This window comes from Pinus tabuliformis, chromosome 9 (assembly GCF_031772625.1).
Source record: "Pinus tabuliformis cultivar Carrire ecotype Pingquan chromosome 9, CPIR1, whole genome shotgun sequence".
Classification (NCBI taxonomy): Eukaryota; Viridiplantae; Streptophyta; class Pinopsida; order Pinales; family Pinaceae; genus Pinus; species Pinus tabuliformis.
Window position 1 is genome coordinate 1,280,915,253 of NC_142307.1, and position 288,358 is coordinate 1,281,203,610.

The following is a 288,358-nucleotide window of genomic DNA, read 5'->3' on the forward strand; positions in this document are numbered from 1 at the left end:
TACCATTTCTTGCCAAGGGTTACAGGTGGATCCTAACAAAATTGCTCTCATCAAGAAGGTTCCACCTCCTCAAAAGGTAAGGGATGTTCGGAGTTTCTTGGGATTAGCAGGATATTACCGGAGATTCATTAAAGACTTCAGCAAGCTAGCCTCGCCATTGTTTGGCCTGTTGGCAAAAGATGTGGAGTTTAAATGGACTGATGATTGTCAGAGGGCTTTAAATGAACTGAAGGACAAGTTGGTGTCAGCCCCAATCCTGAGAGGTCCAAACTGGGCCCTACCTTTCCACATCCACACTGATGCCTCGAACAAAGCCATAGGTGCAGCTTTAGGACAAATTGAGCAAAAACTTCCATATGCCATTTACTTTGTTAGCAAAAACTTGTCCAAAGCTGAGCTGAATTACACTGTAACCGAGAAAGAATTCTTGGCTGTGGTCCATGCACTGAAAAAGTTCCGACATTATATTACTGGCTATCAAACCTTTGTACATACAGACCATGCTGCAATTAGATATTTAATGAATAAACCAGATGTGAATGCTCGTATTATTAGATGGTTACTTTTATTGCAGCAGTTTGATTTGACCATTGTTGACAAACCAGGTAGAGAAAATGTCGTTGCTGACTTTTTATCTAGATTGGATTTGTCTGCAAATGAGGATGGAACAGTGGATGACCAGATGCCCGATGAACATTTGTTTGCTATTTCAGTACTCTCTCCATGGTTTGCTGATATAGCAAACTACCTTGTTTCAGCACAGTTCCCTCCGCACCTATCTTCAAGAGAGAAGAGCAGAATCATCAGAAAAAGTGCCTCATTTACTTGGATCGGGGGCAATCTGTTCAAGCTTGGCCCCGATCAGATCTTAAGGCGTTGTGTAAGGGAGGAGGAAGTCTTTGATATCCTCCTCACTTGTCATGATGGACCTTGTGGAGGACATTTTGCAGCAAAGAGAACTGCCTTCAAAATCCTGCAGGCAGGCTACTATTGGCCCACACTTCATCAAGATGTCAGAAGATATGTCAGCCAGTGTGACCAATGCCAAAGAATGGGGAAACCGACCCAAAGGGATGAGATGCCTCTCCAACCTCAGGTGACTCCTGAGCCATTTGAGAAGTGGGGTATGTAATTTGTGGGCCCAATCAACCCTCCTTCGAGGCAAAGGTCTTACATCATTGTGTGCACTGACTACCTGACAAAGTGGGCAGAGACCAAAGCAATCAAAGCAGCAACAGAAGAAAAGGTGGCCGAGTTCCTAAGAGAAAACATCTTCTATAAGTTTGGCTATCCAAGAGAGCTGGTCACCGATCAAGGGAGCCAGTTCACCTCCAACTTGGTTGAAGATCTACTAGCTCATCACAAGATCAAGCATAGGACTTCCACCCCCTATCACCCTCAAGCAAATGGGCAGGTGGAAGTCACCAATAGAGCATTAGAAGGGATCTTGACTAAGGTGGTGAGCAGCAGCAGAAAGGACTGGGCAGATCACCTGGTTGAAGCCACATGGGCTTACAACACCACTTGGAAGACCACCACCGGCTTCACACCTTATGAGCTGGTCTATGGGAAGAAGGCTTTGCTGTCCATTGAGTTTGAATACAACACTTTGAGGATGGCAGCTCAGCTAGATCTAGATCTCAGCCATGCACAACAAGAAAGGTTATTGCAGCTGAATGGACTGGATGAGCACCGAATGCAGGCCCTCCTTCACTGAGAAGTGGTTCAACTTCAGAGAAAGGTGTGGCATGACCAACATCTCCATGACAAGCAATTTCAGCCGGGAGATTGGGCCTTATTGTATGACTCCAGATACAAAGATTTCAAGGGGAAGCTGAGAACCAGATGGCTAGGGCCATATTCAGTGGAAAAATGTCATGACAATGGATCTGTTCTTATTCGGACCATTGATGAGGAAGTCATCCCCATGCTTGTCAATGGGCATCAATTGAAGATCTACAGGAAGCCTCTCTCAAGACAAGAGTTCATCAAAACTATGGAGAAGGCAGTGTTGGCCATAGAGAAGGGTTCTGCCCCTGCTTTGGGCATACCCTGAAAAATCTAAAAAAAAAAATCTAAAAAAAAAAAAATAAAATAAAGAAATAATAAAGATCCTTGGGTGAAAACCTTTATGAGGCGCCCAAGGCACGTGGTAGGGGTGAAAACCTCATTGAGGCGCCCCTATTGTCTTTTCAAAAAAAAAAAAGATTGGAAAAAGATCCTTGAGTGAAAACCTCTTTGAGGCGCTTAAGGCAGATGGCAAGGGTGAAAACCTCAATGAGGCGCCCCTGTTATCTTTCAAAAAAAAAAAAAAAAACAAGGTCAGCAGATTCATTATGTAAAATTGCATGCAGGTTGCAGGTGTTCTATGGAGGAGAGGGAGCCTCTCAACTCAAAGCCAAGGGTCCTCATCATGCAGTCAGGACACCTCACCAGCACCTCCTCCAAGAATACTCATTTTCTCCAAGGTATGTGCAATTTTATTTCAGCTTGAGTCTTCTACAGGAAGACGCAGATTTTCTACAGGAAGACGCAGATTTGCTACAGGAAGGTGCAGACTCTCTACAGGAAACTCAACCTTTCTACAGGAAGCTCTGTATTTCTACAGGAAACTTCCTGTAGAAGCTCAGAACGGGCCAGAATTCATTTCATGAGGAGATCTAACGGCTAAGGATCGGTTTGGACGCATGCAAGCCACTGTTGTCACCCTTGCACATTGTTGTTATCTTGTTCCACCATCCTTGTCGACATGCAACAAAGCTACCTGCACCAGCAAAGCAGGTCGATGAGTTCTCAAGAAAAGGCAAATTTTAAATGAAAAAACGCTGGAGATCTCGCACCATATTCATCCCAGTCATCCAGAAGCTCCGGGAGCGTGATCGTGAGGCCATCCATCGTCGTGCAGCATGCACCCAAGGAGGAAGAACTGTTCCAAGACATCCCGCGGGAGTCCTGTAACAGTTAAGCCTGCTAGAGTGGATACCATTCACAGTGCAGGCCATATGCAATGAAACGTGGGCGCATGCAACTAAAGCATCCCATCCATCGTCGGCAGCTTGTGAACATGGACCTCCGGGCCTGTGTAAGTTCGCCAGCAGCAGGTAAATCCACTCATCAGCGTCCAAAGAACCGAAACATCGTGTGCAGTTGCGCAGGTAAGTGTCTCGACCCTTCCTTCCATCAGATTGCATGAATGTTACTTTGATTGATTGCAAAGTGTAAAGGTGAATGGGTTGAGCGGTCGTATGGCCATTTGGCCAGCCACGTCGGCCAGTTAATGGTCTAGTTGGATGTGTGGGTGGCGGCCATGACAAAAAGAATGGGCAACACGCACGTGAGAGCAATCCCGTCGAAAAAAACGAGTTTAACAGAAGAGGCGGCGACAGATCTGCGGGAATTGATGCGGCAGCAAGTGAACGCGCAGTTGAATGATGGGATGACGTCACCCAACGGTCCGGCGGGGACAGCTCACCCCCGCGCCACGGATTCCGCCGATTCAAAATCTAATCGGCTAGATTGCACTCATGCATTTATCAACCACCGTTTTGAACTCGAGCGGCTATCCTGATCTTTCTACAGTTCGATACGCCGAGCCTTTGGCTATCAGAACGATTGTGAAGCACACCCAAGGCGCAGACCGACTGCAATCTTTCCCAAAAATCGCGCGCTGCATTCTACAGGAACGCTGTCATTCTACAGGAACGCTGTCATCCTACAGGAACGCGGTTTCTACAGGAAGGCGGGTGCCTCACGTAAAAAGGTGGCAAATTAAAAAGGTAACCCTGAACTCTTCATGCAACTGGTTATTAAAGGTGGCAGAATTGTCGTCCACAGTCTGGTTACGACGATGAAGTGGCAGAAGAATTTTTGCAGGCTCTGAGGCCGAAATCCAAGACACTGACCACAGTGAACTTCAGGGGTCTAAGCCTCAAGCTCACCCCGCAATATATCAGTGGAATTACTGAACTTCCAATGGGTTTGCCATGGGATAAGGAAGAAAGGAAGTTGAGCCAGCAGGCCAAGAAAGAATTCTTTCCACCTGAGGAGGAATTCTCGGAGGACAAAAATGGGGTGCGTAGAACCAGTTTGCTGCCACCATGGAATGAAGTTAGCCTGCAAATCATGAAGTATATAACCTGTGAAGTTCGTTTTAGCATCGTGTACGCGTATCACTTTCGGTTGCTCACTGAATTGAGGCATCGGGTTGATCTTCCTGTAGAACAGAAACTGAGCATTCCTTATTTCCTGCTACAGTCCCTAATTGAGTGTGCCACAAAGTTAAAAGAAGGCATACCAGATCAGGTAGCATACCATGGGTTGATCAAACTTCTTGTGGAGGATGCGCTTCATTCATATAAGGTTCCCCTCTCATGGGAATCATTCAGGAATTTGACAAGAGATGGAGACATAAGGATGTTGATTGAAGAAACGGGTTCCTCCAGCAGTGAGGAAAAAGAAGTAGTGGCCGAGGGAAAGAAAGAAACAGGCCAGAAGACCCCGACCACAGTGCAGAAGAAAGAACAAAAGAAGAAGCATGAGAAAAAGGATGACAAAGAAAAAGGTGACACACCCATTTTGTCAGCAAGAGAAAAGAGGTTGAAAAGCAGAACGGACAAAGCTGAGGTGGTCCACATCAACCCAAGTACCTCATCAGCACCTGCAACCAAACCAAAAAGAAAAACCCATGCAGCAAAGCAAGCAAAGGTGGTGACACCCATGTCTACAGGAAAGCAGAAACAGGCTTCTACAGGAAGCCCGAAAACAGAGAAAGGGTCTTCTACAGGAAGCCCGAAAATTACCAAAACAGGGTCTTCTACAGGAAGCCCGAAAATGGCTAAAACAGGGTCTTCTACAGGAAGCCCAAAATTGGTAAAGAAAGGGTCTTCTACAGAAGGCCCGGAAGTGGGTAAAGCAGGGTCTTCTACAGGAAGCCCGAAATCAGAAAAGAAGGGGCCCTCTACAGGGAGCCCTGAGAAAGCAAAACGCAAGAAAGAGAAGGCTGGCATTCTCGAAAAGGAGGCAGCAGCTGCACTGGCCGCCCTCAGTACACCTCCAAGGCCAAAGGAGAAGAAAGAGAGGGAAATCCCTCTACCTTTTGAAGCTAGGAGAAGTAAGAGAATAAAAACGGGCAAGCCGCAGCCTCCACCCAGCAGCCAAACCATTTTAGGGGGTGTCCCTACTTCACCCAGTGAAAGATCCCCCTTTAAAACATCGGCCACCCCTGAGAGGGGAAGCCCAAAAGTAACCTCCTGGACACGAAGGATAGGCCAATCGGCTTCCGAAGCCCGACTCAAGGAAACAGGAAAGAGGGAAGAAGCGCCACCCTCGTCACCGCCTGGGGCAAAAGAGGCAGGACCACCAAGAACAGAGAAGGAAGAGCATGTGCCGGGCCCCAGTTCTCGGCCGAGGACAAGGAGCTGGGGCAAAGTTGCTCAAGGATGAGCAATTATTTTAGCTGGGGAGTGATGATGAGCCCCAATTTTTGGTACAATTTGGGCTCATTTGGCCTACTTACCTTGCTCAACCATTCATCTTTTATCACTTATGCATTCATTTCTTAGTATATTCGTGTTGTTTGTAGGAAGAAGGGCAGGCATTATATCTATGTGGCTAATACATGATGATTTCAGGTTTTTGGCATTAAAGAGAGCAAAAGACCACGCAAATGGAGACAAGGAGACAACAAAGAGGACATTGCGGGTTCATAGGGAGGTTTTCCACAGTCTTGATGACCTTCCTCGTGATTTTCACCTTAACTCCAAGCTCCAACAACTCTCCCCACCGAGCTTAAAGGCAGCCAACATGTTCTACAGGATAAGCAGTTTACAGCAGTTTGAATTTCAGTTGGACAGCCAAGCTCCATGAATGGAGGAAGCCAGCTCGATCTTCATTGTGTATAAATATGAAGGTCGTAGCCTTTGATAGGAGCTTTTTGAACTTTTGAATTAGTATTGTAATTTCTGAGCACGAGCTACAGCTCGGTGTTTGTTTTTGTAAGCCAGTTTTGGCATGACATTAGACTCTTGATTATGAATAAAGGCAGGCAGCTTTGGATCTAATTCTGAGCTTTTAAGGGAGCTATAGCTCTCAGGTTAGGGCCCAACCTGAGAGCAATAGACCTCCTCTTCCTTGTATTGTTACTTGTTTCCTTGCAGCACTTTATTTCCTCTGTTTTGACATGCATTTAGAATTTACAGTCTGCTGATTTGATTTCTTTCATGTGATTGAGTAGGATTAGTTTACAGTTCAAGTGCTTTCAGTTGTTTAGATTAGAATAGGAGGATTGTAATTCATTGGAGCTCCAAGAAAAAGGTTGTTAGTGCCTTCACTGCCATCTCTGTTTAGGGATTGGGGTGCAGTCTATACCAACCACCAAAAAACGCAGTCTTTTTCTACTTTTATGCAAGTTGCAACACAGTCGTTTTAATCATAGAACCATCCATGCACTCTGATCTTGAGCCATACTTCTTCATCACAACTCCATGCACGATTTCTCTTCACGGTTTACATTGCTGTGCATAGGTTTAATAGCACAGGTAGCACAGGTTAATGGATTCTCGTTTTTGGTGCAAGACATAAGCAATTTGTTTTATTTACACTGCTCAGTATCATTCCACTTCCTTCTTCTTCTTCTTAACCACGCCTAAAGCCACCTACTTGACCTCTGTTCATCTCGTTTACCTTCCAACTCTTCCATTGCCACGTAGCTTCATTTTCTTGACCTTTCGTTGTTTCCATCCTTCTATTCACCAACCAACTCCGTGCACTCTCTCTCCATCTTATTTCTCTGCCCCTGAGCCATCACAAGCTCCATCTCCACCTTACCTATCCACCCATACCGCTCCATCACTTCACCATCACCCAAAACTCCCACGGTAGAACATCCTGTAGAAGGTAGCAGACTTCCTGTAGAATTCCTTAGTTTCCTGTAGGATCCCCTGCAGACATCCTGTAGAAGCCTGCAAACTTGGTTGCCGAGCACCTGAACGTTGTAGACTTCTGTGGACTGATGCTAGGGACCCTCTGGGACCTCTCCTAGCCCTCCTGACCTTTCCCAAGCTTTCTCTCCCTTCGCACCACCTCTGCACAGCCAAACCCTAATAAGAAACAAAATCATAATCACTCCATCCACTTAAGCAAAAATACCAAAACAATGTTCTTTTTCATGGAAGTAGTTTGAGTTCATGCATTTCACATCACTAGAAGTAATGGCATCATTTTTAGACATTTGCACTCTCACCATTGCATCATAGAGGTCAAACTAGTCAGATTAGGGTTTACTAGGGTTTCATGTTTTGGTTGGCTTTTAGTTCATTTTTGCAAAGTAGATTAATTTCCTTTGAGATAGCCTTCGTCCATCATTTAGAAAGCTTCTTCTGAGAACATATAGAAGTTGGCTTGAGCCCTAGCGGACTTGTGCCAGCTGACCAAGTGACAGCTGCGACAAGAGCTAGTACTTGTGCATACAGCACCGTCGCTTCCAAGTTTGTACGAACTACCGGGTTGATAAAATTAGAGATAGGAAGCTCCAGGAGTTGTAGCATTATTGCTACAATACTGGAGCCCACCAATACTCAAAGAGAAAACCTTAAAAAACAACATCAGAACATCAAGGAAATAGAGAAGCCACAAACCTCTTTCAGCATAGAAAATGAATTGGCTAAAGTTAAAATTTCAATCCCCCTCATTGAACTGATGAATAAGAATGCGTACAGGACACAAGTAATGAAAGCCTTAAAAGTAGGAGAAGGAACAGATATTGTAAACCTCGCTGATGACAAGCCTGAACTATTGTTTGGTCTAGAGGTAGAAGGTAAACCCCAATATGGAAATGTTCCCCCTTTCTATGTCAGTCTCAATATCCTTGATAAAATTCTTCACAATGCCATGCTCGACTCTGGTGCCTCACACAATTTAATGCCCCAAGCCATAATGGAGAAATTGAATCTTGACATTACTAGGCCATATAAATCTTGTATTCTTTTGATTATAGCAAGGTAAGGTGCCTTGGTCTCATTAAAGACCTCTGTGTCACCCTAGCTCAAATTCCTGCTAGAAGCATAGTCATCGATATCGTAGTGGCAGACATACCCCCAAATTATGAAATCCTACTTTCTAGATCAAGGGGGGCAAAGCTGCAAGGCACCCTGCAAATGGATATGAGTTATGCTACTATACCTGTTTTTGGTCAGCCTAGGAGAATTTACAGATAAACCCTAATGAAATACACGGTTAGTAGTCAATATAGACCAAACAACCATCCCTTGTATTCAGTCCATTCAAACCTAGACTCTTTTATCTTGTATAATGATGGAGGTATAGAAGGAAAACTCCCTAACCTAGAAACTGATTTGTGTGAGATGGAAGAAAACAAATAGACATTGTAAAACTGGATGAAGAAAATGAGCCTTTATGGAACATGGATTTTGATGGGGTTGTAAGCAAGGAAGGATCAGGAGCAGGTGTGTGGGTTTTCAATTCACAAACTAGAAAAGTCGAAGGAAATTCATATAAACTGAACTTTCAATGTAGCAATAATATAGTTGAGTATGAAGCCTTAATCCTAGGATTGTAGCTTTTGAAAAAATTAGGTGCCAAAATAATTTCAGTTCATGGAGATTCTGAACTCATAATTAAACAAATCAAAGGGGAATATTCAACTAAACATCCAATGTTAAGGGCTTATAGGAATGTTGTTCTAGATTTCCTTGAACGTTTTGTTGAGTATGAGTTATCTATAGTTCTAAGAGGTCAAAACATCATAGCTAATGGTCTAGCTACTTCAGCTAGTACGTGTAAAATGCCTTATCGCCCAAGTCACCAGTACACAGTTGAAGTTAAAAACAGACCAGCTGCCCGGATAATATCAGGTACTGGCAAGTTTTTGGTAATGATGAACAGATTGAAATTTTTTTGCAGTCAAAGGATGAATTCGAGTGTGCCAATATAGACATAGATTGTGATGTAGATAATAATGTACATAAAATAATGAATAAAGTAGAATTGAATGAATTGGATAAAGATCAAGAAGAGTCAAAAATTTTGTAGTTGAAGGATAATGTTTTTCCTAGAGGGTTAGTTCCCTTGGAAGAGTTATTTGATTTAAATGACGTGGTTAAAAAAACCTAAAATAGAACCTACTGGAGTTGATGTGGAAGAATGTAACATAGGAACCAATGAAAAGCCTAAAATAGTTAAATTGTCCAAATCTTTGCCTTCAACTGAAAAACATAAGTATATAGAGCTTTTCAAAGAATCCATAGATGTATTTGCCTGGAGTTATGAGGATTTAAATTCCTATGACACCAACATTATACAACATAAAATTCCTATAAAGGAGGACCACAAACCTTTTAAACAGAAACTCAGAAGGATCAACCCAATGCTTTTGCCCCTAGTTGAGAAAGAAGTTAAAAAATTGTATGATGCCAAAATCATTGTACCCCTACAGTTTTCAAAATGGGTATCAAACTTAGTTCCTATTAGGAAAAATACTGGGGAGATTAGACTATGTATTGATTTTAGAAATCTCAATAAAGCTTCTCTGAAAGACAACTATCCTTTGCCCAAAATGGACCACATCCTGCATAAGGTAGTTGGATCAACAAGAATTTCTTTATTAGATGGATTTTCTGGTTATAACCAGGTTCTAGTACATCCCGATGACTAAGAGAAAATAGCATTTACAACACCCTGGGGAACTTTCATGTATGTGAAAATGCCTTTCGGTCTGATGAATGTTGGGGCTACATTCCAAAGAGCAATGGATTTTGCCTTTGCAGATGAATTGGTAGGTTTATAGTCATTTACTTAGATGATATCATTGTCTTCTTGAAGACACATGAGGAACGTTTGCTCAATTTAAGGAGAGTTTTCGAAAAATGTAGAAAAATTGGTATCTCTCTTAACCCTAAGAAAACATTATTTGGCTTAGAAGAGGGAAAATGGCTAGGACGTATCATCTCAAAGGATGGCATAAAAATAGACCCCAACAGAGTAGAAGCAATATTGAGGATAGATCCCCCTAGGAACAAGAAAGAGGTCCAATCCTTTATTGGAAAAATAAACTTCCTTCGGAGATTTATACCAAATTTGGCTGAAATCCTAAAAGCAATAACAGACATGTTAAAGAAGGATACCAAAATCAAAGGGCATAATGATGAAAATGATTCTTTTACTAAGGTCAAGAAAGCTTTAACAACTGCACCCATTTTACTAAGTCCTAATTTTACAAAATATTTCATGGTATTCTCTTTTGCATCTGATCATACAATAACAATTGTGTTGTTGCAGAAGAATGCTGAAGGATATGAACAACCAATTGCATTTTTCAGCAAATCATTGAGAGATGCATCACTGAAATACAACATCATGGAAAAATGGGCATTTGCATTGGTAAAGGCCCTTAAAGATTCTAGTGTTTATATTTTGCACTCATGTATTATTGCTTGTGTCCTAAGTGCAGTTGTCAAGGACATACTCACTCAAACAGATCCAGATGGAAAAAGGGGCAAATGGATTGCCACCATTCTGGAATACGATATTGAAATCAGACCAACAAAGCTTATCAAGGGTCAAGGGTTAGAAAAACTCATGGAAGAGTCCAATTGTAATGTGTTAGACATCAATTTTATTGCAGAATTAGATGAACAGGAAGAGCATGCAACTCCACTGATCTCAGAAGTTTTCAACACATCACCATGGTATGTAGACATAATTTTTGTCTTACAAAACTTATATGCTCCTCCTAGTTTAACAAAAACCAAAGCAAGGTTCCTTAAAATGAAATCCATGAAATTTGCATCCTTGATGAGAATTTATATTGGAAATATGTTGGAGGAATGTTACTAAAGTGTTTGTTGAAAGATGAATCAGACAGGGTCCTGGAGGAATTTCATCAAGGAGATTGTGGTGGCCATCTATATTGGAAATCTACAACCAATAAAATCCTTAGAGCTAGTTTTTACTCGCCTACCCTATTCTCCGATGTGCATAAAAATGTCACCTCCTACCATCAGTGCCAAATATTCGAAGGAAAAATAAAACTGCTACCTTCACCATTAAAACAAATTCCAGTAGAGTTCCCTTTTCAACAATGGGGCCTAGACTTCATTGGTGAAATCCACCCCAGTTCCTCAGGCCAACACAAGTGGATTTTGACAAAAACAGACTAGTTTACTAAGTGGATAGAAGCTATTCCCACTAGACAAGCCACTAATACCATTATTACCCAATTTATATAAGGAAATATACTGTCTAGGTTTGGCTGCCCTCATAAAATCATAACTAACAATGTTGCTGCTTTCAAGTCTAAAAAGATGAAAGATTTTTGTAACAAATATCAGATTAAGTTAGGGCACTCTACTACTTATTACCCTTAAGGGAATGGGTTAGCCGAGTCCTCAAACAAGAGTTTGGTTAACATTATCAAGAAATTATTGTTGGAGAACAAAAAGTCATGGCACAAAATATTAATCAATGCACTATGGGCCAATAGAGTTACTACTAAGAAATCCATTGGAATGTCACCATTCCATATAGTGTATGGGACAGATGCTGTTTTCCCAACTTCTTTGCGAATTCCGGTGTCAAAACTTCTACAAGAAGCTTAGGTGGGGACCAATGACATGCAAAGAAGGATAAATCAGACTATTCAGTTACAACAGTCAAGGGAAGAAGTTTATCATAAAAAAGAAGTCACCCAAGAAAATATCAAAAGGATTTATGATATAAGGACTAAGGTAGATGATTTTCAATCCAATGGTCTTGTTTTGAAATGGGATTTTAGAAATGAGGATAAAGGAAAACATGGCAAATTTGAAAACTTATGGAAAGGACCTTTTAAGGTTGAAGCTTTCAAGGGCAACAATGCATTCATGTTAATCAATTTGAATGGAGAAGAGCTGCCAGGTGGACCAGTGAATGGAAGACATATTAAGCATTATTTCCCATCAGAGTAAGTCAATTCATTCATCACCATTGTAAAATACCATTTTACTTTTATATTGCAAGAGTGCAGTTGATTATTAGCAGAAATTGAAGTCCGCAGTGAAGGCCCTAAGCTTCTATTTGATGTGTTACCATAGATATGAATAAAAGACAGGTGAAACAATTCAGTTGGAATATCTTTTGCAGCATGCCCAATGGATCAAGGCTAATGAATATACAATGTTCTTGGCACCTCACAAGGAGTATGCCATCCCCATTGGAGCCACTGTTAGGGTCCTATATTTCGTAGGAGGAGTTGTTTTTACTTGATGATTTTATATTTGAAAAATGTGAATAATGTTTCATGTTTGAAATTTATTTCCAAAAGAATAAAAAGTATATATATGTGTGTGTGTGTGTAAAAGAAAAGAAAAAATTGTAGGGGGAAAAAATAGAATAAAGAAAGAAATGAAAATAAAATAAAATAAAAACAAATAATATAAAAAAAAATGTGTGAAAATGTCCCCCTAGGTGAGCAAATCTAAATGCCACCAAGAAAAATCAGTATTGCATTAGTTTACATTTAGAAATTTCGAACAAAGTGTGCATCTTGTTTAAATGCCACTTGGTAAATAGAAAAATTATAAATAATTTGGGCTAATCACAGTGTTTAGTCGTGATTAGGCTAGGAATACGATAGGTTAGATTAGTGAATAAATTAATCACTTGGTTTAATCATGATTAATCAATAGGAAAAAACCAGTAAAAAAGGTGCTTTGCTAGTTCAAACGCAACATTGAATTGTTTTTAAATAGTTTTTAGGATAATTCAGTTTTTCATTAACTTTACCTTAAGTAAGGTTTAATCATGCTTTAATGTGTTTGTAATAATGTTTGGAATATGTATTTAGCCTAAGTTTGCACTTTCAAATAAAATTGACAGTTGAGATTGCCCCTCGCCCAGATCAACGACGTGGGAATGTTTTCGCCCCCCCCCCCCCCTGCCTCCGAGCTCAACTCCGCTTTTTCCATGGTGGGGGGGTTAGAAGCTCTTGGGTACCCTCTCGGCATTTCGCACCCCCCCCCCCCCCTGCCTCCGAGCTCAACTCCGCTTTTTCCATGGTGGGGGGGTTAGAAGCTCTTGGGTACCCTCTCGGCATTTCGCACCCCCCCCCCCCCAAAAAAAAAAAAATCTTCTACTGTTGACTTCCACCGCTTCCACTTCCACTCACCGCCTGCCACGTAGACCTCCTGTCCCCAACTTTCATCAGCACCTACATGCCATGACATATTTCTGACCCCACCATACTTACCACCTCAGCCTACCTTTCCTCCACATGCTCTCTGCCACCTCATCCTCCCAGACCCCACTCCCCCGACTACTCCCAACTGTTATACTTGTCCCGATGATTCACTTCCTCCCAATCCTATGTTGCCATTTGGCACCTCTCTCGCCATGTCAGCAAGTCATTATTGTATTAAGTCCCTTCCGCTCCCTGTGCAATGGACCCCCTCCCCGTTAACGGTAAAGGATTAACGGTTCATTGGGAAATCGCTCTATATAAACGCTTTGAAACTGTAAAATTTCTTTCTTTCACTGTGTTGTATGATCAACAACATGTTATAACTTCTTAAGCCAGAACAATGACCAATTAAATTGCCCAGCCATCACTCTTTCAAACTGTTATCAGGGACCTAGTTCGACAGTCCTCTGTCGTTTTCCTACTCCAGGTAATCCGTAACCTCTTCTTGTCTCAGCAAATTCATCATGCCACCTAAATTGAAACTCCCCAAAGAAAAGGGAAAGAAACCAGAAGAGAACCCCATGTTGCCCCCACCTATAGACTTAAATCATGTACCCTTGTTGGACCCACATTATAAAATTCTTGAAACCAACTGTGAATTCGACTTGTTCAAACTTCATAGTTGGTTAAAACATACATTCCTTGACCAAAGCGATGAAATTAATTTGTGGGAGTCTTCGCTACCTCTGTTCATGTTCCCACAGACCCATTTTTTCCTTGAGTTAGGTTCTTGGTGTCAATTGAGTTATGTCCCCTCTTAGAGAGCTATCGTAAGTCACGATGGTGAAGTTTTGATAACTATCACAACTGACGTCATTGCCCAAATGCTCTTGGTAACAATCCCAGAGTCAGCTAAGTCACTATCAGTAGACTCTCTCATAGAGCTCTGTCAATAGACTCTTTGAAGTTTTTCTGCCTGAAGACGCCCAATTACCAAAAACCAACCCTCCATATTGATCTTCCATGTTCCCTGAGGGAACCAAGCATATTATTTCCATCATCTCTTACATTCTTAGTTATCATTCTGACCAGTGGGTTGATGAGGCCATTATTGGCTTCCTGTCAATTTTCACCACTGGAGAGCAACCAATCAATTTTAACTACAATCAATTTATTATAGAGGTTATGCATCATCAGTTTGTCAAATTGTCTACAGAGGGAGCTTTCAAATACCCCTCTGTTTTAGTGTACATGTTTATTTATCAACAAGCAAACAGATTCCCTTTCACCTTGCAGAAGATGGATGAGCAGGGTAATGCTCAGTCAGTCATATAATGGACATCCTTGGTGAGAAGGAATTCCATAGAATTATCTTTCACGGACTTTGTGGACCAATTCTTATACACAATGGTATGTCTCCTACATGGTGATGTGGATCCCAAGATAGGTGAAGACATTCAGAAGATTCTACATCTCAGTGATCAAATAAAGATAGAGGACTGGTATCTTTACCAGACACTCATATATCCAAGAAGAAGGCCTAGTTCAAGATTAAAGCCAAAGTAGGACCTTTTGTTTGTATTACCAAATCAGCTGGTAAGGAAGCTGATTTGCTGCTAAAGCAAATGAACTTTAAATTGAGTTTCACCTGGTCTTATGACCCTTTTGGCTTGATCTCAAAGCTAAGGGTGGAGCAAAAGACCACACCTTATTCACATACTCCTCGACCAGAAATCGAGCAGTACATGAACCAGACTCAATGGGTGGAAAACACACTGTAGGAGGCAGAGGAGCAGGTTCTCTCTACTACAACCACTCAAACACCCATACCTAAAGAGAAATAGGAGAAGAGAGGAAGAGAAGAAGAATCTTCCCTGATGATAGAAATAGGAGCAAAAGATTTCCTAGTTTATACAAAGAAGAAAAAAACTAACTCTGCAACTATTTTTTAGTAGGACACAGAAGAACAACAAAATATTGTAAAGATAGGTCCTCATGTGTCTACCAGAGAGGAGGATATATTCATAGGATCACCATCTTCATCTACTTCTAGAGATCCTCCAAAGACATCAAAGACAGTTAATTTGGCTCAAGACACTGCTGAGCCCAACATTTTTGCTAAATACAAGGCGTTTAAGCAAAGGAATGAAATGTTAAAAGCCTCCACTTATACAAATTTCTAGAAACAAACAACTGTATATCAACACAAATTACTATTGACATTCGACTCAGAGAAGGGAAAGATGCAGATAGCATTTCTCGAAGACAAAATACAAGCTCACAGGTCACCTGGAGATTAAAAGGAATCTGTGTTCACTTTTGATGCACAACATATTCATGCCATAGACTAGATGGACCTGCACAAATGAACAAGTGATATGATGTATTCCACACTCACTAACACTGCCATGTCTGCCTCTAAATTGCATGTATCACTAAATAATGTACAGTCGCAACTCAAGTTAGAGAAAATTTCATCCTTAGCCAAGGATACTAGAATCAAGTCACTCGAGGACTTGATGATCAAGTTGGGATATAATCCCAAAGATATTAAGGCAGCTGAAGAACTTCTAAAGAAAAAAGGATGCTGACATAGCAACCTTGAGAAAACAATTAAATCTGCCTACCATAGAGAATCCACAAGCTAAGGAGCTAGGAGAGATGGAGAAGCAGAAAGAGGATATGTTTAGGATTGTCATCGAGCTAAACAACCAGATCAGGGACATGGAAGTAGAATTGGAGAAATTGCTCAAAGAGAAAGAGCAGGCAACACAGTTGGCCATAGTTCCACTTACAACAGTACCAATCTCAACAACCACAACCCATGAGCATCTACATCAACTTCAACACTAACACAGACATCAGATTCTACAAGTGAGCTTGTTAAAGCCATGGACAGTCTGACTATCCAGGAGCAGGAAATTGTTAAGTTAAGAGCTCAACTTAAGACACTATCACAACAAAAGTTAAAAATTGATCATTTTTATGTGGTAGAGTTGCAGAAAACCCATCAATTAAATCTAAAAATTGAGCAGTTGCATAGTGAATCAGTTATGGGTCAAAATCTAGCCCAAGCTAGAGAAAATATATGGACAGAAATCAATGAAGCCATCACAAAAATATGGCCTGCTATACAGATCATTTTTGAACAACAGGAGTTAGTTGAGAAATCCTAAGAGGCGATTAGGCAAATTAAAATAGACTTGGGGCAGAAACCTGGGGAAGCTACAACCATCATCAAATTTATGAATTCCAAGAATGGAGAAGAACTGCAGGAGTCGAGAATTCAGGACAGAACATAGACCATCCTGGAGGTGAAAAGGATGCAGACCAAAAGGACTCTTATGAATCAGCTGGATCAAAAATGCTAGAACTTAGAAACCAGCATAGAGAGATTCCACAAGAAGTTACAAGTGTTGAACAGGAAAGGTTTGCCAAAGTTGATTAATGCAGAGAATGAGCTCATGAGCCTAACATAGTACTAGGACAAATTAGAAGAAAGGGCCAAGACAAATCAAAGTTTGTAGGGATCAAAGGGCATATCATAAGGAAGGCATTCATGGAGGCCTTAGATTTTGATTTATTTATCAGTCATGAGGTCAGGCACCTATTTGTCATCAAGCCAACCTTTTAGAAATACACAGATGTGGATGAAAGCTACAAGAAATTGATTAAGTTTTCAATCCCAAGTGAAGATAGGTGGGAGAAATTGTGTGAATTACTGGAGTAATTCGTAATTGGACAACAAGGAAAAACAATGCAACAGATTTTGAAGCCCATGTAGAAAATCTGATGGTAGGTTAACCCGATAATGCAATATAAATCAAACCAAAATACTATAACCTACTTCTATTATCAATTTGCGGAAGCTTAAAGATTGAGCTGAACAATATAACTAGAAGAAGAAGAATCAATGGCACAATACACATGAAAATACTTTGGGGAAAGCCTAAGCTAAAAACCCCACACTATTGTATTATCATACATGGTGGAAATACATAAGAATTATACAAAGCCTTAGCTCTCACAACTAGCCAGCTCTCAGTACAATCCTCACAGATGCTCATAGGAAATCTTGGCTTCTCTCCAGCCTTCCTCTTTGCCCTCCAAGCTCCTATTTCTTTGTGTTGTTCCTTCTGGATGATTTGCCTATTACCAAGTGGAAAACCAATCTTTCAAAACTGCACAATCCTCGAGGATGAATCCTTGACTGCATGCATGAGTTTTCTCCATGAGAAAACACATGCAACTGATAGTACACTGTCTTTGAACATTTATCTCAACTGGGTCTTTCTCATAATAGACATGCATGAGTTTCTGATGAGGGAATCTTCAATTAACTGGAGTAGCACTAGTTGAGTGCATTAATGCATCAACTGGCTGTCAACTCATTATTAGTTCCTCAAACAGTTTGGAACCAATTTAACTGGACTTAACTCAGTAAAATGAGTTAACTAATTACAACTCAAATATAACTCAATCTTATCTCCTAATTTAAGGGATAACTCTTGCATGACTTCAGAAAGACTTCTAACTTGAATTTCTCCAACTAATTAATTTAAAATAAACTAATTAATTATTTCCAAGTAGCTATTAAGACTAAATTCGATTTTAATTCACAATTTAATTCAAGGACAAATTAAATTGGAAATATTCTTGTTGCCATATTTCAACAGTCCCTCTCAACAAGAAAGGGATTATCTGCCACCCCGATCCTGTCTTTATGGAACTCAAATTTACACTTTGACAATGCCTTTGTCAAAATGTCAACATCTTACTCCTCTATCGAAATATATTGTAACAACATGATCCTCTCGACCTGTGAAAAGCCACAGGCAACAAATCTTGCCTTATGCTTCTCCACACTACCATCAACAGCTTGCTTTACCTTGTAAAGCCAACGAGAACTCACAACTTACTTATTTTCCAGTCTCGGAACCACGTCCAAACACTGTTACGAACTATGGAGTCATACTCCTCCACCATAGCATCAACCCAAATCGGCTGTTGCACTTCTTCCTCAAAGGAAGATGGCTCGGTCTCAACACATTCCCCAGCAAGGGCCATGTATCCAGTGTACCTCTCAAGTGACCTCCTCTATCTGCACTGAGAAGATGGTGCTCCCACATTCTCTCTCACATCCTCCAACAATCTGTTAGCTTCTTTTGTGCGCTTTCGTCCATCTCTGGAAGACTCTACTTGAGTGAATGTCTCCACTCCTGGAACCTTTGCATGTGGCTGCTCCGCATCAGTCTGAGGCTCCTCCTCCTTAGAAACCAACAATTCCTCCACAGCTTGTACTTGGAGCTCCCTCTCAAGGGAAACTCGCATGGCTTTCTACTCATCAAACTTGAGATCTCTGCGAACCACTGTCCTTCGACTGGTAGGCAAGTACACCCAATAGTTGTGAGGTGTATCAATGTACCCCATAAATAACCCCAACTCTGTTGTCGGCTCAAGCTTCTTCCGTGCATCCTTTGTCACATGGAAATATACCGATGAGCCAAAGATCCTGAAGTGAACCACATCTGGTCTCTTACTGGAGAAAGCTTCCTTTGGTGTCTTCATCCCAAGTATGCGATGCGGGCTTCTATTATGCAAATAGACCGCTGTGTTGCATGCCTAAGCTCACAAGTGAAGTGGTAGGCCTTGGTCATGCAACATTGCCCGTGCTGCCCCTACAATAGTTCTTTTCTTCCTCTCGGCCACCCCATTCTGCTGTGGGTTATGAGGTGCCGTCAACTCTCGTTTAATTCCTTCTGCTACATAGAAGTCCTTAAACTCTTGAGAGACATATTCTCCACCGTTGTCACTTCTTAAGGCCTTGATATTCTTCCCTGACTCTTTCTTGACCAAAGCTTTGAACTCACAAAACTTTATGAAGGTTTGGTCCTTCTTCTACATGAAATAAATCCAACATTCACGAGAATAGTCATCAATGAAAATCACATAATACCTTTGCTTCACTGTGGATGCCGTCGAGAATGGTCCACACAAATCAGAATGAACTTGATCTAAGATAGCCTCTGCTCGACTGCCTCGATCATGAAAGGAATACTTGGTGTACTTTCCCAAGGTACAACCTTTGCATGTGTCAACTTGCTCAAGTTTACCTTTGGGAAGTCCTGTAGATATCTGTTGCATTATCTTCAAAGCCCCATGATGCAAATGGCCCAATCGCCTATGCCACAACTCGCCAATGTCTTGGCTTTGCACCAATTCTGCTTTCGTACTCAATGTTGCACAATCATCTACCTCTAGTTTATAGAGATTCTTCACCCGAATCCCTATCCTCTTGGTTTGACCCGTGTCTATGTGTCTTAGGAACGCCTTTCCTTTACAGAAGAAAACATTGTAGCCTTTGTCCTCCAACATCACGACCGATACCAAGTTCTTCTTCAGTCCAGGCACATACATCACATCTGTCAAGGTGAGAGGAGCTCCATGCTCCCTCTGAAAAGCAACTGTGCCCACTCCTGAAACACTATACCTTCCGTCATCACCCATCTCTATGCGCATCTTGAGGTCTTTCTCCTCCAAGGCACTGAATAAATTTTTATCACCAGTCATGTGGAATGAGGCTCCACTGTCAAGATACCAGACACAACCCATCATCGATGACACCATGCATGCGATGAGGGTAAAGTCCATTTCGAACTGAGAGGCTAATGCCTCACCTTCCAATCCTTCCAAGGATCCCTTCTCGGACTTCTTCAATGGGCAATTAATCGCATAATGTCCCATCTTGTGACAATTAAAGCATCTTACCTTAGACATGTCACCCTTCTTCCCTCCATGATAAGAATTTGATTTTAAATGGGAAACCTTCCCCTTCCCTTCCCTTGCCTTACTTGCTAAGGCTAGATTTTCTTCATCATCATTATTGGATGAAGAACCATCTCGTGTGATCCTCCTGACCTCCTCCTACATAAGATCCGACCACAGTCGTTCCCAATCTGGCAGTTTCTCCCTTCCATTCATAGAGTCCTGGTAGCTATTCCAACTCTTTGGAAGGCCAAGGAGAGCGAGGCTCACCATATCATCATTAGCATTAGTTATTCCCACACTGCCAAGCTCATCTATGCATGTGGTGAGCTTGTTCAGATATGTGGAAATAGTATTGTCCTTCTCCATCTTGATTCTTCGAAGCTTTTCCTTGAGCGCCAATTTCCTCTGGTCGCTACTGTTCTGGTAGAGGTCCTTCAATGTATTCCACATTGAAAATGGAGTATCCTTCCCATGGAGACTCAAGACAATATGGTCTCAAACTCCCTCAAGGATGATCCGTCTTGCCTTCGCCACACACTTCTTCCACTCAACCGACTCTTGTGCATTAGTTGAAGATGGCTTTGGGATTTCTTGATCAATGAATTCCTTCACGCCATTGTCTTCTAATACAACCTCCATTCTATCTTTCCATGGTATGTAATTCGAGCTACCTTCCAAGCCATACTCGAGTCTCAAGCCATAGAACGCCATTGACCAACCTTGAAGTATGATATGAATTCGATTTGCACCTACAACCCCGAACTTCAAACTTCGAATTCTCTTCTTAGTATGATGTTCACAGCTTCGATACCATGTAGAAAGTCTGGTGGTAGGTTAACCCGATAATGCAATATAAATCAAAGCAGAATACTATAACCTACTTCTACTATCAATTTGCGAAAGCTTACAGATTGAGCTGAACAATATAACGAGAAGAAGAAGAATCAATGGCACAATACACATGAAAATACTTTGGGGAAAGCCTCAGCTAAAAGCCCCACACTATTGTATTATCATACATGGTGGAAATACATAGGAATTATACAAATCCTTAGCTCTCACAGCTAGCCAGCTCTCAGTACAATCCTCACAGATGTTCACAGGCAATCTTGGCTTCTCTCCAACCTTCCTCTCTACCCTCCAAGCTCCTATTTCCTTGCGCTGTTCCTTATGGATGATTTTCCTATTACCAAGTGGAAAACCAATCCTTCAAAACTGTGCAATCCTCAAGGATGAATCCTTGATTGCATGCATGAGTTTTCTCCATGAGAAAACACATGCAACTGATAGTACACTGTCCTTGAACATTTATCTCAACTGGGTCTTTCTCATAATAGACATGCATGAGTTTTTGATGAAGGAATCTTCAATTAACTGGAGTAGCACTAGTTGAGTGCATTAATCCATCAATTGACTGTTAACTCACTATTAGTTCCTTAAACAGTTTGAAACTAATTTAACTCAACTTAACTCAGTAAAATGAGTTAATTAATTACAACTCAAATATAACTCAATCTTATCTCCTTAATTTAAGGGATAACTCTTGCATGACTTCAGAAAGACTTCTAACTTGAATTTCTCCAATTAATTAATTACTTCCAAGTAGCTGTTAAGACTAAATTCGATTTCAATTCACAATTTTAATCAAGGACACATTAAATTGGAATATTCTTGTTACCATATTTCAACATCCCAATCACCAACAATCTTCCTAAAAAACATGGCCAACACTCAGCAGTTTAATGATTCTTATTAGTTTGTTCTAATTTTGTAATTAGTTTAGACATTAATAAGATTCCATCTTAATCTTTTCAATCAAGATATTTCGTAATTATTTTTGTATAAATACTTCAAAAATCGAAGCATTAGTGTTGGGATTAGTTTTGAAGAAAGGACTGATGTTGTAAAGAAGTTCACACAACTATCATGGATCATATTTCAGTAATACAACATAAGCATTACAAGATTCTTGTGTCAATTTCATTGGTGAAGTGCATCTTTCTCTATTAAATGCTTTCATTGTTTTTCATATATGTTTCTGAAATCTAAATTATTCTAAGAAGAGTATGAACATAATTTGTTTAAAAGTACACTTTGTATCTGACTTATGAATAATTTCTATGTTTTCTACTGAAAATTAAAAACATAATTCTTAATTGCTCTACTTTTAATTGGATTGCTGAATCTTTTTCTTCTTCTCCATACCATAGATCTTAAAGTATCCAATGAACTTGCCTACCCTGCCCTGTAATTTTAGGTCGTAAACTCTGCATTTGATCAATATAAACCCGTGACTCTAATGCCCAAGGGCCTAATTCCACTATCTCAACCCAACAACACAAAAAGTCCAAACCTAAACATGATAACTAGCCTAATATCATCAGCGAAACAAAGCTAAATCATAAAGAGGGATCCCTTTCTAAAACTGGAAGGGCTGGATTCTCAGTTTCCAAAGTGGTTCTAAGGTTACCTCTATAATTTACTATGCAACCTCAAAAATTACAGAGTGATAACAACAACCGAATGATATTTTCATGTTTTTTTTAGTTGAAAGGTCTTATTAATGTGCTTAGAAGATTTGCATCTCCCTAATAAGATTGCCAATTTAAGGTGTACAATGGCACTTGGAAATGAGCATGGGAATGAAAGTAGAAGAAATATGGAAGATAGGGGTAAATGAAACCGAAAGATGATAAGTTGAACCAAAAGCGGAGTTTCCATCTATTGTGATAATGTTGGAAAATAAAAGGGAAGATAAAGGTTCTTGAAAAAGAAAGGGATAAAGTCAAAAGAACGCAAAGCGAGAGATTGTGGGTTTAATCTCTTGTAAAATAAAAGATTTTACTAAATCCCAATGGAATCATTAATTTAAAGTATTGATAGTAATTTTTATCACAATATCCTGCAACTCACCAAATGGGTTAATTCTGTCCTCAAAGGGAAGTTTAAGGTGGTAGAATGTAAGAGAAAATATGGGGAAAGAACAATAAAGCAAGAAAAACAATTATAAATAATTTTGTATCATTGTTGATATTCGATTCCATGTCACTATTGTTCATTTTAAGCATAGATGCTTGAATTAGATTGTTTCATGAATAGTAATGTTACCATATGTGTAAAGGTCTCTTAAGTGGGGCTATCGCCTCTTATTTCCACAACTTCATCAAACCCTTAACAATGTATTGTTGTAAATGACCTAAGACCATAAACCACGCGCAAAGATATGAAGCTTTGTTGATTAAGGGGATTTCTTAACAAGCATTTCCTAGTTTGAGGATTTGGAATTGTATTGCAAAATTGAAATGCATAAATTAATTTAATTTAAAATTGAAAACATTAACCATTAACTTTTATTAGTATGAAACAAACCATACAATTGAAAATGCGAAATACTACTCCATTATTCTTTAATTATGTTAAAAAGAATTAGTCCTATACATAAAATGCAGATATATTTCACCCTTCAAAATTAATTTAAAGTTGAATCATTCATAAAAAAAAAAATCATGTTCCATAGTCCCTTTTGATCTATTATAATATATTCACATCTAAAATGAACTTCAACCTTAATTTCTCATTCTTTAGATGTATGAATTTTGACTACTTTTAAATGTTTTTTTTTTTTTTTTAAATCTAAAATTGATTAGATGTATGAATTTTGACTACTTTTAAACGTTTTTTTTTTAATATAAAATTTATTAAATGTATGAATTTTGACTACGTTTTTTTTTAATCTAAAATTTATTAGATATATGAATTTTAATTACTTTTATTTATTTATTTTTTAAATCTAATTTTTTTAAAATGGAAAATTTATTATTTACACCGTAATATTATCTTATTATTATCTTTTTTACTCTATTTTACAAACAAAAAATCCCAATTAATTTAACATCTCATTAATATAATTTTAAATAAAATCATTTTTATTTAAAAAACACAAATATAGTAAGAAATACAAAATTAATCAATTAACTTACAAAATTTATAATAACGAATTAAATTAACCCCTAAACTATTATTATAAAGAATCTAAAACAATTTCTACAAATATATAACTAGACAGCCTAGTCAGATTTAGGATCCGTGGGATGATGTTCCCAAGTGGAAAATTTGTATGATGAGTACTGTTCAGAATATCCCGTGCAGTCGGGTCTACTACACCCGCCCATTGCTTCTCTACAATAATTTAACAAACAGTGCCTTCGATCATTATTGCTCTTAATATCATCAATCATCTGAAATCCAAATTTTCTTTGGCATCTAAAACCAAGTCGATTTGTATTTGGAGTTGTCTATAACGCGACTTTTTGAAAGCTTTTGATCGAAATCAAGAATTATTGGAATCGCAATCAATCTGAAATCCAAATATGCAGTTTTTTAACTGCAAGAATTCAAGATTTGACCTCAATTTCTTCGCCGGATTCCGTCACCGGAATCTTCAAAAAGTCGCATTATAGACAACTCCTTTGTATTTTGTAAACAACCAGCATCTGTCAACCTATATATATACACCTTATCTTCTGGTGATCGATTGAGAAGCAATTCTAACTGAATGTGACAGGGGCGCCATATATGGCTTCTGCCTTTCTGAGCTCTGGACTGCATTCCGCCACAACACCCAAACTTCAAGGCTCGAGACCTCTTCCCGCTCCCATATCTGCTCTGCTCTCACCACAGTGTTGCCAATGCCTGGGCAGAGTAGACACCTGGAACAGGAAAAACCTCCATGTCAGTGGCAAAAGAAGACACATTCCCTCGAATGGCAGTGGGCATTCATTGCACGTGAGCATGGGCCTCAAGCTTGTGGAAACCTATGATGGTTCGTTTCAACTTGAACCTCAGGTGGAAACCAATCCTAGTTTTAAGTCTCATACACTTACAGCGTATCAAAACTTTTTTTTTTAGGATTCTGGATGGCAGTTGTTGACTGGGGTGATATTTGTCTCTTTTTTGGCAGTCTGAACAGGTATTAAAAAACCTGTTATCATCTCAGGTCTTCTGCAGCCAGGTAATAATTTGAATGTCCATGCTGTCATATAGTGTTTCGAGGCATTGGCATTGGAATTTTTGGCATTCTGTAGTGATGGGTTGGATGGCAGGTGGCTCAACAAACAGGCGTAGATGGAGATTCATCGTTTGAATTTATTGGAGAGCTTTTTCAGCCAGTGCCCTGGAGTATAACCACAAAGCACGGAATGCCCCAGGTTTGTATGAATGCCCTTGCACTTAGTACCAACAACTGTTTTTTTCTTTTCTCTTTATGGGTTGACAAGATGCTCCCGACCATGCCCTTACCCAATCCAGGAATGACAATGACGTGCAGCAGCTTACAGTACTTAAAGGAGATCCTTTTTGGCCAAGAAGCATCCGGTGGGGTTTCTATTTTGCCAGAGTTTCTAGGACTCGTACCTGAGGCCAACCACCTGAAACACGTCTCTGGGGATTTGAACACTGGTGGGAATATCACCGCCCTTACTTAACTATCAAACCAAAACCCTGGTCACCAATTTGGGTATATGCAACTAATATTATGTTGAGGAAGAGACTTCTGAATGGTAAAAGTTAAATTCGCCAACCTCTGATCGCGAGTTCAATCCCTATAAAATAATTTCATGGCCATAATCTATCTCCAACGCCATTCCCAGACTTTGCATATATGAGGAATCTCGCTTCTCCATTAGCGATTATATTCTTCCCATCCAGTTTCCTTGTACGAATCCGAGATAACCCAAGATGCTAGAGTACATCAAGATTTTGGTTCCCTGAATTGCTTCAATAGGGGTTTGTTAACTGTAACTATACATTATTATTTATAAGAACAGAGCACTATTGTACTTTCACCTTGAGGACTGTGGAACAATGCTTGTTATCGTTGGCAGGCAGCGCTGAAGTTATTGATGAGAAGCAAATTGTTTTGAGAAGTTGAATATGCCGCCTTGATCCCGATGCAAAGATTGAGATGGATGGTTACATTTTGTGTATAGGTGTGGGGTCTGTCAAGTTATTCGAAAGATTAAACTACGTCAGAAATTCCCTTGTGACTTTAGACACAACCCTTTACTCCTTAATATAACCTTGGTTCCATTGAACTGGCATATAAACTGAAGCATGGACTTGATTTACGCAATAATTGAGGCAGTTTTGCACATTTGGCTCTCATGCAGTCCTTGTTGCACCAAGAGAAGCAAGGTGCTCTGCAAGTGCGGGTGAGAGAGTTCCCCGTGTATGTACGTGGGTAATGCCAAGATGGTCTGACAACCGAAGGTGGGAGAGATCTCCTTGTACATATATGGATAAAATTAATAATAAAATAACATCTTTTTATTTTTTTACCTCTGACATCTAATGTGAAAACAGAAAATGAGCTGATGTAGAAATAGGTAAATAAACAAACTCAAGCACAGGATCTGTGATGCCACTTCGACATGAGTGATTATGTATTAAGATGGGTACCAACCCCCCTCCTCCCCCTCCCAAACACGATGGCAGCCAGTGCCAAGGATTATTTTGGGTTGGAAAACTGTAATGTCCTCCTCAAATTAAGGGCTAATGAGGGACAAAGTAGCCTATCAATCCCTATGGGCTATAGTCCTCCATAAAGGGGAAAACCCCAAAAATATTCAAGTTTGGGCAACTTTTGGGGGCAGTTGGGCAAAGAAACCCAAAGTTGGGGTTTGGAGTGTATTTTACTCAATCAATTAAGAGGAGAAACCCCTCTAGGAAATCTATAAATACAAGAGGGATGAACTCATTTCGATCATCATCATTGTGTGGATCATTTCATTTGTTTCTTGAGCATTAGCTCTAAGAGTTTTAAGACCCCTTTCTTCTTGTCAATTTCGGAGGTGAAAGATTCCACCCTAGTTGACACCATTCTATATTTTCTCTCTGTTCTGGCACATGAAAACTATCTGGAGAAGCAGCGAAATTCTTTGGTTCTTGATCCTTGTTTTGCATAGGAATACCATTCCGGAAGGGCAGCAAATCTCTGTTTTAATTTGTGGTTCTGGCATAGGTCAACCATCTAGAGGCAACGAGGGTTTCTTTTATTTCTTGAACTTGTTCTGGCATAGATTATTAAAGAAGACTCTGGTTCAAGGATCATTAACAAGTCAAACGAATATGTTCTAAGGCAGTGTCCATCTCAAGCAATCAATTTGAAGTCAATCGTAAGGAACAACGAGTGTTTGAGGTCAGATAGTGAAGTTTGTGGCCAATTGTTCCTGAAGTTACACGAATCAGCTTTGTGATAATAGATGATTCTTTGAGGCAGACACATTGCTTGAGGCCAAGATGAAATTCTTGTAGCTTGCTGTGACAAATCCGCATGGTCTTGTTGCCCTTCCAAAGTTGGTTGAAGTTTCCGAAGTGTGTTTTTGACAGTTGAAGGTCTCTGCAGTGAATTAGTTGGACGATCCGAGTTTTTGAAGGTTGAAGTTGAATGAATGAGGTCCCTTACAAACGATTCTTGAAGTTGATAGACCTCATCCTGAAATCTTTGCGGCTTCTAGGGTTTTGAGCAGAGCACAAACCAAGATCCTAGGAGTTAAGGGTAGGGCAACGAAGCATTTTTAAGGAAATATGAGGGTTTAGCTGTACACGGTTTGAACTGTTTGAAGCCGGAAACAAGGATAGGCCTGAAGCCAGCTCGGGTACTTAAGTAGACAGAGTTAAGTAGGGTTTAACAGTTGTGAATTTGAAATTCTATTAGGGCACTACTATATTACTAAATATATTAGGGTTTGTGAATTGCGTTGGAATTCTGTTGGTTGATGGACTATTGAGTCATATTGTTGGAATGGTACAATATTCAATATAGCACTATTATTGAAATTACATTCTTTATATTGCAATTATACTGTTGGAACAAGAATTTGTGTCGAAGTCTAGGGCAAAAAAATTTCTTGCTATATTACAGTGGTACCAGAGCACAAACATCCTGCCAGCTTGTGAGTTCATGAACCTTATATGCTTCCAGCCGATGCCAACAATGTCACAGTAAGGAAAAGAAGAAACAACCATAGCACAACCATGGTGGATCAGGAGGATCGAGAAGGACTAGATTCCAAAGATCTTTTACATGTACTAATTCATGGGCAAACAAAAATAACAAATTTGATATTACAGGGGTAGCAACAAGGACAACAACAAGGGCAACAAGAAATAGCCCAGATATTAGCCTAGGGACAACAACAATTCTATCAGATAATGGCTCAATTCCTAGCAAACACAAACGTTGCCGGCAACAACGTTCTGATGCCACTATGGACACTTTGAGCTTCTAGTCATGCCATTTAGGCTAACCAACGCTCCTGCCACTTTCCAATCCTGCATGAATAGTACTTTCAACAAGCAGTTGAGGAGTTTCTTACTAGTATTTTTTGACGACCCTCTCATATACAACAACACATGGGATGATCACTTGGGGCATCTAGATGAAATTTTGAGCATAATGCAGGAATAGTCATTCTATGCCAAGGCATCAAAGTGAGAGTTTGGAATGACAAAAATTCTTTATTTGGGACATATAATTAATGCAAAGAGAGTACAAGTTCATCAAGAGAAGATTCAGGTGATATGGGACTGGCCCGCACCTAAGAATTTGATGGAGCTGCAGGATTTTTCGGGATTTGCAGCTATTACTGGCGATTTGTCAAAGGGTTCTCTCAATTAAGCACACCATTAATAGGTTTGACGAAGAAAGGAACATTTAGGTGGACGGAAGAATTAGACAAGATGTTCAACAAGCTTAAGGAAGTGATGAGCTCATGTTCATTCTTGGCCCTTCTAGACTTTAGTCAACCCTTTGTATTAGAGTGTGATACCCCATTGCATTCGAAAGTCAAAAGCTTTAGGACGCAGAGAAACTTTACTCCATATACGATAAAGAGATGTTGGCTATCATGCACGCTTTGGCAAAATTCAGACAATATTTGGTGGGAAATAGGTTTGTAGTCAGGACAAACCACAAAATCCTATGTCATTTCTTGGAGCAAAAGGACCTGAATGAACGACAACAGAAGTGGGTAAGTAAAGTCCAAGCCTATAATTTTGACATTGAGTATGTGAAGGGGAAAAAGAATGTCATGGTTAATGCACTTTCCAGGAAACTGACAGCATCTTCCCTCATGGAACTTGCAAAAGATTGGAGGACTCATCTCTCAGCAGAATGTGCCAAGAACCAGTTTGCATGTGCATTGACCGACAAAATTAGGATGACAGGTACAAAATAGTCGATGATATTATTTATTATAAAGACATGATATATTTGGTTCTCGAATTGCACTTAAGGAGAAGATTTTGAAGGTTACAAATGACAATCCATCAATTGGACATCAGGGGTTCTTCAAAACCTATTGACAGATTAGGGAATGATTTTCATGGAAAGGTCTCAAGGAAGATGTGATGAAATACGTCAAGGAATGTGTGACATGCCAACAGAATAAGGTCGAGCACACACATCCTGTAAGTCTTCTCCAACCTCTACCAATTCCTGAACAAAAATAGGAGAGCATCTCAATGGACTTCATCACAGGATTACCCAAAGTGCAAGGCAAAGACTGTATCTACACCATAGTGGACACGTTGACAAAATTTGCACGCTTGTTTGCGATCTCAGCTGATTATTTGACCAAACAAGTAGCAAAACTATTCTTCAAAGAAGTCTTCAAACTCCATGGACTACCAAAGAATATAGTCAGCGATCAGGACAATAGGTTTATGGGTGCATTCTAGCAGGAGCTATTTAGACTAGTGGGAACAAAATTAACCCCTAGCACTAGTTGCCTCCCATAAACAGATGGTCAAACAAAATTTGTGAATAAATGGATATGATGCACCCTCTTTTATTGATAGTGTTTTTGGAGATGACAAGGCAACCATTGCTAAAGACTGGATACAAGAGAGTCAGGATATCCTCAGGGTACTCAAGGAAAACATGTAGGCTACTCAAAATCGACAAAAGATGTACACAGACCAACATCGAACATAACACAACTTTGAGGTAGGAGACTTTGTTTTCTTGACACTATAGCCCTATAGATAGTCCACACTCAAGAAAAGTCGTGCCAAAAAATTGAAACGCAGATTTTATGGACCTTAATAAGTTCTCTAAAGGGTTGGTGAAGTGGCGTATTAGTTAGAGCTACTAAAGGACAACAAAATCCATAATGCATACCATGTATCATGCCTCAAGAATGTTGTGGGACAGTAGGTCACCACCTTTATTGAATTACCACCATTAGATGAAGAAGGACAACTAAAGTTGATTCTGGAGATGATAATGGCCGTGCGAGAAAAGAAGTTAAGGGGATGCGTAATTCCAAAATACTTTATTAGATGGAAGAATCTACCATAGGACAACGCAACTTGGGAAGGAGAACGAATTTTGCAACACCCAAATTTGCAATTGCTTGAGGGCAAGCAATTTCGGGCAGGGGGGACTGTGATTTCCTCCCCAAATTATGCGCTAATGAGGGACAAAGTAGCCTATCGATCCCCGTAGATAGTCCTCAATAAAGGGGAAAACCCCAAAAATACCTAGGTTTGGGCAAGTTTTGGTGGTAGTTGGGCAAAGAAATCCAAAGTTGGGGTTTGGAATGTATTTTACTCAATCAATTAAGAGGAGAAACCCCTCTTGGAAATCTATAAATACAAGAGGGATGAAATCATTTGGATCATCATCATTGTGTGGATCAATTCATTTGTTTCTTGAGAATTAGCTCTAAGGGGTTTAAGACCCCTTTCTTTTTATCAATTTTGGCAGTGAAAAATTCCACCCTAGTTGACGCCATTCTATCTTTTCTCTCTATTTTGGCATGGGAAAATTATCTGGAGAAGCAATGAAATTTTGTAGTTCTTGATCCTTGTTTGGCATAGGAATACCAATCTAGAAGGGTAGCGAATCTCTGTTTTGATTCTTGGTTTTGGCATAGGTCGACCATTTGGAGGCAACGAGGGTTTCTTTTATTTCTTGAACTTGTTCTGGCAGAAATTATTGAAGAAGACTCTGGTTCAAGGATCATTAGCAAGTCAAATGGATATGCTCTAAGGCAACGTCCATCTCAAGCAATCAATTTGAAGTCAATTGTAGGGAACAACGAATGTTTGAGGTTAGAATCATAACGAAGTTTGCGGCCAATTGTTCCCAAAGTTACACAAATCTTCTCTGTGATAATAGATGGTTCTCTGAGGCAGATGCATTGCTTGAGGCCAAGACAAAATTCCTATAGCTTGTTGTGACAAATCTGCATGGTCCTGTAGCCCTTCCGAAGTTGGTTGAAGTTCTCGAAATTTGTTTTTGACAACCGAAGGTCTCTGCAGTGAATTAGTTGGATGATTCCAGTTTTTGAAGGTTGAACAAAGTCCCTTACAAGTGATTCCTGAAGTTGACAAACCTTCTCTTGAAATCTGTGTGGCTTATAGGGTTTTGAATAGAGCACAAATCGAGACCCTGAGAGTTAGGTGTAGGACTGTGAAGTGTTTCTAAGGAAATATGAGGGTTTAGATGTACAAGGTTCAAACTGTTTGAAAGCAGAAACAAGGAGAGGCCTGAGGGCAGCTCAGGGATTTAAGTAGACAGGGTTAAGTAGGGTTTGACAGTTGTGAATCTGAAATTTTGTTAGGGCATTGCTACATCTAGGATTTTGAAAAGAGCACAAACCAAGACCTTGGGAGTTAAGTGTAGGGCAACGGAGCATTTCTTAGGAAATATGAGGGTTTAGCTATACAAGGTCCAAACTGTTTGAAGGAAAAAACAAGGATATGCTTGAGACAAGCTTGGGTACTTAAGTAGACAGATTTGAGTAGGGTTTGATAGTTGTGAATCTGAAATTTTGTTAGGGCATTGCCACATTACTAAATTTATTAGGGTTTGTGAATTGCGTTGGAATTCCATTGGTTGACAGACTGTTAAATCATATTGTTGGAATGGTACCATATTCAATATAGCACCGTTATTGAAATTACATTCTTTATATTGCAATCATATTGTTGGAATAGGAATTTGTGTTGAAGTCTAGGGCAATTTTTTGTTTTGCTATATTACACAAATTGTGAGGTTTCTTTGTGGGAGGTATGGTTCATTATTCAAGCTAAAGCGTGGGTTGTCTTGAGAGGTTTCCTGACCTGATGTTTGCCCCCATTCTAGTGTTGGTTGTCATTATGGCGGAGAATGTGGGGGGAGGTGGATAACGGCGAAGGCTCAAGGTGGCTGCTTAAATTGGCATTGATCTAGTTGGGTTTTATGGTATGGCTTGCTATTGGTGAACATTTTTATTTTTATTTTTATTCTTTTCTATTCTGAGTTTATCAAGTTTGGCATAGCCATGGCTTTTGTCAATATTTTCCATACTTCTGGTAATTGTTGTTCTTGGACTTTTTGTTATGGACTCGACTAGGTTGTGTGAGTTGCAATGCTCCTAGTAGCACATCTAGTTCTAGTTTTTTGTGTAAGGACGATGATGCATAGATTGGGTGTCACAAGAATTGCATTAGAGTTTATGGTGGTAGCCATTGTCAGCTTGGTGGTACTCTTTCTATTTACCTAGCTTCAATTTCTAGGTTGGTTTGTTGCTTTTTCAAATCTCAAGTCTTGGTTGCTAGCCTAGTTAATTTTGTGTTCCTCGAGTGGTCTCCTTTGTGTTTTCAGGATAGCGCTTATAAGATTATCAATGTTTTACTTACAACCCCCATAAAATTTGCAACCTTTTGTAATTTGTTGGGTTATTGTGAAATTTCATTGGTTGGTCATCCTTTCTGGGGTCTTGATCAGTCGAGTTGGTCTCAAATTTCTCTATTGGGTTGGTGTTTTCCCTAGAGTGAGTTTTCGTTGGCTTCCTCTATTACTGTACCTCCCTTGCATTTTCCTTGGTTCAATTTCTTACAGATACAAACTCCATTTCTTGGAGGGATCTTTTTTTTTTAGCTTTCAATTTCATTTTATTTTGAATATGGTGAGAATAATTTCTTTAGGTTCTAGGGTTGGGAGGAGGGAAATGTTAGAAATATATGGAGACTTGTAAATTATAACTTATTTTCCTTATCTTGATAATTACTTGTGATGTTAGTTGGTCTTTTATTACTTCTTTAAATCTGTTCATCAAGCAATTGCCAAACACAATGAAGATCACAAAGAGACAAAGTACGCAAGATGTAGGCTCCAAGCCAGGGCAAAACCCCTACAAGGGGAAATCAAAGAAAATGCTTCTCTTTTTCTTTAGAATTTTCTTACGAAAGAGACTTCCAAGACCCAAAGACCCAAGCCAATAAACCTGCCAAGCCCTTATTGGAAAATCAAAGTAGTCACAGGTCAAGTTTGATTTTCCTTAGCTTAACAATTACTTGTGAAGTATGTTGTCTTCTAATTAATTATTTTTGGTTCTCTTTCATCAAGCAATTATTAATAATGTAGATGTTAGGATATTACGACACATAGGAAATAGTTAAGTATAACTTGGTCTAGTGTATAGTTAGGTAAAGTGTGTTTCTTTACTATGTACTTTTTGTAACTTACAATCCGACGGTCACGATATGTTCTAGACATGAAGTGATTCAATGGTTCATTCTCTCCTCGGTATTACCGATATTTGATCCGTGGCTTAACACCCGATTGGTCCATGATCTCTATTTAAAGAGCATGGAGGGTCATTTGTAAGGTGTCGTTCACGAGAGAAGCTTATGTAAATTTTCTTTCTTTTACATTAATAAATTGCTTGAAGTGGCCGCGTTGGCTCAGGCTGTGCACTGTTTCCCTCGTTGAGGGTTTAACCACGTCAAGGATACTAGTGTACCGATTTGTGATCTATTTGTGAACGATGTCCTTTGGTGTTCTATCTAAGGAACTTACCTTGTAAATTTCTACATGGTATCAGAGCTATTCGAGGGCCGCATCCATTGGTGATCCAAATCCGAAGCCGGTACAATTGCATCTGACTGTTGTTTCCTAGATGTACTATTTTTGACCGCTTTCGGGCTGAGAGGACTGCTCTATTGTGTTAGGAGCATCTGTTCCAGTGAAGAACCCCTTTCATTTCACACGAAAAGGTTTCTGGTAGCCCTAGCTACGCCATTTTTAAGATCTGGAGGTATATAGTCTTTATTTGCAGTTACAGTTATTTATCTCTCTGTTTATTTCGGTTTATAGTCCTCTATAATTTTTTTTAATTACCGGATCTATAGCTTTCATTTCTGCATATGTTCTTTGCCCCGCGAATTTGTGTGATCTGGGCAAACCAGAGACATAAAGAAAGAATTTTTCTCATGCATATGCTCTTTTCCGTTTCGCCTTAGTGTGATCTTGAAATAGTTTCTGGCCAAATCTAACTTTAAGCCGTAATGCTTGGATTTCTTTTGCATGTTCGTTTTGGGTTGTGTGGTTTTTTTGTTTTGTTTTGAAGGCAAAAAGAGGTTTTTCAAGTAAGCACGCACTCCAAAGCTTTAGCGAGCAAAAAAAACCCCTTCGTGCTTTCCAAAAATTACTAACCTTTTAAACTAGCTCACTTGGTCCAAAGTTAATTTATGTAAAAGTGTTCTCACCCATTATAAAAAGTGAGTCACTTATAATTCCGAAGTCACTTTATCTTTTATTTAAGTTACAATTTAGTGGGTAGTTCATAAAGTACCATTGTAAAAGTGACTTTCACTTATTTATAAAAGTGGGTCACATAAAGTAATCTTTTTTTAAAAGTGAGTTAATTAGATTAAGTTTGGAAAGGGAGAGATTTTTTTTTTTTTTAAATATAACATTATCATTCACTTCCCAACATTCACGTAGTTCGTTGGCATCTTCAACAACGTTTCTTCAAAAAGCCATAACTTCTTCATCCGGAAGTCGTTTTCAGAGCCATTTTTTTTGAATCGGCCTAATTTTTCGAGATCTTTCCATTGAAACACTTAGTTTCAACATCTTTAGCTTCAGTTTCTTTTAAAATGGAAAGTCCATGCCTAGTTATTCTTGACAACACCAACTACTTCCAATGGTTATCCTACATTGTGGATTTACTTAGAAGTAAATGTCTTTATAGAATAGCCTCAGGCCAAGAATCTAAACCTAAAGATGAAGATAAGGTAGCCAAATGAGAAATAAGCAAGATCAAGCACGTGGGTTGATAGGGATGGCTATTTCTCTAGACCTTACATTCCATATCGCATAACTTGATACCCTTGATGAAGCAATGAAACAACCCAATAAAGTTTTTGGAATTAAAAATGAAATTAGAACCCATCAACTCGAAAATGAGTTGCTTACGTTGGACCCCAATAATTTTTCTTCCATTGAAGATTTTTTGTCCAAGTTCAAAACCCTTAGACTTCTCTTGGAAGGTGTTAAGGTTAAGAAAGAAGATGGTAGCCTTATCTATTCCATTCTTACTAAGTTAGGACCATCCTACTCTGTGTTTGTTTCCACCTTCCATTTTACTAGAGAAGCCTTTATTTCTCAAGGACAAGCCTACAAGTCTCCCTCTTTTGATGCCTTTTGTGATTCTTTAATAAGAGAACAAGAAAAACTCTTACATCTTGGTCTTCTTAATACTGGAAACTCTTCTAAGAAAGCCTTAGCAGCCCAACAACAACCAAATTCAAAGAATCCTAATAAGCAACATTCTAAAAAGAATTGTCCTAAACCAAACAAGGGTCCTAAGCAATTTCAGTCTCAAAATGAAAAATCAATTCAACAAAATGATAAGGCAAATAAAAACAAAGAGAAGAAGATTGATAGACATTGCAACTTTTGTAATCGTGACGACCACTTAGAATCCAAATGCTTTAAGAAGATGGAAGCCTTGGAAGCAGCAATGAAGAAGCATAACATCCATTTGGAGCACTATTCAACTTCAACTTCATTTTCAGGAATAACACTTTCTGCATGTGGTTGTCAAGCATCTTGGTCTGGTTATGCACTAAATGTATCTTCTTCTTCTCATTCTCATGAGTGGCTCATTGATTCTGGAGCTTCTTATCACATGGCCAAAAACAAAGCGATGTTTTCCTCTTTAAATAATTGTAACACCAAAAATATATATGTTGGTGATGATAGATCTCTTAGTGTTGTAGGGACTGAAACTATTCATCTAGACAGTGGTCAATTTAATGATGTATTATGTGTCCCTATCTTATCCTGCAACCTTCTCTCTGTATATCAGATAACTCATTTAGGTGAAGGTAAAATCGTTGAAGTTTCAACTCATGATGTTGTAATTAAGGACCTAAGAGATCCTAGACAAATTTTAGCTACTGACATTACTGAGGATTCTACAAGGTTGTATAAGTTTAACAACTTTGGGTCATCAACTCTTCCCTCGGTTTTTGTTGCTCATAATGATGAAGTGAACAAACTTTGGCATGAGTGATGTGGTCACTTAAACTATCGCTCCCTTCAAAATCTATGTAAAGAAATATGGTGACAGGTCTTCCTATGGTATCTTGCAGAGATGGTGTTTGTTCCGGATGTGTACTCAGAAAACATCATCGGGATAGTTTTGAAAAACGTGCCACTTGGCATGCCTCAACCCCTTTACAGCTTGTGCATAGTGATTTATGTGGTCCACTTCCAGTTGTTTTATTCTCTGGCACTTGGGTATACTTCTTAAAACTCAACAGTGAAGTCCTTAACATGTTCTTGGCCTTTGAGGCTTTTGTTGAGAAACAATCTGGACATCAAATTCTTAAGCTAAGATCTGATAATGGTGGAGAATATGTTAACAACAAATTCATCAACTTTTGCACTAAGCATGGAATTCAATTGCAACATACTGTTCCATATACTCCATAGCAAAATGGTGTAGCTGAAAGAAAGAATCGCACTTTAAAAGAAATGGCTAATTGTATGCTTCAATCTAAAGGACTTAGTCTTAAATTTTGGGTAGAAGCAATCTACTGTGCAAATTATGTAGTAAATCACACTCCTACTAAGATTTTAAAGAATATCACTCCAGAAGAAGCATGGAGCTCAATTAAACCAGATGTAAGTCACTTTTGTGTTTTTGAAGTGAAGCATGGGTCCATATTCCAGATGAGAAACATAAAGCCTTAGAACCTAAGAGTGAAAAATGTATTTTTGTTGGATATTTTGAAGATGTCAAAGGATATAGACTTCAACCTAAATCCAAAAATGTTATCATTAGAAGAGATGTAAAGTTTGCTGAAAATATATTGGTCTATGAGCCTAGTTCGGCGGATGTGCCACCTCTCTCTATCCCTCCTACATCTGAAAATATTTCTTCTTTAGATGATGACAACGAGGATGACAATCCTCCCCCACCTTCTCGAGATCCTCCTTCAGCTCCTCAACTTCCAAAATGGGTTCGTGCTACTCGGGATGCAGCAAGTGCTCTTGCAGGTGATCCTACAGATCATCGTCGTACACGTTCTCAGTTCGATAGAGCCTCTTCTTTATTGGCTCAAGCTTCAACAAATTATGATCTTGACACCTTTGCAGAAGCTTCAGGCCATCCAGATTGGGATGCAATTATGAATGAAGAATATCGTTCACTATTGGCAAATGATACATGGGACCTTGTTTCTCTTCCAAAGGGACGAAAACTTGTTAGATGCAAATGGGTTTACAGAACCAAGTTTGGACCAGATGGAAAAGTTGATAAACATAAAGCTCGTCTTGTTGCTAAGGGTTTTTCACAAGTTGAAGGCATTGACTATACTAAAACCTTCTCCCATGTTGCCAAAATGAACTCTATCCGCCTTGTTCTTTCCCTTGCTACCTCTTTCAAATGGGAAGTCCATCAGATGGATGTTAAATCTGCCTTCTTGCATGGCGACTTGCATGAAGAAATCTATATGGAACAACCTCCTGGCTTTATACGAACAGACTCTAGCCTTGTATGTCGGCTTAAGAAATCCCTTTATGGTCTCAAGCAAGCCCCTCGAGGTTGGTATGCCAAAATGGATAACTTTCTTTTAGATACTGGCTTTTCTATGTGTCACTCTGACAACACTGTCTACACCAAGAAAGTGGGTAAGTCTCTTATCATTCTTGTTCTTTATGTTGATGATCTTATCCTTGCTGGTAGTGATCCCAACCTTATAAACCATGTGAAGTCTAGCCTTAAAAAGCAATTTGAAATGACAAACTTAGGACACTTGCATTATTTTCTTGGTCTTCAAGTCTTGCAATCCAAAGAAGGTATTTCCCTTTCCCAGTCCAAGTATGCTTGTGATCTTCTACGCCACTTTCACATGGAAGACTGTAAGCCAACCCCTTCTCTCTTTCAGTTTGGAGCCAAACTTTCAGTGACTTGTACTTCCCCTGAAGTTGATGCTACCTTATACCATCAGCTTATTGGAAAACTTTTGTATCTGACCCATACCTGTCCTAACCTTTCCTTTGCTGTTGGCCTTATTGCTCGGTTTATGCAAAACCCACATGAAAGTCATTGGAAAGCAACTAAAAGGATACTTCATTATGTTCGAGGTACAATTCAGTTTGGGATTCATTACAGTGTAGAAGCATCTCCTCTATTGGTTGCTTTCACTGATTTTGATTGGTTTGGTGACCCTGATGATCGGAAGTCTACTGCAGGTTATGTCTTCACTCTTGGTTCTGGACCTATTACATGGGCTTGCAAGAAACAAAGTGGCATTTCTCTTTCTTCAGCAAAAGCAGAGTATCGTGGTGCCGTAGAAGCTAGTAAGGAAGCCCTGTGGCTTCGTCAGATCCTGTTAGAGTTTGGTTTTGAGTAGCAAACATCTGACTACACTTTGGTGTGATAATCAAAGTGTCATTCAACTATGCAAAGATCCAGTCCAACATCAACGCAACAAATACATTGAACTACACATGCACTTCATTAGAAAGCTCCTTCATGACCATGTTCTTGAAGTGCAATATTGTTCAACCGATGATCAAGTTGCAGACATCTTTACAAAGGCTCTCATAGAGGCAAAGTTTACTAAACTTCTATTGATGGTTGGAGTTCAGGAAGTTGTCACTAAGGCGGGATAGGTTCTAATGCCTCCTTCCTTCTCCTATTTTGTCATCTTTGTACATCCTTCAATCCTATCCCAAGTTGTTCTTAAGGGGGGATGTTAGGATATTCCGACACATAGGAAATAGTTAAGTATAACTTGGTCTAGTGTATAGTTAGGTAAAGTGTGTTTCTTTACTATGTACTTTTTGTAACTTACAATCTGACGGTCACGATATGTTCTAGACATGAAGTGATCCGACGGTTCATTCTCTCCTCGATATTACCGACACTTGATCCGTGGCTTAACACCCGATTGGTCCATGATCTCTATTTAAAGAGCATGGAGGGTCATTTGTAAGGTGACCGTTCATGAGAGAAGCTTATGTAAATTTTCTTTCTTTTACATTAATAAATTGCCTGAAGTGGTTGCGTTGGCTCAGGCTGTGGACTGTTTCCCTCTTTGAGGGTTTTAACCATGTCAATAATACTGCTGTATCGATCTGTGATCTATTTGTGAGCAGTGTCCTTTGGTGTTCTATCTAAGGCACTTACCCTGTAAATTCCTACAGTAGATACTTGAGACAAAACACCAAATGTAGGCTCCACGCTAGGGCAAAACCCCACTACTTGGGGAAAACCCAAAACAATCTTCTTCTTATAGAATTTAGATCAAGATGAGACTTCATGACCCAATGACCATGTCAACCAACTAGCTACAAGTCAACACAAGAAGCTACCTCTTCCTTGCAACAAAGTATTAATTGTAATCTTTGGATACTTTTGCAATTCAAACTTATTGCAAGACTCCCTATACTTTCGGACTTCTTATGATTCCTTTGTAACCTTACTGAAGATCTTGGACCCCTGTGATCTCTCTGCAACCTCTTCTGTAGTCTTGGACCTTGCAACTCAATTGTTTCTTTGGACCTCTAGCTTTTACTTCACCTTCGGACCTGCCATCTTGTGCTTTTCGGTCCTGTAGCCTTCCTGTAATCTTTGTACCTGTAGCTTTTGACTACTCCTGTAATCTTCAGACCTGTTGTCTTTTGTAGCTTTGCTTTAGAGAGATTTCTTCTATGTTTCACGTTCTTCTATTCTACTAGAGTTCGGTCTTGACTGTGCTTGTGTGCTCTACGGTGTGTCTCCAAGATGATCGAATATACTCCAATATATACTTGTTCCTGTGCGCTGAAAAGACATGATTATGATGGCGACATGATGGAGATCTGGGCCGATATGACTGCTGGTGTTGAGGCCGACTTGTAGAGCTTTTCATGGACTGTTTCGTAGTGTTGACTTGTAGCTATAGGTCTGTCTTACAATGCAATATTACATTGACTTTTCAGGACAATTCCTGGAGGCATGGAATGAAACCCATGTTTAATAGATAAATAATTTTCTTATATTCTTTTACATCATTTATAATTATAAAGACCGAATCTAGTTACTTTTCCAACACTCCCTCTTAACTAGGGAGGTATTCATAATGACTCAATAGGTCTATCTCAAATTGAAATATTCTCATAAGAAGGGATCCAGATTGATAAGCATCACTCATCATAACCAACATTGTCACATTACCCAAGGCCTTGATAGGTACACTCTATGAGATTAGAGATCAATGCTGGGAGGCATTCCATAGGACACCATATCGCCTCATCATGGTACATACTCCACCTAGGATACCCAGAGTAATCCTACCATCGGACCATTCTTATCCAAGTCCATGTGACTTAGGATCTCCATCCTAATCCATCACATTACATGACTCTAAGAATGTCTGTCCAAGATTCTTATCTAATCCAACATTCTCCTTATCCATGTCTATGTACTTGACTTAGGACATCAATCCTAATCCATCAAAGTACCTGACACAAGGAGAACCTAACAAGTTATCATTCTCCCTATCCGTGATGCATGCACTAGACTTATGGCTATTAGTCCTGGTCTAGTACATGACACAGGAAGAACCAATGTCCAACCATATTCCCTCTCAAACAGGGTAGACATCCCTATTCTCTTTTAATCAGAGAATAGATCCTGCTCCTATTCAAGTAGACTACTTTTACTCCCTCTCAAGCCTAGAGGAGATTCTCAACCTCACAACCAGAAGTCTTCTTCGTTCTCTTGCATGGCTCCCTCTTTCCTTCGCATCTCATTGTACAAAGCATTCGTCCTTTCATGGTTTCATGGATCACAGATTCCAGGTCATCCATTTTCCACATCGCTTTTATCTCGGCTTTATTAATCAAGTCTTTCCATTGAACCTTCCCAAATTTTCAAGCTGATCATAGCTTCTTCACGAAAGTGAACTATTGCTACCTTCCAAATCCCACAATGAACATACCTTGATCTTGATAGATGTTGGTTACCAGATGTTGAGATTTCCTTCAACTATCATCATGTGTACCTGCAACATCTTTCCAGGTATCAAAAACAATATATTAACAAGATGACCAATAACATATATCAGACTTACCTCACCATGACAATCTTCTTCAATTATGCATCAACATCCTCATGATCTGACTTCATATGAGTATATCTTTATCAGAGTGCCCAAGGATCCAAGTTGATTACCAAGTTACCATTCCCTCCATTCATCATGCTCTTCATTGCATAAATTCAACATATCTTCTTATTATGTACCTGCAACATTCATCGACAAGTACCACCAAGCAGAATATACAAGTACAAGTGCATGAAGATAGATTAGTTATACTAGGGTTTCCATGGGATCTTAGAAAGGAAGAACTCCTAGGGTTTTCAGATTCAAACCCTAATTCTCTTGATAAAACATCAACGTTAGGGTGTGAACCTCAAATCCAATTCTACCCTTTTTAGGATTTTTCCATTCACCCTAGACTACCTACAAACCCTAAAGATATTATAGGGCTTCGATGAGGGAACAAACATATCAGGGTTCCTCTCTTGACTAGGGTTTCCAAATACCAACAAGGGTTTTACAAAAACAATGAATTTCGACTACAAACCCTAGAATTCAAGGGTTAGGGTTTCTATTAAAATAGGGTTAGGGTTTTCTCACTTGACAAGGGTTTTCTACTTCAAGTACCATCTAGGGTTTTGTAATCCTAGATTCCAAAGATGAAGTCTACAAACCCTATGATCAAGACATACATAGAAAACCTTAACACAAACAAACTTTTTATCTAACAAATGTACATACCTTATGACTACATACCTTAGTCAACCATGATTACTGGAAGCTGTTGCAAAGCTTTTCATCTCAATCCAAGGTAGTGTTACTTCCATGATTCTTCAATGTCAAATCAAGATGCTCTACTTATTCCTCTTTTTACTAGTTCTGATGGTAGACAAAACATCATGCAAGACCATTTTCTAAACTTTTATGTATGAAGCACTAGTCATTATTCTTAATAGAAGAGGTCCTTGACATCTTCCTTCTGCTTCTTTGAGGGTTCTTCAACTTCAGCTGTTAAATCTTCAGACCTTTCCTTCCTTTTATTGTTCTTTGGGTTCTTAGGACAATCTGATTTATAATGTCCATATTCATGACAACCAAAGCACTGGACTTTGGACATGTCTCTATTTTTGTTCTTCTTTTTCTTATCAAAATTCTTCCTTGACTTAGCTGCATAGGCTTGAGAAGTTTCATTGTCAGGATGAGCATTACTTCTAGCCTTTATTTTGGATTCTTCTGTTGAGCATTGAGACCATAGTTCTTCAAATGATGGAGGATCTTTCCTTGCACAGATGTTACTTGCAAAACCATCCCACTCTTTAGGTAAAGCATTGATTGCTATTGTGATTAATTCTGAATTAGATATTTTCTCACCAATTTCAAGGAGTTGATCTTTGATTTTTGATAGCTTCATGAAAAAGGAAGCTATAGTGTCTTCATTTGTCATTTTTGATTGATATAGTTGAGTCCTTAAGGCTATCATGTGACCTGTTGTGTTGATGGAGTATAATTTCACCAAGGTATCATAGACTTCTTTGGATGTAGACAGTTTTGATACAAAAGTAATGAGGGGGTCTTTGATAGACTCAAAGAGAATTCTTTGAGCTTTGACATCCCCTTTTTCATATTTTTCAACTTCTTCTTCATCCTCTGAATCTGGAACAGGGACCTTTCCAAGAACGTACTTCATGACATCATTCTCTCTAAGGGCTAAGTCAATTCTCTTTTTCCATGCCTTGTAGTTGGATGCTCCTTCTAATTTATTGCTTTCCTTGCACGTATAAGCCATTAGATTAGACACTGTTGATTGAGAGATACCTTTTGCAATAATATGCTGTTGTAATGATGGTCAAGTTTGATTTTCCTTAGGTTAACAATTACTTGTGAAGTATGTTGTCTTCTAATTAATTATTTTTGGTTCTCTTTCATCAAGCAATTATTAATAATGTAGATACTTGAGACAAAACACCAAATGTAGTCTCCATGCCATGGAAATACCCCACTACTTGGGGAAAACCCAAAACAATCTTCTTCTTATAGAATTTAGTTCAAGATGAGAAGCTACTTAAACCATACTTGTTCTTGTGCGCCGAAAAGACATGATTATGAGGCCAACATGATGGAGATCTAGGTCGACATGATTGCTGGTGTTGAGGCCGACTTGTAGAGCTTTTCATGGACTGTTTTGTAGTGTTGACTTGTAGCTATAGGTCTGACTTATAATACAATATTACATTGACTTTTCATGACAATTCCTAGAGGCATGCAATGGATGCCATGACCTATATGACCAATAAAACAAGCATGAAACCCATGCTTAATAAATAAATAATTTTCTTATATTCTTTTACATCATTTACAATTATGAAGACCGAACCTAATTACGTTTCCAACAGCCCCAAGCCAAATCTTCCTTGAGACAGCTTCCAAAATTTCGATACTGCTACATTGCTATTGCAACTTCGACCCCTATAACAAAATTTTGGCCTGCAATTTAGGCCCCCTGCAATTGCTACAAAATTTCGACCTCCTGCAATTGGCAACTTCACAAACCCTAGCGAGACAAGAGAAAAAATTCCTTGACAAAATTTTGACTTCTGCTCTTCTTCTTCGTCCTCCCAGCTACTCTTCTTCTCCTTTGCTATTGCAGATCGAACTTGCTTGAGATGTGTGTCCAAATGAGTCGAATTGCACTTTTTTATATAACCTTTCTTGAGGGTCAAATTCCCTCCTTTTAAGCCGACTTGATCTACTCCTTGGGCTGACTTGGTCTTGGGCTTATCCATGGCTTTTTCTTGATAAAATAAATATTTTTCTTCATTACAATGAGTCCAAATGGGACTATGACACATGACCAATATTATTCTTTATCCTAGAAAGACCTAGAAAGACATAGAAGACCTAAAAGCACGAAGAACATGCTTTTGATTCAAACTTGAGTATGAAACCCATAATCCAAAAATAAAAATATAATTTCTTTTCTTTCATTTTCTTTCTTTATAAAGAATATACAATGTCACGATTACAATTACATCATTATGAAGATTGAACCTAGTTACAATTTTCAACAGGAAAGGCCTGCTCCACCAACTCGTACTACATAGCTACAAATGTCAACCTCTAAGCCATGGGTACAGGTGACTGCTCGTGTTCAATGGTGTGATATGAGGAAGTCATTCTTGAGGCAGTTTGTAGGGTGGTTTGGGAGGTTGAAGAGGAAGTTCGCTTCAATAGGAGGTTTGTTCAAGATCCTCATATTGATATGGAGAAAAGAAGTGGGATCTCTGATATAGGAAACACAACTCAGTCTCGCTAATCCACGTACATGTAGATTGTCAACCTTTATTGGAACATCAAGACCTTGATGGGTAAAGTTTTAATCGAAAGATTTGATACACATTAGGAGATTCTTGTGTGCATCATCGAAGTTATGAGCAAAGTGGAAAAGCTAGATAAAAAATTCTCTATTTTGGCCAAACGATTAGCGGATCTTACTTTCCCTTCCCTCCATTGGATGCTAACAATGATTCTTCACCCCCTATCTGAGTGGATTCTCCCTCAGGTTGAAATGATAAAGCAAGCCAGGTTTTGTGTGGTGGTTTTATATTGCAATGGTGTTCTAGTTATCTCTGTTAATTTTCTGCATATTATTTTCAGTTGTTGTAGTTTATGTTGTTGTTTAAGCGATCAACTAGTAGCTGTTTTAATGTGGAAAACCTTGAACCTCTGCTACTGGTTTGGTTCCCTGAGTGGTAGACTAGTAGCAACAAACGATTTGCTATGTGTCTCTTTTTGATTATAATATAAAGTACCAAACCTTACAAAAAAAAAACACTTGTGTAGATCAATCTTAACCCCAAATGTTTTAAGATAGATCTACGATAGTTTTAATAATTTCTCTCTTTATTTAATAGATTTGAATAAGATTCTCATATGTTCTGGACTTTCGTTATTTCTTATTCTTGAATGGTCATTGTCTCGGATCAGTGGTAATTGCTGGGAGGCCTCTGTGTCGGTTGTTTAGTTGGCAAGAGGTCTCTGTGTTGTTAATTGGGCTCCTTCTCTTGGCTTAAATGAACTTTAATCTCTTAAGTTTTATTATTGTTGTGGCAAGCAGTGTGGTGTATCTATACTCTATGTTATGTGGTGAAAGTTCTTCTGGCTTCAAGGTATTATAGGGCACATTTCACACCACGGCTAAGTGGTCCTTTCAACTCACCTTTTAGGCTGAGCTTGCCTCAGCGGATTGTATTTTTCATCTAGTCGCTAGCTCATTAGAAGGTCTTAGCAATATGACAAACTCTGGCCCTTTAGGAAATTGGGAGATAATTTAAAGTAACCTTCAACAAGAAATTGATCTCGTTTGTTCCAAGATTTACTAGCTTTCGGCTAGTATAGAGATGATCATGGAATTACTGCTAGAGCAACAACAAAGATTTCGACGCTTGGAGGATGAGATGGAATATCTCAAAAGCCAATTAGAGAATTTGAGTCAGAGGAGGAGCAGGCGAGCAAAACAAACTCAGATAGAAGACCTAAAGGATACAACTGAACTTGAAGAGCTAGATAATGTGAACCAGCCAAGGGAGGTGTCTCCTTCCAATCAGTAAAAACAATCCTTTGATGGATTGTAAATTTTGATTTATTTTAGGATCTTTTTGGCGTGTGTACTTGCGAAGAATTTTTGAAAAATCCTCCCTCATCAAAGGGAGCATATTTGCAAGTAAATGGTATAGGATAACAGTCTTATGGATCTTTGATCCTTGTTTATTGGAGAAACACTATAAAATGTAATAGCTTATATTTACTGCATCCTTTGTATAGTGACTTTAAATTAATACAAATATTTCCGATTAAGTTAAAAAACAAGAATTGAGGTTAAGATGGATCTATGCTATTTGTTCATATTTGATTATGTCACCTTTATTGCATTTTCCTTAGGTCCTAGATCTGGTCTAAGGCTAATCACACACACAAACACACTAGGAATCCCCAACCCACTAGCACTTTGCGCAATGAAAATCTTCAGTAGTGTGATCAATTAAGTATGTACACAGAGATTTGAGCCCAAAGCTCAATTATTTTATTAGTCCATCAATAAAAGAATCATGGGGCTCCCATACTAGGGATCATGGCCCTAGATCACTAGTACAACTAGTATACACAATATAGAAAACTAGGGCTTGCGATCTGCTTCTTCAGATCTGCAATCCGCCCAAAAGAGACAATAACAAATATACATGACTTACTTGCTGATACAACCCTTTTAGTCCTCATTTGTCTTGACTCCTGGCCTGTCCTTTGCCACCAACGCAGTGATTTGGCATCTTCCAAATCTCTGTCCAACTCAACTTCTCACATTGCATTAGGTCCTTCAAACTCACTGTAACAACAACTTCAAAATACTTCAATACTCATAGGAAATTTGCCCATCAAACTCATTGCATATTAGCCTTCAAAAACTTGCCATTCATAATTACATTTGTGAACAGACTTCACGATCGATGCTTAGCAACCCTTCCTGGCAACATTCAATATGTCCATGCCTCTACTTACTCAGCCCTACATGACTGTGGCCTATCCCTCAAGCTTGTTGAGAAATCTAGGGCAATGAGATCAGGTCATCTATTATATAGATTTCTCTTTTCTTTTGATAGATGCTTGTGATTTAATTAAATTCTTCTTCTTCTTTTTATAGTTGGTTCTTTTGTTCATCAAACAACTATCAAAACCATAACACAAAGAGACACCGAATGTAGGCACTCTATCAGGGAAAAACCCCTATGGAAGGGAAAACCCAATCAAACTCTTCCTTAATAGATTCATATCAAAGTAAGACAACCAATACCTTTGACACAAAATTTTACCCCTCCATCCATCAAGCTGACCAAGTATGAATACTGTCCTTTCTGCAATTCGTCCTTTACTCTGCAATAGCAATTTTTTCCTGCAATCACATGATGCCCTAGATACTTCAATCTTGTAATTTCGTCTTGCAATATTTCAGTCCTGTAGTCACTTCAAGATTTCGGTCATGTAGATACTCAATATTCAGTCTTGTAGATGATCTGAATTCCTTAATTTCATTGTTATGCAACTATATCTAAAATTCTTCACTTCTTCACCATTGGGTCGAGTTCACTAGGGTATATATAGTTGTATCTGCCTGTATGTTGTGTTGACATGAGCAGTTTACAGGTTGACTTGTGGAGGATGAAATTGCAGCCAATTTAAAAGAACTTTTGAGGCCGACTTGATGGATGGAGGGTTCAACATGACCAAAATATTTTTTTTCTTTGATACCATTATCCAAGAAGGGCTTACATAATAAATTTGATTTTGACTCAACAAGAATTCTAGAGCACTCAATGGGTGCTTTGACCTATTGACCATTGACCCAAGCATGAAACCCATGCTTTAATAAGTCAAAAAAATTTCTTTTCATAAATAATTTATCTTTTCTTTCTTTGGATAGATACATGACTCAAATTCAATTACGAAGACAGACACTAGATACATTCTTCAACACTCCCTCTTAACTAGGGAGGTATTCATAATTACATACATAGAGGTACATGGAAGATCTCAAAATGATATGAACTACGAAGAGTTCTAGCACACTCAGTGCTACAGACTAGATACCTGAGCAGGGTATTCTATCCGGGTGGGACTGAGGGGACTCAAGATTGAGCCAGTTTAGGTACCATTAGGCTTTTAAGCTCTACCACCAACCCAGGGATCTAGGTGTGTATCCAAGGTCGAAGCTCCATGACCAATGCCACCCCAGTGTTTTAAAATTCGGCTGGACCGAATCGGATTCGGCTAAGCCGGACCCCTGGCCGGGTCGGCTCGTTAGAAAAATCGGTTTGGTGGCCGGTTTGTTACCGAACCGAGCCAATCGAGTCGGACCCTTGGCCGGTTTGTTAAGGTGTTGCGGTTTGTTAAAATTATGTTTTTCACAAAAAAAATTTAATGTAGTTTTTACAATGACTGAGTCATTGAAATCAAATCGGCCAAGTCAATACCGAGTTGGAGTCGGAGTCGACCCTCGGCGGGTTCCGAACTCGAGTCAGAGTTTTAAAACATTGTGCCACCCTCCCTCTTCGGGATCTAGACATCAACTCATACGTCAACTAGATGTCCTCCCAAACATCTTGCCATAAGATTCTTCATCTCTCCTTACAAACCAAACCAAATATATCCATTTGTCCAAGCATGCTTTCGAAGTGTTCAATCTTGTAGTGGAGATATTTACTTGTACAAACACAACCCCAATTAGTAACAAACTTTCAAATACATATATACAAGTAAACACAAACCTTCAGGGTCCTCAATCATTTTGATGCTGCTTTTATCTTCATCAAGTTATCCAAATACATCTTTGTCAGAAGCTTTCTTCTTTCACTTCTTCAACAACACCAGATACTTCTCAAGTCTTTTGCAACATTATGAATCATGAACATCCATTTGTAGTACAAGGTTTCTACCAGTGTTGCGGGGGAGTGCCCACCCCCCCTCGATCCCGCTGCCAATCCGTGCTCCGGGCGGGAGCGAGTCGGGAGCGCGCTCCCGAAATCGCTCACTAAAAAAATTTGCGCTCCCTGCCTTTTCGAGAGCGTTTATCCTTTTTTGCAATAATGTTACAAATGCAAATTTTTTTCAAGGAAACAAATAAGTTTTGAGTGGGGAAGCTTAATGATCAAGCTTATGGCCCTAGTATTGATATGCGATTCATGGTAATGTTAAATTCTTAAAGTAAAAGTGACATTCTCCTTAAATCTTCATTTTCATCCTTTTACTTAAATTTTTAACATTACCATGAAATGACTCAGAGTGTTTGAGAGTGGTTCCGACCTCATTGGATTTCATATGGAGAAAGTAGAATTTTAGATTTCATTCAAAATCCAGCAGACTTATCAGTTTTTTAGGATTTCAGGATTGGGGGATTGCAATGTTTCCATTGAATTTTGTCATGTATTAGGGTATGGAACTCGTATTTAATCAAGAGCACCAATCCCTCTATATACCTTGATGTTAGTGACATTGGTTGTCGAACTCCTCTATCATGACCCTCCTAAAAATGTATGCATCACTCAAACAAAATCTTGACTTGACATGCTATGCTTTTTCTATCTTATGTTAATGCTTAGAGGGTGATATTAATGACAAAGATCCCTATACAGATACAGAGGTAATGACAAAGATACCTCTGTATATTAATGCTTAGAGGGTGATATTAATGACAAAGATCCTGGTTTTCCAACAAGACTAAAAAATTAGGCATTTCTCGCGGTGGCAAGAGGCCCAAGCATAAGAAATAGAAATAGATAATAGATGAGCTTCCTCTTAATACCTGCATCCTTGCAATATGCAATTAACTCTTTAGAGGTGTATTCCCCACCTTTGTTAGACCTTAAAGTCTTTATCTTCTTTTTGGTTAGGGTTTCCACCTTAGCCCTAAACTCCTTGAACTTATCAAATACTTCATCTTTAGTTTTGAGTAGGTAGAGCCATGTCTTCCTTGAATGGTCATCATGAATGTTACATAATAGAGATGACCTCCAAGTGTCTTGTCAGACATGGGTCCACACGCATCGGAATGGATGAGATCTAAAATTTCTCTAGATCTAGATTCATTATGATGAAATGGTTTTCTAGTATGCTTCCCCAAAGAACATCCTTTGCATACACCTTCATGGTCTAGCTTCATATCAAGAATGCCATTAACCAATTGACTAAGAGTAGGGATGACCCTATAATGAAGATGGCCATACCTTCGATCCCTTAGTTCAATGGGACTTATATATGAACAAGAGCTTGAGGAGATGGAGTGATAACCCGGTAAAGACTCCCTTCACGAACTCCAATAACCCTAGCTTTGTCAATACTAGAGTTCTTTCCCCAAACCAATACTTTTCCATTAACTAAAGAAATTCTTTCCCCTTTATCTTCTAAACAAGAAATAGAAAGTAAATTCTTTTTCAAACCTGGAACATAGAGAATTTTGTTGAGATGCAGCTTCGATCCATTGTCCAGCTTTAACGATGTAGATCCCAGGCATCTAATAGCATAGCTTTTGTTGTCACCCAATTCCATTGCACGGGAGGATGACTCCTTTGATAGTGTGTGAAGTTGCTTACTTTCACCTATCATATGTCTCCATCCTCCACTATCAATGATCCATGCATTCTCATTAGTAACAGATCCTGTAAGGACAACCAAGAATCCATGACCCTTGACTTTGTTGAATAGGTAGTAGATGATCTTCTTGATCCATCTTCCAGCAGAGTTGAAACCCAATCTTATGTAGTTCACCATAGAGGGATATTCCATGCCAACAAAGTGATCTTTGAGATCTTCGACTTCTCTTAACCTTAGCTCTGATACCATGTTGGAAAATCAAAGATATTATATTAGGGTTTGATTCTCCGATCTTGATAATTACTCGTGAGTGTGTTGGCTTCTTTACTTCTTTATTATCTTATCTTTCATCAAGCAATTATACATACATGAAGATCACAAAACAAGAGACAGAAGATATAAGCACATGCTAGGGAAAAGCTCCCTTAGCGGGGAAAACCTAGTCAAAGTAATTCTTCCTTTTGATAGTATTCTTTGAGTCTCTTCACCCTAGGCCAAGACTAGACTTTCCCTCCACACCATGTCAGCCTCCAAGATCTTCGACCCTTTCCAGCAACTTCAACTATGTAGTAGATCCCAACAACATGTAGCTTCTGACAACAACAAAATCCTAGGAGACTTCAATATCCTAAATCAGATCATGAAACAGAGAGAGAGAGGCACCAAAAGTTCGATTTTCCTCTTCTCTAGAGACTCCCCCAAACTCGCACTTCTTTCCTCCTTTCGGCAGCAGACTTCGCATCCCCAACACTTCCCAGAAGATATCGAATTGCTTGAGAGAGTGAGTGCTCCAAATGACTTCGACTTCCTTCTATATATAACCTTCTTGTGGGTCGAATGAGGGTCTTTAGGCCGACTTGATCTTCCTTAGGCCGACATGATGTGGAGGACACATAATTCATTTTTCTTGATACAAAACCTTTTTACATGATCCGAAAGCCCAAGAAGGGTCTCTTCGAATGTACAATGACTCTATAAACTCAATATTAATCCTAGGAGTTCACAATGGGTGTTTATTTCTGGTAGCATCGGATGTGTTCTTAACCTCAAAATTTGCAGGGAGGCTATGCAACATGTATTCCACAATACCCAGAAATCGTTTTGGGAAATTCCACCCGGAGACGGTTTTATTAAAATAATTAATTATTTTTAATGGGTGCCTAAGTCTAAACTTAGGAAATTAAAATAATTAAAGGGCATCCTAAGTCAAAACTTAGGAAATAAAAATAATTAAAGGGTATTAATCTAACTGTGGGTGAAACTTCTAGAAGAAGATGAGGATCAAGCCAAAATGATTTGAGCCATTGATTAGGATCTAATCTGGGCCGTTGGTTCTCAACAAAAGGATTATAAGAGGAGGCTTGATGGGCATTTGGAAGACATATCGAGTGAGAGATCAAAGATTGAATTTTTGAAGAGAGCAATGCAACAGTTGCCGTAGAGAAGTTTGAAGTGATTTCTTGTAGTGAGGGGCAGGGATAGTTTGGTTTGGAGATTTTCTCTGATCCAGGAATACTCAGCAGAGGAGGCAGAGAGAGATCTGGGAGACGCAGCGCAGAGGTTGCGCTGGGCAGCATAGGCTGATGTAGAGGCAGTGCAGTGCCTTGAGGAGCTCTGTATTTTTGCTGGAGTGGTCGAGTTCTGAAGCCGGAAGCCGTGGTGTGAGACTGGGAGGACAAAATCGAAGACTTATAGAGGCAAATTGATCAACAGAAAGAGTGACACTGTCCCTAGACGCTGTGACGTTGTGCCTACGCAGTGACTGTGCAGAGGCAGGAAGGGACTAGCCATTTTGTGGCTGGATCAGTCAGGATCGCCAGTGATAGTGTGAGGTATTTCTCACTAATCTTTTGTTAGTCATATTCTCTGTACTTGATAGCCAACAAGGCGTCCAAAGATTGTATTCAAAAAGCTACTGCTTAATAACATAAACCCTCAGTTGTTGCACTGATTTTCCCACACTGCGTTTTTCCGGGGACATCTGTCCAAAAATAACTGTGTAGATGTGTGTGATGATTATTTCTCTCCTGTGCTATATTTAGTTTTCACAGTTTTTATTTGTGTAGGCTGCAGTGCATTTAATTCGATATTTGCCGTAGCACAGAACAAGTAAATTGTTTAATCAAATTAACAATTAGAAGAATTAACATCGGTTGCTGCAGTAGGAATCGGGTAACTGATTTCTCACATGGTATAAGAGCATAGATCGTGAGCATAAGAGCTCAGAAGCAAAAAGGAAGAGGAGTTTGAAATTACTGCAGAGGCAACAATTTGAAACCCCAGAGGTAGCGCAGTTTGTGGGCCAAGGAAGCCAAAGTGTTGAGGAGAATTCGATTTCTCTGAGTGAGTCGTCAGAGAAATTCGATCTCCAGATTGAAGCTTTCCAAAGGCAGAAGTGGGCAACGTATTTTTTTGTGCAGAGCAGATCTTCAGCTGGGACGTAGATATTTTGCTGCAGTCGCTGGCAGAATAGCGTCCATAGGGGAGCAAAAGACACAGTTGAGGGAATTCTTCCTCAGAGGACTTCCAACCAAGAAGTCTGATTTCTCATTTGCTGAGCAGCAACAGATCTACTAACTCTAGCAAGGAGTGCGTAGGCCAGCCCAACAACAACACAGAAGAGAGAGGAGACAATTTGACATTTCGTTGGCAGAGATGGCAGCTCATCGGTTAAGAGATCAAAATCGGTTGGAGGGTGCATCCAACTATGTGATTTGGAAGGCAAGGATCTCATTCCTTCTGGATGAGCATGATTTCAAAAACTATGTTGACAGTGTGGTAGCTGTACTCGCGAATCTAGATCCGCTCAAGAAGTACAAGGCCGAGATGGTGAAGGCCAAGAGGTTGATCCTCGACAGAGTGAGGGATCATGTAGTGTGTCACATTGCTGGCAAGGACACTGCTCGACAAATGTGGGAAGCTTTGGCCCTGCTATACGAAGGATCTTCTGAGCAACGAAAGATGTACTTGGAGCAAAAGATGAGATCCACGCAGATGCAGAAGGGGGAACACATTCCTTACAAAGCTTCAGGAGGTCCGAGACTCATTGGCAGCGGTGGGGTCAACACCTCAGCCTACCGAGATGGTGAGGCTGACCCTGAAATCAGTGTTAGAAGAATGGCAAGTGTTTGTCCAGAGTATCCTAGGCAGAGAGAGATTGCCGGATTGGGAAGGAATGTGGGCTGCTCTTCAGTAGGAAGAGTTGAGGAGAGACTTAGTCAGGTGCAAACTTGATAGTAGCAGCAACAACAGTGGGACGAAGCCAAAGGAGGAGGAAGAGAATGCAACCCTTGCATCTAAGGGGCAGTAGTAGCAACAAAAGAAGAAGAAAGATGTTTTGAAGATCAAGTGCTTCCGGTATGGTGAACTTGGTCATTATGCTACAAAGTGTCCTCTCAAGAAGAAGGACAAGGATGAGAAGCATGATTCGAAGGCTGCATCCACAAAGATCAAGGAGGACTTTGCCATGGTTGCCCGGATACCTCCAGGGGAGAGATGGGGTGATCTAGTACTGTAGTTCGAAAAAATTGCAGATGGGCAAGATCCTTGAGGAGTCCACCTCTCGGATCAATACCTTGATACGGGAGCCCAGATCAGAAGTAGCAAGATGGACCAGTGTCAGTTGGTGCAAAGGAGTGCTAGAATGACAATTGTAGTGGCTAGGAGCACTAGAGACTGAGCAGCGTAGAGCAAGATTGACAGCAGTGCAGTTGGCACAGTGCAGAGTCAACAACAACATAGAGGCTTCAGAGGGTTAGCGCAGAGTCTAACAGTAGTCAGAACTCCAGCAACAGATGCATCATGCTAAACACTTGTTTAGTAATTTTGGATGCTTTTTCATTGCTGATGTAGTAGGAACAACAATTGGAGAAGGTTGCAGTGTATATGCAGTATTGGCAGTGGCAGTGCCCACTGCCAACAACAACACATACACAAAACTTATAAGGGTTGTAGTACAAATGTAGTGTTGGCAGTGGTAGGGTCAGCAATAGTTCATATGCAACATTTGCGTAGTAGTTGGTGGGCAGCGAGGTTAGACATCAGTAGCGTAGAGGGAGATGTTATAGAGAAGGGTGATGCTTCAGCAGGTTGCATTACTAGAGCACCTTTCCTCGCTAAGAGGGAGTGTTGATTTTTGGTAGCATCAAATGTGCTCTTAGCCTCAAAATTTGCGGGAAGGCTAGGACACATTTATTCCACAGTACCCAGAAATTGTTTTGGGAAATTCCACCCAGAGACAGTTTTATTAAAATAATTAATTATTTTTAATGGGTGCCTAAGTCTAAACTTAGGAAATTAAAATAATTAAAGGTTATTAATCTAACTGTGGATGAAACTTCTAGAAGAAGACGAGGATCAAGCCAAAATGATCTGAGCCATTGATTAGGATCTAATTTGGGTTGTTGGTTCTCAACAGAAGGATTATAAGAGGAGGCTTGATGGGCATTTGAAGACATATCGAGTCAGAGATCAGAGATCGAATTTCTGAAGAGAGCAATGCGGTAGTTTCCAGAGAGAAGTTCGAAGTGATTTTTTGCAGTGAGGGGTAGGGATAGTTCCTGTTGGAGATTTTTCCTGATCTAGGAATACTCAGCAGAGGAGGCAGAGAGAGATCCGATATAGTCAGCGCAGAGGTTACGTTGGGTAGCATAGGTTGACGCAGAGGCAGTGCAGAACCTTGAGGAGATCCGTATTTTTGTTGGAGAGGTCGAGTTCTGAAGCTGGAAGCCATGGTGCGAGACCGAGAGAACAAAATCGAAGACTCAGAGAGGCAAATCGATTAGCAGAAAGAGTAACGTTGTCCCTAGACGCTGTGACGCTGTGCCTACGTAGTGACTTGTGCAGAGGCAGCAAGGGACTTGCCATTCTGTGGGTGGATCAGTCAGGATCGCCAGTGATAGTGTGGTATTTCTCACTAATCTTCTGTTTGTCATATTCTTTGTACTGGATAGCCAACAAGGCATCCAGAAATTGTATTCAGAAAACTATTGCTTAATAACACAAACCCTCAGTTGCTGCACTGGTTTTCCCACACTGGCTTTTTCCGGGGATATTAATCCAAATAAAACTCTGTAGATGTGTGTGATGATTATTTCTCTCCTGTACTGTATTTAGTTTCCGCTGTTTTTAATTGTGTAGGCTGCAGTGTATTTAATTCAATATTTGCTGTAGCACACAACAAGTAAATTGTTTAATCAAATTAACAATTAGAAGAATTAACATCAGTTGTTGCAGTAGGAATCGGGTAACTGATTTCTCACAATGGGGACTTTGACTAATATAATGATGACCCAAGCATGAAACCATGCTTTAATAAGTCATTTTTACAATAATAAAAATTCTTTTTTTTTATTTTTTGACAAGTACATTACATAACGACTCAAGTACATTATTGAAGACCGAACATAGTTACCTTTTCCAACAAAATCTTCTTGGTCTTTCAGATGTTGACTGCCTTTACCATTATTGCATATTTCACGATTTCTTCCTTCCTTTCTTTACACATTTCATTCCTAGGAGCTTAAGAGTTCCTCAATTGTAGTCAACCACCTCATACTCCATACGAGGACGTATTATGTTGATTTCATCTAATAAATATGTGACTCATGCATTCTTGCATCCCTTTGAGGGAGGAGATTCTTTCTTTGATCATGCCCCTTAAGATAAAGCAATGATCCATGTTGTCCGCAACCATATGACATGACTTCCATAATATCAAATGTGAGCATACATACCTCATCTTTCCTTTGGGTCATCCAGACTTCCTGCAACAACTTCCTTTGAATGAAGGAACTTCATCCCCTTGATCTGCTTCATTGTTATGTCATCATACCATCATCCCTTGAATTCCACAAGTTTGGAACTCAACACTTGCTTTCCCTCATGATCGATGAACCTTGCAATGAAGATTTCGTTAGAGAATCTGGAGGATCTTGCATATCCTATCCTACAAATGCTATCCTATTGACCAAGTTATGATGAGCCTTGTCCTAGATGAATTCTTCCTTTTTCCATAAGTATCACTTGTGCTTTCAATGAGGTTTCCAAGAGCTATATCCTACATAGTTGACTGCCATAGATTTTTGTTCCAGACATCCTTCATGTTGCTTATGTCACGGGCTCTTTTAATGCTTCATGATGCCGTTCTCTAATATGATGCATCCTATCTTATTTACAATGCTTCCTATCTATAATTTACAACAGAAGAGTACCTTTTAGTGAAGGAGATTATCTTAGTCATAGTAAAGATCTCTCACTTCCTTCTTCTTAGGCTTCTTTGTCTCAGGTTCTTCCATTTCTTCGGTTATATGGGCTTCTTCCTTATTCCTCTTGTTATTGTCCCTTTTAAGCTTAGGACAATCTCTTCTATAGTGCCCATATTCTTGACATCCATAACACTACACCTTAGCCATGTTCTTCTTTTTCATTCGAGGACCAAATTTTCCAAACTTTCCTTTTTTTTTTTGCCACAACAACATATGCTTGATTCTGCTCATTTGATCCTACATCAGTTTTTGCCTTCAGTTTGGTTTCTTCGATCTTGCATAATGACAATAGATCCTAGAAAGGAGTGGCTTCTTTCTTCCCATAAATACTTGAAGTGAAGTTGCCCCATTCCTCCGGAAGTGCATTCAATACTATAGTAGTCATTTCTTTGTCAGACATTATTTCACCTAGATCTTGAAGTTGATCTCTTATTTATGAAATCCTCATAAAATATGAGGCTATTCCTTCTTCCTTTGAGATCTTTAATTTGTAGAGTTCTTGCCTTAGAGAGATAACTTCTCCTGTAGTACTTACAGAAAACAACTCTACCAATTTGTCATATATTGCTTTTGCAGTGTCTAATTTTGATACATATGGGATGACAAAGTCTTTGATGGATTCTATGAGAATCCTCTGGGCCCTCACTTCCCCTTTCATGAATCTAGCATGTGCTTGAGTATCTTCTTTGGGAGGTTGGGTTATTGACCCCTTGATGTGATCCATGACTTCATTCTCAATGAGATTTACGTCTATTCTTTTCTTACATGCAAGGAAATTTGAAGCCCCAACCAATTTGTTGCTCTCCTTGCAAAAAGACATTTTGATAGAATCAGATGAAGTCATAAACTTACTTGAGTAGATATTGCTTTCTTTACTTGCTTCCTTCTTAATATTGATGTTGATGTAGATAAAAGATTACTCCTTGAAAGATTGATGAGAGAGAGCTTGCTTTACGACCCTTCTTGAAGATTATGACAATGTTCTTTGAGCTTCCACTCCCTCGGTGATTGATGATCTCGAAGATGCTTCTAGGGTTTTTGATCCTTTCTTTCTGCTTCCTTCGAGACTCTTGCTGAAGTAGATTTCTTCGATCTAGGGTTTCGGTATGATTTTGATCTCTTGCTTGGTATTCTTTGTCTTGCCTTGATCCCTTTCTTGAACCGTGATCCTTATGTGTCTCTTTGATAAAATGCTCCTCCTTGACTTCAACACCTAAGCTTTGATACCATTTTGAGAAATCTAGGGCATCAGTAGTTAGGAGATTTCTCTACTTGATAATTGCTTGTTTTACTTCTTGATTATGATCTTCTCTTATTAAGGTTATTATTATGTTCTTTTCATCAAGACAATTACCAAATCAACAAAAGACAAGAGATACAGTATGTAGGCTTGTCAGGCAGCGCCGAAACCTCTCACTCTTTGAGAGGAAAACCCAAATGAAATTCTTCTTATAGATCTTGAATTGACGAATACCAAGACCATGACAAAGACCCTTGACACTAGCGTCCTCCCAAGACCAAGTCACTAGCATCCTTACTGCCCTTCCTCTTCCTTTTCTCGGATTCCTTCTAGTGTCTCAGAGTCTTCCTTTCCACACTGCTCCATTCAGCTTCCTTGAGAATCTCGGCTTCTTAGGTCAACCCTATTTCAGAAAGCCTAGAACAATTTCACTCCTTGATTAGTCTCTTCAAGAGAGAGAGACCTATAACACTTCTACTCGGCTTCTAGTGAGATCCTTTACCCAAACAAGATCACCTCAATGTAGCTGCAAGTTCTTCGACCTTCGCTAGATGCCTTTGGATCTGTTGCCTTCGCACATGGCAGAGTATATTAGCCCAAATCAGACTTCCTTCACTATTCTTCTTTGGTTCTTCGCTTCTTTTCTCTAGTCCTTCTTCATGTTGAAGAATCTAGGGCAAGTGGGATTAATGTGATTCTTCTAGATTTGATAATAATTTGTGAAGTGCTCTTTCACTTTATCTTAGCTTGATCTTCTTCTTATTAGTAGTGTGTGTGTGTGTTAGCTTCATCAAACTGCTACCAAAACAAAGAGACAAGAACACAAGATGTTTGGCTTTCTGCCAAGGCCAAAACCTCTCCCTCTTGGAGAGGAAAACCCGCACGAAATTCTTCTTATGGAGTTTCAATTGACGAACACCAAGACCATGACCCTAGACCTACTAGGCCACTCCAAGATCAAGACACCAATCCTCACTTCGTTGCTGCACCAGAGGTCATCACTACTGCATCACTTCATTACTGCTGCAACATCTTTGTTGTCCCTTCACCGAAGTCTTCATCAAATAGATCTTCCATGTTGAGATATGTATTGGAGAGTTGTCCTTTGATTCACTGAGATCATGATTGTCTTCTTGTAGCCTTTACTGAGATCATGACCACGTTAGGGTCATGACTGCACCTTGACTGAGAGTGTAGCTATGTATGTACAACAATCATCCTTATCCGCAACTGTGAGAGTATGTGAGAGTGTACAATAGTCATCCTTATCCGAAACTGTGAGGGTATGTGAGAGTATACAATAGTCATCCTTATCCGAAACTATGAGGGTATGTGAGAGTATACAACAGTCATCCTCATCCTAAACGGCGAGGGTATATGAGAGTATACAACAGTCATCCTCATCCTAAACAGCGAGGGTATATGAGAGTATACAATAGTCATCTTCATCTGAAAAATCAGAGGGATCCTTCCCTAACCGAAACACTGTCCTGCACCTTTTCCGAGACATCTGTAACCTTTAAACTTGACCGAGATTTCAGAGAGGAGTGCGAGAATCTTCTTGTCCAAATGCGAGGGTGCAAGCTCCTATATATAGTAGTTTGTCCTTGTATTTGAGCCGACATGTCCACCTGAAGTGTTGTGTCTCCTTTGTGAGCCGACTTGTCATTTATATTTATCTTGAGGCCGACATGACTTCCTTTCTCATCATTTTGCTGGCAAACATCTTCGTGCTTGTCTTTGGAGGATTGTGCTTGTCTTGGAGGACCTTTTAGACTAGTATATATATTTACACATATGCTCAAGAAGAGATCTTTACATGTCTTTGACTCTTTGACTTTCCTAGACCTATGGAATGAGCAAGAAACTCATTCTTATAATTTACAAAAAATAATATTTCTTTTTCTTGACAAGTGCAAAGATCAAAGTTACATTTGTAAATACCGAACCTAGTTACACTTTCTTCAACACTTCGCTCTTATGATTGTAGGCTTTTCTTCACCGAATTGCTTTCCTCCAAATGAGGCTGAGCATTGCTATATATACATGTTTCCTCGTGCCCTTTAGGCCGACATGATTTCTTGAAGGAGGGTCGACATCATCTTCTAGGTTTCTTCATTCGTTGTAGGTTGACTTGAAGAGGGCTAGTGACAAGGTCTTGGAGGATGTCTTTACATAGAAAAATGTGACTCTTTACAATGTGTAACATGCCTTCATTACATGACAATGACTCTTTATGCTTTATGACTAGATGACAAAATTCCTAAAGGCTCTCAACGGGATCCTTAACTAAAAATAAATCTCTTGCTCATGAAACCCATGATGCAAGCATTATAATAATTTATTTTTCTTCTTTACATCTCTTTCATAAAATCATAATTACATGTCATTTTTGAAGACCGAACTTAGTTACATTTTTCAACAAAAGTCAACTATGGAAACATCAAAACAATTAAGCTTTAGACATCAGATACCAAATACCTAAACCTAGTTAGGTTCAGAAACAAGAGCTACATCTTTTATATACTAGACCCCAACAACTTGCTAGGGTTTTGTTACAAACCCTAGGCCTTATCTCATATCAACAACTCAACCAACATAGTACTATACATCTAAGTTTTCAACAATATGCTTTTACATGTCAAACTCTTCTAGGATTTGTTGAAAACCCTAGATTTTATCATCAAAACTAAATCTTATTAATAATAAAAAATGATACCATCATGACCTAGAATATCAATTTCTACTAGCGTTTTGTTACATACCCTAGATACAACAGAAAACATCATTAATCAGCTTAGCATATTATCATATACATATCTAGGGTTTCATTATCATGTACAAAGCCTCGTATCCAAACTTACATAGGTAAACCCAAACAACAATACATCAAAGTTAGATATACAACAGTTTTAATCAAGTTAGGGTTCCAATAATGCGGAAGAATACACACCTAGGGCTTCATTCCTAGGACCTCACAAGGGTTCTGCTTATAAAACCTAATTTACCAAACCCTAAAAATCTAGGGATTTGATAGCAAACCCTAACTTACCAAAATCTTAAAGATCTAGGGTTTAAGTTTATAACTTGGACAATAACAACAAACCCTAAAAGACCGTGTTTTGCCATAACAATACCAAAACCCTAAATATCAAAAGAATAGAAATTTCATCATAGATTCAACCCTAAGAGGACTAGGGTTTCAACATTATTGTTAACACACCCTAAGCACCAAAAAGAAGGCTAGGGTTTTACATGAACCCTAAGGTTAGGGTTTTACAAAAATGAACAGATGACAAGTGATAGTAATCAAGAGTAGATTTAATCTAATGATTAATTACCCTAACAAGAATCATTATGATTCAAAATCCTAGACATGAAATAGTTAGTAACAATTTTTCAAACTGACACCAACTTGTCTATGAAGAAGATTTACTATGAATCTTTATACATACCTTGAATTACTCCGTTTACAAACCGAGTAGGGTTTCCTTGAAGTGCTCCCTTTGAATTTAGCCATAATCTTTATATCCGCAATACTAATTGACAAATACAACCAAGCAAAATGTTCGATACCAAAAACATGATGTCAATTTGACAATCTAGAGTTTTCATGGAATAAAAGAGGATGTAGTCCTAGGGTTTCCAAGTACAATCCTTAGATCTAGCAAAAATCAAATTATCATCCTCATCAATCATCACTAGGGTTTACTATATACCCTAGACTACTTACAAACCTTAGAAGTCAATAGTAATGAGTGATTAGGGTAAGGATTTCTATATGAGGGAATAGGCAAGTTAAGGTTAGGGTTTTTATGTGCCACCTAAGGTTTACAACCTTAAATATCAATACTAATATTAATAACTTTTGATAATGAAGACAACTATCCCTAGAACCATACAAGTAGCTAACCCCATGCATACCTTTATCAAAATATATTATACATACCTTATGATTACGTACCTTTATCTTTCATAACTATGGAGGTTGCTTCAAAGTCAGCTACTAGAAGCCATGATCTTCTTATCGCCTTCAAGACTATCAAATGATTTCCTTCTTTTTTATAGCAGACAGATATGATTTTGATTCTTATAAGTGACAACTACAGGACTTTACTTGTTTTCAGGAAGACTATTCCTTCTCAAAGATCCTCTTCAATTTTAAGTTAGGAGCTTGATGTCCTTTGAATTTTCCAACACTATTGATATGTATGAACATATCTGGTTGTGTTTCACCTTTAGATGGATGACAAACTTAATTCATCTTAATGCATAGGTCTGTAGAAATGTCTTCGACCTTTTAATGTGACAATGAATATATTTAAGCCCAAGACTGATATAGGAGGCTCTATTCCTTCTTCAAATGACTGAAGCTTCTTTACAATAGGAGTCTTGACTTTCTTTAAATGTGGTTGTGGATATACTTTATTCAAAGTACTTATGCCCAAAACTTTTGATTCCTCCTTTAGGGTGACTGTAGTGAGCTTTAGTTTCAGCCCAGGTCTAAGGAGACTCGTCTCCTTTTTCTTATAGTGAATCTCCCATTGAGTCCTATAAGTCTTAAACACTTTGCACTAGCTTTCGTGATCATAGAGATTATTCCTTGATTGCAAAAAGCACCCAAAACATATGAAATTCAAATCTCTGAGATACCAAATTTTAGACTTCTTTTAGTGATGATTTTAGTCCTTGTAGAATGTGCCCAGGACTTCGATCCTTGGCTTGATGGACTCGGCTTTCTTTGGGTTGATTAATTATCCTTTCGGTCTTCTTAAACAAATTTTTTAGGCCTTCACATTTCATATATAGGTCTGTGATCCTATTATAGTGGTTAGGGCTTATTTACAGTGCCCAAAATTTTGCTATACTTCTTTTAGTAGGTTGGTAGCCCTACCAAAATTCTTTGTCATGATTTGTAGCCTTTGTGATCTCCTTCTTGCCCTTTATGCAAATGAACCTCGGTCTAATACCATGTTGAGAAATCTAGGGCAATGAGATTAGGTCATCTATTAGACAGATTTCTCTTTTCTTTTGATAGATGCTTATGATTTAATTGAATTCTTCTTCTTCTTATAGTTAGTTCTTTCTTTCATCAAACAAGTATCAAAACTATAAAACAAAGAGACACCGAATGTAGGCACTCGGCCAGGGAAAAACCCCTGTGGAGGGGAAAACCTAGTCAAACTCTTCCTTAATAGATTCATATCAAAGTAAGATAACCAAGACCTTTGACACAAACTTTTATCCCTCCATCCATCAAGTTGACCAAGTATGAATATTGTCCTTTCTGCAATTCATCCTTTCCTCTGCAATAGCAATTTCTCTTGCAATCACATGATGCCTCATATACTTCAGTCCTATAATTTCGCCCTACAATATTTCAGTCCTGTAGTCACTTCAAGATTTCGGTCCTGTAGATACTCAATATTCAGTTCTGTAGATGATCCGAATTCCTTAACTTTATTGTTCTGCAACTAAATCTGAATTTCTTCACTTCTTCACCATTGGGTCGAGTTCACTAGGGTATATATAGTTGTTTTTGCCAATATATTGTGCTAACATGAGCAGTTGACAGGTCGCCTTGTGGAGGATGAAATTGGAGCCAATTTAGAAGAGCTTTTGAGGCCAACTTGATGGATGGAGGGTTCAACATGACCAAAATAAATTTCTTTCTTTGATACCATTATCCCAAGAGGGGTTTACATAATACATTTTGACTTTGATTCGACAAAAATCCTAGAGCACTCCATGGGTGCTATGACCTATTGACCATTGACCCAAGCATGAAACCCATGCTTTAATAAGTCAATAAAAAAATATTTTTATAAATAATTTATCATTTCTTTCTTTGGATAGATACATGACTCGAATTCAATTGTGAAGATCGACACTAGTTACATTCTTCAACAAAGCCTACACAGAGATAGGACCCTCCTCGTTGTAGATCCAAAGCTTGGATTACTTACGCAACCTTAACAAGCCTCAGATTTGCCCTTATTCAACTTGATTTGCCTATTGCTTTTCATTACCATTTTGCTTGGGCATGTTGGAAATTGTAACTAGGATTGGTCTTCATAATTATCATTGTACTTATGTCATTGTATATTTTATTTTAAAAAAAATAAGAAAAATAAATTTTATTTTTTCAAGCATGGGTTTCATGCTCAAGTCAAATTATTATTTCATTTAAGCATGTTTTTCATGCTCAAGTCAAATTATTATTTTATTTAAGCATGTTTTTCATGCTCATTACTATTTGTATTGGTCAAAGTCAAAAGCTTATTTATAGCCTGGAAAGATATTTTTCAAATATGTAATTTGAGTCAAAGTTGCCTTTGGATGCCAAGTCGACCCTGCCTGTCAAGTCGACCTTCCCTAGAAGACATGTCTATTCGAACCCCTCTGGACAATATAAATAGAGGGTGAATTGAGCTCATTTGAGAACAAGCAATTCACATGATTTGTTCTGAAATGTCGCAGAGAAGGATAACAAAGAAAGGAGGGCCAAAGTCTGAAATTATCAAGTGTAAATAAGGGTTTTTCTTGAGCTCGGATTTGTGGAAGTTCTGCCTTGACACATCTCTTGTTGAAGGTTTGTTCCTGATGCTGTACATGTTGTTGGTCTCTTGCTATTGATGGATTTGCTATGTGAAAGGAGGGCTTGACTTGGCATCTTGAGGGTTGGAGTCTTTTTATGGTCATGGGTCTTGGATATCTCACTTTGATCTGATTCTATAAGAAGAGAATTTTTTTGGGTTTTCCCCCTTGTGGGGTTTTCACCTTGGCTTGGAGCCTATATCTTGTGTTCTTTGTTTCTTGTGATCTTCATGTTTTGTACATTTGGTAATTGTTTGATGAAGAGAACATAATAAACATTAATAAGAAGCCAACATCATTCACAAACAGTTATCAAAGAAGAGAAATCTACCCTAATATACAGTCAACCTGATTTCTCAACAAGCCACTCTTAAGGTCATGGATCACTGTCCAGACCTTATATCCTTTGTCCATTAGCCCGCATGCCCTTATCTGTCCTTTGTCCTCTATCCTTTAGGCTTGTGGCCGTACTAGTCTCGACTTGCCTGACATGGCCTATTGTAGCCCTAACCATGGCATCTTGAGCCCACGTTCAGCCTTCAAATTTAGCCTCCTCAAATTACACAAAACTGGAGAGAATATTACGCGACATCATAACTCGGCCTATTGATTTGAACTAGGCCTCCGAGCTGAACTCGACTAACACTTGGATCCACCCTTGGACATACCACGAACCCTAGGAAAATATTGTAGAACCCACAAACTTCATTTGTTAGTTATTGTGGCCACCTTAGTGGCATGATTCAGACCATCTTGAGGCTACGATCTTTCCTTGGCACCAATGTTAGCCATCAAGAGGCCTTACTCCATACTCGACCTTCTAGAATAGGTTATGGTTCAATCCTCTCTTCCATGTGGTCAAACAATAGAACCCCGGACCTCTAGAAAGACACAACTCGTCCTCCTCATGCTAGCTGTGATTCTTCTCTTGGATTTGCGTCTCCTTAGGCAACCAATCTCCTCAAGTAAAGTCAATCTTACTTGAGATGCATTGAACCTCTTCCTAGGCTCCTCCTTTATTTATCCTTTTCACTTGGGTCACTTAGGAAACCCCTAGATCTAGAGTTTTAGCTCTCAACCCAATGGAATAAACAATTATTTCCTGTGGGTCCTAAACCCCACTTTTGGGTAAATTGCCCAACCAACCACTTTTGGTGGGTTTCCTTCTTGGAAATACCTTCCGAGCTACCCAAAATTCCAACAACCTTTTTTGTTTGGTAGGAACTTTTGTTCAACACAAGAAATCGATAATTGTCATATATGAGGTATTACAGTGAGCAAAGGTATCTCACGAATTACATGTTAATTTTGCATGAAATTCTGCAACTACTTAGATGAATAACTAAAAACTGAAACTAATTTACTTTCACCAAGATACAAAATTTCTTAAAAACTTATAAGCAGTAGAATAAAAACACAGAGATAAAAACACATCACACAAATTGATACACCTATTTTTCTTAGGAAACCCAACAAGGAAAAATCTGTTGATCTTGAGCAATTGAATCAATTACAAAGCAATCTGTCTCTTGGAGAACACACTTGTTCTCCCGCTAATCTAGCTTGGACTTGCCTTGCCAACCCTTGATCCCAACTCCCAATCCTTTGCGCACTTCCTGGCCCTATTTCCTTACGCACTAGGCCCATCTCCTTGCTCACAAAATCTCCTATTTTTTTATCACACTAGGATCCTATTTTTGTGCACACTTGGCCTCCTATTTTGTAGCGCAAATTCCTCCTCAAAGTTGTGCGCTCTTGCTCCTCAAGGATGCACTCTCCACAAGCAAAGAGATCTCACGAAAACTTGTGCACACAACAATGAATAATCCTTGTGCCTTCATCCTTCTTTTATAGATTTGATCCATGCTAAATTAGGCAAGTACAAATTTAGAACTTGAGTTGTTGTTTATCAAGTTAACTGAGTCGAATTGGTTCTCTATCCAATCATCATTGGAGTCATAACTCGTCCTTCCTTCCATCAAAGACTTAAAGTTCCAACTCGTCTTATCTGAACTTGTAACTGCCACTCAATTCTATAGTTAAACTAAAGAAGGCTCCACGAAATTGATCCTGCAACACTACGCATGAACTAAAGTCTATCTCATGATTTTGAACCATGCTAAGAGAAGGACAAACTCTTGGTCTTTTTGGCTAAGGCACAAGTCAAAAGACCTTCACTCGCTACAATTTTCAACATTACATAGGCTATGCTTTGGTTAATTAACTGCCATTTTAGGGGGTATATCTCTCGTCAAATTTGCTTAGGACTTGCGCTTGGTCTTGCTTGCATAAATTGACTTGCTTACATGGGCATGGTGACCCCTTGCACTTTGTCCTATTTGTATAAATTGACTTCCTTATGTGGGCATTGTTACGACTTAAGCCAATAGGGGTTCCTAAGAGGGAAACTGCTAGGTTAAGGGCAACTGTGGAGGCTTAGCCCACTGTCACCACAACTAAGTCTCCCTGCTCTTTACGGACTTTCACCGATGGGAGGAGTCCTGATAGTGTAGGGATTCACTTGTAAAGTATATGTCAATGGATAGGTGAGAAGTGACCCTGAAAACCCTTTCCCAAGGATGGAGTGAAGAATGGAGCTTGCTTGCTCTTTAAGAAAGGGACTTGGTCCACCAGGGATAAGGGGTGAGGATTGGAGGGTTGAGGGAGAAAGGATAAGCTTATGAACAAGTTTCTCAATCCCTATAGTCCTTGGGAAACTTGGATTCCCAAATGGTCCTTGACAAATAGTCTTTAATGAGAAGTGGGAGTACACGGGGCCAAGTGGACCCAGCCCAGGTTCGGGGATGAAATGTAGCAATCAATGATGTTCCTATCCTGGACAAGGTAAAGGGAAATGACCAAACAAGAATACTTTCTTCAAAAGGTTGAATTGATCCTATTGAGGTCTAGCCTTGGGGATGCCTAGGCACAATTCGACCCTAAAGCTAGGGCTTGAGATTCTCGGAGATTCCACTGTTAGAATTGCCTCATATTTGGAGGAGAGGGAGGGGACCCACCAGTGCAACAACCTATAGGAGATCAAATTTTTTCCTTGGGTCAATTCTCGGGAAATTGATGCCCTAGGTGACCTAATGGGGCTAAACTTGGGGAAAAATGGGAAAATGGTTAAAAGAGGGTTGAAATGATCCCCTCTTTGAGGGATCAGTGCCTAGTTCACTTGGGGATATGGAGTCAAGGATAATAATAAGTAAGAATTTAGTTTTTTGATTAAGGAGGCCCAGAAAGTCAACTTCATCCAATGTTGAGAGAAATAAAAGAAAAGTGACCCTCAAGCATTTATACTTCAAAGCAAATGATGCAAGCTTCTTGAGATAAATAAATCTCTAGGACATTTAATTCATATAACATTGACCCATATATTAAATTAGCTAAAACATGCTCAATTCCACATTTCGATAATGTAGCAACTAGCCCTAATTTTAGCAATATGCAGCAACAAGAATAATAACATCAAAATTTACTTAGAACATTATAGAGTATATCCAACCAACATTTCGTTTGCTCAATAAAGCTCTAAGACAAGAGAAATGGCCCAAATCCATACATCAAAATTCATCCATTTCCAAAAATATCCACCAAGGAAAAAGTGTGAAAATTCTCTATGATTAGAGAGATCCCAAGTCAAGCGATGATACAAATGAATGTATCTAACATCAATATATAACCTCCTAAGGAATTCAAATTAGCCTATGGGCCTACATTAGTCCGTAATGATAAAATAATGTGCAAAGACAAGCCCACCAAACTAGCTCACAAGTGTTAAAATAAGGCTCACAAGTGGCCAAATAATAATATGTACATGTTGTAGGGCCCTCCAAAGGCATAATAATATCCAGAAGTGCCATATTGAGGAATAAATTCCTCGAAATATGATGGACAAGGGGGTGGCCCCTTGTTCTCCAAGTATGAGACTTGTGGTGCTCCCAGTGGGTCTGAGGGCACATAAATGACCCCATGGGTCTCCATATGAATCAGAGATGCCTGTAGATCCTCTGCAAGGGTCCAAGTTGTGGAATAAATGCTTCCATGACATTGTACAAGTCCTGGGACACCTGTCAAGAGTGTGGGGCTCCTGTGGGGGCTTGCTGGGAATAATGTACCAAGCATATCACCATCACCAAATAGTGGATCGCTAGTAGTCTTTTAGCATCCATGAAGATCTGTGGAGTGTTGTTTGCTCTTGCGGAGGCCCATGGCTCTCTTTGCACACCCTACATGTGCCAATGTAGATCTTTGGGGGTTAGGATCCCATATAGGGAGACCAAACCCAAAAGGAAACTGCTTGCAATCCTGCATAAGATCCAATGCGGCCCCTAGGCTTCCAGTACAGCTAGTCATTAAAATAATCGGGTAAAAGAACTTACAAATCATGGATAACAAAGTGGACACTTCATAATGGCATGCCCTTTCGTAGTGGGTGATGGGCCTCTAAACTAGACATAAACTAAAGCCCATCTGATCATCCTTCAGCACATTAAACCTCTATTTTTGCATTAGATAATGTATTTTCAACTTTAATATGTTCATTAGGAAGGTTTATGGATAATTGCGTATTTGTGTCTAATTTTATTTATTTTTGTGGAGTATTGTGAGAATATTGGGCAGATTATGAAGATTCAGAGGAGATAATTTAGGGACTTGCTCCCTACTACAGGAGGATCAATATTAAATAATAAATCAAGAAGATATTATGAAATAATTGCACAGATTCTGAAGCTCCAATGGTTGAGAAAATCTAGGAATGTGTTCCCTGTCATTTAATGCAGATTCCTAGTATTGGGAACCAGATCCACTAATTAAGGGATTTTGGTGGGGAAAACTTCCTCCTTTCACGGGGAATGCTTTCTAATCATTTTGTATAAGTACCAAGTCGAATTTTCCTCTAGGGGTTGATTTTTGTTGGTCTTTTTGTGGAGATAACTGGTATTTTTGCAGCTCCACTTTAATTTCTTGCAGGGATATAATTGTATTGATGGAAATAATGAAGATTGGTGACATGCTCTGCTTCTAAATCTTGGTCTCTTTCATAGGACTTTGAGTTCCTTGGCCTTGCCATTCCAGGAGCCTCAAAACCCTTTTGTATCGTTTACTTTTCTTCTTTTCACTTGTTATTCACATGCGTCTCTTGTTCTTGTTTTTTTTCTATTTCTGCATTTAGTATTAATGATTTCTTGTTGTAGGATTGGGTTAAATGGTTGAAGTAAGTTATTTTGTAGGATCACAAGCATCATTTCATCATTGAAACAACTTTTGAAGGTCATAGTAATCATTGAGCTACTTGGATTAGTTTGCTTATTCCCAAATCTAAATTTCTGGAAGTCCCTTGTGGCAAATAATAATAAATTTCTGCTATTTTTTAGAGCATGCTAATGAGCTTCAATCTAGTTGATTCCACTTCCATTAGATCACAAAAACATTGTAATCAATAACAAAATTTACTCCATTGCATTTGCACTTGATTAAGTTAGACACTTGATAGATTTACTAGCTCATTAGTTATCGAATTTCTAGATTTTAGACAATTAATTTTCTGGTATTTTTTAGCATGGGTTAATAGAGGTCTTTTTGAGTGATTCCACTTGGAATGTAGACTTAATACATCCTAGTCAATAACAAAATTTGTCCCATGCAATTTGGATTTGATTTGCTTAGTCATTCGATGAATTATAACTTCCTGAAGTAAATCAGTAACGTCATGTAATTTCCTGTAGTAGCTACAGGATCTCCTATAGCAACTTTCCAACATGTATATACTTCTCTAGATTCGCTCAAGAAGCTTGGTTTTGGTCCTTAGGGTTGAAAGATGACCCCTAGGCTCTAAATCAATGGTTGAGGAAGGATAAACACCACTTAGGACTTGCCTTTTTACCTATGCAAAACATCTCAACGATTTGGGGTAATGGACAAATTTATGAATTAGATAATACAATGATGATTTTTTTGATTGCCACATCCAATGAACTCTGTTATGGCTCTAAACTCTTTGAAATGTAATGGTTGACATTTAGTTCATGATCTTTACTTTATGCAATTAGAATATGTTTATTTCTTGCAATAAGTTAAGGTTTCCATTTTGAGCATTTCATTTTTTGCAATTAGTTTAGGATTTGATTTCATTATGCACTCCATTACATCATGACAGCAAATGAATGATACATTGTGTGCTGCACATATAGTGCCGATACCTCTTAAGTTTGTATGAACCCTGGGTTGATAATTAAAGTTGGTAGCCTTGAGAGTTGCAACATTCTTGTTGCAATACCGAGAGGTTATCACTTTTTGGCGCCATTGCTGGGGAGGTGTCAAAGTATGTATTTTTTTATTCTCTAGTTGACTCAATTCTTTTTACTTTTTGCAAAAACAAAAAGTTTTGCATTAGGCATATTTCATTTCAAAAACAGGAAAGTGCCTTGCATTAGTGTTTTCATTCAATCATAAAAACAAAAAATTTCTCCACCCACCCCTCCCATTTGATCACGTGGTGCAGTAAGAGCCACATCACCATCCACTTTTGCAGGTAGAAGAAGAAGAGATGGCAAAGAATGTAGAAGAAATGGATGGAGATGATGACAATGAGGAAGATCCTCTCGGATTTCCCATTCAAGATACTGATGCTAGTGTGCACATGAAGAACATCCCTCCATCTTTTCTTTCAAAATTTCATGGTTTAAAATTAGCGGATCCGGAAACCTTTCTCTTTGAATTTGAAATCCTTTGTAGATCTTATGGTTACTTACTAAACGCTCAAAAATTGAGATTGTTTCCGACAACATTGAAAGATACAACTCTTAAATGGTTCATGAGTTTAGGGACTTATTCAATAAGATCATGGAGTGAGATGCAGAAGATATTTATAGAAAAATATAAAGATCATGATCTTAAAGAAGAAATCTTTAGAATGAGTCAAAAAGAAGATGAGAGTCTAGAGGATCTAATGGAGAGGTTCATGTATAATGTTAAGAAGACAAAACTACATCATTTAAGATCCGACACACTAAAAACCCTCTTACGTAGAACAATTAGGGATGAGTGGATTGATCTCCTTGATCTCATGAATAGAGGTGTTGTATACCAATTATCATTTAGAAATTTGTGAAACATGCAAACACATATCAAGAGGAAGGGCAAGAGTCATTCAATCAACATCAAGATCAGTAAGTCAAGCTAAACTTGGAAATTTGCTTGATAACTTTAAAACAAAAATTCTTAGCAATCTAAGTGAACAAGTAGAAATGTTAAGAATACAAAATGAGCAAAAAGAAGATGCTGATATTTGTGTTGTCCATGCATAATCACATGATGTTAAATATTGCTCCTCATTACGAAGGTTGAAGAAAGTTTACCAAGAGAACAATGGAGCAAGTCAATTGCTAATTTGCTAATGCATCTATGTTATGTAGCTCCAAGAGGACCATGGCAGCTTATTCAACTTGATATGATGCAAGAGCCTAATTCACAATTTCAAGCTAATGCACATCCATCTCAAAGTAATTGTAACACCTTTTTCTTGGCAACCTTGACCATCTCAAACCCAAAACCAATCTTGGTAATAAGGTTGGCAAGAAACTTATGGGAGCCATCCACAATATCTTCAATATTTTCCTCAATATCCTACATACTGAACTCCATGTTATCCCTACCATCCACCTACACCTACACCACAACCCCAACCACATCCATCTCAAATATCCACTCCCATTCAACTACCTGTACCACCATTTCCGAACCCACACAATGAAGTAGCTCAACCCACTTACAATGCTGAGGTACAACACTTCCAAACATCTTCTATTGATCTAAATGGTATTCATCTTAGCTCAGGAAGAGTATGACAAAAAAGAGATTGTCTTGATATCATTGAAGGACAACATGCATAAAAAGAAGATTCAAATAAGAAGATCAAAGAATCATGGGCTGGACTTGACAGAGAGCAAACATCAGAATCAGAGATTGGGAAAGTGCGCTCATGTTTACCATCAGATCCTCTATGTGTTCAAGAGAATAATCAACAAAAAGGAGAAGATCTAAATTTCATGGAAGAAGAAGACATCCAAGATGATCCAAATCAGCAAGTGGACCAGGAGCATCACAACTATATTGAAATATGGTTCCAACAAGGTGTCAAGTTGCAACAACCCACTCTTCTTCAACAATCCTGATCTCATCTCAATCAAAGAAGTTGGTCTCTCATATTAAGGTACTTGTCAAAGCATATATTTCAAGCCTACACATCAATTTATGTTAAGTTTAGGTATGTTCTATGCTTAGAGCAATTTATTTCAATTTTCATAGTTAGCTCAATATCTTTTCTAGATTAGCAATCACATCAGCATTAAAGTAAACTGCAGATAGAACATAAACATAAATCGCAGAAGACAAACCAAAACAAGGGGACACAAGGTGTGGCGCTAGCTAGGGACAAACCCCAATGTGGGGAAACCCTTGATCAATTCTTCTTATATGTTCTTCAATAGTTCAACAGAGAGAGAGAGAGATAGTACATTTACAATAGAAGCCAACACTTTGACTTATCTAGATAAGAGCATAGATCATCTCTAAGAAGATGATATATGAGATCAGTTGAAGACAAGTTGCTTCAACTGATTCTTCATCGTGCTGCATCTTGTCATCATGCTGCACCCATTCACTGAGTTGCTCTTGTCACAGAAATGCAACCAATCATGGTTGTACCCATCACGGTGCACTATGCTGCACTGCTTATAGTTGTACCCATACATGCTGCTGTACACACTGCCTCCACTACGCTGCAATCATTATAGTTGTAACTGTACATGCTGCCTCCACTATGCAACAATTGTACCTATACATGCTGCTGTACATACTGCTTCCACTGCAACAGTTGTACCTATACATGCTGCTGTACATACTGCTTCTGTCCCATAATATGTCCAACATATCATACCCAAACATGGCCCTGTTGTCACCTACAACAACAACAGCTAGGTGACCTTTCAGGACAGCAACCAACTGTAGTATTGATCGTAAACTAGGATCCAACACCCCTGCAAAACACTGTTGAACTGATATTTGTCTGCTTTTGTGACAACCCTGGTTAGGGCACATGTTGCAGCCCTAAACCCTTATGACAATCCACAAACCAACCCTCAAAGGTTTGTAGCATTCCTAGTGAAGCCTCCTCTTTGTCCACGCTGCCTTCTAAGGGGCTAGTCCACCTTAACAACCCTCTACACAGCTCTTTCTGTGTGTTAAGGCCTGCGGCCTAGCACTGTCATGAGATAGTCCCTACGCATGCCCAAACACACCTTCTTCTTCAGCGTTTTGTCCCTCTAGCTCTTCGACCTTCACTACCCGGCAACTCGGCCCTTGAACAACAACTCGGACTTGTCTTGATAGCCTTCAAACAGTCCTAGGACAGTCCGCAAATCAACCCAACAAACTGCCCTCTTCTTGATCCTCTCTTGCTGCAGCTAGGGCATCTTCATACCACCCTTAGGTAGGGCTTCCTCTAGCTGCGGATTAGGGCCTTCCCTTTGCTGCGGATTAGGGCTCCCTTTAGCTGCAGATTAGGGCCTCTTAGATCTGTGGCCAGATCTCCTTCAAGTCTGCGGCTAGGGCTCTCCTAGATGACCCTTCTTTGGGCTGTGTAGAAGGCATCTCCTCTAGACCTCCTCTTCCATTGAAAACCCAAAACAAGTGGAGGGTGAGATCACAAGAGATGAGTCTAATTGACTTGAAGTCCTCCTTTATTTATACTAAAACGTTGAGCACAAGTGGGGTTTATTTGGTTGCTGGCCGACCTTGACGAATTGTCCCATAACACTAATAAATTCATATCTCCATGAATACTTATCGGAATCGGATGATCTTTAGATCAATCCTACACCTCTCGATGAGAGGGATCTAAGAAAAATACAAGCTGCCATAAATAAGATGACCCACATGGAGTTTGGCCCTAGTTTCCAATTTTAACACTCCCTCTCAACTAGGGAGAACTCCATCCACTGATCCATATGTCCGATTGTACTATCTTTTCCATCAGTGCCCTGCACTGCTCTGCTTTGCTGAGCTATGCTCTGTTGAACCATGAAGAAGAATAATTGATCGAGAATGTCTCATACCATTCTCTACTGACCCGAAGTCAGTTTTATTGATCCCAGATCAATATCACAAGAGAGTGTCTCAAACCACTCATACTGATCCCAGATCAGTTTCGTTGATCCCAGATCAATGGAGGTCATCCTAGCATAGGGAGTACGATAGATACAAAGATGCGTCCATCGATAGTACTACTGTGGTCTCTAACCCCATTTCCCTGCTCATTGATCAGATGAGAGGTACTTCCCATGATTCCTAGACTACATGGGTTGGATGCCTCGACAGGAGAACTAATCATCCTGTCCACGTCGCCACGGGAGAACTAATCATCCCAGCCCATAGGAGAACTAATCACCTTGTTCCATAGTTTCCACGAGAGAACTAATCATCTCGGCCCACAGGAGAACTAATCATCCTGTTCCATAGTCGCCACGAGGTATCACAGGGAAAGGTTGAACCTGTCACCCTGTAAATAGCGCACCACCAGGGGAGGGTGAGTCACCCTGTGGTCGTATGTCGCTCCAGTAAGTACCTCAAGCCCCCCAAAGCTCCCAAAGCTCAGTGCATGCAACATGTAGGACCCTTATACGAAGGTCTCTCAATGACTCCAAGTTGTTTGGGAAAATCACAGATTTGACCTTTCCCCAGGGCTTTGACAAAGTGTCTGTGACCTGTACATCAGTCTCAATGCGATGGAGCCTCCTTGCTCGTCGACTTACCATATCCCATATAAGGTAGTATCTGATGTCTATCTGTTGGAGCAATCATCGAATATGGGATTCCTTAATAATCGAATCCCCCTTGGTTGTCACACAGAATCACAGTGGTATTCATCATGTGTACAAATAGCTCACTGATGAACTTCCACAACGAGGCAGCTTTACATGAGATCATACTCGTAGCTATGTATTCGGTGTCGGCGGTGCTTATAGCAACCGACTTCTGCTTCCTGCTCATCCATGATATCGAAGTAGAATCCAGAGAGAACCAACACTAAGAAGTGCTTTAGTGATCCTCCACACTGCCTACCCAGTCAGCGTTTGAATAATCATGCAGCTTCATATTTCTGGCAGTGTATCTCAATCCATGAGAGATTGTGCCCTGAAGATATCTCAGAAGATTCTTGGCACCAACCTAGTGAGGCTCAACCAAATATGAACTCACCATGCTAGTTGCAAAGCATATATATGGATGGAAGCTCACCAAGAACATCAATGCAGATGAGTTTATGAAACTCAAGAGGCATTTCCCAAATCTGGTCCGGCATCACCACCATATAACTTTTGAAAGTTAAGATCCTCGAGGTAGTCACGGGCTTGCAATTTACCATTCCATATCTGGAATCCAACTCCCTCTTACTTATGTAAGTGAGAGGGTCTGCACATGTCAAAAATAGGTTGTTTCTCAGAAGGTGCCAGTATGAGAGGTCTATCATCCACAACATTCAAACAATGGTTTGGATCGACTTCACTTTTAGTGAATCTTAGCTTCATCAGACAGCGATCAATCCTCTCATATTAAGGCCGGGGTGTTTTGCTTCAAGCCATAGAGGGCTTTCTTCCACCTGTATACATGAGATTCCCAATCATGAATCTCAAACCTCTCAGGTTGTTCCAAACCTGTGGACCTGCTACATGAGGGGAATGGTCCCCTTGTAAGATTTTCCTTTGGTACATCTTAGATATGTACTTTCATGCTCTTCTTGAATTGAGGTAGCCAAGTCACCATCTGAATGACATCGGTTAGGGCCTCATAAAGTAGATCTCAGGTGTTATAGATGAGATATGTCATGATCCCCAATGGGCCATCCTGCAACTTGACACAAATTGCCAACCCTGAACCCATGAGTAAAAGCATCTTTGAAAATTTCATTTTCAAACACGTACCTTTCCATCGATGAATGCCACCATGTAACCTTTGACTTCCATTGCCAAAATGGACACCAGGTTCTTCTTGTGATTAGGTATATAAAAGAGATTTTGTAAATGAATCGAGTTACCCTCATTCAATTGAGGGGTAACATTCCCTACATGCTTTCCGGGATAGGTGGCATCGGCTCCAAGTATAATCCCACGATTGTTTCCATCTCTACCAAATTAGAGAGAGCACCCTTTTATCTGATGAAGTGCCTTGAAGCACTATAATCGATAAGCCAGATTCCTAAAGAATCTAAAGGAGAGGGCCAATACAAGATAACGTTTCTTTATCTTATCAAAAACAACATTTGATTCTTCATACCTGGGGTTCCTTGCTTTCTCTGAAGAGTCAGTTGTTTCCTTGATGACTTGCATTACCTGTCATTTCTCTGACCATTGAAGATGTCACTGGAATGATTGTTATCATCATCAAGTGATGTGTCCCTGCCATTCAGACACTCCTTCTCATAATGGCTGAACTAGTTATCTGCGTTTCCTTCCACCCTGAGATCTGGTCTTCCAATGAAGTGATCTTTAGATAGGCCATATTCCGTTGCACCATTTTGATAATATTCTCTGCTTCGATTTCACCCTTGGTGAATTTGAAGAGGGATGAGGAACCCATTGATCATTTTGTCCTTTCCTAAATGTCTTCAGTAATTGCTCTTTCACTCTTGCTTGGGCATTGTCTTCACCTCAGCTCTGATACCATGTTAAGTTTAGGTATGTTCTATGCTTAGAGCAATTTATTTCAATTTTCATAGTTAGCTCAATACCTTTTCCAGATTAGCAATCACATTAGCATTAAAGTAAACTGTAGATAGAACATAAACATAAATCGCAGAAGACAAGCCAAGACAAGAGGACACAAGGTGTGGCGCTAGCCAGGGACAAACCCCAATGTGGGGAAACCCTTGATCAATTCTTCTTATATGTTCTTTAATAGTTCAACAGAGAGAGAGATAGCACATTTACAACAGAAGTCAACATTTTGACTTATCTAGATAAGAGCATAGATCATCTCTAAGAAGATGATACATGAGATCAGTTGAAGACAAGCTGCTTCAACTGATTCTCCATCGTGCTGCATCTCGTCATCATGCTGCACCCATTCACTGAGTTGCTCTTGTCACGAAAATGCAACCAGTCATGGTTGTACCCATCACGGTGCACTATGCTGCACCACTCACAGTTGTACCCATACATGCTGCTATACATACTGCCTCCACTATGCTGCAATCATTACAGTTGTACGGTGTACCTATACATGTTGCTGTACATATTGCCTCCACTATGCTGCAATCATTACAATTGTACCTATACATGCTGCTGTACATACTGCCTCCACTATGCAACAGTTGTACCTATACATGCTGCTGTACATACTGCTTCCACTGCAACAGTTGTACCTATACATGCTGCTGTACATACTGCTTCTGTCCCATAATATGTCCAACATATCATACCCAAACATGGCCCTACTGTCACCTACAACAACAACAGCTAGGTGACCTTTCAGGACAACAACCAACTGTAGTATTGATCCTAAACTAGGATCCAACACCCCTGCAAAACACTGTTGAACTGATATTTGTCTGCTTTTGTGACAGCCCTGGTTAGGGCACGTGCTGCAGCCCTAAACCCTTATGACAGTGCACAAACCAACCCTCAAAGGTTTGCATCATTCCTAGTGAAGCCTCCTCTTTGTCCACGCTGCGTTCTGAGGGGCTAGTCCACCTTAACAACCCTCTACGCAGCGCTTTCTGTGTGCTAAGGCCTGCGGCCTAGCATTGTCATGAGACAGTCCCTACGCATGCCCAAACACACCTTCTTCTTCAGCGTTTTGTCCCTCTAGCTCTTCAGCTTTCACTACCCAACAACTTGGCCCTTGAACAATAACTCAGACTTGTCTTGATAGCCCTCAAACAGTCCTAGGACAGTCGACAAATCAAACCAACAAACTGTCCTCTTCTTGATCTTCTCTTGTTGCGGCTAGAGAATCTTCATACCACCCTTAGGTAGGGCAGCGTAGGGCTTCCTCTAGCTGTGGATTAGGGCCTTCCCTTTGCTGCGGATTAGGGCCTCTTAGATCTGCGGCTAGATCTCTTACAAGTCTGCGGCTAGGGCTCTCCTAGATGACCCTTCTTTGGGCTGCGTAGAAGGCATCTCCTCTAGACCTCCTCTTCCACCGAAAACCCAAAACAAGTGGAGAGTGAGATCAAAAGAGATGAGTCTAAATGACTTGATGTCCTCCTTTATTAATACTAAAACGTTGAGCACAAGTGGGGTTTATTTGGTTGCTCGCTGACCTTGACGAATTGTCCCATAACACTAATAAATTCATATCTCAATGAATACTTATCGGAATCGGATGATCTTTAGATCAATCCTACACCTCTCGATGAGAGGGATCCAAAAAAAATATCAGCTACCATAAATAAGATGACCCACATGGAGTTTGGCCCTAGTTGCCAACTTTAACAATTTATCTGTCATCCAGTTATGCAAGTGGCTCCATTGGAAGTATTCCTACATTTGAAAATGATTTTGTTTTTTCAAGTAGAGTTGGATAGGAAAAGAAATAAAAAATGAAAAATAAGAGAAAAAAATAAAATCTCACGTGAAAACATCCTTTGAGGTGTCTGAGATTGGCTCATTGATTGAAAACCTCCATGAGGCGGTCAATGGGAGAGAGGTTTAGAATCATCAAGCTATGAAGACCTGTGCAAAAACAAACAAAGGAAATTATCACCTCTAGAGGACCATGGATCGATCATCAACTCAGCAGTAGCATGCATGCCTCTGCAACAACCATCAGGTAGGTACATCTATGCAATATTCTTGACCTCTTCTCTTGAGCATATTATAGTCAGAAATTTGTTGTCAATGCATGAGAGATGAGATTTTATAAGCTAAGGATGGGTCAGCAGTCTCGGCTACCTTCAACTAGTAAATACAACAAACTTCTTAACTTATGCAATGTGGAAATACCAAATTAGGAAGGGTGATGATTTTGACGAATGGTGACTACTGTTAAAAGAGAAAATTTGTGCAAAGGCCAAGTCACCACAACACTCCAAGCCCTCCATTTACTTCATATCCACTATCTATCCATCATTCATCCATCCCATTTCATAAGAAAAAAAGTTAATATTTTTCAAGAACAAACCCTACACTCTGTCTCACTCTCAAACTTTCTTGAAAAAAACACAGAGCTATTCCTCTCCATTTTCACAAACCTACACTACTCCCTCTGAACCTTAGCATCCTCCTCCAAACCCTCTACATCATTTTTGATCACTCCCATACAATTAGAAGACCTTGAAAGAGAAGGAATGACTGCTACAGGAAGACAAAATGCTACTACAAGAAGGAAGAAATGAACAAATTGTGCTAAAACCCAAAATGGCAGTGCTTAAAAGAGACCTAATCAAAACAAAGAACTCCAAGGCCATTAGGCAATCATCTAAGCCACAAAAGAGAAGAAGAAGACAATAAAAGGTAAGAAGGCATTCACCATCAAAATAGAACTCAAATTGCAATGATGAAAAGAGGCTTTTCCAAGAGGTTTTCTAATCTCTTTATAGTTTTTGTCCAAGGCTTAAAAGATGTTATAGAAAGGGGAGAAAGGCATGGAAGTCAAGTTGAGGGCCTACCCTAGGCTCAGACTATCATTTCTGCTCAAAACAGGTTTAAACAAGCTGCTACATGGTTTCCTGTAGTTACTACAGGAATTACTACAGGGTTTCCTGTAGTTACTACATGAATTACTACAAGATGTCCTAGTTCTCATCTAAAGGCGTTTTGAAGGTTTCAAAGGTGTCCAAATGGTGGGAAAAGGTAGCAGGAGGTTGGAAAAGGATGTGGAAGACCCTGCCAAACTGAAAAATATTCAAGAACCCATTTTGAATAAGGGGAAGAAGGCAGGCTAATGGTCTCAAGAAACATTGATTTTTCTATGTACAAACAATTTTGAAAAAATGAGTGAAAATGGAAGGAAGGTTTCAAGGGAGAGGATATGAATGAAATGGATCTACAAGCCAACAGGGTTCACTTGCAAAGAGGAAAGTTATGATTTTTTGCTTGAAAAACTGTTAAACAATCATAAAAAGAACAACTACATTTTTGTGCTTCTCCTTGCATAACTTACAACCAAGATTCTTAAGAGAAAGGATTGAGGATTGCACAAGAAGAGGCCACCAGGGCCATGAATGACGCAGAATGAGGTCACACAGTTGCTTAGAGGATGAACAACACTTTCAATAGGGGAGTATGATGAGTCTCTAAATTAGACATAAATTAAGGCCCATTTGACCATCCTTCATCACATTAAAACCTCTCTTTTTGCATCAGATAATGTATTTTTAATTTTAATATGTTCATTAAGAAGGTTTATGGATAATTGCATATTTGTGCTTAATATTATTTATTTTTGTGGAATATTGTGAGAGTATTGGGCAAATATGAAAATTTGGAGGATGATATAATTTAGGGACTTGCTCCTTACTACAGGAGGATCAATATTAAATAATAAATCAAGAAGATATTCTGAAATAATTGCACAGATAAGAGTTCCAATGGTTGAGAAAATCTAGGATTGTGTTCCCTGTTATTTAATGCAGATTCCTAGTATTGAGAACCAGATCCGCTAATTAAGGGATTTTGGTGAAAAAAACTTCATTTTTTCATGGGGAATGCTTCTTAATCATTTTGTATAAGTACCAAGTCGAATTTGTCTCTAGGGGTGAATTTTTCTTAGTCTTTTTGTGGAGAGAACTCGTATTTTTGCAACTCCACTTTCATTTCTTGCAGGGATGTAATTGTATTGATGGAAATAATGAAGATTGGTGACATGTTCAACTTCTAAATCTTTGTTTCTTTCATAGGACTTTGAGTTCCCTTGGCCTTGGCCATCCCAGGAGCCTCAAAGCCTTTTTGTATCATTTACTTTTTTTCTTTTCACTTCTTATTCACATGCATCTCTTGTTTTTTTTTTTTTTTGCATTTAGTATTAATGATTTCTTGTTGTAGTATTGGGTTAAATGGTTGAAGTAAGGTATTTTGCAGGATCAAAAACATCATTTCATCATTGAAACAACTTTTGAAGGTCATAGTAATCATTGAGCTATTTGGATTAGTTTGCTTATTCCCAAATCTAGGTTTTTGGAAGTCCTTTGTGGCAAATAACAGTAAATTTTTACTATTTTTTAGAGCATGATAACGAGCTTCAATCGAGTTGATTATATTCACATTAGATCACAAAAACATCGTAGTTAATAACAAAATTTACCCCATTGCATTTGCACTCGATTAGGTTAAGCATTTGATAGATTTACGAGTTCACTAGTTCTCAAATTTCTAAATTTTAAACTAATAATTTTCTGCTATTTTTTAGCATGAGTTAACAAAGGTCTTTTTCAGTGATTCCACTTGGAATCAAGACTTAATACATCCTAGTCAATAACAAAATTTGTCCCATCCAATTTGGATTTGGTTTGCTTGGTCATTCGGTGAATTATAGTTTCCTGTAGTAAATCTGCAATTTCCTATAGTAAATCTACAGTTTCCTGTAGTAACTACAGGGTCTCCTGTAACAGCCTTTCAACATGTATATACTTGCCCAGATTCGCTTAAGAAACTTGGTTATTGTCCCTTAGGGTTGTATCAAGACCCCTGGACTCTAAATCAATGGTTAGGGAAGACTAAAGACTACTTAGGACTTGCCTCTTTACCGATGCAAAACATTTCAATGATTTGGGCTAATGGACAGATTTATGAAATGTATAATATAATTATGATTGCCATATCCAATGAACTCTCTTAATGGATTTAAACTCTTTGAAATGTAAGGGTTGACATTTAGTTCATGACCTTTACTTTATGCAATTAGAATATGTTTCTTTCTTTGTATTTTCTTTCTTGCAATAGGTTAAGGTTTCCATTCGAGCATTTCTTTTTTTGCAATTAGTTTAAAATTTAATTTCATTACATGCACTCCATTATATCATGACAGCGAAGGAAGGACACATTGTATGTTGCACATATAGTGTCAATACCTCTTAAGTTTGTACGAACCCCGAGTTGATAATTAAAGTTGGTAGCCTTGGGAGTTGCAACATTCTTGTTGCAATATCGAGGCTCATCACTTTTTGGCGCCAACTTTAATGAGCCTTAGTATTGCATAAAAAAATGCTACAACTCCCAAGGCTACCAACTTTAATTATCAACCGGAGGTTCGTACATACTTAAGAGGTATCGACACTATATGTGCAGCATACAATGTGTCATTCCTTTGATGTCATGATGTAATTGAGTGAATGTAATAAAATCAGATTCTAAACTAATTGCAGAAAGTGAAATGCTCGCAATAGAAATCTTAACGTATTGCAAGAAAGAAAATACAAGGGAAGAAACTTATTTCTAATTGCATAAAGTAAATCTCATGAAGTAAATGTCAATCATTATATTTCAAAGAGTTTAAGTCCATTAAAAAAGTTCATTAGATGTGTCAATCATCATTGTATTATCCATTTCATAAATCTGTTCATTAGCCCAAATTGCTGAAATGTTTTACATGGGTAAAGAGACAAGTCCTAAGTGGTCTTTAGTTTTCCCTAATCATTGATTTAGATACTAGGGGTCTTGATTCAACCTTAAGGGACAATAACTAAGCTTCTTGAGCGAATCTGAGCAAGTATATACATGTTGGAAGACTGCTACAGGAGATCATGTAGTTACTACAAGAAACTGCAGATTTACTACAGGAAGTTATAATTCATCGAATGACTAAGCAAATCAAATCCAAATTGCATGGGACAAATTTTGTTATTGACTAGGATGTATTCGGTCTCTATTCCAAGTGGAATCACTCAAAAAGATCTCTGTTAACCCATGCTAAAAAATAACAGAAAATTACTAGTCTAAAATCTAGAAATTCGAGAACTAGTGAGTTAGTAAATCTATTAAATGTCTAACCTAATCAAGTGCAAATGCAATGGGGTAATTTTTATATTAACTAAAATGTTTTTGTGATCTAATGCAAGTGGCATCAACTCGATTGAAGCTCATTAGCATGTTCTAAAAAATAACAGAAATTTAATGTTATTTGCCACAAGGGACTTTTAGAAATTTAGATTTGGGACTCGGAAAACTAATCTAAGTAGCTCAATGATTACTATGACCTTCCAAAGCTGTTCCAAGGATGAAATGATGCTTGTGATCCTGCAAAATAACTTATTTAAACCATTTAGCCCAATCCTACAACAAGAAATCATTAATACTAAATGTAGAAATAGAAAAAGGTAGGAACAAGAGATACATGTGAATAAGAAGTGAAAAGAAGAAAAGTAAATAATACAAAAGGGCTTTGAGGCTCCTAGAATGGCCAAACCTAAGGAAACTCAGAGTCCTATGGAGGAGACCAAATTTTAGAAGCTGAACATAACACCAATCTTCATTATTTCCATCAATACAATTACATCCCTGCAAGAAATGAAAGTGGAGTTGCAAAAATACAAGTTCTTTCCACAAAAAGTCTAAGAAAAATCAACCCCTAGAGGCAAATTCGACTTGGTACTTATACAAAATGATTAGGAGAAAGCTCTCGCCACCGAAATTCCTTAATTAGTGGATTTGGTTCCCAATACTAGGAATCTGCATTAAATGACAGAGAACACATTCCTAGATTTTCTCAATCATTGGAGCTCTAGAATCTATGCAATTATTTATGAACATCTTCTTGATTTATTATTTAATATTGATCCTCCTATAGTAGGGAGGAAGTCTCTAAATTATCTCCTCCAAATCTTCATAATTTGCCCAATATTCTCACAATATTCCACAAAAAGAAATAATATTAGGCACAAATATGAAATTATATATAAACTTTCCTAATGAACATATTAAAGTTAAAAATACATTATCTAATTCAAAAAGAGAGGTTTAATGTGATGAAGGATGGTCAGATGTGCCTTAATTTATGTCAGATGGTATTTTTTATCGTAGCCAAGAGGCAATTTTGAGTTAAGATATTGTGACTGTTATTCTCATGTTATTTTTGACATTTTGGTGATAATGAAAAGGGTTTCTTTGATCCAGCGTTGAGTTGACTCAGAGGGCTGAAGCTCTTGGGTTAGGGCCCAACCCTAACAACAGAGATTTCTCTTTTTGTACATGCATCCTTAGAATTAGAATCATAGATTAGTTGTTGAAGTTATCTTTGTTTTATTTAAATTACAAGTTCTTGAATGATTGTTTAGTTTTGCTTCCATTAGTTGGACAAATAGATCAATGTTGCAATAGTGAAAGAAAAGACTTCAGAAAAACTTGCGACAATGGCCTCATCCTCATCTCCCTCATGGGATCATGGTTTGAGGGCCCCAGTCTCACAGCCCCAAAAACATATTTATTTCTTGGTTTTTACCTAACTTAGGATTTCTTGTTGAGTAGATCATTGTTAATGATTTCTTAGAAGCACTTGCAATTATCATTTTGTTTTCTCGAGTTTGTTGTAGATTAGAAAGCATTACATTCCATAGATTAATCCATTGGCTATCAATAAATCAATTTCTCAAATTCAACTCATCTTTTCCACATTTACATTGTTGTTGCATGGGTTGTTGATCCGCAGGGAGGAACTAATTCCACCAGCTTCATTTAAGTTTTATCCACTTCTCGCCAAACCCTACCAATCACCAATTCAGATTTTTGTTTTGTAGCCACTGTGGACAACCACCTTGAGCAAATCCAACCATCCTGAAGAGTTGGGTTGATCCTTGGGTAGTGTGCACCTTCCCCATACCTTATTCCACCATCATACACCTTCCCAACGCTTCCTTTTACCTTCCCTACCTTCCTACAACTTTCAGCTAAGTTTTCTATAGTAAACTAGGACATCTTGTTGTAACTACAGGAAATCCTGTAGCAACTTGTTTTACACTGTTTTGGGCAGAAATGATGATCAGAGCCTCGGTATTGCAACAAGATTGCTGCAACTACCAAGGCTACCAACTTTAATTATCAACTCGGGGTTCGTACAAACTTAAGAGGTATCAACAATATATGTGCAACATACAATGTGTCCTTCCTTTGCTGTCATATTGTAATGAAGTGCATGTAATGAAATCAAATTGTAAACTAATTGCAGAAAATGAAATGCTCGAAATAGAAACCTTAAACTATTGCAAGAAAGAAAATACAAGAAAATAAACTTATTCTAGTTGCATAAAGTAAAGATCATGAACTAAATGTAGCCCATTTCGTTTTAAAGAGTTTAGATCCATTAACAGATTTTATTGGATGTGGCAATCGAGAAAATCATCATTGTATTATCCAATTCATAAATTTGTTCATTAACCCAAATTGACGAGATGTTTTGCATGGGTAAAAAGGCAAGTCCTAAGTGGTGTTTTCTTCCTCAACCATTGATTTAGAGCACAGGGGTCATAATTCAACCCTAAGGGACCAAAACCAATCTTTTTGAGCAAATCTAGACAAGTATATACATGTTGGAAGGCTGCTATAGGTGATATTGTAGTTACTACAGGAAACTGCAGATTTACTACATGAAACTATAATTCACCGAATGGCCAAGCAAATCAAATCCAAATTGGATGGGTCAAATTTTGTTATTGATTAGGATGTCTTAGATCTCCATCCAAGTGGAATCACTCAAAAGATCTCTGTTAACCCATGCTAAAAAATAGCAGAAAATTACTTGTCTAAAATCTAGAAATTCGAGAACTAGTGAGCTAGTAAATCTATCAAATGCCTAACCTAATTAATTGCAAATGCAATGGGGTAATTTTTGTTATTAACTAGAATTTTTAATGCAAATGGAATCAACTCTATTGAAGCTCGTTAGCATGCTCTAAAAATGGCAGAAATTTACTGTTATTTGCCATAAAGTACTTCCAGAAATCTAGATTTGGGAATAAACAAACTAATCCAAGTAACTCAATGATTACTATGACCTTCCAAAGTTGTTCCAAGGATGAAATGATGCTTGTGATCCTGAAAACGAACTTACTTCAACTTTTTAACCGAAGCCTACAACAAAAAATCATCGATTCTAAATGCAAAAACAGAAAAAAAAAAACAAGAACAAGAGATGCATGTGAATAAGAAGTGAAAAGAAGAAAAATAAATTATACAAAAGGGATTTAAGGCTCCTGGGATGGCCAAGCCACAGGAAACTCACAATACTATGAAGGAGACCAAGATTTAGAAGTTGAACATATCACCAATCTTCATTATTTCCATCAATACAATTATATTCCTGCAAAAAAAGAAAGTGGAGGTTAAAAAATACAAGGTCCTTCCACAAGAAGACTAAGAAAAATCCACCCCTAGAGGCAAATTTGACTTGGTACTTATACAAAATGATTAGGAAACATTCCCCATGAAAGGAGGAAGCTTTCCCCACCAAAATCCCTCAAATAGTGGATCTGGTTCCCAATACTAGGAATCTGCATTAAATGACATGGAACACATTCCTAGATTTTCTCAATCATTGGAGCTCCAGAATCTGTGCAATAATTTCAGAATATCTTTTTGATTTATTATTTAATATTGATCCTCCTGTAGTAGGGAGCAAGTCCCTAAATTATCTCCTCAAAATCTTCATAATTTGCCCAATATTCTCACAATATTCCACAAAAATAAATAATATTAGGCACAAATATGCAATTATCCATAAACTTTCCTAATGAACATATTAAAGTTAAAAATACATTATCTAATGCAAAAAGAGAGGTTTAATGTGCTGAAGGATGGTCATATGGGCCTTAATTTATGTCTAATTTGGAGGCCCATCATACCACCCTGTTGAAAGTGTTGTTCATCCTCTGACCAACTTAGTGACCTCATTGTGTCTCATTCATGGCCCTAGTGGCCTCCCTGATTTGTACATTCCTGCTTTTTTCTCTTTACCCAAGATGGTTTCATTAAGATTTTTCAGTTTGGCAAGGTCTTCCACATTACTTTCTAATCTCCTACTACCTTTTCCCACTATTTGGACGCCTTTGGAACCCTCAAAATGCCCTTTGATGAGATCTTGTAGTAAATTAGGACATCCTGTAGTAATTCCTGTAGTAACTACAGGAAACCTTGTAAAAGCCCATTTAACCCTGTTTTGAGTAGAAATGATAGTTTGAGCCTAGGGTGGACCCTCAACTTGACTTCCATGCCCCTCGATGCCATTTTGGATCGACTTTTCCATGCCTTTCTCCCATTTCTATAACATCTTTTAGGCCTTGGACAAAAGCTAGAAAGAGATTAGAGACCCCTTCAAAAACTCTTTTCATCACTGCAGTTTGAGTTCTATTTTGATGATGAATGTCTTCTTGTCTTTTATTGCATTCTTCTTCTCTTTTGTGGCCTAGATGATTGCATAATGGGCTTTGGAGTTCTCTGTTTTGATTATGTCTCTTTTAAGCACTGCCATTTTGGTTTTTAGCGCAATTTGTTCTTTTCTTCCTTCTTGTAGCAACATTTTGCGTTGCTGTAGCAGCCATTCCTTCTCTTTCAGGGTCTTATAAGTGTATGAGAGTGATGAGAAATGATGTAGAGGGTTTTGAGGATGATGCTAGGGCTCAGAGGAAGTAGTGTAAATTTGTGAAAATGGAGATGATGTGCTTTGTATGTTTTTTCAAGAAATTTTTAGGGTGAGACAGAGTGTAGGGTTTGTTCTTGAAAAATATTAATTTTTTTCTTATGAAATGGGATGGATGAATGATGAATAGATAGTGGATATGAAGTGGATGGAGGGCTTGGAGTGCTTTGGTGACTTGGCCTTTGCACAAATTTTCTCTTTTAACTATTGTCCCCATTCCTCAAAATCATCATCCTTCTTAATTTAATTTTCCACATTGCATGAGTGAAGGAGTTAGTTGCAATTAACTAGTTGAAGGTGGCTGAGACTGCTGACCCATCCTTAGCTTATAAAACCTCATCTCTCATGCATTGACAACAAATTTCTAACTATAATATGCTCAAGAGAAGAGGTCAAGAATATTGCATACTTGTACCTACCTGATGGTTGTTGGAGAGGCATGCATGCTGCTACTGAGTTGATGATCGATCCATGCTTCCTTGGAGGTGCTAATTTTCTTTGCTTGCTTCTGCACAAGTCTTCATAGCTTGATGATTCTTTCACTGATAAGGTTGTTGTGTGCAAGTTTCTTTCTAGTGCCCAATCTGCTGTTGGTGGAGCTCTGGATAGGAGTCACAATGTCTGCAGGGATGTTGGAGCTCTCTATTTGCATGGGTGGTGAAGGAGAATGCATAAATGGTTTGTTGCTGTTATAACACAGGATGCTTCAGGGGATCCTGTAGCTGCTATAGGGGATCTTGTAGCTGCCTTTCCTTCATTATTTTTTTGTTTTTTCACTTGGAGGGAGGCTGGGTGGAGGTGTAGGAGTTGAGAAATGGTGATGAAGGAGATGGAGTGATGGATGGATGAGGCCCATGATGACATGTCCTCTGGATTCTCCCTTTTTTCTATATTTTTTCATATTTTCTTGTGTTTTTTTCTATTGATGGACACAGGGGTAGGTACGGACATGAGTGGATGTGGGTGAGATATGGTGAGGTGTAGGGTCCTATTTTTCAACCTAGAATAGGCCTGCATCATTGTTTTCCAATCAGAACTCCTTTCCTGTAGGATTTCAGGACATCTTGTAGTACTACAAGATCTTCCTATAGTAGCTACAAGAAATCCTGTAGAAATCTTGTTTTATGCATATCTCTCAAACGGTAGACTGGATTGACCTGAAAGTTTCTGAGCATGTTGACATTATCCTTATGTACCTCTCTATAAAAAATCTTGGCCAATGGATGCATGAATCTCGAGAAAAATAAAAAATGGTTGTAGGTGGAGGTCGATTTCTTGAAAACTGTGCACTAGAATTTGCTGAAATTGCTTGGGCATGTTACCATCATCCATATGCATCTCCCCATGAAACAACTTTGCAAATGGATGCACAAATATCGAGAAAATTCAAAAATGGTTGTAGGTGATGGAGGTCAATTTCTCGAAAAGTGTGCACCAGAATTTGCTGAAATTGCTTGGGCATGTTACTATCATCCATATGCATCTCCCCTTGAAACATCTTGGCAAACGGATGCATGGTTTTCAAGATATGACAAAAATAATTTTCTGCTCTATGTATTTTTGTTTCATGTAGTAACTATAAGATCTTCCTGTAGCATTTTAGGACAACAAGGAAAATGAGTGGTAAAAGCTTGGGAATGATGAGTGGATGGTGGAAATAGATGAGGGTGATGGATTGGCATGGCCTTGGTCCTTCTGGAGCATCTGAACAAAGGAGGAGAAAGTCCAAGTTTGACTTCCTTTGACTAGGCTTTTGATCAACTTTTCTTTTGGTGGCTAACTTGTTTTTGTTGCTTGTAGAGGTTGTAGAACACCTGCATTCATGAGAGAGAGATACATGGAGCAAAGATTTTTATTTTTTCTTCTAGGCCTACTAGCCGCCTCAATGAGGTTTTCAACTAGTAGGCCCGCCTAAGTGCCTCAAAAGAGGTTTTCACCTAAGATTTTTTTAATATTTTTAATTTTTAATTTTTATTTTTCCAACCCATTGACTATCTCATGGATATTTTCAATCAATGAGCCAATCTCAGGTGCCTCAAAAGAGGTTTTCACTTGATATTTTATTTTTTCTCTTATTTTTCATTTTTTATTTCTTTACTTATCCTATTCTACTTGAAAAAACAAAATCATTTTCAAGTGTAGGAATACTTCCAATGAAGCCACTTTCATAACTGGATGACAGATAAAATCATGTGTAGGCTCGAAACATATTCTTTGACAGGTGCCTGAATGTAAAAGACTAAATGCTTTGACTTTGATGATATTCAACACAATTGAAGAAGAGAGTATTTCTGCAACTTAGTGACTGTCTAGAACCATATTTCAATATAGTTGTGATGCCCTTGGTCCACTTGCTGATTTGGATCATCTTGGATGTCTTCTTGTTCCATGACATTTTGATCTTCTTTTTTTTTGCTGATTATTCTCTTGAACACATAGAGGATCTGATGGTAAACATGAGGGAACTTTCTCAATCTCTGATTCTTATGTCTGATCTTCATCAAGTGTAGCCCATGATCCTTTGGTCTTTTCATTTGAATCTTCTTCTTCTGGATGTGATCCTTCAATGGCATCAACAAATTTTTTTTTGCAATATTTTTCCTGATCTAAGATGAATACCATTTAGATCAAGAGGAGATGTTTGCAAGTTTTGTGCCTCAACATTGTAAGTGGGCTAAGCTACTTTCTTGTGTGGGTTTGGAAATGGTGGTACAGGTAGTTGAGTGGGAGGGGATATTTGAGATGGATGTAGTTGTGGTGGAGGTGGATGGTAGGGATAACAGGGAGTTGAGTATGGAGGATATTGAGGAAAATATCGAGAATATTGTGGATGGCTCCCATAAGTTCCTTGCCAACCTTGTTGCCAAGATTGGTTTTTGGGTTGAGATGGTCAAGGTTGCCAAGAAAAGGGTGTTACAATTACTTTGAGATGGATGTGCATTAACCTGAAATTGTGAATTAGGCTCTTGCATCATATCAGGTTGAATATGCTGCCATGGTCCTCTTGGAGCTACATAACATAGATGCATTGGCAATTGACTTGCTCCATTCTCTTCTTGGTAAACTTCTTTCAACCTTCGTAATGAGGGGCAATATTTAACATCATGTGATTATGCATGGACAACACAAATATCAACATCTTATTTTTGCTCATTTTGTATTCTTAACATTTCTACTTGTTCACTTAGATTGCTAAGAATTTTTGTTTTAAAGTTATCAAGCAAATTTCCAAGTTTAGCTTGACTTACTGATCTTGATGTTGATTGAATGACTCTTGCCCTTCCTCTTGATATGTGTTTGCATGTTTCACAAATTTCTTCAAATGATAATTGGTATAGATCACCTCTACTCATGAGATCAAGGATATCAATCCACTCATCCCTAATTGTTCTAAGTAAAAGGGTTTTTAGTGTGTCGGATCTTAAATGATGTAGTTTTGTCTTCTTAACATTATACATGAACCTCTCTATTAGATCCTTTAGACTCTCATCTTCTTTTTGATTCATTTTAAAGATTTCTCCATTAAAATCATGATCTTTATATTTTTCTATAAATATTTTCTGCATCTCACTCTATGATCTTATTGAATTAGTCCCTAAACTCATGAACCATTTAAGAGTTATATCTTTCAATGTTGTCGGAAACAATCTCAGTTTTTGAGTGTTTAGTAAGTAACCATAAGATCTACAAAGGATTTCAAATTCAAAGAGAGGTTTCATATCCGCTGACCTTAAACCATGAAATTTTGGAAGAAAAGATGGAGGGATGTTCTTCATGTGCACACTAGCATCAGTATCTTGAATGGGAAATCCGAGAGGATCTTCCTCATTGTCATCATTTCCATCCATTTCTTCTTCCTTATTTGCCACCTTCTCTTCTTCTACTTGCAAAAATGAATGGTGATGTGGCTCTTACTGCACCAAGTGATCAAATGGGGGGGTTGGTGTTGGAGAAGTAATTTTTTTTGAATAAGAATGCTAATGCAATGGAATTTTCCGTTTTTGAAATGAAATATGCTTAATGCAATTTTTTTGTTTATGCAGAAAGTAAAAAAAATGAATCAACTAGGGAATAAAACAATGCATACTTTGACACGTTCCCGACAACGACGGCAAAAAGTGATGAGCTTCGGTATTGCAACAAGAATGCTGCAACTCCCAAGGCTACCAACTTTAATTATCAATTCGGGGTTTGTACAAACTTAAGAGGTATCGGCACTATATGTGCAACATACAATGTGTCTTTCCTTTGCTCTCATGATGTAATGGAGTGCATGTAATGAAATCAAATCTTAAACTAATTGCAAAAAATGAAACGCTCGAAATGGAAACCTTAACCTATTGCAAGAAAGAAAATACAAGGAAATAAACCTATTCTAATTGCATAAAGTAAAGATTATGAACTAAATGTCAACCATTACATTTTAAAGAGTTTAGATCTATTAACAGAGTTCATTGGATGTGGCAATCAAGAAAATCATCATTGTATTATCCAATTCATAAATTTGTCTATTAACCCAAATTGCTGAGATGTTTTGCATGGGTAAAAGACAAGTTTTAAATGGTGTTTATCCTTCCTCAACCATTGATTTAGAGCCTAGGGGTCATGATTCAACCTTAAAGGACCAAAACCAATCTTTTTGAGCAAATATGGGCAAGTATATATATGTTGGAAGGCTGCGACAAGAAATCTTGTAGTTACTACAAGAAACTGCAGATTTACTACAAGAAACTATAATTCACCGAATGACCAAATAAATCAAATCCAAATTGGATGGGACAAATTTTTTTATTGACTAGGATGTCTTAGGTTTCCATTCCAAGTGGAATCATTCAAAAAGACTTTTGTTAACCCATACTAAAAAATAACATGGAATTACTGTCTAAAATCTTGAAATTCGAGAACTAATGAGCTAGTAAATCTATCAAGTGTCTAACCTAATCAAGTGCAAATGCAATGGGGTAATTTTTGTTATTAATTAGAATGTTTTTGTGATCTAATGCAAGTGGAATCAACTCGATTGAAACTTGTTAGCATGTTCTAAACCAGTGTGGAAAAAGTCTGCAAAAAATCGGGATTAAATCCTAAAATTGCAATTTTTTCAACAAAACGATTTAATTCTCCGATTTTTTGCGGACTTTTTCAGAAATGAAAAAATCGCAATTTATTCGTTATATGCCCGATTTTATCAGGAGTCGACCCAAAAAGTCTGCTGTCTTGAGAGTTGAGACTCAGACAAAACTCAAGATTTAGGAGCTGATTCACTATTTTGATATGTGATGTAGCACTAGACTTCATATACATATTATATATTAGCTTTCTCTACATGTTTATGTGGAAATGCATTTATTTGATGTTGTGGATACTCTAGATGTTAAAAAAATAAAAAAATGAATATTTTTGTGTTTTTTTTTTTAATTTTGCCGACTTTTACAAAAAAACTCCTTACTTTAAAGAGTTTTTCAACTTTTGGACCCTTGTCGAATTAATCTCGACTTCGACTTTTTCACATTGCTCTAAACAATAACATAAATTTAGTGTTATTTTCCACAAAGGATTTCCAGAAATCTAGATTTGGGAATAAACAAACTAATCCAAGTAACTTAATGATTACTACGACCTTCCAAAATTGTTTCAATGATGAAATGATGTCTGTGATTCTGAAAAAAACTTATTTCAACCATTTAATACAATTTTACAACAAGAAATCATCAATACTAAATGCAGAAATAGAAAAAAACAAGAATAAGAGATGCATGTGAATAAAAAGTAAAAGTAAGAAAAATAAATGATACAAAAGGACTCTGAGGCGCCTGGGATGGCCAAGCCCAAGGAAACTCAGAGTCCTATGAAGGAGACCAAAATTTAGAAGTTGAACATGACACCAATCTTCATTATTTCCATCTATAAAATTACATCCTTGTAAGAAATAAAAGTGGAGCTGCAAAAATACGAGTTCTCTCCACAAAAACACTAAGGAAAATCCACCTGTAGAGGCAAATTTGACTTGGCACTTATACAAAATGATTAGGAATCCCCATGAAAGGAGTAAGCTTTGTCCACCAAAACTCTTTAATTAGTGGATTTGGTTCCCAATACTAGGAATCTGCATTAAATAACAGAGAACACATTCCTAGATTTTCTCAATCATTGGAGCTCTAGAATCTATGCAATAATTTCAGAATATTTTCTTGATTTATTATTTAATAGTGATCTTCCTATAGTAGGGAGCAAGTCCCTAAATTATCTCATCCTCCAAATCTTCATAATTTGCCCAATATTCTCACAATATTTCACAAAAATAAATAATATTAGGCACAAATATGCAATTACCCATAAACTTTCCTAATGAACATATTAAAGTTAAAAATACATTATCTAATGCAAAAAGAGAGGTTTAATGTGCTGAAGGATGGTCATATGGGTCTTAATTTATGTTTAATTTGGAGGCTCATCATAAGGGTATGATGGGTCTCCAAATTATATACCCATCATACCCTTATGATGAGCCTCCAAATTAGACATAAATTAAGACCCATATGACCATCCTTCAGCACATTAAACCTCTCTTTTTGCATTAGATAATGTATTTTTAACTTTAATATGTTCATTAGGAAGGTTTATGGGTAATTGCATATTTGTGCCTAATATTTTTTTTTTGTGGAATATTGTGAGAATATTGGGTAGATTATGAAGATTTGGAGGAGAAGATAATTTAGGGACTTGCTACCTACTACAGGAGGATCGATATTAAATAGTAAATCAAGAAGATATTTTGAAATTATTGCACAGATTTTGGAGCTCCAATGATTGAGAAAATCTAGGAATGCGTTCCTTGTTATTTAAGGCAGATTCCTAGTATTGAGAACCAGATCCACTAATTAAGGGATTTTGTTGGGTAAAACTTCCTCCTTTTATGGGGATTGCTTCTTAATCATTTTGTATAAGTACCAAGTCGAATTTGCCTCTAGGGGTGAATTTTTCTTAGTATTTTTGTGCAGAGAACTCGTATTTTTGCAACTCCACTTTCATTTCTCGCAGGGATGTAATTCTATTGATGGAAACAATGAAGATTCGTGCCATGTTCTGCGTTTAAATCTTGGTCTCCTTCATGAGACTTTGAGTTTCCTTGGGCTTGACCATTCCAGGAGCCTCAGAGCGCTTTTATATCATTTACTTTTCTTCCTTTCACTTCTTATTCACATGCATCTCCTGTTCTTGTTTTTAATTTTTATTTCTGCATTTAGTATTAATGATTTCTTGATGTAGAATTGGGTTAAATGGTTTAAGTAAGTTATTTTGCAGGATCACAAGCATCATTTCATCATCGGAACAACTTTGGAAGGTCATAGTAATCATTTAGCTACTTGGATTAGTTTGCTTTCCCAAATCTAAATTTTTGGAAGTCTCTTGTGGCAAATAACAATAAATTTCTACTATTTTTTAGAGCATGTTAATGAGTTCCAATCGTGTTGATTCCACTTGCATTAGATCGCAAAAACATTGTAGTTAATAACAAAATTTAACCCATTGCATTTTCATTTGATTAGGTTAGGCATTTGATAGATTTACTAGCTCAGTGGTTCTCGAATTTATAGATTTTAGATTAGTAGTTTTTTGCTATTTTTTAGCATGGGTTAACAGAGGTCTTTTTGAGTGATTCCACTTGGAATGGAGACCTAATACATCTTGGTCAATAACAAAATTTGTCCCATCCATTTTGGATTTGGTTTGCTTGGTCATTCGATGAATGCTAACTTCCTGTAGTAAATCTGTAACATCTTGTAGTTTCTTATAGTAGCTACAGTATCTCCTGTGGCAGATTTCGAACATGTATATACTTGCCCAGATTCGCTCAATAAGCTTGGTTTTAGTCCCTTAAGGTTGAATCATGACCCCTAGGCTCTAAATCAATGGTTGATGAAGGATGAACACCACTTAGGACTTGCCTTTTACCCATGCAAAACCAATGTTGTTAAAAGCGCGAGCGGGATTAAATCGGCGCCGGGAATAAAGCGGAAAAAATCGGCAAAAGCGGGAAAAAAGTGGAAAAAAGCGGGAAAAAAGCGTTTGGCACAAAAATATTCATTTTTTTTCAATTTTTTTAATATCTAAACCATCTACAACATAAAATAAATACATTGACACATAAATATGATAAAAAAACTAATATATAAGATGTTTAATATCATTTCTAGCGCTAAAATCACAGATAACATTGAATCATGTCCTGAATAGTAAGTCATGAGTCCCAACTCAGCCTCAAAATATCAACAAAAAATATGATAATGTATCTCATCATGTCATAATGTCATATACAATAAAATGAAAGTCTAATCCTATTGATTTCCTCTGCCCCTCTTGCGAGAAAATGGCATAGCTTTCTCTTTCCCTCTAGATGTAGAAGCTGGTGCCTGTGCTGGTGGAAATGGTAGTGGAGTCTGACGTGCTCTAGAAGCTGAAGAACTAGTAGTAGCAGCTACAGGAGGCTGAGGTAGATGGAGACCACGTCCTCTACTGGTGGTAGTGGTAGCCCGGGTAGGCGGTGTCACCTCCTCCTCCTGCTCCTCCTCCTGCTCCTCCTCCTCCTCCCCCTCCTCCTCCCCCTCATCCTGCACTAACCAATCATCAGTGGGATCCATGAGAGGCCTCTCGGTCTCAACCCTCCATTCAGCAGTGGTGTCAATCCCATCCAATGAGATGGCTTCCATATCAGGTGTCCTCTCTAGTTGCCTCACCCACAATCGAAGATTGTAGTAGACATAGACCATGTCATTAAGTCTATGGGACTCCAACCTGTACAAAGTTCATGAAATAATAATTAATAATTAATATTGTAAAAAAAATATTGTTTAAAACTTTAATGAATTCAAAAATTTATTTGGAAATTTGCAATATTTTAAATGTTTAAGTGTTAACCTATTGCGCTTCTTGTTGTGTATTTTTTCAAATACACTCCAATTGCGCTCACATCCTGAGGAGCTGCATGTTTGGCTGAGGATGCGTACGGCAAGCTTTTGCAAAAGGGGTACTCTGCCACCATACATCTTCCACCATGCGTCTACAACAAAATTACAAATAAAATTTTAAATAAACATAAGAAAAAAATGGAATTTGAAGAGACAATGAAATTTGAAACAAAGTTACAAAGTACAAACTAAAAAATACCTGGCATTTTAATCGTCCTATCAGTGACAGCCATCTCAAAGCCAAATGTGCCACCTGACATCTTATATGTCTCAATTTGTCTAGAGATCTCTATACGTTGTTCTGGAGATCTCACCATCTTCTGGACACAGGTTAATAATCCTTCCACGACCTCAGCATCAAAATGAAACCCACATGCATAAGAAAATGCAGGGTTCAGGAAAAGCCCAGCAGCATGAATGGGACGATGGAGTGTGTTGTTCCATCGCTCATCAATCACTTCCCATAGAAGGAGTTGTTTCTGAAACCCATCATCTCCCTTATCATCATAGTAGGACCGAATGGCTTCTTTGGCCCTGTCCATGGCTTCATACAAATAGCCCATTGCGGGCTTCTCACCATCAACCAACCGAAGAACCTTTACCAAAGGTTCAGTAACGGCGCACACCTCCTGCACTCCCGCCCAGAAGTCTTCCTGGTATGAAACTAGTCTGCATACCGCCTCTCCTTCTGGTTTGCGGCTCATTGACGAAGCACGCCACTCCTCTGAAAGAAACATTCTCTTCAAATCCCACATAGAATTCAAAAGGGATTGAAGAGATATGAAACTCGTCGCAAACCGTGTAATGGCGGGGCGCACCAACTCTTTGTTGGTGGTGAATCTTCTCATCAAGCTAAGCACAGATGTATGATTATATATAAATTTTGTGATGCTTTTTGATGAGTCAACAATATCTTTGACAAAGGGAATTTTCCCTATGTCCTCTAACATCAAATCAATACAATGGGCAGCACAAGGTGTCCAAAATAAAGTAGGATGCCTGTCCATAAGCATTCTACCAGCAGCAACATAATTTGCAGCATTGTCCGTTATGACTTGGACAACATTTTCTGCACCCACCTCCAAAATAAACACATCCAGCAAATCACATAAAGTTCTTGCATCTTTGATTTGATGAGTTGCATCAATAGATTTGATAAACATAGTCCCCTTGGGACAACTAATCAAGAAGTTTATAAGGGTTCTCCCCTTTTGGTCAGTCCAACCATCTGACATAACAGTGCATCCTGTTTGTGCCCATGATGCCTTAAAATCCTCCAATCTTTGGGTGCAGTCACGCTTTTCCTCTTGAAGAATCCGGCCTTTGAAATCATGATAAGAAGGGATTTTGTACCCCGGGCCAACACTGGCAATAGCATCAACAGCAGGTTGGAAAAATGGATTATTCCTTACAATGCTGAAAGGAATATCACTCCAGAGGAGAAATTTTGCCATCAACCTATCAGCTTGTTCTTTTTAGCATTGAACCGATAGTTGGTTGTGAACCAGGTGTGGTTCGAGGAACAAAAAATGATGATGCAGCTACCGGATTGACTGACGCTGCAGTAGAACCAGTGCCACTTGGTCCACTTCCTTCAACTGACCTTCTTAGTTGCCTTTTGAGTTCTTCTTTGGCCTCTCTAGTGTGCTCTAATTCTCCCAATGCTCTCATGGCTCTTTGGATAAGTTCAAGATTTGTATTTATACAGGGCCCCACATCATGTCCAGGGATTTGTGCAAGGTGGTACTTCAACCTGTACACCCCCCCGCTTATCTCCTTTCCACACAACTTGCAATTCAAGTTTTGTCTATCATTCGGAGCTTTAGGTTCACCATATTCCCAGAAAGGATCCAATTTCCTTGGCATGTTTGTTTTTGAATTTTGAATTTGCAAACCTATGGAAAAATAAGGATTAGGAAATAGGAATTTAGGATTACATAATACAAATTACAATTTAGCATTTACAAAATTACTAGTTAATTATTTCCAAAATCCCAATTTCCAAACCCAAGTTACCCAACCAAATGCCAATGGCAAATGCCAAAAAACAATGAAAATTCAAAAAACATAAACAATGTTTAAAAAAAATGAAAAAAAAAAAAAATTGGTTCTCATAGTCATAACAAATTACCCATCCCAAATCAATGAAAAATTACAAAAAATTCTTTAAAAACAATGAAAAACAAAGTTTTTAAAGAAGCAAAACAAAAAAAAATTAATCTACATATCGTTTTTATGGACAAATTGGTGATCTTGTCTTGGATTTCTCCTAAAAACACTTGGATTCGCTCCCAAAGTCGACCCAAACCCTTCAGCTCTTCTCCTTCAGCTCTTCTCCTCCTCCTCCGCGCGGCGACAGTCAGAAATGACTTAAAAAAATTCATTTTTCCTTATTAAAAGCCCGCTGCCCGCGCCCTCGGCGCTTTTTTCCGTTTAAATCGCGATTTTTTCGAAAAAATCGCGCTTTTTTCAAAAAAGCGCGATTTTTTTCGGAAAAAAGCGCTATAAAAAAACCGGCGATTTTTTGGGATAAAACGCGCGTTTTATGCGGTCTGGTGAAAAAAGCGCGATTTTTTGAAAAAAGCGCTTTTAACAACACTGTGCAAAACATCTCAACGATTTGGGTTAATGGACAAATTTATGAATTGGATAATACAATGATGATTTTTTTGATTGCCACATCTAATAAACTTTGGTAATGGATCTAAATCCTTTGAAATGTAATGGTTGACATTTAGTTCATGACCTTTACTTTATGCAATTAGAATAGGTTTCTTTCATTGTATTTTCTTTCTTGCAATAGGTTAAGGTTTCCATTTCGAGCATTTCATTTTCTGCAATTAGTTTAGGATTCGATTTTATTACATTCACTCCATTACATCATGACAACAAAGAAATGACACATTATATGCTGCATACATAGTGCCGATACCTCTTAAGTTTGTATGAACCTCGGGTTGATAATTAAAGTTGGTGGGCTTGGGAGTTGCAGCATTCTTGTTGCAATATCGAGGCTCATTAGTGGGCTTTGGCATGTACTAGTGTCTCCAAGCTCCAAAGTGGGTTAGCCAAGTACCTTATTAGGTGGTTTCAGCCCTTAAAGGGGATAGTATGTTCAAGGTACGTCCCTCTAATTGGGGTGGCAAGTGAAAAATGAGTTGAATGGAATAGGGAATGAGAGGGTCAATTCTGGGCCACATAGTGGGGCATAGGGGTAGCTAGATTAGGGGAAGCCCGCACCTGGGTATGTAATGTGTAGGAGGGAGCAATCGTGGTACATGAGGTGCCCCGACCTTGATTTTTCCACTCTTATTTATATGCTTTTTGCCTTTTATGAATTTTTTTAATTAACTGCTCGGGTCTCAAAGGACAAGAGCATGATATGTAAGATATAGCAGTGATTACCCCTTTTTAGGTAGGGTGGTTCATTTCCCTTCAGAGGTTGGGACAATCATGGGTTCCTGAATGATAAAGGAGGCTCATCTAGGGTCTATGGAAGTAGGGTGATGGCCATGGATTGGGGTAGATCTCATGCATTGACTTTTGCTCACGTGCTGATTATTTTGTCCTGACCATCTTTTGCATTTTGTGGTACAATTTCCTGTTAAATGTGGCCAATTATGCTTTTCACCTTTTCTTTTAATTGTTTTAACCTCTGAGGCATCATTCTAGGTTTGACCCGAGGTAGGGGCAAGGGGATAGTGAGGCTAGTCCTATGTGGACCTAGGTGGGAGAAAAGATGAATGGGGGTATAGTGAGTGGAAAAGGAGTAATATGTGTGGGTAAAGGAGCGGGACCATGCACCCAAAGTCGAGGTTTCCCAAGTAGTACCACTCTAGAACCAAATGATCGATAAAGGAGATCTCATGGTACTAAGATCCAAGGGTAACAACCAAAAGAGATCAAGAGGACAAGAGCACAAACGAAGCCTACTCTTTCCGCCAAATCCCCCCATCAATCCATACTCAGAAGTATCCATGATAAGTAAACCCAATACTCAATTACCAAACGACAAGATATACCTTTGGATTCGGGAGGCCCACCTTCAAAGATACGATCAATACAGGTGGGTGAGGGACCACATGGCTGGCTCCGGTGGCAGAGAAATGGCACAACGAGCTAGTGGGAGGCATCAAGGGTCTGCTGGCTACTGGCTGAGGCTCACCATGAAGAAAAATTTCTTCTGGGGATGTCATCCACAAAGTGGTGGGTAACAGGCATGATGATCCACAAGGGGCAAGCATGTCGCTTAAGGGAATCCAACCTTAGTGGGGGGATAACAAGATCCCTGCTTTGTTGATCATGCAAAATGATATTGACATATTATGTCACTTTTCTAATTCTCCCTATCTTCTTTTAAAGAACCATTACTCTCTCTTGAGTCTTGACATATTGGCAAATCCTTTCTTCAAAGAAACCTTCTTGTTTTGATGCCACATTATGTAATTTTAATGCTTTACTTTAGTTGATTGGCTACTTTTAAATGGTTTTCTTTTTGGTTGTTTTTCGTGACATAAAAACACTTCCTTTGGCGACAAATAGTATTTATAGAATTTTTATACATAAAAAGTTTTGTTGTGCATTCAACCTCCACTAGCACTATCAATGTCTAAACAAAACTCCAAAAAGAGAGGTCTTCTTCACCAAAACACCTAATCCATATGGCCACATCCAGTTGTAAGTCCAAAACTACCAAGAGTCAAAAGCAACATCAAACAAAGAGCATAATACTTGAGCAAAAACACTACATAACCAAGCCAACAACTTGTGGAGGCTCATTGTAGTCATTTGGGGTTGGGCCCAATTAGTAATTGGATGATTGACATCAATCATAGCTTGCTCTCATCCATCATTTGCTGTCTTGGGGGCTCCAAAGTGTTGTAGATGACTATTGTTGAGCCAGGAATGTGTTGTTGTGTGTCAGGGAAGGAGGTCAACTATGCTAATGCTCTCTCCTCACACAAAATTGCTTTACAACAGTATGGTGTAACCTAATGTCTCTAGGATGCCAATGGAATGATTAGGAATGAAAGTGGTGAGGTTTCTCTCTACTCATGTTGTAGGGTGTCCCACCCTAAAATTCAAGGAGTGGTTATGAATGTGCCATTTTTGTCCAATCTTCTACACTTGTATTGTGATCTACAGCGACAAGCTTCTATAAATTAGTGCATTGTCAAACCACAAGAAAGTTCATGATGACTCTATCCTATTAAATAAGACTTCATTATGTTTCTTCCACAGAATAAAACACTTCAACTTGCACAAGCGTCTAAGTAGAGAGAAAATCTGTGGCCCAAGGAAGATAGTCTCCTAATAGGGTTGCCTTTCATGTAATGGAGGTTGAGAGGTATTGAGAATGCAAAGAATTTGCATAGGTCTAGGTTAACATGGTTGAAGGACAAAACTAGAGCAAGTGTTTCAAGGTTTCAACTATCTTGTGGTGGGGGCATTGTAGGTTTCGAACTCCCAAGTATGTTAATATTTAACCCCTAGGAAACTCTCCCATCATTGAAGACCACATGGAAAAACTTGCTTCGGCTCTAGTGTTGGCTTGTAGAGGCTTTATTGTTGGAGGAAGCCAAAGTTTTCTGCTTGGACTTTACATGCTGCAATTGGTTCACACAACCTTGAAGGAAAGGCTTAAAGCAAATCCATTTGAAGTTGAGAGTAGGTTTATATTTTATTAATGCTATAAAGAAACTCCATTTTTGGTCTTGCTACTAGGCGTAAGGTGATTGCATGCCTAACTTGAGAAAGAGATCATTTGGAAATAGGCCCTAATTTGTTCTAGGATAAACTTGTTAGAGTTGGCCATTTTGAATTTTAGATTAAGCTCTGGCCATGAAAGCCAACTTCTTGTCTAGCTATCAAAGCAGATCATTGGTTGATTGAATGCCCTTTTTGAAGGATCGCAAAGTTTAAAACCAAGAAGTATTGACCAACATGCTTCCTTCATTCTACAACAAAGGAGGCATCCAAATGCATTGCCCATATAAATATAAGCTTGTTTGCTAGGAGAGATAACTCCAAGATAGAAATGGGTTGATGACCTTTGAGGCCTTCTACATACATTGAGCCATAAAGGTGTTGACAATTTTGATTGGAGTAGTAGTAACAATCGAACTCTGAAAATAGATGCCCTACTATGATATCTTTTCTAGTCGAGACACTTGGGTGATGCAATGCTTGAGCAAAAATTTCCAAGCTCCAATCCATCTATCGTTGGAACATTCCCGTTGGCTCATAAGGCTTGGTCTTGAATACGAGTCTTAATGACGCTTGAGCCTTCATATTCTCTTATAGTGTAGCTTAAATTGCAATTGACCATATCAAAGTCTTTTACCCTACAATTATTGGCCCATAAGAAATTCCTAAATGCCTTCTCTAGCCACTAGTAAGCTAGCTTAGATGACACCCATTACAATGAATAGTAAATGTGGGTGGTTGCGAACTCTTTGGTATAGATATGAAATTTAGCTACTAAGGCTAGAGGCTTGTGCTCTCATCTATCAATCTTCTTCTCAACCTCTACACAACTACCTTACACAAATCCTTAGGAGAGGCATGAAAAACAAAGGGAATACCAAGGAACTTAAAAGCTGGCATGGTTGAACTGAGCACTGTTGAGAAATCAATGCTAGTAGGATTAGGGTTAGATTTCTCTTTCTAGATAATTACTTGTGAATTATGTTGGCTTCTTTTACTTATATGTTATATTATCTTTCACCAAATAATTACCAAACTATGTTTGCATGAAGATCACAAAAAGACAAGACACAAGATGTAGACACTCTGCTAGGGAAAAACCCCTATATAGGGGAAAACCCAGTCAAAATCTCTTCCTTCAATAGTTTTTTCTTTGAGAGTGAAGTGTGTGTGTAATGACCCTCATGCCATCTCCTTTTATACTAAAACGTTGAGCACATGTGGGTGTTATTTAGTTGTTGGCCGACCTTGACGAATTGTCTTATAACGCAAATAAATTCATAACTCCATGAATACTTATTGGAATCGGATGATCTTTAGATCAATCCTACACCTCTTGATGAGAGGGATCCAAGAAAAAATATCAGCTGCCATAAATAAGATGACCCACATGGAGTTTGGCCCGCCAATTTCAACACTCCCTCTCAACTAGGGAGAACTCCATGCGCTGATCCATCTGCCAGACTGTACTATCTTTGCCATCAGTGCCCTGCACTGTTCTACTCTACTCTGCTCTGCTGAACCATGAAGAAGAATTGATCGAGAATGTATCATACCATTCTCTACTGACCCGAAGTCAATTCCATGAAGAGAGTGTGTCATACCACTCTTACTGATCCCAAATCAGTTCAAAGAGAGTGAGTCATATCACTCTTACTGACCCGAAGTCAGTTCCAATTGATTTGAGATCAATATCAAAAGAGAGTGTCTCAAACCACTCATACTGATCCCAGATCAGTTTCATTGATCCCAGATCAATGGAGGTCATCCTAGCATAGGGAGTATGGTAGATACAATGATGCGTTCCATCGATAATACTACTATGGTACCTAACCCCATTTCCCTACTCATTGGCCAGATGAGAGGTACTTCCCATGAGTCCCAGACTGCATGGATAGGATGCCTCGACAGGAGAACAACTCATCCTGTCCATAAGTCGCCACGGGGTATCACAGGGGAAGGTTGAACCTTTCACCCTTTACACAACACACCATTAGGGGAGGGTGACTCGCCCTATGGTCGCTTGTTGCTCGAAGAATTACCCCAAGCCCCTCGGAGCTCCCAAAGCTCAATGTGTGCATCATGCAGGACCCTCATAAGAGGGTCTCTCAACGACTCCAAGTCGTTTGGGCTAGTCACAAATTTGACCTTTCCCCGGGGCTTCGACATAATGTCTGCGACCCATACATCAGTCTCAATGCAATGGAGCCTTCTCGCTCATCGATGTACCATATCCCAGATAAGGTAGTATCTGATGTCTATATGCTGGAGCAATCATAGAATACGGGATTCCTCCACAATCGAATCCCCCCCTGGTTGACATAGAAGATCACGGTGGTATCCATCATGTGTACAAACAACTCACTGAAGAGCTTCCACAACCAGGCAACTTCACACGAGATCATACTCGTCCAGGATATCAAAGCAAAATCCAAAGAGAACCAGCACTCAGAAGTGCTCTTGCGATCCTCCACACTGCTTGCCCAGTCAACATTCGAATAATCATGCAACTTCACATTTCCGGCAGTGTATCTCAATCCATGAGAGCTTGTGCCCCGAAGATATCTCAGAAGATACTTGGCACCAATCCAGTGAGGCTCAACCAAATATGAGCCCAACATGTTAACTGCAAAATATATATCCGGATGGAAGTTCACCAAGAACATCAATGCGAATGAGTTTATGAAACTCAGAGGCATTTCCCAAATTTGGTCCGGCATCACTACCACATAACTTCTGAAAGTTAATCTCGATCGAGGTAGTCACGGGCTTGCAGTTCACCATTCCAAATCCGGAATCCAACTCCCTCTTAATTTTGCAAATGAGAGGGTCTACACCTGTCAGAAAGAGGCCATCCTCGGAAGGTGCCGGTATGAGAGGTCTATCATCCACAACCTTCAAGCAATGGTTTGGATTGTCTTCACTCCTAGTGAATCTTAGCTTCATCAGACAACTATCAATCCTCTCATATTAAGCCCAGGGTGTTTGCTTCAAGCCATAGAGGGCTTTCTTCCACCTGCATACATGAGATTCCCAATCATGAATCTCAAACCTTGGGTTGTTTCAAACCTGTGGACCTGCTACATGAGGGGAATGGTCCCCTTGTAAGATTTTCCTTCGGTACATCTCAGACATGTACCTTCATGCTCTTTTTGAATTTAGGCGTCCTTGTCACCATTTGACTCACATCTGGTAGGGCCCCATAATAAGTAGACCTCTGGTGCTATAGATGAGATGTGACAAATGACATGGTCCCCAATGGACCATCTTGCAGCTTGATACAAATTGCCAACCCTGAACTCAAAGATAAAAGCTTCTTTGAAAATTCTATTTTCAAACAAGTACCTTTCCATCGATGAATGCCACCTTGTAACCTTTGACTTCCATTGCCGAAATGGACACCAAGTTCTTCTTGTGATCAGGTACATAAAAGAGATTCTTGTAAATGAATCGAGTTACCCTCATTCAATTGAGGGGTAACATTCCCTACACCCTTTCCGGGATAGGTGGCATCGACTCCAAGTATAATCCCACGATTGTTTCCATCTCTACCAAATTAGAGAGAGCACCCTTCTATTCGATGAAGTGCCTTGAAGCACTACAATCAATAAGCCAGATTCCCAAAGAGTCTGAAGGAGAGGGCCAATATAAGATAACGCTTCTTTATCTCATTAGAAACAACATTTGATTCTTCATACCTGGGGTTCCTTGCTTTCTTTGAAGAGTTGGCTATTTCCTTGATGACTTGCATTACCTGTCATTCCTTCGATCATTGAAGATGTCCCTGGAATGATTGTTATCATCATCAAGTGATGTGTCCCTACCATTCGAACACTCCTTCGCATAATGGCTGAACTTATTACAAACAAGGCATTTGCCTTTCCTTCCTCCCTTAGATCCGGAATTCCCATTGAAGTGATCTTTAGGTAGGCCATTAGAAGCTTCCGCCGCATACTGATAATGTTCTCTGCTTTGACTTCACCCCTGGTGAATTTGAAGAGGGATGAGGAACCCATTGAGCCTTTTGTCCTTTCGCAACTGTCTTCAGTGATTGCTCTTTCACTCTTGCTTGGGCTTTCTCTTCACCTTAGCTTTGATACCATGTTAATTTTAGGTATGTTTTATGCTTAAAGCAATTTATTTCAATTTTCACAGTTAGCTCAATATCTTTTCCAGATTAGCAATCACATCAGCATTAAAGTAAATTGTAGATAGAACATAAACATAGATCGCAAAAGACAAGACAAGACAAGAGGACACAAGATGTGGCGTTAGCTAAGGACAAACCCCAATGTGGGGAAACCCTTGATCAATTCTTCTTATATGTTCTTCAATAGTTCAGCAGAGAGAGAGAGAGAGAGAGAGATAGTACATATACAACAGAAGTCAACACTTTGACTTATCTAAGTAAGAGCATAGATCATCTCTAAGTAGATGATACATGAGGTAGCTAAACTCAGTTGAAGACATGCTGCTTCCACTGATTCTCCCAGGTGACTCTATCACCCATCATAGCGCTGCACCTCGTCATCATGCCGCACCTCACTATGCTGCATCGTGCTGCACCCATCATCACTATGCTGGACCTCATTACCATGCTGTACACATCATACTGCTGCACCATGATTGCTTGCTGTCCTATGCAAGCACCATGTCCTTGCTGTCCCATCTACCATGCTCCACCATGATTGCATTTGTTGTTGTCCCACTGTTTAGCATTGTTGTGCCATGTCATAGCTTGTTGTCCCAAGTTCCAAGCTCCAACAAGCACCATGTCCTGCTATCCCTTGCATCACCATGCTGCTGTCCCACTGTTTATTGCTATTCCATGTTTGCCATACTGCTGTCATACTATTCCATGTATTCTGGGCAGTCTTTATCATCAACAATCTTCACATTTTGGCATGCTGCTCCAGCCTTGTTTGTTAGTGCACATTGCAGTAACCTTAATGTTCTCCAATCTGCCCCAAACAAACCTTGAAAGACTGTGGCTTGCTGAAGGTGAACTCCCCCCTTGCTAGGTTGCTGCCATAGGGTATATGATAGCTCTTAACAGCCCAACGCGAGCCCAACTGTGGTGCTATGGCCTGAGGCCTAGCACAACAACAATTGGCTTTTGGTTATGCTCAACACAACAACGTTTAGCCCTTAACACTTTGGCCTTCTAACCATAGTTCGGATATCCTTCAATGAGCCCTAGAACGGTCCTTAAACTGCCTCGCTGTTAGCTGTGTCTAAGGGCTGCATTAAACCTTCTATTCTTTGCGGCTAGGGCATGTTTTACTCCAGCTATGGTTCCTCCAAAAGCTGTGGTTATAACCCTTCTTGTAAGACTTCGTTTAGGGCAGCGTTAGCCCTTCTTTGATTGCGGATAAGTGCATGGCTTAGACAACAATTTCACCTCCTAGTCTAGACTGCGGTTAGGGCATCATACTTATATTTAGGACAACGTATATCCTCTTCTTGACTGCGGCTAGGTTACCCTTGAGACAGCGTGGAGGATTAGGGCATCTCTTCATGACTACATCCTCTAGGTTAGGACAACGTATATCTTCTTCTTGACTGCGGCTAGGTTATGCGTAGAAGCTAGGGTTGTGCTAGGACTGCGGTTAGGGCAGATTGTAACCATTCTTTCCTCCTGCCTCTTAGGGCTACTTCCTCCTAGATTTATCTCACACTAAAACCCAAAACAAGTGGAGAGAAATCAAGAGTGAAGTGTGTGTGTAATGACCCTCATGTCATCTCCTTTTATACTAAAACGTTGAGCACATGTGGGTGTTATTTAGTTGCTGGCTGACCTTGACGAATTGTCTTATAACACAAATAAATTCATAACTCCATGAATACTTATCGGAATTGGATGATCTTTAAATCAGTCCTACACCTCTCGATGAGAGGGATCCAAGAAAAATATTAGCTGCCATAAATAAGATGATCCACATGGAGTTTGGCCCTAGTTGCCAATTTTAACACTCTTCAACCTAGACACAAACCTGTTGAGAAATCCAAAGAGGTGGCAGTTAAATGATTTCTATTATTATGACATTATCTTGTGATAGTTTATTATTATTATTTCTTCACTCAATTTATCTTTTCATTATCATCAGGACTAATGCCAATCAATAAATAGAAGATGACACAAGATGTAGGCACATTGCCAGGGCAAAACCCCACTCTAGGGGAAAACCCAATCAAAATTTTTCCTTCAGTAGATTCATGATGAGATGACCAAGACCTTTACAAATTAGACTCGAGACTACCTCCATCCATCAAGTCAACCTCATCTCTATGCTTGCACGAAATCCTTATCACTGTGTTTGCACCAAGACTTCATCATTGTGTTGTCACCGAGCACTGAACTTCTTCTTTACACAAGCATCGAACTTCTTTGAACTTCTTTGCTGTGACAACACCGAGTTTTCTTCACTGTGACAATATAGAATCTCCTCACTGTGATATATCACTGAATCTCCTCATTGTGATATATGCGAGTTCTGTGGTCACTGTAATACAAGTTCATCTCTTCACTGTAATCCACATACTTGTAATATCTTCTTATTGTGATAGCACCGAACCTTCTTACTGCAATAGCACCAAAAATTCCCTTTTGAGATGGCACCAAAATATATTCATTGTGATAGCCCAAAACTGTGATAGCACCGAAGTTGGTTTTCTATGATAGCAACGAAGTTTATCTAGCAACCAATCCGAGCTCCTTTCACTGTAATAACACCGAAACAATCCGAGCTCCTTCCTTGTAATAACAACGACATACTTATCTCTGAAATTCTTATTCGAACTTTTCTGTGTTGATAGAAATGTAAAGACCTTATGCCTTTATATATAGTTGTTGTCCAATATAAATAAGCTGACATGAGTTTTCGAATAGTTGTGTCTTCATATAGGCTGACATGAGTGTTCGAATAGTTGTGTCTTCATATAGGCCGACAGGAGTTCACCTTATGGAAGCCGACTTGAAGAGGATTCTTTCAACAACAAGGAGACTTTGATGGATGGAGGAGTCTTCACAAATTGACTTTGACAAATAACCTAAAGCTTACAATGGAGGCTCGACCTATACATTTGACCCAAGCATGAAACCCATGCTTTAACAAGTCAAATCAATTTAATAATAAAATTATTTTGCTGTCTTTTGACAAATATATTACATTTTGACTTCAAGTACAATTATGAAGACCGAACCTAGTTACATTCTTCAACACTTGCTCTTAACTAGGGACGTATTCATATTTACATATAACCATCGAGGTACATGGAAGATCTCAAAACACATCATCTACGAAGAAGTTTAGGCACCGCAATGCCATGGATTAGATCCCTGACCAGGGCAATCTATCCATTGGTCTCTCAACAATTTATGCACCGCAATGCCACAGACTAGATTCTTGACCAGGGCAATCTATCCATTGTTCTCTCAACAATTTATGCACTGCAATGCCACGGACTAGATTCCTTACCAGGGAAATCTATCTTGGTGGGACTAAGATGGACTCAAGATTTCAACCCCTTTAGGTACCATCAGGGTTACTTGCCAACCATCAACCTAGAGATCCAGGTGCATGTTAGAGCTCAATGACCAATGCCACCCATCCAACTTCAGGACCTAGACATCAACACAAAGTGCCGACGAGATGTCCTCGCAGAAAATGCTTCATTCACAAAGCCTCAACACCCCTTGATCCAGCATATCAAGAAGAACAAATCTCTCCTGATCAAACTGATCGGTATCCAGTATGCTATCAAAACCTTTGAGAGATTTACTTGTACAAACACAACCCCAATCAATAATATACTTTCACATATTCATAAACAAACGCAAACCTTCGGGGTTTTTTGGGCAATAGATGTTGCTTCTCAACATTGTAGGACAATCAATTGAATCTTTCACGAAAGATTCCTTAATCATACACTTTTCTTTCCTACTTCACATGCCACAACATATCCTTCAAAAGTCATTCTCCAATCAAAACTATGCTCTCCCTCTCAACCAAGGAGATTTCCTTTATCCAGGCTCCCTCTTAACTTAGGGAGATTTCTTCTATCCAGGCTCCCTCTTAACTCAGGGAGATCAACTTCTTCTTTTCATCATTGAAGAATCTTTCGTGGCTTCCAACCATCTAATCAGAGTTATCATTACCATTACTATTCTCATCATGCTTATCACATCAACGAACATCTTCACCATCTTGAAGATTGTGTACCTGCACAACTTGCATAACAAGCACAACCAAATCTATAGAAGCATGAATTTAGCCATATCAAAATCTTATAATAGCGGAAGCATTTACAAACATAATCAGCAAGAGACTATACTTCAATACTTCAACTTCTTGCCCAGGTTTTGTTATAAACCCCAAATCATATCCACAACTCATCAAAATATCAAGCTCATTATATCTAGGGTTTCAATATTCTTTCAATGACATGACAAGTTCTTTCATATAGCAAACCCTAGAAACAGATTAGATTAATGAATCTAACAACTTGTAGAATTCATATGTTAGACTCCTCACTAGGATTTCATACATGTCCTAGATTTTATACATGAGTTTCAACAATCAAAACCAATCACAGCTTAATCGACATCATGACTAGCATCTACTAGAGTTTGATGTAAACCCTAGATTTCCATTTACAAATTCTTAGCGATCACTATATAAATTCATAAATTCCAGACGGTTATACATACTAGAGAATTTAACTACTACTAGGGTTTAGCTGCTAAACCCTAGATTTTCCAAGCAACATCATTCTAGACCATCAAACTTTAACTAGGGTTTGTTTCCAAAGTTCAAACCCTAGGACTCATGGCCATTAACACTTAGGTCAACACATATATCTAGGAATTCATCAACGTATCATAAGCACATCATATGTCAGGCAATATTAATATGTTAGACATATACCGACCTAGAACAGGCTAGGGTTTCAACCAAATGGACACATACCTAAGGGTTCATTCCTAGGACTCTAAATACATAAAAAGGGTTTTGCTCATAGACCCAACCAAATCCTAAGGGTCTAGGGTTTCAATTTACAACATAACAAACCCTACTTTACCAGAACTTCAAAGGTTTGGGATTTCAGACATCATTTCAACCCTAACAAGTTAGGGTTTTCATGATCATACCAAAACCCCAAACATGACATCATCAATATATCAAACATATTAGCAATTTCTTTAGACTTCATCAATAACCCCAAGTATATTAGGGTTTCGTTCATTTTCAACTACCCTTAGGTTAGGGTTTTCCAGAGAACCAGTCTAGGGTTCTATAAAGTCAATTAAGAATATGAGGGGGGTAATTTATCAACTGATGAATCACCCAAAGCAAGAATCATTATGATTCAACATAGCTGGGCATAATGATGTTAGTAATATATTACCAAATGAATAAACATTTATTACAAGGAAATCAATGTTTTGTAGTTTAAGACATACCTTTGTTCCTTGACAAACCTTGTAGGGACTCCTTGAAGTGCCATGATATTTTGTACCTGTAACAAATGCTTCTAGACAAAATATGCAATACTTAGAATATGATGTTAGCTCTCAATCTATATTTTCTAACAATGGAGGATGGGATCCTATATATAAAATCAAATTTATCTTTCCTTCTAATTAATACTAAGATTTTACTTGACATTCTAGATTGCTTTATAAATCCTAGAAGATAAAGGTTAAGGTTCTTGTATGTTTTCGACTAGGATTATGTAGACCATCTAAGATAATAAAAGCTTATAAATATTCCTACCTCGAGTTTACATACCTTGAACTTCTTTAATTGAGAGATCAATGTTTCATAGGACTTGATGCTCTTCTTGGAAACTGTAAACGCATTGTTAGAAGACTAAAGTATAGAAATCATAATATTTACTTGAGTTCCTTGCGTTGGTTCTTTGTGCTTTCTAGACTTCGGGTTCTCTTCAAATTGAATACTTCTTGTACTCATAGATACCTCAGATCATTGGTGGATTTCTATAGGTAGCTATTTCGAGATCCTTTTCCTTAACAAGTTGTAGACCGAATGTGCTACTTCGTTGTATACACATATCACTACTTCAATCTTATCACTGCTTTAGCACTTGGTGCTTCAACATATCAATGGGCTCGAATTCTTCTTCATGCCCGTCACTGTGACTTCTCCCCATTTTTGAAGTTGTTTTGAATTACGAACTCAATTCCTTAAGATAATCCAAATTATTTTATTGTCCGAATTTCTTCACTGTGATGAAACCGAACTTCACACTGTTCTTACGTATGAGATATCATTGAAGTAAAACCTTGTCACTTGATTTGACTTCTTGAAACCTTTTCTGTAATTTAAGTGAAGTATCATTTCTTGACTGTGATTTTATTGATCCTCATACTACTGCAAATTGATTTGAACTTGTCACCTTGAGGAATACTGGAATCCTTCTTTTTCTTCAAGGTGTGAATGAACTAGCTCACTGTAATCTGCTATCCATCCTTTCAAGGTACCTCAGAATATTAGCTTAGAAATGTCCTTGGGATCTTGATCTTGATCTTTAATGCAAATAGTACTTCTCACTGTGAATGCTTCAAAGATGTATGAGTGTTCTTCAAACTGCCTTTAACCTTGACCATAGCTCCAATACCATGTTGAGAAATCCAAAGAGGTGGCAGTTAAATGATTTCTCTTATTATGACATTATCTTTTGATGGTTTATTATTATTATTTGTTCATTCAATTTATCTTTTCATTATCATCAAGACTAATGCCAAATAATAAATAGAAGAGGACACTAGATGTAGGCACACTATCAGGGCAAAACCCCACTCTAGGGGAAAAGCCAGTCAAAGTTCTTCCTTCAGTAGATTCAAGATGAGACGACCAAGACCTTTACAACTTAGACTTGAGACTACCTCCATCCATCAAGTCAACCTCATCTCTATGCTTGCACCGAATCCTTATCACTGTGTTTGCACCAAGACTTCATCACTATGTTGTCACTGAGCATTGTACTTCTTCCTTACACAAGCACTGAACTTCTTTGAACTTCTTTGCTGTGACAACATCGAGTTTTCTTCACTGTGACAATATAGAATCTCCTCACTGTGATATATCACTGAATCTCCTCATTGTGATATATGCGAGTTCTGTGGTCACTGTAATACGAGTTCATCTCTTCACTGTAACCCGTATACATGTAATATCTTCTTACTGCGATAGCACCGAACCTTCCTACTGCAATAGCACCGAAAATTCCCTTTTGAGATGGCACCGAAACATATTCACTGTGATAGCCCAAAACTATTATAGCACCGAAGTTGGTTTTCTATAATAGCAACGAAGTTTATCTAGCAACCAATCCGAGCTCCTTTCACTGTAATAGCACCGAAACACAATCCGAGCTCCTTCCTTGTAATAACAACAAGATACTTATCTTTGAAATTCTTATCCAAACTTTTCTGTGTTGATAATAATGCGAAGATCTTATGCCTATATATATAGTTGTTGTCCAATATAAATAAGCCGACATGAGTTTTTGAATAGTTGTGTCTTCATATAGGCCGACATGAGTTCACCTTATGGAAGCCGACTTGAAGAGGATTCTTTCAACAACAAGGAGACTTTGATGGATGGAAGAGTCTTCCCAAAATTAACTTTGATAAATAACCTAAAGCCTACAATGGAGGCTTGACCTAAGAATGAAACCCATGCTTTAACAAGTCAAATAAATTTAATAATAAAATTCTTTTTGCTTTCTTTTGACAAATATATTACATTTTGACTTCAAGTACAATTATGAAGACCGAACCTAGCTACATTCTTCAACAAGACCTCCTCCACACCAAGCCAGCCTTTCCTTCTTCGATCCAACATTCGACTTAGAAGTTAGCAGCAACAACACTTCGACCCCAACAACTTCGACTTGGCAGCTTCCGATATCAACTGGTAGCTGTAACAACTTCGATTTTGACAAAGAGACTTCAATTTCCTAAAGTAGCCCACACGAGAGAGAGAGAGAGAGAGAGAGATCCCAAAACTTCGATTTTGTCCTTCCCTTCCTTCTTGACCAAACTCACACTCCTTTTAGCCTCCTTCTTCACCTTCGCACTTTTCCTAGCTCTTTCTTGAATATCAAACTTGTGAGAGAGAGTGAGTCCAAATGAATTCGATCTGCTTCAATATATAGGCTTTTGGTGAGGTCAAATTGCTTAGTTGAGGCCAACTTGATCTCCTTGACGCCGACTTGGTGCAAAGGTTACATATTTCATCTTTGACTCAAAAATAATTCTTTTTACATCGTTCGAAAGCCCAATAAGGTTCTCATAAAATATACAATGACTCTGTTGACTCATTATTAATCCTAGGAGTCCACAATGGAGACTTTGACTAATAAAATGATGACCCAAGCATGAAACTCATGCTTTAATAAGTTATTGTAGCAATAATAAAAATTCTTTTGACAAATACTTTTTATAAAGATCGAACCTAGCTACATTTTTCAACACTCCCTCTTAACTAGGGAGGTATTCATAAGGAAGATCTCAAACTATATGAACTATGAAGAGTTTAGGCACCCACAATGCCATGGACTAGATTACTGACCAGGGAAATCTATCCAAGGTCTCTCAAAATTTTAGGCACCCAAATGCCACAGATTGGATTTCTGACCAGAGAAATCTATCCGAGTGGGACTAAGACGGACTCAAGCTTTCAACCTCTCTAGGTACCATCAGGCTTACTTGCTAACCATCAATCCAGGGATCTAGGTACGTATCCGAGGTCAGAGCTCCATGCCCAATGGCACCCTCCCTACTTCGGGAACTAAACATCAACACATAGTGCCGACCAAATGTCCTCCCAGGTAATATGTCTCACACATAAGGCTTCAACAAATCTCTTCCAAACTTTTATCGTCATCAACAAAATCAACAATATCAACTAAACCAAGCATGCTTCTAAGATATTCAAACTTGTTATTAGGAAGAGACTTTGTTATTATGTTAGCTGCCTGATTGTCTATTGGGACATACTGTAGCGTCATGATCTCATCCTGCACCAAGTTCCTAATGTAGTGGAACTTATTGTTGATATGCTTCGTCCTAGCATGAAACACAGGATCTCTAGACATCTTGATACAACTTTGATTATCACAATTTATCACAGTAGGATCCAGAGGCTTCTCGAACAAATCTGTCAAAAGCTTCCTCAACCTTACAACCTCCTTTCCTATTTCACATGCATCCACGTACTCTGCTTCAGCACTACTCAAAGTAGCAGGATCTTGGTTTCTACTCATCCATGAGATCATGGCAGATCCCAAACTAAAGCATCCACTGGTAGTGCTTCTTCCATTGGTCTCATTGCCACCCCAATCAGAATCTGTGAAGGCAATCAACTTGACTTCCTTGCTATTGTACTTTAGGCAATGATGTATCGTGCCACGAAGATATCTCAATATATGCTTGACAACTTTCTAGTGATCATGATGAGGCTCCAACAGAATTTGACTAAGAATGTTCACAACAAAGCATATATTCGACCTAGTATTTACCAGATACATCAGAGAACCCACCAATTGACGATAGGAGGTAGGATCCACGAGACTTGAGTCAGAACTCTTCAGCTTCTTGAGATTGGTGATCATAGGAGTAGTCATGGTCTTGGAATCCATCATCCCAAAGTTTTGCAACAATTTGACGATGTACTTTCCTCGCCCCAAATATATCTCCCTAGGATTTTTCCATACTTCCAAACCTAGGTAATAGTGCATTAGTCCTAGATCCTTCATCTCAAATTCAACTTCCAACATCTTCTTGCATTATTGTATTCTTTTCTCCACACCTGTAATGAATAGATCATCCACATATAATAGAATAATGTCTGGCTCATTATTCACAACCTTGATGTAGAGATTTGGATCAACGAAACTCTTCACGAACCCAATTCTTAGAAGGTATGCATCCATTATTTCATGACATGCCCTAGGATCTTGGTTCAAAACTATAGGGCCTTCTTGAGTCTACACACATGATTATATTTTCAATTTACCTCAAAGCCTTCGGGTTTCTCAATGTATACTTCCTCATCGATGGTCCCATTCAGAAATGTTGTCTTCACGTCCATTTGATGGATATTCCATCCCATTGTAGCAACCAATGAAACCAAAGATCTAATGGTAGTATACCTTGTAGTGGGTGCAAAGGTTTCTTCATAATCTATGCCTTCCTTTTGAGAGAAACCCCTTGCAACAAATCTAGCCTTGTATTTATCTATACTTCCATCAACAACGTGTTTGATCTTGTAGATCCATTTTGAGGTGACAACCAATTTGTCACTAGGTCTAGGAACGATTTCCCAAACCCCATTCTTCATGATGGATTGATATTCTTCCTGCATAGCTTTCTTCCATACTTCTTGATGAGAAACTTCTTCAAATGTAGATGGTTCGACTTCAATTAGTCTTGTCATATATGCAACATATCTAGAATATCTCTTCGGCCTTTTGCTTTCTCTAAAGGTTCCTTTCGTAGCTCCATGTCCTTCAACATCTTTAAGAGTAGCTTTTAACCAATTTGGCCTCTTCCTTGCGTTCGGTATGATCACAGGTTGAATAGGCTCACTTGGTCCTTCTTCTTCTTCTTGAATTGTAGAAGGATTGTCGGGTTGTACTTCTTCTTCTTCAAATGTTGGTAGATCTTCGTCATCAGAATCAATAGGAATATCCTTGGATCTTTTGTAGGCTTGATTTTCATCAAATATAATGTCCCTGCTTACTTCAATGTGTCTCCCTTCCTTGATGTAGATTCTATATGCCTTTGAGGAGAGACTATAGCCAATGAAGATCCCTTTGATGCTTGTAGAATCTAACTTCTTTCGTTTGTCCTTAGGAATGTGGATATAGGCAGGACTCCCAAAGATCCAAAGATGGTCCACACTTGGCTTCTTCCTTGTGAATGCTTCCTCGGGTGTCATATTTTCAAGAATTTTATGAGGACTTCTATTTTGAATATATACGGCTGTCATTGTTGCTTCTCCCCATAAAAATTTCGTTATGTCTTGATCAAGGAGCATTGTTCGTACACCTTCTTCAGTTGTCCTATTCTTTCTTTTGGCCACTATGTTTTGTTCGGGATAGTAGGGAACAATAAACTCCCTCTTAATTCCTGCTTCTTTACAATATGCAATCAATTCTTTAGAAGTGTATTCCCCACCATTGTTGAATCTCAAAGTCTTTATTTTCCTTTCGGTTAGGGTTTCCACTTCACATCTAAACTCCTTGAATTTCTCAAATACTTCATCCTTTTTCTTGAGAAGGTAGAGCCATGTCTTTCTAGAGTGATCATCAATAAATTTTACATATTAAAGATGACCTCCAAGTGATTTGTCAAACATGGGACCACACATATCGGAATGTATGAGGTCTAATATTTCTTTAGACCTTGTTTCACTATTTGAAAATGGTTTTCTTGTATGTTTTCCCAAAGAGCATCCCTTGCAAACTCCTTCACGATCTTCTTTGATATCGGGGATGCCATGAACTAGATGTTTAAGAGTGGGAATGACCTTGTAGTGAAGATGACCATATCTTCTATGCCATAGCTCAATGGGATTGATTTCCATATGAACTAGGGCTTGAGGAGGTGGTGTAATGACTCTATACAAGCTTCCTTCACGAACTCCAATAACCCTAGCTTTATCAATACTTGAATATTTTCCCCAAACCAAGACCTTTCCATCAACAAAAGCAACTCTATCCCCTTTATCTTCTAAGCAAGAAATTGAAAGCAAATTCTTTTTCAAACCTGGAACATATAGTATGTTGTTGAGATGTAGTTTTGCTCCATTCTCCAGCTTCAAAGATGTTGATCCCAGACGTCTAACAACATAGCTTTTGTTGTCTCCCAATTCCACTGCATGAGAAGATGGTTCCTTTGATAGAGTTTGAAGTTGTTTACTTTCCCCTGTCATATGCCTTGATGCTCCACTGTCAATGATCCATGCATTATCATCATTAAGTGATCTTGTAAGTGCAACTAAGAACCCTTGACTTTTGACCTTGTTGAATAAGTAGTAGACAATCTTCTTGATCCATCTTCCTGTAGTATTGAATCCCATTCTTATCATAGAGGGAGTAATCATTTTCTTCAAGCCAACAAAGTGATCTTCAATCTTCTTTGACCTTATCTCTGATACCACGTTGAGATACCAATGCTAGTAGGATTAGGGTTAGATTTCTCTTTCTAGATAATTACTTATGAATTATGTTGGCTTCTTTTACTTATATGTTATATTATCTTTCATCAAGCAATTACCAAATTATGTGTGCATGAAGATCGCAAAAACACAAGACACAAGATGTAGGCACTTTGCCAAGGAAAAACTCCTATCTAGGGGAAAACCTAGTCAAAATCTCTTCCTTCAACAGTTTTTCTTGAGCCTCTTCAACTTAGACACAGACCTCCTCCACACCAAGCCAAATTTTCCTTCTTCGATCCAACCTTCGACCTAGCAGCAACAACACTTCGACCTCAACAACTTAGAGTTGGCAGCTTTCCGCATCAATTGACAGCAACAACAACTTCGACTTTGACAAAGAGACTTCGATCTCCTAAAGTAGCCCACCCAAGAGAGAGAGAGATCCCAAAACTTTGATTTTGTCCTTCCATTCCTTCTTGACCAAAATCACACTCCTTTTCGCTTCCTTCTTCACCTTCGCACTTTTCCCAACCCTTTCTTGGATATCGAACTTGTGAGAGAGAGTGAGTCCAAATGAATTCGATCTGCTTCAATATATAGGCTTTTGGTGAGGTCGAATTGCTTAGTTGAGGCCGACTTGGTGTGGAGGTTACATAATTCATCTTTGACTAAAAAATAATTATTTTTACATCATTCGAAAGCCCAAGAAGGGTCTCATAAAATATACAATGACTCTAACGACTCATTATTAATCCCAAGAGTCCACAATGGGGACTTTGACTAATAAAATGATGACCCAAACATGAAACCCATGCTTTAATAAGTCATTGTAACAATAATAAAAATTCTTTTGATAAATACATTTTATGAACACCAAACCTAGTTACATTTTTCAACAAGGACCACCCTGGGATTGTAAGTGAGTTTGGTACTAAGCTTTTCTTTGTTGATAGCATTGTGTTTGAAACACTAAATGTTCAAGCTTTTTGGATTGAAGGTATCCATTGTCCAATCAATCTATTCTGTAATCTCAGGAGCATTGATTCTCTAGAACATTAAAGTAGTTGTTAGCAAAATGGGCATTCACTAACTGGCTTGAATTAGGTATAAGAAATGGGGATATCCTTGATGAGACCACTATCAATTTTGTTCCACAGGTAGCCCAAAGCCTTTACAACCATTACATACAAGGCTTATGCAAATAGGTAACCTTGCATAATAGAATGAAACTAGGCAACTTCCTTAGATTTGCTCTTGTTAATAGATTTATAAGCATAGGCCCTAACCAACAAATTCTTAATTGCTCTAATAAGAAGGGGTCAAGTCCCAATGTTGTTAAGCTCTAGACAAGCCTCGTGTTAACCCTAAACTCCTTATTAAGCCTTAGATACTGAGTTATTGCATTTCTATTGTTATATTGTTATGTAGGCTAGAACCTTTCATTGTACTCTTTCGTTATAATTGTACACTTTTCCTCCTAAATGTATGCCAAGGAGACCTAGTCTTAGGATCTTCATGTTTTGAATTCTATTGTATTCTTTGTAAAAGGAGGTTCTACCCTTGAAGTGGATTGAATTAATTTTCTTATCATTTTTAAGGCGCATGGGTCATAACATTTGGTGTTAGAGCATATGAACCTAGGCCAAGTCATCATGGCATTTGTGCTATATTTTTTTTTGGAAGCTTCAAATTGTGAAATTTTGAGACAACTGAGAAGAGATCTTGAAGTACATTAGGTCAAAATTTCAGATTTTGATTTGCTATAATTTCAAAGATATACCCTATCGAAGTTAGGGCTCGTGAATGGTCCTGAAATCAGTTTCAACGAGTGATCTTGGCATTTTCGCTATAATTTTGTTTTTTGGGTGATTTAGATCATGAAAAATTTTAGAGATTGAGCAGAGCTATTGGGTTATAGTTGGTAAAAATATTAGATTCTGGTTCACTATAATTTTGGAGATATACCTTGTGGAAGTCAAGGTTTGTGAATAGCTCTGAAATTAGTTTCAAATGAGTGATATTGGAATTTTAGCTGTCTCTTTCTCCTAGAGAATATTCAGACTATGAAATTTTTAGGGATTTAAGGAGACATACTATGGTACCTTATGTAAAATATTTATAATCATATTTGAAAAATTGGACATGGGGCACGTCATACAAGTTCACTCTTAGGAAGAGGCCAAAAATCAAGAAGTTTTGTGAAAGTTACCATAACTTTCACTTGGCATATCAAATTTTGGTAAGACCCATGGAATTGCAGAGAAGACATATTAGAGTACTATAGGCCGATGTTTCATATTTAGAAGGGCTCAAATTTTAGAGATATATCAGGACAAAAGTCAACCATCTAGATAGTCTACAAATTAGTGTTTTGAAAGGTATGTAACTTATAATTGGCAGATCTATTTTTGGTGATTCAAAATATGTGATAAGAAATATAAAGAGGAGCATTATTATTTACTCACATTGCTCTTAAGGGTGCTTTAAAAGTTGCTTCACTGCTCAAAGCTCCGGAATGCTCATCCATGACTCATGAAGAAATAGAAGATGCCTAGTACTAGGTATTTAAGTTGGAAAATCCGATGTCATAAGTGCAAGGTCTTGAAGTTTGTAGCTCGGGCAGGTACTTCAACATAGACTTTGTGTCTAGGCGTGCAGAAGTCGCCCACATCTCCTTAGAATACTTGTTCTAGTTTGAACAAGCTTCTAATGTAACTTGGCCCAAGTTTAACCTAGGAAAAACACATATTAATATGCTGGCTTATTGACCTAATAGAAACTTTAGGAAAAGTAAAGTAATTTACTTTAGTAAGTTTGAATCTTAGCCATCGATCTCAAGTGAGGCGAGATCTAATTTCCATCATCAATCACTTCGAGATTAGGGTTAGGATTATGTAATCTATTTTTTCTCAGTTGGGCCATTATCCTAGGACGGGAGCCGAAGTAGGTTTTGAGTTTTTTTATCAATGATGAACTGATTTGTTGGGTAGAAATTTGTTTATTGTGATTCAAATATTTATTTGCTATCACTAAATATTTTTGTTAGGAACCTAGCTGTGTATTTATTCAGTGAATTTTTGCTAGGAATTAAATACCGATTGCTAGTTTTAACGAAATCTAACATGGTATCAAAGCAGAAACTTTGAATCGATGTTAGAATCACATGTGCCAAGTTTGTACCAAATTGCTAGAGCCAGGTTCGACTGCGATTGTACGAGCGAATATTTTTTTAAGGGCCAAAGTAAATCAGTTGAACGATCGATATAAATTTTTTATTTTTTTAAGATGGCACGATTTTGAAAAAAAATGAGAGGATGCAATGGGTGGCTGATAGGCCTAATAGCGCGCCTAGTTGCCATGGCCGTTGACCAGTCACAGGGATAGGAGAAGATTTGGTTGGATCGAGCACATGACAGGCAGTGAAGACAGCGGGAGGGGATCTAGTCGACGACGACTCGAGGAAGCTGCAGGTTGGAAGTTTGGCGGCGAATGGGTGGAGGAACGGGTTAGTAATGGTGGTGGGTCAGACAATGCAACCGCTCGACAGAGAGACGAACTTGCAGGAGGGTTGGTCTACAGTTAGATTGGGCAGTTGTGTGAGGAGAAACACTGTTGCAACAACCAACCACGTAGAGAACAGGTTGTCGGAGTGACTGCACCAAAAATCGAGAAGATAGGTCGACAAACTCGACAGAGCAAATCGCATAGGTGGTCAGCCACCATTGAGCAGGAAATAGTGCGAGGTTGATGCATGAGGGACGAACACCCATGAGACATGGAGTGCTGTAGCTGCTGAGAGAGAGCCATCGTGAACAAGGATAGAGGCCGCAACAGGGGAAAGACGACAAAGCATTGAGGTGGAGGCTATGACGATAGACGGTAGGAACGGTCAGGTAATGTGGATGCACCCGAGGAATAGTCATTGACCAATAGCGTAGCAGAGCTAGTGCTAAGGGGGGCCAGTGGAGGGAACCAATATAAGTGCAGGTAAAGAAATCGCTATAGATCACCGGTGAAGCTGTGCAATGCTGCAAACAGCTGCAGACTTAGCTGACAATGAGCACACATTGAAACAACGTGAAGTCAAACAAAAGTATGTGGGGTTCAAGCAGTTGTAGACAGCGTGCGCAAGGGCACAATTTTCTTTCTCATCAAGGAAAATTGTTTTTGGCAGGGTTTGATCAGTTGGACGAGATGGCAACTGGTCTCAGGTTTGAAGATTGCTTGGATGGGTTGTCCAACTACAACATCTGGAAGGAGAGGATTGCATTGGTGTTTTTGGAAAGCAAGATCTTGGAGTTTATATCAAACACTCAAATTGGTCCTAACAATGCAACACTTCTAGCTGCCCATAATAAGAACAACATGAATGCTAGGAGGATTATCCTAGACTAAGTGAAGGACTATATTATTCCTCATATATTCGAGAAGAAAACCACCAAAGAAATGTGGGAGGTTGACAAAGTTATACCAAAGCGACAGCGAGAATTAGAAGATGGTGCTGAAAGAGAAACTCAGGGGCACCAAGATGTCCAAGCATGAGTCAGTTTCTTCTGATCTCACTAGAATTTCCTGTTGAGAAATCTAGAGCTTCATATAATTTGATTCTTTAACTTGATTTCTCTTATTATGACATTATCTTGTGATATTCAATTATTAGTTCTTCTTTTGATTTATCTTGTTCTTATCATCAAGACTAATGCCAAACAATAAACACAGGACACAAGATGTAGGCACACAACCAGGGAAAAACCCATAGGTAGGGGAAAACCTTGTTAAGAGCTCTTCCTTCAGTAGATTCAAATCATAGTGAGACAACCAAGACTCTTGACTTAACCTCTGTCCATCCATCTAGTCAAGCTTGCTTGGAACCAATACTTGCTAATCCATTACTTCATAGTTCATCAAGATGCTTACTCATGTAGCCTTGACTTCCTTGTTCTATAGGAATATGAAACCTTGTTCTTGTAGTCACCTTCTGAAATCATACTTTGGTCCTGTGATTTTCTCTTAAACTTCGGACCTGTGGTTACCCATGAAAACTTCGGATCTGTAATCTTTTGAAACTTCGAACTTGTGGTGTCTTGAAATTTCGGATTTGTAGTTTCCTATTGAAATTTCAGACCTGTGGTTTCCTCTTGAAATTTCGGACCTGTGTTTTCCTCTTGAAGACTTCGCTATCCTAAAGATGATCCGAATTTGATAGCCCATACTTCGCTGTCTGCAATGCTCTTTTCTTCATTGTTCTGTAATCCTCCGAGTTGCTTGACTTATTCTTCATTTGGTTGAGTTCAATAGGCTATATATAGTTGTTTCTGTCTGTAGTTGAGGCCGACATGAATAATTTGAGGAGCCGACTTGCAGAGGATTAATTTTGAGGCCGACTTGATGGCAGAGAGGTAGGACTTTAATTTGACACTCAAATATATTTCTATCACGTTCCCAAGAAGGGTTTCTTACATCAAATTTTGACTCTGACTTAATAGAAAAATCCTAGAAGCCTACAATGGAGGCTTGACCTATGATCATTGACCCAAGCATGAAATCCATGCTTTAATAAGTCAATTTAATAATAATAATAAACATTTATTTTGACAAATATGTGACTCAAGTACAATTATGAAGACTGACACTAATTACATTCTTCAACACTCCCTCTTAATGATCCAAAATGGATCTTGAAACTCTCTAATTCTTCGTGAACTCTCTATAATTATGCCAAAGATTAAAATCTTGTGAAGATCCAGCTTATCAGAGGAATCCTCATGACAGTTGCTAACTGCGATCAACGCGGATCAACAAGGGCCGTCGATCAAGCGCGCAGAGCGGCGGACCATGGTAACACGCGCTGTCGCGAATTAGCAAAGTCAGCGATGGTTTGAGTCAACGGGGGAGGAATCTGATATGCGATTAGCGACAAGTCACTAATCGCATATCGCAGGGCAAACCCCTCGAAGAGGGAGAGCCGCATGCGCCCGGACTCGAAAAATCATGAAATGCAGTGGAAAGTGTTTCGGTTCCGTCCGAGGTGGGATTCCACAGGATATCGGAAGGGAATCGAGCGGTAAGCGGTTTAGACCGAGTCCCGCCCGATGCCACACAGTGAGTGACATGCATCCGGCGGAAGAGAGAGAAAACCGCTCACATCGGATGGGTAAACGTCGAGCAAGTTATCCGCCCGATATGTGCGATGACCATAGGATCTGGAGGGTCCAGATCAATGGCGGAGATGCGACCCGATGGATGACCGGATTTGACGAAGTTATAAAGTAGATTGTGTGGGATTTTGAAGTCCGACGTGGACGATGAGTTGGTAGAGATTCGTGTTTCGCGGGCATTCTTAGAGAAAACGGAAATAACGACTGTTTCAAACGATCGAGTGTTTCCGTTGAACCTGACACGCTCATCCGTTAAAGGAATAGGTGGCCACCTCCCTATAAGGCGTTATGCAGTTACTGTAACCGCCGAAAGAAGGGATTCGAACGGACAGAGGCAGGGAACCAGAAAGCAGAGAAGCGGAAACGAACAGTCAAGAAGCAGATTGGATTTAAAGCCATAGACTGACAGAGAGGAAGGGGGGTAGCCCAGGAAGCATTAAGCAGACCTGGAAGTAAAGAAACCAGAGCCGAGCTGACTTGAAGAAGCAAAGGCAGCAAGTGAGCCAGGGTTAAGGCAGAGTCGTAGAGCCAGAGAGCTCTAATAGACTTCTAAAGAGCCACGAGGCTATAGGTAGTTGCAGCACAGGAGGAGATCGAATGATCGAGCTGTGGCTAGTTGTTTGAGGTGTGTCGAAGACAGGAGAAGGAGTTCTAGAGACAAATGCAGAATTATGAGGGAGTCAGAGAAGCCAGAAGCTCAAGAAGCTCAGAGCACTGACTGAAGGAGTCAAGTCCAGAGAAGCCTAGACCTATCTGCAGGACAAGGACAGCCAGGGGTAAGATGGCATTCTAAGCCCATTGGTTCAGCTGTAAACCAATGGAGTTAAGTGTAGCACTTGTAAAAGAATTGAAGCCATAATCCCAGAGAGCCTAATCGAGTTGATTAGAGCTCAAGGAGACGTAGCCCAAGATATCAGGGTGAACTCCATATTATATTGTTGTCTTATGGGTTTGTTGAATTGCTACTTTATTTACTGTTATTTGTGTTTCACATCAGCATAAGCAAATGAACATAAGCACTCAACAGTAAAAAACAAATACAAGAATACACCTATATTTTCAAGCATTTCTTAATTCTGCATTGGTTAATCATTGAGACTTGGGAAAATTTAAAGCTTTGGAAGTGGGAGAGGTTCTTGTAAGTTAGACAAGAAGCCTAAGTGCCCCATTTTCAGACACTTAACTAGGGAGGTATTCATAATTACATTTATTTAGAGGTACATGGAAGATCTCAAAATGAACTATGAAGAGGTCTAGCGTACTTAGTGTTGCGGACTAGATACCTGACTAAGGTAATCTATCCGGCTGGGACTAAGATGGACTCAAGCTTTCAACCACTCTCGGTACAATCAGGCTTACTTGCTAACCACAACCCAAGGATATAGGTGCGTATCCAAGGTTGGAGCTCCATGACCAATGCCACCCTCCCTCTTCGGGATCTAGGCATCAACACATAGGCCGACCAAATGTCCTCCCAAGCATATGTCATTAGATGCTTCAACTCTCCCTATCAAACTAGATATATCCATTTGTCCGAGCATGCTTCCAAAGTGTTCAACCTTTTTATGGAGAGATTTACCTATACAAACACAACCCTAATCAATATTAAACTTTCAAATATAAGTAAACACAAACTTTCGGGGTCCTCTGATGCTACTATCACCAAGTTATCCATATACAATTTGTCGGAAGCTTTCTTCCTCTTTCATTTCTTCAGCAACACCAAATACATCTTCAGATTTCCTCAAGTCTTTTATTTGCAACTTATTAATAGTATTTTTGCTTATTTCAAGGTATTTGTTGTCATAATTTTCCCTCCCTTTCAACTGGGGATATATACACTTTCTTCTATCCAGGCTCCCTCTCAACTTAGGAAGAACAACAACTTCAATTTTATTCATTCTTATGATATCAAGGTCATTTTGATCATCATTACTTCCTTCATCACACTTATATGAACATCTTCATCACCTTGAAGATTATGTACCTGCAAAATTTTAATAGCAAGTACAACCAAATACAAACATACGGAAGCATGAAGTTAACTATAACAAAATCATGTTAATACAATGGAAGCATTTAGTCTTTTAGACATCAAACATCTAAACCTAGTTAGGTTCATAAGAGACACATCTTTTTACATACTAGACTTTAACTCCTTGCTAGGGTTTTGACATAAACCCTAGACTCCATCTTTGAGACACAAAGCCTTAGATATCAACAATTTAATCAAATATCAATCCTACAATACATCTAAGGTTTCAACAATATTCTTTTAGACACTACTAGGGTTTGTTGCAAACCCTAGACTTTATCATCAAAACTAAATGAAAACAATATCATCATATCCTAAAATATCAATCTTTACTAGGGCTTTGTTACAAATCCTAGAATTCAAAACATGAGTATCAACAATTAGGTTAGCATACTCACACATATATGTCTAGGATTAGATATATCATAACAATATAATATCAACAATCAGACTAGGGTTTTGATCAGACAAAAAAATATATACCTAGAGTTCATTCCTAGGATCTTTATAGTAACTGTTACAAGGGTTTTGCTTATAAACTCTAATTCAACAAACCCTAAAGATCTAGGGTTTCATTATAAATTTTACACATTAAAAGCAAACCCTAAATGACTAGGGTTTCATAATTGACATTGACATACCCTTAGCAACAAGAAGCTAGGGTTTTATAGGGAACCCTAAGCATTAGGGTTTCACAAAAATGAGGGTAGATTTAATCTAATGATTAGTCACCCTAACAAGGATCTTTAGGATTCAAACCCTAGACATAACAATGTCAGTAATGTAAAGTAGATTTTAAAAGAGAATGAATATACCTTCTGCTATGAAGAGAACCTTGAAACAAAACTTATAATCTAAGACATACCTTGAGTTACTCCTTTTACAAACCTGGTAGGTTTCCTTAATGAAAGAGCTCCCTCTTAAATATGATTGCATCTTTATTTGATTTACCAAGTCCCTGCAATACTTCTTGACAACTACAACCAAAATATGCAAGTACAATAGAGAGTTTCTAAAGTTTTGAGCTACAAATTGTAGATACCTTTAACTTTACTATTGCCAAGAATCATTATATATGGACTATTCCTAGACAATTGTGAGAACAAGTAAATGACTGTCATATGTACCATTCTAGATATTAATAATCTTTGATGAGGACTTGCTATTCCTAGAGATACACTAGCAGTTAACTCTAGAGAGTAAATAATTCATACATACCCCAAAACTTACATACCTTTTCATAGAGCTTGTTGCCCCCTTTTGTGAGCTGCATACACATTAGTTAGATGACTGAAAACATAAAGAGCAGTAACTATACTTACTTGATGAAGGTTTTGAGCTGATCCTTTAAAAGTTGGTTATCCTTTTATTGACTGTAGTTGACGATGCTACAAATCTTCTATTTTCGACTTCTTCTTAGACCATTGTCATAGTAGTCACGACTTCCCTTCTTAATGTATGCAAGTCTCCTTTTAGTGAAGACTGTAATCTTTATGGTTGCTTCTAAACAGGCTTATAAGAACGCATTTATAAAACTAGGTCCTAGGTCTTACAGGTTCCTTCAGAAATTATAATGACTGTGCCAAAGTAACACTTAATCCATTTTCTTGTTTTAACTGTATAGGGCTTCTTCTAGTCCATAGTGAGACTATTTAATTTTAGATTCAGTCACCCAGAAATTTTGTGCACAGGCTTCTAGACTTCAAGATTTAGAGAATTTGGATTTTGAGGATGACTGCAGACCTTGACTTATTGACTACAGGACTTTTCTTTCCTTATAAAAATGCTCGGTCTTCCTTCAATAGGATTTATGCTCAGAATACTTCTTCAACAAGACAAAACTTCGGATAATTGTAGTTGTATGCCCTTGTATGCTAGAGAAGGTAATCACATATACTTTAGATGAAGTATGGCAATACACAGAAGTTTGATAATGACACAGAATTTGGACCCTGATATAGTCCCTATAATTGAAGTGTTCAGATTTTAGATTTCCTCATTTCTAGCACCAGATTTCTTAGCCATGACTTGTAGCCCTTGTGATCTCCTTTCTGCTCTTAAGTAAATGAACCAAGCTCTGAAACCATGTTGAGAAATTTAGGGCTTCATATAATTTGATTCTTTAACTTGATTTCTCTTATTATGACATTATCTTGTGATATTTAATTTTTAGTTCTTCTTCTGATTTATCTTGTTCTTATCATCAAGACTAATGCCAATCAATAAACAAAGGACACAAGATGTAGACACACAGCCAGGGAAAAACCCCTAGGTAGGGGAAAACCCAGTCAAGAACTCTTACTGCAGTAGATTCAAATCACAGTGAGACAACCAAGACTCTTAACTTAAACCTCTCCATCCATCAAGTCAACCTTGCTTAGAACCAACACCTGCTAGTCCATAACTTTATAGTTCATCACGATGCTTACTCATGTAACCTTGGCTTCCTTGTTCTATAGGAATATGAAACCTTGTTCTTGTAGTCACCTTCTGAAATCATACTTCGGTCCTGTGATTTTCTCTGAAACTTCGGACCTGTAATCTTCTGAAACTTAGAACATGTGGTTTCCTCTTGAAGACTTCGCTGTCCTAAAGATGATCCGAATTTGATAGCCCATACTTCGCTGTCTGCAATGCTCTTATCTTCATTGTTCTGTAATCCTCGGAGTTGCTTGACTTATTCTTCATTTGATAGAGTTCAATAGGCTATATATAGTTGTTTCTGTCTGTAGTTGAGGCTGACTTGAATAATTTGAGGAGCCGACTTGCAGAGGATTAATTTTGAGGCCGACTTGATGGAGGAGAGGCAGGAATTCAATTTGACTCTCAAATATTTTTCTATCATGTTCCCAAGAAGGGTTTCTTACATCAAATTTTGACTGACTTAACAAAAAAAAAATCCTAGAAGCCTACAATGGAGGCTTGACCTATGATCATTGACCCAAACATGAAATCCATGCTTTAATAAGTCAATTTAATAATACTAATAAAAATTTCTTTTGACAAATATGTGACTCAAGTACAATTATGAAGACCGGCACTAGTTACATTCTTCAACATTTCTCAAGTACGAGATGAGCTTGTTGTACTAGGGGAGCCTGTGTTAGACCCAGAACTGGTAATGACAACTTTGAATGGGTTCACAAAACAGTGGGGTTCATTCATTAAAGGAGTCGTGGCATGGGAGAATCTCCTAACTTGGGATAGGTTGTGGGATGACTTCAACCTGGAGGAAACTCTTGAGGAGGCTCTTCATGGCAACCAGGCAAAAGGTGAAAGGGATGAGGAGAACGTTGCCCTTTCAGTTCATTTAAGAAATGGAAAGGGGGTTGCCAAACTAAACAAAGGAGAGGGAGGATCTTCTCAGGATGGAAAGAAGAAAGACATGAGCAAAGTCATGTGCTTTGCATGTCACAAGGCAGGACATTACGCGAGATATTGTCCAAACTTAAACATCTCCCTATTCTAACAATTCAACTTTCTAATATTTACATATTTACATAACTCACCAGATCCCTAAGGATTAGCTGTCTAACATTCCCCCCTTAATCTAAAGGGTTGTTAGTGAGCCCAAGCATCATCCTGAACTTTTCAAACTTTTCTCTTCCAAGTGCTTTGGTGAAGATGTTTGCGATTTCTTCATTTGTGGAACAATGTCTTAGATGAATTGTTTTGGCCTCTACATGATATTGAATCAAATGATACTTTGTGTTGATGTGTTTGGTTCGATCATGGAAGCTGGAATCATTTTATTCCAAAAGGAATGTTACCTCGACTTGCACGGGCAAAAAGTTGGAGGCACCATCCAATCTGTCCTCAAATCTTAGGTTAGCTTCTTCCATCCCTGAGATCAAAAGCACAAACTTCAGTGCTTAGTCCTTCCAGCTACAATAATGAAGCCCTCTAACTGCCAACTGCTAGTCCTTGATTTCGGCAGTTGATCTATTGCTGTAAACCCTCAAGGAACCCATTCTAAGACTAGCTTTGATACCATGCCAAATTTTCCAAAGGCCTTATATCACAGTGTTCCACAGGGACTTCCCCCTCCCCCCCCCCCCCCCACCCCCCCAGGGGTCTAGTTTCCCAGCGTCCTCGCGCTCCGGGGACTTGGGGACGGGAAGGGGTCGTTTCCCCATGCTCCCAAAAAACAGGGTACGCAGGGGGACGTGCCAAGGGGACGTTTCCTTGTGCTGAAGGGTCATTTTCGAAAAGGGGGTCGTAAGGGTCGTGGGGGGTCGAGGGGGGGTGTGGGGGGTTGAGGGGCCTGATTTTTTAAAATAAACTTTTGTCTATAATTAAAAATTAACATTAGTTTTAATACTTTAGGGTTTCAATTCGTTTTTTAATAAATTTAATTCATTATTCGCCTTGGCCCCTCACTCCATTTGCAAGACGTTCCTAGTTCCTTTGCAGCAGAGAGGAATTGGTCCACATATAGCTTCATCCACTCTATCAAGAGGAACAAGCTTACCTCTAAAAGAGTGGAGAAGTTAGTTGCTGTGCATAGTGCCCTACTTCTTGAGCATAGGAAAACACCTGAGTACTTGAAGGGACCAACAACACGATGGGATTTTGATCCAGAGGATGATGCACAAGTAGATATGGAGGAGAGACTTGATGAGAGACAGATGGGGTTGGTTGGTGTGCCACTTAGCATGTTTGAGAATGCTAGTGATTCAGATTCAGATGGTGATATGGTCGATCCTGATTTATTCATGCAGCAGCTGGATGCAGAGACTAGCGGGGCATTACCTTGAGGCTTGAGCAAAATTATGCTCGTTTATCTTTTGATATGTTGATGTTCTTATGTTATTCTGACTCTACAAAATTTTGACTCTTGATGTATCAGATTTGACTTTAGTCTTTTATAATTCTATAAAATTTTGACTCTCGATGTATGATGTCTCAGACTTGACTTTTATAATTTTATGTCAATATTCACTGTTCAGTATTCAATGTTCATAGTAGGAAGTAGAACATCAATATGGTTTACGCTTTAATCATAATGTATGATGTATGATTATAAATTAGGATTTTAAATCTATATGATATTAGATAATGATATTCATATCAATGATCATGCTTTGCAGCTTTTCAATTCAAAACCAATTGTCATAGTGGACTCAATTTACAAATTATATTTTACATTTATAAGTTTTTAAGACCCTGATGTCCCCCCACGTTTCCTAAAAATTGGTGGGGAGCTTTTGCATAGGCCGCTCCTGCGTATCCTCGCTCCCTTGCCCCCTCGTCCCGGAACCTTGGTGGAACATTGCTATATCACTGTTGTCCTCTGTCTCTTTTAAATAAAATAAATCAGATCTAAACTTACTTAATGACAGAAATGAATATTTCTGAACATGCAATAATCACACATATGGCTGAAAAATGCACAGCGGAAGCAATCGATGAATAACATACATGCACAATGAATTTTCCTTTTAAATCAGCTTATCAAGCCAATGATCAATGCTTACAAGGTACTTCCACAGTCTACTGTAACTTGGCAGCTGTACAGTAAACAACAGACTACAGAGCAGAGAAGTATAACGTGCTGAAATAGAAGTATGGGTCTGTAGAAGAAAGAAGGTAGCAACTACTGCTCTACAACTGTATGATGCTGCTGCTGTATGGATTCCCTCTTGCTGTTTGTTGCAATGGATTTGCACTTTCTTCTCTTAGATGCACTGCCCTTCTCTTGTTCTCCACCTCTTTCATGTGTTTTTATTTGTGTTTCAACTTCTCCCATCTTGTCCTATCTATGCTTTGAGAGAGATAATTAATCTCCTCAGTCTTAGTAACTAATTTCCCTTATCTTAGTAACAAATCTCTTTATTCCTAGCAACCACTTTATCTCAACAATGAGGTGTATGGCTAAGATTAAAACAAAACTAATTCACTATTCTAGAATATTTTATTTTGATTTTTAAGACTAGAACATGGGAAATTTGATGTTCGCTTTTATTTAAGTGAAATTTCAAGATGGTATTATTTCCCATTTTTATTAAGAGGTCACTAGATGTTGTCTTGAACTACTGCTCACACATTCACACCTAACTTGTGCAAGAAGCTCCTGTTCAAGCTATATTTCTCAACAATAATGATATATAGATGTAAGAGTTTTCAATACACACACACTAGAACTGATATAAAAACATTAAAAAAGAGAATTAAAACAATTATTTATGAATATAATTCTCGCTAAAATATTCTATCACTCCATAACTGAAAGTAACTAAAAAGTTTCATAATTGAGTTATTCAACCATAAAAATGGGATCCTAAAAAGCCAACATCTTTAATCAAACCATTGTTTAAATTTTAAAAATATTACGAGTATATATTATTTCTGATTGGATTCTTGATTTTCATTCTAAGAAGAGGAGGTCCAGTGGACTAGGTAGGTGCCGGATTCCTTAAAAGAAATCATTAACATAAAAATAAGAAGAGATATATATTAATTTTTTTTTTAAATAAATATATATAAAGGATTGAAAGGCTTGAGTATCATGTCAATTACTCGGGAGAGTTTTAGGCTTAATTTTTTATCCTTTCCTTTAAAATTTCCAGGTCCATCTAGTTTTTGACCATCCTTATTTCCTTCTCTCATGCAACTTTAGCTGTTACCTTATTTCCTTCTCTCACTCAACTTTATTTGTTAGATAATGGAGACAATTAAATTTTAAATGCTTCATTTTGAAGAAATTGTGGAACTAATTTTGTCAATCAAAAGCAGTTTGGTATAAGAATTTTTAATTATGGAAATGTTGTTGTGTTTCAAGGGTGCATGTTGATCCTGATTGTGATTCACTGTTTTGTCACTTTTAATATTACTTTATTGCTATCTACTTTTCTTTTATGAAAATACATAAAATACAGTGAGCTCACAATGCTTTGAGTTTGCCATTTCAGGAGTTTGAGAAATATTTAGATCGCAATAAATATGCGATCATAAATGTGCCTCCAAATTTCATGTTTAAAGCCAAGGTATGCCTTTTGATTTGATCATAAACGTGATTTTGTAATTGGAGAATTCAATATTCTTTTTTGTTACTTATGGACCATGGTATGCATGGATTTGAATAGTGATTATGTATATTAGTTTTTTTCCCTTTGAAAATAGTTGAATCTTTCAATTAGTAAATAAAAGGAGTATATTGCATTTATGTTTGAGCAGCATTCTATTACATTGGTGTATAAGGTGACTTTCTTCATATCGTCCATACGCAGAAAACTTTCTTCCAAATCAAGTCAATACGTTACTAATCCTCATCATACAATAATGCCAAAAAGCAAAAAACCACATATACAGGATTTTTCCTGCTCTCAAAATATCTAGAACAGTCCTTATACATCATTCTATCATCAAGCTGAAAAATTTCCAACACTGTATTCAGAAAAGAAGTAAAACTTAGAACTGTCTCTAATAGCATATAGAGTAATGGATTTTTAAATGCCAACTAACAGCTGGATTTCAGACTCGATGATTCTTTGTTGGTACTCTATGATAAAATCCATGCTAACTCCCAGCAACAGACCATCCTTGGAAAGATCATCTCTCTGTATGTTGTGGAGGTATGTTGTGCTGGAAAGCAGTAATTCCATGCATTTCTTCTGGTCCAGAACCAAATGCAGCATTCGATTCCCCAGCCTGTAACATCCTCTCATTCAGTTTAAGATCACCTCAGAATCCCCAAGGACCTGCAACTTGCAAATCCCGTGATCCACTTCCAGCTTCAATAGAGTCTTCAAGGGCAGCAACTCTGCATAATTATCTGTGCCTCTGCCCATACCTGCTTGGAAGTGAAAGAAATGATTATTAGTTAAATATAATGAACCTCCAACACTCCACCTAGAATCACGATCTTGCCTGACTTCATCAAAGAAGCCCCAGCACTCTGACTTGTGTATTTGAGGCTGATTCAATATATCTTTGGTGGTTTGGGACATATTTTAAGCCTTCCAGAAACAGCTCAAATCTGGGATGCACATTGGAACGTATCTATCTTGGAAGATATCTGTATTGTGACCTAACTAGATACCCCACACAACCATGAAAATACTAGCTCTGAATATTTTCAGCTCTTTATCCTGCTACTAGTCTTTTAAGGCCTCCTCCAGAGTAAGACCATGCCAAGACCATGCCAACGACCCCTACAGCCAGTTGATACTTCCATCTCTTCCCACACTAGAACAACATAAGGACAATAATTTAATAAATGGTGAATTGATTCTCCATCTTGCTTACATAGTGTACATCTTCCCAGATCATTTCAAGTTTCAACTATGCTTTTGGAGCACATCCCAGGTTAGGGCTTTGTTCCGAGTAACAAGCCACATATAAACTTTGGATTTTAGAGGAGGGCCTTTACCTTCCATACTAATTTCCACCGCTAGGCCTCCTCTTCTTGATAAAGTCTTCAAACAATGGTTTATAACCTAATCTTGAAGTGTACCCGTTACCGGATTCCTAGACTATACAAGTACATCCTCCTCAACACTTAGTTTGATATGGCATTACTTGAGACGAGTGACATATGTCTTGCACATACCTAATCAACCTTTGACATACTTAAATCATCTCCAAATTTTCTATCCTGATTCCAAAATGAGGTTGTTAAGATTGTTAGAAAATCAGAAAGGCAGAAAGATTTTCTTATTATTACGATTCTTTATATCTTCTTTCTTTTAGTTCATCATTTTGATTGCTGGTAGCATCGAATGCACTCTAGCCTCAAGATTTTGCAAGGAGGCTAGGACACATGCATTCCACAATACCTAGAAATCGTTTTGGGAAATTCCACCTGGAAGAGGTTTAATTAAAATTATTAATTATTTTAATGGGCACCTAAGTCTAAACTTAGGAAGTTAAAATAATTAAAGTGTATTAATTAAACTGGGTGTGAATCTTCTAGAAGAAGACAAGGATCAAGCCAAGATGATCTGAGCCATTGATTAGAATCTAATTTGGGCCGTTGATTGATCAACGAGAAGATTATAAGAAGAGGCTTGATGGGCATTTGGAAGATACATCGAGTGAGATCAAGAGATCGATTTCTCAAGAAAGCAGTGCAATAGTTGCAAGAGAAGTCATCGAGGAGATTTCTTATAGTGAGGGGAAGGGATAGATTTCTGGTTGGAGAGTTTCCTGATTCGGGGATACATTTCAGAGGAGGCAGAGAGAGATCCAGAAGAGGCAGCGTAGAGCCACGCTGGGCAGCGTAAAGCCACGTTGAGGCAGCGCAGAGGCCTTGAGGAGATTCGTGAATTTGCTGAGGAGCAGATCAGATCCAGTGCCAGGAACCAGGGTGTGAGACCGGAGGGCCAGAGGATAGAGCATCTAGCCAATAGATCGATCAACCAGAAGGAGTGACGTAGTCCCTATTAGTTGTGACGCAGAGCAGTGCAGTGACTGCGTAGAGGCAGCTTGGGGCTAGCCATTTAGTGCCTGGATCAGTGTTGAATCTCCAGTGATAGTGTGAGGTATTTCTCACTAATTCTCTGCTAGCCAGATTCTCTGTATCAGATAGCCAGTAAGGCATCCAAAGATTGTATTAAGAAACTACTGCATAATAATTAAAACCCTTAGCTGCTGCACCGGTTTTCTCAAGTTGGTTTTTCCGAGGACATTGTCCAAAAACAACGGTGTCAATTATGTGTGTGCTATTTCCTTCTTGCTCAGTACTTGTTTCCGGAGTATTTTATGTTGTGAAGGCTGCAGTAGATTTTATTTTGATGTTTACTGTGTAACATTGTAAATAACTTGATTCATAAATTAACAAGTAGGAGACACCTAATCTGTTGCTGCAGTAGGGAATTGCTTAACCGATTTTTCACATGGTATCAGAGACAGGTGAAGTAGGAGAGTAGCGCTGGAAAAGCCCAACGCTGAGCTGAAGAGGGAGATTGAAGAGCTGCGTAGGCAGCAGATCGAATCCCCAGAAGGATTGCACTGCCTAGTGCCAGGAGGGAAAGATTCTCAAGGAAAAATCTCTCTCTGACTGAAAGATTTTCTAGATCAAGATTTGTCAGCGGCAGAGGGAGCAGCGCTGCAACAACTTAGGCGAAGAGTAGTCTTTAGGTGGGACACAATTTTTCCATAGTAGTTGTTGGGGCTGAAAAGCATCAGAAAAAGTAGAAGGCAAATTGAGGGAATTTTTTCCTCAGAGGACTTCTATCCAATAAGTCCAAATTTTCGAAGCAGAGTAGCAGTAGTTGTGTGCGAGATTTCTCATTCCAGAAGGGAGTGTGAATAACTGGGCAACAATTGTGTAGAGGAAAGAGGGAGCAATTCGATTTTTTCAGGGGAAATGGCAGCAACAAGATTGAGAGATCAAGGTCGGTTGGACGAAGCCTCCAACTATGTGATATGGAAGGCTAGGATCTCGTGCCTTCTAAATGAGCATGATCTCAAGATGTATGTCAATAGTGTGGTAGTTGTGTCCGCCGATGCAGATCCACTCAAGAAGTACAAGGATGATATGGCAAAGATTAATAGGATCATTCTCGATGGAGTTAGAGATCATGTAGTATCCCATATAGCTGGCAAAGACATTGCCCGACAGATCTGGGAAGCGTTAGCCACGCTATACGAAGGATCTTCCGAGCAGCGGAAGATGTACTTGGAGGAGAAGTTGAGATGCATGAAGATGCATAAAGGGGAGCGAATAGACCCCTTCCTTAAGAGGCTTTAGGAAGTCTGGGATTAGCTGGCTTCAATAGGGTCAGGGCCCCAACCTATAGAGTTTGTTCGATTAGCGTTGAATAATGTTTCTGAAGATTGACAAGTGTTTGTCCAGAGCATCCTGGGCAGAGAACACCTGCCAGATTGGGAACGTGTATGGGTTGATCTGCAACAGGAGGAGATGAGGTGTGATCTGGTGAAGGCCATAATCAGTGGCAGTAGCAGCAGTGGGATGAAGGTCGTGAAGGAAGAGGAGGATGTGGCCCTTGCATCAAAGGGGTAGCAGAAGTAACACTAGAGGAAGAAGGAAATTTCGAAGATCAAGTGCTTCAGGTGTGGTGAGATGAGCCACTATAACACTCAATGTCCTCTCAGAAAGAGGGACAAGGAGGAGAAGCAAGATCAGCAAGCTGCATCTGTAGATATTGATAGGATTTCCTTTAGGCTGGAGGAAGAGTTTGCCATGATTGCCGAGATGCCTCCACGGCTGAGGTGGGGTGATCTAGAGCTGTAGCTTCAGAGAGCTACAGGATGGGCAGGATCCTTGAGGAGTCCACCACTTGGATCAAGACCTTGCTACGGGAGCCCATAGTTAGCAGTAGTAGGATGGACCAATGAAAATTGGTGCAGTTAGGTCCCAGAGTGACAGATGTAGTGGCTAGTAGCAGTCAAATATTGAATAGCGCAAAGTAGAGTTGGCACAGAGCAGAGTGAGCAGCAACACAAAGGCTTCAGTGACAGCGCAGAGGCTAGCAGGAGTCAGAACTCAGACGACAGATGCATCATACTGAACACATTTAGTTCAGTATTTTGGATGTTTTTCCGTTGCAGATGTTGTAGTTGCAGCATCAATAGAGTTGCAGTGTAGATGCAGTAGTTGACAACAGTTCAACAGAGTTAGCAGCAACACGGATGCAACGCAAATCAAAGTTGCGTAGTAGTTGGTGGGCAGTAGAGCCAGACATCAGCAACGCAACAAGAGGTGTTGTAGAGTCAGAGTGATGCTTCAGTTGGTTGCAACACTAGAGCACATTCCTCGCTAAGAGGGAGTGTTGATTTCTGGTAGCATCGGATGTGCTCTAGCCTCAAGATTTTGCAGGGAGGCTAGGACACATGCATTCCACAATACCCAGAAATCGTTTTGGGAAATTCCACTCGGAAGAGTTTTAATTAAAATTATTAATTATTTTTAATGGATGCCTAAGTATAAACTTAGGAAATTAAAATAATTAAAGTATATTAATTAAATTGGGTGTGAATCCTCTAGAAGGAGGAGAGGATCAAGCCAAGATGATCTGAGCCATTGATTAGAATTTAATTTGGTTCGTTGTTTGATCAACGAGAAGATTATAAGAAGCGACTTGATGGGCATCTGGAAGATACATTGAGTGAGATCAAGAGATTGATTTCTGAAGAGAGCAACGTAGCAGTTGCAGGAGAAGTCATCGAGGAGATTTCTTGCAGTGAGGGGAAGGGATAGTTTTCTGGTTGGAGAGTTTGCTAATCCGGGGATACATTTCAGAGGAGGCAGAGAGAGATCCAAAAGAGGCAGCGTAGAGCCATGCTGAGGCAGTGCATAGGCCTTGAGGAGATTCGTGAATTTGCTGAGGATCAGATTAGATCCAGTGCTAGGAACCGTGTTGTGAGACCGGAGGGCCATAGGATAGAGCATCCAACCAACAGATCGATCAGCCAGAAGGAGTGACCCAATCCCTATTAGTTGTGACGCAGAGCAGTGCAGTTACTGCGTAGAGGCAACTTGGGGCTAGCCATTTAGTGGCTAGATCAGTGTTGAATCTCCAGTGATAGCATGAGGTATTTCTCACTAATTCTCTGCTAGTCAGATTCTCTGTATCGGATAGCCAGTAAGGCATCCAAATATTGTATTAAGAAATTACTGCATAATAATTAAAGCCCTCAGCTACTGCACTGACTTTCCCAAGTTGGGTTTTTCCGGGGACATTGTCCGAAAACAACGGTGTCAATTGTGTGTGTGCTATTTCCTTCTTGCTCAGTACTTGTTTACGGAGTATTTTATGTTGTGAAGGCTGCAATAGATTTTATTTCGATGTTTACTGTCTAACACTGTAAATAACTTGATTCATAAATTAGCAAGTAGGAGAAATCTAATTAGTTGTTGCAGTAGGGAATCAGGTAACCGATTTTTCACACATCAAGCAATTACCAAAGTAGCAACACATAAAATAATAGACACCAGATGTAGGCACTATGCCAGGGTAAAACCCCCTCGAGGGGAAAACCCAGTCAAGGAATTCTTCCTTTCAATAGTATTCTTTGAGACTCTTCACCCTAGACCAAGACCAGATCTTCCCTCCACACCAAGTCAACCTCCTAGAATTTCAAACCCCTTCTAGCAACTTCGACTAGGAAGCAACTTTCGGCAACAGTGAAACTTGGAAGACTTCGATCTTCGAATCCAGCACACGAAATAGAGAGAGAGAGGCACCAAAATTTCGATTTTTCTTTTCTTCTTAGACTTCCCCAAACTCGCACTTACTTCGGCTTCCCGACAACAGACTTCTCACTTTTCCTAGCTACAAGAGATATTGAACTTCTTGTGAGAGAGTGATGCTCCAAATGACTTTGCCTAGCTTGTATTTATAGGCTTCTTGTGGGTTGAATTAGGGTCCTTAGGTTGACTTGATCTCTCTTCTAGATCGACTTGGTGTGGAGGATACTTAAATCATATTTGACTCAATACTTAACCTTTTTACATGATTCAAAAGCCCAAGAAGGGTCTCTTTAAAAGTACAATGACTCTATTGACTTAGAATAAATCCTAGAAGTCCTCAATGGGGGCTTTGACTTAAAACATGGTGACCTAAGCATGAAACCCATGCTTTAATAAGTCACAATAATGATAATAAAAATTCTTTTCTTTATTCTTTTGACAAGTACATTACATGATGACTTAAATACATTAATGAAGACCGAACATAGTTACATTTTCCAACACTGCCTCTTAACTAGAGAGGTATTCATAATGTACAAATACAATAGAAGATCTCAAACTATATGAACCATGAAGAACTTTAGGCACCACAATGCCATGGACTAGATTCCTGACCAGGGCAATCTATCAAAGTGGGAATAAGATGGACTCAAGCTTTCAACCCCTCTAGGTACCATCAGGCTTACTTGCTAACCACCAACCCAAAGAACCACCAACCGAAAGATCCAGGTGTGTATCCAAAAACAGAGCTTAATAACCAACACCACCTTTCCAACTTCAGGACATCAACACAAAGTGTTGGCCAGATGTCCTCCAGGCAATGCTTCACTCACAAAGCCTCAACACTCCTTGATCCAGCAGATCAAGGACGACCAATCTCTCCCAATCAAACTGAGTGGTGACCAACATGCTATGAAAACCTTCGAGAGATTCACTTGTACAAACACAAACCCAATTGATAATATACTTTCACATGTACATAATCAAATACAAACCTCGGGGGTCGTTCTAGATGTTGCTCCTTAACTCAGTAGGACTATCAACTGAACCATTGACAGAAGATCCTCAATTATATATTTTCCTACTTCTCATGTAGCATCATATCCTCCAAAATTCATCAATCAAAACCAAGTTATGCCCTCCCTCTCATCCATGAAGCATCTCTTCATTCTAACTCCTCCTTAATCTTAAGGGGATCTCTTCTATGCAGGCTTCCAACTATTTCATTAGAGTTATTATCATCCTCATCATGCTTGTCACAACGAGCATCTTCACCAAGTTGAAGATTGTGTACCTGCACAACTTAGATAGCAAGTACAACCAAAACTATAGAAGCATGAAGTTAGCCATATTAGAATCACGGAAGAATTTCAAATTTATGGATATCAGATGCCCAGACTTAATTACAAGCAAGAGAAATATACTCTTCAACATCTTGCTAGGGACTTTGTCATAAACCCTATACTACTTCATAACAACTTTAATTCCATCTAGGGTTTCAATGTTTCTTCCAAAGGTATGACATACCTTACTACAACATATAGCAAACCCTAGAAACAATTCAGACAAATATAAAGCATCCAACAACCTTTCAAAATTCATATGTTAGACTTCTCACCAGGGTTTCATAAAAGTCCTAGTTTTGATATAAAAGAGTTAATCAAAACAAATCACAGCTTAGTCATTAACATGACCAGCTTCCACTAGGGTTAGTTGTAAACCCTAGATTTCCGATCAACCATCAAACCCAACCAAAACTCTGATGTCAACAATCTTATACAAATCTCAAATTATCATATTGTCATCATACATCAAGGATTTTTTACTTCTACTAAGGTTCAACCCTAGAATTCCATTTTCACAATCTTAATAATCACAAATAGATTTCAGATTGTTACATACTAGACAATTTAACTACTACTAGGGTTTAGCTGCAAAACTTTAGATTTCGAAATATCATCATCCTAGAATCTCAAACAAGGACTTCCATTAAATCCTAAAACTTGTGACCATCAATAACCAGGTCAACACACATATCTAGGAATTCATAATCATTCATAAGCATATCATATGTTCGACACCATTAATACATCTCACCTGGACCAAGCTAGGGATTCGACCAAAAGGACATATCTATATATACCTAGGGTTTCATCATTATGCATGTCATGAGTTAGTCAAACCCGACTTCACAAATATCAATAGAAGTTAGACATATAACAAACTTGATTGGACTAGGGTTTGATTAGACAAACGCACACATACTAAGGAAATCATTTTAAGACTTTATAATGGTCTTGCTTACAGTTTCCACCAAACCCTAATGAGTTAGGGTAACAAACCCAACATTACAAGAACTTCAAAGGTTTAAGATTTTAGACCTTATCATTCAACCCTAACAAGTTAGGTTTTCCTGATCATACCAAAATTCCAAATTTGACATCATCAATAAAACTTCAAATGACATTTCAGAATATCCCTAAGTAGTTTAGGGTTTCAGACATTCACATTAGCATACCCTTCGTTTAGGGTTTTCCAAAACCTGTCTACGGTTCTACAAAATCAATTAAGAATATGAGTGGGGTGGGTAGATTTATCGAAGTGATGAATCACCTAGAACAAGAATCATTATGATTCAATATAGCTAGACGTAAGAATGTTAGTAATAGACTGTAAAATGAATAATCCTTTAATATAAAGAAATCAATGTATTATAGTTTAAGGCATACTTTGTCTCTTGAAAAACCTTTCCTTGGGTAGCTCTCTTCAAACTCCTTTAGGATATAGCAAGTGTCTTCCTAATCAAGACAATAGAAGGAGAATGGTGATTAGTATTAATATAATCAAAACTTAAACAAGTACATGAAACCAAAAACTGAAAGGAGATGAGATACTTATCTTTGGGAGTTGTTGGGGGCTCCCTCCAAAGCTTTGAGGGATACCTACAAACTTATAAAAACAATAAAAATGTCTTTTCCAAAATATGTTAAAGCCTATAAATTCTAAAACATCAGAAATACAAAACTAGAATATCTAAGACTAAAAGCAAAGGACTTAATAGTGTAAGTCCCTTATATCAGATTCTTCGGGTTTTGCTTTCTTTGGGTCTCCTTCAACAATGTTAGCATAATCTCTATCTCTCTTCTTATTCTTTGGATTGTCGGGACAATCACTCTTGTAGTGACCCTTCTTATGGCATTGATAACATTCTATCTTGGACATGTCAACTTTCTTCCTTGGTCCTTTTGATTTCCTTCCTTTGTGTTGAGAAATGTAGGCATTTGATACTCCTTCAGGATTGGCAACTAATGAGATCCTTAATTCTTCTTGATTGCAGGCAATCCACAGTTCTTCAAAAGTGGGAGCTTCCTTCCAACTGTTAAGACCTGCAGCAAATCCACCCCAAGAGGATGAAAATCCTATTAGGGCAGTGATCACGAGTTCTTTATCTGGAACAATTTCATTAATGGCAAAAATATCATCTTTGATTCTTGAAGGAGGTCACAATGTCTTCTTTAGTCATCTTCGTGGTCCTTAATTCATTCTTTAAGCTTGCCACTTGACCAACGCTCTTAATAGTGAATAATTTTGACAAGGCTTCATACATTTCCTAAGCATGGTCGATGTTGGCTATAAAAGGGACAAGATTGTCCTTTATTCCTTCTACCATTAGAGTCATGGCCACCAATTATAGTTCCCTAAATTTCACTTTATCAGCATCATTGGAATCCTCTATAGGCTTATTTACTTTTCCTTTGACCAAGTCTAGCACATTGTTCTTTTCAAGGATGAGGTCAATCCTCTTCTTCTAGGACCTGTAGTTTGAGGCCCCTTCAAGTTTGTTCTCTCCCTTGATTGTGTTAGACATCTTCCTTGAATATAGTAGATTCCTTCCTTAAGATAATCCTTTTGAATAGTTCCTTGATCAAGTGCTTGAGACTACCTTTTTCTTCCTTCTTCACCAAAGCTCTGATACCATGTTAGAAAATCAGAAAGGAAGAAATATTTTCTTATTCTTGATAATTACTTGTGATGTTTCTTATTATTACGATTCTTTATATCTTCTTTCTTTTAGTTCATCAAGAAATTACCAAAGCAGCAACACATAAAACAATAAACACCAGATGTAGGCACTATGCCAGGGAAAAACCCCCCTCGAGGGAAAACCCGATCAATAAATTCTTCCTTTCATTAGTATTCTTTGAGATTCTTCACCCTAGACCAAGACTAAACCTTCCCTCCACACCAAGTCAACCTCCTTGAATTTTGACCCCTTTCTAGCAACTTCGACTAGGCAGCATCTTCGGCAACAGTGAAACTTGGAAGACTTCAATCTCCCAATCTAGGACACGAAACAAAGAGAGAGAGGCACCAAAATTTTGATTTTCCCTTTCTCCTTAGACTTCCCCAAACTTGCACTTACTTCAGCTTCCCGACAACAGACTTCGCACTTTTCCCAGCTACAAGAGATATCGAACTTCTTGTGAGAGAGTGATGTTCCAAATGACTTCGACTAGCTTGTATTTATAGGCTTCTTGTGGGTTGAATTAGGGTCCTTAGGCTGACGTGGTGTAGAGGATACTTAAATTATATTTGACTCAATACTTAGCCTTTTTACATGATTCAAAAGCCCAAGAAGGGTCTCTTTACAAGTACAATGACTCTATTGACTCAGAATAAATTCTAGAAGTCCTCAATGGGGACTTTGACCTAAAACATGGTGAACCAAGCATGCAACCCATGCTTTAATAAGTCACAACATTACATGATGACTCAAGTACATTATTGAAGACCGAACATAGTTACATTTTCCAACAAAGACACCCATTGTTTGATCTAAAGTGCATATACCTAGATTTTGCAGGGTTCCTCTCAGAGCTTGAGGAAGTTGGAAAATACTTCTACTTCGTACCCAAGGATCAACTCCCATTTTAACTTTGTCCCCTTATCAAACTTTCCTAACAAGCCAATCTCGAACCAAAGGGAAAGCCAAAACTAATTCCTTCTAGACTATAGACTTGTTACCCACTAAAAGTGGGTAACCCACAGGAGAAATCATTTTCTCCTTATTTCACAGCCTATTAGCCATAAACCTATGATGGCCAACAGGTAACATTATGCTAGAGTTCTCCATCTATTGCTTTGGTTAGTGCTCTCTCTCATTTGGCATTCTTCTTGAAGGAAGATGGGTCATCTATTAGTAGGTACTCTAACCATTCTAGCAATCATGTGCTTTTGTTCAATGTTATAGGAATATTAATATGGATCATGGGGAAAACTGCGTGATAGATCGATTTCGATTGTTTTCTTGTTTCCACTCTTCGCTTAGGAGGTTAGTCTTTGACTCTAGTCTAGTGGGATCTCTTCTTAGGCCTCAGGTTTTAGGAAGGGCACTATTGGGGAGGCATTGATCAATATAGCGTGTCCAAGGTAATCCATACTTACCATTTTCCATCTCTCATGATTAACCATCTCCATTCTTCCGATTGGTATTCATTGGTCATTAGGATTAGCACCCTATATCCACATCATTGAATCAGGGCTTAGAAACTTGGTGCCAAAGGTTGATGCAATTGAAAGAACAATAAAAGCATATGAGGCCACAATGAAAGAAAATGTAAGATGCAATAGATGGTTGGGACATTTTTAGCATGTGGAAAGAGCCTAACATGAGATCTACCCCGTCATTAGCCATCACCCAGTTCCTCAAACATTCAATGCTTCATCTAAATAAAGTAACTCTTGAATGTCCCAATCTCGATGAGTGAGAAACTGCTACATCTTAAAGGGGTATTGGGAAACATAAAGCGAGCTTGGGCTCCTAAGTTATTCATCAAATAAAGGCAAATCATTAAAGTAAAATGTGCACCAGAGGGCAGGCCAAGAAAAGGGGTAACTCATGTCACCATTATTGCTCCCTCCTTACATCATTACACTCTAGATGTTGGACCCCATTAGTTGCTCACATGGTTGTGGCATCTTCCTTGAAGCTTCTCTCGTTCCATGACCACCATATCACACACACCAATGGATTGATGGGTCAAACCGGGACATGTCACTCCACATTGATGTTGGAAACACCTAATATGGTTGTTGTCCTAATCATCCCTAACATAAGAGAGGTAACTTGTTTACAAATCCTAATCTAGTTAAACATTTGAAGGTGAGTTTTGTGTGACGTATTTATGTGTCCCAAGCATTAGATATGGTCCACTATGATGCATAAAGAGTTTCATGAAGCCAATTAAGTTGATCTCACTCGATCTTGGGAGGTTTTGTTCAGATGGTTTCACATATGTAGTAGAGATCCTTTGAGGGATAACTTGACTCTTCTTCAACACCTTCCAAAGGGTAATTTTCACCGTTCCGAGAATAGACCTAACTTTGTGGCCCCAACATTGCCCCTCCAAAGATGAGCATTAGGTTTTCAGCAACTTCCACATGCCACCACACCTCTTGATGAACATCTAGATGTTGAAACACCAAGCTTGAAAGCTTAGATGTTAGACTATTTGATGATGTTCCTAGATGGACCCAAGATGCCCCTAGGCCTTGACCCTATTTGATGGACGATACCTTGTTTCGAAGCTTAAATGAGGATGGTTATCACTGAGATGACTTGGGAGGGTTAGCACAACGCTCTTTGATGCCCATGCTTGCCCTTGGTGGTGCCACATCACCCCTATATGCATGGAAAGGATGATGTAGGCTTCATTTTGGATGACATCATGGTGGAGGAGGTGCCTTTGGAGATGTACACATACACTTCGAGATTTTATTGGAGTGAGGAGCACTCTGGGACCATTGCCTCACTTCCTTGATGCACTATTTCCTATTTTGGAGGATGATCTCATGGTGGAGATAATTTTTCTACCACATGTGTGGGTTATTTTTGGCATATTGTTATGTTTTAAAGCGATTGCAAGTTTGGCTTGTGAGCTTTGACCTAGTTGAATGCTTAAGCAAACTTATTTTAGGGCTTTGCTTGTAAAATTATGAAAAGTGACTTGGTTACCCTCATATAGATAGAGAGGAGTCACTTTTCATTTTCATCATCATCATCATTCATCACACTTCTTCCCTAGAATTGCGCACTAAATCTTGTCTTCTCTTTTACTTGGTCATAATGTAGATCGATGGTGCAAATTTGTCTTTGGAGAAGGATTTTTTTTGCATGAGAAGGTTTCTTTAGGATGAATTAAAGAGAATTTTGTGGAATTTTTTTATGTTTATTGTCTATCTTTTAAATTTTGTGTGCCATCTTATGTGAATTAGGGTTTCTATGTGTGCCTTGTTTGAAATTGTAATATTGATCTTGAAATCTTGATTCTTCATGCTATACGAAGTTGTTTTCCTCTCCTCTTGAGATGAAAACCCACAAATCACCTCTTCTTATAGATTCTTCAAATGCCGAATTCCAAGACCTCTAGACCAAGACCAATACGCTTTTAAGACCAAGTCAGACCTTCTTGATGACGCACTTCTTCTATCCAAGTCAAAGCAAGTCAAATCTCTTCCAAGAGCACAGCTTTGACCCCCAACTTCAGATTTTTGGCCCCCACTGCAAGTCTGAAAATTTCGCCCCCTTGCAACTAGCTGCAACTTCATACATGTGGGAGAATTAGGGCTTCTTAGGGCTTCCTCCTTCCTTCACTTGGACTACTTCTTCTTCTATGCCTTATGAGAGATCAAATTATCCAATCCTCTTCCAATCTCGACCCTTTCCTTGCTTCTTGAGAACTTTGGCCTTGATGCTGCAGAAACCCTAGCTTACCTTCGCATGTGTGGGAGAGAGAGTGCAAAACCCCAAAAAAATTCATCTTCCTTCTTCCTTCGCTTGCCTTCTTTGTTAAATTATGGTATGTTCTATGCTTAGAGCAGTTTACTTCGAATCTTTTTATTAGCCACTGTTTAACAATCACATAAACATAAAGTAAAGTGCAGTAGAACATTAATTGATCGACAAAAAACAAGCCAAGACAAGAGACACAAGATGTGGCGGCTAGCCAGGGACAAACCCCAATGTGGGGAAACCCTTTGACCAATTCTTCTTTAATCTTCAATAGTTTAGCAGAGAGAAATAATACAATTCAGAATTTTGTAATTTTATAACAACAGCAACAAACCCTAAATCAGCAAAGTCAAACTTGGTCAAAACAACCCCAGATTGACTTATAGTCAACCTTGAAGAACTCGGTCTTCAACAACCAACCTCAGCAACCCGAAACAATCCACAATACTTAGTTAAACAACAATCAACATCTGGTCAAACATGCGACAACTTCTTGACAGTTAACGCAAGTCAAAGGAGTGGTCAAACCCGATCAAAAGAGCTGAACGGAACTGCGGCTAGCCTAGGAGAGGCTGCCCAACCCAAACCGCAATCAAGAAGGCCTCCACACTGGTCAACACAATCCAATCTGCCCACCTGCAGCTAGGTCAACCCAAGTCAATGCTACCCTAACCATAAATCAACGTCTTCCTTCTTTAGCCACACGTGAGAGAGAGAGAGTGGCTCTTCTAATGCGTAGGAGAGAGAGAAGATGTGAGATGAGGTGAGTTGATAATGACTCAACCTCTCTTGTACTTATATGATTTGCTGGGCATGTGTGCCACACATTGAGCTGTTGGCTGACCTTGACAATTTGTCAAGTAAATGCAAATAAATTCATATCTCCATAATTACTTGTCAGAATCAGATGATCTTTAGATCAATCCTACACCTCTTGACAAGAGGAATCTAGGAAAAATATCAGCTACCATAAATAAGGTGACCCACATTGAGTTTGTCCCTAGTTTCCAATTTTAACACTTCCTCTCAACTAGGGAGAACTCCATCTGCTAATCTGTCAAACCATCGGTACTATATCTGTCATCAAATGCACTGCCTTGCACTGCTTGGCTCTTCTTTGCTTTGCTGAACTATGAAGAAGAAGAAAAGATCGAGGATGTATCATACCATCCTCCACTGACCCGAAGTCAGTCTTAGAGTGTGTCATACCACTCTCACTGATCCTAGATCAATGGAGGTCATCCTAGCATAGGGAGTATGGTAGATACAACAATGCGTCCATCGATAGTACTATTAATGGTCCCTAACCCCATTTCCCTACTCGTTGATCAGATGAGAGGTACTTCCCATGAGTCCTAGACTGCATGGGTAGGATGCCTCGATAGAAGAACTAATCATTCTCTCCATAGGATAACGAATCATCCTGTCCAACAGTCGCCATGGGAGAACTAATCATCCTGGCCCACAGGAGAACTAATCATCCTGTCCCACAGTTGCCACGGGGTGTCACAGGGGAAGGTTGAACCTTTCACCTTGTACATAGCGCACCACCAGGGGAGAGTGAGTCGCCTTGTGGTCGCATGTCACTCCAAGAAGTACCTCGCGCCCCTTGGATCTCCTAGAGCTCAATATATGTATCATACTCGACCCTCATAAGAGGACCTCTGAACGACACCAAGTCGTTCTCGGAAAGTCAAGAATTTGACCTTTCCCAGGGGCTTCGTCAAAATGTCAGCGACCTGTTCATCTGTACTGATATGTTGGAGCCTTATTGCTCCCCGCTGCACCATATCTCGGATATAGTGGTACCTGATATCGATATGCTTGGAGCGATCATGAAATACGAGATTCTCTGATAAACGAATCCCGCTCTGGTTGTCACACAGGATCACGGTAGTATCCAATGTAAATACAAACAGCTCATTGAAGAGCTTCTGCAACCAAACAGCCTCACAAGAGGCCATACTAGTAGCAATGTACTCTGCCTCGGCGGTGATCAAAGCCACCGACTTCTACTTCCTGATTATCCAGGATATCGAGGCAGATCCCAAAGAGAAACAACACCTGGAAGTGCTCTTTCGGTCCACCACACTAACTGCCCAATCAACATCGATATATCCATGTAGTCTCACATCTTCGGCAGTGTATCTCAACCCATGAGTGATTGTACCACGAAGATATCTCAATAGATTCTTGGCACCAATCCAATGTGTGTGTTGAGGCTCAACCATATGTTGACTCAACGTGTTGACTGCAAAACATATATCCACACGGGAGTTCACCAAGAACATCAATGCTTTGATGAGTTGGCGATACTCGGTAGCATTTTGTAAAACAGGTCCGGAAACACTATTGCTTAACTTGTTGAAGTCAAGCTCCATTGGGGTAGTCACGGGTTTGCAGTCCACCATATCGAATCTCTCCAATATCTTCACCACATGTTTTCTTGAGATAGGAAAATCTCCCCTGGCTTCTGCCAGACTTCTAGTCCTAGGAAATAGTTCATCAGTCCTAGGTCCTTCATCTCAAACTCAGAAGCCAACTCCCTCTTACATTTGCGAATGAGAGGGTCTGCACCTGTTAGAAAGAGGTCGTCAATGTACAACACGAGTATGAGAGGTTTGTCATCTTCAACCTTAAAGTAAAGGTTAGGGTGGGTTTCAGTCCTAGTGAATCCCAACTTCATCAAGTAGCTATCGATCCTCTCATACCACGCTCGGGGTGCTTGCTTCAACCCATAGAAAGCTTTCTTCAACTTGCACACATGAGATTCCTGGTCATGAATCTCAAACCCTTCGGGTTGTTCCACATAGATTTCCTCTTTGATCGAACCATGCAAGAATGCGGTCTTGACATCCATCTGATGTAGGTTCCATCCTTGCGAAGTAGCAAGGGATATGATTGAGCGGATGGTGGTGTATCAGGCAACAGGTGCAAATATCTTGTCATAGTCTATGCCTTCCTTATGAGAGAAGCCATGCGCGACAAAACGAGCCTTATACTTTTCAACACTTCCATTAGCTCCATGCTTTATCTTGTAAAGCCATTTTGAAGTGACAACGGATTTGTCCAGGGGTCTGGGGACCACATCCTAGACATCGTTTTTGATGATGGACTCATATTCCTCAGTCATAACATCCTTCCAGACTTGATGCTTGGCAACTTCTGCAAATGATGAAGGCTCATTTTGGATGATCGTGCTCATGATGGTAAAGTATCCCTGATACATGCTCGGCTTCTTACTTTCTCGGAAAGTCTCCTTAGGTGCAATGTGTCCTTCAGCATCATCAAGTGTCCCCCTCAGCCATGAAAGCCCCTTCCTATAATAGGAAGGCTCTTGCGGAGGGGATCAATAGGATCCATAGATTCTTCCACATTGGGCATCGTCTCATCTTCCTTTTCCTTCGGTTCCTTGGTGTCAGCTTCTTTAGATCCCCTTAGAGTAAGAAGATTATCAACTTTGCTAAGAGCCATATCTTCGTCAAAGGTGACATCATGGCTAATCTCGACTTCCCTTTGACCAACCACATAGATTCTATAGCCCTTAGTATTTTCGCTATAGCCCACGAAGATTCCTTTCTTTCTAGATGCACCCAATTTATTCCTTTTCTCCTTCGGCACATGAAAATATACAGGACTTCCAAAAATTCTAAAATGAGATACATTAGGTTTCTTACTAGTGAACATTTCTTTGGGAGTATTGGAACCCAATGCTTGATGAATGCATCGGTTTTGCACATATAAGACGGTATTCGCAACTTCAACCCATAGAAACTTCGGAAGTCTTTGATCATGGAGCATAGCACGGACAACTTCCACAATCGTACGATTCTTCCTTTCTGCCACATCATTTTGCTCAGGAGTATATGGTGTTGTAGTCTCCCTCTTAATGCCAACCGCTTTGCAAAAGTCATGGAACTCATTGGATTCATACTCAGTCCCATTATCAGTCCGTAAGATCTTGATCTTCTTTTCAGTTTGATTCTCGATCAAGGCTTTGAAGTGACGAAACCAAGAGAACGCTTCATCCTTCTTTTTCAAGAAGTATATCCAAGTCTTGCGAGAATAATAATCTATAAAAGTGAGGTAATATAAATATCCTCCCAAGGAGTTCACAGGCATCATATTGGATATATCTGAGTGAACCAACTGCAATATATCAGAGGTCTTGCTATGGCTTGAGGGGAATGGTCCCCTTTTGAGCTTTCCTTTGGCACATCCTGGACATACACCTTCTTGCTTTACTTTGAAATCAGGCATCCCTATTACCATTTGTCTCACGTCGAGTAGAGCTTTATAATGAAGGTGAGCAAACCTCTGATTCCATAGTTCGGACTAAAGAGATGTGTCACAAGACATGACACCTAGCGGACTTCCTTCGACTTGATATAATGAATCAACTCGAAACCCAAGAGTGAAAGCATCTTTGAAATTCTTTTTCCATACACGTACCTTGCCATTGATGAAGGCCACCTTGTAGCCTTTGTCTTCCATTGCCGAAATGGACACTAGGTTCTTTTTGAGATCAGGTACATATAGGACTTCTTGTAAATGAATTGTATATTCACGGGATATTTGGAGTTGTCCCCAAGAACAATTTCCAGGTTGGTCTCCTTCTCTATCAAATTAGAGAGAGCTTCTTTGTAACCAGTGAAGCGTCTTGAGGCACCACTATCAATAAGCCAATTTCCTAGCGAGTTCGGGGGAGCAGTAGTAGAGAGGGCCGCTGGTAGATAATATTCATCTTGCTTATTGTTAACAACGTTAGATTCATACCTGGAGTTTCTTGCCTTCTTGGAGGGTTGACCTCTTCCTTGATTTCCGACATTCCTTTTGCCATTGAACCTGCCATTCCTTTGATTGCCACGAGAGTGATTTTGATCATCGTCATGATGTGAGTCCCTTTTATCAGGGCACTCCCTCACATAGTGGCCCATTTTGTTGCAATTGTAACATCGTCCTTTTCTTCCACCCTTCGGTCCGGCCTTTCCTTTGGATTTAGCCCCGGAATAGTTTCTCCTTTTAGCATGAGAGGAGAAAGCAGAGGGATTGCCTCTAAGTGCAGGCATTTCCTGTTCTTCCATCCTTGTTTCTTCTTGAATGCATCTCGCCATCAATTCCTCAAATCCAGGAATTACATTATTGTTGAGGAGAGTGGTTCTGAATATATACCATTCAGATGGGAGCCCTCCGAGAGTTGTGATAGTCATTTCTCTATCAGGAACTACTTCCCCAATTGATAGGAGATCATTCTTGATCTCGGTGATCCTTAAGAAATATGCTTGCATACTCTCATCTTTGCCCTTCTTAATTTCCTTCAGCTTATTTTTGAGGAACAAAACTTGATTTGCATCATTAACTTTAAATAAACTCACCAATCTATTGTAGATTTCCTTGGAGGTGGTCAGCTCAGAAACATAGGCCACCAGGCGCTTGTCGATAGAGTCCCGGATGATCTTCTTTGCTTTGACTTCTCCCCTGGTCCACTTGTTCCTAGCAGCAACAAATGCATTTGATGGAGGCTCAACGATTCTGCCTCTCACATGGTCCAACACTTCCTGCTCTTCTAATGTCAGATCAAGAGACATCTTCCATCCGTGATAGTCAGAATTCTCACGGAGCTTGTCTTCAGAGGGGAAGTGTGATGAGGACCCCATAAAGTCTTTGAGATAGATTCAATAGCCTTTGGTGATTGCTCTTGCTCTTGCTCTTGCTTGGGCTTTGTCTTCACCTCACCTCTGATACCATGTTAAATTATGGTATGTTCTATGCTTAGAGCAATTTACTTCAAATCTTTATATTAGCCACTGTTTAGCAATCACATAAACATAAAGTAAAGTGCAGATAGAACATTATACGATTGACAGAAAACAAGCCAAGACAAGAGACACAAGATGTGGTGGTTAGCCAGGGACAAACCCCAATGCGTTGAAACCCTTTGATCAATTCTTCTTTAATCTTCAATAGTTTAGTAGAGAGAAATAGTACAATTTAGAATTCTATAATTTTATAACAGCAGCAGCAAACCCTAAATAAGAAAAGTCAAACTTGGTCAAAACAACCTTGGATTGACTTCTAGTCAACCTTGAAGAACTCGGTCTTCAACAACCAACTTCAGCAACTCAAAACAATCCACAATACTCAATCAAACAACAACCAACATCTGGTCAAACCTGCAGCAACTTCTTGACAGTCAATGCAAGTCAAAGGAGTGGTCAAACCCAGTCAAAAGAGCTAAACGGAACTGCGGCTAGCCTAGGAGAGGCTGCCCAACCCAAACCGCAGTCAAGAAGGCCTCCACACTAGTCAATGCAATCCAATTTGCCCACCTGCAGCTAGGTCAACCCAAGTCAACGCTTCCCTAACCAGAAATCAATGTCTTCCTTCTTCAACTATATGTGTGTGAGAGAGAGAGGCTCTTCTAATGCGTAGGAGAGAGAGAAGATGTGAGATGAGATGAGTTGATAATGACTCAACCTCACTTGTACTTATATGATTTGCTGGGCTTGTGTGCCACACATTTAGCTGTTGGTCGACCTTGACAATTTGTCAAGTAAATACAAATAAATTCATATCTCCATAATTACTTGTCAGAATCGGATGATCTTTAGATCAATCCTACACCTCTCGACAAGAGGAATCTAGGAAAAATATTCGCTGCCATAAATAAGGTGACCCACATGGAGTTTGGCCCTAGTTGCTAATTTTAACATTCTTCTTGTTCTTCACTTGAATGATGAGTGAACGAGTGTGTGTATCCAATTGAGGTCAAATGCTCTCTTATATATAGGCTTCCAAGGAGGAAGACATGCCTTAATTAGGTCGACTTCTTCTTTGCTAGACTGACTTGGACTTGGAGGGGTATTTTTGATACTTTGACTCAAAAAAATTTCTTTTGACATATTACAAAATGCCCAATGGGGTCTTTTACATATGACATAGACTCTTTGACTTCTTGACTCAATAACAAAAACCTAGAATTACTCAATGGGTGATTTGACCTAAAATAAAATGACCTTGAGCATGAAATCCATGCTACAAGAATAATAATAATATTTTTCTTCTTCATTTTACAATATACAAGAATCAAGAGTACATATGAAGATCAAACCTAGTTACACTTTTCAACACTCCCTTTTAACAAGGGAGGTATTCATAATGGTGCATGGACATTCTCATATTGAAGAGATCTCATAAGAAGAGTCGGATTGGTAATCCATCTCATAAGCTATTTTTTCAACTTATCTCATTGCATCTCATCATACCAACCAACATTTTCATATAGTAAGGCCTTGACTAACAACTCTATCTCTCCGTAGAATAGAGCACAATGTTGGGTAGACAATGTTTTATAGACACCATCATCATTGTCTCTCAAGGCACATACCCCATCCGGATGTTCACAAGGTATGTCCTTCTAGGACCATTCTTGTCTTGGATTAACACATCCTTAAGGAATTTCCTCTTCAACTACTCTTACCTACTGGATGCCCTACCTCGTCCTCAAAGAGTATCGAAAACCAGATGCTTACCCAATCCTCCAATCCTCCATTCTTTCTTCACAAAGTGAAGACAAGAACAATGTGTCTATCTCTCCCTCTCAACTAGGGAGGAGATATCAACCAATCCAAGCTTGTCTCTCAAATACACAAGCTTCTTATTAGGAAGAGATTTTGTCAAAATATCAGCTACCTACTCATTGATGGAGATATACTGTAGCTGCAACACCCCATCTTGCACCAACTTTCGTATGTAATGATACTTCTTGTTTATGTGCTTCGTCTTTCCATGGAATACAAGGTCTTTAGACAAACTGATGCAACAGGTGTTGTCACAATGTACAATGGTAGGGTCCATCGTTCCTTCAAACAAATCAGATAACAACTTCCTTAACTAGACAACTTCTCTACTAACTTCACATGCTGCAATGTATTCAGCTTCAACACTACTCAAAGCAATTGATTCTTGCTTTCTACTCATCCATGAGATCATAGAGGATCCCAAGCTAAAACATCCTACGGTAGTGTTTCTTCCATCTGTCTCACTGCCTCCCAATCAACATCTGTATATCCTATCAAGTAGATATCATTCTTTCTATCATACTTTAGGCAGTAATGTATTGTTCGTCGCAAATATCTCAATATATGCTTGTTTGCTATCTAGTGGTCATGTTTTCAGCTCCATTTGAAATTGACTGAGAATATTCATTGCAAAACAAATATCTAGTCGTGTGTTCACAAGATACATTAGAGAGCCAACCAATTGTCTATAACTTGTATGATCAATAGGGATTGAATAAAAACTTCTTAACTTCTTCAAATTTGTAATCATGGGGGTTGTCATAGGTTTGCAGTTCATCATGCGAAACCTTTGCAACATCTTAACCACGTTCTTTCCTTGAACTAGATATATTTCATTAGGTTTTTGTCAAACTTCCAGTCCCAAGTAATAGTGCATCAACCCTAGATCCTTCATATCTAATTCCGCTACCAATTGTCTCTTGCATTTTTGAATATGATCTTCCACACCTGTTATGAGAAGATCATCCACATATAGAAGAATGATGACTGGTTCATCCTTCACTATTTTGATATAAAGATTTGGATCAACAAAACTCTTTGAAAATCCCAATCTTTGTAGATATGTGTCCATCCTAGCATACCAAGCCCTTGGAGCTTGCTTGAGGCCATAAAGTGCCTTCTTCAACCTGCAAACATGAGTTCTCTATCATTCACTTCAAATCCCAAGGGTTGTTCGAGATACACTTCTTCATCAATGGTACCATTTAGAAATGTTTTGACATCCATTTGATGGATGTTCCATCCCATAGATGCTGCCAAAAAGACCAAAGATCTTATAGTTGTGTATCTAGCTATAGGTGCAAATGTCTCTTCATAATCGAAGCCTTCTTGTTGAGAGAAACCCCTAGCCACAAAATTTGCTTTGTACTTGTGAATGCTTCCATCTACTGCATGCCTAATCTTGTAGAGCCATTTGTAAGTTACCACAAATTTGTCATTCGGCCTAGGAACAATTTCCCATACTCTATTTTTCATTATAGATTGATATTCTTTATTCATAGCATCTTTCCATTCTTGATGACTGATATCTTCTTCAAAGGTGGATGGTCGTGCTTCAATTAACATTTTCATATATGGTGCATACCTTGAATACCGTTTAGGCTTCTTGGTTTCCCTGAATATACCTTTTGCTGCAATATGTCCTTCAACTTCTTGAAGAGTAGACATTAACCAATTTGGTCTTTTTCGATTTTCAAGGATTATGACATGTTGCACAGGTTCACTGGGAGCTTCTTCTTCATGATTGGAATCTTCTTCTTCCCTTGGAGATTCTTCAAATATAGGTAGTTCTTCATCATCAAAATCAATTGAGAGATCTTTGGACTTCTTATATGCAATGCTTTCATCAAAGATCACATCTCTGCTCGCTTTAATTCGACGTCCCTCCTTTATGTAGATCCTATATGCCTTTGAAGAGTTACTATAGGCCACAAATATGCCCTTCAAGATTGTAGGATCCAATTTCTTCTCACTATCTTTTGGAATGTGAATGTAGACAGGGCAATCAAATGTTCAGAGATGATCTACACATGGTCTCTTCCTAGTAAACGCTTCTTCAAGAGTCATGTTGTCAACCGTCCTGTGAGGACTTCAATTTTGAATATAGACAACTATTTTGGATGCCTCACCCCATAGAAATTGAGGTACGTCTTGATCATGTAACATAGCTCTAACACTTTCTTCAATTGTATGATTCTTCTGTTCTGCTACTCCATTTTTCTCTAGATTATATGGGACTATCAACTCCATATTAATTCTAGTCTCCTTACAAAAAACTATAAGTTCATTTGATGTGTATTCTCCTCCATTATTGGATCTTAGTACCTTGATCTTTCTTTTTGTAAGATTCTCTACTTTTGCTTTGAATTCTTGAAAATTTTCAAATACTTCATCCTTGGACTTAAGTAAATAAATCCAAGTCTTCCTTGAGTGGTCATCAATGAAAGTCACATAGTATAGATGACCTCCAAGAGATTTTGTAGACATAGGACCACAAACATCAGAGTGAATGAGATCCAATATTTCTTTAGATCTTGAAGCACTGCTTCCAAATGGTTTTTTTACATGTTTCCCTAATGCACATCCCTTGCAAATTCGTTCATGATCCTCCTTTAGTTCAAGGATGCCATTCACCATTGTGTTTAGAGTTGGTAAGATTTTGTAACGAAGGTGCCGAAAACTTCTATGCCAAAGCTCACATGGGATGACTTCAATGTGAACCATGGCTTGAGAGAAAGAGGGGTAAGTAATCTGTAGAGCTTTCCCTCACGAATCCCAATAATGTTTGCATTGTTGATGCTAGAGCCCTTATCCCACACCATAACTTTTCCATCTATGAAAGCAATTCTATCTTCTTTATCTTCTAAACATGAAATAGAAAGTAATTTTTTGTTCAAACCTGGAATGAATAGAATGTTGTTGAGATGTATGTTTCCTCCATCTTCTAGCTCCAATAAAAATGTTCAAATCCTCTTACTGCATAACTCTTTTTGTCTCCAAGTTCCACTGAATAAGAAGATTTTCCTCTTGATAGTGTCTTTAGTTGTTTATGTTCACCTGTCATATGTCTAGATACTCCATTGTCAATTACCCAAATATTTTCATCTTCAAAAGTACCCGTGAGTGCTGAGAATAATCCTTCGTCCTTTGTAGAGGAGGTCTTAATCATATAGTTCTTGATGGATGATAGGAGATCCTTGAATGCTTTGATGCCTTGCTTGAGGTGACTTGCCATCATAGAAAACTGCTTCAATGCGAACTTCAATGACTTCTTCAAGGATGTAGTGACCTTCATCATGCCCTTTGCCAACCTTAGCTCTGATACCATGTTGAGAAATCAAGAGGGATACAAGAGAGGTGATTTCTCGTAGACTTGATAACTGCTTGTGATGTTCTTTTACTTTTCTTGATTATTCACTTTTTCTTTTCTTATTATTATGTTGTTCTTATCATCAAACAACTACCAAAACATGAAGAACAATAGCACACAAGGAAACAAGATGTAGGCTGCTAACCAGGGCCAAAACCTCTCCTCTTGAGAGGAAAACCCACAAATATCCTTTTCTTATAGATTCTTCAAATGACGAATTCCAAGATCTCTAGACCAAGACCAATACCCTTCCAAGACCAAGTCAGACCTTCTTGATAACGTGCTTCTTCTATCCAAGTCAAACCAAGTCAAATCTCTTCCAGGAGCACAACTTCGACCCCTGGCTTTAGATTTCGGCCCCCACTACAGGTTTGAAATTTTCGCCCCCCTGCAACCAGTGGCAACTTCACACGTGTGGGAGAATTAGGGCTTCTTAGGGCTTCCTCCTTCCTTTGCTTGGACTGCTTCTTCTTCTATGCTTTATGACATATCAAATTATCCAATCCTCTTCCAACTTTGACACTTTCCTTTCTTCTTGAGAACTTCGGCCTTGATGCTACTGAAACCCTAACTTACCTTCGCACATGTGGGAGAGAGAGAGTGCAAAAACCCAAAAAAATTGTCTTCCTACTTCCTTCTTCCTTTGCTTGCTTTCTTCGTTTTGTTCTTCGCTTGAATGATGAGTGAATGAGTGCGTGTATCCAAAGGACGTCGAATGCTCTCTTATATATAGGCCTCCAAGGAGGACGACATGCCCTAATTAGGTTGACTTCTTTGCCAAGCCGACTTGGTCTTGGAGGGGTATTTTTGACACTTTGACACAAAAATAATTCTTTTGACATATTACAAAATGCCCTATGGGGTCTTTTACATATGGCATAGACTCTTCAACTTCTTGGCTCAATAACAAAAACCTAGAAGCACTCAATGGGTGCTCTAACCTAAAATAAAGTGACCTTGAGCATGAAACCCATGCTACAAAAATAATAATAATAATTTTTCTTTTTCATTTTACAATATACAAGAATCAAGGGTACATATGAAGACCGAACCTAGTTACACTTTTCAACATTTTGTCCTCTCACCTTCTTTATTAAGGCCATCTTCATTAAATTTGCCCTAAAAGACTCCATTTCCTATTTAGATCAAGGCACTAATCTAGTAGGTGTTGATCAATCTTTCCTCTATAACTATTTTCTTTCTATTTTCTCTACATTCTAGGTATCTAGGGTTAGGATAAGATTATTATTATTATTTTAATAATTGTGGTAAATAATGATTTTATTTGATGTGTTATTGCCCTCTAAATAGATATTTCATTTGATAATTGGAAAAAAACAAAATCTAGCATTAATTTCATAATAAAACTCTAGTACTAAGGCTGATGCCATCTTTTCTATCATTGTTTTATGCATGTATCATCCATAAAAGCTTATTTTCAAACCTTAAACCCTGCATGCCTAATTGATAGCCTTGTCCCTTTGTTGATCTATCCTTGAATGGCTATGTCTTCTATCTGTTATATGACATTGGATGCCATATAACTGAATATCTATCAAACCTTAACTTATAACAACTCTCTAATTCATTTAAGCGGTCTAGAGATTGTGTACTTGAACTTTGATAAAGAGTATCTTAGCCTTCTTAGCTTCATTAGTACTTTATTCCAATCATTATATCTTTCCATCACCTTAAACCATTCTTGTTGAATATCCTTTAGGTGATCTATATATAGAGAAGCCTCCCTTGTGGTTTAATTGGCTCCAAAATAATTGGAGAAAAGATGTTGATGTGATCGTGATGGTCAATCTCTTGTTGCCACAAGGTCTAGCTTTGCCTAGTGAGGATTTGCCTAGGCTTGCTAGATTTCGCAGTAACAAGACCCATTTGGGATAGTTTGTTCTCTTTCGATTTACATTCTTCCAAAGAAAGATGTTCAATCTACTTTTGAATTACCACTTGCCTCCGTGGCCCTTCTTTTGATATAGTCCTCCAAGGGATTTGTGTTGTTAGAGCCTCGCAAGAGAAGTGATTTTTTTTTTAAAACCCAACCACCTTCTTCCTTTGCTTTGGCCAATGATTGCTATTTATTATTTTACAAGTGGAATACATTCTCTCTCTTACCAGTCCAAATGAGTTTAAAGCTTTTCTTCCATATTTATTTTAAAATCCCTCGAGGAATGAAGACCATAGTATGCCAGTAAGTTGGAATTGCTTCTTACACTAACTTGATCAATGTTAATCTACCTCGCAAGGAAAGCTAATGATTGCACAATTTCTTAGTCCTTTGTTCTATTTTCTAAGTCGACCATTTCCAATCTTTTTCGTTGTAATCATTTGGTTTCAAATAAAACCCTAAGTACTTAAAGTTTGTCTAAAATTCAGAACATTAGAAAGGAAACACTTGTAGAATCCTCCTAGCCTTTTCCTTCTCCATCCCATTAAAGGAAATGGATGATTTCTTCCTATTGGTTTCCATGACAAAAGTTGTACAATATAAATTAATAATTTCCTTTATCTTTCTTACTTCTCTTCTCTAACCATCACTGAATAACAATACATCATCAACTTCAATTGTTTGTCAATTGGGTTTATCTTGCGTGGTTGGGAGGAATGATTGTCATCCTCCTCTCCCAAGTTCAATTCCTGCAAGTGACATGATGAGCTTTGTTGTAATGGGCTTCAAGCCTACTTGTTGAGTTTGAGTAGTCCCTTGAGGATTGAAACATGCATATTACTGATATGGAATATAAAAATATATTTCTTATGGAAAAAATTACAATACATCGTCAATAAACAACAAATGAGTCAAAGAAGATGATCTCTCCAATTTTATCCCATTTAGGCTACCTATTCTCTTTTCCTCTATAATTGATCTGCTTAATCTTCAACAATTTAAGTCTTCTCTAAGAATTGTGGCAATTCCTTTAGAAGATGTGTAATGCGCTATTTTAACTAAAACCCAATTCAATGTAGTAATGCTAGCTAATTAATAGGGTGCATACACCTACATTATGTCCACACATGGCTGCATCTATCCCACATATGGGTGTGTGTTGATCCACCCTAATCTCTCTTGAGACACACCTTACATCCCCTCTTAGAATTTGGGGCGCAACCCCTATGATTGGGACACCCCTAGTTTGCAATGGGGATGTTGATGCCTATACTAATTAATAGATCTATTTGTTAATTAACAGGGCAACCACTATAATAGTAGTTAAGCGGGTTGACATATTGATAGGCATAATCCTCTATTACTATGTGAGGTGACCTTATAGCTGCCGGGTATGTATTATATTCTTTGCATGACTACTTCCATGTGCTATACATTGTGCCAAGCGCAGGGGGGTGGAAGCCCTCTTGTGTGGGGGTTCGAGGGTAGTGCCCCATAAATATTTTGTTGGCTAGGTTTTTTATTATGTTTTTGGCAGTTTTCGATATGATTTTTGCCTTTTGTGGTTTCGTGGTGCATGGTGGTTTAACCCATGGTTTTGTAGTTTCGGTTAAGGAACTACGATTTTATTCTAATCTATGGTAAATGGATTGGTGGTTTATGGATGCCGCGAAATGTAATGTCCTAGGGTAATTTTCTTCCAAGGGTTTCTTATTCCATCTAGGGTTTCCAACAAAAAATCAACGGATGTTCATGCGTTCACACAACAACAATCATCTCTTCATAAAACACAAATTATTCAATGCAAGAGTAATCTAGTCAACAATAATATGATATTACTCAATTTCACAATGCACATAATTGATTGTTCAATAACTAGAATATGCTCAACCAATGTTTTACAATACTGTGTGCCAAATGAATCAAAAGTTACTAGCTTAATTGGATTCCACTACAACCTACAAAACCTGGGCTAATTTGCTTAATTTGTTGTCCGAAGGAGTACTGTAGCTCGAAATTAGTTCCATAGCAAGTTCTTTGATGTATCCTTGCTTCATCGAACCCTTAGGAAAGATTCCACTAGATTTGACCCTCAACAATACACAAATTGCTTTAGAATTGTGGTCAAGTTGCAGCAGAGATTGACCAAGTTCCTCGAATGTACCTTGAGCAGCCTCAGATTATTTCAGCAGGAACTGCCTTTAGATGGTCACCCACGCTGCCTCAAAAGGTAGGCTAATTTTCAGCCCTGCAACCTTACAGATTTGGGTCTGCGGCCCTGTCGTTGTGGCCCTTACGGCTTGCGAAAACTCGTTGTTTATGTTCCCCAAACTGTCAAATCGTCCACAACCAATATTCCCTTCAGTCGAGTATGTCACCAGAATATTGTTTGATTAGTTAGGACCAGATCCCACAAATTTGCAAGATAGAAGACACTGATTTGTTACTGAACTAGATAGAACTAGATCCACGATTTGCTCCAATGATCTGTACTAGAACAAGGAGGGGTGACTAGGTAGGGTGGGATCACCTCCACTGAAACTAGTCAAAGAAGAGAAAGGGGTCTTAAAACCCTCAAGGCCTTAGGCTCAAAGAGAAACATAGACAAATTAATCCAAATCCATGATGCTAACTTGATTCCAACTCTCTATTTATAGTTTTCTCCACGGGCTTCCATGTTTTAAGGGTTGTATAAGCAACCCCCAATTTTGGGCTCTTTTGCCCTAGTCGACCCAATATTTGCACAATATTGCCCCAACATTGGAAAAATTGGGTTTTACCCCTTTATCAAGATTGGATATGCTATTTTTTCCTTCTGAAGGCACAATTAATTCATAAGGGACATTACACGATATATATATATATATATATATATATATATATATATATATATATATATATTGTAAAGAAGAATATACTGAAAAACCTCTCTAGTTTCTGGTTTTGGTTCCTAGGGTAAAATCTCTATATTAATATGTGTGTTTTCCTTTGCAACTTTCTGTTTTACTAAGAATCTATTTGCAACAATTAACTATACATGGTTAAAACCTACATTTGGTACCAGAGCACTTGTTGCCCAAGTTTGAAACCCGATTTACTTGTCTAGCAAGGCTTGTGGGCAGTTGCACTAGGATGAGGACTATATTGGTAATGCCATTGATTCGATCCCAGGTCCTTTGTTGATTTTCTAGGGTACCTGCTAGAATTAAGTTTTTCTTCATATGATAACTACTTCAATGATCAATGAAATATTAGTTTTCTCATAGCATTAAATTCGATATCATTTAGGCAGTTATACAGAAGAAATACATCAACTAATAAACATGAACGAGCAGTAAAGTAACCATGAAACAATAAGAAAAAAAGACACATAAGTTAGGCACATAGCGAGGGAAAAAACCACAAGTGAAAAACCCAAAAAAGTTCTTTCTTATGAGAGTGAAAGAGTTTCTAGATTCATCAATACATCATAAATAACAAATAGTAGAATAAAAGCCAAACTAGTAACCAAAATTATGATCAAGTGCCATGTCAAAATCCAAGTCCCTAAAATTTCGGCCCTCCCTAGAATTTCGTTCTCCTCATGAAATTTTGACTTCCTCCTGAAATTTTGGCCCCCTTGTAATTTTGCTGGATCAGAGATGCATGATACCAAGTTTGATGTGTCCAAATGAGGAGAAATGATCTCCTTTATATAGTCTTTAAGTGGGGTTCGAATGGGTGCCTCTTAGTAGCCCAACCTACTTAATAAATTTGGAGGCAAATTAAAAAAAAATCAAATATACCATTTCTTTTTCAAGATGAAAATACTGACCATGGCTACCATATTTTCCAACACTCCCTCTTAGCCAGGGAGGTACTTTTCATTCTCTCTCTCAAGATCAATCTTCCCGACCAATCATAGGTCTCACAACCCATAGCCTAAGGAAGAGATCACAAATACAAATCTCTCTCTCTATCAGGATCAATCTCCCCGACCAATCATAGGTCTCACAACCCACAACCTAAGGGAGAGATCATCAGTCTCATCATAAGGAAAGATACATAGCATCCATCTCAAATCATCTCCTCGACCACGAGGTCTCACAACACACAACCTAAGGGAGGAACCAACAATACATCTCCCAGACCATAAGGTCTCATGGCACACAACCTACAGGAGGAATCAACAATACATCTCCTGGACCACAAGGTCTCACGACACAAGCTACATGAGGAATCAACTATACATCTCCTGGACCACAAGATCTCATGGCACACAACCTACAAGAGGAATCAACAATACATCTCCCAGAACACGAGGTCTCACAACACACAACATATAGGAGGAATGAACAATACATCTCCTGAACCATAAGGTCTCATGACGCACAATCTACAGGGGGAATGAAAAATACAACTCCAAGACCATAAGATCTCAAGCCACACAACCTACATGAGAGGGTTTGTAATATGATGCTATGTAATCAATGCTCCCTCTTTAAGGGGATCCTCAGTCATTCCAGTTTCTTCACAGAAACATCAACAACCAGGTCATCATTAGAAATGTTGCCATGGTGGATATCAATACTTTATCAAACACAACAACATTCAATTATTCAGTTAGCTTCAGCCAGGGCTTCTCTCAGAAGCAAACATCAATAACTATCAACGGACAATAATAGAATTCAACAATGGTTTCTCATAGAAGCAATCATCAACAACCATTGTAGAGTCCAATAAACAATAAGTGGCTTCTCACAGAAGCGAATACCAATATCCATAGTCGAATCCAACCTATAATAAGTGGCTTCTCACAATCATTGTCGAATTCAACAGATAATAAATGGCTTCTCACAGAAGCAGGCATTGAAAACTATAGTAGAATCCAACATACATTAGTCGAATCCAACATATGATAAATGGCTTCTCACAGTAGCAGGCATCAACAACCATAGTCAAATCAGTAGATAACAACAGATTTCAATGGAAACAAACATCATCAAACCAATCAGACAATCAACCAGGTCAATATCAAAGTCTTGCAACTTCTTCAAATCAGGGAGATGTTGATGGGCCTGCAGTCCATTGTGCCAAAGATATTACCAAGCTCATGCCTTTACAAAAGCAATGCCCTCTTATGCAAAAGTCCTCTACACGTTAGAAAAAATCACAGGCTCATCTTTAGCATATCTAGATCAACATCGGTCTTCAAAATTTCTAGCCACCTTCATGGAAATGTGCTTCAATCAGATGATATTGTCTGCTCCCTCTGAGTATAGAGCCTATCACGAGTCTCCTTGTGACATTGTTCTCCCGTCATTTCCAACGATTGCCACACCTTGGCAGTCTCCATTATGTACCTACAATCCTCACTAGGAGGCTATGGAAGAACAAGAACAACCAAGCAATCCAAGAGACTCACAATGAAATAATCAATTGAAACAATCATGATAATACTTATCTTTTGAGAGTTTATAAGCTTCCTCTTGACCTTAGCCTTCTCAGATCTAGTCAACCTTGTCCACATCATTAAGGAGTTGACTTCGTTCATACCATCATCAAGGAGTTTACCTCAAGGAGTCCACAACATCAAAGAGTTCATCATCAATGAGTTCACATCATCTACATCATCAACGAGTTCACATCATCAACAAGCTCACATCATTATCCACGTAATCAACAACGTGACCACATCATTAATGAGTCCCCATCATTATCGTCATCAAGTAGTCTACATATCAACATCATCATGGAGTCCACGTCATCAAGAAGTTCACGTCATCATCAAGGAGTTCATGTCATGAAGGAATCAACATCATCAACAAATAATTCATGGAGTTCACGTCATCATTGTTGGGTAAGCATCATTGTTTGGTCATTGTTTGATGATTAAAGAACACTACAATATTAAAGTAAAGAAGAGCTAACTACAAGTACATGAAATGTAGGCTGCAAGGCAGGGCCAAAACCTCTCCTCTTAAGAGAAAAACCCACAAGAATTCTTCTCTTCTTATAGAATGTTCAGATGATGAATTCCAAGACCTATGAGCCAAGACCAAGGTTCCTCCAAGACCAAGTAAAACCTCTTCCTGATGAACTTGCTTCCACAAAGTCAACGCTAGTCAAACTTGCCTTCTAACTGCTGCAAATTTCTCCTTTAACCAAAAATTCGGACTTGCTATTATGACTACAATTTTCAGCTACTGCAGAAACCCTAGATTGGCACTTGTGAGAGAATAATGGTGAATTCTTCCTTCTTTCTCCTTCATTTGGATTGGCTTCTCTTTCTTGACTACTCGACTTACAAATTTGATGCTTCTTGACACTTGACTCCTTGAATTGATTGCAATTCGGTCTTGCTGTAGTAGTAGTGATGCCCTAACTTCCTCGCACATGTGAGAGATTCTGCCCGAAAACAATACTTTAGTACTTCACTCTTCCTTCTTTTGTTTCTCCTCTTTCTCGTTGGCTATTAGTCTTCTTCTCTTGTGCTTCATGCGCTTATGATTGAACTTCTTGTATGCTATCCAATTGAGGTCGAGTACCTATTATATATACGCTGCTTGGAGGCTCTTAATAGGCCAACTAGTCATCTTTTGAGGGATGAGTTCACTGCTTTATAAGCCAACTTGTCTTTTGTTGTTTGACTAGGTATTGGAGGGTCTTCATGACACTTTTATGCCTCAAATAAATTCCTTGACATGATACAGTATGCCTTAATAGGGTCTTTACATATGATTATGACTTCTTTGACTTCATTACTCTATGACAAAACCTAGAAGCACGTAATGGGTGCTTGACCTACAAATAAAATTGACTTGAGCACGAAACCCATGCTACAAAATAATAATAATAAAATTTCTTTTCTCTTTTCATCAAATACATAAAATCATGATTACATTAGACATTATGAAGACTGAACATAGTTACACATTTCAACACCCCCTCTTAACTAGGGACGTATTCATAATCCATACAAGGTACTTAGACATTCCCATACTGAAGAATTCTCATAAGAAGAGTCATATTGGTAAGCCATCTCATAAGCTATTTATTCAACTTATATCAATGCATCTCATCATATTGACCAACATTGTCATATAACAAGACCTTGACTAACAACTCTATCTCTCTGCAAGAATAGAGAACAATGCTGGGGAGACAATGATTTATAGACACCTTCATCATTGTCCCTCAAGGCACATACCCCATTGAGATGTTCACAAGGTATGTTCTTCTAGGACCATTCCCATCTTGGATTAACACATCCTCATGGAATTTCCTCTTCGACTACTCTTACCTATTGTATGCCCTACCTCATCCTCAAAGAGTGTTGGAATCAATCTTAGATGCTTACCCAATCCTCCATTCTTTCTTCATCACAAGAAGACAATAATGATGTGTTTATCTCTCCCTCTTAAGCAAGGAGGATCTGCTTATTCTTATAAAAGGAATATACCCAAGCTCCCTCTTAAAAAAGGGATTGTTGCCCATAACAACTCTCTTCGGTGGAGATCATGGTACTATCAGTTGCTTGTAGGGCTCCTCCTTTCGACATCATGTCATGAACTTCAACTTCTTCATTGTGGAGCCTACTTCTTGTAGGGCATCGACCATCTTCATCACTTCCCTTCAACGAAACATCGTGTTGAACCAATAGTCATGTCATCCTTCTCTTCATCAGGGAGTGACCTTCTAGTCCACATCTGGCTTTCCTTCATACAACTACCACTTCCAAGTCATCATCCTTTCAGGTTCTTCCATCCAATCTTATGAGTGCTAGTTGTAGGTGACTTCTATAACCTCCTTCCGATAGCCCTATTTCAACCCAACCAGATGTTTTCTCAAAAATAAAAATAATTTAAATCAAAGTTACCTCTTTATGATGGCATTTCATCATGACATCCGCTTCTTGCATCAACATCCTTTCACATATTGTACAAATCCATCTCCAAGACATTCATTACCAAGGCATTCCTTCTTCAACATACATATCAGGGTCTTCATTCCTTCTTTATGGAGATGTCATAGCTAATCTTGTCTAGTTATCAAATGTTGATTACTTATCTTATCTTGACAGTAGATGCATATTCTCACGAACTCTTCTTTTTCTTTGCATATGACTTCCTCAGGGTCTTCTATACATAGTTCCTTTCATCATAGGAACCATAGTTGCCAACCACCTCATATTCTCCATGAGGTCATATTATGTTGATTTCATCTTTGTCGATAAGTAGAAGAGTTCAAGGCATATTATCTATATGCCTTCATGCATCATCCTAATGGAAGAGTTTCTTTCTTCATTCATCATGCTTATGAGATAAAGCATTTTACCCATTATATCTGCAACCATATGATTACATGACTTTATCTGTCTATTACCAAATATACCTCTTCCTTCATGAGGTCATCTAGACTTCCTTCCACCAACCTACTTTTTGAAGATGAGAGTACTTCAACCTTGACATGCTGCACTTCTTTGTCACCATACCATCATCCTTCTAACCAGTGGATCCCACACAAGGGGGAACATAAACGTTTTGTGAGACATTTGCTTCTTCTAAGTAGAGGTGAACCTTCTAATAAAGATATCAATGGAGGACCTTAATGATCCTCATTCTACAAATGCTTCTTTCTAATAATGATGATGTATGATGATCTCTTTATCTTTTATCTTGCTAGATGACTTTTTTCTACTTCAGTTGTCCTTATATGCTTCCAATGAAGATGACATGATCTACTTCCTTTCTATCATGATGACAACTTCAACCATGTAGATTTCTACTTCAACTATCCTTCCATGCTTCTATGATGATGTCATCTCTATCTCTGCTATTATGCATCCTATCATATTTGTGATGCCTTCCATCATGACTTGCTAACTTCTATATGCAAAAATGGACAGTGAAGGAGATTATCTCAGTGATAATAAAGATCTTTTACTTCCTTCTTCTTTGATTTCTTCTTTTCGAGTTCTACTTCTTTGGTGACATGGGCTTCATTTTTTTCCTTTCTCTTCTTGTTTTCCTTCTTGAGTTTAGGAATTTTTTTTTTGAAATGCCCATATTCATTACATTCATAGCATTGGATCTTTGACATATTAATTTTCTTGTGAAACTTCTTTCAAGGCTCAAATTTTCCAAATTTTCCTTTTGTTCTTGTCAATGTTGCATATGCTTGTGTTGGTTCAGTTGATCCAACATCATTCTTCGCTTTTAATCTAGATTCTTCAATTTTGCATAATGACTACATATCGCTAAATGCAGTGGTTTCCTTCGTCCCATAGATACTTGATACAAATTCCCCCATTCATCAAGTAGTGCATTGAGCACAATGGTGGTCATCTCTCGATCAGAGATTACTTCTCCAAGTTCTTGTATTTGGTCTCTAATTTTAGGTACCTTCATGAAATACAAAGCTATCCCTTTTGTTGAAGAATCTAGGGAAATTATGTATAGTAGGATTCTTCTAGACTTGATAACAATTTGTGAAGCACCTTTACAATTTATCTTGTTAGCTTGATCTTCTTCTCTTATTATTATTATGTGTATTTACTTCATCAAACTACTACCAAAACACAAGAAACAAGAACACAAGATATTGGCTCTCTGCCAGGGCAAAACCTCTCTCTCTTAGAGAGGAAAATCCTTTTGTAAATTTCTCTTATTGAAGCTTCTATTGATCAATGCCAAACCCTAGATCCTTGACAAGAATATCCTCCAAGCACAAGTCAAGTCCTTCCTCCTTCCTGCACTTTGTTTCCTAGCACTTCATCCTCCTCCTTCTGACACTTTGTTCTTCTTTCAACTGTTGATAGTCCTTGGTATACTAGCTCTAGAAGAGACTCCAATCTTTGATCCTTAGTGAGATCCTTCACCAATGAGGATACCTTCCTTCTCTTGACCCAACCGAGCTTCTTCTTGATGTGTAGTTGTTAGGCCCCTATACTACTAGTGTAACCCCTTATTGTTATTAGTACAACCCACTTATTATATTGATGTACCCATGTAGTGCCCATATTGTTACTATTGTGCCCCATAGAAGCCCACTATTGTTATTATTGTGCCCTTACATTATTATTGTTATGTTGGTTTTGATTATGTTATGACCCCTTAGACTCCTATATATAGAAATGAGGTCTTTTCATTTGTATCATCCAAGAATTGTTCATTTATGTAATGTAAAGGAAGTTGTCCCCTCGAAGAGGCTGAATTCTAAGGTGTTGATCTATCTTTTCTATATTTTCTTGAGCTAGTTTCATAACATTTGGTATCAGAGCTTTGGATTTTAGGGTTTCGCTGCTCCAAACAGGTCATCGTGGCATTTTCGCTATAACTTTTTTTTTTCTGCGAAGTTTTAGAAGCTAAAAAAATCCCATTTGAGAAGAAATTGCGTTGAACCTCGGGTTCGAATTTTAGAGCTTTTCACACTATATTTGCAGAGATATGATCTGAGGAAGTTGGTCTTTTTGCAGAATCCTGAATTACATTCCAAACAGGTGACCTGGGGAAAATCGTCATAAATTTCTCTCTGAGCATCGGATTGAAATTTTGTAAGAAGGTACAGAAAGAGGACGGACTGTAGTTTCTTGTATATATTTGTCAAAGCCAAAGGTCAAAACAATGACTCGTGGGACTTCATACAAGTTCGCTCTTCTGGAAAGGTCTATAATCAGGTCATCTTGGGAGATTGTGCATAACTCTTTCTTGGAGAATCCAATTTGGATTAGACTGGTGGCATTGGAAAGAGGACACAGAGGGCTACTATAGATCACAATTTCAAAACTTAAAGATTCGAAAGTACAAAGTTACAATCGTTTCAATATCGAGCTCCTAAAATCAAGAAAAAGCAAGATGAGGAAGTTTGATGGCAAGGATCCGGTGAATTGGATACTTCAGATGGAGCAATATTTTGATCTACATGGTGTACCACTGTTACAAAAGGTATGTATTGCATCTTCATATTTAGAACTGGATCAATTTTTATGGTATGAAGGGCTTTGTTCTCGTAAACAACTTGTTACGTGGTCAATTTTCACGGAGGAAATGATAGCACATTATGAGGATACAAAGAGCAACACCTTCTTTAGAGCAACACCACAACAGTTGGAAAGAGTAAAAAGGCTTTGTGACATAGTGGAAAGCAAAATTATGGAAACCAGGAAGCATACCCCTCACAGCTATAAAGATGGAAGTGTTGTTTCTCCTAGCCTTCCACAACCTACAAGGGTTACACCACAACAATTGGAAGAAAAAAGAGAAAAAGGGCTTTGTTACAATTGTGATAACAAATGCACTAAAGGTCATAAGTGTGCTGAGAAGAAATTATTTTACATAGAATATGAAGAGGAGGAAGAAAATGATCAAGAAACATCAAAAGAAGAAGATATACGCCAGGACCCCACCCCAGAGAAAGAAGAAATGAATTAGACGATATCTTGTAAAACATTGGCAAGAATTACCACTCCTCAAACTCTCAAGATAGAAGGACATATCAAGAAGAAAAAGTTGCAAGAAGTGAAAGATCACATCAAGAAAGAAGAAATGAATCCAACCATATCTTGTAATTCATTAGTCGAAATTACCACTCCTCAAACTATCAAGATAGAAGGACATATCAAGAAGAAAAATGTTCAAGAAGTGAAAGATCACATCGAGCATCAAGAAATGAATCCGACCATATCTTGTAAAGGATTGAAAGAAATTACCACTCCTCAAACTCTAGAGATAGAAGGACATATCAAGAAGAAAAAGGTTCAAGCAGTGAAAGATCACATCGAGCATCAACAACAAGTTCTCCAACTTTTAAAGGATAACGCCACTTCGGTACAAAATCAAACGAAACAACAGGTAGATCAACATTGTAGTGAAAAATGTTTTGATGTAGGTGATTGGGTATTTTTACTGCTACATCTCAAGCAAGCTATTTATGAGAAGGAAATGTTGGCAATACTACATGCACTTAAAAAATGGCGACCTTACCGAATGGGAAGACTCTTCAAGGATGAGGATGTGGAAGCATTGTTTTGTGCTATTTCTATTATCCAATCAGATTGGATAAACGAAGCAAGGGATGAATGGAAGAAAGATGAAGAAGTATGGCCACTTATTCAAAAGATCTCAATTCAAACAATATTGCCAGAAATTGAAGAGGAAGGAAAAATCATATTGGAATCTGGAGCAGTCACAGAAACAAGAACCCGATAGCTACGAAATTGATCAATTTCAGAGTATCTCATCAAGTGGAATAACTTACCCGCTGAAGATTCCACATGGGAGGACAAGAATTTTATACAGAAGCATCAAGAAATACTCAAGCATTTAGGACAACGCTTTTTGAAGGAGAGGGGCATGTTAGGCCCCTATACTACTAGTGTAACCCCTTATTGTTATTAGTACAACCCATTTATTATATTGATGTACCCATGTAGTGTCCATATTGTTACTATTGTGCCCCATAGAAGCCCACTATTGTTATTATTGTGCCCTTACATTATTATTGTTATGTCGGTTCTGATTATGTTATGACCCCTTAGACTCCTATATATAGAAAGGAGGTCTTTTCATTTGTATCATCCAAGAATTGTTCATTTATGTAATGTAAAGGAGGTTGCCCCCTCGAAGAGGCCGAATTCTAAGGCGTGGATCTATCTTTTCTTGAGCTGGTTTCATAACAGTAGTTGCAGACTTGATATGACAACACTGCACCCTAGTTTCTCGCATGTGTGGGAGGTTTCCCTTATGCTTTTGGCTCCTTTCTCCTTCGTTTGAGAGGCCCTCTTCTTCACTTGAGTAGGAGGCCTTATAGGCCTAAGTTACTAGCCCAAACAATGAGATATATATGACTGTGATCTTGTTGTTGTGGTGACCGCAAACTGTCCTCCTTTTCTCGCACGTGTGACTGTATTTCTTCCTTAGAACAACCCTCTAAACTTCGGTTTAGGTCTCTCCTTCTTCGTAGCACTAGAGGCTCCTTAAACTCGACTTCCTTCACCCTTTTCTCGGCTATCTTCTTCGCTGATTTCAGAGGTAGATTGCTTGTCGTTGGAGGAGTGGACAACCTCTATATATAGAGGTATGTCCCTCCTTTAGGCCGACTAGGAGACTTTAGGCTGACTTGAGTTTTCTTCTTCGGAATTGCTTCTTTGGTGATGTCATTGCTTGGAGAGGACTTGTGACTTTGCTTGGAGGGATATCTTTGACTCTTATACAAATATATACATGGTGTAACATGCCCTTAAGGGTCTTCAATAATTTCTTTTGACTCTTTGACTTACCTATAACACTTTGACATGTGCTAGACCTATTTCAATGAGCAAAAAACTCATTGATAAATATAACAAACATACTATTTCTTTTCTTGTATAAATACAAATGTCAAAAGTATTTTTATGAAGACCGAACCTAGTTACACTTTCTTCAACACTCCCTCTTAACTAGGGAGGTATTCATAAATCATTACAATGTGTTTGGCCATTTTTCAATCTTGAAGAATTCACATAAGAGAAATTGGATTGACAATCCATCTGTTATAGCATCATGGTATTTAACATTGTTCATAGCAAGGCCTTGACTAACAACTATCTTTTATAAGATCAGAGCACAATGTTGGCGAGACCAATGACTTCTAGACACCTTAGTTATTGTCTCTCAAGGTACATACCCACTCGGGTGTTCACTGAGTATGACCTTCTAGGACTATTCTTGTCTTGGGTTCCCAACCCTCAAAGAATATCGGTCCTCTTGCCTACTCTCGTATTGGATGCCCTACACATCCTCAAAGAGTATCAGATGCCAGATGATTACCCAATCCTCCCATTCTTTCTTCCAAAGTGAAGACAAGAATGTTGTGTCTATCTCTTCCTCTTAATTGAGGAAGACATGCCCAAGCTTCCTCTAAAAAGGATCGTGCCCAAGCTCCTTTGTAATTGGGAACTTGTTGCAACTCCCGCTTAGCCAGGGACTTGTCCGTTCATCATCAACTTCTTCTTTGTGGGTCCTTCAACGGCTTGATCTCCTTCTTTCTTTTGATGTCATGAAGTATTTGTTTGAACTTCTTCTTGGTAGGGCACCGACCATCGATCACTTTCCTTCTTAGCTTGTCATGTCATCTCTCCCTTTGTGGAAAGTGGCTTTCTTGATATATGTCAGGATCTTTTGTCATCTGGCTACTCTTTTTTCATTTGATTATGCTTCGGGATATTTATCACATAGATGCTTAGTTGTACTTGCTTGTTCCCACACTTCGATCTAGTAGGCCTTCATGACTTCATCTTGATATTGCTTCAACATCAGATAATGCTTTTGTTGGATGGCTCCCCATCATGACATCTTTATAGAGTTGAATCAGTTATTTGCATCTTGATATCTCCAAGGCCTTCATGGGTGTCAAGGGTCCTTTGATCTTTTTCTTCCTTTGTCAGAGTTGTCATGCCTTTTTTCGGGAGATTTAACGGATCTTGTTAGATAGTGATTCTTTGTGACCATGGTGTTCTTCACATGCTTGATCTCTTTCTTCATTTGCTTCTTCTTGGATTGATTAGTCGACCAACTTATACTCCTTATGGGAGCACTTCTTTATGTTGATCTTCATTGCATGGTAGTACATGTCTTTGAGCATGTCATTGGTGAAAGAGATACTTTTATACTTGATCATGCTTTAGAACTATTCCCATGACCCAATAATATATATATGATGACATGACTTAAACTTTGATGTATACATACCTCATCTTGATTCTTCTTTGATCATCTTGGCTTCATTTGATGGTTCTTCGTGATTGATGTAGCCTTTCTTGCTTCATCTTTTCTTCCCTGCATATCATCCTTTCTTGAATCTCATGAATGGGACTCCCAATGAGACATCTGCTCTTATTTATGAACCTTCTTTTGAAGATTCTATCAGAGGATCTTGAAGACCCTTATCTTGCAAATGTTTCTTCCTTTTGATGATGGAGGCCTTCTAGGATTTTAATCATGATCAATTATTCTTTCAATGTGGATGAGATCCTATAATAGGTATGCTCCTTCTACATGAATATCTTGAGCTATATCTACACCATGCTCCTATATTCTAGAAGATATCTTTAACTATGCATTCTATTCTATTTCTACATGCTCCTATACTACTCAAAACTTTGAAAGAAGACTTAAGTAAAGAGATTGACTTAGTCATAGTAGAGATCTGGAGGATCTTCCTTCTTTTGCTGCTTGTCTTCTTCTTTCACTTCTTGAGTTATGTTAGCTTCTTCCCTTGTTCTCTTGTTGTTGTTGTCCTTCTTAAGTTTGGGACAATCCCTCTTATAGTGTCCATATTCTTGACATCCAAAGCATTGGACTTTGGACATATCTCTATTGCTTATTCTTCGTGGACCAAAATTGCCAAATTTTCCCTTTCTCTTGGCCATGGTAGCAAATGCTTGCTCCTTTGATCCCACATCATCCTTGGCTTTGAGCCTAGTTTCCACTATCTTGCATAGAGACCATAGTTCACTTAGTGGGGTAGCTTCCTTCTTAGCATATATGCTTGATGTGAGGTTGCCCCAATCCTCAAGTAGAGCATTGAGTACTACATTTGTCATTTCTTTGTCAGACGTGACTTCTCCTAGTTCTTGAAGTTGATCCCTCATCTCAAAGATCTTCATGAAGTCGGGAGCTATTTCTTCCTTTGATATCTTCATCTTGTACAAATCATTTCGTAGAGATATCACTTCTCCAGTTATGCTTACCGAGAATAGCTCTATTAGTTTATCATAGATTTCTTTTGATGTTTCAAATTTGGAGACATAAGGAATGAGAGAGTCTTTGATGGATTCTATTAGAATCCTTTGAGCTCTTGTCTCATCCTTATTGTACTTGGCTAAGGCTTGAGTTTGTTCCTTAGCAGGGATAGTGATATTCCCTTTGATGAGGTCTAGAAGTTCATTCTCTTTGAGAAGTAAATCAGTCCTCTTCTTCCATGCAAGGAAGTTAGTGGTCCCAACCAATTTGTTACTTTCCTTGCAAAAAGACATTGATGTATGTTCAGGAGGGGACATATATACTTGATAGAGTTTGAGATGTAGTGGACTTGCTTTCTTCTTGAAGACTTGATGGCTTGCCTTCTTGGATCTTGATGCTCTTCAAATTGCTTTCTTCAAATATACTTGCTTGATGATGAGATTTTCTTGGAGAGTGATGACTTGACTTGTAGTTCTTCTTCCCTTGAAGATGGTGTAGCTTGTGTTGGCATTATGATACAGATTTGGCTCTATGACATAGGTGTTGTCCTTCATGGAAACTCACAAAAATGACAGATCACAGTGCAGGCTCACAGAATGAAGAAAGAGAGGTATACGCAGTTCGCCATTGACCAAGCCATGTGTACACGCGGGTTCGCAGACAAAAAGGCGCGTATAGCGTACACACACACTTTCACGGAAGGAAAGGTGCGTACATGTTGGAAAACTTAGTTTTGGTCCATGGTATTTGGTCCATGGTATTTTGATCCATGGGATTGGTCCCAAGGTATCTTGTCTGAAGTATTGACCCGAGGTATTTGGTCCAAGGTATTGATTCTAAGTGGTTTTGGACCATGGTATTGAGTAAGGCCTAAGACTATAAAAGGAGGAGAAGATCATTAGGCAAAGACACTTATGAATTGAATATCTAATGAAGAGCAAGATCTATAATATAGGTTATTGGGTTATGGTGCACAGCTGGATCTAAATCAAGGATGAACCTGAGTGCTTGATGAAGGATAAGTTCTATTGATGGGTCAAGATCTTAAGGCTGGAAGAGAAGTATCTTTGTGTGGTTTTGATCTTTTAGCTGAATAAATGGCGCATGTTGTAATCTGTAAATATGATGATCTGGGTATAACTGATGTCTGGAATTGTTGTAAAGTTTAAATCATCATTTACAGATTTGTACGCAGGTTCACTTTAGCAGAGGCGCATATACACGCTGGTTCTGCATATCAAAACAATGTATACGCAGGTTCGCTTTGAGAAGACGACGTATGTACGCAGGTTCGACACATTGAAGTAATGTATACCTCATAAAATATGCTTTAGCTACTTCTGTTTGCTGTTGCAGTGTTCTGGGTTCTAGCTTGGGTTCTGGTTACTGTTACTATATTCTGGTTACAACATTCTGAGAAGTAATTGATTGATTCAGTTTTGGTTGGTGCAAAGGAGATTGGTTGATGCAGATAAATTTGATGTTTGATTGATGTTATTGATAGATCCAGTCTGAAAATTTATGAAACGTGGTCCCTGAAAGAAAAGAAAAGGTTGTAGCTTTTTGTAGGCCTGCACCTACGTACTAGTAAACACATCAGCTAGTACAAGAGCTAAGGGGTTGTAGCTCCCTTCCAAGAGAAGCTGGAGAAGGAGAGAAGGTTGTAGCCTTCTGCAGGTGGAAGCCTGCGTACTGGTATAAGACTGCACCAATACAAAAATTGTAAAAAGAAATTTCTTATTAAAAGAAGATAGAGACGATTGTAGCAAGTGGTTTTCACCCACATTGGGTTTCCACCTTATATCTTGTGTTCATGTGTGTGTGATTGTCTGTTCTGTTTTACTGCACCTGGTTACTGTTTATATGGTTCTGATGCACTGATTAAAGGTCAACATATGAAAAATTAACTGAATCATAAGTTTGCAGGATATACGCTGGTTGCCTTAATAAAAGTTGCATATACACGCAAGTTCCATTAACTGAAGTAGCGTATATGAATCTGAGTATGGAAATGAAATATTATTGACTTGCTAATACTGATTCACCCCCCCTCTCAGTATTATTTCTAACAATTGGTATTAGAGCAGGTCCTTCAGAGAAGCTTGATTGCTTGAAAGAAGATCTATCATCATGAGTATCTACGAAAGAGAGGGATCCATTAGACCACCAATACTTGATGGGAGCAACTTTGTTTATTGGAAGGCAAGAACCACAACCTATCTTCAATCTCTTGGAACAAAAGTTTGGGAAATTGTGGAAGGAGGATATACATTTCCATTAGCAATTCCTACAGATACGGCAGGTAAAAAGCAATATGAAACCAATGCCAAGGCTGTCAATACATTATTGGGGAGTCTGTCACAATCAAAATTTGTCAAGGTTATGTAGCTCAAAACCGCCAAAGAAATATTGGACAAGATCGTTCTAAGCTATGAAGGAGACAATCAAGTAAAACGTGCAAAACTACATTCTTTCAGAATTCAATATGAAACTCTCAAAATGCACAATGATGAAAGTATAACTAATTACTTCCTACGTATAGATGAGATTGTTAATTGCATGAAAAACTTGGGTGAAGAGATAAAAGAAGTTACTTTAGTTGAAAAGGTTTTAAGATCCTTGTCTACTAAGTTTGAATCAAAAGCTTTTGCGATAGAAGAAAAGCAGGATCTTCAGAGTATTACTATGACACAGCTGCACGGAATCTTAACTGCTTTCGAAATGAGAAAAGGAGGTCCATCAGATATGAGAGAAGCCGCATTTAAAGCTTCAGGAAGAGAAGAGCTCAATGAATTAGGACATATTTCAGAAGGAGAGGAAGAAGCAAACTTTGTCAAGAACCTTCAATGGGGTTTTGGAAGATTCAGAGGTAAACTACCTTTCAAATGTTTTGCTTGTGGAAGAGTCGGTCATTATGCGGCCAAATGTCCTCATAAAGAAAAGCTTGATAAAGGTAAGGAATCAACAAAATGGAATAGAAAACAGAATGTAAGTAAGAAGAGCTACTATATGCATGAAGATAACGATGGTTTATCAAATAGTGATGAAGATGAAAATAGTAATGACTATAGACTTTTTATGGCTTTTGAAGATGATGATTACTTGGATGCTTTAGATGAAGATGACCTTTATGAAGAAATCTCTAAACTCAAAATTTGTTTAGAAGAAAATAATATGATTATAGATACTCTGACATTCCAGTTTGCTGAAAGAGAAAAACACAATGAAAAATTAGAATGTGAAATTGTGGGTCTAAGAAAAGATATTGAGAAAACAAAAGCTCTCAATCTCAGATTTGTTAAAGGATCAAAAACTTTAGATAAAATTATCAAAGTGCAATGCTTTCCTCTGATAAAGACAGGTCTTGGATATGCTGAAGAAACATCTCAAGTACAGAAGCTGTCAACCTCCACTAAAAGCTATCTTGATCCAGCAAAGAGAAGTGAACAGTTTGACAATCGTCAGCAAAGGAATAAAGCAGATCACCAGGTAAATCGGGTTCAATCTACTTCAAGGATGAACAGAAGTTACAACCAACCTCAGGTAAATCATACTCAATTTGCTTCAAGAATGAATGTCAATGGAAACTACAATCACCAGGTCAGTAGATTCAATAATCGCAGGAACTTCTTTAATGGCCGACGTTTTTCATGTCATAACTTTGGACACAAAACTGCTCAATGTGTTGCCTACAAGACCATCATGACTAGAGAAGCACAGAATCAAAAGAATGTGACAGGGATCATGAAAAGGACCTACAATAACTTTTCGCTTCTTGAAAATGAAATAGAATGCTCTATCTGTAACAACTTCGGTCATGAAGATTCTGAATGCAGGAGTAAATTTTGGGAAACATCTCAGAAGGAGCAAACTTCATTGAGTCCCAAAATATGGAGGAAGAAAGAACCACAAACAGAAAGATGTGGTATAGCCTTGTATGCAGAAGGATAAGAAAATCAGTGGTACATCGACAATGGATGCTCGAAACACATGACAGGTGATAAAGAAAAACTTCAGTCATACAATGCCTTAGAAAAGGAAAAGAAGGTCTCATTTGGAAATGACACTCCTGCTGTCATAAAAGGTAAAGGTTCTGTTCTCTTAAAGGAAAAGGTTAAAGCTGGGAATGTTATGTATGTTGATGGTCTAAAGCATAACCTATTAAGTGTCAGTCAAATGTGTGATCAAGGAAATGAAGTAGTATTTCGATCAAATGGATGTGTTGTTCGTGAGCTTGATATAGGAGAAACCATGATCAAAGGCATAAGAACTCCAAACAACTTATACATACTCAAGGGAGGACAACAACAATGCTATCTAAGCAAAAATGATGAACACTGGCTATGGCACAGAAGATTGGGGCATCTAAGCTTCCCACAAATAAGGAAAGCATGCAAATTCTAGGCTGTTCGTGATCTTCCTGATATCAACATTCCAGAAAATACAACATACAAATCATGTCAATTTGGTAAGCAAACCAAAGCACATTTCCCTGAGAAGGAAGGATCAACTAGTAAGCCTCTTAAACTTGTTCATACTGATTTATGTGGTCCATCATGATAAAGTCATCTCGTGGAGAAGAATACTTTATATTGTTCTTTGACGATTTTTCCAGAATGTGTTGGATAGGACTTCTAAAGCATAAAGATGAAGCATTTGAAAAGTTCAAAGCCTTCAAAGCTTTGGTTGAAAATGAATCAGATCGCAAAATCAAATGCCTCAGATCTGATTGAGGAGGGGAATTTACCTCAGATGAATTCTTCGACTTTTGTGAAGAACATGGAATAAGAAGAGAATTCTCCACCGCAAGGACTCCTCAGCAAAATGGAGTGGTAGAAAGGATGAACAGAACTGTTCAACAAATGGCTCGTGCCATGCTAGATGAGTCTGGAACTCCTGCAACCTTCTGGGGTGAAGTTGCATTTGCTGCTATCACTATCCTCAACAAAGCAAACGTTTGGGTAAACAACACTCAAACTCCACATGAACTTTGGTATGGTAAGACTCTTATTATAAAATACTTCAAAGTTTTTGGAAGCAAATGTTACATCAAAAGGATTGATGAAAAACTTGACAAGTTTGAACCTAGAGCAGATGAAGGCATTCTCCTTGGTTACTCTTCCCGAAGTAAAGGATATAAGTGTTATAATAAAAGACTTGGGAAAATTATTGAAAGTATTGATGTTGTGGTTGATGAAGCGGGAAAAAATCCAAAGCAGGTAAAAACCGAAGAGTGTGAAGAAGATGAGGATTATCCTTCCACATCAAATCAAACAAATTCTGAAGAAGAAGCCAATGAAGCACCAAAAGAACAGATAACGACAGAAGAAAAGACTCCATCCAGGTATGTTCAGAAAAATCATCTAGAGACTCAAATTTTGGGACAGAAAGAGGTAGGTGTGCTGACAAGAAGAACTATTATAGAAGCTTCAAGCTATCTAGCATTGCTTTCCTTCATCGAACCTCAAAATGTAAGTGAAGCATGCAAAGATGAATGTTGGGTCAAGGCCATGAATGAAGAACTTGAGCAAACTGAAAAGAATAATACTTGGGAATTATTTCCTAGACCACATGATAAGAATATCATAAGAACCAAATGGATATTTAAAAACACGCTGAATGAAAATGGTGAAGTTATCAGAAACAAGGCCAGACTTGTTTGTAAAGGATATGCTCAACAAGAAGGTATAGATTTTGAAGAAACTTTTGCACCTGTTGCTAGACTTGAAGCCATAAGAATGTTCCTTGCTCTTTTTAGCTTTCAGAAATTCAAAGTATACCAAATGGATGTAAAATCTGCCTTTCTTAATGAAGACTTAGAAGAAGAAGTATATATTGAGCAACCAGACAGATTCATCCTTGGAAATGATCCAAAACTTGTATGCCGACTCAGAAAGGCTCTCTATGGTCTAAAACAAGCTCCAAGGGCCTGGTATCATCATCTTGACAAATACCTCCATCAACAAGGCTTTTCAAAAGGATCAACTGATAGCAATCTATATACAAATATTGATAATGATAAATTGCTAATACTTGTAGTGTATGTTGATCATATCATTTTTGGTAGCAATGAAGAAGCCATGAGTCAAAACTTTTCTTTGGTAATGCAGCAAGTGTTTGAAATGTCCCTGCTTGGTGAGCTCACATATTTTCTCGGCCTACTAGTTCAACAAAATAAAGATGGTATTTTTCTATCGCAAACCAAGTATCTCAAGCAGATCTTGAAAAAGTACAGCGTGGAAGATTCTAAACCAGTATGTACCCCCATGGTAACAGGATGCAGTCTCAGCTCAAATGATGAATCAACAACAGTACATCAACCAACCTACAGATCCATGATTGGCAGTTTGCTTTATCTAACAAGTACCCGACTAGACATCATGCATGCAGTGGGAATAGTTGGAAAATTCCAAGCAAATCCAAAGGAATCACACCTTCAAGTAGTCAAAAGGATCTTCAAATATCTTCAAGGAACTCAGAATTTTGGTTTATGGTATCCTAGGGATACAGATCTTACACTTCATGCATATACAGATGTAGATTGGGTAGGAAGCGTGGATGACAGAAAAAGCACTAGTGGTGGTGCATTCTATATGGGTTCCAGATTAGTGTCTTGGTTCAGCAAGAAACAAAGTTCAATTACATTATCTATAGTTGAAGCAGAATATGTGGCTGCTGCATCATGTTGCACACAACTCCTTTAGATGATGCAAACATTGCAAGACATTCAGATCACATGTACTCCACCCATCTCCATTCTATGTGATAATACAAGTGCAATCAATATTTCAAAGAATCCAGTCATGCATTCCAAGACCAAGCACATACCCATCAAATATCACTTTCTACGTGAACAAGTGCTTGAACAAAAGGTCAAATTGGAGTATGTTCCCTCCAGAGAACAGGTTGCTGATATACTCACCAAACCACTGCCCAAAGAGACATTTGAATATCTCAGACAGAAGTTGGGAGTAATTGATGCATCATCTCGCTGTTAAAACTTATCTATTTCAGAGAAAAGTGGTTGTACGCGAGTTTCATGAAGCATATCTGTGTACATACGCCGGTTGCTGTGGATACAGTCGCGTATATGTTGGTTTGAAAAAAAACTGAGGATGAAAGGTGTCTGATATGGGTTTGACAGTGATCATCTGGCACAGGTTCAGGGGGAGCATATACTTATAGTAATGCATTGTTGGCATTATCTTAGAAGATCTTGGTACAAATTCACAGTTGTTTTTTATTCAGGTGGAACAGGTTCAGGGGGAGATCATGGTTGCTAGTCTGGATGGTGCTTGATAGATGCGGCTGATGATAGTTGCTGATAACTATCATAGTCTTGTTTTAGATATTTGATTTCTATGTCATGCATATCTTTTATTGTCAAGGTGATGAAACGACCTATTTTGTTTCCCCACCATGCATGGGATGGATGATGTAATGTTCAAACATTTGGTATATACCCACTTGGTTGGGTGGATGAGTCAAACTTGGTATATCCCCACTTTGTTGGGAGATGGATGTATGTATGAGTCATTAGTGATAGGAAGGTCATTTATGATGTATGTATAGAGTCATCCTTTTGCAGACCTTTCTTATATTCTGGAGGATCATGGACAACACACTTCAACATATCAGAGAATTCAGCATGTACTTAGGGGGAGCATAACCTTTGCCCTTGATGACAAAGGGGGAGAGTGACTTGGGGTTGCCATCAAGTCCAAAGGGGGAGATTGTTGGCATTATGATACAGATTTGGCTCTATGACACGTGTTGTCCTTGATGACAACTCACACAGATGAAAGATCACAGTTCAGGCTCACAGAATGAAGAAAGAAAGGTATACGTAGGTTCCCCATTGACCAAGCCGTGTGTACACACGGGTTCGCAGACCAAAAGGCGTGTATAGTGTACACACGCACTTTCACGGAAGGAAAGGCGTGTACATGTTGGAAAACTTAGTTTTGGTCCGTGGTATTTTGTCCATGATATTTTGATCCATGGTATTGGTCCAAGGTATCTTGTCCGAAGTGTTGACCCCGGGTATTTGGTCCAAGGTATTGATTCTAAGTGGTTTTGGACCATGGTACTGAGTAAGGCCTAAGACTATAAAAGGAGGAGAAGATCATTAGGCAAAGACATTTGTGAATTGAATATCTAATGAAGAGCAAGATCTAGAATACAGGTTATTGGGTTATGGTGCACAGTTGGATCTGAATCAAGGATGAACCTGAGCACTTGATGAAGGATAAGTTCTATTGATGGGTCAAGATCTTAATGGTTTTGATCTTTTACCTGAATAACTGACACATGTTGTAATCTGTAAATATGATGATCTGGGTATAACTGATGTCTGGAATTGTTGTAAAGTTTAAATCATCATTTACAGATCTGTACGCAGGTTCACTTTAGCAGAGGCGCGTATACACGCTGGTTCTGCATATCAAAACAACGTATGCACAGGTTTGCTTTGAGAACATGGCGTATGTACGTAGGTTTGACACATTGAAGTAGCGTATACCTCATAAAATATGCTTTAGCTACTTCTGTTTGCTGTTGCAGTGTTCTGGGTTCTGGCTTGGGTTCTGGTTACTGTTACTATATTCTGGTTATAGAATTCTGAGAAGTAATTGATTGATTCAGTTTTGGTTCGTGCAAAGGAGATTGGTTGATGTAGATAAATTTGATGTTTGATTGATGGATCCAGTCTGAAAATTTATGAAATGTGGTCCCTGAAAGAAAATAGAAGGTTGTAGCCTTCTGTAGGCCCACACCTACATACTAGTAAACACATCAGCTAGTACAAGAGCTAGGGGGTTGTAGCTCCCTTCCAAGAGAAGCTGGAGAACGAGAGAAAGTTGTAGCCTTCTGCAGGTAGAAGCCTGCGTACTAGTATAAGACCGCACCAATACAAAAATTGTAAAAAGAAGTTTCTTATTAAAAGAAGATAGAGACATTGCAGTAGGTGGTTTTCACCGACATTGGGTTTCCACCTTATATCTTGTGTTCATGTGTGTATGATTGTCTGTTCTGTTTTACTGCAGCTGGTTACTATTTATATGGTTCTGATGCACTGATTAAAGGTCAACATATGAAAAATTAACTAAATCATAAGTTTGCAGGATATACGCTGGTTGCCTTAATAAAAGTTACGTATACATGCAAGTTCCATTAATTGAAGTAACGTATATGAATCTGAGTATGGAATTGAAATATTATTGACTTGCTAATACTGATTCACCCCCCCTCTTAGTATTATTTCCAACAGCTTGATGTAGGTCCCTTTTTGACTTGATCTTCTTGAAGGTGCCTTTATATGAAAATGCTTTTCTTCTTGCTTAGTAGTCTTCCTTGATGAATAGTAGATGGTAGACCTTCTTGTCCTTGATGTGTTTGAGGCTTATTGGCTTGATGCTTCAACTTTATAGTTGTTCTTGAGATGTCCTTTCTTGATGAGTCACCTTATGAGTGTTATTGAGATGCCCATTCCTTGATATGTCACCTTAGCTCTGATACCATGTTGAAGAATCTAGGGCAGTTATGTATAGTAGGATTCTTCTAGACTTGACAACAATTTGTGAAGCACTTTTACAATTTATCTTGTTAGCATGATCTTCTTCTCTTATTATTATTGTGTGTGTATTTACTTCATCACAATGCTACCAAAACACAAGAAACAAGAACACAAGATATTGGCTCTTTGCCAGGGAAAAACCTCTCTCTCTTAGAGAGGAAAACCCTTTCATAAATTTCTCTTATTGAAGCTTCTTTTGATCAATGCCAAACCCTTTACCCTTGACAAGAATATCGTCCAAGCACAAGTCAAGTCCTTCGTCCTTCCTGCAATTCGTTTCCCAGCACTTAGTCCTCCTTCCGACACTTCGTTCTTCTTTCAATTGTTGATAGTCCTTGGTATACTAGCTCTAGAAGAGACTCCAATCTTTGATCCTTAGTGAGATCCTTCACCAATGAGGATACCTTCCTTCTCTTGACCCAACCGAGCTTCTTCTTGATGTGTAGTTGTAGACTTGATATGACAGCACTGCAACCCTAGTTTCTCGCACGTGTGGGAGGTTTCCCTTATGCTTTTGGCTCCTTTCTCCTTCGCTTGAGAGACCCTCTTCTTCGCTTGAGTAGGAGGCCTTATAGGCCTAAGTTACTAGCCCAAACAATGAGATATATATGACTGTGATCTTGTGTTGTGGTCACTGCAGACTATCCTCCTTTTCTCACATGTGTGACTGTATTTCTTCCTTAGAACAACCCTTTGAACTTCGGTTTAGGTCTCTCCTTCTTTGTAGCACTAGAGGTTCCTTAAACTCGACTTCCTTCACCCTTTACTCGACTATCTTCTTCGTTGATTTCAGAGGTAGATTGCTTGTCGTTGGAGGAGTGGACAACCTCTATATATAGAGATCTGTCCCTCATTCAGGTGAACTTTACGCCGACTAGGAGACTTGAGGTCGGCTTGAGTTTTCTTCTTTGAAATAGCTTCTTTGGTGATGTTGTTGCTTGGAGAGGACTTGTGACTTTGCTTGGAGGGATATCGTTGACTCTTGTACAAATATATACATGGTGTAACATGCCCATAAGGGTCTTCAATAATTTCTTTTGACTCTTTGCCTTACCTATATCACTTTGACATGTGCTAGACATATTTCAATGAGCAAGAAACTCATTGATAAATGTAACAAACATAATATTTCTTTTCTTTAATAAATACAAATATCAAAAGTACATTTATGAAGACCGAACCTAGTTACACTTTCTTCAACACCTTCTTCCCTTGAGATTTTCATCTTGTATAATTTGGTTCTCAAAGATATGATTTCTCCTGTAGTGATCAGAGAAAACAACTGCACCAATTTGTCATAGATTTCCTTCGCTGTCTTTAACTTTGCAACATAAGGGATGAGAGAATCCGTAATTGTCTCTATGAGTATCCTTTGTGCCCTTATTTCTCCTTTCATGTATTTTGATAGTGCTTGAGCTTGCTCTTGAGATGGTTTGCTGATGGAGCCCTTTACATATTCAATAACTTCATTCTCCATGAGAATTAAATCAATTCCCTTCTTCCATGCAAGGTAGTTCGAGTTCCCAACCAATTTATTGTTCTCCTTGCAAAATGAAGTCATTTGGATTGTGGATTGAGACATAAAAATATAAAATACTTACTTGTCAAGTGAAGATGATTTTTTGATAATGGTATCTTCAAATTGATGCCTTCTTGATGATGATGATAATTAAAGATGCCTTCTTCAAGATGATTGCTTCCTTGATGTTGTCTTCCTTATTCAAAGATGACAATACTTCTTTTCTAGATGATATGCTTGAGATGAGATCCTTTCTTCAATGAGAGGGATATTACCTTGATTTTTTTGATGATGATGACAATGCTTCTTCTTATTTCCTTGGATGTAGAAATATAGAATGTGGAGACTTCAAGATGTGTTAAGTCCTTCTCGAATGGAGGTAGGGTCTTTGAGGTCTTATTCTTCTTGCAAGAGATGTGTTGATGTGATCCTTGAGATGTGATGGATATTCCTCCTTGATGCTTCTTAGTTTTCCTTGATGTTCTCCTTGTGCTTGGCCCTTATGTATCCTTCTTCAATGGGATGATCTTCAAGCTACCTTCCTTGTTGACGCCACCTTATCTATGGTAGCATGTTGAGAAATCAAGCGGCAACTAGACTAGATGATTTCTCTTACTATGATAACTGCTTGTGATGTTCTTTTGCTTAACTTGATTTATTTGTAGTTAGCTCTTCTTCACCTAATTATTATGGTGTTCTTTAATCACCAAACAACTACCAAACAATGAAGAATAATGAGACAAGAGGACACAAAATGTAGGCTGCGAGCTAGGGCATAAACCTCTCATTTTGAGAGGAAAACCCACAAGAATTCTTCTCTTCTTATAGAATGTTCAGAGGATGAATTCCAAGACCTATGACCCAAGACCAAGACTCCTCCAAGGCCAAGTAAAACCTCTTCCTGATGAACTTGCTTGCACAAAGTCAACGACAATCAAACTTGCCTACTAACTACTGCAACTTTCCCCTTTAACCAAAAATTCGGACTTGCAATTCTGGTTGCAAATTTCATCTATTGCAGAAACCCTAGATTGGCACGTGTGAGAGAATAATGGTGAATTCTTCCTTCTTTCTCCTTTGTTGGGATTAGCTTCTCTTTCTTGACTACCCAACTTGTAAAGTTGATGCATCTTGACACTTAACTCCTTGAATTGACTGCAATTCAGTATTGCTATAGTAGTAGTGATGCCCTAACTTCCTTGCATGTGTGAGAGATTTTGCCCTAAAACAATCCTTTAGTACCTCGCTCTTCCTTCTTTTGTTTCTCCTCTTTCTCGCTGGCTATTAGTCTTCTTCTCTTGTGCTTCTCGTGCTTATGATCGAACTTCTTAGATGCTCTCCCATTGAGGTCGAGTACCTCTTATATATAGGCTGCTTGGAGGCTCTTAATAGGCTAACTTGTCATCTTTTGAAGACTAACTTTACTGCTTTATAGGCCGACTTATCTTTTGTAGTTTGACTAGGTCTTGGAGGGTCTTCATGACACTTTTATAACTCAAATAAATTCCTTGACATGATACAATATGCCCGAATAGGGTCTTTACTTATGATTATGACTTCTTTGACTTCTTGACTCAATGATAAAACCTGGAAGCACACAATGGGTGCTTGACCTACAAATAAAATTCAATTGAGCATGAAACCCATGCTACAAAATAATAATGATAAAATTTCTTTTTCTCTTTTCATCAAATACATAAAATCACGATTAAATTAGACATTATGAAGATTGAACCTAGTTACACGTTTCAATACTTTTTACAATGCACTTCGCCTAAGACTTAATAGAGAAAGAAGGTGAACAAACAAAATATTAATTCTTCAAATCTTCGAATTAAATTTCGACTGGGTTTGGTTCATGCTTCAAGGATTATAGTAATTCAATGATATTAGACTATCCCTTCCAAACATATCAACCAGGTCGACTCTAATGAATGACACCTTTCTTCTAGATCATATAAAATATTAAAGACTTAAATCAACCCTTTAAGCAAACTCATATTGCTATCATAACAAATAAAGTGCTCGTGGCATCTCCACGGAGAAGGTGACTCAACAATTCGCAAGACAAAGCTTGTGGATAGCCATTTAGATTTGTTACGGAAGAAGGAAGAATGCTTTCAACCTTCACAATTTAGACCTTACATTACTCAAGAAGTTCACATACCATATAGGAGAATAATTCCATCAAGAGGCTTGCACATAGGGAACATGTTCCTTAAGAAAATGGTGCATGAACCATAGAAATTGCTTGATACAAAACTCAAAAGGTGCCACGACGCTGATGCTAGAGAATCTTGCTCGATTCATAAATGAATTTAGTTTGCTTGAAAAGTCACATATCTCCTCATGTAATATAGTTACAACAAAATTTGAGTCTCAAAATTATTTATCACAAAATTTCTCAGAACTTGAATATTACTTTAGAAATGAGATGCTACAGAGAAGGGATTCATTCATAATGAGCACAAATCATAACCTACATGAAACTTTGATTGAGTTTTAGCCATACCTCAATGTAGTAATCTCAGATCCATAAAAGTTTCCTTGACGCCACATGGTTCGATCTAGATTGCAACCTTCACTAGAATCAACACAAAATCTTCAATCATATTTTGTGATAGAAATGCTTGCATCATATGAAAATAGAGGATCTTTGTAGAACAAAGATTCCACTAAAATTCATATGAACCAAATATAGATTTTGGCCTGGGATCAAATCTCAATTATTATTGCAATAAGATAGCTTAGATCCATAAAGAAAGCTTGGATGACTCGACCTATATCACCATAGGATCTCACTGATCACATACCATAAATGCATCTCTTCATACCATAAAGATAAATATCTCAAGGATATTCGTACAATAGAGGATGGTCTCGCATATATCCATAGAGATCCTTGCCACACATCACTGACCTTCAGGAAAGAGAAGGACATTAAGAGATCCGGATAGGTGTCATAATAAAACCATGAACTTCGCCTTTCAGATTAACTTGAGTGAGGAAGAACAAAATATATAATCGGACAAGCCTTGAGTCACTTCGAATGATCCACACGAATTCTCATTTTTTCAATGTAACTTGATGCCACAGGGATACCAGAAAGGTACCATAAAGTTCAGGTAATAACTTTTGAATGAAAGCTCACACACTTTTACGAATAACACTGTAGTTCTCTTAAAGAATAAGCTTGCATATATACTAAGGGAGTTACATACCTCTGATAAAATTAGGCTTGTACCTCTATTCGCCTTCTCCATTTTGATTTGAAAGTCTATAATTATTACCTCAGGAATCCGAATTTTAGGCCTTCTCATAAACCCTTATCATTCCTGTGCTGGTGCCCTAACTTATGCAACAGATCAATAGAAAGTATTGGCCTCATCCTTAATTCAGGATTTTGCATAGACCTCAAAAGTCTTCTTCCAAACTGCTCTTCGATACCCCCCAGTGTCGATACCATGATGATTTTCTAGGGTACCTACTATAATTAAGTTTTTCTTCATCTAATAACTACTTCAATGATCAATTAAACATTAGTTTTCTCATAGCATTAAATTCAATATCGTTTAGGCAGTGATACAGAAGAAAAACATCAACTAATAAACATGAAAGAGCAGTAAAGTAACCATGAAACAATAAGACAAGAGACACATAAATTAGGCACACAACCAAGGCAAAACCCACAAGGGGAAAACCCACAAAAGTTCTTATGAGAGAGAGAGAGAGAGTTTCATGATTCATCGATAAATCATAAATAACAAATAACAGAATAAAAGCCAAACCAGCGACCAATACCATGATTAAGTGCCATGTCAAAATTTAAGTCCCTGAAATTTCGGCTCTCCTTAGAATTTCGACCTCCCCCTGAAAGTTTGGCCTCCTCCTGAAATTTCAGCCCTCCTGTAATTTTGCTGTATCAAAGATACATGAGGCCAAATTTGATGTGTCCGAATGAGGAGAGATATCTCCTTTATATATAGCCTTCAAGTTGTTGAAGAATGTTGCTATTGTTTGTCTTCATAATTGTATATGAGTCATGATGTAATGCACTTATCAAAGGAAAGAAAACTAATTTTTTATTATGAAAGAAAAATTATTTATTAACATGGGTTTCATGCTTTATTATTTTATTTTTAGGTCAAAGCCTCCATTGTAGGCTTCTAGGGTTTATGTTATGAGTCAAAGTCCTTGTCATTATTTAATAGACTCTTCTTGGGCTTTGTATAATAAGAAATAAATTCATTTTTGTGTTAAAAGTGTCATTTGTGCCTCCTCCACCAAGTTGGCCTCATTAAGGACATTCAACCACCCAGAAAGACTATAAACAAGTAACTACTCAACCTTATTTGGGAGATCAATCAAGCAAGTTCGTTTTGCAGTTGCTAGAGAAGAAAAGAAGAGAAAAATACCTAAAGAAGAAGAAGAAGAACCCTAGCGAAGAAGGAGACATTCATCAAGCAAGAAGCAGCCGAAATTCTCTCTCCTCTGCCACACGTGCGATTTTCTGGGTTGCTGCTAGAGGGCCGAAATCACAGATATGCAGTAGGGCTGAAATTTTGGAAGCTGGAGCACCGAAATTCTGAGTTGTAGTTGGGTTGAAGCTGTTTGACTAGAAGTGGCTATTGAATTTTGGTTAATCAATTTGGAAGGTTGACTTAGTGGAGAGAGGAAGGTCTTTTGGTCTGGTCTAAGGTCTTGGATTGTCTCAATTTGATTTGAATCTACTAATGGAAGAGTTTGACTGGGTTTTCCCCTATGCTAAAAAATCATAATGGAAAAAATATTTTCTTATATAGATAATTACTTGTGATTCTTTTATCTTTATGTTATTGTGTTATCTTTTAGTTCATCAAGCGATTACCAAAACAATATCGCAAGGACAACAGATGTAGGTGGACAACCAGGGCAAAACCCTTATGTAGGGGAAAACCCAGTCAACAATTCTTCCTTCAATAGTTTTTTTGAGATAATCCAAGACTCTTGACTTAGACAAAGACTTCCTCCACACCAAGTCAGCCGTCAATCCTTCTTGCAAATAATAACCCTTCAATAGCAACTTCGACCTAGCAACATCAACTTGTAGTAGCAGCTTCGACCCAACAACGGGTAGCAGGAGTAGTAGCTACAACTTCGACTAGACAAAGGAAAACTTCGGTCTCCCTAGATACTCCCCCTGAGTGAGAGATAGATAGCCCAAAATTTCAATCTTGATGTCTTCTTCTTTCTTCCAAAATTTCGCACTCCGTTTTAGCCCCTTTCCAACTCTACTTCGACTTCGCATTTCCCAACTTCCAACTTCTGGAGCTCGAACTATGAGAGAGTGTGAATTGCTCTAAATGAATTCGAACAACCTTGTATACATAGCCTTTCAGTGAGGTCGAATTGTCGTTCTTTTAAATGACTTGATCTCTTTGAGGCTGACTTGGTGTGGAGGGGACAAATAGTATATTTGACTCAATATTAATTCTTTTTACATGATTAAAAAGCCCAAGAAGGGTCTCTTTTAATGGGCAATGACTCCAATGACTCATAATAAATCCTAGAAGTCCTCAATGGGGACTTTGACCTAAAACAAGATGACCCAAGCATGAAACCTATGCTTTAATAAGTCGTAATAATAATATTAAAAATATATTCTTCATTCTTTTGATAAATACATTTCATTGTGACTCAAATAAATTTATGAATATCAAACCTAGTTACATATTTCAACACCCTACATAAAGGTTTTAACCCTAGCTAAGTGCCTATATCTAGTGTCATTGATTGTCATGCTTTTGATTTGATGATTGCTTGATTAGAAGAAGATAAAAGAACATAAAGAAAGTTAATAGGAATTCAAGAATATCACAAGTAATTATAAATGTAAGAAAATATTTCTGCCTTTTTAGTTTTCTAACATGGTATTAGAGCTAAGGTGAAGCATAAGAAGGAAGAAAGGATCTATGAAGGAAGGATCAAGACAAGATCATATGAAAAAGGCTTATTGAAGGAGAGAATTTACATCTAGAAAATCTATGGCCACATCAATGGAGTCAAAAAATAAACTAGGAGGAGCCACCAACTATAGGGCATGGAAGAAGAGGATAAATCTCGTCCTCGCAAAGCACAAATTATTGGATTTTGTACTTGGAAAGGTTAAGGAACCCGCAAATGAAGCAGGAAAAGAGAAATATAGGGAAACTTGCATCATTTCCATGAATCTAATTGTAGATGGAGTTAAGGATAACTTAATTCCCTACATATCCAATATAGATTTTGCAAAAGAAATATATGAAGCTCTCTCCAAACTATTCACAATCAAGAACATTGGACAAATAGCTAGTCTAAAGAATGAGCTAAGAATAGTGAGGATGACAAAAGATGAGACTGTGTCTTCTTATTTTGTGAGGATTTGTTAGGTCCCTATACTACTAGTGTAACCCCTTATTGTTATTAATGCAACCCCCTTATTGTATTGTTGTGCCCATGTAGTCCCCATGTTGTTATTATTGTGCCCCATAGAAGCCCACTTTGGTTATTGTTGTGCCCCTACAATATTATTGTTATGTAGGCTCTGATTATATTTGGACCACTTAGACTCGTATATATATAAAGGAGGTATTGTCATTTGTATCATCCAAGAATTATTCATTTTTGTATTGTAAAGGAGGTTCCCCCCTCGAAGAGGCTGATTTTGAAGTTGTTCATTTATCTTTTCTATCTTTTTGTGAGCCGATTTCACAACATTTGGTATCAGAGCTTTGGATTCTAGGGTTTCGCTGCTCCAAACAGGTCATTGTGGCATTTTCGCTATAACTTTTTCTCTACAAAGTTTTAGACACTAAAAAAATCCCCCATTTGAGCCGAAATCGTTCTGAACCTTGGGTCTGAATTTCAGATCTCGTCTCGCTATATTTTCGGAGATATGATCTGAGGAAGTTAGGGTTTTGCAAGATCCGGAATTCCATCACAAACAGGTCATCGTGGCATGTTAGCTGTAATTCTTTTTCTATGAAGGTTCAGAGTCTGAAATTAAAACCCATTTGAGCAGAAATTGTGATGAAGCTCAGGTCCGAATTTTAGATCTTGTCTCGCTATATTTTCGTAGATATGATCCAAGGAAGTTAGGGTTTTTGCAGGATCCGAAATTACATCCCAAACAGCGACCTTGGGAAAATCGTCATAACTTTCTCTCTGAGTATCAGATTGAAATTTTGTAAGAAATTACAGAAAGAGGACGGACTGTAGGTTCCTGTGCATCGTTTCAGGTCCGAAGGTTTGGCACTTCGTACAAGTTCGCTCTACTGAAAAAGTGTATAATCGGGTCATCCTGGGAGATTGGGAATAACACTTTCTTGGAGAATCCAATTTCGATCAGACTAGTGGCGTTGGAAAGAGGACTCAGAGGGCTACCGTAGTTTTAGACCTTGGAGATCCGAAATTTCAGAGATACATCATATTCAATATCAAGCTCCTACAAAGTGAAAAAAGGTGTGTATTTTTTTTTAAATTTTGCATAAGTTTGGTTTGAAAAATTAGTTTGAAGGAATTCAAAGGGCATAGTGAAGCATAATTATCATTAATTGATGCCCCAAAGAAAGAAAATGGAAACACCTAGTAAGCAACCTGAAAGCGCTAGCATGACTCATGAAGAAGATGAAGAAATGCAACATGACATATCAAAATTACGAGACCAAGTGAAACAAATTTCACTCTCACAAAAAGTAATAGAAGCTAAGATGGATGGTTTAAAGGAAGACGTGGAAGATAAGATGGATGGTATGAAAAACAACATTGAAGATTGGAAGAAAGACATGGAAGGTTGGAAGGAAGGTTTGAAAAAGTTACTACAAGAAAAACTTCCTAATGGCGAAAAGGTAGTAGAGCAAACACATAATGAGAACAAAAGAAATGTTAATCATGATTCAAAGAATGACAACATTGAAGATTTGAAGAAAGACGTGGAAGGTTTGACAAAGTTGCTACAAGAAAGGCTTCCTAATGGCAAAAAGGTAGTAGAGAAAACTCATGATGAGAACAAAAGAAATGTTAATCATGATTTCATAGACTCTAACGTTGGAATAAAGGCCCACCATGTTCCAAAGATCGATATGAGGAAGTTTGATGGAAATGATCCCGTAACATAGATACTACAAATGGAGCAATTTTCCGATCTCCATAATGTGCAAAACACACAAAAGGTATGCGTTGCAACTTTATATTTGGAACCTAATCAGTTTGTATGGTATCAATGGCTTTGCTCTCGCAAACAAATTGTCACTTGGACAATTTTTACGGAAGAAATAATAGCACATTATGAGGATACAAAAAGCAACATTTTTTTTAGCCAATTGATAAATCTCAAACAAAAAGGTTCAATGGTGGAGCACATTGAGGACTTCCAAAAATTGAATATAAGGATAAAATATATTACAGAGGTGCATAAGATTGATGTATTCATAGGGACATTAAATGATAACATCCAACATGAGGTTCACATTTGGGAACCTGATTCATTGGAGAAGACATTCAGGTTGGCAAGAAAAAATGAAAGCAAAATTATGGCAACAAGGAAGACTACCAATCACAACTATAAAGATGGAAGTGTTGTTGCCCCTAGCCTTCCATAACCTACAAGGTTGACACCACAACAATTGGAAGAAAAAAGAGCAAAGGGGCTTTGTTACAATTGTGATAAAAAATACACTAAAGGTCATAAGTGTGCTGAGAAGAAATTATTTTACATAGATTGTGACGAGGAAGAATAAAAGGAAAAAGAAACATCAGAAGAAGATGATATACACCAAGAACAAAGCCTAAAGAAAGAAGAAATGAATCCGACCATATCTTGTAATGCATTGGCCGAAATAACCACTCCTCAAACTATCAAGATAGAAGGACATATCAAGAAGAAAAAGGTAATAGTGTTGATTGATTCGGGCAATACCCATAATTTTATTCATTGTAAGATAGCGAAAGAATTGAATTGCTTCCTATATCCAGCACTAGAGTGTCAAGTGATGGTTGCAAATGGAAGAACCATAAATTGCTTTGGAAAGTGCCATAATATAAAGCTATCCATGAGTGAATATGTTTTGAATAGTCCAATGCTTTCCATTCCAACGGGTGGTGCTGATGTTGTACTAGGAGTCCAATGGATACAATCTTTGGGTACGATAACTTTTAATTTTCAAGAACTCTTTTTGTTTTGTTTTTGTTTTTATTATTGGTTCAGAAGGAAAGGGAGTTGAATTAAGGGGTATCGTAGGGAAACTGAAAAAGATAATAAGCTCTAACGGCATGATAAAGCTTCTAAAGAAAGAACAACATGGCGTAATTGCACAATTATGTTCACTAGAGGTGCCCACGTCGAAATCATTTATTTCTCCAGATCTCCAAAAAGTCTTGGACAATCATTCCAAGGTATTTGAGACTCCCAAAGACCTCCCACCTATTCGTGATCATGATCATGCTATTCATTTTCTAGGAAGCGTTCCTCCAAACATCAGGCCTTACAGATATCCCTATGCACAAAAGAGTAAAATTGAACGTATGGTTGCATAAATGTTAGAGGCTGGTATAATTCAACCTAGTCAAAGTTCTTTCTTTGCTCCAGTAGTATTGGTGCACAAAAAGGATGGATCATGGCACATGTGTTTGGATTATTGGGAGCTCAAAAAGCTCACTATTAAAGATAAATTTCCCATTCTTCTCATTGATGAATTATTGGATGAATTGCATGGAGAAATTTATTTCGACAAGTTGGACTTTCATGCAGGATATCATCAAATCAGAATGAAGACTGAAGACATTTCGAAAACAACATTTAGAACTCATGAGGGTCATTGTGAATTTTTGGTCATGCCTTTTGGCCTTACCAATGCACCTTCTACATTTCAAGGTTTGATGAATTCCATTTTCAAACCCACCCTTAGAACATTCGTGTTAGTATTTTTTGATGATATAATAATCTACAACTGTCTTGGAAGGATTATGTTCAACATGTTGATAGAGTGCTCAGACTATTAGAGGAGAAACAATTATATGCAAAACCTCCAAATGTTTCTTTGGAGTACAAGAGGTGGAATACTTGGGTCATATTGTAACTCATAAAGGTGTTAAGGTAGACCCTCAACAACAACAAGTTCTCCAACTCTTAAAGGATAACCTTACTTTGGCACATAATAGAATGAAAAAACAGGTAGATCAACATCACAGCGAAAGAAGTTTTGATATAGGCGACTATTTCTACGACTACAACCATACAAACAAATGTCCCTCAAGCGAGCGAAGAAGGATAATCAATTATCGCCAAAGTACTATGGTCCTTACAAGATGTTGCAAAATATTGGTACTATGGCATACAGATTAGAGCTTTTTGCATCTTCCCGAGTGCCCCCAGCTCTCCATGTTTCATGCTTAAAGAAGGTTATAGGTGACAAGCTCCCAATTCAAACAATATTGTCGAAACTTGATGAGGAAGGAAAGATCATAGTGGAACCCGAAGTAGTCACAGAAATTAGAACCCGACAACGACGAAATCGATCAATTTCATAGTATCTTATCAAGTGGAAGGATTTACCTGCTGAAGATTTCACAGGGGAGGATGAGAATTTTATACAGAAGCATCCAGAACTACTCAAGCGTTGAGGACAACACTTTTTGAAGGAGAGAGGCATGTTAGGTCCCTATACTACTAGTGTAGCCCCTTATTGTTATGAGTGCAACCCCCTTATTGTATTGTTATGCCCATGTAGTCCCCATGTTATTATTGTGCCCCATAGAAGCCCACTATTGTTATTGTTGTGCCCCTACAATATTATTGTTATGTAGGCTTTGATTATATTGGGACCACTTAGACCCCTATATATAGAAAGGAGGTATTGTCATTTGTATCATCCAAGAATTATTCATTTGTGTAATGTAAAGAAGGTTGCCCCCTCGAAGAGGTTGATTTTGAAGTCATTGATCTATCTTTTCTATCTTTTTGTGAACTGGTTTCATAACAAGATCTCTCGAATAGGAGATGAGCTCCAAGCAATTGATGAAGCCATACTAGAAAAAAGAGTTTGTGATTGCTGCACTAATAGGTTTGCCAAAATCATGGAGTGCCTTTGCATCAGGTATTAACAACTGGAAAGAAAAAACATCCTTTTAAGAAATGTGGGTGTAGTCAAGAAGAAGCTCACATCTCTTTAGCTAGAGACAAGAAGGAAGATGGAGAGAACAATACATCCAATGCATATTCTGCTCACTACGAGGAAAGGGGAGGATATAAGAAGTTTAAAGGACCAAAGAAGAAGATTAACCTATCCAAAATAGAATGTTTTCATTGTCATAAGATGGGACACTACAAGAATCAATATCTTGAAAATCCTAAGAGTAAGAAGAGAGAGAGAACATGCTACAATTGCATATGAAGCTTCACCTAAGAAGAACAATATTGAAGAATACGAAGTCAAAGACTTATATTATGAAGTCTCTTACATATCCTCCTACTTATATCACATGCTATTGTTTTAAAAAGTTTTCCTTTTTGATTTCAAGAGTTTATAGACCTAATATGCCGTGTTAGAAATTCTTGAGTTGTTTTGATAAGGTATAGGCATCCCTCAAAATGATTGAATTGATGAAAGATTAAGAGTGAACCTCCCCATTTCACAAAATATAAGTATCCTGTTCTTTATTTTCTCTTTCATGCTCGAGTTCCTCTATACATCTAGCTTAGTTTGTATTGCATACTTATAATCCGTTCTTTATATTTTCCTTGGTAGGAAAGCTTGCAGGAATATACAAGGATTATGGAGGAAACTTCAAGAAAATATTTATATCACGAAAGTAAGCTTGTTGTTAAAAAAACTCTACAAGGTTTGCTAAGAAAACCACAACTCAAGGCATGTTTTAGACTACAATTTCTATTGCAAAATCTTCTTCATACAATAAGGTATGATCATTTTTCTTTTGAAATTTATATTACCAACTATCTCATGACTAGGATTCTGAATCATCAAGATTCCTGTTTAAGGTGATTAATCTTTAGATTAAATCAACTCTCTATCTTTTGCTTACTTTGGTAAAACCCAAACTTTTAGGGTTTGCTATAAAACCCTAACCTTTTAGTGCTTAGGGTACTTTAATATTAATGATGAAACCCTAGTCTTCTTAGGATTTAATATTCATGATGAAATCCTACTCTCTTGATGTTTAGGGTTTTGGAAACGTTATGGTAAGACCTTAGTCTTTTAGGGTCTGTTATTGATGTCTAGGGTATATGATGAAACCCTATATTTCTTTAAGGTTTGATAAATTAGGGTTTATGGAAAAAACCCTTGTAATAATTAAAAGTAAGGTCCTAGGAATAAATCCCTAGGGGTATGTGCTTCTGTATGGTTGAAACCCTTGCCCGGTCAAAATTGTTGTATATCTAATTTTGGAGTTTGATGTTTGTATCTAGGGTTTACGATAAAAACCCAATAAGAGCTTGATATAAGTTTCTACGGAACAATAATGGAACCCTAGATATGAAATGATAGAATGCTAACTTGATTGTTGATATCCATGATTTAGTTTTATTGATGAAATCTAGGGTTTGTGACAAAAACTCTAGTAAAGGTTCCTGTAAAATTCTAGAGATATAATCCTTGTTGATTACCTAACTAGGTTTAGGTTTTAGATGTCTAAAGCTTGATTATTTTGATGCTCCCATTATACTATCATGCTAACCATGTTGTGATAAAATTAACTTCATGCTTCTGTATATTTGTACTAGGTTGCACTTAATTTGCAGGTACATAATCTTCAAGATGTTGAAGATGTTCACCTACCACATAATTGAAGATGGCTTGATAATAATGAGCATGATGGAAAGAGGGAGTTGTGAGAATGACGATGACATTAAAAATGGATAGATGACCTTGTTGCCATAAGAAAAATGATGTTCCTAAAGAAATGAAACTTTGAAAGGTTGAAATTTCTTTGATGATATGATGATACAAATAAAAGATCTTGTATCGCTGTAAGAAAGAGGTTTCTGTTATAAAGAAGAAGCAGCGTATCTCCCCAATTAAGAGGGAGGGCATATTGTGACAGCTGTAAGACCTTGAAGAAAGAATGAGATCGGAAAATAGCTAAAGCACTACAGATAGTTGTTCATGGTTAATGAAGTTACAAACAAGATTTAAAGGTTCTGGAAGAAGCGTTGAGACAAAGTTTGGTGCTGTTGGAAAATTGAAGAAGAAAGCTTTTGACAAGATGTGTTTGGATAATATGATGATGATCTAAGCAACATCATAATATTTGAGGACCTTGAAGGTTTGTGCTAACTTATGTATATTTGAAATTTTGTTACTAATTGGGGTTGTGATTGTACATGAAAATCTCTCCATGAGAAGGTTGAACATTTTGAAGCATGCTTAAACTGGTGGATATATCTGATTTAGTTTATAGGGAGATATGAAGCATCTTGGGGCAAGAAGATGCTTGGGAGGACATCTGGCCGACCTATAATGATGTTTAGATCCCAAAGTAGGGACAATATCGTTGGTCTTGTGGAGTTCCGACCTTGGATACGATACCTAGATCCCTGGGTTGTTGTTAGAGCTTGAAGCTTGATGGTACCTATAGTGGTTGAAGCTTGGAACACACCTTAGTCCCACCCAGTTAGATACCTTGGTCAAGTATCTAATCTATAACAATGCATGTGCCGTGACACTTCATAGATCATATCATTTTGAGTTCATCCTATATATATATATATATATATATATATATATATATATATATATATATACACCTCGCTAGTTAAGAGGGAGTGTTGAAGAATGTAACTAGTGACAGTCTTCATAATTGTATTTGAGTCATTATGTAATGCACTTATCAAAAGCAAGAAAAATAATTTTTTATTATGAAATACAATTTATTTATTAGCATGGGTTTCATGCTTTATTATTTTATTTTTAGGTCAAATCCTCCATTGTAGGCTTCTAGGGTTTATGTCATGAGTCCTAGTCCTTGTCATTATTTAATAGGCCCTTCTTGGGTTTTGTATAACAAGAAATAAATTTATTTGTGTCAAAAGTGTCATTTGTACCTCCTCCACCAAGTTGTCCTCAAAGAAGACAAGTTGGCCTCATTAAGGACATTCAGCGACCCAAAAAGACTATAAATAAGCAGCTACTCGACCTCATTTGGGAGATCAATCAAGCAAGTTCGATCTGTAGTTGCCAGAGAAGATAAGAAGAGTGAAATACCTAAAGAAGAAGAAGAAAAACCTTAGTGAAAAAGGAGGCATTCATTAAGCAAGAAGAAGCTGAAATTCTCTCTCCTTTGCACATGTGTGAGTTTTTGGGTTGCTATAGGAGGGCCGAAATCACAAATTTGCAGTAGGGCATAAATTCTGGAAGCTGGAAGGCCAAAATTTTGAGTTGTAGATGGGTTAACGCTGTTTGACTAGAAGTGACTATTGAATTTTGGTTAATCAATTTGGAAAGCTGACTTGGTGGAGAGAGCAAGGTATTTTGGTCTGGTCTAAGGTCTTGGATTGTCTCAATTTGTTTTGAATCTACTAGTGGAAGAGTTTGACTGAGTTTTCCCCTACATAGGGGTTTTAGCCTTGGCTGAGTGCCTATATATGGTATCATTGATCTTCATGCTTTTGATTTGATGATTGCTTGATGAGAAGATGTAATATCCCTTATCAGGAATATACCTCAAACACAAGCAAACTCCAACCAGAGATGGACTGGGAGGGCATTTACCAGATATGTCGCCTCTAAAAAAAAGGACAAGATCTGGAGGCTACCTGGTCCTTTCCAGACTCTGTCTAAGAGTATAATAGTAACACACAAGTGATATAATAGCCAAGAATGCTCAAAGAGAGACCAATAACAATGATACGATATATATCAAATAAACCATAAGCAGGTACACAAGAAATGTAGAGAGAATGCGAAGCCATTTTATTATACTGAGTAATAAAATGAGTACAAGAGGTGATCAGGAAGATGGCACCTCTACTTGCACTAGGCAAGTGAAGAAATACCCTCAGAATAGCGAAGGAATGGCCCCTCTGATCTGCGTCCAAGCTGCTGGGAAACTGCTATGCTGCTGCTGCTGCTAGAAATCAAATGAGGATTTGGGGCTGCTCCCCTCCTTAGAAAAGGCTGAAACTCTGGAATCAGACTCTACTCAAGAATCCCAGAAAAACCCAGAAAACTCTCATGAAATGGCCAACCCCTGAAAATCACCCCCTTGGGGTTCTGCGCAGTCTCTTAGTGCTCCGCGTTGCCACTAAATGCAACCCTCTAGAAATATGCCTGAAATCCCTGCCAAGAACTCTCCAGCTACAAGGGCTGATCCCCTGATCTATCTCTCAGCACAACACCACACTGCAAACCCTCAAACTAGAACTGCGTCCCTCCCACAGTACTGCGTAGTCCTCCAAAACGCTGCCACTACTGCTGTTGAAATGCTGATGTATCTACTGTTGTAACGCCAATGGAAATACCTTGCCCGAGTAGGCACTCAAAGTCCCCCGAGGCTAAGGGTGAGATCTCCGAACGGAGACACTCAATGCACTAAACAGTGCTGCAGACTAGCTAAATAGCCAGCGTGCTCTCAGTCGAAATGACTATCACAAATGCTCATAACCAAATGATCAAAATGAGGGGGCTCCTCTCTCATTTATAGCCTTGGCCTCTCTCAATCCCAAGGCTCACCTCCTCCTGCGTGATTCTCCTCTTGCCACGTGTGACTTCCCTTCTGCGCAGTCCCTCCATGTGTCTGCGTGGGCTCCATTTTTGCGTCCCCCCCCCTTTGGCCCCCTTGGCTCCCCTTTAAGTCACAATGTCGTGCTACTAGGAAGTGACTTTTTATTCTAAAAGTGAGTTATGTCCTCCCTTCATCACTTTTTTATTTACAAATAACTATAGAAGGAAAAAATTTGGACAAAATCGAATATTCCAATTAGCCATGGCTAATTAGGAATATTATAGTCTCCCCCGGCAAAATGTTGCTTGTCCTCAAGCAACCGAAGTGATGGACGCTGTAAAATCTTCCCACTCTCCCAAGTGGCATCCTCATCTGGCAAATTCTTCCATCTCATCAAGAATTCCCGGACTGTCCTGCTCCGCAGTTGCCTCTCCCTGGTATCGATTATAGCCTCCGGCTGCAATACCAAATGCCCCTCATCATCCATGGGTGGTATCTCATCTGTCACCATCACCTGCTACCCCAATGCCTTTTTCAGGCATGATACATGAAAAATGTTATGATGCTTGCTGCCTTGGGGCTGCTCCAACTCATATGCAACCTGTCCAATCCTGCGTATCACCGTGTATGGTCCATAAAAGCGGGGCTTGAGCTTCTCAGCCCCCTTCTGCTTCAGTGACGACTGTCGGTATCGCTATAATCATAGGTAGACATGTCCCCTACCTCGAACTGTCTCTCCACCCAACCCCTGTCGGCATACAGCGTTTGTTGATTTTGCGCTATAGCCATGTTATCCTGGAGAGCTCGGAGGATATCCTGACTGTCTTGGATCCAAATCTTGGCTCTAGGAGCCTTGCTATCACCAAACATCACGTCAACAAAAGAAAAAGGATGATACCCATACAAGGCATAGAATGGTGACATACCAATGGACATGTGATGTGAAGTATTGTACCAGTACTCCCCCAGATGCAACCACTTCAGCCATGCTCGCTACTACCCGCTGACATAGTTACGCAAGTAGCCCTCCAGCCACTTGTTAACTATCTTTGTTTGCCCATCCGTTTGTGGGTGATAACTGGTACTCGGTGTCAACTCCGTCCCCACCAATCGGAAAAGCTCCTGCCGAAACCCGCCCATAAAACGACTGTCCCTATCACTGACGATGGTCCTAGGAAAACCATGTGGCCTGAAGATATCCCTGAAGAACAGCTCGGCCACCTGTGCTGCTGTATAATGTGCGGATATGGCAAAGAAATGTGCGTACTTCGTCAGCCGATCAACGATGACAAAGATACAATCCTTGCCCTGTACCATGGGCAACCCTGTGATGAAGTCCATCGAAATACTCTCCCATTTCCCCTCCGGAATGGGAAGAGGCTGCAATAATCCCGTGGGATGGCTCATCTCCCCCTTGTTCCTCTGGCAAACATGGCACTCCCTAATATGCTGAAGCACGTCCTCCTTGAGGCCCTTCCATGAGAACCTCTCTCTAATGGCCCTGTAGGTTTTGGTAAACCCCTGATGGCCTGCCAATGGTGAGTCATGTGATGCCTGGAGTATCTTCTTCTTGAGCTGAGACCCCTCAGTCAAGAAGATCTGATCCCTGTAATAGATGATCTCATCGATCACCCTGTACCTGTCATTTGCCACCTGCCCGTCCAGAATCTCACATGAAAACCTGTCCTTAGAGTACTCTACTAAGAGTCGAGCCCTCCAGTCTGTATCCAAGCTCATAAGAGACAACGTGGCTGGTCTACGTGAAAGGGCATCTGCTACCACGTTGTTCTTACCCTTGACATACTCAATGTCAAAGTCATATGCTTGGATCTTACTGATCCACTTCTGCGGCCTCTCCTGTAACTGCTTTTGCTCCAAAAAAAATTGAGGCTGTTGTGATCAGTCCTCACCCTGAACCTATTGCCCACCAAATACCGTTGGTACTTAGCCAATGCATGCATGATGGCCAGCATCTCCTTGTCATATATAGAATACAACCTCTCGTGCAGAAGGAGCTTCCGGCTCTCAAAGGCTATAGGGTGACCTCCCTGCATCAATACTACGCCGATCCCCTCTCCCGATGCATCACACTCCAAAACAAATGGCTGCGTAAAATTTGGCAATGCAAGCACTGGGCAGCTGCTCATAACCTCCTTGAGCCTGTCAAAGGCTCATTGTGCTATATCTGACCAACTGAATGCCCCCTTCCTCGTCAAGTCTGTCAGGGGTGCAGCAAGCTGTGAGAAACCTTTGACGAACTTCCAGTAGTACATACAAATGCCAATGAATCCTCGAAGTTCCGTCACTTTTCTCGGCTTCGGCCATTCTCTGATGGCCCTGATCTTCTCCTCGTGGACTCTCACTTCGTCCACCCCTATGATGTGTCCCAGATATAACATCTCCGTCAACCCAAACTCACACTTGGAGAGTTTGGCATAGAACTGCTACTTTTGTAAGATACGCAATACTGTCTCAATGTGCTGGAGATGCTCCTCCCATGTCCTGCTGTAAATGAGAATATCATCGAATAATACCAACACAAACTTCCTCAAGTGACTACGGAAGATGTGATTCATGCAGCACTGAAATGTCATTGGGGCGTTGGTTAGCCCAAAAGGCATCACTAAGAACTCAAAGTGCCCATAGTGACACCTGAAGGCGGTCTTGGGAATGTCCTGCTCCCTCACGCAAATCTGATGGTACCCCGATCTCAAATCAATCTTTGAGAAGAAACGTGCCCCTCTCAACTCGTCCATCAACTCATCGATCCTGGGTATGGGGTACTTGTTCTTCAGGGTCTTCTTGTTCAGGGCCCTGTAGTCAATGCACATCCTCAGCGTACCGTCCTTCTTCTTCACCAACACCACAGAAGAAGCAAAAGGACTCGTGCTCGGTTGAATGTGACCAAGAGTCAGCAACTCCTGGATAGCCTTCTCAATCTCATCCCGATAGGCCTTGGGGTGCCTATAGGGGGTGGTGATCACTGCCTGTATGCCCTGCTCTAGCTCGATGGTGTGCTCAAACCCCCGATCCGGTGGCTGTCCTGGTGGAATCTCCCCGAACACTATGGCATACTGGTCAAGGATGGACTATATCTCTGGATGTACCAACTGCCCTGTAGTCCGTGCCTCTGATGCGCGTAGTTCCACTGCCCACTCTATGTCTCCCTTCCGGAAGACTGCCTCCATCTGATGAGCCAAAACAGTCCGAGGCGGATATGTGTGATGTCCCCGTATCTTCTAATGCCTCCCTGTCTTCTCATCATCCCACACCATCTCTAAAGTCTTCCAATTCATCGTGACCTTCCCTAGAGTGATAAGCCATTGAACACCCAATATCATGTTGGTGTTTGGAATATCGACCACGAAAAAGTGGTCAGTCAATGTGTAGGTGCCCATCGTCACTGGAAGCTCTGGAACATAATGAGCACACGTCATGGTCTGATCTCCTGGGACCAAGACTGAAAACCCATCGAAGCTCTCCGTCTGTATACCTCTCCGCTCAACCATCTGTGCATTAATGAAGTTGTGGGTTTCCCCACTGTCAACCAAAATTGATACTCGCTGGCCACGTACTGTCCCTCGTACGCGTAGCGTCAGATACTTGGGAACTCCTCGCAATGCTGCAAGGGCCCCTCCGGTGGGTGCAAATGATGCACCTCCTGCTGCTGGTGGTGGAGGTGGTAAAGGTCCCTGTACAACATGGCCATCTTTGGCCTCCCCATCATCCTCGTCATCCTCTTCTCCACTGCTCTCGGAGAAGACCTCAATAAAATGTGCTTTGCCAGCAACACATCTATGTCCCGGTGCCCATGGCTCTTGACATGCGAAGCACAATCGCTTCTTCTTCAGCTCCCTCCTGGCATCATCATCAAGCTGTACTCATCCTGGATTCCCCTTTGGAGTTGGAATCCTCACGTCCTTCCCCTTAGACTGGAAAGTTTGTCTCTGGGGGTAAGGTGTCCGGGTCCTGGGTCCTGCTGATAGCGTCCTGAAGTGTGGCTGGTCTAGTGGATCGGACTAGACCACGAAGTGGCTCAACTAACCCCTCAACATACATATAGACCCTTTGCACCGTGGATAGTTTGGCACCATCACGGAGACCCTCAAGAAATCCACAATGTAGGTCTCTGGGCTCCCTGTTTGCTTGAGCCTCGTCAGCTCAACAAAATGCTGCTCTGGATCCCTCTGGTCAAATCGCTCCATCAATCTCATGGTAAACTCAGCATATGTCGTCACTGTAGAGTGCCCGAGTGTAACCATCCCATGAAACCACCAATCCTGGGCCTCACCATCCAAATGCAATGTTGCCACCTTGATGGTATCTGTCTCCAACATTTGGTTAAGCTGGAAATAAATGTCCAACTTCTCCACCCAAGACTTTGCCAAACTGTTTGATGAACCATCTAACGTAGGCAAGTGGAATCTACTCGCTGCACGGTGGGTGTCACCATCATGGTAATGCCGGTACCCTCTGTGATGGTCGCGGGGTCTGCTATCCCGTTGGAGCTGAACAAAATCTCTGAATGAGAGGCTGTCTCTAAACTCCTGCCCATAGGCCTGGTACTTTGCAAAATAATCGCCCATGTGTCCAGGCTCTGCCTCCTGCTGGGCTACAACCCCCGTGTCTGCTCCTAAGAAAGTGGGCATGGTAGAGCATGTAGGGGCATGTGAGGCCACATGCTGCGCAGTATCACGTTGCTCTGGCAAATGGTGGGATGCGCCCGATCCCTCACCAACGTGGAAAACCCGTGGGATCTCACGCTGCCTGGCCTCTACTGCCGTGAATCTCTGCCCCATCACCTCAATCTGCTTGACATATCTTGCACTGATTTGAGGAGCATATCCACAAATCTCTTCCCGTCATCATCTGCCATCGGAGCCTCTTGCTCTGCGTCCACTACAGGGTCCTCCTGTTCTACATCTGCTGTTGGAACACAGTCTCCCTCTCCGTAAGTGTTCTCCAACCTATGCCCAGAGTTTCTGTATCTCCGACCTCTGTAACAAATATAGGATTTTTCCCCCGGTGTCATAGATTGCTAGCTCCACAGGCTGAGCCAGATCTACGCTCTGATACCATTGTAATATCCCTTATCAGGGATATACCTCAAACACAAGCAAACTCCAACCAGAGATGGACTGGGAGGGCATTTACCAGATATGTCGCCTCTAAAAAAAAGGACGAGATTCGGAGGCTACCTGGCCCTTTCCAGACTCTGTCTAAGGGTATAATAGTAACACACAAGTGGTATAATAGCCAAGAATGCTCAAAGAGAGACCAATAACAATGATACGATATATATCAAATAAACCATAAGCAGATACAAAAGAAATGCAGAGAGCATGCTAAGCCATTTTATTATACTGAGTAATAAAATGAGTACAAGAGGTGATCAGGAAGATGGCACCTCTATTTGCACTAGGCAAGTGAAGAAATACCCTCAGAATAACGAAGGAATGGCCCCTCTTTGATCTGCGTCCAAGCTGCTGGGAAACTGCTATGCTGTTGCTGCTGCTAGAAATCAAATGAGGATTTGGGGCTGCTTCCCTCCTAAGAAAACGCTGAAACTCTGGAATCAGACTCTACTCAAGAATCCCAGAAAAACCCAGAAAGATCTCCTGAAATGGCTGATCCCCGAAAATCACCCCCTTGGGGTTCTGCGCATTCTCTTAGTGCTCTGCGCTGCCACTAAATGCAACCCTCCAGAAATATGCTTGAAACCCCTGCCAAGAACTCTCCAGCTGCAAGCGCTGATCCCCTTATCTATCTCTCAGCACAACACCACACTGCAAACCCTCAAACCAAAACTGCGTCCCTCCCACAGTACTGCGCAGTCCTTCAGAACTGCATCCCTCTCCTAGTGCTGCGCAGTCCTCCAAAACGTTGCCACTACTGCTGCTGAAATGTTGATGTATCTACTGTTGTACTGCCAATGGAAATACCTTGCCCGAGCAGGCACTCGAAGTCCCCCGGGGCTAAGGGTGAGATCTCCAAACGGAGACACTCAATGCACTAAACAGCGCTGCAGACTACCTAAACAACCAGTGTGCTCTAAGTCGAAATGACTATCACAAATGATCATAACCGAATGATCAAAATGATGGGGCTCCTCTCTCATTTATAGCCTTGGCCTCTCTCAATCCCAAGGCTCACCTCCCCCTGCGTGATTCCCCTCTTTGCCACATGTGACTTCCCTCCTGCGCAGTCCCTCCATGTGTCTGCGTGGGCTCCATTTTTGCGTCCCCCCCTTTGGCCCCCTTGGTTCCCCTTTAAGTCACAACGTCGTGCTACTAGGAAGTGACTTTTTATTCTAAAAGTGAGTTATGTCCTCCCTTCCTCACTTTTTTATTTACAAATAACTATAGAAGGCAAAAATTTGGACAAAATCGAATATTCCAATTAGCCATGGCTAATTAGGAATATTACAGAAGAAGATAAAAGAAGAACATAAAGAAAGTTAATAAGAATACAAGAATATTACAAGTAATTGTCAACTTAAGAAATTATTTTTGCCTTTTTGGTTTTCTAACACAAGTGGGGGTGAAACGGGTGCCTCTTAGGAGCCCAACCGACATAATAACTTTGGAGGCAAATTAAAAAAATTCAAATTTCCCATATCTTTTTCAAAATGAAAATACCGACCATGGCTACCATATTTTCCAACATCCTCAGTGATAACAAACAAGTCTACTGATACTTTTGATTAAAAAAAAGAAAATGTACATGTACATATTGTGAGATTTTCATAATGTTGGTATAATATCTAGTTTTGCAAACCCTAGCTAAGGAAAACCATGAAAACCATAGCCATCACTAAAGATCCACAACAAGCTAGCGTAAACTCCAGCAAGTCCTCCTTGGCTTCAAGTACAAGTTTATATAACACAAACTCTTCACACCACATTGTCGTCTCCCTGAACGTTTGCAAACCCTAGGCATGTTAAATCACACGAGTACAATGCAAGACAATTCTAGTGTTAGCATCCAAATCTACATGTCCATCCTAAGGTTTGAGTCATCAAATCCCAGGGCTTCAATTCTTGCATCAATATTGTTAGAAAATGAGAAAGGCACAATTTTTTTCCTATTTTGATAATTACTTGTGATATATTTGAATTCTTATTAGCTTCTTTTATTCTTCTTTTATCTTCTTATCATCAAGTAACTATAAAAAACAAAAGTATGAAGATCAAGACAACAACTGACACAGTATGTAGGCTCTCAACCAGGGCAAAACCCCTCTCCTAGGGGAGAACCCAAAAAATTTCTTCTCTTCTTTAAGAACCAAATCAAATTACGCAACCAAGACCATTAGACCAACAAAAAGACCTCCTCCATGCACCAAGTCAACCTTCCAACCATTCTTCCTTCATTAAGACAAATATGCACAAGTCAACAAGCCTTTGACCATCCAAAGTCGACTTAAATCTGCTCCAAACAATGTTTCGACTTTCCTTCTTATCTCTGCAACTACAACATGTACCTTTGGCCATGCCATATGTTCCTATGCTTCATATTTTCTTGCATGTGTGAGCCAGAATAGTAGGATTTTGGTACTTAAAGACTTGATAAGATAACTTTCTCTTCCTTGAATTTTTTCTTCTCTTTATTAGTCTTTCTTGCACTTCTTTTTCCACCTGAGTTGCAGATCGAACTCCTTGATTGAATTGTGTCACAATAGATCGAAGTCACCATATATTTATAGTCTCCAAGAGGGACGAAATTCCTTCATGAGGCCTACTTTGATAGATGAAGAAGCCGACTTGGTGGAGGAGGGATAAAACTCATTTTTGACACAAAAATATTTTTCTTACTTTACATAAAGAACCCAGAAAGGGTCTAATACATGATGATTAGGACTATGACTTGTGACATAAACATAAAAACACTCAATGGGTGCTTTGACCTATAAACAAAATAAATAAAGTATGAAACCCATGCTTATAAATAATTTTTCTTTTGATCTTTATAATAATTTCTTTTCTTTTCTTTACAAATACATAAGAATTGCATTATGTCGAGCTAATCAACAATTATGAAGACCGATACTAGTTACATTTTCGGCAAATGAAAGCACTGATACCTCCATGGAACGTTAAGGATACAATAATTGAGTCTTCTTCCAAGTGAGGCATTGGTCTAAGGTCAAGACTCATTAAGCTAGGATCTCCATGATATTGTCCTAATGTCACATCCCACAAGAACAAGACTCCAAAACTATGGAAGGTGTTAGCTCCACTCTCCTTGTCTTCTACTAGGGTAGAAACCTTAATGCTACAAGAAGAGCCATAACAACTATCATCATATTCAACATTGTGTTCTTCTTTAGGGCTTACATGCATAACATAGTCTGTACATCACAAACAACAAATCTTGACATCACACAAGAGCAATCTCTTCATGAACATCTAAGATGTCTCTTTCTCTCCTTGTCTTCTCTTAGGGTTTCCTCATAAACCCTAACATCTAGCTGCTAGGGTTTCCTCAAGAATCCCATTGTCTTGCTCTCTTTCCTAGTGTTTTCTCACGAACCCCAATGTCTTTATCCCTACAAGACATCTCTCTCCTATGGTTTCCTCATGGACCCTAATTTCTCCAAAACGAGTACAAAGAGTACACAGCTGTACAAGAGCTCTCTACCCTGTTATACATACAATAGGCAAGGGAGGCTAACATAAAATAAGGACATGTCTCCATAAAAGTAACAAACAAGGAAACGCCACATACAATGCCCTACAATAAATGCATGTGCATGTGTTAAACTAGGGTTTATCCAAGCCTCAAAGTGAAATGCTCTTCAAGCATGATCCTTATTTGGTTTAATTCCCCTCCAAGATAATGCACTCTCCAACAAAGTGTTAGTCTAACCCTTCCTTTTCCATGGTGGATAACGTGTCTAAACCTCCCTTTTCTACAATGGTCTGTTATCCAAGTGTCCTCATGCAAGTTACTCCTCTAATTGTAAGTTACATCTCTCATGTGTCCAATGCTACTCTCATGTGTGCCAATGTGGTCTTAAAGCTCCAATGCTTCTCCTTAAGATGTGTTTGGGTCCATCACCAAACTTCATTAAGTATGCGGTTGTGCCATCATTTGAGTACACCTCTCCTTTCGATGATCATCCAATTGATTCACCTTCTCTCTGGAATGCATTAGTTGAATTCTACACAAATCACAACATAGCATGGCATTGCTAATGTAGCCTTGGTGTCTTATGAACTATGCCCTTGGAGAAACAATAAAATCTTTTGAGGTATAGATCTCAAACTACAAGTCTTGTCTTCAATTCTCTTCTCTAATCACAACAATTTCTTTCTCAACCATTCATTCTCTTCTTGAATCCATTTGTTGATGGCTTTCAACTCTTCCAACATTTTTCTTCTCAAAGGCTTACTCATGTCTGATTTGCATCAATGCAATATTTGTTAATGATAAATTGCTATGATACCAATATGATCTATAATTGCTCTGCCTATTGACAATGTGATTCATCAACACAAATTCCTTTAAAATTTTAAAATGTAGACTTTTAATGTTCTTTACTATGTTGGTTATTTTACCTTGTTTTGCTCCATTTCTAAAAATTTATTGCTATTTCCATATTTTACTATGTATTCAACAATAAATACGAAGTAGCAAACTCATACAATCACATACCACACAACATAGATGTTTACCATGGAAATCCAAATGGGAAAACCAACATCAAAGAGGAGGTTTTGCTTGGCTTTAAGAAATATGAGAAAGGTATAAATCACAAGATATGCTCAATTAGATCCTTGCTTATATGCCAAATGACTAAAAAACTAAGGACATGTAATCACCTTAAATTTGCTCTCAAGGTTTCACAACCTTCTTTGGATCACTCATCTAGACTTGGACTAGTGCACTTTTGAATTCTTTTGCCTCATAGATTATGAATCGAGCAAAATTAGCAATGGGTTACCACGATTTTAATGGACTCACCATTTAGACTGTTGAGAAATCATTGCTTTAGGAATTAAGGTTTGATTCCTCTTTCTTAATAATTACTTGTGAATGACGTTGGCTTCTTTTACTACTTTACTAGTTTATCTTTCATTAACCAATTACCAAATTATATGTATATGAAGATCATAAGAACAAGAGACACAAGATGTAGGCACTCAGCCAGGGAAAAACCTCTATAAGGGGCAAACCCAGTCAAACTCATCCTTCAGTAGATTCAAATCAAGATGAGACACTTCCAAACTTCTTAGACTTAGACAAAGAGCTCCTTCAATCACCAAGTTAGTCCTTCCCTTCCATAGATGATTTCTATCAAAGTCTCCAAGTGATAGCTTTGTAGCAACAACTTGAGTCCAAATTTTTTGCCCCCCCAACAACAAAACTTTGATCCCAACAACAAAATTTCAGACCTGCAGTAGATACAAAATATCGGCCCCAATAACTGCCCAGAAACTTCGCACGTGTGAGAGATAGATAGCCCATAAACTTAAATTAGGTCTTCCCAACAAATTTCGTCCTTCTCCAGCTACTTCGCTCTTATATTCTACCTCTCTTCCTTGAAGATCGAACTTGTTGAATGAATGCTCGAAATAAGTCGAATTGTCTCTCTCTATACAGCCTTTTTGCTGGGTCGAATTTCCCCAATGTACGCTGACTTCATGGGGATAGGGCTGACTTTGAGGCTTTGACCTAGAAAACATTGACCTAAGCATGAAACCCATGCTTAATAAATCATTTTCTTTAATATTAAAATTTCTTCTGACAAGTACAATTATGAAGATCGAAACTAGTTACATTCTTTAACACTCCTTAACTAGGGAGGTATTCATAATTACATACATATAAGAGTACATGGAAGATTTCAAAATGAAATGAACTACATAGAGTTCTAGCACACTTAGTGTTGCGGACTAGATACTTGACCTGGGTATTCTATCTGGGTGGGACTAAGGGGACTCAAGCTTTAGCCATTCTAGGTACCATAAGATTTTTAAGCTCTACGACCAACCCAAGGATCTAGGTGCGTATCGAAGGTCAAAGCTCCATGACTAATGCCACCCTCCCTCTTCGGGATCTAGACATTGACACATAGGCTGGTTAGATGTCCTCCTAAGCATCTTGCCATAAGATGCCTCATCTCTCCCCATCAACTAAATATGTAACATCAACCAATCGAAGCGTGCTTCTAAAATATTCAAACTTCTTATTCGGAAGAGATTTCGTTAGCACATCAACTACTAGTTCTTCTGTCGGGATATATTGTAGCTTCACGACCCCATCTTGTACCAAAATCCTAATGTAGTGGTACATGTTGTTGATATGCTTCGTCCTTCCATGGAATACAAGGTCTTCAGACATCTTGATGCTGCTTTGATTATCACAATTTATCACTGTAGGATCCAGAGGTTTTCTAAACAAATATGACAAGATTTTTCTTAACCAAATAACTTCCTTTCCTATTTCACATGCAACAACATATTCTGCTTCAACACTACTTAACACAACACGATCTTGTTTTCTACTCATCCATAAAATCATTGCATATCCCAAACTAAAACATCCATTGATAGCACTTTTTCCATTAGTCTCACTGCCACCCTAATCAGAATCGGTAAATCCTGTTAGCTTGACTTCCTTTCCATCATACTTTAGACAATGATGTATTGTGCCACATAGGTATCTCAAAATATGCTTGGCAACTATCCAATGATCATGACAAGGCTCCAACTGAAATTGACTAAGAACATTTACAACAAAACATATATTAGGTATTGTATTTACCAAGTACATTAGAGAACCCACCAACTTACGATAACTAGTAGGATCGACGAGACTAGAGTAAGAGTTTCTCAACTTATTGAGATTGTTGATCATGGGAGTAGTCATTGGCTTGGAATCCATCATACTGAATTTCTGCAACATCTTGATTATGTATTGACCGTGACCCAGAAAAATCTCACCGGGTTTCTGCTAGAATTCCAAGCCCAAGTAATAGTGCATGAGTCCTAGATCTTTCATCTCAAATTCAACTACCAACATTTCCTTGCATTCTAGTATTCTGCGCTCCACACCTGTAATAAAAAAATCATCCACATATAGCAGTGTAATGTATGGTTCATTCTTTACCACCTTAATGTAGGATTTGCATTGGTAGAAATTTTGACGAACCCAATTCTTAAGAGACGTGCTTCCATACTTGCATACCATGCCCTAGGAGCTTGCTTCAAGCCATATAGGGCTTTCTTGAGTCTGCAAACGTGTGTATCTCTGCGATTTATTTCAACGCCTTCTGGTTGTTCAATGTGTACTTCTTCATGAATGGTTCCATTTAGAAACACCGCTTTGACATCCATTTGATGGATATTCCATCCCATAGTAGAAACTAGTGAAACCAAAGATCTTATAGTAGTGCACCTAGCAGTCAGAGCAAAGGTTTCTTCATAGTCTATTCCTTCCTTTTGTGAGAAACCCATTGCAACAAATCTAGCTTTGTATTTGTCTATGCTTCCATAAACAACATGTTTGATTTTGCAAATCCATTTTGAGGTGACAACCGATTTGTTAGTTGGTCTAGGAACGATTTCCCATACCCCATTTTTCATGATGGATTGATATTCTTCTTGTGTCGCCTTCTTCCATTCTTCTTGATGAGCAATTTCTTCAAATGTTGTTGGTTCAACTTCTATCAATTTTGTCATGTATGTTGCACATTCTAAATATCTCTTTGGTCTTTTGCTTTCTCTAAAAGTAACTTTAGTAGCTCCATGTCCTTCAACATCTTGAAGTGTAGCTTTTAACCAATTTGGCCTCTTCTTTGTTCCGGGGATGATTACAGGTTGAATAGGCTCAATTGGTCCTTCTTCTACTTCTTGATTTGTAGTTGTCTTTTCATGATGCTCTTCTTCTTCAAATAGTGGTATGCCTTCATCATCAGATTTGATTGGTATATCTTTGAATCCTTTGTAGGCATGATTTTCTTCAAATATAACATACGCGCTAACTTCAATTTGTCTTCCTTCCTCGATGTAGATTCTATACGCCTTTGAAGAAAGATTGTAACCAACGAAGATCCCTTTTATGCAGAATCCAATTTCTTTTGCTTGTCTTTTGGAACATGGATGTATACGGGACATCCAAAGATTCAGAGATGGTCTACATATGGCTTCTTCTTTGTGAATGCTTCTTCCGATGTCATATTATCAAGGATTCTATGAGGACTTCTATTTTGTATATATACTGCTGTCATTGCTACTTCTCCCCATAGAAACTTTGGCAGATCTTGATCAAATATCATAGTTCATATACATTCTTCAATTGTTATATTTTTCCTTTCTGCAATTCCATTCTGCTCGGGATTGTAGGGAACAATAAGCTCCCTATTAATACCTGCATCTTTACAATATGCAATTAATTCTTTTGAAGTGTATTCCCCACCATTGTCGGATCTCAAAGTTTTTATCTTTCTTTCGGTTAAGGTCTCCACTTCGGATCTAAATTCCTTGAACTTTTCAAATACTTCGTCCTTTGTCTTGAGAAGATAGAGCCATGTCTTTCTATAGTGATCATCAATGAAGGTCACATAATAAAGATGGCTTCCAATAGATTTGTTAGACATTGGCCCACACACAACAAAATGAATGAGGTCTAATATCTCCTTAGACCTTGTATCACTACTTGTAAAAGGTTTCCTTGTATTCTTTCCTAAAGCACATCCCTTGCATACTCCTTCATGATTTTCCTTGATGTTGGGGATGTCCTTTACCGTTTGACTAAGTGAGGGTATTATCTTGTAATGAATATGCCCATATCTTTTATGCCATAGTTCGATAGGATTGATTTCCATGTGAACTAGGGCTTGAGGAGATGGTGTTATGACTCTATATAGCCTTCCTTCACGAACTCCAATTACTTTTGCCTTTTCAATATTTGAATCCTTTCCCCAAACCAAAACTTTACCATCTACAAAGGAAACACTATCTCCTTTATCTTTTGAACAAGAAATGGAAAGTAAATTCTTTTTCAAACCTAGAACATAGAGTATGTTGTTAAGGTGTAACTTTGCTCCACTTTCCAGCTTCAGTGATGTAGATCTAAGTCCCTTGACTGCATAACTATTGTTGTCTCTTAGCTCCACTGCATGTGATGATGGTTCATTTGATAGAGTATGAAGTTGTCCACTTTCTCCCGACACGTGCCTTGAAGCTCCATTATTAATGATCCATGCGTTGTCATTATCAAGAGTACTTGTAAATGCAACAAAGAATCCTTCACTCTTGACTCTCCTAGATTAATTGCAGATGATCCTTCCAATCCAGCGTCCTACAATTCTCATGATATTGAATCCCATATTCAAATTCTTTTGTCATAGAGGGAGTGACCTTTTCTTCCAAGCCAACAAAGTGATCTTCAACCTTCTTCGACCTTAGCTTTGATACCATGTTGAGAAATCAATGCTTATAGGAATTAGGGTTTGGTTCCTCTTTCCTGATAATTACTTGTGAATTATGTTGGTTTCTTTTACTACTTTATTAGTTTATCTTTGATCAAGCAATTACCAAATTATATGTATATGAAGGTCACAAGAACAAGAGACACAATATGTAGGTGCTTAGCCACGAAAAAAACCCTATAAGGGGAAAACCTAGTCAAACTCTTCCTTTAGTAGATTCAAATCAAGATGAGACACATCCAAACTTTGTAGACCTAAACAAAGACCTCCAACCACCAAGTCAGTGCTTCCCTTCAATAGATGATCCCTGTCAAAGTCTCCAAGTAACAACTTCCCAACAACAACTTCAGTCCAGAATTTTGCCCCCCCAACATCAAAACTTTGACCCTAGCTACAAAATTTCTGACCTGCAGTAGATACAAAATTTCGGCCCCAACAACTGTGCAGAAACTTCGCACGTGTGAGAGATAGATAGCCCAAAAACTTGAATTAGGTCTTCCCAACAAATTTCGTCCTTCTCCAGCTACTTCGCTCTTCTTTTCTACCTCTCTTCCTTGAAGATCGAACTTGTTGAATGAATGCTCCAAATAGGCTGATTTGCATCTTATATATATATCCTTTCTTCTGGGTTGAATTGCCCGACTTCATGGGGATAGGGCCGACTTGGTGTGGAGGTGACAAATAACCTTTTTGACTAAAAAATAATTCTTTTTACATGATACAAAAGCCCAAGAAGGGTCTAATAAAAATGACGATGACTCTAATGATTCAAGACAAAACCTAGAAACCTTCAACGAAAACTTTGACCTAGAAAACATTGACCCAAGCATGAAACCCATGCTGTAATAAGTCATTTTCTTTAATGATAAAATTTCTTTTGACAAGTACAATTATGAAGACCGAAACTAGTTACGTTCTTCAACACAAACTATATGTGATTTTTTGTTGTAGATGCAATAAGAAGTCCGCGCTTCTCCTTCCCCTATAGAATCTTGACTCTAGCCATGGATCTCAAAAAATAGGACGATTCTCCCTGTCTATTGAATAGTGGATCTCCTTTACTTTCTTCATTGCTGCAACCTAGATAAGTTCCCAAGTCAACCTTCTATGCTTGAATGAACCCAATGCAAGTGATTCCAAAATGTTGAATGGATACAATTTGAGATCATTCTTTTGGTACTCTTTTGGAGTGTTTGAACTCTCTCGCTGTCTTTGTGAGTGGGAATATTGACTTCCTTTGTAAATGCAAGGTTGAATACTTTTCTTTTCTGAGCCCAAGGTCCTCTTCAAATGAACCATTGAACTCTCATCTTGGAACCCCTTCTTTATTCATCTCTTCCCCCATTATCCCTTCTTCTAATCGATGTGCCAAAGGAATTCCAACGGTGTGTTGGGTAAGATTGTACAACATGACTTGGGGAATAACATCTTTTTCAAAAAAAATTGAGGAAAGGTTCAAAAAATGAATCATTGTGGGTGCCATAGGGCATTCCTTGATTTGGGTAGAGTGTACATGTGTTTTCATTTTGTTCAGCCATATTGTTTGATAATCATGTAACACAACATGACATGGAATTACAAAAGTTGCGCAATGCAACGATTTTAAAATACATATTACTAAACCAATAACTAAATGGGCAACATGGCTACAATTAATGAGAAACGTGACTGACCTTTTCTATATTTATAGTGGTGTATGTTGCCTCGACTCTTTTTTCTTCACTAATAGTTAGAAAACCTCAAAAAAGTATAAAAGAGTGATTCAAGTGGTATTACTGTGTTAGAAAGTCATTTCTACGTTTATAATAATTTTTGTTTGTTGCAGATATTTTCACCTTCAAGATTATGTGCAGTGTATAAAAGGTTATTGAATTAGTTCTTGCCTATCCACATGTGGGTTTCTTGAGAAAAGTGCCCAACACGCTTATCAGGAAATTGGAAAAACACTCTTCTTTTTTCCAAAACAATGCCATTTATGGTAGTGGAAAATAAATTACTACATTGAAGTGTGTGTTTTATTAGTAATTGTTAAGTTATATTTCTTTATTTCATAGAAATGTGGATTTGGATTTATGAGAGTAATAATTTAATTTTAAGATTATGTTTAAATTAAATTTCAAATTGGAATATAAGATTTTTTTGTTTATAAGATAAATTTGATTATTAAAATTTATAGAGGTGTAAATATTTTATTTTTCTTAACTTTTTCATAAGAAATACATGTCAAACACATGTATATTTTTAATTATGAAATCTATATATATATATATAAATAAATTATTTGTAAAATATATTATAATTAAAAAATAATTTTTCAAAAATTATGGCAATTTTTATAATACAATTAAAAATTAAAAAAATTAATATATATATACACGTTTTTAAATTTTACTAAGAAATAAAAAAAAATATTAAATAAATGAGTTTTTTTTTAAACAATATCAAACTTGTTTTGATTAGATATTAAATTTTTAAAAATAAACCATTTTTTTAAAAGCAAACTTGTTTTAATATTGTAATTAGATATTGTTTTTAAATTTATTTAAAAAACCATATATTAAATGTTATTTTCAAAATTAATTAAAAAAATAAATAAATATGTATTTATATATATTAAAGGTACTAATATACATAATTTTTTGTAATTTAATATAGATTAATATTTTATTTAATAAAAGAATGTTTTAGAATAATTATATTGAAAATAACTTATATCATATTTAAATTTAGATAATCCTATATTTTTTCAATTTAATTATCAAAATTCTTTTTAGAAGTTTGCAAGCTCTTCTATGGTAGTCATTTATAATCTTAAAAAAGACTTTTCTAAGTCCAAGTTGAATAGGATTTGGGTATGGATTGCACTAAAATATCTTTTTACAAATTTTAGAATTCTTACAAAGAAATGTGTATATGCTTCTTTGGAGGCATATTATTGATTACATGATGATTTTTTTCAATTAAGATCTACACTAAGAAAAATAAGATTCACATTGAGGAGTAGGTGCTTGAAATACAATAGTACCTCTTGTTGTAGTAGAAAACTATCCTCTTTGTGATAGTCCCAAGGAGATTGAAGACCAGAAGAAATGAAGCATGTGTATTTGAGGAACCAAAATTATCTTTTGGACTTCAAATCTTAAGGAGTGTGTTTGCAAGAGAAATGGACAAAACTGAACATGTAATAAACATCAAAGAATAAGTAATTGTATCTTTAATTGGAATGGAAGAAGGTATTGTTGGTGGAAAGGTATCCATGTTGGGACACTAACCTTTTGTTTTGAGGGTAGTGCCATTGAAAATGGTCACTCTCAAGTTAATATTAAAATATTATTTATTATGATAATTTTGTTGTTTATAATTTTTATATAAATGTAATTTTTATTTTTTATTTTTAATTTTAAAATGTTTTTAATAATTTGGAAAAAAGGGAAATTAAAATACGTAATTCAAATAAAAGTAAAATCCACTAATAAACCTTTAATTTGGTCCATATTCTAGTGGGCAAACAAAAAATTGCCCAATATATCTACACTCTATTATTGTTAAAATAAAACAATTATGTCGTCTTCTCGTTGGACGATCGAGTGGTTGACACAATGGGATGTTATCCCCTCCACCCAGTTTCAAATCCCATGGGTGGACATCTTTGGCCTGTTGTGATTAGGCTTAAGGAGTATGCTTCCCCACCATCATGGAGTCTCGACTCTTGCTAAGTCATAAATTTCTATTATATCCGGCTTATGCACTGTTAGATACTCTCTTGGTAGGTTTGATCTTGGGCCTCATCCATATTACTCCAATGAGTTACCGATTCACCATTGTTAAAAAATAAAAATAAAATAAAATGATTATGTCTAATGAATTTATTACATCCTAGATTTCTTTGCTTTGTGAGTATATAACAAAATGAGAAACAAACAATCCATCTCATAAACATTAATCACATAATGCATATTATTTTTAAGAACTCTAATGCAAAATAGCTCCATTCATGATCAATGTTAGAGAATGCTAGTGGGTGAGTGTTTACAATTACAAACTTGTAGTGCCATCAAAGTTTCACATCCATAGGGTCATGTTCAACAATGTATGCTACCCTTAGTAACAAAGACAAGGCCCATCCTTTCCTCAGGCAACTCCCTTCTACTTCTTGCTGCAAAAGCTCTTTTAAGTTGATTGTGACGTTGAAAATTGTAGCCATGGTCAACATTTCCATCAATAAATATTAAAGGAAAAATTTGAATTTATAATTTTTCCTCTCAAATCCTCAAGTCGACTGGGCCTTAGAGGCACCTATTCGACCCCCACAAAAGTCTATATGGTGGTTTGGTTACAGGTGTAAGGGATAATCGTTCAAATCCAGAAATGATTTCCTCAAGTGCAGGTGGAAGTTCTTCTTCAATTTCCTTTTCAGTTTTAGTTATCTGCCTCCAAACTTAGATATTCTACTAAAACATCAAAATTGCTAAAATTACCCGAAAATTAGCAGAACTTCACTTACCTCGGAACCAAAAGGAAAACAAATTGTTGTTCATAAACTTCTCGCATTCGCCTTTCTCCCAACCTTTATCACGTTAATTCTCCACCGTCGATCCTCTTTCTTCAATCTGACGGTTGGCGCTTTCCCCGCTCGCAAACTAGCCGGTGATCCTTCACCGTTGATCAAGGCCGCTTGATCCAACAATTGATGCTTAATATCGCGTGGAATTCTTGCTGATGTTTATCAAGCCAAGAGCACGCGAGAAAAGCAGTTTCTCCGTGGTACGTATCGACTGCTAAATGGAATCACATGACTATCCTAAAATACCACTTACCTCCTTGAGCCCGCGCGAAAACAACTTTCGCCTATGAAGACCACTTTACTCCTCTGTTTAACTTTGACGCTTTCTTGCACGCGCTACTGTAGATCTAACTGTGCTGTCGATCAGACGGTTCTAGGCTTCTTCGGGTTCCCTCGCGAATTTATTAGACTTTTCTCCTTACACTATGATTTTAGCGCTTTCGCCAGGTTTAGCACTTTTCTATGGAATTCAGAACTTAGCTAACTAAAGCTCTGTGGCTCGAACACATTCGATTTAACTTAATACACAGTGAATGAGGAATTAAACGAGATAACACCAGATCATACAAAACTCTAATTTTATAGGCCAAATTGGAATTCAACAATACACAGAGATATTTCGAATGAATTCAACCTTCGGGATTTAACCTTTCATGAATAGAATACACAAAGATACAGAGATATTTCAATTCTTTTACAGTCTAATACTCCATAGCCAAATCCAGCGAAATCCTCTTACAATAGTTCAAAACTTACACAAATGCTTTACATCCAACATTCCAATCTTCAATAAATGGATCGAATCTATCTAATCCTAGATACATACCTAAAATGCTTGATATTCTCCTCAAAAATCTCAACTAAGTTTGAACTAATTACAAAATCATTCAAATACCTACATTCTAGCTCAAATCCTATCTAGAAAACTTTATAAATTGACAGCTAAAGGATCCCACTCCTTTGCTTGTAAACTTTTTTTTAGATTTTTGGAATAAAATAAAGCCTTTTTTCTTCAAGCCTCATGCTCCTACATCAGACTCCTGAGGACAAAATTCTTCATGGGATCCTGTCCATGAGCTCTTCTACAAAACTGCCCAACTTTTGTAGCATGGTATCTGTCACCTAGGTAGCATCAACGATTGGTTGATCTTTCCACTTGACCAAGTACTGAAAATACTCCTGCCCCCTTGTCTTCTAAACACTCTTTTATCCAAAATCTTCTCTGGCTGCAATGCCTTTGCTGTAGGTAACTGTTTTAGCCAATCCACCTCTTCTTCTTCCTTGTCTTCTGCTGTCTCATCTTCTTGTCACTTTTCATACGTAAACAAATCAGCAATATTGAAAATTGGAGATATTCCAATACCAGGGGGTAATTCAATTTCATATGAATTTGTAGAAAATTTCCTTAAAACTCCGCATGGTCCAATTTTCTTAAATTTTAACTTGTTATACTCCCTTTTTGGAAATCTTTCCTTCCTTAGGTGTGCCAAAACCAAATCTCCAACTTCAAAATTAACTTCTCTCTTCTTCAAATCTGCTTTGTTTTTGTACTTTGTGTTGCTGTCCTATAACTACTGTTTTACCTGTTCATGTATTGCTTGAATCTCTGAAGCAAAATCTTCTCCTTGAGCACTCCTCATTTCAGCTTTACCCAAATCTCTTAATTCAGACGCTCCTCTTGGGTGCATTCCATAAACTATATGGAATGGACTCTGCCCTGTACTCTTGTGAGGAGAATCATTATAAGCATATTCAGCCTGTGTTAACATTTGATCCCACTGTTTTGGATGTTCACCTGCAAGACTTCTCAGAAGATTACTCAAGCTTCTGTTTACAACTTCAGTATGCCCATCAGTCTAAGGATTATAAGCAAAACTGAAACTCAGTTTGGTACCAAGTTTCTTCCACAAGGTCCTCCATAAATGACCAACAAATCTGGTGTCTCTGTCTGAAACAATACTCTTAGGTAACCCATGTAACCTTACAATTTCTTTAAAAAACAAATTTGCAATATGAGTAGCATCACTAGTTTTATAACATGGAATAAAATGTGCCATTTTTGAAAATCTGTCAATTACTACATAAATTGAATCATGTCCCCTTTGAGTTTTTGGTAAACCCAAAACAAAGTCCATACTTACCATATCCTAAGGTCTATCTGGAATAGGTAATAGAACATACAAACATGTGTTCTGGCTCCTTCCTTTTGCATACTGACAGACTTTACATTTCTTCACATACTTTTCTACTTCAGATCTCATCCTCGAGCAGAAATAAAACCGGTTCAACTGCTCATAAGTCTTGTCTGCACCAAAATGTCCTCCAAGTCCACCATTATGTTTTCCTTTGATTAAATTTTCTCTCATAGAACAATTTGGTATGCACTACTGATTTCTTTTAAACAACAGTCCTTGTAAGAAATGATCCAACCACTTACTTTTGTCTAGCAAAACAGGATTCTTACAAGCTTCAAATGCCTCTTTAAAATCTAAATCTTTCTCATATAATTCCTTAAGAAAATCAAAACCCAACACTTGAATTTGACTTTCTTGAACTAAAATGCTTTTTATACTTGAGGCATCTGCTACTTTATTTGATTGACCAGTTATATGTTTCAACACAAAATTAAAACTTTGAAGATACTCTACCCATTTTGCATGTTTCTGATTAAGCTTTGGTTGTTGCATAATGTACTGCAATGCACGATTATCTGAATAAAGTATGAACTCCTTAGACATCAAGTAATGTCTCCACTTCTTCAAAGACTGCACCACTGCATAAAAGCTCCTTGTCATAAGAAGAATATTTCTTCTTTGACTCATTCAATGTTTCACTGAAATAAGCTACAGGTCCGTCCTCTTGACTTAAAACAGCTCCAATGGCTTCTCCACTGGCATCACACTTCACTTGAAAAGGTTTATTAAAATAAGGCAAAATCAAAATAGGTTTCTCAGTAATCTTTCTCTTCAACAATTAGAAGTTCTTTTTTGCTTTAGCAATCCATTTAAATGGTTGTTTGTCCTTCTTTATAGTGTCAATAATAGAAGCATTGATCTTACTAAAATTCCTTATGAATTTCCTATAAAAACTAGAAAGACCGTGAAAACTTCTTACCTCAAAGACACTTTTTGGTGAAGGCCACTCTATGATTGCCTTGATCTTCTCTGGATCTATCTTTAACCCATCAGCAGAAACAACAAAACCAAAATATACCAACTCTTCCTTCATGAATGAACATTTCTTTAAATTCAACAGTAACTTCTCTTGTTGTAGCCTCTGCAAGACATAATTCAGATGTCTCACATGTTCCTTTTTAGATCCGTTGTAAACTAATATATCATCCAGATATACTATTACAAATTTGCCAATAAATTCTTTCAAAACTTTATTCACGAGCCTCATAAATGTACTAGGAACATTTGACAACCCAAAATGCATTATCATCCATTCATACAATCCTTCATTTGTCTTAAAAGCAATTTTCCACTCATCCCCTTCTCTAATTTTGATTTGATGATAACCACTTTTTAAATATAACTTTGTAAAATATTTTGCTCCACTCAAACAATCCATCAAATCTTCAATTCTAGGTAAAGGAAATCTGTACCTGATTGTTATCTTGTTGATTGCTCTTGAATCAATGCACATTCTCCAGCCTCCATCTTTCTTTGGGCTCAACACCGTTGGCACTACACAAGGACTCAAACTCTCTCTAATTAGTCCCTTGTCTAACAGTTCCTGAATCTGTTCCCTGATTTCTTCATTCTCTGTGGGAGTCATCTTGTAAGCTGCTTTATTAGGTAGATTTGCTTCTGGAATCAAATCTATATGATGACCGATTTTTCTAATAGGTGGTAACTCATCAACCAAATCATCTACAATGATATCACAATAACTGTCCAACATCTCTTGAATTTCAATTGGAAAATCAAATTTTTTTGTGAAAGTAATTATTACCTTGGGTTTGCAAATCAATGCAAAATTTACCCCATCCTCTTCAATCTGCTTCAAGTACTCCTTTCCATTCAACAATAAGGTCTTTGGATCAGGTTTCCTTGATGCATCATCTTCTTCCATAGGCAGCAATGTATGATTGGCACCATCTTTACTATATTTGTATGTGTTCCTCTTTCCATCATGCATAACTCCTTTGTCATACTGCCAAGGTCTTCCCAGCAATATGTGACACACATCCATAGGCATCACATCACACATAATTTTGTCTCTGTATTTGCCCAACTGCAACTCCACTTCACACTGCTAATTCACTATCCACTGATATCCCTTTTGAAGCCATGACACTTTGTAAGGTGTTGGGTGTTTCTTTGTCTTCAAAATTAACTTCTCCACCACTTCTGTAGAGACCAAATTATCTGTATTACCACTATCAATTATCATCTGACAACATTTCCCTTGAACCTTGCACACAGTCCTGAACAAGGTCTTTCTCTGTGCTGGTTCAACAATTTCCTTAGCTGGCTTTAACAAAACTTTGTTAACTACCAAAGATTCCCTTTTCTCTGGTACATTTTCTTCTTCTATTACCTTTGCTACTCCTCTTCAGTCTTAGCAACAATTGCATTTCTTTGACTTATTCCTATGTTTTCTAGGCACTCATAGGCTCTGCGTCTTGGCTTGTTACATCTGTAACATCTCTCTTCCTCTACCTCTGCCTCCTCTTCCTCTGGAAAAACTCCCTCTGCCACTTGCATCACCTCCTGTGGGTGCATGCTGACTTGAGCTACTGCTAGCTCCATCTCTAGGTTCTGTAGACCTTCCTCTACCACCTTGACTTCCCCTTCCTCGGAAAGTACCTCTATTTCTGGAAGATTTCTTCCTGATGAGTTTTTTTCAGCCTTCAATACCATCTGATAAGCCTCTTCTACTGTTTTTGGAGACAATACACTTATCTCATCTTGAATCTCTTGCAACCTTCTCATCTATATCTTGGATTTGTCCTGCTCTTATGCTCACTTTGTAGAATTCCTCTATGTATTCCTTTACTGCCATAGACCTCTGTCTAAGATTCGACATCTGTCTAAATAATGTCTGCTGATAATCACTTGGCAAAAACTTACCTTTCAACTTTGCTACCATCCTGTTCCAATTTTTAATTGCCTGTTTACCAAGTCTTCGTCTTTCTTCCTGCACTCCATCCAACCAAAGTGCTACATGTCCTTTCAATTTTGTGACAACAAACTTCACTTTCTTTCCTTCTTCTGTTTCTTCATAATCAAAGAATTTCTCCATGTCATTAATCCAATCTATCAACTCCTCAAGGCTTAAACTTCCTGTATAAATTGAAACTTCAAGTCTAGGTTTAGATGTGGATCTCAATACTAATTTAAAGAATCTCATTTCAGGAGTTACATCTGCAGGTTCCTCTTGTTCTGCAGCTCCAACTTCAGGCTCACTGACATCTCCAACGTCTTCATCTCTTGCCATTTCCATTGCTTCTAGTCTAGCTTGCATCTGTTGCATAGCTTCTAATACTTCAGCATTTGCAACTGGTCTTCCTCTTCTTCGACCACCACCTCTTCTTCCAACTCTGAAAACCATGTTGGATTTGTTTTTCTGATCCTTGAGATCATGTTCAGTGTTAGTAGGCTGCTCTGATACCACAAATGGTGGTCTGGTTGCAGGTGTAAGGGATAATCGTTCAAATCCAGAAACGATTTCCTCAAGCGCAAGTGGAAGTTCTTCTTCAATTTCCTTTTCAGTTTCAGTCATCCGCCTCCAAACTTAGATATTCTACTAAAACAACAGAATTGCTAAAATTACCTGAAAATTAGCAGAACTTCACTTACCACAGAATCGAAAGGAAAACAAACTGCTGTTCATAAACTTCTCGCATCCACCTTTCTCCCAATCTTTATCATGTTAATTCTCCACCGTCGATCCTCTTTCTACAATCCGACGGTTGGCGCTTTCCCCGCTCGCAAACTAGTCAGTGATCCTCCATCGTTGATCACGCCCGCTTAATCCAATGGTTGACGCTTAATATCACGAGGAATTTTTTCCAATGTTTATCAAGCCGAGAGCATGCGAGAAAAGCAGTTTCTTCGTGCTACGTATCAACTGCTAAATGAAATCGTGTGACTATCCCAAAATACCACTTACCTCCTTGAGCCCGCGCGAAAACAACTTTTGCCTATGAAGACCGCTTTGCTCCTCTGTTTAACTTGGGTGTTTGTTTGCACGTGACTACCGTAGATCTAACGGTTCTGTCGATCTGACAGTTCTGGGCTTCTTCAGTTTCCCTCGCGAATTTATCAGACTTTTCTCCTTTCACTATGATTTTAGCGCTTCCGCCAGGTTTAGCATTTCTCTATGGAATTCAGAGCTTAGCTAACTAAATCTCTGTGGTTTGAACACATTCGATTTAACTTAATACACAGTGAATGAGGAATTAAACATGATAACCCCAGATCATAAAGAACTCTAATTTTACATGGCTAAACTGGAATTCAACAATACACAGAGATATTTCGAAGGAATTCAACCTCCGGGGTTTAACCTTTCATGAATATAATACATAGAGATACAAAGATATTTCAATTCTTTTACAGTCTAATACTCCATAGCCAAATCCAGCCAAATTCTCTTACTATAGTTCAAAACTTACATAAATAATTTACATCCAACATTCCGATCCTCAATCAATGGATCGAATCTATCTAATCCTAGATAAATACCTAAGCTGCTTGATATTATCCTTGAGAATCTCAACTAAGTTTGAACTACTTGGAGTAATTACAAAATCATTCAAATACCTATATTCTAGCTCAAATCCTATTTAGAAAACTTTATAAATTGACAACTAAAGGATCCCACTCCTTTGCTTATAATATTTTTTTGGATTTTTGGAATAAAACGAAGCCTTTTGTCTTCAAGCCTCATGATTCTGCATCACTATATAAAGGAGCCTTTCCTCATTTTGAAACACCAATCTATCTCTTATTGTGCTCTGATCCAGCGAAGTTGGGAAGAGGAAGAGGAGGTCAAAATTTCAGGAAGGGGCGAAATTTCAAGAAGGGCTGAAATTTCAGGAGTTTGGTTTGTTTTGGCATTTGATCATGATCTTGGTTACTGGTTTGGCTATCATCTTGCTATTGCTAATTCTGATGTACTAATGTAACTTGAACACACACACTCTCTCTCTCATAAGGAAGAATTTTCTAGGTTTTCCCCTTGTGGGTTTTGTCTTGGCCTCAGGCCTAAATCTCCGTGTCTTTTGTCTCATTGTATCATAGCTATTTTATTACTCTTTCATGTGTAATGGTTGATATTTTCTTCTATGTTGGAATAATGATCCATTTGAAGTTATTTTTGTTAATTTTTAGTGAGAGATTGTGGAGAGATTTATGAATGATTGATGAGAGATCCTCTTGTATAAATATATGTTATTGATAATGAAATTTTTTGAGCGTGTGTGCATTATATTTAAATAATTTTTCTCTATCATTTGTCTTTTTTTGGTGTTCTTTTTCATTTGATATCCGAGCTTGGTGTGTGTTGTTGTGTTGCATAATTGATGTGTGTGAAGAACAAATTTGCATGGAGCCAACTATGGAGCCGTAGAAGCAGTGAGACATTCCTCCAAAAGATTAATGGCTGATATGCAATTTTTTTTTGTAAGCTTGGTGGGACTACATCTTCATCGTGTCGAATATATCACCCCAATTGGGGTGGGGAATTGAATCAGTGACTTCACATCAAGGATTGCCTTAACAGAGCACCAAGACCCTATGGATGCTGATATGCAATTTTATTTATGCCAACCACTACAATTTATTTATTTTTTAGTGTTATGATTTAAAAAAAATCCAAAGTATTTATTGCTGATCAATTTCAACCATATTGCAGACATTGTGGAGACTTGTAGGTTGTGTGAAATCATGTGAAGATTATGTTGGCTAACTTGTGTGCACGTTCTTCATTTTTTTTTTTTTTTAAATGAAGAAAACAAAACATATATTCCCTATTCCAAACAAAAATATCTGTGGTTAACGAGCATGCAACAATCGTAGAGTGTGTGAGAATTTGACAGAGCTTTTGAAGCGCTGAAGTCTGTCCAGCCCATCAATGAGACCCACATTGAAAATACATAGCATAAGTGTTGGATAAATCTGCATTGAAAAATGCAGAGTAAGAAAGTTTAAATATTAAAAGTTACTTTCACCGTGGACCTTTTTCATGTGCGGCATGAAATTTAAAAAATAACTGGTATGAAGTTTAAAAATATGAAAAGTTTGTGCCTTTCATTGAACATGGATGGTGGTGCAGGTGAAATTCTTATGTTGTATGTGAATAATTTTACTTTCTTGATTTTAAAAAGTGAAAAAGTGAAGTGGAAAAATTGGAGTGAAATGAAAAAAGTGGAGTAAGAATTTTCCTTTTTTAAAATTTTTAATATATTTAAAGAGGAGAGATAATCAATGGAGTGTTTTGAAGGGAAATTATTTTATATGGTAGGAATCTTTCAAATGCATTTTCTTTTATGTTGGTTGAAGTGTAAATGTGGGAAAATATATTTTTATTGTAAGTTTTTTCTCTTTCATTAAGAGATATTGTACTCATTGAGAAAATGTATTAAAAGAGGAAGTTTTAAAGGAGTCTTGTTCAATTTTTGACAGAATTGAGCTTCTTAGCTCTTCATTGTACTCAAACATTAATAAGAAAGATATTTTGTGGTGGTAGTTGAGTCCCAATTTTTTGGGACATTGGTTCTTGTCCCGGGTTGAAGTGAGACACATCGTGTTCATTGTGCACTTTCTCTCATGTAATTCTCTAATTCTCATTCCTCATGGTGGTGGGCTGGTTGCAGGTGTTAAGGATAATCGTTCAAAATGAGAAACTATTCCTTCAAGTTTGGGTGGAACTTCTTCTCGGTTTTCCTCTGGAGTATTAGTCATCAACCTCCAAATTTAGTTATTATGCTAAAATTGCAGAACTATTTAATTTATACCCGGTATATGGAAAACCTTCAAATTTCCACGGAACCAAAAGGAATTAAAACCCTAGTTCCTAACCTTATCGCGTCCGAAATTTAAATTAACTCACAAGCATCTTCCGACACAATTACCGTCAGATCTGACCTCTCTAATTGAATGGCTATCACGTCACCCGCTCGCCAACTAGTTTGGCCGATCTCCACCGTCGATCAATCCCGCTTGATCCAACAACTATCACGTAATCTTGCATGAAATCTTGCACGATGCATAACAAGTCGAGAGCACACGAGAAAAGTGGTTTTCCCGTGCGACGTGTCAACCTCTCAGGTTAATCGCGTGAATTTGCAAAATACCATTTACCACTTTGAGACTGCGCAAGATACTGCTTACACCTATGAAGACCGCTCTTCTATTCTAATTAACGTCTGTGCTTGTTGGCATGCGATGACCATTAGATCTATTGGATCTGTCGATCAGACGATTCAGATCTTCTCTTGGGTTTCTCACGAATTTGTCAGGGTTTCCTCGTTCTACCAAAACTTAGCACTTCCGCCAAGTTTAGTCTGTCTCTAAATTATATTTTGTGATTTCGAGTACATCCAGGTTATTTCAATGCATAGTGAGTGAATATTTAGATGCGACAACACAAGATTATATAAAATCTAATTCTAAAGGGGCCAAACTAGAAATCAACAAAACTCAGAAATATTTCGAAGGAAATTAAACCCTTCGGGATTTGACCATTCATGCACAATATTCACAGAGATACAGAGAGATTCCAAATTTTACATTCCAATCCTCCACAACCAAAATCCCATTCTACTAATTCAAAACTTACATAAGTACCTGTACATACAACAATCAGATCCTAAATCAATGGATCGAATCTGCCTAATCCTAGATAATATCTAATCTGCATGATATTCTCCTCAAGAATCTCAACTAAGCCTAAAGACTTGAATTAATTACAAGATAATTCAAATCCCTGAATTCTAGCTCAAATCCTATCTAGAAAGCTTTGTAAAGTGACAACTAAAGGATCCCACTCCTTTGCTTGTAAACTTTTTTTGTATTTTTGGAATAAAATTTGAAGTCTTTTGTCTTCAAGCCTCATGCTCCTGCATCACATGGCGACAAGCAATATTGTATTGCCTAAACATGTTGACACAAACTATTTTTATTGGAGCAAACACACGCAACCTATATTCATCACTAAATATTTTTGGGAACTTGTAACTGGTGGATACGCCATGCCTTCTCCTGATGAATTCAAAGCATTAAGTGATGATGAAAATAAATCTTTTAAGTAACTTATTAAGAAAGATAATGAAGCACTTTCACTTATAGGAAGTGTTGTTGAAGAATCTATATTTCCAAGGATCAGTGGTGTAGTATCATCCAAAAAAGCACGGGATATCTTAAAGAATACATATGAAGGTGTGGTTGTAGCTAAATTGCATACATTACAGAGGAATTTTGAAAATGCCCATATGCAAACTAACGAATCTATTCATGATTACATCACAAAAAATGCAAGATCTTGTTAACCAAATGAGGTCATTAGGTGAAGCTGTTATAGAAAGAAGGCTAATTGAGAAAATTTTAAGAAGTGTTCTTCCTAAGTTTCAAATGGTCACTACCAGTATTATGGTCTCCAAAGACTTAAATACAATGAAAATTGATGAATTAAGTGGATTCTTATTCACTGTTGAGGAAAATCAACTATCTGATCACGCAAAACATGCTTTTTCTTCAAATCATAGAGAAAGAGGAAGGAGCAGAGGTCAATATTAGAAACATAATCAAAATAGAAATCAACAAAGTTCACAAGGAATGCATCTCCTTCGAGAGGTAGAGGAAGGAATACAAACCAGTTCAAAGGAAGATGCAAAGATGGATCTCGTGGAAGAGGACAAGGAAGAGATGGAGGCATAAATGGAGGAAGAGGTGGAGGACCGCAATGTTATTATTGCTAAAAATTTGGCCATCTTGAAAGAGATTGTTATGTAAAAATGCGAGATATGGAGCGTAAGGGTGCCAATACAGTGGTTGAAGAAACTAGAAATGAGAAGTTATTCATTTCAAGTTTGATGACACATAATAAAGAAAGTGAAGAATGGTATATTGATTTGGGATGTTCAACTCATATGACATCTTAAGCGGAGTTGTTTACCAAAATTAATGAGAATTATTCTGGCAAATTCATATTTGGTGATGATAATGTTTCTGAAGTGAAAGGGAAAGACATAGCTGCAATACCAACATTGCATGGAAAGATGTTAATTGAGGACACTTTGTTGACACCAACATTAAAGAAGAACCTACTTTCTATAGGACAGATGATGGAGCAAAAATACAAGTTCGTGTTTGATTATAAATAGTGTTTAATCATGGATAAGTTGAATCAAAATGTAGTTGTAGCAAGAGGTGAAATGACTGAAGAAAATTTTTTCAAGCTCTATTTTGATTCAAATAATTCACAGAGTTTGAAAGCAACATAAGAAGAAAATAGTAAGCTTTGGCACTTAAGGATGGGACATTTGAATTTTCAGAGTTTGACGCTGCCGAGAAAGAAAAACATGGTGAATGGTCTTCCTTATATTAAGTTGGATGATAATGTATGTGAAGGGTGTATTTTTGGGAAACAACATAGGGAAAGTTTCCCAAATAGAACATGAAAGGCTAGAGAACGTCTAAAATTGGTGTATTCATATTTGTGTGGTCCAATGGAGACCGTGTCTTTTGGAAAGGTAGATTATTTTCTCACTTTCATTGATGATTATTCCAAGAAGGCTTGGGTGTATTTTTTGCAAGAGAAGTCTGAAGTATTCTCTCATTTCCTTGAGTTTAAGGCTTTAGTTGAAAAGCAAAGTGGTCTGAAAATTCTTACACTAAGAACAAATAATGTGGGAGAATACAAGTCAAATGAATTTTTGAGTTATTGTAGGAAGAATGAAATAAAGCGAGATTTTACCAATTCATACTCTCCTCAACAAATTGGTGTTGCAGAGAGGAAAAATAGGACCATAGTTGAAATGGCTAGGAGCATGTTAAAAACTAAGTCTCTTGGAAATGAGTTCTGGGTTGAAGCAATATACAAAATAGTATAAACTCTTAACCAATGTTCTAAGAAAGCAATGTTGAATTTGACTCCAGAAGAAGCGTGGTCAGGATACAAACAAAGTGTTTCACATATGAAAGTTTTTGGTTGTATTGCATATGCACACATTCCTAAGGAAAAGAGGAAGAAATTGGATGATAAGAGTGTGAAGTGCATCTTTATTGGCTACAATACTGAAACAAGAAGTTATAGGTTGTTTGATCCTGAAGCAAAGAAGGTGATAATAAAAAGATGTTTCGTTTGATGAGCAGGGAATCTATCGGTCATAACATGTACAGTTTGAATAAAGATATAGTGAATATTGGCGATGAATCAAATTCCAAGTTAGTAAAGATGGATGAAGTTAAGAAGCCTACGTGGCTTGAAAGGGGTCATTCAAAAAGTAGTATGTTGGATACAAATTTTGAAAGAAGGGTTACTAGATATCAAATTTCTCTAGCGAATTATGCACTTATGGGACATATAATGAAAATGGATGAACCACAAGATTATGCAGAAGCATCAAGAAAGAAAGAATGGAATGAAGCTATGGAAGCAAAATTGAATGCCTTGGTGAAAAATGATACATGGGACTTGGTCAAATTACCAAAAAGAAAAGATGTAATTGGCACTAAGTGGATTTATAAAACCAAGTATAAATATGATGGCACAATTGATAAGTATAAGGCTCGTTTAGTTGTAAAGGGATATGCACATAAATAAGGCATTGATTACACTGAGACATTTGCTCCAATGGAAAAGCTGGATACAATTAGGACGATTCTTGCATTAGTTGCTCAGTACAAATGGCCTATTTTTTAGATGGATGTTAAATAAACTTTTTTGAATGGTTATGTGGATGAATAAATTTATGTAGAGAAACCTAAGGGTTTTGAAGTGCCAGGAAAAGAAGATTATGTTTATAAGTTGAAGAAGGCCTTATATGGTCTTAAGCAAGGGCCAAGCGCATGATATTCAAGAATTGATAAGTATTTTCAAGATCATGGCTTAGTTAAAAGTTTATCTGAGCCAAATATCTATATATTTTAGTCAGGATAGGACATTCTGATAGTTATCTTATATGTTGATGGTTTGATCCACACAAGGAACAATGATGAACTATTTCAAATATGTAAGTCACATATGATTGCTGAGTTTGAAATGATAGATCTTGGTGAGTTGCATTATTTATTGGGTATTAAGTTTGGCAGAAGGAAGATGGTATTTTCATGTCACAAGCCAAGTATACTTGGGACATTTTGAAGAAGTTCAGAATAATGAGTTGCAATCCAATGACAACTCCTTTGGAAATTGGGTTGAATTTATACGGACATGATGACTCCAATTCTGTTGATGTTACTTTGTATCGTCAATTGGTTGGAAGTTTGATCTACTTAACTACAACTTGATCATATATTTCATTTTCAGTCAGTATGGTATCAAGATTTATGGTAGAACACAATTAATTGCATTGGAAAGCAACACAAAGGATTTTAAAATATCTATGTGGAACAATTGGTTATGGTTTGGCATACAGGTCTACAAAAGATTTCAGGTTGGTTGGTTATATAGATTCAGATTGGGTTGGATGCATGGATGACAGGAAATCAACTTCAGGGTATTCATTTAGCATGGGTTCAACAACAATTGCTTGGAGTACTAACAAGCAACCTACAATTTCTCTCTCCACAACAGAAGCATAGTATGAAGTAGTGACGTCAACATGTGAAGCAGTTTGGTTCAGAAAAATTCTAGAGGATCTACATGAGAAATAAGAGAAACCCACTCAGTTGTTATGTGATAATCAAAGTGCTATTCAAATAACCAAGAATCCAATTTTTCATTAGAATACCAAGCATATTGATATTCAGTATAATTTTGTTTGAGATTTGGTTCAATAACGAGTGATCGAGATCGAGGATTGTAGAACATATGAACATGTAGCTGATATATTTGCCACAACACTATCTAAGGAAAAGTTCTACAATTTCAGAGATGATCTTGGAATATTTCCAAATGATCATTATGGGGAAGAAATGTTGGAATAATGATCCATTTGAAGTTATTAAAGTTGTTAATTTTTTAGTGAGAGATTTGTGGAGAGATTTATGAGTGATTGATGAGAGATTTGTGGATATATTTATGAATGATTGATGAGATATTTGTGGAGTGATTTTTGAGATATTATAGGAAGTGATTGGAAGATCTTGTTGTATAAATATATTCTGTCGATAATGATAAATTATGAGCCTCTGTGAATTATACTTAAATAATTTTGCTCTATCATTTATCTTTTGGTGGTGTGTTTTTTCACTATGTAACTGCTTAATGATTTTGAATGAATTTTTATGTGGAGTTAATGCTATTTGATCATTAAAAGTAGTTATTTGGTGAAGAAAATACGTCTAATCTGTGCATGATAGAAATCAACATGGTATCAGAGAGGGGTTGGATCCAAGAGCAATATTTGTAATTACTTTGCAAATTTGAGCTACCCTGTGATAGTTGTGGCATCTCTTGCTAATTACATGACAACTGAATCTAACACTTCATTTCAATGATCCAAATGTTTATTGAAATAAGGCCGAGGACTTGTAAACTAGTGCAACTATGTCATGCGAAGCCTTGTAGTCTCTGTGGAAGGTTTAGTAAATCATGCGAGTTCTGTTCAGTGATTTATGTGGTTCAGATTCACTTCATTTCAATGATCCAAATGTTTATTGAAATAAGGCCGAGGACTTGTAAACTAGTGCAACTATGTCATGCGAAGCCTTGTAGTCTCTGTGGAAGGTTTAGTAAATTTGTAGTCTCTGTGGAAGGTTTAGTAAATCATGCGAGTTCTGTTCAGTGATTTATGTGGTTCATATGTATCTCTGTGAGTCATGCAAAATCCTTTGCATGATATTGAAGACCAAACATATTGATATGAATAATTTTCATAAAAAGACCAAGCATATTGATATGAATAATTTTTCATAAGAAGACCAAGCATATTGATATTCAATATCCTATCATCGAAAGTGTATCCTATCATGCGAAAGTGTATGCACATGTTATGTGGCTTATATTACTTATTCGATATTTTTTTTCTCTGTGGGATATGTGGGATATGTGAGTCTCTGTTATCCTGTGATAAGCATACAAACTATCTAAGGCTCCCACTCTGAATATATTACGTATGCTAAAGTGAGAAAATTATGAAGATCAATGCAAGCATCTATTTCTATGGCCTTTATCCCATGTCTCCTATGCAAAACCCTGTGTAAAGCCTATTCCCTAGGTCCTGAAATGCTTCGAAGGCAGTAATCTTGTTCAAATTTAATATGATTCGTGTCTCTGGAATGTTGATCTTCATTCTAAAAATCTATTACTAGTCTAAATGCCGAAGTCTGTTTCTTTGTTACTAGAGTGACGCGTTTTTTTTGATGATAACAAGGTCTGTGTCACCTCTTTGTACGCGAGTCCTGCAACAGATCAAAGGTGAATAAGTCACATTTATGTGACAAATCTTCTATAGCTCATAAGTCTATGGATCGTTGTTATTTTCTGCGTTGTTTCACTGTGAAATCTTGCTACCTAAGTCATGTGGAAATGTGCCCTGTTGCCACTTTACCTATCTATCTTTGTTATGCAAAGGGTCTGTTACACCTTGTCACTATATGCGAATACTGGAAAATATGAACGTCAATTATCTATAGTAATGTTCATGCATTCTAATATAATTTGTGTCATGCAAGCTCTATGGAATCTATGCAAATATGTGGCACAATGAAAGGTATGGAGTCTTGTCCTGGAAAAAGCAATCCGAGATGCATAAAACTGAAACTTGAGCACTACTAGAGATGATCTTCTCTGTGCATGAGTATATAGTGTGGTCTGAGAAGCTTGAATTCTATGGCTTGTAGTTCGAGCCCATCTATGGTACTGAGATTTCTTCTATACATAAAGGATGACATCTCTCTGAATGAAAGCCAACCTCTATAAGAAAGCTGACCTATATGTTATATATTATTTGTATTATCGTGTAGCAAGATTTGATTATCACTTTTTACGATCTCTTGAAGTAAAAGTCCTGTAAAATATTATGATGCCTCTCCGAAAGTTGTACTAAGTCTGCTACAAGGTTTGTCCCCAGAATATATTTTCAATTTGAAAGGCAGTGACATGTAATGGGAAACTCTACTATAAGCCTCAAAATGAAAGGGACTATTTTAATAGTCTTCTCAAATTACTTTGGATTCTTGATTTCGTTGAAAGAGTCCTATAACTGATGATGTATATTGCAAACTTTGATGATGATTCTCCTAAAGTGTTTTATATGACTTTAAACAAATCTTGAAACATTTTGAAGACCATGTGGCATTTGAATTTGGTAGACCATGAGTGAATGATGAAAGTAATACATTGATATTAAGCCATTGGACATTGAAATCAAATGCAAGCAAGGTAGAAATAATAAAGGACAAATCCTGAAAATCTGATCAATCTATTCATATCCGTTTTATACAAAGGATGATGCACTCTAGAAGAGGTTGACCAAATTGATCTAAAGCTCGTAATAACGTTATCTGGAAAATACTCCTCTCTGGTTCAATATCTCATCAATGAACAATCAAGTTGCAAGTGAAAGAATTGATGATTGAATCAGGTGACTTTAAATGTTGGGAATTATTGCAGGAATGTTAAGAGCAAGGTTGACACATCATGACCCTGAAGTCAGATCAGATTATTACTGAAGGATGAAATTTTGATAAGTTTTGAGAATCTAGAGTTCGATGTTTGAATGTCTGTCCATAATTTTGGTATATTGTGGTTTAAAAACCTTAGTAATGGTTCGATCAGGAATACCCTAAGAGTTTGTAATCAAACCCATAGGTTTGATAATGAGAATGATGAATGTATGATTTTTTAAAACATGGGATTGCAGATGATGAAATTGAAAGAGGATGTAAGGGTGCTGATAATGGTGAATATAAGCATTAATCATCTAGGGTTTGTAAATTCAAGATTAATCATTAGCGTTTGGAGTTAAAACCCTATCCAATCAATTGATAACCCTATTTAGGGTTGGGCCCATGGATTGATTGCTTCCACTTAAATAAATCCTAGTTTCTATAAGATATGACTTTTGATGATGAGTATGATTTGTAGGCTGAAATCATGAAGGAAGAAGATTAAGAGGGAGTTTTCAAAAGATAAGTATCTTGTATTATTTTTATTTATTTATTATCATCACTAATGACATGTAATCTTTGATGATGATGTAGACAAGGTCATCTTATTGATGATGATGTGAAATTCTTAATGATAATGTGGACTCTTTTTCTTATGATGATATTGACTCATTTTAATAATATGGACTTGGACGCTCTGATGAGTTGAACAAGATTGACTGGACCCAAGAAGACTAAGGTCAGGAGGGAGCTGACACACTCTCAGAGATAAGTACTTTCTTGATTATTTCTATTATTGTTTTATTATGAGTATCTTGTCTCTGTATATATATTGCTTGGATGGATTTGTTCTTCCATTGACTCCTAGTGAGGAATGTAGGTGCATAATGGAGACTTCCAGGGTTGTGGTAGTAGATGAAGTAGGATGGAAGAACAAAGACAAGAATATCTATGATTAGATGAGTATTTGGACTCAGAGGGAATACTCAAGATCAACCTGATTGAAGCACGCTGATCCAAATATGTTGAAGAAGAGCCTGTGACTTTTTTTATGTATGTTTTTGACAAGCACTGAGGTCCTCTTTGTCCAGTGTAAGAGGGATATGATTGAAGAATTGAAAGATTGAAGGTATGGCACGAGGCCAGTGAAATTTCTAAGGTTGCGGCATAATGGTCTGTGAGTCCATGAATACTTGCTTAATGAAAATTTGAAGAATTTGCAGACTCTAATGTTGACTTGATCAATTCTTTGATTGGCTTGTTGAACACGTGATGCAAGAAATTGTTGACACTATTTGAACTAGATGCATTTTGGATGATGTATTGGTTTGGATAAATGAACGATCTTGATGCAAGTAACTGAAAAATGTAGCTGATTTTTGAAGCCAATTGCTAATGTTTGCTTCTATAACAAACGTTTTATAGTCTACTGGATTGAACCACGATTGATGTTTTCTTATGTGAGAAGCCTTTTATTATTTGATGGATTTGCAAGGTGTTTCCACTTGTTATTTGTTGAATTGTTTGCTTCTATGAGAATCCCCATCTGAAGTTGGGTGCATAACTGGATGTTATTGTATAGATGTTGTGATCTGGTACTGAAATTAATCATGGACTAAGGTACGACTCTGGTGACAATATGAGACTAGATAGGTATAGAAATGAAAATTGGTCTTTACCATTTGGAAGAGCACATCCAGGTGATTCTTTAGCTTGGGATTTGCCATGATTTCTTGAATGAGTAGGAAGCAAATATTTTTCGCTCCTAGTACAATCAAGGCAGAGTATATTGTAGCTCATATGGCTAGCTATGAGGTAATGTGGTTGCATAAGTTATTTGCAGAGCTGTTTGATTAGGTGCTTGATACAACCATGATATATTGTGACAATCAAAGCGGGATCCGACTTTCAGAGAATCCAGTGTTCCATGACAGGTATAATATCATTGAGATCAAGTACCACTATACTAGAGATATGGTTTAGAGAGGAGCAGTGAGGCCCCAACACATCTCGACTGGTGAGTAGGTTGTAGACATTCTCACCAAGCCTTTGCTGAGAGTGAAGTTCTTACTCTTCATAGAGTAGCTTGGAGCAAAGGAGAATGTATCCCTCCTTGAGAGGGAACACTGTTGATTGAGAACACTGAGCATATGCTCTCCCCCAGTCTTTCGACTAGCCATGGACTTGGTGAGGAGGGATGAGCAATGAGGCTCCTGGGTGTGAGGGTACTCCTTAGAGCCATGGAATTGGCTGAGTACATGCCCCAGTATGCATCCTACCTGCAAGTCACCTTGCGTCTTTATTAACCAAGGGTCATGGACTTGGTTAAGCTTGTCGGGATTGCCACCCATCTAGCTAGTGGGTGAGGAGACTTAGGTGTGTGTGATCTTTACCAAAGTCGGACGTGACTACCATGGACTTGGTTAAGGTAAATTGATCTCCCTAAGTATTGGATGTAGGTGTTCTACCACTTAATCACTAAGGATCAAGTTTGGTGAGGATCAGTCAATGGACATAGGGTGTGTGTGATCTTTACTAAGGTCATTTATGACTGTCGTGGGCTTCGTTGTGGTAAATCAATCTCCCTATTGTCGATTGTGGATCATTCTTCCGATATGAGATAAGATGAGATGATGATGCAACTATCAACTTTCCTTATGTTGAGACATTTACATTTGAGATGAGATCTATAATACACTCTTTTAGGTCATAAAGCTTGACCTGAAGATCAATAGGGTGTGTGTGATCTTTACTAAGGTCAAACATGATTTCCATGGACTTGGTTGTGGTAAATTGATCTCCCCTATCATCTATTGTGGATCGAGACATCATTGTTCTACCAAGATGAGATTTATGAACCACTGGAAGAATACCCCCTTCACTGAGAGGGAACATTGAAATTGAATTGTGATGTTATTTTCTTTCCTTATGATGAAAAATAATGAAAATATGTCCTTGGCTAAGAGGGAGTGTTGAAAATTATATCCATGGTCAACATTTCCTTCAATGAAAAATAAAGGAAGAATTTGAATTTATAATTTTCCCTCCAAAATCCTCAAGTCAACCTCATGTTAATTCAAGTCAGTTGGGCCCTAAGAGGCACCCATTCGACCCCCACAAAAGTCTATATAGAGGATCCTTTCCTCCTCATTTTGAAACATCAATCTGTCTCTTATTGAGGCTCTAATCCAACGAAGTTGTGAACATGAACATGAGGGCGAAATTTCAAGAAGGGTTGAAATTTCAAGAGCTTGGTTTTTGTCTTGGCATTTGATCATGATCTTGGTTACTAGTTTGGCTATCATCTTGCTACTGTTATTTTTGATGTACTTATGTAACTCTCTCTCTCTCTCTCACATAAGGAAGAATTTTCAGGGTTTTCCCTTGGTGGGTTTTTCCCTGGCCTCAGGCCAAAATCTTTGTGTTTCTTGTCTCGTTGTCTCATGGATATTTTATTGCTCTTTCATGTGTAATGGTTGATATTTTCTTTTGTGTAAATGCTTAATGATTTTGAATGAATTTTTATGTGGATTTAATGCTATTTGATTATTAAAAGTAGTTATCTGGTGAAGAAAATACTTCTAATTTGTGCATGTTAGAAATCAACATGTGACCCCTTGATCATCTTCCATAGTTTTTTCAATATTCAAAAACTCCAACCATTCCATCTCCTTGTTGTAGACTACCTTTTTATGGTCCATATCCAATAGTCTCTTACAATGGTTCATCTTCTCTTATGTTGTTTCAATTATCAAATGGTTTGAATCCCCCTTTGTAACTAGGGCCCACTATCCAATTACCTTGTCTCGATGATTGAGTCCCACAAAGACATTTCTTCCTCATTGAAATTTATCTAATTTCCATAATACTACTAACAAGGTTTGTACCGGAGCCTTGACGAGTTGCTCACGAGCGGAACGGAGCTAGGGTTCTGAGGAAGAAACCCTCGACGGCGCCGACAGCACTGCGGAACGCGTTCAAGCACTGTAAAGGAATCTCTGCAGCGTGACAGAGTTGCCGGGGATCAGCGTAGGGCAATGGTACCTCATCAGGGGGGGCGTCAGAGCCCTCCCCTACACTGCAAGGCCCAGAACAAGCGGTCATTTTTGGATCGGTTGATCCGGATATTCTCAGCAAAGGGAAAAAGCATCAAGGTAATGACAATGATCCACAGGAAGAAAAAGAGACTCAAGGGAACAGCCCGAAAGTTACTTCATCAACTTGCCGACCTGTAGCCAAAGAAAGGCCACGAATAGAACTGCCAGGAGACAAGATTGACAGAAGAATAGAGTATATGAAAGATCATGCCCTCATTGGAAAATTCATAGGGTTTTGGCCGACTGAGAGAGCATTAAACGGTTGGATCGCGGCGAAATGGAAACCCAAGGGAGATGTCACTCTCCAGCTTGGGCCGAAGGGCTTCTTCACCGCTATCTTTTTCTGCCTAGAGGACAAATACAGGATCCTGGGAGGAGGGCCTTATTTCTTCAACTCGACAGGTCTATATCTGAGGGATTGGATGCCAAGATTCAACCCTGACAAGGAAGATCTCACTTGGGCACCAGTGTGGATCAGACTGTACTCACTTCCCGATGAATACTGGGAAGAGGATTGTCTAAAGGGCATAGGAAACGGAGTGGGAGAATACATCAGAGCGGCAGAAGAAACCAAATCCCGTAAGTATATCTCCTACGCTAGAATATGTGTCTTTATTCGTCTGAATGAAGCTTTACCAGAGTCAGTAACTCTTGCCCACCGAGACGAGGAATGGATCCAGCCTCTCGATTATGAGCATGTGCCCTTTCGGTGCAGAAGGTGCCATGCGCTGGGGCATCTCTTCAGGGATTTCCCTCTTAATGCCAAAGCCAACTCCTCTGATCCTTCTGAATCCCCATCTCAAGATGGTTTTACCAAAGTCCCAAGTCGGAAGCGCTCGCATAAAAAGCCACAGAATGGGTCCAAACCCCAGCCCAACAAACCCCAAAACCCTGCATCTAAGAACAGCTTCGACATTCTAGGCGACTACTCAGATGACCAGCCCCTAGACTCTGAGAATATCCATGCACGCCCTTCCTCTTCCACCCATCCCCCTCCATCTGATCCCCCACCCAAATCTCAGCCTCCCATCATCATCCCGACCATCCTTAGCAGGAATCCGAAAGACACAGTGGAGAATCCAAAGGAAATGGAGGTGGATGGTAAGGCAGACCTCCCACGGGACTCAGAGACTAATCAAGAGGAAAGCAGTCAAGTGCAGAAAATGGAGGAAGAGCCAGAAAGCATAGATCTACACGGTCTGGACATTTTAGAACTAGAACTAGCTTGCAAAAAAAAAGCATATGAATCCATCTCTGAGACCGAACTAGAAAAGTTGGAAGTGGTCATCTCCAGAGCATACCACCAACACCAACTAGGTATACAACCGGGCAGTCATTGGGACGGCAGCCTGCGTCCAAAGGATACCAAAAAAAGAGGGAGGAAAACAGATCTCCAGAGAACAATAGAGATTGGGAAAATCCTGGTGGACTCAGGCAGATATGCGAAGTTGACGAAGTACTACAGTCCCTCCCAAACTAGTTGAACCATGAAGCTTGTATCCTGGAACTTAAGAGGGCTCAATAGCCCTGGAAAACTCAGGATGTTAAAAAACATGATCAAGATGGAAAAACTGCAGATGTGTTTCCTCCAGGAAACTAAATGCAATAGTGTTACGCTGGGGCGCATACTCTCAAAAGCTTGGCCAGGGTGCTGTTCTGTAGCTGTAGATGCCTCGGGAGCCTCAGGTGGGCTTTCTATAGCGTGGAACACTCAAGCTGTAACTCTCACAGATTTTCATGCATCCCATCACCTCATACATGCGGCCTTTCATATTCTAGGTACCAATATTCATGGTAACCTATCCAACGTTTATTTTCCGCAAGATACAGGAAGTAAAATCGCGCTCCTTGACACTATAGAAGCGCTGAACATAAATAGGCGACATCCACTTTGGATCATGGCAGGGGACTTCAACATGATAACCAAAATAGAGGATAAGATAGGAGGGAGAACCAGATTGGAACCAGAAGTTGATCGCTTCAAGAACTTCATCCAAAATGCCTCTCTCATAGATATGCCGTTCTGTAATGGCACCTTCACCTGGAGTAATCGCAGAATTGGCAAGCATCAGATCGCCTCTAAATTGGATCGCTTTCTGATCTCGGATAATGCGGTGCATCTTGGAGGTGATCTTTCGGCGGCAATACTGGCTCATACTGGTTCGGATCACTGGCCGATCGCTCTGCAATGGCAGAGACCAGGGGATCGGACAAAAAGACCCTTCCGTTTTGAGGGGTTTTGGCTTACACACCCCGCATTCAAGGACTTCGTCAGAACCATCTGGGCCTCTTTCATCCCCCCAGAGGGATCAAAAATGTATCAGCTTCAACAGAAGTTGCGATTTCTGAAAAGTCACCTAAAAAGATGGAATAGGGAGACCTTTGGAAATATATTTAAGGCGCAACAGGAGCTAAGTCAGGAACTGGGGGACCTCCAACAGAAAATAATTAATGAAGGGCACACGGAGGCAACCCTGGATCAGGAACGACATATTCACAATCAGCTTGAAGAAAGGAGAAAGCAGGAGGAAATTTACTGGAGGCAAAAGTCAAGGGTCAGGTGGCTAAAGGAAGGGGAGCGCAACACTAAGTTCTTCCACAGAACTACGGTGCAGAGAAGGATGCATAATAATATTCCTTTCATTCAGAACCAAGAGGGGGAAAAAGTCGAGAAGCATGAGGAAATCGAAGAGATACTCCTCAATCATTTCCAGCAGGTACACCAAGAACAAGCAGTGGATCGGCAACAGGCGATTGGAAAGATAACCAGCAATATACCTAAACTAGTCACAGCGGAACACAACGAGCTACTCATGCGCCCTATTCTTCTCCAGGAAGTAGACGAGGCAATGGCGCAGCTCAAAGAAGGTAAGGCCCCGGGCCCAGATGGTTTCACAACCACGTTTTTTCATGCTTTCTGGGATATGATTAAGCTGGAGGTTTGGCAGATTGTAGAGGAATCCAGGGCTCTGCGCTGGCTTCTCCCCTCCCTCAACTCCACCTTCATTACTCTCATCCCCAAAGAGGAGAACTCCATTACACCTGACAAATTCAGGCCTATAGCTCTCTGTAATGTCATCTATAAAGTCATCTCCAAAGTCATTGCTAATAGGTTAAAACCTCTATTACCCATGCTCATCTCTCCGGAGCAGTCGGGATATGTAGAAGGCAGACAAATAATGGATGGCATTCTCCTCACGCACGAGATCATTCACTCGCTCAAACAATCCAAACAAGCAGGTATGTTACTCAAATTGGATCTCTCTAAAGCCTTCGATAAGCTTAGTTGGTCTTATATACAACACATGTTGAAAGCTTTTGGTTTTTGCTCCATGTGGGTTCGCTGGATCATGAGCCTTATCACCTCCACTCATTTTTCCATCCTTGTAAACGGTATCCCCTCCCGCCCTTTCAAGCCCTCTCGAGGCATAAGACAAGGGGACCCCCTTTCCCCTTTCCTCTTTGTTCTTATGGCTGAAGGTCTTGGTAGACACATCAAGCATGCCCTCCATTCTCAGCAGCTAAAAGGCATCTCTGTCCACAACTCCCCTGCCTCCTCTCATCAGCAATTTGTTGATGACACCATGCTCTATGGCTACCCCTCGGTACAGGAAGCCTCTTGTTTAAAATCTCTGCTCAACGATTTCTCTGAAGCCTCTGGCACCCACGTCAACTGCTCCAAGTCACAAATTTTCTTCTTCCACACCCCTCCTTCGGTTAAATCTGCTGTTTCCCGCATTTTAGGCTTCCCCTCAGCCTCCCTCCCCTCCAAATATCTAGGAGCCCCCCTCACTGCCTCAGCCATAAAGCAGCCCGCTTGGCGTAATCTTCTAGAGAAACTCGATTCAAAGCTCAATCTGTGGACTCACCGTTCTCTCAATCTAGCTAGTCGGGTGGTGCTCATCAAGTCTATCCTCCAAGCCATGCCTCTCTACCTTTTTTCTATCCTAGCTGCACCAAAGTGGGTTTTAAAAAGGTTGAGGAACCTGCAGCGTGACTTTCTGTGGGGCAGCTCAGCCACTAATCGCAAGTGGGCACTAGTAAAATGGACCACTGTCTGCATGCCCAAAGACAAGGGAGGCATTGGACTCAGAGATCCTGAGTACAACAACACCATCATGAACGCCAAGATCTGGTGGCAATGGATGACTAATCCAGATAAGCTGTGGGCAAAAATATGGACCGCCAAATATGCCAACAACAGGCCCCAAGAAGAGCTCATCAGATTTACCCCCACCGACAAAGGGTCGCTAATCTGGAACGCAGCCAAACAGCATCACCAGCTCATTCAACAGCACAGCTTTTGGGAAATTAGGAATGGTCACATTGCTAGATTCTGGACTGATGCCTGGAACCAACTGCCCAAACTCTCGAGTGTTCTTCATCCATTGATGGTTCCGAACAGGCAGGAGCAGCAGCAGGCAACAGTCCATCAATTTTGGATGTAGGAGACGGAGCATGGGTTCAGAAAATGGCGACAGAGCAATCAAATAATCAGCAATACAAATACTCAGGAAGTAGCAGAGTTTGAGAAAGAGTTAAGGAAAAGAAGCATTCGGTACGAGGACAACGATGATATACTCAGATGGGGATATCAACCTAAGGGATCCTACTCCACATCCGAAGCCTACAATCTCATCGGCAACTTTCCCACTATGCCGGATCCTCTTTGGAGTAAAATCTGGGGCTTCAAAGCATGGCCCAAAATCTCCCACTTCCTCTGGATGGTAGGACACAAAAAGATTCTCACTTGGGACAAACTAAGGAGACGCAACTTTCAAGGCCCTTCGATATGTCTCAATTGCTTTCAAAACAAGGAAACCTTGCAACACCTTCTGGACACTTGCTCGCTAGCCAACCAGCTATGGGAAAAGGTTAGCTTTAGATGCCAAAAAAGGTGCAAAGGAGACAGCGACATCATTGATTCCATCCGACAATGGTCGAAAAGCCCCTATGACTGTGCGATCCTCAATCACCTATGGAATATCATCCCGGGCACAGTCTTATGGAACATTTGGAAGGAAAGAAACAGGCGCATATTTAAAAACAAGAGCTCTCCCATTGAAGAAATCTGGAGCAGACTGCATGGAAATCTCAGAGAAACGATGCTGCTACGATCATGGACAAAAGAGGATCTCCCTACCACAGATAATGAGAAAAACATTCTCGACAATTGGCAACTGCAGCTGCCACAAGAGTTTGCCATGCATCAGCCAGCGAATTGCAACATCAAGGATAACAGATGCTGGACAGCCCCTCCTACCAACTCATACAAACTCAACTTTGATGGGGCCTCCAAAGGCAATCCTGGACCAGCAGGATTTGGAGGTATTCTTCGAAACCATGAAGGCACCCCCCTGCAGATCTACTTCGGTAATATAGGGTGGGACTCCAATAATTCCGCAGAGCTGGAGGGACTCTGGCAAGGGCTCTTGCTAGCCAGGAGACTCAATCTTCAACCCTTGATAGTGGAAGGCGATTCCCAGATCCTCATCAACATGGCCACGCGCATTCAGAATGGCTCTCAAGCCAGGAAAGTTGCTGATAGCTGGAGACTAGAAGCAAGGCTAAATAACATTGCTCATGAGCTGCGCAATCACAGAGCCCTCTCCTTTCATCACACAAAAAGAGAAGGCAACAAGATTGCTGATCTCCTAGCCAATATTGGGGTAGAAAATAACCAAACCCTTCTATCAAGTAATTTGGATATCATCCCAAGCAATCAGCAGGCTCAGGACTGTGAAAGTCTCATCCAAAGAGATGCTGAATCCCCGGATGTGGGTGTTAGCACGTCAGCCAGGGATGGGCCACATGCCCAGCATGTGCCGCCCCATGTTAACGCAGAACAGTTATTGCACGCAGCCGTCGAGGTATGAAGATCAACAGCCCGAGCTCTTGGCATTCAATGCTACGCCAGGTGAAGATCTGTTGTTGCAGGGAGCAGTTATGGAGAGCTCCTATTGAGGGAATGTTGCAAGAATTTATAAGGGTAACGGATCACTGCAGGCTCATACGCAATGTAAGGTTTGTGTGGTGCAGGCTCTGGAGGAATTTCGTCCGGTGGACGCTCTTCTCCTTCAAAATGCAACCACTGCTGTCGCAAATAGCCATTTCGACTATGGAGAATGCCTCAGGTGGGAACAGAATTCTGAGGGCAAATGGAGCGCAATTGATGCGAAGAGTGAAGGCATTCACTTGGGCGAAGTTCGCTTCCTGCTTGCTAATCCTGTGCGCGGTTTATGGGCAGTTGAGCTCTGCCTTGAATCAATTTGGGGACTGCACTCAATTGGCAGTGAGAGCAGAGACTTCAAGTCCACTAGCTTGGTCCTGGAGCAAGTTGAAGGAGCCGCGGAAAATATGGTGCGACTGCGTGAAAGACAGCCGAGTAGGAGGGGACCTGGGCGTGGTGCATCTTCACGCCCCCCTGCAGCGGATGTACACCATCACTGCTGCTGCTGCTACTGCTACAGGAGGGCGGGAGCCATACCAATTCCAGCCAGTCAGTTCTTGGAGGTCGGCAGCTCCAATGGAGGAGAGTCCGTGCTTCCAGCATTCGGCTCAGTTGTTTTCACCCTGGGCAGCTCGCGGGAAAATGCAGGCATTAACGCTCATATCTCAGTTCTCTTTACGAAGGTTCCTGAGGGGAATGAAGATGGAAAGCAACCGGTTTCGGCTGAGATACTTCCAGAAGGCAATCGTGAGGAAAGTCCAGTGCTGCAGCCACCAATTGAAAAGGGCAATTCAGGGAAGGAGCTTCAGCAAGCCCCTCCCCGACCTCCAGAGCAGGAACCGCCGGCCACAGCGAAGGATCCTATGGCAATGTGGGAAGGCATCCCTGAAGGCCAAGGCTGGAGCTACATCATTGAGGAAGAGCCTGAAGATTAATCCCCAGAGGCACTCTCCAGCTTACTTTTCTCTCTCTCGGGTTTGGTATAGGTTAGAGGTCTCGGCTGGTATCTGGACTATGCTACATTTCTATGTTTGTATACTTTCAGTTCTTTTTCATATTTTGTGTCTGTCTGTTATGCGTCATGGCAAGGTCTACTATGAGTTTTTTTGTTGGAAGCCCCTGCGCGGGCCGTTTCATTACTGTCTGAGATCAACTCTGTGTCATAAGTTTTGGTATATCCTGGAGGTGCTGCCCCTGCGAGGGCGAATTCTGTGTCAAGCAAAGCTATCCAAGGTGCCACAGTTGGCCCTGGACGGCCTGTCTTTTTGCATGTAATGTTTACCTGTATATAATATAATAGATTAGCTAGCTTTACCGAGGAAAAAAAAAACAAGGTTTGTACCAACTATTCTAGCTTGGTTTATTAATGAATCTAGTAAATCCACCATTTTATTTGTCATCTTTTGCACACTATTTTCTAGGCATTATTCCTTAATTGGATGGTGTGTGGAAGTCACCTAATTGACCCTTTAGCTTAGTGTCTAGGTGTGTGGAAGTCACATGCAGTAAGTTGAATTGGTTCAATCAACTGCATCAATGTATATTTACTTTGGTCTCTAGACTTATTCTAGTCAATCCAATTTCAAATAAAATCTTCCCTTTTTGGAGCTTTTGGTAATAGTTTTGAAGAAGAAAAAACATGTTGTTAGACTCTTTTAACATCTACCATTTTTATTGTGTAGGAATTTTTTCCTCTACACCAATTCATATTTCTTCCCACAAGTCTCATGACGCTTCCTTTGTAACATAGTGTGATACTCCAACCCAAGGTTGCATATTTGGCACTAAGCCTTCAACCTTTGGAAACACTACTATTGCTTCATCCCCTTCATCGAGTATGGAAGGTTAAAATATTTTCAATTTTTCTACTTTGATAACATAATAGATGATCATATATTATGGACAAGTATTTTTGCATTGACTAGGTGTCAATATGTAGAAATTGTACAAAGCATTCTTAGAAAACTTACTCAATTTATTAAGTTTTCTTTATAATTTAGCGTAAGTCTAACTTAGGAAAAACACATTAGTTAAGTTTATTAATTAATGTTGGCTATGGAGCTAGGAAAACTAAGGAAACATAGTTTTAATTATATCACTGAATTTGTTTTAATCTCAACCATTGATCTCAAGTTGGGCAAGGTTTAATCCTAGCCATCCATGACTTTGGAGATTAGGGTTAGGGATTTAGATCAATGAGAAATTATAAAAACAAGCCTAAGGAGATGAGAAAGACACAAGAATTGATAGATATATGAGAATGTCTTTCTCAAGGGCCGAAGAGAAAAAAAAGTGTGTGATAGTGAGAGGAAACATTTCGAGGAGATTGAGTGGAGGACTTTACAACAAGGATATTGTACCAATTTTTGAAGCTGTGTGGGTATAACATTTGGGTTTTACGTGCTGCGTGAGGGTTGCTTCACTAGGCTGTAAGTGTGGAGGAAAGGATTATAAAAATTACTAGAAAATAAAATTAGATCTAGGATTTAGAAATTAGTAGATAATAATTTCAATTGAAAAACTTTATCTATCACTGGAAACATAATAAGAAAGCGACCATACCTAATGGATTTTAGCTTCTTTAGTGGGTATTATATATGTTTCTTATTGAGATATCACCACCATATGTTCTACCTAAAATTGATGAAATAACATGTGGTGATTAGGTCTCTCATTGTAATTTTGTTGTTCTCTTTGCAATTACTCTTCCACTAGCTAGAGTCCATAGCAACAAAAACTATTCCAAATTTTCAACTAATTGCAAATTGAAATGAGAACATTTATCTGACAAAACAATATAAGGTAATATTGATTTGGCTTGTTTCAAAAATTCATAATCATTGGTTCAATGGAGTCTAATAAGTGGTTAATGAGTTCTTCAAATAAAGGAGAGAGATAGATAAAATGACAAAGATAATCAAAGCTAATTTGGAGTCCATTAATTTATTCCATATAGCATGAGAATTGCTCCTTTCATTGTTTACACTCTTTCCCTCTGTTCTGACATTCGTGGGAGCTTAAGAATGGGAGTGAAACATCCCTAATTGGCTGGACATGTTCCAAGAACTTAAGAGCTTTTTGGTAGCTTCAACTTGAAAGAAATGAGAGCTTGAGATTGAGTTTTAGTTAAAATTCTATTTTTGGTATTAGCAAATACCATTTTCCAATTTGCTTATATATATAGTTACACATATTTTTATTTTTTTATTCAAAATATTATTATAACATAAAGATTAAACTCCATGATAAGTTTAATGCATGTATGTGTCTTTGTGCCACGAGTATACATGAAAGTGTGTGTATAATCTATTACAATTTTTTTATTGCATTTATTCAAAATATTACTATAACATAAAGGTTAAATTCCATGATAACTTTTAATGCATTTATATGTTTTTGTGCCATGAGTAAATATGAAAGTCTAATATATTAATGTTCTAGTTGTGAGTGTGCTGACCACATCATTGATTTTTAATGTATTTTCATATTAGAGGAGTATATATATATATATATATATAATTCTAATCAAAATAATGATTCAAATTTACAAATATGTTTAAAGCTTATATATATATGCCAAGCTTAATTTTACAAGACATAATTTTATTTATGTATTTTGTTTCTCATTTTATATGAATATTAAAGTTTCAATGTTTTGTTAAATATATTTATATAATTATCAAAACAAGTTAACAAAATTTTAATTTTGAAGATTTTAATACTTGATACTTATTAATATTGAAAATCAAATTGAGTATATTAAAATATTAAAGTTTAATATACTATAATATTATATTATATAACAATTTCAACACACAATAAGAGTACAGTTGTCTAGAACATTAGAAGATTTTTGAGGTCTAAAATGGGCCTCCAAAGAAAAGTGTACAACCATAATAAAAGTTATAAGAACCAATAGGATTCAAGATGATGGTGTCAACCATGGGATGATTCACCATTTTCGGGTAAAAAGTAAAAAGATAAAAAATAAATAAAATAATAAAACTATTTTTTCAACTTGTATTTTAACTTATCTCCCTAAGGTTTTACTTAAACTTCGGGCGGGAGTACTTGTTGTGCGCAAAATTTAATTACTCATCCAAAGAGTACCCATGTTGCATACTTTCAATGGACCCTGCTACACAAAAAATGAGAAATACATGAAAAAACGTGATTGCAATAACATTTTTCATGTATTTCTCATTTTTTTTGTAGCAGAGTCCATAGAAAGCATGCATCATGGGTACTGCTTGTATGGGGAATCAAATTCTGCATCGAATGAGTGTTCCTGCTCGAAATTTGAGTAAACCCATAGGGAGACAAATTGAAAATATGTGTTGAAAAAGTAGTTTTTTCTTTTTTCCCTCTAAAATTTGATGATGTAATCTAATTTTATTTTATTATTTCCACTATTATTTTATAATTTCCTTAGGAGACCCATTTTAAACCTCAAAATTCCCCTATTTTAACTTCCAATTTGTTTGAAATAATATTTAAAATGTATCATTGTTTGGATACATTGTAATCTTAGATATTTTTCTATAATTTTTTAATATATGATGCAGTTGTGAATTTGATGTTTCTTGCAAATTTGGGCAAAACTTCTAGTTGTTCTAGACACTTGTATCCATGATCCCAATGTTCCCTCATTCTAGAAATCTTATTGTGCATAATTTGACATTACGAGAAGTCCACAAAGTACCAACCATAACCTCTATTTTATTGTTGGTTTTTTGTTATTGGCTTTAGTAGGGTAATTTTTTAGAGTCCTATTATGTGATTGTCATTTACTTGATTTGAATTTCATGTTTTCTATTCTAAAACAATAAAGTATCAAAACAAATTCAATATTTTGTTAACCTCACAATCAGAGTAAGATATAAATAGAACGAACAAATCACATAATTGGAACATCTTTGTTAATGGATCATGTCAGCCAAATGTTAAATGATTTTAGACCAGCCTAAATCCATCTTAATCCTAGATCTACCAAGGGTTGAAAGATCAAATCTCTTTTGGTGCAAATTTCCTTTAAAGTGAAATGAGAGTTGATCGCTCTCTACGATTGGTACATCTAGAGCTAAGATAGATCTAGGCTCATATGTAATCTTTTTATTAATAAGTACTTTTACAAAAAAAATATTATTTGGTTATCTTCTCATTTGGATTTTATTTTCATTGTTATTATTATTTTTTAATATTATATATGTAATGTTTTTATTAACAAGAAGTTTGACAAATTTTATTATTTAGTAATCTTCTATATATATATATATATATATATATAGCACCATTTTAAAATTTTAAATTACAATTTACAAATAAACTATGCAATCAATATTATTTTGCAAAATTAATTAAAGTACACACATAAATAGACTTACTAGGAACACAAAATAAATTCACATTATTTTTTCATATTATATTAAACAATATTTTTCATTTCATAAGAAGTGTAGGTAAATCACATATACTCCTTTGTTATCCTACTCCTATGGACTGGAAAATTTTGAGCATTTCACCTTCCGAAATGACTGTTAATTTGTCCGAGTACTGAGGTAATCAACCTAGACAAAATGGTGTGTTCTTCGCTGGTTTCTCGAAGCTTTACCAGTTTTTGTCAACGGAAAATAATCACTGTCAATGAAAAATAACTTTCATTCAATATTATATAGTACTTTTAACACTACAATTTTCGCAAATTAAATTGTTCTCTATGTTATTTAAAAGTTTTTAGTGTCTTAATGAATTTTTTCATTTCAGTGAATCCTATTTTTTCATTCTAGTGAATCCAATAAGCTTGCAAGTTGCTTTTGCACATCTATTCCATAATTATGACACACTAAAACCTTGCAAAATCCATACATTATTATCTAAAGAAGAAATAGTTTGGAAATATTCGAAATAATGAAGCATAGTTCATCAATATATAACATATTTATGGAAATCTATGGGAAATTTATTATATTTGGCTTCTAATACATAGAATCTGGGTAATGTAAAAACTTTATAAGTTGTGTTGTTTTTAAAACATGTATTAGGGTTTACAGTCCCATCAATATTATTAATCATTCAAAGGAAAATGTTAGGGCTCCATGATTTTTCTGGCATCAAAATGAGTTTATGGATTCATTGTTCACATATTTACTTTAACTGAATCACTATCCACTACTTTATTATTGTTAAATTTAGATCCATCATTTAATGGATAAAATAAATTTTAAAAACTCTAAATTCAAGATGTGTTCATTGTTACAAATTTGCCACAATCATCGTTTTGGATCAATCAAAACAAATAAATATAAACATCAACAAAATCAAAACAAATAAATATAAACATCAACAAGAACATCAATTGCACACCCTTTATTCCAAGTACTCTGTGTTACATCGCGTGACAACGTGAGCTCCAAGAGTAGCGTGGATAATGGGAGCCCATATAAAACCATGGACAAATATATATTTTCTAATCAAACCTTAAGTGATTAGTGAGTGTAATGGGTTTTGAGAGGACACCTGAAATTTCCATCTATATCCTCATTATAAACCCATGGACTAATATATTTTTCTAATCGAATCTTAAGAGATTAGTGAGTGTAATGGGTTTTGAGAGGATGTGTGAAATTTCCATCTATTTCCGCGTTCCATCTATTTCCTCGTTCATATCAGTATGAATTAAAAATGGCTCTTTTTTCTAGTAAAATTCTATGATGGCATAAGTATCCATGTTTTTATATGGTTGCAGATTTGATTTGATGTTAGCTAACAAAAATAAATCATTGAAGGTTTTCAAAGGTTTGCACTTATCTTAATTTGTTTACCTGTGTGTAAGTTTGTTTTCTTGTGTGTAGTCTTGAGGTCTTACAACTACTTTTCACCTCCTTCTACTCTTATTCCTACTTATTCGCGTCCACAGAGAAATTGAGTGATTAAGCGATTGAGATATTGATTGTATGGTTTATATTTATTTATACATTTACTTTTGATGTTAGGAATAAATTGTGTTTTTTTAGTTGTTAGTTATAAGAGAGAAGATATTAAAAAATATTGACATACAACCTTTCTTACATTACGCCTAATGTCTACACATCTCCCCCATAGTGGGATGTAGAGTGTCTCACAGTGTAATTAGATATATTTAACAAAACCGATAGTTATTTTAGTAAATGTAGTAAAGATCTATATAGTTAGGCTAATGTACCATTTGTTCATCATGTTTATAAGGTTTTGTTGTAAAAACGTGATTGCAATCACGTGTTTTCATGTATTTCTCATTTTTCGTGTAACAGGATCCATTGAAAGTATGCAACATGAGTACTCTTTGGATGAAGAATTAAATTTTTCATCTAATGAGTACTCTTGCTCGAAATTTGAGTAAAACCTTAGGGAGATAAGTTGAAAATACAAGTTGAAAAAGTAGTTTTATTATTTTATTATTTTTTATTTTTTTAGTCCAAACATGGTGAATCATCCCCCATGGTTGACATCATCATCTTGAATCCTATTGGTTCTTATAAAGTTTATTTTCGTTGTACATTTTTCTTAAGAGACCCATTTTAGACTTCAAAATTCCCCTAATGTTTGTAATGTTGTTGGAGGAACATCATAGTGAAAGTAAATGATATGATTAATAGTATCTTCCCCATTTTATCCTTGAAACTTGAGAAAATTGTAATTCAGTGGGAATGATATGCCAATTCACATAATCTTATTTAATAAGAAAGTTAAATACAAGAGGTTGGTTGAAATGAAAAGCTAACTAGTATTTTCAAGTAGTGAAGGTTGCCATATATATTTCCCTTATGATTATGTGTTAGTAGACATGCTACTTGAGGCTAATGTATTTCTATATGTTGAGCATGTGAAAGTTCATTGAATGGAGGTGGTTGTACTAGAGTTTTAAGTGAAAGACAGATATTTTTAAGCCAATATGTAAATACAATGATTAATACAATAAGAATCAATAATCAATAATCAAGTAACAATTAATAAATACATTCCTGAAGTCCTTATGCAAAGTTAATTTTAATGGAAAGTAAACATAGCTTAAGATATGCTGTTAAGATCGAGAAACTTAGGTTAAGAGGTACTTTCCAAATGTGCTTCTTCTAAAGAAGATGAAATCCAATAAGGATACCAATAAGTCAAGGTTAAATATAGTTTTAATTTTCCACAAGGTGTAGCCAACAAAGGTAATGACAATAAGTGATTTTAAAGAATATTGATTCATGTGGCTCCAGAGACACACACAGGACAAAGGGTTTATGAACGCTCGAAAATCAAAGTGTTCATAATGATGGCGACCCAAGACCAGAGTGGAGATCTCGTCGTCCTGATCGCGGAGGTGCGAATGGTTCGTCAATCTGAGTCCGTATGCGAAAGTTAGAAACAGTCAAAGTTGGGTTGACTTTTTGATGACTGGGCAGGCTTAAGGAGGCCACAATTTGGACATTTTCCGGCTAACTTGGGCTGGATTCTGGGTGAAATTGTGGGGTTGTTAAATTGTCTCCTACGGCTAAAATTCGAATTTCAAAAAAGGTGCATTATTGTTTTTAAAACAAAAAAAATAAATATTAAAAGGGGTTGGGGGCCACCAATCCCACCACCCCAACCAACCTACGTACTATTAAAAATGGTGAGGCTGGCGAGAGTTGAACCCGGCCGACCACGTGGGCCGGTCCACTAGGCGGCCCCATAACCAACCACACCACGTAATACTCCACATGCAACAAACAATGCCCCCCTTTTAATACATTAAAATGCCAACCGTTGTGGAGGTTATGGGGGCGGGCTGCCCAATGTGGACCCGACTCCCTCCAAAAGACATATTAATGCAGATTTTTTTGTGATGTGTTAAAATAGGGATGGGCGGGGTTTGACCATCCAACCCCTCCTCAACTAATTTGCCAACCTTACCACTGCACCAAACAAACTTCTTGGAAAAACTGTCCGAGAACTTATATAAACCCAACAATTGCCCAGTGCACCCAGGCAGAGGAGGAACCAGGAGCGGGCATGCAAATTGAGACGAATTAATTTTTAATGCAGATGGAACCATGAATTTTGTAGGAGGGCCAAATTTCCACTTTGTTAGAATTGGACAAATTTTATATGGTTTCAGCACTTCTTGATGCCACGAACGAAATGGCGCTATCCGTGTCTCCATCAGAGTTCTACATTTTTTGGCCATTTTCAGTATGAAGGTGGAACCATGATTGCTACAAAAACAGGGAGAAGAACCATGATCCATGAAAATTTCCCGAGAAGATAATTTTTCTCCATGTTGGAATATAGTCAAGTTTATACTCGTTTTTCACGGTTTTCCGTAGGGATCGCAATGGCAAGGTAAAATTCACCATTTGAGTTGCAGATTTCCAGTCCACCCATGGGGCAGAATCTTTGGGGAATCTAAAAGATTCCTTGAGCCCCAGATTCTCAACTTCTCAGAATTCAGATTTTGGACAGTCGATTTTGCATTATTCGACATCAAAAATCTGGTGGTGCATTCAGATTTCTCATTCTCTTATTCTATTCTTCAACCACTTTTCTAAGTGGAATGCAGGTGTCAGCATTCATGTGCGAGCAACCATTTCCATGCCATTGATGCCATGAGATCAATGGTCCGAGTAGCTTCAGCAGTTTGAAATCCGCTTCTTCAGATGGCCCTTGGTTGTGAGGTATATGCAGTGTTCATGTACTTTTTTCTTTATGCATTGTGCTGCACAGATCCTTGATTGATGTTGATGCAAGATCTTGTTTATTACATGTTTTCATGACTCTTTGCTTGATGTGATGTGGAATCTTCTGTGTGATGTACTTGCTTCCATGATTCATCATGTTATGTGTTGAGATCCCTTGTTGTATGTTGATGGGATCCTCATGTTGTCGTCATGCATGTTTTGCATTGAGATCCCTTTTATGCCATGTTGGCGGGATGCTCATCATGCATGTTTTTGTGTCATACCGATAAGAGTCTTTTGACTGAGAGTTCCTATAGTGGAACATTGCTTAGAGCCACTCCTGCGTGAGGGAATTTTCCTTGTATGATCACGACATCATCTCTTGTGTACATCATCACTATTGACAACACTTAATGCAGCGACCCACACCATCTTGACACCGGGGCTTGGAGACGTAGTCCCTCCTGGACAAACTCCGTTATCAACGGCTTATGTTTTTTATGTTGCTGATGATTGACATGTTCCTCTTATTTACAACATGCAAATGTGTTCATTTATGTTCTTTTAAAAATGCAATTTAACACATCACGAAAGTAAAATGTCTTGGAAGGGTCCTTCGTCACACCCGGACCTGGATCAAGTGGTATCATAGCGGTCTTTGCATTGATGTGAATTGCAGCGTGAACAATGGAATTGATGTCCGAGACCATGCTCAACATTTCCAAAAGGGTAGAGATAATTTATGATACTCTACAGAAAGAAACAGAGGAAAATGAGTGATTGCAGCTTTAGTTGCAAGCCATGGAAGAGGCCCTAGAAGAATTGAAGCATAACAAACATAATCTTCAAACAGAGAACGTTGAATTGAAGATGCGGCTACATGAAGAGAAAGGGGAAAAATAAAGTTTGCTAAGACAGCTGCAATCAAAGGACAAGGCCTTGGAAATTTTTTTGCATGACCCATATGAGGTAAAATGTAATTCTCCGAATTCATGTATATTTCCTGATGATGATTTCGCTGTTTTTGAAAATCATACCATAGGAATTGGCTCCAAACTGTTGAAGAGAATGGGGTATGAAGGAAAGGCTTGGGTGTTAATGGCCAAGGCATTGTCAACCCCATCAAAGTAGAGGAATTACTGTGTCGAACAGGACTTGGGTATGTCACAAAGGAAGTTGGGGAATGCGCCATGACAGTTAGCGAACCACCAACAACGGATGATGAGAAACCCTCATTAGTTCTTTCCAAATCGAAAGAGGAGGTAAAAGATGTTGATTTCCTTTCAGTTTCGTCGTCACATAGTATGATTTCTGTTGGAGATGTGGAGATCCCAATTACAGGGAAAAGCATGAGGCTCCTTACAAGGACAAGGCACGAGGAGGAAAAAGAACTTGGTGTTAATAACCAAGGCATAACTCAACCATTAGAGGTTGTGCAGAGACCTCAATTTGTAGGCTCGAGATACACCAAAGGTGAATGCTCGAAGGTGTCAGATTCTTCCAAGACATTGTCAAAATTGTCGAGGAAAGAAAATGATGGGAACACATCCCCATCATCCCATGGAAGTTTCCATGGCAAGGAAAGAGCTAAGGCAAGCTCTCATCGCCATACTTGCACCAAATATAGCAAGGAAAGGTATAACCACTTTCGATCTTCGAATGTTCATTTCGATTATGATCATGTTGATAATAATGAAGGTAAAACATGGCATCGAAAAACATGTACCTTTTGTGGATTACATAACCATAAATTTTCTAAGTGTTGGAAAAGAATGGTAGCACACAAAAGGATGAGGCATGAAAGACCCTCTCAACTACAGGTTAAACAGGTATGGAGAAAGAATATGTATTGCAGTCATTGCGACAGGAATGGCCATCAAAGAGCCACTTGTTGGAGGCTCCATCCAATGTAGCGCCTTAAAGACAAAGCGTTGGTGCGTGAACCAGGTGAATCAGTTGTTCGATAAGAAAAACCACCCAAAGGAGGCGACCCATTCACATTGATAAGTGAAAAATGGTTTCTAGACATGTTGTGATTTTATGGTCCTTATTTTGTAAATCATTTGTTTCATTATAAAATGTAAAAGTGATGTTGTGTTTCCATCACTTGTTTAGCAACAATGATGTTTGATATTATTTTAAGTTGCATGTTAAACTTTGTGTTATGAAACCAGCTCACAAAAATGTAGAAAAGATAGATCAACGCCTTAGAATTCAACCTCTTCTAGGGGGCAACCTCCTTTACATTACACACATGAATAATTCTTTGATGATTCAAATGACAAAACTTCCTTTCTATATATAGGAGTCTAAGGGTTCATAATATAACCAAGCCGACCTAAAAATAATAATATAAGGGCACAAAAATAACAATAGAGGGATTCTATGGGGCATAGTAATAACAATATGGGGACAATAGGGGCACAACAATATTAATAAGGGATACAACTACAATAGTAATGGGGGAATCACTAGTATTATAGGGACCAAACATGCCCCTCCTTAAAAAAAGGGTTGTCCTCAATGCTTGAGTAGTTCTGGATGCTTTTGTATAAAATTCTCATCCTCCCATGTGGAATCTTCAGTAGATAAGTTCTTCCACTTGATGATATACTCCGAAATTGATTGATTTCATAGCTGCCGAGTTCTTGTTTCTATAACTGCTTCTAGTTCCAATATAATTTTTCCTTCCTCATCAAGTTCTGGCAATATTGTTTGAACTAAGAGCTTGTCACCTATAACCTTCTTTAAACATGAAACATGGAAAACTGGGTGTACTCAAGAAGCTGCAGGAAGATCCAATTTGTATGGCATAGTACCAATCTTTTGCAACACCTTGTATGGACCATAATACTTTGGTGATAATTTATTATCCTTCTTAGCTTGCTTGAGGGACATTTGTTTATATGGTTGTAGCCGTAGGAATACCCAGTCACCTACATCAAAACTTCTTTGGCTGCGATATTGATCTGCCTGTTGTTTCATTCTATTTTGCACCAACACGAGGTTATCCTTTAAGAGTTGGAGAACTTGTTGTTGATGCTCGATGTGATGTTCCACTGCTTGAACCTTAGAATTTTCTCTTAAATATGATGTGATGGATGGTGGCTGATATCCATAAAGTGCCATAAATGGGGTCATTTTTGCTACCGTATGGAAGGAAGTGTTATACCACCATTCAGCCAGAGGCAACCATTTGACCCATTGTGTTTGTTTATCAGATACAAAGCAACAAAGATATCCTTCAAAACATTTGTTTACTATCTCAGTTTGCCCATCAGATTGAGGATGATAAGATGAGCTATGAGTTAACTGAGTACCAAGACAAGAAAATAATTCTGTCCAAAAATTTCCAGTGAAAATGGGATCTCTGTCACTTACAATAATCTTTGGGTTTCCGTGTAGCTTTTGAATTATTTCCATAAATGCAGTAGCAACTGTACTGGCTTTAAATGGATGTGATAATGCACAAAAATGTGCATACTTGGTAAGTCTGTCAACTACCACCATGATGACACTCTTTCCTTCAGACTTGCGTAAACCTGTGATAAAATCCATTGAAACCTCCTCCCAATGTTGGCTTGGAACGGATAAAGGTTGTAATAGACCTGGGGTCTTATTTGTTTCAACTTTATTTTGTTGGCAAACTAAACATTCCGCCACAAACTTTTGAATATCTGATTTAAGGCCAACCCAAAAAAATTCCTTCTTAACCATGTGGTATGTTTTTAAAAATCCTGAGTGCCCTCCTAAGGGAGAAGTGTGCAATTCCATAATAATTTTTTGTTTGAGTTAGGAATTATTACAAAGGTATAAGTGATCTTTGTACCATAACAAATCATTTTTCCAGCTAAATGTATCAGATGTACTGGAATCTTGTTGTAACTTTCGAATAAGTGCCCCCACTTCTTCGTCATTCTTCCATTCCTCTCTTGCTTCATTTATCCAATCTGGTTGGATAATAGAAATGGCGCACAACATTGCTTCCACATCCTCATCCTTTCTTGAGAGTGCATCCGCCACAACATTTTTCTTCCCTTTTTTGTAGATGATTTCAAAGTCATAACCCAACATCTTTATGACCCATTTTTGTTGCTCTTCAGAGGATAATCTTTGTTCTAAAAAGTATTTAAGGCTATCATGATCTGTTTTTACCTTGAAGTGTCTTCCCATTAGGTAGGGTCGCCATTTCTTAAGTGCATGTAGTATTTCCAACATTTCCTTCTCATAAATAGCTTTGTGTAAATACTTTCACTTGATTGGATGACTTACGAAAGCAATGGGTCTTTCATCTTGCATTAAAATAGCACCAATTCCATTTCCTGAAGCATCACATTCCAAAATAAAGGTTTTTGTGAAGTCCGGTGTAGCTAAGTCCGGTGCTTGGCACATTGCCTCTTTAAGATGTTCGAAGGCCTTTGTTGCTTCCGGAGTCCATGAAACTGCATCTGTCTTCAATAATGTTGTTAGAGGTGCTGTTATTCACCCATAATTCTTAACAAACTTGCGATAATACCCTGTCAACCCGAGAAATCCTCGCAGATGCTTTATGGATGTGGGGATTTTCCATTCCTTAATGGCTTTAATTTTGCTAGGGTCTACCTTAACACCTTCATGAGATACAATATGACCCAGATATTCCACCTTTTGTACTCCAAAGAAACATTTGGAGCTTTTTGCATATAACTGTTTCTCCTCCAATAGTTGTAGTACCCTGTCAACATGTTCAACACGATCCTTCCAAGACTTGCTGTAGATTAGTATATCATAAAAAAATACTAACACTAATTTTCTAAGGAAGGGTTTGAAAATGGAATTCATCAAACCTTGAAATGTAGAAGGTGGATTGATAAGGCCAAAAGGCATGACCAAAAATTCATAATGACCCTCGTGAGTTCTAAATGCTGTTTTCGGAATGTCTTCAATCTTCATTCTGATTTGATGATATCCTGAACGAAGATCCAACTTGGTGAAGTAAATTGATCCATGCAATTCATCCAATAATTCATCAATGACAGGAATGGGAAATTTATCTTTAATAGTGAGCTTGTTGAGCTCCCTATAATCTGGACACATGCGCCATGATCCATCCTTCTTATGCACCAATACTACTGGAGCAGAGAAAGAACTAAGACTAGGTTGAATTATACCAGCCTCTAGCATTTCTGCAATGATATGTTCAATTTCACTCTTTTGGGCATAAGAATATTTGTATGGCCTGATGTTTGGAGGAACACTTCCTGGAATCAAATGAATAGCATTATCTTGATCATGAATAGGTGGGAGACCTTTGGGAGTCTCAAATACCTTGGAATGATTGTCCAAGACTATTTGGAGATCTGGAGAGATAGATGATTTTGATGTGGGAACCTCTAGCGAACATAATTGTGAAATTACACCTTGTTGTTCCTTTTTTGGAAGCTTTGTCATACCGTTAGAGCTAATTATCTTTCCCGGTTTCCTTGCAATACCACTTAATTCAACTTCCTTTCCATCCGCAAAAAATTTCATGAAAAGTTCTTGAAAATTAAAAGCTATTGTACCCAAGGATTGTAGCCATTGGACTCCCAGTGCAACATCAGCACCTCCCATTGGAATGGAAAGCATTGGGCTATTCAATACATATTCTCCCATGGATAGCTTGGTATTATGGCACTTTCCAGAGCAATTTATGGTTCTTCCACTTGCAATCATTACTTGACACTCTGGTGCTAGATATAGGAAGTAATTAAATTCTTTGGCTATCTTACAATGAATAAAATTGTGGGTACTTCCTGAATCAATCAACACTATTACCTTTTTCTTCTTGATATGTCCTTCTATCTTGATAGTTTGAGGAGTGGTAATTCCAGCCAATGCATTACAAGATATGGTCAGATTCATTTCTTCTTTATCTAGGGTTTGTTTTTGGAGTATATCCTCTTCTTTTGACATTTCTTGTTCCTTTTCTTCCTCCTCTTCACAATCTATGTAGAATAATTTCTTCTCGGCACACTTATGACCTTTAGTGTATTTGCTATCACAATTGTAACAAAGCCCTTTTGCTCTTTTTTCTTCCAATTGTTGTGGTGTCAACCTTATAGGTTGTGGAAGGCTAGGGGCAACAACACTTCCATCTTTATAGTTGTGAGTGGTAGGCTTCCTGGTTGCCATAATTTTGCTTTCCATTTTTCTTGCTAACCTAAATGCCTTCTCCAATGAATCAGGTTCCCAAAGGCGAACGTCATGTTGGATGTTATCCTTTAAAGTCCCTATGAACATATCAATCCTATGCTCCTCTAGAATATTTTTTACCCTTATATTCAATTTTTGGAAGTCCTCAATGTGCTCCCTCATTGAATCCTTTTGTTTGAGGTTTATCAATTGGCTAAAAAAGTGTTGTTTTTTGTATCCTCGTAATGTGCTGTCATGTATTCCGTAAAAATTGCCCAAGTCACAATTTGGTTACGAGAGCAAAGCCATTGATACCATACAAACTGGTTTGGTTCCAAATATAAAGTTGCAATGTGTACCTTTTGTGTGTTTTGCACATTATGGAGATCGAAAAATTGCTCCATCTGTAGTATCCATGTTATGGGATCCTTGCCATCAAACTTCCTCATATCGACCTTTGGAACATGGTGGGTCTTTGTTCCAATGTTAGAGTCTATGAAATCATGATTAACATTTCTTTTGTTCTCATCATGAGTTTCCTCTACAACATTTTCGCCATTAAGAAGTCTTTCTTGTAGCAACTTTGTCAAACCTTCCTTCAATCCTTCAATGTCTTTCTTCAATTTCATGTTTTCATTCTTCAAATCATGATTAACATTCCTTTTGTTCTCATTATGAGTTTCCTCTCCTACCTTTTTTCCATTAGGAAGCCTTTCTAGTAACAATGTTTTCATACCATCCATCTTAGCTTCCATGCCGTCCATCTTAGTTTCCACGCCATTCATCTTAGCTTCCACGCCATTTATCTTAGCTTCTGTTAGCTTTTGTGAGAGTGACATTTGTTGCACTTGGTCTCGTAATTTTGATATATCATGTAGCATTTCTTCCTCTTCTTCATGAGTCATGCTAGAGCTTTCAGGTTGTTTGCTAGGTGTTTCCATTTTCTTTCTTCGGGGCATTAATTACCAATAATAATGCTTCACTATGCCCTTTGAATTCCTTCAAACTAATTTTTCAAACCAAGCTTATGCAAATATTTAAAAAAAATACACACCTTTTTTCACTTTGTAGGAGCTCGATATTGAATCTGATGTATCTATGTAATTTTGGATCATCCAGTTCTGAAATTGTGACCTGCAGTATCCCTCTGCATCCTCTTTCCAATGTCACTAGTCTGATCGAATTTAGATTCTCCAAGGCAGAATTATGCACAATCTCCCAAGATGCCCCGATTATATACCTTTTCAAAAGAGCGAACTTGTATGAAGTGCCACGTGTCACTTTTTTGACCTCAGGATCTGAAAAATATACACAGGAAACTACAATCCATCCTCTTTCTGTAACTTCTTACGAAATTCCAATCTGATGCTTAAAACAAAAGTTATGACTATTTTCCTCAGGTCACCTGTTTGGAATATAATTCAGGAGTCTGCAAAAAGACCAACTTCCTCAGATCACATCTCCACAAATATTGCGCTAAAAGCTTTGGACTTCAGACCTGAGGTTCAGCGTGATTTCATCTCAAATGGTTTTTTTTGTTGAGAATGCAAAAAGATGATGGAGCTTAGTGGAAAGAAGTCGCCTTCACTAAGTGGGCCCGCAGGCTATTTTTGGCGCAAAGTCTATTTTTAGACTATGTCTATTTTTAGACATATGGATCATGGTCTATGAGTTGCAGGATTCTATTTGTGGATGATTGGTCATGTTGGTAAAAATAGATGGATTTCTATTTTTAGACATATGGGCGGAGTCTATTTTTAGACTGCCAGGCTAAAAATAGAACAGTCGAATATCATTAGCTCATAATAATATTTGGACTATAAACATTATCTTATCCTCTTGGAGAACTTTAGTTTGAGCTACAAATGTGGCACATGCAACTGTCAGAAGGAAATACGCTTTTCTTGTGGGTCAGTTGAGCTATTGCATGATGGACTTCAGTTAGAACTCATGTGGTTGAGTTTGGCGGAGTTGATTGAGGAGTTGATGGAGTTGTGTTCAGTTTGACTTGGTTGAACTAGTTGTATTTAGTTTAACTACAAATACACTAGTGACGAGTGATGTGAATTAATTGTTAATTAATTCACTAATTATTAACTCATAAAGCAACTAAAGAATACATCAGTTAACTCAGTGCATGGACAGTTTAGTGGAGACAGGTGTTAGAGGTTGAGATTGCTATCAATTGTGACTATAGTTGTGCATGAGATTTGCACAATCAATGGATTGAGTATTGCCAATGAGGATTGCGTGGTTCAGCCAAGGGAAATACGAGTTTGGATCAGCCACACTCATCTATTCTCATGCAGGATTGCGCAGTGGAGGCAGACAAGCAGTGGAGGAGATTTGAACCTGTGATTGATTCAGATCTAAGCTAGTTTTGTGTGTAACAGGTGGAGATAGTACTGAGTACTTGTGAGGAGTATTGTACTATGTATTGTTACATGTTCTCAATCATTATAATATACAGATAGTGTGGGGTTTTCAGTTGTATGCTTTCCCCTGGTTACATACTGTGTTGACATGTGTTATTGATGTGTTTCAATGTGTGCATGCGAATGTTTTGATTCTGCAAATTGATGATCAATGTAGAGGAGGTTATGTATTATGCATGCATTCCACAATAGTGTATAATCAGGATAATCTCTGTGAATAAGTGTCATATTATTCAAAATTTCTACATGGTATCAGAGCAGAGTTGATCATCAGATCTATTATTCAGAAAGTGTTTACATTTTATTTCTTCAGGTAGAGTCTATAATCGGGCCAGGTAGCCTCTGGATTCATCCTTCTTTTGGAAGGTGAGATATCCGGTAAAAGCCCATACAGTCAATCTCTGTACGAGAAATACTTTGTTCTCACGAATTTTAGATCAGAAGCGGTTGAGTTTTGAGCTGGTGGAATTCGAATTTGCAGCAGTGTTTTCTTGGTGTCAAAGTTGAAATGTCTTTCAACGGATTGCGATTGGAGTATGCTCTTGAAGGTAGCTCGAATTATATTGCATGGAAAGACATGATGGAGGTGGTGTTAGATGATAATGGGTTGAAGGAGTTCATAGAGGCTGAGGTCCCAAAGCCTACTAATACTGCTCAAGTTGATGCTTGGCAAAAGAAGACAGCAAAGTGTTGAAGGATTTTGTTGGAGGGCGTGACGGATCACATTGTGTCCAGCCTACATGGAAAGGCTTCTCCATACTTGATGTGGAAAGCGTTGACAGATCTATTCCAAAGCAAGAGCGACCAGAGGAAGTTGGCGCTCAAGGATAAACCCAAAAACATTAAGTGTGAGAAAGGAGACAGTATGCCCAAGTATCTCACAAAGTTCAATCAATGCAGGGATGCGCTGGGAAGTGTGGGGGTGACTGTCGATGATGAGGACTTGGTGAGCTTGGCTCTCCTTGGTCTTCCGAAGAGTTGGCATTCCTATCAGGACTCTGTCAATGGTCGGGAGAAATTGCCAGGATGGGAGAGACTTTGGTCAGATCTTGTGCATGAAGAGATCAGGAGGAATACCAGGGACATATCTTCATCAAAGGCACCTGATGAAGAAAGTTGCGCTTTGGTTGCCAAAGCAAAGAAGGGGAAGAACAAGAAAGCTTCGCATTCTGGTGCGAAAGGCAAGAAGCGGGACATGTCCAAGGTGAAGTGCTTTCACTGTCACTAGCACGGACACTATGCCACAAATTGTCCGCAGAAGAAGAAAAATAAGCAAGTTGCTGGATCTGCAGTAGGAGAGGCCTTAACCTCGCAATTTGAGCTTGATTTTTCGTTGAGATCGCATGCTTGGTATCAAGTTTGATGGGATCGGTATGGTTCTTGGACATTGGTGCGTATTTTCACATGACAAGAGATCGAGATTTTTTTTTTGATCTGGAGGAGAAAGATCTTGGAGTGCACATCGAGATGGGCGATGATGGTAGATACAGTGCGACCGGTATCAGTACCATTTCCTTTGAGAGGGAGTTTGGTAAACCCTTCGTATTGAAGGAAGTGATGCATGTTCCAAGATTGAAGAATAATCTTATCTCTGTGTCGATGTTAGAAGACAAGGGATATGATGTTGTTTTTAGTGAGGGAAAGGCTTTCCTGTGCAGTAAGACAACTGGAGAAACCCGGAAGATAGGGGTTCGAGTCAGGAACCTTTATCAGTTGCATGTAGATGGCTGTGCAGCAATGGCATGTAAGGCAAAAGGATTGGTGAGCCGGGATGATGGCGAGCTGTGGCACAAGAGATTGGGCCACCTTCACCATGGAGCCTTGAAGATACTGCAGCAGATTACTACTAGGCTTCCTAAAGGCACTCTTGCGCAGTCAGATTAGTGCAAGGGGTGTACTTTGGGAAAATTTGTGAAAGCCACCTTTCACGAGAAGGATAGTCGCGCCACGACGATCCTCGAGAGAATTCACACAGACGTGTGTGGACCTTTCTCAGTAGCTTCGACAACAAAGCACAGGTACTATGTGATCTTTGTTGATGATTTCTCTCGAAAGTGTTGGATCTTCTTCATGCAGAAGAAGAGTGAGACATAATCAAAGTTCTGTGAGTTCAAAGCATTGGTCGAGAAGGAATCAGGGAAGAAAGTGAAGGCTCTTAGGAGCGACAATGGTGGTGAATTCATCTCTGGCGAGCTCAAGGACTTCTGTAACATAAAAGGGATTCGAAGAGAGCTCATAGCTCCCCATAACCCACAGCAGAACGGGGTTGCTGAGCGGAAGAACAAAACGATCGTGGGTGCTGCACAGACGATGTTGCATGATCAGGGCCTACCCCTTCACTTGTGGGCGGAAGCATGCAATACTGCAGTATATGTGCAGAACCGTTGTCCTCACAGGATACTTGGCATGAGTACACCCGAGGAGGCTTATTCTAGTAAGAGGCCTGATATTTCTCATTTGAGGATTTTTGGTTCTAACATTTACATGCATGTGATGAAGGATGCTAGGAAGAAGCTGGAGCCGACTGCAGAGGTTGGGATATTTGTGGGGTACACTGATACGCCCCACAACTATCGTGTGTATTTGCTAGACAGTCGCAAGACTGTTGTGCGACGGGATATCAAATTTCAGGAGGAGAAAGCCATGAAGTGTTCGCTTGAGAGGGAGCCACACTTGCATGCAGATGAGGAGCTATTAGTTCCTAAGGATGAGCTTCAGGACGTGGATCAGCCACAGGACGAAGTTCATGGAGTGGAAGAGACCACTCATGCAGTGCCAACCATTAGAGGGTGAAAGCGCATTATAGAAGCTGAGCGACTGGCTCAAGATGCAGAGAAGGTTGTAGGACCACCTACAGCTCAACATAGATAGAGACAGTCACCTGATCGGTACACTGGATACATGGCTCTTGTGAGCAAATGTGTTGTGATTGAGCCATCCTCTTTCGAGGAAGCTGTGGAGGACCCCGCATGGGTAGATGCCATGGTGGAAGAGTATGATTCGATTGTCAGAAACAGTGCATGGGAGATTGTCCCAAGACCGGAAGGGAAATCAGTGGTGGGTTCAAGATGGATCTACAAAGTGAAGCAGGCAGCTGACGGGAGTGTGGAAAAGTACAAGGCAAGATTTGTTGTCCGAGGCTTCTCACAGATAGAGGGGATTGATTATGAGGAGACCTTTGCACCTGTTGCAAGGTATTCTTCCAAACAGACGATTCTTGCTCTCTCAGCGTAGATGGGGTGGCACATTCATCAGATGGATGTGAAGACTGCGTTCCTCAATGGAGTCATTGAGGAGGAGGTGTACATAGAGCAACCCGAAGGTTTCGAGATCTTCAGCAGCGAGTCGCATGTGTGCAGGCTCAAGAGAGCACTGTATGGGTTGAAACAAGCACCACGTGCTTAGTACACACGGATAGACAGTTATTTCACCGGACTTGGATTCTCCAAGAGTGAGGCGGATCCTAACCTATACCAGATTGCGGTGGAGGGTAAGTTGCGTATCATTGTACTTTATGTAGATGATTTGATTCTGACAGGTGATGAGCTGTTGATACTTTCATGCAAGGAGGATCTTGCCAAGGAGTTTGAGATGAAGGATTTGGGCCTCCTTCATTATTTCCTGGGATTGGAAATTTGGCAGAACAGTGATGGACTATTTGTTTCTCAGGGTAAGTATGCTCGGGAGACACTGGAGAAGGTCAACATGCATGGATGCAAGCCTGTTGACACTCCTCTTCCTGGAGGTTGGAGGAAGGAGGATGCTACCTCAGCAGAAGTAGTGGATGCCACTGTTTATCGGCAGTTGGTGGGGTCGTTTATGTATCTGGTCAATACACGACCCAATATATGCTATGTTGTTAACCATCTTTCACAAGCTATGGTTAAGCCAACCAAGCTCTTCTGGAAGGTAGGCAAGCATGTATTGCATTATCTCAGAGGCACATCGAGATATGGATTGTGGTACAGACAGGACGATGAGGTGAAGCTATGTGGCTTCACGGATGCAGATTGGGCAGGGAGCCCAATGGACAGAAAGAGCACATCTGGAGGAGTCTTCAGTATTGGGTCGACAGCAGTTTCTTGGTATAGCGGGAAGCAGATATCCGTGGCAATCAGTTCAGCAGAGGCCGAGTATATGGTAACAAGTTTGGCTGCATGCGAGGCTATATGGATGAGGAAGATCCTGGTCAGGTTGTTCAGTTCATACTTGGAGCCTACAATGATTTATTGTGATAACCAGAGTTGCATTAAACTCTCGGCTAATCCAGTATTTCATGATACATCCAAGCACATTGACATCAGGTACCATCATATCAGAGATTGTGTGCAACGGAGAATCATGTTACTTTCATACATTCCAACGGAGGATCAAGACGCTGATATCTTGACGAAGGCGCTCACCAGGAGCAAATTAGAATACCACCGAGGCAGGATAGGGGTTGGTGATAATCCATATCTTGTTGAGAGGGAGTGTTGAGAATGCAACAAGATGATGGAGCTCAGTGGAAAGAAGTCGCCTTCACTAAGTGGGCCCGCAAGCTATTTTTGGCGCAAAGTCTATTTTTAGACATATGGATCATGGTCTATGAGTTGCAGGATGCTATTTGTGGATGATTGGTCATGTTGGTAAAAATAGATGGACTTCTATTTTTAGACATATGGGCGGAGTCTATTTTTAGACTGCCAGGCTAAAAATAGAACAGTCGAATATTATTAGCTCATAATAATATTTGGACTATAAACATTATCTTATCCTCTTGGAGCACTTCAGTTTGAGCTACAGATGTGGCACATGCAGCTGTCAGAAGGAAATACGCTTTTCTTGTGGGTCAGTTGAGCTATTGCATGATGGACTTCAGTTAGAACTCATGTGGTTGAGTTTGGTGGAGTTGATTGAGGAGTTGATGGAGTTGTGTTCAGTTTGACTTGGTTGAACTAGTTGTATTTAGTTTAACTGCAAATACACTAGTGATGAGTGATGTGAATTAATTGTTAATTAATTCACTAATTATTAACTCATAAAGCAACTAAAGAATACATCAATTAACTCAGTGCATGGACAGTTCAGTGGAGACAGGTGTTAGAGGTTGAGATTGCTATCAGTTGTGACTATAGTTGTGCATGAGATTTGCACAATCAATGGATTGAGTATTTACAATGAGGATTGTGTGGTTCAGCCAAGGGAAATATGAGTTTGGATCAGCCACACTCATCTATTCTCATACAGGATTGTGCAGTGGAGGCAGACAAGCAGTGGAGGAGATTTGAACCTGTGATTGATTCAGATCTGAGCTAGTTTTGTGTATAACAGGTGGAGATAGTATTGAGTACTTGTGAGGAGTATTGTACTATGTATTGTTACATGTTCTCAATCATTATAATATACAAATAGTGTGGGGTTTTCAGCTGTATGCTTTCCCCGGGTTACATACTGTGTTGATATGTGTTATTGATGTGTTTCAATGTGCGCATGTGAAGGTTTTGATTCTGCAAATTGATGATCAACGTAGAAGAGGTTATGTATTATGCATGCATTTCACAATAGTGTATAATCAGGATAATCTCTGTGAATAAGTGTCATATTATTCAAAATTTCTACATTTTTTCACTTCTGAAACGTCGTAGAAAATTTTTTACAGCAAAAATGCCACGATGACCTATTTGGAGTAGCGAAACCCTAGAATCCAAAGCTCTAATACCAAATGTTATGAAACCAACTCACAAAAGATAGAAAAGATAGATCAACGCCTTAGAATTCAGCCTCTTCGAGGGGGCAACCTCCTTTACATTACACAAATGAACAATTATTTAATGATTAAAATGAAAAAACCTCTTTTCTATATATAGGAGTCTAAGGGTTCACAATATAACCAAGCCGACCTAACAATAATAATATAAAGGCACAATAATAACAATACAGGGAGAATAGGGGCACAACAATATTAATAAGGGTTACAACTACAATAGTAATGGGGGAATCACTAGTATTATAGGGACCCAACACTTTGAAAGTGATGACGTGTTTCCATCACTTGTCAAGGCAAATAGTGCTTGGCCTTATCTTTGCAAATCATGTGTTGCAGTGATGATGTATTTTCCATCATTTGTTGGAGCAACAATGACATGTAGGTCTTGTTTTCGTAGTTGGGGTATTGCGTCCATTTTGATGTAAACTTGACCACCGAGTGTGTGTTATAAACTGGTGGCAATTATGGATGCTTGGGTCATTAGTTGGTCATTAGAGTCAAGCATGTAATTTGCGAAAACAATGTACTACAGGTTGCAGAAGTAGCAGGTGTCAGCTCTTCACTTAAGGCTCCGAAGAACAAAGGTGAAGGAGATGGAAGCAAGACCTTTCAGGACGCTTGTGATGTAGACAAGGTACAAAGAAGTTGCAGATTATTTTCATGTTTTTGGAGGACCAAAAGCTCCTCAGTGGGGAGGATTGATCTAGGTGGCTCCGGAGACGCACACAGGACAAAGAGGGTTTATGAACACTCAAAAATCAAAGTGTTTAGAATGATGATGACCCAGGACCAGAGCGTAGATCTCGTCATCCTGATCGTGGAGGTGCGAACGATTCGTCAATCTGAGTCCGTATGCGAAAGTTAGAAGCAATCAAAGTTGAGTTGACTTTTTGATGACTGGGCAGGCTTAAGGAGGACACAATTTGGACTTTTTCCGGCCATCGGATTTTGGGAAAAATTGTGGGGTCATTAAATTGTCTCCTACGGCTAAAATTCAAATTTCAAAAAAGGTGCATTATATATATATATATATATATATATATATATATATATATATATATATATATATATATATATATATATATATATATATATATATATATATATATATATATATTATTAAAAGGGTGTGGGGGCCACCAACCCCACCACCCCCAACCAACCTACGTACTATTAAAAATGGTGAGGCCGGCAGGAGTTGAACCCACCCGGCCATGTGGGCCGACACACCAAGGGGCCCTGTAACCAACCACACAATGTAATACTCCACACGCAACAAACAACACCCCCCTTTTAATACATTAAAATGCTAACCATTGTGGAGGTTATGGGGGGGGGCCGCCCAATGCGGACCTGACCCCCTCCAAAAGACATATTAATGTGGATTTTTTTGTGATGTGTTAAAATAGGGAGGGGTAGGGTTTGACCACCCAACCCCTCAACTAATTTGCCAACGTTACCACCGCACCAAACAAACTTCTTGGAAAAACTGCCCAGGAACTTATATAAACCAAGCAGTTTCCCAGTGTGCCCAGGCAGAGGAGGAACCAGTAGTGGGCACGCAAATCGAGATGGATTAATTTTTAATGCAGGTGGAACCATGAATTTTGCACGAGGGCCAAATTTCCACTTTGCCAGAATTTGACAAATTTTATATGGTTTCAGCACTTCTCGACCCCACGAACGCGATGGTGTTGTCCGTGTCTCCATCAGAGTTCTGAATTTTGACCATTTTCAGTATGAAGGTGGAACCATGATCACTGCAAAAACAGGGAGTGGAGCCATGATCCATGAAATTTTCCTGAGGAGGTAATTTTTCTCCATGTCGGAATATAGTCAAGTTTATACTCGTTTTTCACGGTTTTCTGCAGGGATCGCAGTGGTGAGGTCAAATTTTCCATTTGAGTTGCAAATTTTGAGTCCACTCATGGAGCAGAATCTTTGAGGAATCTAAGGTGAATCTAAAAGATTCCTTGAGCCCCAGATTCTCAACTTCCCAGAATTTAGATTTTGGACAGTCGATTTTGCATTATTCGACGTCACAAATCTGATGGTGCGTTCAGATATCTCATTCTCTCATTCTATTCTTCAGCCACTTTTCTAAGTGGAATGCAGGTGTCAGCATTCATGTGCAAGCAACCATTTCCATGCGATTGATGTTGTTATCACTTAAGAATTCTAATGCCAAAATTTCTCATACTAGCTTGATGACAAAGGTCGGTGCTAGTCTAAGTCTATTTTTTGTTTTTCCTTAGAGTCTAAGTCTTAGGGGGTCTTGAGTCAAGTATGCATTCTCATTCATCACTGTTCATTCTCATTCATCACCGGTCTCATAGCCATGTGTCAGTTTGGTTTAAAAATTACTATGTACCACAAAGCCTTTTAGGTGATTTCGTAGCACATGTAACCATCCTGAAGTGTTTTCGCAGCGCATTAATCCTTTTTAGCAGTTTCGCAGCGCAAAAGTCCATTAGGTGATTTCGCAGCGTGATACGTTATTAGGTGATTTCGCAGCGCATAATTCAAAATTTACACTGACCGCGCTGCGAAATCGGAGATTCGTGCATTCCGCAGCGAATCTTTCCCAACTGTCAAATCTGTCAAGTTAATCTATGGCTGCGTCATTCATTGTCAGTTTGTGCACTCCACATATCACGTCCAACCGCTTATCTCCATTATTACAACCACTAGGTACATTGGTACACACGGAATACAAGTTCCAAGGAAAGCCAGGTATGCACAGTTTTAATGATGATTGTAAGCCTTGCATGAGAAACAAATCTGCAAGATTTCAATTTGAAAAACATTGTCATCAAGCGAGGCAGCTATCAGGCGAGGCAACAATTCAAGCGAGGCAGAGTTTGGAGTTTGAGCAGCGCTAGCATTTCCAGCCTCCATTACACTGAATCTTCATGGAGGGATCGGCAGAAAGGAAAGACCACAGATCAGGCAAATGTCTGAGAAACGAGCCTGAAGGTTTAGACATAACCTTGAAGAACAGAGAAGTCGAGCATGCATTTAAACAAGCTAGATGTTGGAATTTTTGCAAGAAGCTTCAGGGAGGTCATGCACAAGTTACTAAGGAATTTGCACTGAATTTCACAGGACTAAACTCAAAGGTTGGCATGCTGGAATTGCAGGTCTCACCAGACATGATATCCATAGTTACAAAGATTCCAAGAGGGCAAGAAAATTGGTTCAAGAATTTCAAATTTGACATGAACCCATGCAAAGAATTTCTAAAGCAGGAGTTCATTAACTCAGATTTGAGCAAGTCTGTTCCTAGAAGTTATGTCAAAGAATCATATGCCCATTTGCTTACCTGTATACAGAAGTACCTGACCTGTGAAGGGAGATATAACAAAGTGTATTCATACCATTTTAAACTTCTGTTGCATTTCACAGGGAAAACATCTATTGATCTACCTTTTTACTTATTCCGCAGCTTAAGTAAAATGTGTGACAAGGTGCAACTAAGAAAAGAAGCCTGTGAGACTTCATTGTTCCACCATGGCTTGGTTAAGTTGATTGTTCTGCATGAACTCCAGAGGGTAGGCAGAGACTGGGACACATTCATATTCATGTCTGGTTTCAAGAGCAAGACCGGTCTCAACCCTCAAGTTGCAAAATATCTTCCAACAACAGCCGGTCCTCAAGCAGAAACAAGGTCTAAGATGTTTTCGAAGTTAAAGGCAAGGAAACAAGTAAGAGAATCTACCAGGCCACTGACTATTCAGGACACACCCCAGCAGTCAATTAAAGAGAAAACTCAGGTCAAAGAAACTGCACATGAATCAAGCACAGGTGGAGGAGTTCAAAGAAGAAGGACTAGGAGCCATGTGGCTAAAGAAAAAGGTAAGTCAATGAGTATTGAAGAAAGCCTTGTTTCAAAGGGAGACTTAAATGATTTATTGGAAGCAATTGACATTGAAGAGTCCCCATTAGTTCAAGTTGAGTTGATACAGTCAGGAAAAGAGGAGGCTAAGAGGGTCAAAGCCTCAAAGAAACTCAAGTTTGATGATCAAGTTGATCAATTTGTTTTTAAACCCAGGAGACCCATAATGAGGAAGTTCAAACAAGTACAGGAGGTGCCGCCAAGAGTAGATGAAACAGGAGAGGTGACACGACCTCATGAAAGAAAGGATAAAGGCAAAACAATTGCCACTCAAGAAGAAGGTAGTGTGGAAGACTTGAAAAGGAGATTGGAATCTGCCAACTTTGAAATTGCTAGATTGAAGAAAGCTGCCAGGAAATTTGCAGTTAAGGAGGCTTATTTCAACCAAATGCAAGCTCGGTGGGAAGACCAAACATTTCAAATTCCCGAGGTGGTTGATTTTAGTGTTCAATTCCGTAGCTGGACTACTCCTGCAATAAAGGAAGCTCAATTTATAAGAAAGGTCAATACAAACCTCAGATCTAGAATCAAGGTCATGAAGAAACAAATTGAAGACTTCAAAATACAGTTAAGCCAGCTGAAGGAATCTCCTTAAAGAAATCCCACTTCAAGTAAGGCTATGTTTCAAATTTTGATGATTTTGCTTGGTATAATCTTTCTTGAAGAATCCTACATTTCCATTCAGTTTTGGAAGGTCTTGGAACAGTTGAAAGAATGTTTAAACAACAAAGGGCTCAAATGGCAAAATTTTGGGTTGAAACTGTGATTTTTGAAACAACTCAGCAGTTTCGTAGCGTGCTACGAAACTGTTGAAGGTGATGACTAAAGCTCAGTAGTTTCGTATCGCGCTACGAAACCGCTGAAGCTACACAATCTAATCTCAGTCAACCGGTTTTGAAATATAAGCAGGAATTTTGAAAAGGGAACATCTACAAGGCATACAAGGCATCATCTGAAGCTATCAACATTCAACCAGGTCAAGACAGGTGGAGAAAATATGTATTCGAATCCAATTTTAAATTTTTTGTCATTCAGTGAACACATTTACCACAATTCAAGATATATCAAAATAGCTGGAATAACTTTTACCTTCACACATTAAAAGGGTGGACAACACATCAAGGACGTGGCCATCTGTTAGATTTTGGATAATCAAAGCTAAAGGACATGCTTCTTTGGATTCGAACATTTTGAGGCAAACTAAAGACCGATAAGCAAGGGTAGTTTCCTATGTTTCAGGGCAATGGAGAAGATGTGACATTGAAGACCAGCATGGAGTTTTGAACATTCATCACAGCCAAACTAAAAAGGGACCAGATGTCAAAGAACGAGAATGTTTGTAATCAAGGCTATTATTAGCATAATAAGGAGTTAGACTCCTACTTGATTTAAATCTCTAGAAAGTCTAGTTACAGTTTGTTATATTTAATAGGCAGTTAAAAGTTGAACAGGTGTCATTAGAAATAGATTTCGAGTTCCCCTCAGGTTTGAGGAGGAATCTCAGTCAGGTAGAAGAACTTTATAAATAGGAGAAAGGGAAATGTAATAGAGGTTGGAAGTTTATGTAAAAAGCTCTGTTATTAAGCTTATGTAAAAACTCTGTTTCTTTGGTAATACAGTATTGGCTTCTGCTGCTCAAGAATCATAGAGATTTCAATGTATGTGTTCCTGTTGTTGTCTTTTCATGTTGCCTACAGTCTTATGAGTATTTGATTACTTAGAAATCACTTGCAGTGTTCTAATTTCCTTCACATACTTGTAAACTGTCCTCTTTGTGTTTGGTGTACTATAACTATATTGAAATTTGAATGCCTTGATTTGATTGCAAAGCCAATTCTACTGTTAATGCTAAAGGACATATGACTCCATAAGCCCAATGGATGATTGTAAATTTTGATTCCACCACCTTCATTCCTATTTGTTTCACAAAGAGTTAGCCATCTTAATCATAATTGAAAACCTTCAATCCTTTAAGAGAACCCTCTCAGGCTAAGGAGGCTAAGCCTTAGCTAAAAGATTGGTTTGAAACAGTTACTTGAAGTCTTCCTGGTCTACAGCCTTCCAGGGCTTGATTTTGAGATAATAGATGCCATGAGATCGATGGTCCAAGTAGCTTCAGCGGTTTGAAATCCGCTTCTTCAGATAGCCCTTGGTTGTGAGGTATATGCAGTATTCATGTACTTTTTCTTTATGCATTGTGCTGCACAGATCCTTGATTGATGTTGATGCAGGATCTTGTTTATTACATGTTTTCATGATTCCTTGCTTGATGTGATGCAGAATATTCTATGTGATGTACTTACTGTCATGATTCGTCATGTTATGTGTTGAGATCCCTTGTTGTATGTTGATGGGATCCTCATGTTGTAGTCATGCATGTTTTGCATTGAGATCCCTTTTATGCGATGTTGGTGGGATGCTTATCATGCATGTTTTTGTGTCATACTGATATGAGTCTTTTGACTGAGAGTTCCTGTAGTGGAACATCTCTTAGAGCCACTCTTGCGTGAGGGCATTTTCCTTGTATGATCACGACATCATCTCTTGTGTACATCATCACTATTGACAACACTTAATGCAGTGGCCTACACCATCTTGACACCGAGGACCAGAGACGTAGTCCCTCCTGGACGAACTCCATTATCAATGACTTATGTTTTTTATGTTGATGATGATTGACATGTTCCTCTTCTTTACATCATGCAGATGTATTCATTTATGTTCTTTTAAAAATGCAATTTAACACATCATGAAAGTAAAGGTCTTGGAAGGGTCCTTTGTCACACCCAGACCTAGATCAAATATCTCGCCACAAGACTATAAGTGAGTTTCCCTAGGTGTATACCTACACTAATGATTCCTTTCACAAATATATCGTCAAGGGGGGAGTTTCCAATCCTTGGTGAGCCAATTAACACTGATTTGAAGCCTACTAAGTTGTCAACATTTGATTAAGATGACATCTTCATGTGAACACACAAATTCTACTAAATACTTTGTTCCAAATTAATAAAATTTAAAATGTATAGTGTTCCTTATTAGAAAAATAGAAAATTTAGAGTAGAAATACCAAAATATAAAAATTCTTAGAGATAAAAAGATAAATTATAATAGCATGTTAGGAAATTATAAAAGAACTAAAATACCATAAATATAAATGCCTTTATTGATGAAAGCAATATTTACTTGTCTATTTGAGGGGGAAACCTCTAGTTGAGAAAGGCTCCAATTAAAATATTCTTCACAAGACATCTCATTACATTTCTTCTAGTTATTTACATAGTTTCTATCTAACCTCCTAGGAGTTTTTTAGTAGATAAGACCTTCTAGTAAGCCTTCTTATAATTATTTCTTTCCCAATAGTTTCTATCCAACCTCTTAGGAAAATTCTAGTAGGTGGAAAATTTTTGTAAGCCTTTTTATAATAAGTTATTCTGCAATACTTTCTATCTAACCTCCTAAGGGATTTCTAGTGAAGGAATTTTCTACTAGGTGGAATCTCCCAGTAGTCCTTCTTACAATTATTGCTTTCACACTAAATTTACCACATGGGTCTTATTTAATAGATATGACCTCAATACATAGAAACCTATCTATTTATTTAAGGAAGTTAAGGTAGGACCGTAACATTCTCTTTCCATTATAAAGTAACATTATCCTCAAGTCTAGAGATAAGGAAATTTCTAAGGGATATCCATAGGTTACAATGGGGCATTCTCTTGTTGTGTATCATTACATTATATCAATACCTCTTGGATAGTGCATTGGTGGAGATGATGCTCTCTTTTGTTAAGGACGACCTTAGGTTGCAACCAAATGAAGTCTTCTTCATCTATTTCCAAAAGATTAGTTTTAATATGGCAATTAGATCCTACCTCTTTCTTTAGTAGGAGACATGAAATATTGGATGAATTTTATTATGGCTAAGAAGCTCCAATTTGTAAGATACTAGACCAATAATTTGAATGGCCTTATATGGGCCATAAAACTTGTGAAAAATATTTTGGTGGTGGTCTCCTTTGAGTGAGGTCTTCTTGTAAGGATGCATATGGAGGAACACCTAATCCCATTATTTAAAATGGCATTTGAAACAATGTTGATCAACATGATTCTTCATCCTTTTCTAAGTCTTACTAAATTATCCTTGAAAGTGTGGAGAATGTCATCTTGAGTCATGAGCATTTTGTATACTTCGGCTATTGGCCACAGAAAGCCTTAAATGGAGTCGATCGAGTGAGATGATGATAAGTTTTATTGTACCACCATCCTGGTAGAAGTAAACATTGGACCTATTGGATCGTCTCTCTAAAGTAAACGACCACAAATATGATTATAGACACTTGTTGACAACTTTGATTTGACCATAAATTTAGAGGTGGTGGTATTATATGTTAATATTTAGTTGAGCATCTAGAGTCGAAACAACTCTTGTTAGAATTTGCTAGTGAACATGAGGTCATGGTTTGTTACAATAGATTGTGACATACCATGGAGTTAAAGCTATTATCCATTGTATTGGAATGATCCTAGAGGCCTTCAAGGGGTGTTGTAGAGACAAAAATGTGATTATTTGGAAAGGTGATCAACAACAACCATGATTATAGATATACTGCCAGATTTTGTAACTTGATAATGAAGTTCATAGAAATTTCAATCCATATAACCGCAATATGGGTAAAGGTTGTAGTTCACTTGGACGTTTCATTGTTTGTCCTTTGTATAGCTGGAGAATGTCACACTTTAGAAAAATGAATGTTTGATTCTTTCATGTGTTTTATGAAACCATGAATGACCTACTATGGTAGAGGAATGTAGTTCATATAACAACAATGTTGAATGCTTGTTCAAATAAAGAGGCCATCTACAACTTAGCTATTTATTTTTCCAAGTGTAACCATGATATGTATGGGGTTTCATTTGAAGTTATTGGATCATGGTAGAGTTCTTGGGATCTATGAACCATTTTTTGTATTCATTATTCAACCTATATACTATTATGAAGGAGAGTAAAAATAGGGACCCTTCCTCTTAATACTTCTAAGAGAGAACATTTACTACCATATTCTCCTTGCCTTAATTAAAAATTATCTTATAGTCACGTCCCAATATTTTGGTGGCTTTTTTAGTTGCTTGAGGGAAGAAATCCTTCGCTTTGAGAATATTTCAAGCTACAATGATCAACTTTAATATAACAACATTTCCAATGTATGCCTGCCATATATCCATAACATGCAATATAACCATCATCTCCTTCTCATAAGTCTAATTCCCAAGTGCCTATCATATAATTATTTGTTGGTAAAAGTCAATGGTCATACCTCTTATATTACTATTATTGTGATGCCTTTTTCCAATGCATAACATTGTAATACTACATTGCTATTGTTGTGATGCCTTTTTCCAAGGGATAACATTCAAATACAATGGTCTTAGTGAAGTTGGGTACAATTAGTATTGGGGTTGTACCCATAACACTCATCAATTCTTGGAAATACCATTTTGTTGCATCATTCCTATTGGAAGCAATTTTTTTAACCAAGGCTACGAGGAGAGCTTCAATCTCACCATAGTTCCTTAACTTTCTATAATAAAAAATGGTGCGAGAAAACCTCTTAAACTTTTAAGAGTTTTGGGGTGAGTCCAATCTATCATCCCTTCAATTTTCTTTAGATCCACATGCACACCATCATGATTAACAATATCCCACATATTCCACTTCAGAGACACTAAAGCCACATTTAGATCTCTTAAGAAAGAGTTGATGACCAACAGGTAGTTATAAGGCCTGATCCACATAAGTGACATGGCCTTGCTAAGTTTTATTGTAGATCAAGATGACATCAAAAGAGATAACGACAAAATGACACAAAAAGGGTTTAAATATTTTTTTCATGGGACTCTTGAAGGTGGAAGGTGTATTACAAAGGCTAAATAGCATCACCAATAAGTCATAATGGCCTTCGTGAATGTGAATACTAGTTTAGGAATATCTGCCTCCTTCATGCAAAGTTGGTGGTAGCATGAGATTAGATTGAGTTTGGTGAAGAATTGAACATCATGAAGCTCATCCAAATGGTTGTTAATGATTAGAATGGGAGAATTGTCCTTCATTGCCATTTTTTTAGATATCAACAGTTAAGAGACATGCACTAAGTGCCTTCTTTCTTGAGGACCATTATGATTGATGAAGAAAATGGGTTGGTACTATGGCAGATGAATCTACTCTTTAACAAATATTGAACTATGTTTTCTATTTTTTTTGTGGAAAATGGATAGCAATATGAGATTACATTGGGTGGGAGGCTACTTGGTGTGAGTGGAATAGAATTTTTATGCTCACATTGGTAGGGTGGTAGTCCTTAGGGAGATTCTAATATGGATTTGTGTTTAGCTAAGGTTAATTTCATGTCACAATGAATGGGTTGAGTAGGTGTCTTAAAGATTGAATGGAACGGTTTTGAGCCACAATGCTTAAATTCCCCCTTTTAGGAAACTTTTTGCATATGATGGGAGTTGACGATCTATGTAGATATGGTTGTAATTCCTTTGGAAGTATAGCTATTCCCCTTCCACTGTAAACTCATGTATAATTCACAAAAATCCATGGTAATGGGACCTAATGTATATAACCATTCAACACCCAAGACAATGTCACAACCACCCATTTCAATAGAAAACATGTATTTTCCATGGAATAATCACCCATTTGATGCTTCATATTTTCACAATGACCACCACATTTCATAAAACCTCCACTCACAATTAGGATTTGGAAGTTGTTCATAACATAGGGGTAATAGTGTGTTTCTAAGAATACATGTTAATGGTCGGAAGTTATGGCTACTATTGCTATTAATTACAAGAATTAATTTGTGATTTTTGGTGTAGTTAATTGATTTCAAGGTTTGGGGAGCATAAATTCTAGTCAAAAAATGTAGAGTGAATGGGGTTCATCATCATGTGGATCAAGTGAGTGAGTGTCTTCAATGGATGGATGAAGGACCTTCAGGGATAAAACCTTAGATTCATCATCATAAATGTCTTTTGAAATGGTCATGAAGATTCTTTTCTCCTTCCATTCATGCTCAAGAATATTTGTCATCATAATTGTAGTAGAGACCTTTAAGTTGTCATTTTTAAATTTTAGCTTCGATTAACTTATGGATCTTAGGAGGTGGAGATGTATTGGTGGGAGTGAATTAGTGGGTGGGCGATGGGGAGTAAATGAGGTTTTTTTTATTTGAGCATTAATAATATTTTGGGTTTCCTAGTCCCTTTGAGAGGGTTTCAACAAATTATTAGGATGAGTCATTAAGGCTTTCACACATATCTTGTATTTTATATCATTGATAAATATTTCCTCGAAAAAAGTATTGGACAATCATCAATGTGGATGGATAATTGTTCAAAAATGGATATGAAATCTTCAATCATGCTATATTATTTAATCTTGGTCAATTATTCCAAATAATGAGTGTTTATTTCAATGGTTGCATAAAGGTCCAAGACAAATTGTGTCGATGCAATATAACACTCATGGGATTTATTATGCCATTGCCACCATTTACAATGTTAAATATCCAAATATAAAACACCCACATAAATTTTCATCAAGCTATTAGTGATTCCATGTAGGAAAAAATAATGTTCCATTTAAGTGACCCATTGATGGGGTCAAACCTATCAAATTTGTTGATATTTACTTTAAGAAGTTTATGCTACATATAATTCATATGATCGAATGTTAGTGTGGAGTGATATCCATCAAGAGTTTATGATTTGAACCCTTCCTTGCCATTAATAATCCAAATATTGTGAAGTGAGGATATGATTATGCATTCTCCATGAGTTTGGGGATCTAGTTGGGTACTGACTCTAAGTTGTCTAGCTTGTCATGGATGTCATCAAGTTTTCTTTTAGCATAGCAATGGATGTGGTCTATCTTGTGTTGCAACTGATCAAATAGTGTTTATAGAGTGGAGACTTTGTTGGAGAGATCTAATACTTGAGTGGAAACCATAGAGATGTGGGTCCATAAAAATGGAAATTGGAGAGACACTAATGTGATTGGGTCTTTTGAGACAGATGCTTGGTAGTGGTGTGTGCAGGTTCAAAAAATACTTACTGGAGAGTGACACAACATATATCAACACAACATAAGGATTCTTTTGATAAAGGTATCTAATAAGGGTGCATGCAAGACCTCTCTCTCTCTCTACATGCACACACATACAATTAATTGTTACTTGAGGTAGATTTTTACTCAGGCTTGGATATCCCTAGACCGATAGAATTCCTAAATTCTCAACATGAAAATGTATGTAGGAATGGACTAACAATAGAGGATATTATTTTGAGGGTCCTAAGGACAAGGAAGTGTTGGGATTATAACTATATAATTTCATGTAAGGTCCAACAATAACACTCGACCCAATCTCCTAGGGAAACAACTAAGGAGGTTCAATCATAGCCTTAGCTATATTATATGACTACCTAGTTACTAGAGAGTAATATTTCAGAGTGTTGTTCATGGTGTCTATAGCAACAAGATGATCAATCGGCCCATCTAATGCTGGTTTTAGGTAGTTTAGGGGACTTTTAATATACCTGAGGGTATGCAGACTAAAATTCCATATATAGGTGCTCTTTGATATAGTACTACTCAAGCATGTACCAATAAGGGTTATAAGGGTAGGTGAAACCTCTTGTATTTTCAATATGCATTCTTCCTTGATTTTAGATTTAATTGTTGAATAATAAATCACCGTGTTATGTCAAGATTCTAGAAGATCTCTCTAGCCTAAAAAATTTCTCTAAATATCTTGTCTTAGGAAGATGCTTTGATACCACTTGTAGTTTTCCTTGTTGGCAAAGTAAAATATCTAGAATAGAAATAACATAATACAACAATATTTATGGAGAAAATAAGAAATTATAACAATGATAAGAAATTGTAGTAGAACCATAATACCACAAATAACAATATATTTATTAATGAACCAATGTTCTCTAGCTTCATATGACATTTCGTTCCATTTCTTGTGCTTTTTTAGATAGTTTCTATCTAACATCCTATGAAATTTCTCATACATGGAATCTTTTAGTAAGTATTCTTACAGTGTTTGCTTTCATAATAGTTTACATCTAACATCCTAGGAACTTTCTAGTACACCTTTTTACAATGATTACTTTTACAATATATCTACTACATGAACCTTATTTAATCTGTATGGATTTAATACATAAAAAAATATCTGTCTACATAAGGGGGCTAGGGTAGGACCTTTAGAAAACCTCTAGTTTAAATGGCCTTGGGGAATTAAAAACCACTATGAAAATATAAATTTAACGCTCTATCCTAAGACTAATGCTAGTGTGATAGATCCAAAATAAATATATCTAATTCTTTTTATTGTGCATGTTTATTTTAGGTATATTATTAGTCATAGGTTTAATTTTGTTATTTATAGAATGTGTAATTATAAATAAAGAAATGTTGCTAAAAATGAAAATGCATAAATGGAAAAATAGTTGAAAAATTAAACATTTTCTTTCCTTTTCCCTTTTCCTTTATTATTTTTACTTCAAAAACATGAAAAAATAGACATGAGCAGGAAACAATAATAAACCACACGAATCATGCTAAAAGTACTATAAAATATCCAATTTTAACACATTATTTAAAAAAATAAAATCCTAAAAATAGAATTTTGTTGAAAACAATTTCACAATGATGAAAAATGCTAAAAAGATGACCACAACCATGAGGTTGTGCGAATAAATAAAAATAAAATAAGCACAACTTATAAATGTTGAATATCAAAACATGTGCACAATTGTGTGGGAAAATCTAGGACAATAATGTAGTTGAAGAACTCCCCCGCCAAAATACAAAGAATAAAAAAAATGAAAACTTATGCAACTTATGAGTGAAGTGGTGCACTGCTTAAGATAGATAGAGGTTACTATAGAAAATAGAGAGAAAAATAAACTAAATAAGGTCTAAATACATTGAAATAAATAACGCCTTTGTAAAAATTCTTCCCTAGTGGAATCAACAATCTATGGTAAGAAGAATCCAATATAATGGAACCAAACATTTCAATTAATAGAAATAAAAATAAACCAAATATGGCCTAAATAAACTTAGATAAGTAAGATCATTTGAGAAACTCTTGATGTAGTTATCATTCTATTGTGAGAAGAATCTAATATAATGGATCCAAACCTTTCCAAAATAGTGGATTAGTACATTAAGGCATGCACATTACATGTGATATAAGCATAATAATTAATTAATTAATTAAATGAAAATTCAAGGGGCACGTACCAGTTCACGTTGTGACCAATTAATCCTAAAAGTAAATTGTCAGAAGGATTGTTGTATCACCATTCTTATTCATTCTATCAAGCAATATATTTTTATTACAAAATAAATTTATTTTCAAGACAAACATGGATTTTTTGTTACATTGGTACCAGAGCCAACTCGTGGCTACTATGGTTAAATATGCAATTACAATTATGTAGATAGTTACATGTCAAATTCACCATAGACTGTGCTTTGTTCTATACAACCATGACTTTCTCTACTGCTACCATGTAAACATTTATACCAACCATACAAATTGTTAGTCCTTTCCATCACCATACAAACAACACCAATCATCATTTGCCTTGATAATGTCCACTATACAACCACCATTATTTTTTCTCGCGATCGCTTACCTGTCCCTTGTCGCCACCTCTTGCTACCACCGACCTATTTGGTTGTCACTTTTCCCGTCACATAGCCATCAATCACTACACTATTCCACTTTGTCCCACAATTGGATGTGTTGCTCCTTGTCCCACTTTTATGTCATGTTGTTTGCCATCAATTGTTGCATAAACATAATGTTTATCATGGAAAAACCCAATCCGAGAAAAACCATATAATGAAATATTCTATTAGTTTCCCTTGTCCAAACTCAAACAATCCAACCAAGTGTGCCTTCACTGCTCACATCCCTGGCACATTATAATGAATCCACATGCATAAAACCATATGGCCAAAACCACCACTGTTTAATTGAGCAACATTAACCCATTCACAGAGTGAATATTTACCCAACAATCTCCCCTTAAATATTGACTTGGGTTTTTCCT

General features: G+C 38.4%; 1 protein-coding gene across 3 annotated transcripts; it reads left to right on the top strand.

Moving 5' to 3' along the window:
- The first annotated feature begins 24,413 nt into the window (after positions 1-24,413).
- LOC149153244 (uncharacterized) lies at positions 24,414-230,404 on the top strand. Of its 3 annotated transcripts, none has more exons than XM_089440114.1 (5): positions 24,414-24,784; positions 24,900-24,950; positions 25,042-25,146; positions 134,150-134,224; positions 230,071-230,404. In XM_089440114.1, exons 1-5 carry the CDS (start codon positions 24,515-24,517, stop codon positions 230,140-230,142), a joined length of 573 nt encoding a protein of 190 aa, XP_089296240.1. In that variant the 5' UTR covers positions 24,414-24,514; the 3' UTR covers positions 230,143-230,404. The 3 variants fall into 3 exon arrangements, with proteins under 3 accessions (XP_089296240.1, XP_089296241.1, XP_089296242.1); XM_089440115.1 differs by lacking the exon at positions 230,071-230,404 and adding an exon at positions 219,786-220,133; XM_089440116.1 differs by lacking the exons at positions 134,150-134,224; positions 230,071-230,404 and adding an exon at positions 219,786-220,133.
- The last annotated feature ends 57,954 nt before the right edge of the window (positions 230,405-288,358 follow it).

What these genes read in the sequence shown, in the direction of transcription:
- LOC149153244 (XM_089440114.1), top strand. Translation starts at nt 24,515, where the DNA reads ATGGCTTCTGCCTTTCTGAGCTCTGGACTGCATTCCGCCACAACACCC. An exon ending in CGTTTCAACTTGAACCTCAG is followed by an intron (nt 24,785 to 24,899) that starts GTGGAAACCAAT and finishes CTTTTTTGGCAG; the next exon opens with TCTGAACAGGTATTAAAAAA. An exon ending in CTCAGGTCTTCTGCAGCCAG is followed by an intron (nt 24,951 to 25,041) that starts GTAATAATTTGA and finishes GTTGGATGGCAG; the next exon opens with GTGGCTCAACAAACAGGCGT.